Below are 263282 nucleotides of genomic sequence, written 5' to 3' on the forward strand. Positions count from 1 at the left end.
GAGAGAGAGAGAGAGAGAGAAAGCCGGCAGTCGTCTTGTTCGATCCTGCAGTTGAGTAGAGCTCGTTAGATTTTCCCTGTTCGCTTATATCCGCCTTATCCGCGTATCAGCACGATCCTATCCTTTTTTCCCGATCGTTTTGCATCTCGCTAATATGATGCGAACCTTCCTCCTACGCTGTCGTGTCTTTAGAGAGACAGGTACCTTTATATTTATCTGCCTCCGAGACGCAATGTTCGTTATCTCGAACTTTATGTATTTGTATTTAATAAAAAAAAGTAACAAGTTGTAATGATTTTAATCATTGAATAGACTATAACGCTGTTGCAGTAATTAGTGAGAATTAGTGGACAAATAGATTTAACTAAGAGCGAAAACAATTAACTTTGATAAAAAAAGCGTGGAATATATTATTAGACATTTATGGAAACAAGAAGTTCTTTTAATATTTCCTAAAACAATTGATTTTTAGACGATTTTCGTACGGCGTGTAGGTGTACATTTCATTCCGCGCGCTTACGTATATCTGCAGTTTCCATTATTTGAAATCGGACAGACGGTAGATTTTTCATCGATTCGGTGGATCGGCAATAGCAGATATTATTTTATGCTTCATCCACTATCCAGTGTTTTGCATGTAAAACGAAAAGCGCGTCGTCGCGTCGTTCATATGCGACGATCGTTCGATCAGCGCTATTATTTTGCATATGGACCCCCCCCCCCCCTGTCATCAATATACCTACTATTCTCTTGTCGAGCCTAGACGTCACGCTCTGTCTGCCCGAGTCTCTCGAGTCATATTTTTCATCTCGTTCGAGAGATAAAAACGAGATGATCGATATGATCAAAGTTCGCATTACAAAATCGCCGTCAACTACGAGATGAGGATGTTGAGCAGCGAGAACTGAGAGACTGAGAGACCTGCTCGTAGTACCGTCTTTGTGGATCCCGACCCTTCGTGAAACTGTGCTACTCGTTTAAATTTGCATTATCTGATCGTCGGCACGGCTCCACCGTTCCCATTCTCGCCCGCGGATCGATGCGCGTGATTAAGACAAAGATTTGTAAGCCTACGGGAATATAGAGGAGCCAGAGGTAATCAGCTTTTGCGCGAAAGGAGAATCGATCAACGAAATGCGCATCGATAATTCAGCGCACTTATCTGAATATTCAGATTCGAACTGGAATGGCAACCTCAAACTTACCTCAAACTTATACTTCCGAAGAACAAAATATTGCTAATCGATAATCTTTTCGTCAATAACATTGCATTGATTTTGTGATACCTTTCATATCTCATAATTCAATTATACATTTTCACAATTTTAACACAAAATATCTTCTCTTTTATATCCCAGCATTTTATTACTTTTTTCACTGGTTTAATTAATTTGCAGATGTGCAGCATAGCGTACATTTTAAAACGTTGCTCAGTTTCCAAATTCGTAAATAGTAGCCAAATAAATTGCTGCCGCTGCTTTTGATGCATTAACAGGCGTAATTGTAAAATTTCATCGAATCACCGCTTTTGCTCAGCCATTTGTCTCTCATCTCTGCGAGAAATAAGATTATTACGTCCCGTTCTTTCTTTTATCTTCGTATTTTCCTCCTTTCTCAACGTCTACGAACCACATTCTCGATCTCTAAGAGCGTCGTTATTATTCGCATGTCGGCCCCGGATTTTTTAGTTTCCCTTTTCGCGATGGTTCAGCAATGTATCCTACTTATCTGCCTCACGTTCTTCCTCGCAACAGAAAGCACGTCTTAACGTCTTATCGCTCCGTTTCGATGGCGTGTACTTTCTTCTATCCGTATACCTTTCAATAAGAACAACGCCAATGCGGCTGAAATTACATTACGTCGCGAGATGAAAAACGACGAAAAACGCAAAAAGGAGGAAAAGAATGCAGCGGGCTGATTTACTACAAAACACGATTTTCGATATAGTTTGATCACAGTATAGTAAAATATTAATGAAATGTATTTATAAAGGGAAATAATGGCCCTCGGCATAATAACTGATGTACGGTGACATTACTGTTTGCTCGTTAATTAGTTAAATGCATATCCCGAAGTTTCACAAACGTATATTCAGCGACGACACATTATATGTGATTTCGATATGAAAACGTCGGTACAGCAAATTAGGATGACAGTTTATTAACGCCACCGCAATTGCATTGCGGATGATGGCTGAGAAAAGAATGTATCTCTCACCCGGTTTTCAATCAATTAAAATGCTAAAACATTGCTTGCATAATGAACAATAATAATCAAAACAACAACGACAACAATAATCTCTTTACATCTCTGTTATATACAAAGGTAAATAAATTGCAATTTTTCTAAACTGCCTAATTTTTTGTACGTACCACAGAAATATTTCTGAGAGCCGGCACATTTTCTCATAGCGAGTCTTCGCTTGTGTGCCAGGAGTCCATGTACTAACTTTTTGCCGCGTACCTCCCTAGCGTTATTCGCGCTATTTTCCTCGACACTTTCCGCCTGACAAAGTATTGCGGTCCGCAATCAAGAGCTCCCTGTTTCTGTCATACAGAAAATGTTCCGCTGATTGTTTTATGAGATCTTATTAGTACTGTACTCTGCGCGTAATCCTCCCGGGAATAAGATTACAAATAATTACGCCAAATAATATCGCGTCACTGATAATATTCGCTGCGTAATTCCTCTTGGTTTACAACATAAATATTTAAAACGTTAATTGAAGTCAGTAAAGCCAGTGGCGGTGACGACTTGGAACTTGGAAAAAGCAACTTAGCGACGTGATGTTGCTTAATTAAATACTGTTAAGACCTTACTACGCAGTCTTGCGCCGTTCATCTTGCGCAGACATGTTCTCTCCACAAGAACATCGTATTAGAATTTATTTTAATTTATCAGAATAATCGGATTATATATGTATATGCGCGCCAAGAAGCTCGACACAAGTACCATCTCTAGATATATCGTGGAAAATTAGTTTTAACAGGTAAAATATTGTGCCACTTAGTGTTCTCATCAAGAATTCATAAAATTAATGAAAATTATAAAGAGATTGAATGAACTTTAAATCGACTTGTCAACAAATGTTGTCGCTAATATTAAAGTTCGAATTTCTTTCGGTTTCTATAACGGGAAACCACATATACATGCCTATATATGACTCAAGAGACAGGCTAGCTTATAACGTGAAATGTACATTCGGGAACTACAAATTTTCTCGAAAACTGCCTGTAACTTAGCAGGTTAAACTTAATGAAATGAAAACGTATATTACAAGAATAATGGTCACCTCGTGTATGTACTAAATCCGGTGTTATATCTCTAAGGGATATAACTAACCAAATATATATTGCTAATTCCAAGTAACGTTAATCCAACAGAGAATAAATAATGATTTTTGCGTCGCGTATTACATTATTCATATGCATAATCCGCTTTTGTATTCCGTAATAACAAAACCGTATTTTCTGCTATAGCAACATCGTCTCATAAGTATATGTATGTATTACACAATATGTTCATAGATTTTCTATTATTCATTTTTTTCCTTTCAGCAAATAAAACTATTTTTTATTGTAAAAGGAAAAATTTAATATATGACGTTTAATATTACGAAGCAAACCTTCTTAAAATTCAAAAATTTCGATTCCGTTCTTAATAAAGATTAAATTTCCCGTTTCAACTATCGCGCAGTGCTTCTTAATTGTTTCACTAGAACTTTTGATCCATTTCTTCATGCTATTAAGTTTTACATTTATTTCTCTCTGTCATTTTGCTATAAAAAGACGGCACGTTTGGCGGAAGTTATCGCTTCAATCAGAGCTTGAAACAAACGTCATCGAGCAACGGTTAAAAGTATGATAAGTATAACGATATCTATAATTGCAGTGCGCGTGATGAATCGCGTGAAACGTCTTCGGGAAACAATAGCGCACTGCCGGGTGAGCGAAACGGAGTAAATCGAGTCGGCGGGGTGCAATTGACACAAGAGCCACTCGTCTCGTAATGAACTTACGGCGAAACATGCTGATTAACCGGAACAGGACAATTCCCTCGCAAACCGGCACAGTTGCAGCTCTTTGTCTCACGCATCTCACGCTAGATCACGTATAATTGCAGTTTGCAACGGGGCGAATGGAGTTGGCCATTCTATCGCAAACACCGTTGACGGCGTTTAACATAAGGAAAGTTTATCTTGCTTAGTGGCGATACGGTTCAAGTGTTTGCCTTCTCAGCATGTTTATGCAAACACGCCAAATAGCTGTGTATAATAACTTTAGTTAACTCTCGCGGAAATTTGCGGCAAGATAGCTTTTGGGATGAGTCTTTTCCGTAATTCATAGAGCACTTTTTTTTTTGGTAATGGGATATTTTAGAAGCTCGTGATACATACTTCCGTGACTACGAGAGAAAAAGTTTCCTCACAAAGGAAAATTGCGTACCTTCCGTTGTGTCTCGGGAGAGCGTTAGAGCTTTCGTAAAAAATTCTACCCGAAGCGATGCTCTTTTTTGCAACATTTCACAAAGTCTGAAACCCACTTTCCGTACTGCCAATCAAAAATTTCCATTACGCGCCTCGTCCCGAGAGAACTTGACGAACTTGTGACGAAACTTCACACATCCTTCGTTGAAAAATATTACAAGTGTAATTTTTCCTCGGAAAAAACGACATCCTCCTGAGTAATGTATCGATTATGCTTCGCGGCATTTCGGAACATCTACATTTTCTCTCGCGAGATATATATAAAGTTGCATGTTCTTTTACGAAATGTGCCAAATTATTTGTCCCAATATCCAAGACGTATCGATAAACCAGATTCACAATGTTCAGTTTCGTTTTAAAATAAAAATAAATTATTTATCGACTGAAATGAGGATGAATTATACACAAATCAATAAATAAATTTCCGCATCCAAACATATCCGAATTGTAAAAGCAGGAGTAAAATTTCGCTTCGAAATGAATTCATTTAATTACGGTGGATGCGCTTTACGCCAGACAAAACGGTTTAGCGGAAATTTAATTTCAATCAATAGCGCTCCATTGTTCGTTTCTTTCAAGTTTTGTTTCCCTCGCATTGCGAAAATAGTTTCCGCGTTAAAATTAGCTTTTATATAAATCTAATTCTTCCCATTAAAGTTTCTTCGTATTAACCAATGCATCTTCCTTTTAAGATAAATATTACATGCATTGTCTATAAAAGTATAAAAATCTGCTGTTGTATCGCTGTCGCGCAAAATGGCAGTATCTTGTACGCACTCGTGTCATCTTCCGCCAATGCCGATCCAGGCTTTCCATGTTGAAAATGGCGAGAGTGCTCGTTCGCGATCTTTGTCCTTTTTCTTCGGCGTATTGCTCTCGACAAAGTTTTCCAGGCATTCGCACGACGACGCAGTGCTAAGTTCCTCTTGTTCCTACCAGAAGCTTCCGAGTTTCGAGTATACTCGGCGAAGTTTAACCTGTAGCATCGATTTTCCTATTTATGCTTTGATACGGTCACTGCACGAATCCGATGCCGTCTGGCCATTTGTAACCCTATCCATGTAACATATACGTTCGATGCGGTGCGCGTATATCTCGCATTCGATCGCGTAATTACGAACTTCAAAACGTATTGCTTGTCAGATCGAGGAGGATTTATTACGTATAAAATACGTGGTTACCGCAGCGGAAACCGCTGGAAATAATTCCAACTAATAAATAAATCAGATAAAGAAATATGCTTTCAAAAATGCATTCCTTTACAGATCTATGTAATAATTCGAGAAAGAATTTTAAATACCTCACAATAGAAATATCTATTTGTTAGACATTATCCGATTTTTTTACAACTTTGCAAAATTTATGAATCTTAGGATTTAAAATATTTATCTATTAATGCCGAATAATGATTTGTAATGACGTTTATCATTACGATGATTATATATGAACATGTTGCATCATACAGTTAATCTTTTCGGCTTTAATAACGTGCTCTCTGCATTTCATATAGAGTCAAGAACAGACACGAAAAGCGTTGGATTTAATCCGCGTATGCGTAAACGATTAAATAAGATTTACCGGCGGTGCGGTCGAAAAATCATTCGGGTCGCTGCACGCGCCTCGTGCGCGCCGCGCAACGCCGAGCCCGCAATATCGGAGCTTTTAATTGAAAACGCGTGTTACCGTGTTTTCCAGGGATTTCCCGGATTCCGGAATAATAACGCGGCTCATCGGCGCCCGATAATTATTTCGCACTCGACCCGGTTATCGGCTCGAAAATTCGCGCTAATTCCGCTCACGTGGCCCTCTCCACAAATGACGCTCGCTCCATTGGTCGGATCCTCGTTAACCCGGAAATTGCGCCTCGAAACACCGTTTCTCTAATCCCTCTGCCCGCCCGTCCGCCGCACCGGAACGACAATTATCGACGGGAGTAGAAAGGAAGGGTTAATCTAATGGCTCGCGATCTTCGAAAGGCAGTCACCGTAATTGTAATCGGCCGGTCAGCAGCCGACATTTTACCAAATTCCATTTCTCCAAGTGATAACTTGTTGTCCCGGATTATAATTTTATTCTATATTAGTTATTATAATTGTGCGGCAAAAAATTTCAACAAAATTAAATGTACTATAATGTATAGATACTGTTAATTGCGCAAATAAAACGCATATTTATATTCAGTAATCTTTTCTCTCCATCTGTGAGAAAAGAAAGTCTGCGACTTGGACGCGACCAGAGCAGCGACATCATAATCTTAATATATTATTTATCAGACAAGGATGAAAATTTTGTAAAAAGATAATCGTGAAAGATATTTGAGAAATTCAAGTCACAGACGGCCGGGAGTTTCGAGTCTAACGATGTTAATAAAGCGCATTTAAACTTCGCAAATTACGTTGGACGCGCATAGATATATTCCCTGAGATCCTTTGCGATCTTGTAGAGCTTAAAAGCCAGCCATGAGTTTGCCGTCGCGCCGCCGTCGGTTACCGAAAAGCTCCCGTCGTTACTTGCTTAAAATTTCATGGGGCTAACTGTAATAAAAATACCTTCTCGCGAAGAACTTAACTCTTGAAAATAACCGGTTCCTCGAAATCAATAACGCCCGGCAACACATTCGCGAGTATAGTATCGAATTATTATACGAAATTCGCGTTTTTTTTTATTATTATGAAAGCTTTTTACAATTTATATTGAATTTTTAACATTTTAAATGTCAAAGAAATGTTTGCGTTTTCACAGCTAGCATTAAGCAAAACTAATCGCGCTTTTCTAAGCTAACTTTGCGCACATTTCGTTCCGTATCTAAGAAATCCCTCGCTTTAGGAGCTTCCTTGATCCAAGACCGAATCCCTCAGAAGAGATCTCCACGTCTTTTTTCCATCCCTTTCTCTCTTTTTAATAGGCTGACCGGTAGAGGGTACGCATGACCACGCGATTAGGTGACCCTTCTGTACTCTGTGCGCTTCGGCGATCACGCACGAGCGGTAGTCCTGCTTAATCTCGCGGAGATAAATAAGAGATCGTGTGCGGGAGAGGAACAGATCGGCAACAGGAGGGTGGAAACACGTTTCGGCTCTCCTCGTCCCAGGCCAAAACGAGCATCACGTTTTCGCGCTCTACGTCCCGGGAATTCGGACCATTACCAGACGGAGATATTGTACAGCCCGCGGAAAACGATGCTGAATTTACTACAACCGAACAGATGGCCGTCTTTTTTCCCTTTTCGTCCCAATCGTCCAGTCGGACGGCCTACCGCGAACAAAATTAAACGGAAATGTGCGTTTTTCCTTTCTTTCGATCGCTGTCGTTGTCGGTGCGCCTGATACACTAATAACGCGACTGTGCAAGTGAGCCGAATGAACTTTTTTAACGATTGATTAGCTTGAGATTACAACAGAGTAAAAAATTGTGCAAAAACGATTTCATTAACAAAAATTCAAAGAATGTTTTTAAATTTCGAAATTGCGCGAATACTTTTCAAAATTTACGACTATTTTGGATTAAACTTTTTCTTATTATTATTATTAAACTACGTTTTATTATTAAGTCTATTAATTAACAATTCTTAATTAAAAATGTTCCGTGTACAACATAGCAGCCTCTTTTCATATCCGGAATAAATAAGTAGTTGAGGGTAATTCAGTAATTTTAAAGGATATATGAAGGGTTTCGCAATTAGATGCAAAAGTGGAAAAGTTTAACTCGGTGTACGTAATTTACACCGCGGTCGTAGAGGTAATAAAGTTCTGAATTTTTACCAGCATTTCACAGAATCCCTTAAATCCATGCGAAGCGTTTTGAAGAGCACGAGTTTATAGAATGGCGAAATTTAACGAGCACTACTTGTGAACATTTTCGTCGTTACATAAACGCGTACCGTTACAACATGCACGACGTACAACACCACGGACTCTCCCCAAAACTAACTTTCAAGCCTGAGAGCCGCAGTGTACTTTTTCCAAAGAAAAAAGATGAAAAAGTGAAACTTCTATCCTCCAAAATCTCTGCTGCATTATTGTCAATGAGCAAGTAGAATGTACGGACTTACTACTTCCTAGAATCCCGATATCCTTCCGCGGCGTGCTTTGCATCAAATCTGATGAAAGATTATAGGGAATTATTCGCAGCGACTTTCATGAGTTTAAATTACTTCTTGCTTCGACTACTATCGGACGATATGTTGAGATATCACGATAAATATCGAACGTATTTCAATATTTTCGCGTGTGATTTTATCCAAACAGAAAAACGTCATCAGCGGCGTAAATTGTGAAAGTCGCGTCTTGCACTGGCAAAATAACGACCAAAACAAAAACTGAAATCGATTAGTCCCAAGCGCGAAGCCTGCTCCATCCTTTCCCCAATCTCCGAATCGAATCAAGTACCGTGCTTGAACAAACTTACGGTGATATAAAGTAACGCCCAAAGAGGAAAAATAATCCGGTGCAGCAGCCACAGCCGCGATAGCTAATTGCATTCGTTAAAGTGGCCAGACTAGACCACGTTGGTGCTTTCCCTGCAGAACAAGACACGCTCCCTCTTTCTTTCTCTTTCTTTTGAATCATTTTATGTCGCCCCTTGCTTCTTTTTTTCTTTCTCCCCCTCAGCACGCTCTCTGCGCGGTCGGCGGGACTCGTCGCAATTTGCGAGAGTCGGTGCAACGGCGAGAAAACTTTCTGAAAAGGTATTACAAAAGTTTCAGATCAAATGAACAAAAAGCGGCAGAAGAAAATGGCAAAAGCGGTAGGACTAGTGGTGAATTACAGCATAAGGGTATCATTCGTCGGATCTCTTGACTTTCCTTGAGTCTCAAGATTCAAAGGTCCTTATTTTATAGAAAATGTTTCACAATCCTGATCGATATATTATTTTCCATATTAATGATACGTAACATGAAAAAAAAACGTTCTTAAAAATTTTCTCGGTTTATTTCGTGTAGTAGTTTATGTAGGAGGGGATCTCTAAGTGCTTTAATTCACCACAGAAAAGGAACAGAGAAAGAGAGAGAGAGAGAGCGAATAGGGAGAGTCGAGGGAGCGCGATATACGGCACGTCATGCGGGCGTTTTCGTTGCGTTTTATTGATCCGATACAGTCGTAAATGGTACAATCGGTAAGTTCATCGGCGATATAATCGATATAGAGTCATATGTATATATACACGTATGTACATGGCGCTGAAAGGCGTGCGTGCACGCGCGCGCGCGCTCGCAGCAACAATGCAATGCCCGGCGCAGAAATAACGCTGCCGGGTTATGGTTACATCGGAATACAACGAGAAATCGAGCGCATGAACCGAGTCTCCTCCTGTTCTTATGATCATCAAGATGTATATAAAGTCGTACAAAGTCGTAAAAAAGAACTAGACGAATGCGATGGAACGCGGAACGGGGATAAAAGAAGAAGAGTGAGGGGAAGAGGTGGAAGATAAAACGACGGAATGAGGGTAGGCAAACAAAGGGAAGAGATATTGGGATCGGATTTCTATCAAAGACTAGAAAAAACGTATACTCGATTCGTTATTGTACACTAAAGCCGCGGCAGCACTGTTTTATACACCTTATCTGTCTATACGCTTTAATACGGAGCCTTAACGCCTACAACGCGATTACACTTATACGTGTGTCGATATGGATAATAGGTGGACGATCGAGCGATCTGTGTCGATCGCGCGAGCAAGACGAAAAATCGCCCGGAGCGGAACGCTTCGATTCTTCGTCCTGTTGAGATAATTATCGGCCCTACCGTGACCGATCCTCCAACTTCTCGTCGTGGATCGCACCTCGTCAGCGTGCGATCGGAAGCTTAATGCTCTCGCGATTTCGGTCATTAACTATTTCAGCACCGAATTCAATTGAAGGCGCGAAATTCTGCCTCGGTCAATTTAATTCGGTGGATAGAAGAAATACGTTGTTCTCATTCTCCGCGAGACGAATCGACGAATCGTAATTATACTATTTTTACAAATATTTAGGAATTATAAAAGTGTATCCCTTTAAATAATGTTTCCTTCACGTAAAATTAAAAACTGTTTCGTTATAAAAGATATAAATATTCGCAAAAACTTTTCTAGATATTACCTTTACAGTCAAGCTGAGTCCAGATGCGTTCTTTAAAAGTTCGATCATCGAAGATGAACGCATATTATGTGGCGGCAGAGTGCTAAAAAAGTTAATTACGCGATTGATGAAAAGTCACCGTGGACGGTGAGACCGTTCGGTTTCCTTAGTGGCTACTCGCGGGAGCCACCCCCGAAGAAGGCCGCCGGTTCAAGATCCTTCTCGATGCTCTCTGTCAGTTCTCAAGATGCTCTTGGCGCACTCGTTTCTACCATTTTATTCCCCAAAGTAAGAAGTTCCAAGAACCACTGTCCCGCGGGTAGAGTAGTATCGGGAGAGGTAAACGAAGCGATACCTTTTCCCCGCACTTCTTCCTTCATCAAACTCCTGAATTTCGTAAGATTCTTCCCTTATTCGTAACAATTCTGTGGACCTAGACGCGATTTCTCGACCAATTGATCGCTTCTACTCAAACACAGTCCTCGACAAAATTGGTGGTGACGATACTTGGCTATTTGCTAATGGACGTCTCTTTGCTTCCGAAAGTCGTTCCACTTTCGCTTAAGTGTCCGATAATTTCTCCGACAAATACATTCATTTTTAGAGCGTAAATTCGGACACGATGTAGACAGAGTTAAAATTAATTGATTGACCGCAGAAACACCGATCCTTAGCACAATACATTGAGTCTTCAGGAGAGAAAATATTTAAAAAGCATAGAAAAAGATATTTTCTTCGATTTGCTTTTACAGCGCGCGGTATAAATAGAAACGGGCTAATTTTCGGAAAAGGTATCGTTATCCTATTATTAGCCTCTTCGGTCTCCTAATGGGAGAGATTGTTTATGTGTCGCGTGTGCGTGAATTATTTCAGTCTCATTGGTTCTCTGGAAATAAAGGATTCTTCACTTTCTTCGAGTGATTTTAAACTGTGGCTTGTGTCGTAAATATCAACTTGATCGATATTGCCTGTGGTCTCGTTCGGCGGAATTATATTGGTCGTGCCGCCAAAAACGACGAAAAACTAGTCCCAATTCGAATTCGAATTCGAATCTTAATTCCAAGTTTCAGTTTCTCGCGAATCTAAAGAGTCAACCATTAATCCAAAGATTTGTGCCTCTCTCGGAAACCTTCTCGCCGAAGTTTCTGAACCTGTTGAATCGTTATTTCTCGCGGAGCTCGCTTACATTTAGACAAATAGAGGCAAGGCAAACTTTATCCAGATTAATATATCCTCAGGGATATTAAATTTTTTAATCGTAAATGTATAAAATTACGTCCGAGAATTTTCAATTAATTCTCATTTATAATAAACCGCATTATTTTTGAAAATAATTTGTAAACCATTTTCAAATAATTGCAAAATAATTGAAAAGAATATTGCCTCTTAGAGATTCCAAGGAGATCAATCACTATTTTCGTTTCGCCGCATAATTTCGCCAAAGAACCAAAGTTCGCATTAAGATCATCTTACAGCGTCTTGACATTTTGACGGTCGCTGTTACGTATTGGTTTGCACGGCTTCTCTCATATGTCTTTCATATGTCTATCTATTAATGTTAATGTAAATATATCACAGATAAAAAATAATTCTAATGAAAAAGGGATAAAATATTATGAGCTTTATAAGACGAAAGCTTCAATAATTTCGAAATGAAGAGTTTGACGATGGCGTTAGATGTGACTTAGAGACTGGCGCAATTAAACGTTTTGACGCGAAACGTACGACCATCAAAATGTCAAAGCGCACTATTGACGGCGCGTCGCATCAAGCAAAAGCATAAAAATTTAGACTACTATCACTAGTTCTAGTTTTCGGAGAATCTATCGATCAATTAACGTCAACCTCCAACGTCGGACTCTCTTCGACAATCTTCTCCAGTAATTGGCCCGACTCGAAATCCTTGCACCTATCGATGGCGCATGCAGTTGAGCTTAAGGGCGAGCCAATCTCCTGCGGCAGACCCCTCTTAAGGACGTTGAGGTACCCCTAGCTATGGACCATATCGCTGATGTACTCCTCGTGAAGCGCGAGAAGGTGACGCGGCACGTCCAGGGCTGTATGTAAGGTCACCGTGACGCCGCGATTCAGGCTAATCGCCGGATAAAATACGCCGTAGAGATCGCGAAAGGCGATCCCACCCTGCGGTTGATCGTTGACGAAAAAGCGCAGCGTGTGTGTGGTGTCTAAATCGAGAAGCACACCGACGGTCGAACCCTGCTGGACGCCACCCTCTGTCCGCTGAGCGTGACCGCCACCGTGCATGAACCACGACCGCTGGCGATCTATATACATGCTCCAACCTTTGTCGTCTTTACCTGCACAGACAGATGATTCGCGAGATTGCACGTCGCCTGATTTCAGAAATCATCGTAAAATAGTGGAATGTTAAAATGTTGGAAACGAAGTAACTAATTTCAAAGAATTTTGAATATACTGAAAATTGTTAGTGATAGCAATAATAAACGTGATTTGACTGACATATTGGTTTAACATGATGGAACAAATCTTCTCGGTTTTTCTTAAATAAATAATTTTCAACAGACAATCGATTATGGCACATTGCACAACCGCAATCTACGTACTTTCTGATTTCTCTCAAAATAAGAGGCGTTTAGAGGCAAAGCGAAAAAGAGGAAGGGAGGGAAGATGAGAGAGGAGGGAGAAAGAGAGAGACACACGTGTCTCTCGCTTCCGAATTTCTGAACAAACCAGGGATCTCCGGGATGTACTGGGTGGCGCATGAATATTTCATCGGCGCTGGATGAACCTTACATTTTCCTTTTCAGAAGCGAAGGAGAAGGAAGAAAAGAGGAGGACGAACAAGTGACAGACTTACCTAGCATCTGATCGCGCGACACGTCGGCCCGGGCGATGCCGAAGGCCGGATCGGTGTCACTGTGATATCGATCGATCGTCAGCTCCCAATAGTGCACACCCCGCGAGAAGCCGACGCTCGAGAGGACCACGCGATGCTCGTAGCCCTCGCAGGACGCGCTCATCGCGTCCTCGGATACAGACACCTCCTGTGGTACGCCAGCCGCGCCGGTAGCCCACGAAAACCACGCCACTGCGAGAGACCAGAGAGAGAGAGAGTGTTCCACCGCTCCGATTAATATTCCGCGGACTCGAATCCGCAAGCATGTTTAACGAACTACACACGATCGGGGTGCGTTGTATCGAGCGTCGGGTTATCGGGAATTCGACGTCGCCGCCGCACTTGATGTTAATAACGACGTGACAGGATTGTGGAATCTTAATACGTGAGAAGGAATGTGGAAGAGAGGAAAGTCTGATTTTCCGTGCGGCTAAATAATTTAAGAATTTAATATGAGAGTCAACGTGATGCAATTGTGAAATTGGAATGTGAAAGGAAGAATAGGATATTTTATCTTGAATCATTTAACACACTCTTTCACATATGGGATTTGTCGTGATGCGATTGTCCAAGTTTCGCGTTTAACTTCTGCCCAGCGAACTCGAAAAACTGCTACTCGACAAGTTGCGTATGCAAAAAAGATAAACTTTCTCTTCTTTTAACTATAGTTTCATAATATTTCGAAAAAAATATTATATAATTTAGAAGGAAAACTAGTTCGAAAATACGTGCGACAAAATCTGTATAAAAATGAGTGTTGGATGTTTGATCGTGATGTTGCTACTTAAAATTCGCCGTTCAAGATAATTGCACATCTTTCTCTATACTGTATAATTAAAGTATAATTAATATATTTATAATATAACATTGTAATGTAACGAAACTGAATAAAGAAGAAAAGGAAAAGTTTCTGAGAAATTTGCTTTTGAATCTGACGCAAAAATAAAAGTATCTCCTCAGAGTCATTTGTAATTGTCGCCCGTATTATTCCACGCTGCACGATAAACGTTCTATCGCGGCCATTTCTGCGCGTCCACCGTCCATCTCATCGATCACGCGATCGTGCTGCGGAAAAAAAGCACGTACGGCTGGAAAATCGACGTCGCTCACGATCGTTCGTCTTCCACGCGACACCGGCGCCAATTTTCCAGCCGAGACCTCCGCGCGCCTGGCCGAGAAAGTTGTAAAAAAGATGGAGAAACTCACCCTCTGCAGTTTGAAGGCCGATCAGCTCCGAGTATTCGCCCTCACCCGCGCTGTTGAACGCCCGCACCCTGGCATTATACAGCGAGTTGAAGTGTAGCCCATCAACTGTGCAGATGGTCTCCCGGCCACAATATACCTCCTGCAAATCATTACGAAAAATATTCATTAAATTTCTATTAAAGTATTCCAGTATTCTTCCTACCATACCAATAGCCTCTGAAACTCTCTTCGTGTAAAATAATAAATCAATAAAAAATTCAATAAAAATTGTAATCATTAAGAAACTTTCCCAATCACATTTATAAGATATTTACTTTATCAATTGTGTTAAATAATAGTTAAAATAGGATTGAAAAATATCCAACTCGGCTTGAATAAAAGTCTCTTTCACCACGAGTAAGCGTTGACGTAGGTCGTCTCAGTGGTGAACAGATGAGAATGGAGGATAAGCGGAGTTTACCCGTCATGTTGGCTTCTCTAAAAGAACCGTCAAGCTAGCATCGACTGACTAGCCGACAGATAAACATATAAAGCCGAAATACGTTATCAGATTTATATCGAAATAAAATGCACTGTCTTGTAATGCACTGGTGAAAGAGTTTGATTCAAATAATTCTTTTTCGATGGTTGCCTAAATGTATACTAGAATCTGCCAAAACTACACATCTTTCTCAAAATAAAAATTAAAAATTCTTGCATATAAATATAATAAAATTACAGAATAAGTAAATGTGTGTGTAAAAATTAATCTGTGACAAAATTAAAGTGAATCCTTTTCGCGCTTTGTATCCACAAAGTATTGCAGCTTTGTATAATATCTATCGTAAGCTCGAAGAATCCCGCAGAAACTCGGAAGCGAGTGCGAAAGGAAGGACGAGAAAACGGAAACCAGAAACCGGGAAACCTGAGGCGTCGTGCCGCGCAAACGAGCTCGATTTAAATATTAAGCAGAGAAGGATGCGCCGATCCCTCAATGGCCGCCAGGAGGTCCGACGCGATGGGTCGAAGCAAGGGAATGGTCAGGAAGGGCGAGGAAAGCGTTGACTAGGAGGACGATTTATATTCGCGGTATCGCTTCGTTCGTTAACGAGCGCCGTATCGCAACGCCGTCGGGTGCATTATTAACAAAGCATGAAAATTTAGACGCGCGATTTACAAGCCCAGCCTGGAGCACGTTCATGCGAACGGGAATTCATACGCGGCATGGCAACGTACGTGCTATTCTCGATTTTACCGCGGATCTAGCATTACATTCATGGCTCAGGCTATTTAAAGGGTGACAAGAATTACTATAATCTCGCGTGAAATTGCTTTAATAATATAATGTAAATACGTAATTTAGCGCGACGAAGAATAAATCAAATCTGATGTTCACAGTCAATATTAATAAACGATAATATTTTTGCACCACGTTCATGAGATATCAATATTTAAGTAAGAATTCCATCTAGCAATATTAAAATAACTCGGTATAAAAAAAAACCAAACTTTGTAATATCACGTTCTTCCACTTTATCTAACTCTATTTTCCTTCGCAATTGTGGAAGACAAAACCCTATAAAGCTGTACGACCGTCGTAGATTGCCGCACATTAATATCGTGGATTATGTGGCAAATGGCGGTTCGAACCACTGCCATTTGATAAAAACTTGTAATGCACGGAGCGATATCGCTATGGGCACTTAATAATCGCCGTCATCCAAAAGACTTGCTCATTTCTCACGTGTAAGTTCGGAATCCGGGAATTATGGATTTCAATTAACGCTCTTAATATCAAGCCTTTATTTCAAAGATAAATCTTCATTTTTAAACTACTTTTATATTATCATTTTATACGATGATTTCTTTTCTATGATTATCTTCATATGGAAAGAGAAAGAGAGGAACATAAAACATCAAAATCCATGCTAAGTATAATTTTATAATAGAGATAGACAATAATCGCCCATTTTGGACACCGCGGCAAAACAAGTTAATGAAGCGCATTAAACTCATTTTATTAGGTTCGATAATTCTCAAATTTTTCCAACTCGCACTTAAAATTTCGCCGTATCTTTTAATCCCGACTTTTATATTGTAGTTCGCGCCATTTAAGCTGAATTATTAGCCGTATTCTTTAGAAAAATCTAGTATTTTGTAGTATTAGTTTTAAATTTGAAAAAAATAAATAAAAAAAATGGCCGAGCTATTGTAGAATTTTAACGAGCGCATTTCGTGGAAGAACTTACTTCTTCTTTCTCTCGAGTTACACCGTCACGTTTAGGGAGTTCAACATGTACAGCCAATCTTTCAGAGTTTCCTACCACGTTCATACAACTTGTCTTTTTTCACTATTTTTACGCTATGAGCAAGTTTCTTTCGCTTGAGTGCAAGAAAACCTTGTCTTAACTTTTAGAAAGCAAAACTAGCGGATGAGCCCGCTAGTATCATCCAGCAGTAAAAGCAGTTTTAACACAATTTTAATATATTTTTAAATAAAATTCATCATATTTTATATTAAATCTATTTATCAATTTCACAAACGGATAAACATGAATTTGCTATTTTGCTTTTACAATAAAAGAACAACGTAAACTTGGAAAACGTTAAAACATCAAAGTGTCGCATTGTTAGATAAAGCCGTCGACGGGATGATACCGAAGGACCGAATGAGTGTTCGGTAAACAGACGAAGACGATGAAAGGTCCAACAACTAAAGTGTCATCGAAGAATTCGCGGGCAATCTCGGGAAACCCTCGAGATCCAAGTCGAGCGTCCGATAGCCCTGCCCGAAAGACGCAAGAGAAGAGGGAGAGAGGGAAAGTACAATTTCTTAGAGAATGTATGAAGTGTGTTTACTCACCCTAAACTCCCCGCCGCAGCCGTCGTCCAGCTCCAAGAGATAACCCTCGATGGCGGGGCCCCTTTGTCCGGTGCAGCCCATAATTCCGTGTCCAGGTGGTGGCTGCCAGGCAACGGTGACACTGTTGTTCTCAGCGCTACACTCTTCGGGGATCAGTAAGGGCGCACCGGGTGCTGCAAATGCATGCGTTAGAACAATTTAGTAGAGCTCCTTCAACATAATACTAGAATCATTATTAAATTTACGTTACTATGATAATTATTGATAAATATAATTTTCCAGTATCTGTGATAATACGGAAACAGAGAAGAATTATATATAAATAAATAGTCTTAAAAGCTTTTGTGATTGTCAAATTACATTTCTGAATCTAGAGAATAAGAGCGTAAGTTGAAAGGCCTGTGAAAATAAAATAAAATACATTCACATAGACGTTAAATGGTTTTATTGGTTCAATGATTTTAATCACTGCCGATCAATTTTAATATAATATGATTTGAAGCCGCATCACACCGAGTACTTGGCTGCAATCCGATTTGCCCCCGGCTTGCCGGTGATGACCTTCGGTGGCAATAATTTCACGATTTAAACGGACTACGACTGCCGAATTTGCTGCGAGTTTCCTAACGACAGACGGGATTTGGTCGTTGCCGCGCGACCGCACGATTCCGTTCGATTCTGACTGTCTAAGGTACAAGTTGAAACCGCGCAAATTACTCTGCACGTTCGCTATCCAGATTTCTACCCCGCAGAAATGTATTGAGTCGCCGGTGCGGAGCGCCATATATCTCAATTTGCCAAATCGATCGGAATACATAAGTTTCTTGATAAGACACTGGAATCGAATTCATCTTTCGCGCAAAAGTTCCAAGTTTAATGGATGGTCAATTTAACGGCCAAGTTTAATGGTCAATTTGCTATTCGCAAAGCTGTAATAAAGAAATGCATAATTAAATTAGAAACGTAATTTTAAAAAACAATTTTGATTAAAGAAATGTATTGCAATGCAAATAAAAGTCACTGAAATTAAAAAAATGGATTTCTCATTTTATACTATCATATTTTATGATATAACATTATATATAAAGTATAAAAATAAGTAAAATGTACATTTTATTCACTTTTATGCCTTAGAATCTTATATCATATCATATTTGATAGACCTTTAAAATGTACATTTTCTTTAATTCTAAGCATTGAAATCTTATATTTTGAAGATTTTGATTGTGTATAAATTTATGATATTGATAATTAACTATAAAATTTTTTACGGTTTTACCAAATTGCCAAAGTTTAATATGATTCATCCTTAAAATAGGTCGATACGTATCTAATACGAAAAATACTTCAATTGATTTGAGAAATGTAGATCTCTCTTTACAAGCGTTATTTTTATCATAAAAGAGTCATCATTCGCAACGATACTGATTACATTGGACCAAGCGTCCATTATAGATCACGCAAATATTAGAGATAGTCTGGGAGCGTTAATGCAAGCTGCACGGTTGGCCGCGATCGTTGATGCTTCCATACGCAATTATCTGGCTTTCAGCAGAAGTTGGCCGCGTCGCGACGCGAGTCGTCAGCCCGTTGGTTAACTTATGTGGCATGCTGATAAATCGAAAGCATTCCCTCTCGGTCCGCGTTGTCCGCTGTCCCATGCGGTTTCGTGTAAACTTATCTCAAAAGCGTTCTCGATGCGGTGTCCGTCGACTTCCTGTTCGTTTCGGTTCTCGATTCCGCATTTGCCGGCAGTATAATTCGATCGGGCGGTCGTCGCCGCGGCCGACAAATAAACACGCGCCAAAAAGACGAAAGATGGAAAAGGCCGAGGTTCGGCAAACTTGTGGAAAATTAAATAAAAAGGAAAATGTCCCGAAAGTTATTACAGTCTTTTCGCCCCATGTTGGTTGATAAATGATTGTTAAATCGTAAAAACTGTGACGTGTCGACTCTTTGATAAGATTGCTTTGTACAAAACGTCCCGCTTTCACCGCATTAGTTTTAGTGAAAAATTTCTTTGGTCCATTTAGCGGTTTATTTTTACTTCGTGACGATTTATGACAACAAATTGATCTCAATTCCAAATTGAATAAAGTCTATTTTATACAGAAAAAGAGCGCAGACGAGTCAGAGACGAGTAAACAATGAGGCGATTGGAATCGCAATAAAAGTATATACATATTTTTTTTTGCGAGACGAAAAACGAGAATTCAATGGCACCCCGTGCATTCACGTAAATGAAAAAGTACTCTCTTCGATAATTGTATAGTATAAAAACCGTGGAAGCTACGATATTGCACACAAAACTAATCTTCTTTCCGATTTCGACAAAATTGTCTCGTAAATTCAATAATGTGCCAAGCCGTAATATATTTGTTTCATGTACGATACACGAAAAATCACATTTTTTGCAAAAATATATAACTTTTTCATGTAAAAAAATATAATTTTTCACAGGAGGTTAAAAATATAATTTTGTATGAGGCTACTGGGAATGATGTTTTGCCTGCAACGTCAAGTGACACTTGACATGTGTACGCATAATTAACTGGCTTCATGCTTGATAGCGAGTCGTCAACGTATGCTTTAGAGAGAGTCGTTCCGCTCTACTAGGATCTCTGCGGCACTTCGCGTTATGAAATTAGGCTAATAATGGCACAGTTACATAATGCTATGCTTAACGATAAATCGCCGGAGATACAAGTTAAGATCGCGCGAGAAAGAAGTTCTTTATTTAAGTAATAAAAATAATGAATAACAATACTTATTTCTCTTTCTCGAATTCACAATGAGTACAGTTTAACAGTTTAAAATTTGTAAATAAACGTTTATTTTATTTGAAAAGATGTAGCGTAATTTCAAGAGTGATTTTTAAGAAAACTTTGAGTAAGATCGTGTAATTTGCGTAATATAATAAAGATTGTTTGTGCCGAATAGGAAACACACAGCAATGCGATGCAGAATTCTCGCTGTTGCATCGCTTATCGCGATACGAAAACTCATGTAACGTAAAACCTCGATGGACGTTCTTCATTCAAATTCCGCTATACCGCTCCGTCGTTTTATATCATCGGCGAGCTGGTTGAAGTTTGAAACGTACCTGGAACGATTTTTTAAAAATAATTTGTTGTATTTCTCCTTTTACACAGAAGAAATTCTGAGACACACGAAATACAAAAGAGAGACTGATCCGATACATCCCTGCGGAAGACACCCTTATACTCCAAAAATTCCATCCAAAATCACTTAAAACTCCTCTCTCTCCCTCTCCCTCCCTCTCCCTCCCTCTCTCTCTCTCTCTCTCTCTCTCTCACACACACTCTTTTGCATTTCGTGTGAGGATCTCAGAACTTTTTCTGTGACTAAAAGGAGAAATGCGACAAATCATTTTAAAAAAATTGTTTCAGGAAGGTTTCAATCCTCAACCAGCTCCGTTGGCGTTACTATCGATTATATCTCAGATTTCATCGATTTTACGGCATTATCGATATGCGACATCTCTGTGTAAATTAAAGCAAAACTTGAAATTCGGATTCGTGACAATCCGATCGAATAACGATAAGAATCCAGAAGGAACGCGTGATAATGGTTACCGTAACGTCAATTAAAACCGACTAAAAAAAGTAAGAGTTGCGGGAGAACACGCGAAATATCGATCATCCTTCTTTTACGAGGATACACTCGTAAAAGCGGGAATTAATGGGGGAGGACAGGTGCGCGCGCGAGGGAGTCCAAGATCTCCGTTACGAAGGACCAGCCCGACGGAGGCGTGTGGAAACAACGTTCGGGGATAAAAAACTATTACGGTCGCTCTTTTTACAGCTTTACAATGGGGCCCGACGTGAATCGACACGCCAGCGAAACTTTATGCCCATATCGGAGTGATTTATCGAACGACGCAAACGCGCGTCGCGCCGCGTTGTGCCGCGCTGCGCCGCGCCGATATCCGATATGTGCAGACTCTCTTTCATTCTCATTCTCGTTCATTCTGTTCTCTTTGCGAGGAAAACGCGGAAAAAGAATGCACCGATAAGGGCAATACAGTGGAAGAAGGGAGAAAAGAGAGAGAGAAGCATGATGAAGCAAGGGACGCGGCGATAGCCTGTTAAAATGTATCGTGCGCGAAATATATCTCGCTGATAAAACTTACCGACAGGTGAAAATAAACTTCACAGAGAATGGACGGCTCTCGGAGTCGCGAAAAATGGTCTTCTCGCAAGACCCGACCGTGATCTTGAGGAAGTTTGCTGAAGACGATCTTTCACGTTTCGCTTCGACGCTTCGAAGCATTCGCGAAACAGTCACGTCTGCTTCGACGCTTTCATTTCTGACACGAGACAACTGGCCTTGTTCGCGAGAAGCTTCTTAGCTTTTAGATTCTTCAAAGTCCTGCGACTACTTTTGACTTGAGTTCGATACGATACGAGAAGTCTTTTTGCTTTATATTACGTTCGCAGATAGACACGCTTGACATGTACTGAATTTTTCTGATTCAGAAAAGTATTAGTCAAATGAAAGAAAAAGAAGACTGGTAGTTTCCATTTCAAATTTATAAAGTTCATTAATTTCTACTTTTTATTCATAAGTATGGAAAAGTAGCTTAACTTCGTTCTTTTATTTCTAAAATATTTAATTATTTTATTGCATATAATATGCAAAATATCTAAAAATTTGCGAATCATAGCGTGTCGAATAAACTTTATTTCCGCTGCAAGATGAAATTTAAGAAAGCAGAGCATCGTAACATCGACGTGCCAACATTTACTCACCGCGTCGATTGCTCGACTACTTTCGTTTCAACGTGACAAAAAAATTGACGAATTTTGATTATCTCATATCGCCGAGATCGAAATTGTACCGAGCGCGCACACAAAACCTCGTACGAAAGTACGAAAACAAATTTCACACTTTTGCCTCATCCGCCGTTTATCGCTAAGAAATTATTCGATTTCTCGTGTTGCAGCTGCAACACTGTTAAAATCACACGTTCGCAGATTTTCGAATTTCGAATTTCTATAATATTACGATGCACCGGCGCGTTTCTTTCACAGAGCTCAACGACGCGAAATAGTTTTTAGAATTTTCGATGAATTATATTTTCACTTAAATTATCTGATTTCCGATAACTATTCATTAATATTTAAACAAGTAAAATTTTAATTTGTTTTTAATGATTGCATCTCGAGGATATGCATAAAAAAATTTATTTTTAATAACAATTTTTTCCGAAAACTTTTTTACCCTCGTTCTTTTCTAATATATCACATTCGTTACATTCCAGAAATTGCTCGAGCGATTTCGTCGCAAACTTTACGCGAAATTTTCGCAAACTTGAAAGTTTCCACGGGGCACATTCCTCTCTTCGCTATTTGCAAAGCCGGGTTAAGTAAATGAAATTCCGTGTGACTGCCGTCAAGTATCGCGGATTTTAACAAACTGAAGCGCGCCACTCTTTGACGAGCAAACTGCGCGTAATGAAGAAACTTTCTGATATTACCGTACGATTCGTATCAAGATTGCCCACGAATGAAATGTCTTGATAGAGAAGCAAACTCGCGCCTTCCTCGACGGTAATCATTTATCGGGTTTTGTTAAATAGATTGGTATTTCACTTATTCTTCATGGCTAATCTTAATCGAAGTATGCAATTGTAAATTTGTTCAAATAACAAACGAGGGTCTAACAAACTCCCCAGAATCCACGTCAATTTGAACGGTAGACGATCCGATCAATTAAGTAGATTCTGTCGCAAAATTGAGTCAACGAAATCGGCAATCTTATTTACCACTCGAATAAATCGAATTTCGAATTACGTCTAACGCGATTATTTCTGCCAATGTTACCAAGCTATCCATATGTCTGTATGTCACACATTAATCAGACGCGATTAACGTTTCCTGAGCCGTGGCATCGGCACTCTCCAACACCCGACGTTGTGCGTAACGGAGAGTCACGTATAGCCAAGCAACGGTAAGAAGAGGATGTCTCCTTGTAACGAGTTAATATCTCCGGATCGTTACGGCGCCGATTACTGCAAAGGTACCTAATTAATCCGCTTTTGGAACATTTTAGCGTACGGCAAAGCCAGGCGGCGGCGAGTTAAGGAGACACACTTAAAAGAGCCGTCTACCAGGGGGCCACGTAAAATTATTAAGCGAGCTCCACCTCTCGTCATCTTGGCTGTCTAGACGACTTTGGTGGGTAAACTCTTCTTCCTCCTCTCTCTCTTAATCACTGTTTCTCTTTCTCGTTAATTCTTTTTCCTTCTTTCACCGATATACTCGATGTGTCTAATTGTGTGTGTGTGTGTGTGTGTGTGTGTGTGTGTGTGTGTGTGTGTGTGTGTGTGTGTGTGTGTGTGTTTCTATTATATTAAATTTTACCTGCTGTCGGAAATCGTTCTTCCCCCTCTGACGCTGCGTCCAACAGTAGAGTAATTTGTAATCGATGAAAATTTCTATTTACTTACGCATTTATATTTACAATACATTGCATGCACAAGCATAACGTCAGTCAACGAAATTCGTTCGAAAGTCCTTTCTCATCGAATGTATCGTGTACTTTTCATTTTCTCATCCTTAATTTTAATAATTATCTATATACTTTTGTAATTATTATTAGCTCTGATATTGTATATTAATTAATAAAATAAACGTAGCATACAATTAATAGAATAAAATTGCAGTTAACTTAGATATTTATATGGAAAACTCTAACAGCCATCGCTAGTTGCTTCGGGAGATGTGCAACAACATAATCAAAGTTGTAATGGCATGTAAAACTCTCGTTTAACCCGTTTGAGAGGTAAATGACTATCAACGAGCAAAACTTGCGCAGAGCACAAAGTTGCGACAGGCACGGCACTGTACAGGCACGGCACTGTAAAGAGAGAGAGATAAATCGCCCTGCTGGTAGTCACACAAAACGAATCGTTGCAAATCAAGTAAACACGAAGACGTCTTTCGAATGAGTTTACGCTGCTTTTACGCCTGGCACGTACATGTGCCGCACGAGTTAGAAGCTTCATTAACAATTCAACAAATCAGATGAATGAATTTTGAGAAATCAACGAGATAAATCTAATTCTCTAATTTTTAAAAATAACTTCTCTATGTAATTAAAATTTGTCAAGTTGTTAAATTAATTATCATTATTTTTTAATGTTATTTATAATTCCAAAATTAAAAGATATGTATTATCTTTGAGTACTCCAAAGTATAATAGAATGTCTCTGATTTATCAAGTTACACGTATTTTGTAATAAAATTATGTCTGTTGGTTAACTTTCATGCTAAATATCGTTGACTTTCAAGTAACTTTCTCTTTATAGACGCGCGTACGCGATATATTTACGATGTCGTGCTTTGACTAAATTCTGAAGCAATTAAACAGTACTTTAAAAGTCTCATATAATAAAATCAATAACGTAAATAATCAAGTGCTATTAATTATTTCAAAACATTTTACTCATTATTAATTCAATTTCTAAAAAATTAAAGTTTCTGTTCTCGTCAGAATAAACTTTACAGACATATAAATTAATTCGAATACACTACTGTTTTTCGATTCAAAGAAAAACGCGTTTTACCGGCGCATAGATATTCACATAGATATAGAATCTTATCACCCCTGTCGAGCTGCCCGCCCCCATCTTGCACAAATAAAAAAATCAATAGCGCAAAATTATAAGCTATTTATGAGCTTTCATATTCCGCAAATTAAATTTTTTGAACTCGTCACGCTGAGCATAAATTTAATGTTTTTTGTGTGGGGGGGGGGCTGAGTCGATATCAATTCAGCCCCCCCACCGCTTAAAAATAAAAATATTGGATCAATCTTTGCGGTAGAATTATAAGCTATTTATGAGCTTTTAAACTGATATACTTTCGATTTTTAAGCTCACCCCCTTAATCCTCATCTTCCCGACACAGGAGAAAACTATACTTGAAATAAAAAAAATTATTTTCCAACTAAATATCGTAATTATCCATTTATGTGCTCGTGCATTTCTATTATTGAATTGCAACCCCTTTATAAAGAAATCATCCCGCATCTCCCGGCACACAAGAGAGAGAGAGAGAACTTAAAATTAAAGAAATTAACTATTTCATGACTAAATATCGTTTATCGATTTATGAGCTTCCAAAATATGTATTTTTTTATCTTGCAAATACCATAAATTAAAAAAAAAAGTTTTATATATATATAAATCAGTTGTGCAAATTTTTAGTTTATTATTAAAAAATAAATTGGCTGTATTGACCCAGAGCCGGGTGTTAGATGCTCAAAAAATAATAAGTAACTAAATTGTCAAATCAAACGTTTCGGCACATTTATTTCGGCCATCTTCAGTGATAATATCATTTTTAGTTTATATTTTGACAATGAATGAATCTTAGTATATATTTTTTTTTATAAATTGTTTTTTTATAATTTAAATTATACTGTTATATTACTGGAAAATTAGATGCAGATATTTAATTTTATTATAAGATAACTTTTAATAATTTCCTTACATCTATTTAAAAGAAATATGAAGTACACATCTATTTTACAAGAAAGAATTACAATGAAAGAATTAATGATATTAATAATTTGTGAGCACATAAATGGATAAACGATATTTAGTTGGAAAATAATTAATTTTTTTCATTTTAAGTATAGTTCTCTCTTGTGTCGGGAAGATGAGAGGTGGTTTTTTTGTAAACGGGTTGCAACTCAATAATCAAAATGCGCATATTTTAAAGGTTTATTCTTGGAATTTTATACTACGTTTGAAATATAATGTATTTTTTCTTTTTCTAGTACTTCTCTCTTGAGTTCCATCAATTAAGGGTTGTTTGGGGACTAAGGGAGTGAGCTTAAAGATCGAAACTATATCAGTTCAAAAGCTCATAAATAGCTCTTAATTCTACCGCAAAGATTGATCCAATATTTTTATTTTTAAGCGGTGGAGGGGCTGAGTCGATATCGACTCAATCCCCCCACAAAAAACATTAAATTCATACTCAGCGTGACGAGCTCAAAAATTTTAATTTGCGAAATATGAAAGCTCATAAATAGCTTATAATTTTGCGCTATTGGTTTTTTTATTTGTGCAAGGTGGGGGGGCCAGCTCGACAGGGGTGATCTTATCTATTTTATCAAACATGTACGTTTCACACTATTTTTCATGCGACTAACGACATGTAAGGAAAAACTAATTTACTTTAATCAATCATCAAAGCAAAATATTGGTGCCATTTCTCATTTTTGACATCTGAATGCGTCAGTGATGATCGGAAAAGAACTAATTCTGTCCATATGACAAATTTATCTCGATGATAAACAAATCGCCATAAAAGTTTAATCTACGTTTATCGCGCACACAAACATAATCACGTGAACCGACATTTATCTATCATTGCGCACTTACGTTTGAGCTGGACGAAGGTGAGCTGATCGATAGCACGGCGCAGCGGCTTGTCGTCCAGGGTGAGATCCAGCAACGGCAGACGGGCAATCTCCTGAACACCCTCGGCGCCGCCCCAAGAGCCTGCGGCGGTCGCCGCTCGAACTGACAACATGCCACCGATTTGCAGGAAGGCCGCGCTATCGGTTTCTTTTAACGCCTCGATGCAGAACGTGAGTAGTGCTGTGGTGGTCTGCAGGTGCGTGGCGCACCTCGCCACTTGATCTCGCAATGAGCGCACCCTGGCCTCTCTGGTTTGTCGAGCGGCCTCGATCAGTCGCGATTTTCTCGCCTGTAAGAGGCTCACAAGATTCGCCACGCGATCTTCAACCTCTTCTTCAAGCGTCACGCATTCCTCCTGTAAATAAAGCAAAACAAATCAGTCTGAATATAATATTCTTACGCTCGCTCCTTGTACTCATGTCTGAGCGTGGTGACCTTTGCTCAGCATCTGAAATCTAAAGTTTCATGTCAATTTTGAAGAGCTTTGAGGAAAATTAAGAGGTCACCACGCCCAAAATGAATAAAACAGCACGTTTTACTATACAATTATAATTATAATGATCATGGCATGGTCTTGAATTAGCACATACTGTAATTTTTTTCTCTCCCGGTGTAGAAAATATGACTCACACAAGATAGTATTATGCGAGAGAAACACGATATCAAGTTGATTAGTACACATGTTAGTAGATCCGATAAACAAACAGAAAAGAAATGTGCTCGCTTATGGATCTTTGTTCATCGGTTATAAGCCGTCCGAATGTTCTTTGTACGTCCGCATCATCCTTTCGGTTATCAGAGATGAATCCGTCGTTCCGCCCCACAGAGGGCTGATGTAATTAACGCCATATCTTTTCGCAATTTCACGGCGCCGCTCCGCATAACGTGTCCGTCGACACGGATTTTAAAACGAATGCCAAAGGAGCGTATACTCACGTGCACTTTATCCGTCATCCCTTTGAGCCTTTGAATGAACTCCGTCGTCGAGCGGGCCCTCTCTGACAGCTGCTGCAGATTCTGCGACAGCTCCGTCTGTAACAGCAGAAATCCACGACATGTGAGAATACGTGCGCGGTGATTCGAGGGGAATTCGGGACGAACGTGAGATTAACGTAACGTTCGTCCGATTCAGGACAATAATCTTCGCTCTTTTTCGCAAATTTTTCGGTCAGGCAACATAATGAATGATATAAAATTAAACATAAAATTAACAAAAACTCAAAATAAAAACTGCACTCAAAATTTAATTATATAAATTATATTAATAATTTATTAATATTTATTTATATTATGTGTATAATGTATTGTAATATATAGATTATTTACCATTAATTTCTGATGTTAATATATTAATGCGTGACGCGCGTGTACCAATTATAAATGGCAAAATATTCAAATATTTCATATGACTATGTAAATTGCGCATGTAAATTGATGGATAGATATATTGACTAATGAAGACGAATTACGTGCAGTATGAATGTTCAATGTACGAATCGGTACGTCACACTGGGGTTTCAATGGATAAACAGTTCTTACATGTAGAGAGTTTGTACTAAGTACACTCCACGCATACGCGCTACATAGTCACGCTTTCGTGAAAGCAGCGCGCATTAAATACATACCGTTGTTTGTTCAATAACGACGATAAAATGCTCTTCTTTCGCAGCGGAAAGAGAAGCTACAGTGATATTCCTATAATCTGTCGACTGTCGAGAAAATCTCGCGAACGAAAGGTAAGAGTATAGACTAACATCTGATCTCAGTGTAAAATATCAAACAGAATTCCAGATACGCTTTTCTGTTTCAAGATATCACGCAAATCTGATTATTTGTATTTTATCTTTATCTTATCTGATTATGAGTATCTTTACTACACCTAAAAAATTTAAAAATTTACATTCCTTCAATCCTTAAATTAATTCATAGAGAGAATTATTTCAATAATAAATAATACAGACAATATAACGGGCAACGGGTGATATTTGAAAATTGGAGGAAAATGATAAACGCGCGGGGCAAAAGTACATTACAGTCGACAGAATTCTTGAAATTTTCATTTGTATTGTAATATAATTCGATCTTGTTATCGCTATCTGAGCAAAGTCGATCCTTTATTCATTAATGTAAAATACTTTGTAGCGTCCAGAATTAATAGCATTATAGTGAACGTCGAGAAACTTATAAACTTATAATCTGGTAGCCGCGCGCATTTACAATTGCTATTTAATTTGTCATTTTATATCGGGTAAGAATGCGTCGAGCTTCTCGCAATATCGCGGGGAGTCGTTCCCACAGTTCTCGTTTATCATTTTTCTCGTTTCTCAACTTTCCTCGACGGACAATACCTTTGGATCGATCATGTGGATAGACAATACAATTCATCGAATTTACCCAAGACGAGTGAGAGAAAGAATTTTTTTGCAAATATAAAAATTCGTATATTTGATTCAACAGTGTCTTCGCGCGCGCGCGCGCGAGACCGCGTTTTTTATTTAAAAATTTTGTTCATTCAAATGACTTTCTACTCTTCGTGCCGGACTGAACCAGGAATTAGAATTTAATTCAAGCGCCGAACAGACCATATGGTCCTCAATCCATCCACGGCGAAACTCGTTACTTTTCTCACCGGCAGCGTCGCACATCGCGCCCGAAATATCGAATTAGAGCGGCCCGAGCTCCAAAGCACCGTGCTCGGAGGGTGCTACGTTCGGCTGTACCGAGACGCCACCGTTTTCCCTTTGTACATTTTCTCTTTCTCTTAGTGTCTCTACCGCGCCGAACGCGACGACAGCAGCCCTTTCCCTCGCGCTTTGGCGCGTATCCATTGGGCGCGACCGACGAAATCTTATTAGCATGAAAAGAGCTCTCGGGGATTTCATCAAGGCGACGAGCTATCTGGCCCCCCGTGGCCGCGGGCAAGATGTTCCCTCGATCGATTATCCCGCGAACATCTTATTCCCGGAACTTGGCTGTCGGTTGTCGGTCGATCAATGAAAAATTCTCAATTTCTATCAATTTTTTAAATACAATATTATATATGTAGTTATTTACAAAAAAAAAGCAGATGTTTTTATATTATATTTCAATTACTGTGCATAAAGAATAACTTGTTCCTCTACCGACTTTGGGCTGTTACCCAAGAGAAATACACCTACGACGATAATAATGCTGCCTCATACAGCTTAATACGAACTTAACAAGCTAGTTAAGAGAGCCGTCGTCTAAATGGCGTCTTGTCTGGAATTTCTATGAACGCAGAAACGTTCTTCTATACAAGAGCTCTTCTTTAATGCTTATGCAGTCCCATTGCAAACAAGCAAACTAATTCCAACGGGCATGGTATTTTCTGTAATTTTTAAGAATAATTTATTTAAATCTTTTCCCCAGCAAAGTTCAATGCAAAGTGGTCTCCGTTACGGCAAACACACGACTTTCTCAACAACGTTAATTAGTTAAAAGTTAATCCACAAAGACAGCCACCGATATACCATAATCGTTACAAGGACCGTAATGATTGAAGAGAACGCGGGCAATGGAATCTTCATTTCTCCGGTACGTGCTAACACAAATAACACCAAGGCATTACGATTCGTAATAAAAAAACATCACGAGTTCGCCTGCCTCATGTCAGGAGATGTCCGGGGCGGCTTTCATCGTGCCGGATAAAAGCTTCGTTAAAATCCTAACGAAGAACACGCAAAAGCTTATTAAATCTGGCCAATGCTTTTCAGCAAACGCTTTTCAGAAAACGCCGTATTTACAGGGCAAACGGTAACGAACGGGAAAAGGTGAAAAGATGTTTTCAAGAGAGAAAGGAGGAGTTCCCACGCCTGTTAATTCCGACAAGCGGAACGTGCGAATGAGCCGACGAAAAAAAAAGATAAAAAAATTATCAAACTCTCGATGATATTTCCATCGACCGAGCGAAATCGATTAATTTCACAATTATTTTCACAACCGCATCAATTTATGATCGCCACTCGATCGCTTTCAATTCATCATCGAAACGAGCGTATCTCGCGAACGTCGTATACATACACGTATACAGGATAACTTGATATCGTTACGCCGGTAAGTCAATCTGTTTTATTTTAATCATGTAAAATGATGTATAACAAGATGTCTCATTCGTTAATAACAGATTTCTGAGATTTCTCATACGGTAAGTATAGAAAAATCAATATGCGACGTGAATCTAAGCGCGTAAATTTTTAACAATCTGGTCAGTCAATTTTAAATTCTCACTTAAAAATTATTAATCTTTTAATATAAAGATTTTCGTGTCCAAATGAATCTCATGAATCTGCTATTAACGAGTGATTAATAGCTATTAATGATTGGTCTGGTACACTCTGTACGAGCGAGATGACCCGAAAGCAGCTCGTCGCGATAATGGAATCGTGTCCTTCGCCAAGTTTCGAGTATTGCGCGCAGTGCAGATTAATTTTCGATTAAAACATGCGACCGCGAGAATCTCCTCATCAAACACATGAGCTTGCTTCTGTGGGATTTTTCCGTTGAGTGATGAATTAAAATGTTAATTCGTCAACGTCGGAAATTTGCATTTGTCACCCATTCTCTGAAAAAAACTCAAACTATTTCGATTTTTAAGTTTCGATCAATCCGATATCTACAAATTATCTATTGATAAAAAGCCGTTGCACAGCATATAACACATTCAGTGTGTGCGAAACAATGCCGTCAACACGTATTTAAAGGCATTTTTCTCGAAAAGTTGATTTTCGTCGTAGATTAAATTTCTTTGGAGCGCATCACGCGTAAAACTATCAATAAAAATTTGACGGAACGACAGCTCGCGTAACACTATCATCATCTTTGACGGGTAACGAGTCGGAAAAGATTGGTTTTCGTGGCGTAAAAATAATAATCCTACGCTCAAATGCGAGAAAGCTGGCGAATTAGAGGCCTGTCAGAACTCATTATCTCCATAATGGCAAGCTGATATAAATTTTTGCCCGTGAAACTCCGTACAAGTATTTCCGTTGCCCCGGGTGTTCTCTCGGTCTTCACCATCGGCATACACGCGTATACACGCACTAGCACAAACGAAAAGTTTGCAACGGCGATTCGTGCTCGAGCGTAATTAAGTTACTCCTTTCGAGTTAACGTCGACTGTGCCCGGTAATTTCCGCACAGTTTTCAGCGCAACTTTCAGCCAAGTTTCGGCGTCGCGCGCGAGGCGACTGCCGTCCAATAGAGGGAATGCCGCAAAATTGTTCTCGACATGCGGTCCTTTTAACGCCTCCGACCCTTTGTTATATTAATTTCTCAGTCTCAGCGCGATGTAAAAAGGCACCTCATCGGATTCGCAACACGAGCGATGCAAATCTCTTGTTCTTTTTCATAATCAATTCTTAATATTTTCGCGCTCGTAATTCGATTAAAATCCGCCGAAGTTTCTCGGAACTTTCGTTACTTTAATCGGGAAAGAAACGCGGTCGAAGAAAAGTAATGCGGAAATTTGCGAAAACTGAGATGTACTGTGTTTCTTTCGCGTTAACAGCCGCAATATCAAATTAATATTTCTTTCGATTTTGTCAAGCAATCGTCATTTGAATTTCTCTATCTTTTCACTAATGCACATATTTATACATATAATATGATCGGAGCGTACTATACTCAACGAATATTCTAGTATCGACATTGATACTGATGTACCAATTGTACGCAGAAAAATGTAATACTTATTTTGTTCGCTAGCTACTATATTTTTATGTGCGATAAAAATTCATCTTTTGAAGTTGCGGCAGGAAAATACTAATGCACAAATCTTTATTACGTGGTGATATATTCCATTTTCCGTAACTTAAATTATTCGACCGTCGTGTAATCCTGCGCGATACACGGCTTCCCTACGGAGAATAATAGCGTTTCGCGCAAAGTACTATGAATTTTCATGAATCTCCTTTGGCCGGGAGTTTAATACTGGTTTTTGTCAAATAAAGTCGAGTGTAAAAACAAAAATGTCAGCCACCGCACGGTGGCTCTATTCTGTGCGGGAAAAAACGGTGCGGGATTGCAAGGGCAAGGGACTTGGCGAAAGTCAATTCTCGTGAGATAATGTACGTCTAGCTGCGTTCAGAATGCAGCCGCTGCACTTGTTAATTGAGAACGCCAATCAAACCGTACGATGGGGGCGCGGGCATAATTACAAAAGTCGAGGGTGCTCCAGAGCAACCCTCGCAGCGCTTTCATGCAGTGGCCAACGTACCAAAAACACCCGTGCACTTATTAAGCTCGAAGGTTTCCGCGATTGTTCCCAAGATCGATCGTGATCTACCGTCGTACATACTTGAAATCTAAATCGCAGCTATTGTTGGACCAATGTCTGCTATAGAGATGCTGTAACCTTTCGAATGTGAGCATTATTATTATTATTATTATTATGCATTTAACATACAACTTCAGGTATTATATTTATACTGCACCGAATTCCAATGTGTATTAATAACCTCTCTTTTCATAATAGCAATTATTTACTTTTCCTGTGACAAAATTATACAATGAAAAATTATCGTAAAGGTAGATAGTCTCAAAGTTAGTTGGTATGGAAATAAAGTTAGCGTGAAACGAGAGTGCGTCGTCTATAGCAAGCGCATACAATATTAAGTTAAAAAGTGCCGGACACATTTAATTCTGACTGTAGCATTAATAGCGCGCGCAGTGTAAATACAACTCCCAACTTCAGCGTGCTCCAAGTTATTCGAAATAGAGATAGACGCCTCCTTTTATCACCGTTGTTTCTCATTGTCGGCGGCAGGCGTGGCCCGACGTCGTAGAGAATCGGTTTCGTGTGCTGGAATAATTGGTCACTCGAATGCACCCCATCTTCCGTCAGCCTTGATTTCTAGCCTCCCATCTCTTCCCCTTCACCCTCCACCCCCTCTCCCGTTCCACCGTGTTAGATATTCATTATACGCGCATATATATTCGCTATGCAATGTAAGATTGTGCGCGAGCCCGTTATCATATAGTCGCAGCCCACGCGATTCTGCAGCGCCCCTCGACTCGATGACGCGGCGGAAGGGCGAAGATAGTGCCACCCTCTTTGTATAGGGTCATCTATCTGAAGTGATTTTCACTGTTCACTCAAGGGCGAAAATAGCGAAGAACGTTATTGGAACACTTGGAATAGGTTATTTCTGAGAGAGTGGAAGTAAAAGTGTGGCAGAAAAAGTGGTCGATCAAACAAGTTAAAATGCAAGATATTTTTAGCGAGAAATTGTTGTTAACATTCATGCGAGCGACTTGATGTAAATAGAATCTATATAAAATCTAGTAAAAAAGTTCCATAAATAAACGTGATATTTGCATGGAATATTCCTTATTCAAGACTCTCGTTATTCAATCAATAATGCGTCATTTCAGAGAAAAACCTTTCTTTCCGAAATCTCGATTTTCGTAGTAAATTGCAAGTTCTACCCTAAGAAGTAGCGCACCCTGTTCCATTTATTCGCCGTTACGGAGGTTCGTTTATCCGCGCCCTTACCCGGAACGTGCTCGAGCCTACCGTGAAGGGACGGGCAGGCTGGCGATGGATACCATCCTGCGTAAACACGGTTTATCGTCACGTCGATGCACCGACCAGTACATCTCGCACGAATGCCCAGCGACTGGTTGCGCACGCGAGACCAAAACCACATGCATGTCGAATGAGATCTGAGAGAACCCGATGCATCGAATTCACGTTGCTCCGATGCACCATTAGGTACTTGTCCCTCGAAAGTGTCTGTGAGGCTTAACATCGAGGCTTAATCATTTCATGCTGCTCTATATCGTAATAAAGTGTTTACAATTTTATTATATTGTTATTATAACATGTTTTTCCCATTTTACAAAGAGCTCTTTTCATCGAAGAGTGTTCGCGTCGTTGGCATTTTACGACGTCGTTTCGCGATGAAGCGTGGTGAAACAAGAAATGGGCGATTTACGGATAATTTCAAGTTCACCATGAGTCGACTGTTAAAGCACCATTATACTCCGGTACGAACCGCGCCGAAAACATTGCTCGCTTTCTCATTGCACAGTGCGTTGCACCCTCGCTGTGCGAGGAAAACACCCTCGGAATTACCACGCCGCGATCACCATCGAGATCAACCCTGCAATGAGTCCTCCCTTCTCCTCCTGGTCACGATATCTATGGTTTTTAATCTGTTTTTAACTGCAAAACAAAAATCTCGTCCCCTCTCACAAACAAACACGTCCAAGTGCATAAACGCTGCGTTTTCCAACGAAAATACTAAAATATATATATATATATATATATATATATATATATATATATCGATTTCAGGAGTGCAGCAAACATTTTTATTCATTTAAAAATGTTCAACTGTCGATATTACTAATATTATCACAAGCCTTCTACTACAAATATAAATATCAATCTTAGCGATATACAAGTATTCTCGCTAAAATAATAAATTTTGAATGCGGATAACTTCCCAAGACATTGTAATTATGATATACAAGATGTTTGCGATTTTATTTGATCGCCCTATTTATGAACGAGATACTGCGAGAGACCAACGCTGACATAAAATTGGACGGACAAAAGAGAAGAACCCACGATAGCGCGACGACGAGACAATTTACGTCCATTAGGAAATGTGTTCTTTTAGTAGGATGAGCGAGAAGCAGGGGAGCGCTGGAAGAGGGATACTGCTGCTAATACCCCCATTGCAATCCACTATCTGCAATGTCTGGTTGGCCGCAATGTTATACGCGACTTTTTTAAATTCACTGTTGCGTTTCTCCATCGCAACATTCTCTACCGATCGCAAAACCTGTATTTTACTCTGTATTTGACTTTGGAAATATATGCTACGTGTGTTTGTGGATTAATGTCGAAACCGTGAAATTAATCTTTTCTAATAATCTAACCACAGATACAATTTGTGTAGAATAAGATTGCAATCTTCATTCAATATGGAAAAATAAATTGTTTTTACATGAAATGAAATGTAAGATATGTAAAGAAACGTCAATTGAACCACTCCTGGTGTTACATATAAATATATATGTACTTATAGTATCGCGTTTCTATCGCGATGCGAACAACGTGCTCATAAATATCAGGCGGCATTGATAAATCCGAAATATCGGCTAGACTGATACGAGAACGCGCGCGGGTGAACTCCGTGTTCGTATGCGCGCACCCGCGTTTAGACTTATAAATCCGACGCTCAATGTCGACTGCGAACGACGATATCTCGCCGGGGTGCCGTGTCACTAAATCACGGTCGTTTCGCGCGCGTAAAAAAAAGCACGCCGTGCTGCAGCGGTTACAAATCGTAAGTGAGAGCTGTAGTATTCTGTCGGAGTTACCATACGCAAACTACGAGTTTAAAATCGAAACAAGCCTGGATTTTCCGCAAATTCACAGTCAACATTTTTTCACAGTCAAACTTTACCCGAATTTTTGCTGTCAAATTCTTTTTGAATATCTGACAATGCCAAACTATGTACTTTTGGCATTATAATAATTCTAATAAAACGACAAATTGGTAGAATCCATCGATATTTGATTCGCACTATTATATTATGCTAACTTTCCTCACAATTCTTATATTGCACGAGAAAACAAATTTTTAAATGACGTCTATTAAAAAAATTGTTCAAATAACGGCTATCTTCATCATCTTGTCTAGCTACGATTTCATCGCCTCGTAACTTTGGAATTTACCGCGGAGATTTAGCGAGAAGACATAAAGAAACCCAATGTAGCCCGGAAGCACGAAGAACATGACCGATAACATATTTCTTTTAAGAAGCGCCGCTTTTGCATGCATATGGGCGCATACAGCTTGCACTAGAAAAAAAATTACGATCGTAACCATATGTTTGAAATGTTACGGGCTTATGTACCCGTGCTTACACCGTGTTAGACATAAAAGAAACTATCTATACGTTTCAGTGCACTATTCGTGTGCCTCTGTAATCAAATTGACATACAAGAATATTCGTCAACTTAACACTCCCATTGAGATGCAGACAAATCAGCCTAATGCTAATATTATTTATTTTATGCAGTAATAAATCTCATCGAAAAATGCCTAAAGGTGCGTTAAAAGTAATTGTTATTACTTTCAGATGTTTCGTTTTTTATCCATATATTTTTGCTGCTAATGCATTAAACTCTCGTATGAAACTTGGTGGATAAAATCCCCCCGTAAAAGGATCTATGAGGCATAAAATAATACTCACTTAACTCGCAGATACATATTTACCGCCGTGACATCGGAGGTGGGACGCTACTCATCATCCAAACAGGCGAGAACAGCCTATATGAAGTTAGCCCCCCATTTTTCGATTTTGAATATTTTTTTAGTTGTTCCAGGTTGTTCTACGTTTGTTCTATATTGTTCCAAAGTTATGAACAAAAAAATCGAAAAACATGACGGGAAAAGCAAAAAAACGATTTATTTTTGTGGCCACCCATTTTTTTTTAAATTCAAATTTTTTTGCTGTTCTGGATTGTTCTAATTGTTCTAAACATTGTTCTAAAATATTAATCCCCCTAAAAAAGAATTTAAAAAGATATAGCAAAAAATAGCATTAAGCGTCCAAATAGTATTTTTACATTTATCGCTATTATTATATTATGTTTTGACACCAAATTACATATTTAAGCTAAAAACGAATAGAACAACCCAGAACAACTCTCAGTTTCACCAGAACAAACATATAAAAGGCACTTTACTCTTGAAGGTAGAGAATTATTTTGTCTTTTTCGACCGATAATGTTATACCAGCGACACTAAAACCTGGAACAATGAGAAATAGACACAGAACAATCCGGAACAACTCTCAGTTTTGTCAGAACAAACGTTTAAAGAGCACTTTACTCTTGAAGGTAGAGAATTATTTTGTCTTTTTCGACCGATAATGTTACATCAGCGACACTAAAACCTAGAACAATGAGAAATAGACACAGAACAATCCGGAACAACTCTCAGTTTTGTCAGAACAAACGTTTAAAGAGCACTTTACTCTTGAAGGTAGAGAATTATTTTGTCTTTTTCGACCGATAATGTTACACCAGCGACACTAAAACCTGGAACAATGAGAAATAGACACAGAACAATCCGGAACAACTCTCAGTTTTGTCAGAACAAACGTTTAAAGAGCACTTTACTCTTGAAGGTAGAGAATTATTTTGTCTTTTTCGACCGATAATGTTACATCAGCGATTAGTGTCGATTAGTGTTTTTTTTGAATTTTTTTATTTTTTTAAATATAAGAGTAAAGTGCTCCTTATACGTTTGTTTTGACAAAACTGAGAGTTGTTCCGGATTGTTCTGTGTCTATTTCTCATTGTTCTAGGTTTTAGTGTCGCTAATGTAACATTATCGGTCGAAAAAGACAAAATAATTCTCTACTTTTAAGAGTAAAGTGCTCTTTAAACGTTTGTTCTGACAAAACTGAGAGTTGTTCCGGATTGTTCTGTGTCTATTTCTCATTGTTCTAGGTTTTAGTGTCGCTGATGTAACATTATCGGTCGAAAAAGACAAAATAATTCTCTACCTTCTAGAGTAAAGTGCTCTTTAAACGTTTGTTCTGACAAAACTGAGAGTTGTTCCGGATTGTTCTGTGTCTATTTCTCATTGTTCCAGGTTTTAGTGTCGCTGGTGTAACATTATCGGTCGAAAAAGACAAAATAATTCTCTACCTTCAAGAGTAAAGTGCTCTTTAAACGTTTGTTCTGACAAAACTGAGAGTTGTTCCGGATTGTTCTGTGTCTATTTCTCATTGTTCTAGGTTTTAGTGTCGCTGATGTAACATTATCGGTCGAAAAAGACAAAATAATTCTCTACCTTCAAGAGTAAAGTGCCTTTTATATGTTTGTTCTGGTGAAACTGAGAGTTGTTCTGGGTTGTTCTATTCGTTTTTAGCTTAAATATGTAATTTGGTGTCAAAACATAATATAATAATAGCGATAAATGTAAAAATACTATTTGGACGCTTAATGCTATTTTTTGCTATATCTTTTTAAATTCTTTTTTAGGGGGATTAATATTTTAGAACAATGTTTAGAACAATTAGAACAATCCAGAACAGCAAAAAAATTTGAATTTAAAAAAAAATGGGTGGCCACAAAAATAAATCGTTTTTTTGCTTTTCCCGTCATGTTTTTCGATTTTTTTGTTCATAACTTTGGAACAATATAGAACAAACGTAGAACAACCTGGAACAACTAAAAAAATATTCAAAATCGAAAAATGGGGGGCTAACTTCATATAGGCGCGAGAACATCGAATTTGCATAATCCCGCATAAATGCGTCGAAGCCTTTAAATTCCGCTTCTGAATGCAAATTATCGTTCACTTTCCACGATCTCAGCAACTTCTCTGGATAACGTTTAATCGGCAATTTTATTCAAATATAGCACTTGCACAATTGTTCAAAATTTGCGATAATTTAACAAACTGCTTAATTAATACATTAATTAGTGCGGACTCCAGATATCGTTCTGATTTAAGCTGATTTTTCTTCCAAAGCGCTTCTTAGGATGAAGGAAGGAAGGAAGATGTTGTTCAATTAACAGCCTGTAGGAGTCGAATATTTTCCGGGGAGAGACGGAAATTATCACGATCGACGCGTTCAGGTGCAGCTGAGTTCAGCCGTGCGGAATTAATTGCATTATGGCTGACGAAACTATCGTCTACTTGCCAGATTTTTCTCGAGAAAAATCATCGGCTGCTGGTCTATACAAGGTAAATTGTAGTAAATAATGTACACGATTATTTTTCTTTTCGAAAAGCTGCAAATTCCGATACGTAAAATGTTTTTCTCTCGAAATAATAAGTTAAAATATTCAATATAGAAAAACGTTAACTCAAAAACTATTCAAATAATAGATGACAATGTCGACAATTTTGTAATTTTTTGATTTAATGAAATGAAAAGGAAGGAGATGTATTATAGTTATTGACTTTGAGAATATTATGCGTTATTCACTCTATTTCCTAAATGAAGATCTTTTCTCAACAATATGTCTCCTCGTGCTTTGAGTGCTTCTTCAAACGTGTGCAATTTTGGAATTTGAGGTAAAACGCCATGTATATGGCATTCGCGAATAATAACGTAGAATTGATTCGCGTAAAAGCCGCGGAACTCCTCGGCTTTCTCGGCACGGCCGCAGATAGCGTCGTGTTGAAGCAGTTGCACAAACCGGCGAAGGGATGGAATGCTACGAAAGGGTGCAAGGAGCTCATTACGACGCGACTCGACGCACCGCGTGGCTTTTGTACCGAAGGGGCGCATCTCGCTCTCGCCTTTCCTTCCCTTTGTTTCCGCCCTTGTCGCTAAGCACGACAAAGAGAGCCGCGTCGAACAAGGAAGGTAGAGAGAGAATACACGTCGTATGAGAAAACGTGAAAAAAAGAAAAAATCTGGAGACTATTGTGCCTCGAATATAGAAAGAAAATAGGAAACATCTTCCTCGATATTCCTCCTCGTAACTTTTTTCTCCCCGACGAATGTTTTTAAAGAGAGAACGGACGAACGCGATCAGACGTGTCGTCTGGTGCGCACTGTTTTATTTGCATTATATGCTGGTGTCTGCGTTCTCCGTAGAAAAGAATTGCGAGGAAATCAGCATCTACACACGACGGTGTTATTGTTGTATCGGAGATACTCGAGGACAAACTGGATACAATAACTCTCTTTGCGCATATAGAAAGATATTATACCTATATAGCTCCAAATTCTATTTTACAATTTGTCAACTCGCTTCTATTTCTTTCCGCCGTCAAACATTAAGTTTACTTTCCGTATGAATTGTCTTATCTTTATCATAAAATATTAGTATGCTAACATTCTACGCGCGCCAAATTGCGGGATAAATTATATTGTATATAATTAATAAGGCTCGAAGATAAAATATCGAAATGTCACTAGAAATATCGACAATGTGCCGTCTCGGCCGTCATCGAGAACCGGGAGACTAATCATTTTTATCCTCGAGATGACTAGTGGGTCACGATATATTATCTGAAAGATCAACATGCGGAACACCGTAAAAACGTGTTTCGGACTATTACGTGGCAGGAATAAATTTCCCTCCAATTTCCCGTCAGCAAAGATTTTTACGTGCTCATCGCGCAAAGTAAGTTACCTGCATTTAATTGTAAATGTCCAAATTTATGCCAGCAACGCTGTCTACTTTAACAAAATGCAAGCGTTTTCCTGAAAATACTGTATAATATATGAGTATATATAACATAATGTCAGTGCAATAATTCATATGTACAAAATTGTCTAGCATTTCAAAAAGAAAAAAAAAGAATGAAACTTTGAGCAAATGTATGCGAACATATAGAGTACACGATATCACGTAAAAATTAATTGTAATATGCAGTTGTACAATACACACACGCACACAAGAGTGTAAAACATAAAAACCTCTCTGCGAGCAAATACTTGGCCGAGCGAAATTATAAATAAATAACGAGACCCCCGTCGCTAAAGCGTCGAGTACCCAAACGTACCGTTTTTATGTGCGTAATGCATATGTTAATTATCATCTCGTTGATTACGGTCAAATCAAAGAGCCGCCGTGCATGATATCGCGCGTATAACACTCCGATATGCAAATTATTTCGAACGCAATGTAAATAAAATACGCGTATATGCACGGTCTTCGGATTCAATTTATTCTCCGCGTGTCGTGGATTACGAGAAGCGCGCTTCGATGTAAACGTACGATTGTAGAGACGGGTGCGTGAATTCCACGATACTCTGCGATCCAATGAACTTGGACTCGGTTCGTTAAACAATAAAGCTCTCTTTTATTCGCGCGTAATCTGATAGTCATCTCAAAATCGTGAGATATCTTCGAGCGCAATGCTATCCGATTCACTCTTGCTCTCGAATCACCCATCAAAGATATAACAGAATTTTCTCAATGTGTGTAATTATATTTTCCTCATTTTTCAGAGACGTTAATTTTAACGTATCGACGACAAAATATATTATACAAATATCACAATTATGTAAAGTCCATCAATGACACGCGTATTATTCACAGTGGTACACATTGTACTCGTGATAATTATTTCGAAAACTTGATTACAATAAAGAGAAAATCTATTTTATTTGTAAAATGCTACAATATATTCTGCATTTCGTATCTGTCTAGCACTTTACATACGTACGTCCAATGGTAAACTCGTAATTATACAATGTTACTTGCTGGAAAAGAATGCAAACGCGCGCGATATTTCGCACTCACGCGAGAGCGCATTGGGAATATTATGCGAACGAATGCGCGCGAAGTAATGTCATAAAAATAAAACACCGCTGCAGACCGAACATCATCATCGCGCCCCACGTCGTGTTCAAATTAATTCCCCGCGAGGATTGTAATTTTCACGAGCGCCGGAGCGCGATTGTGTTATCGCGCGCACCCGCACTATATCCGAAAAACAGACAGTGCCTTAATCTAGAGCGGCGCAAAGAACCCCTTGCTAATCCCGACGAATTAATGGTAATTTACGCGCGATTAATTAGCATTGTCGCGGAGAGGATTAGCGAGATCTCTGACGATAGTCGAGTCGCTTGACACGTCGTGGTGTGCCGCTAGCGAAAAACGAACGACAATTGCGTGGCACACGCAATCGTAACTACACGTCTCAGAAGGGGGAGGAAATTTTTGGACAAATCCCACGAGTCGATGTTACTTCGCGGCTGACGAAATTATCAATTATTAATGTCCGTCACAGCGTGGAACAGCTGTTCCTTTATCGCGGCTCATTTGCCAAATTGGTCCTCCGCGGCGCGAAAGGAGGATCGCGTTTAAAGAGCGCAGCGAATTATACTCCGCGGCTGAAATTAAAACGCGAATGCGTAACAGCCGCGTAATTGCCTTCGTTATTAATTCCTTCCACGCGATGAATAATTTCGCGAGGCTTAAAAATATTTTTACCGGTACTTTCGTATACATTTATTATTTTGATGGCACAGTTGCGCCCAGCGAAAATATACCTGGTGATCTTCTGCATTAATAGAGATCCAAGAGCATTTCATGATGATTATTAGAATGCGTGCGTTATACCGACAACAGAAACGCGTTCATATTTGCTGTCGCAATCATGTGTTATTATTTATTGTACAAGCTGCATTTCGCAGTTCCATTTAAATCAGAATGTTGTTTAACTTGCAATATTCTCTTTCGCAATCGAGCTGCACGTAACGATGACGTGGAAGATGGCGTTGAAAAATCACGAGTTTTAATTCACTATACATTTTGTTTACAGATGAATCGCCATCTCGACAAAAATTTCAATGTTGCAAAAAGGTTAGAGATTTCTATCTAAATTCCATCAAGTTATCGACTAATCAATATTCTTATCACAACAAACCTTGCAGATTTTGGATGCTCAAAGTTCAGGAAATGTCTAGACGGAAAGCAAACTGTCTGACGGTCCCAAGTTTCCGGATCATCCCTGCACAAACGAGACTCCCTTGGCTCGTTACTTCCCAATCGCGATAATTACTCTAATACGTGTTAATAGGGCAGGCACACCAGGTGCCCTTTATCACGTGCCATTTTCCAAATTATCTAACGAGAATGCGACCGTCAGAAAGTGCGCCCCTTCGCCACCAAGGGAGCGTTTCACTTTAACCCTTTCGACGCCGAGTGAACGTTTGCGCGCGAAAGGAACTGTCGAGGGATCGCGTCGCGTCGCGGAGAGGAGAGTTAATTATATATTTGTTCTCTACCTATCTTGGGCAAACCAGACACGAGGCCATTATTCCCTCAAGTCGTCGAGCTCAGAAATCGAGGCTCACAGTGCGATTACGGCGATTACGCTCTCGCGAACACACTCTGTAATTTGAATTGAAACGCCGCCCCGTCCACATTGTAAAGCGATTCCAACGACACGAACGATACTACGACAATTTGCAGTCTTCAATCGGTTAAATGGCTACTCTTATTTCGACGACAAACGAACAATGTGGCAAAAATAATTACCGAATCTCTTTACCAAAGTATACACAACAAATGTTCAGAGCGCGTTTTGTACGCTGTAATAATTGTCGACGTTTAATTGCGAATACAACGGCAGGTGTTTCTTATCCCAACTCATTTTCCAAATTGTCCGAAGACCGTACCAGAATATAAGTTCGGATAATGCCAGTAAAACCGGCGTGCATTGAGGGCGGCGGATAAACTTGCTACAAACAAGGGCGGATGAAAGTGCTTCGTTAACGGCAAGAGGCAACTCGCTTTAATTTCCATCGCTTTCCACGGCCCACCTGCTATCTGATTGAAATATGAATCCCTAAAGAAGAGAATATCGATCGTTCCGTCATGTAAATGACAAAATTTATTTAGGACGGACGATTGAAAGGATAATACTCGACCAGTAGTTCGAATCCCTCTGGGAACATCGTGTTTTAGCATAGTAATATTTGCGCGAAAAGAAATACCAAATATAATAAAATTCTTTTTCCGAATACAAATAGCTTTTCTCACGTTGAAAGAAAGTTATACAGAAAGAGCTAAAAAGGGCTACATTAGGGCGGTATGACGCGGCTGTCAGGACGACGATAAATGAGCCCCAATCACGCTAAAACGTTGCCAGTGACAGCCCGCGTCCATAACAGCTGCAAACTATCGTGATGTGCTTAAATCAAAATTTCTTGCAAAATAGACAAAAATTCACACGTCCACTTCTTGAATATATTCAAATGCAATTTTACACCTTGATAAATGTATTTTTTTAAATATTAAAATAAAAAATTAATAGCTCATGTTTAATCATATTAACAACTTTTCTGCGTTCTCGGTATAAGAAAATCAATCTACACACTCTAAGAGTTAAGAAAGTGTCATTCAGAAAAAAATGAAATCAGTTTAACGCATTTTTACATCATTGCACGCAGAGTAGCCTGGCAAAAATGATTTTGAAGAATGGCATTCGATTATGTCGAGAAGACGGCATAAAGCTGCCTGTTGCAGAGAGAATCGTCCGCGTTTTCCAATGTTCTTGGAGAAGTTCCCGAAGTATAGCGCGCAATTGGTTCGTCGACTTCGTGGAACGAGAGGATGGAATGACCGCGCACAGTTACTTTACGACACGAACACGCGACCACAGAGAAACATAGACAGCCGAAATAGCTTTCGGGAATGGTCGCTGGAGCCACGAAGGAGCGGCATCAAGCATAACGACGGCTGTTTGGGGCACGTAATGAGCACTTTATAAAAATGTGAATTCAGGAAGTTTTGGAAATGCAATTGTCTTTATGTACATACGATGTTCTTTTCGAAAACAAACATCGAACGCAATTTGTAATCTGACAAAATAAATGTCTTATCGAAACTTTACAACATACCATAACGTAGTTTACAAAGCGAGACCCATCGAATCTTATTAATAATCAAGTGCACACGAATCCGACGCGACAAATTCGGTTTTCTATTATTTTCGACCTACTTTTGCATTAAATCGTTCAAGTCATCTCGTCTATAAGTTGTTCCTTGCGAAAATTCTATAAACTAATTTCAAAATATTTCCAACAAAAATATATATTGAAAAAACATATCTGTGATATATTAATCAAAGTGATTTTAATATTAAAAGATCAAATATTGAAACCGAATGATTTTTGCTCCAGTCAATGCTTTCACGCAAACGTCAAAGTTGATTTTATTTCTTTGTAGTTGTTACTATTTATTACGTCGGATGAAAAGCTGCACGGTAAACTTACGAGGGAGGAGAAATACTCGGAGGGAGTTCGCGGAGGAGCATTAGACGTTCGCGAGGCGGTAATTGGCTGTGCCGCGACTGCGCTATCGTCGTCGACATAACGCGAGAGATGTTACGTCTGGAATGAAATGATTTATGAGCATCATGCTGGAGAGAAATAAATTACGAATCGTCGGATTGAAATCGCAATAATTCAAGAAATATCACGATGTCGCGCAGCTTGCGAGCACGCTGCCTCGCATAGCGAAGCTTGTATCAGATATTCACAAGCGATGTACACTGCTAACGATGCTTGAACGATTTGCTGATATTCCTGTACCAATGTACTCCGGAATCAACAGCAAGTCTTGTTTAATTTCAAGAGACAATATATTTAAGAAAATTAAAGTTCAAACAATTGTAATAACCAATTATTTCTATAAAATTTATACTTATAAGAATTATACTTCTTCTCCCATAGATATACACAGGTGAATTGTGTTTAACCTTTTGAGTGTTAAAAAATAAAACTGCTTTATTACATATCTACATTTTGTCAAACGAGTCTTAAAAACCCTTCCTCGCCACCGATACGAGCACAATACCACGTTATCAACCGCGTAAGCGCAGTGTGTAGTCAATCATTATTTCATTTCTTTTGCTTTCTCGATCTTATCCACGATCTTATCCGCCCGTGCGGTCCGTCTTCGAGTCCGTTTTTAAGTCGCAATTAGTAATTCACCCGCGAGTTTTCGCCATTCTAATCGCCAGTCCCGGTATGCGTCATATAAATGTGCGTCGTCACGCGAGCGAGCCACGGGTCGCAAATCGCGCGTCCGCGCGTAGCGCATTATCCAATTACCTGTGCAGACGAAGTTTGTGCCGGGTGATTTACGTCGCGCTATTACAACGCCCCGATGCGACGCTCGTCCTTTGAACTCTCCGGGAAAAGGGTCCGGCGACAAAGATTAGATTTTTGCTTTGTCACCGTCCCGCACGATACGTCAGCGTGACAGTCAGCCGTTTTACGCGTCAAATGTAATTGTATGGCTTTTGCGTAAAAAAACAAGGTACCATTTCAACAATTTTTCTGATTGCGATTCTAAATAATCATCCTGACAACTATACAAGCCGAAAATATATAAATTCTGCGGAATATTATTTTTCTCATACGACACACAAAGTCTCGAAAACGTGTAAAAAATAGATTGTCGAAAAGAATCACGGGATAGGCGGGACGATACTCGAGAGGCACACTGCAATTGACATAATGCACACGACACAGTTACAGTTACTCAGCGCTTATCGAATACCGGCCATTACTCGCAAACTCCCGATTTTCCGCATAAGAATCGCGCCAACGTCGTAAAACATTCCCGTAACTTACGTAGTTAAGGACAAACCGATAGTGGACCGAAGGAGAACAAACTCTGTAAGTACAAATAAAGTATAAAGGAACGCGACTGTTTCGGTATTTACGCGATGCTAACCCGAGCGCGTGATGCAAAATTAAACGCCGCGCAAAAGCTTTTCTGCTACTGCCGAGATATATATCGAACGATTGGAGAGAATGCTTTCGCAGAGAACGTAAAACTCCGGTAAAGTTAAATTTCGCGTGTTTAAACTCGCGAAGAACATCGTGTAATCACTGACGAGTTATGTAAACATTAAAATCTAAAATTCTAATTCGCACAATAATTAATTGCGGAAAATTTTTAACGTCATCGCCAACATTAACAAAACTTTCTTCTGCGTTAGAAAGTCAAGATATAGTACAACGTCGTATTGTTTTATTTAGTTATACGCGTGATAAAAGATTATTTATATATACATATATATATATATATAGTGCAAACGAGTACAAAGCGAGTTAACCGGCGGTATAAAAATTTTCACGACTACACGAGAGATTTTTCCGGTCAGCCGTAGAAACGTAAAATAACCATTGCAAAACGCATCCTTCGGATTTTGATTACTTTCACGTGTAGCGCGAACAAACGAAATACATCCGACCGATACGACACTCAAGTCCTGAATGCAATTTACGCCTGCATCGACAAGCCCAGAACGCAAGTGCATGAAACGATAATTAACAACGAATCGTTTTTTCCGTCCGCGCAATTCATTTCACGATCTGTCACATTCTAACATAAATAAAATCACTTTTACGTGTTTACGTTACAAATAGTTGACGCCGCATACATTGAGAGAAAAGTATGTGATGTTGGGAATTATAATTGCATAGGACTATAATTATAGTTACAACACTTATTTTTATAAGAATTGTTACTGTAATGTTAGCAATAATAACCTTATACGATTTAATATAATACTGCCAATCGTATAATCAGCCATGTAATTAGAATACCTATAAAAAATATGGTTGGCGTCAAAAAACACTGTAGATTATGGTTACTGCAATTATTCTTTTCTCTCAATGTACGTAAATATCTTCACAAACAGTCGTTCTCAATCAAACAGCACTTTTCAACTTATTCTCCATGGGAGGTACACGCATTTATTGGCTATTTGAGGAATCATATATCAACCAGAAATGTTTGTCACATAAATATTTTAGGACACATGTATGATCGTTTAATAGAAAAATGTTGTCGGGATTTGAAATAAAATTCTAGTGGAAATTTTGGACACTATTTAAAAGATATTCGCAAAATACTGCGCTTGATGTATATTTTAAAGCGTCTATATCTTTCTCATCGCTGCAATTTATCATAGCAAATTGCACTTAAAGCGTTTATAATTGTAACGGCGCGATACATCAAGCGCACTCGCGCGGCGCTTCGACCGGCGTTTCGCATTTGATGGAGCGCCACAAATCCACCCGGGTATCGCTGCTCTGGTGAACGTAAAAATATTTCATTAAGCTCGCGCGTCCGCTTCGCTCTCCGACAGACTGTAACGCGAATATCTGTGTGCGTAATACGCGGTCATATAAACGAACGCGCGATATAAAAGCGCATGTCACGCGCAACAGTGGCCACGAATCGGCGGTCGATTGCATTTCTAATGTGTCTCCGCACTTTGACGCGCTGGCGAAATTTTGAACGACGAGCGCTCGAGTGATCCGTATAATTGCACGAGTGTGTGTAGCTACAACTACGACTGCAATTTTCGCGCCGATGCGGAAGGAATACTCGCTGGTGAGCGGAAGGAACGCGCCCCATTCGAGAGGGAGAGAGCCCCGCGGGCCCTTCGAGCCACCGAGCCACCGATATTGGCGCATCAGGCACGTTTTTCACGGTTTGATACACCTCGCACACTGATCGATGCGGAGGAAACTCGGATCACTGCATTTATTTCCACAATAATTACGGCATCTGTCTGTCTATCAATTTGCAAACGCGTGTTTGGACGAGTATAATAATGAAACGCGAGTCGATCTTAAGTTTATCATAGGTGATATTTCATCATCATTTCATTTGTTTGATCAACGACGATTATTTTAATGCTTTCAAAACAGCTTTGATCAAAGTTTGCACAAAAACTGTACTAGATGTTGTGCTAAAAATATGTTTTTAATTAGATAGAAAGCAAATTGATATTAAATTCACATTTTACAAAAATTAAATTAATGATAAAAGCGAGTAAAATGTCGAAGGATTTAAAACATCTCTTAAAGAGACTCTTTCGATTTCCAATTTAATTGAAAATGTCCATTTACTTTTTGATTTTCTCCCGTAATTACGTTCGCGTAATCAAAATTTCAAATTAAACTTCCACTCGGAATCGTATTTATTAAATTTTGCAGTGCGTTTTTCTTCAAAACCAAATTCATATAAAACAATTTACAATATAAAACACAAACATTTCCATTACCGTAAAACGGCAAGAAACTGAAATTACTCAAATTAGTCTTTTAAGATTGTCGATTTAATTTTCTCTTATTATGTATCAATGTCAGAATCGTAATATACCTACAAAATGCTCTAGCGCCGATTCTTGATCGCGTCACAACGCCAAAAAAACTTTGGCATCTGTGAAGAACGCTATTCGCGAAACGGAGTCGTTCTATTTTTCGATCTAAAACGACACGAAAAACTCGTAAAAGGAAGAGCAAACGTCGTAAACGAACGCGCACAACGTGGTACATCCGTTAGATTTGCAAACAGAAAAGGCATAAAACCGACGGCGGATACGTGACCTCGTTTCTTGCAGCGAGCGATCTATCGAAATGTTGATATCAACAGTGCATTCTATTTACATGAGCTAGATCAGCTTCTGGATCACGACGCTAGACGCTTCCGTCTTTTCACATGGCATGCTACCCGATGCATCGTTGGATTTATCTCGCTCGATTTTAAAACAGTTGCCGCCTATTTCCTAGATGATGACATTTTCGAGAACTGTGTGATTGATTGATTGATTGGACAATCGTGGTAAAAAATTTCAGAAGAGATGCAAAACTTCCAGAGTTATGACACTTGACAGAAATTCTCTCGCGAAGTGCATTTCCGCGAGGCGTCTCGTAAGGTTCTCAACAAACTTCAAAAGTTACATCAGCGAATTGCAACTTTTATGCATGAGGATCGTAGTAGTGCGCGCAATCGTACAATTCTTCGCGAAATTGTCTAAAATTTTGCAAAGTTACGAGAGAGGTTATCGTATTTTGCAAAAGATCATTAAGTGGAAAATGTAATATTTTTCTTTTCAAAAGACGCATTTGAGGCATTAAAAGTGTGGAGGATTAGCAGCAGTAGCGCGCACATTAAGAAAGCCGACGTTCCATCGATCGCGAGATTCTTTTTCGAGTACGAGAGATTGCAGATCAGCAAGTCTCGATTCTCGTGGAATGTACATCGTCTATCTAAGGAGACAGAGAAGTGCCGCATTACGCGGAGTGAAGCGAACGAGGAGAATAATCGCGCAAAATGAAATTCCGCACCCGCGAGTTTCATCAGACTCACTCTCTATCCGTTCTTCCTTTTTTTTTTTTTTAACCAGCTTCTTTTATTTCGGAACACGGTCGCGGCAGCGGAGAGCATTTCCGGTCGGCGAGAGGCCCAGGCACCGTGCCGGCGTTACGCCAGCGAATATTTAAGCGAGAGGAAAACCAACTCTTTCTCCTCTTCGCCGCTGAGGGGGTGGAACGTGGGGATAAAAGTGCGGTTTGTTTGCGGAAAAAAGTCACTCGCGGGAGAGCCACAGCTGCGCGCATCACATTGTTTGTGTGCGCGGGAACGAGAGCGGGTTGTCGCGTGGGGAAAAAGAAGAGAATTGGATACAACAGTAGAGGGGGAGTAAAAAGTGCCGAGCACATACACGCGCCGAACTTCAGCAAACGTCTAGTGGACAGTCGCCGATCTCTTTCCCTCCTGCTCTTGATAGCGCTGGAAAAAGTTCCCGTCGCGTTATGAAAATGTCCCTCCTCTTCTCCCCTGCCCCGCTTATCGACCGCGGTCGGAAAGCTAACGCGTGCATTAGTACATGCACTAAATGTATGATACTGACTTTTTTCGCGATTTATTTCTAAAATTTGTTTAAAATGCACGGCGTAATAGAGAATAATTTCGCAGAGTTTGATGCAACCTCATAAATTGTTTTCAAAGCAATTATAGGAACATCGCCAGAAATAATCTATAATTTGTTCTATCGTTATCCGCGATAAATCCATCAGCGTGTTTCCCAAACCAGGAATCAAATCCGGATAGAGTGACGTGACTCGACATTGATTTCATTAAGTATTGATTTTCCGGAGGGCGTAGATTTGGGGCCGAATATATGAATGTTGATGGCGAAGCGCAGATCGCTTCTATATCCTACTGTGCTACAGACCTCGTACATAATGTACAGTCCACCTTGAAACTGTTTGTATCTATATGTACATATCGCTATTTTATCGCCGTTGAACTGATGTTGAACCCACATTACGGCTGAGATCATTCTGTTCGCTCAATGTTTGAAATTCGTTTTAAAAACAACGACACCGAATATCTCGAGCTCTTTGTATTAGATGTATCAGATAAAATTACAATTCAAGTTTGTTAGTTTGCTACAATGTTATGGTTATCTTATAGTCGCTGTAGCGCCAATCTTCTCTTTTCTTTGCTCTGAACGCGGATTTAAGCTCCACTAACTTAAATATTGCTTTAGTAAAAGAACTGAATCTTAATCTCTTCAAATATGATAACAAAAGTGCTGTATCATAAATATTCATCAAGCTTAATGGAGCGTCGTAACAAAATAAAGAGGCGTGGCATAGAGACGTCGAACGAAAGAGCCGGATGGTAACGCAAGCGTCGAAACTGCGTCAACGTAAATTTCCTTCATCACCACGACGACAAACGGTTCGTTTCAGTCGTCATCCCCGACATTTCGCAATATTTTTATAACCGTGTCCACCCGCGTGCGTGCGTCACTCCTACGTCGAACAGTTATATCGCGGAACAACACGAGCCATTAATTGAAAAAAATTCTAACCAGCCGACACGGCGCGGGGCGGCGCCGTGGATCGACTGACGCTCGTTTGTGCATTGTGCGCCGCTGACGAGAAGGGAAAAAAGACTGCTCTTCCAGAAGCTCAGTTCAAATTACACTCACTTCGGGGTTAATGCGGTATGAAATGAAAATTGTAAATCGCCGAGGCCGCGGCAATGAAAAAGTTTCGCGCGCTCGACGCGTGCCGATGAGGCTCGTTCGCAAACACGAACGAACGATATTTCTTCCTCGCTTTCGCACAAATACTCGGCAACCGTATACGTTGCTTTTTATCTACTTTTTTTTCACGAAAGCGTCAAACGAGCACAATTTCGTCGTGAGATATTTATCGGCGTTGACAATCCCAACTTCCGCGCAACATCCCTTCATTACCTTCGCGCTTTGTAGCCTGCTGAATTTTTCATTCAAAAATATCACGCTAAAACTCATTTTCCGCGAAGGTGTTTAATAATCCGCAATCCGTATCTTCTATGAGAAAATGAACAAGTTCCTACAAAATTTCTTTGTTAAATGTAGTACATTTCGGTGGGACTCCTTTTCTTAACCGAAAATAAAAAAAAGTATTTTTTCATCCACAGAATTTTTGTAAAACACAATATCCACAATCTTTAAGATCTTTAAGATCGTCGAGATCAAATCTTTAATTATCGAATTTAATGCGGCAGACCTAACATAGTAGATATACATATAATAAATTAGAAAAATTATTCGATCCTTATTACCAACCTTTATTGTCAATTTTTATTTCTAATGCTTCGTGAATCTAAACTCAACACAAAAATTTTTTAATTCTGAGATATATTATTTTTATGAAACGGAAAATTCAGACAATTAGTTTTCGAATAATGCGGTGTAAAAAATGGATAATTCGTATCGAATAATTTATTTCAATATGTTTTGTGATAAAAATCTGCTAAATTTCGATCGGATGACCGAAGAATGTCCTCAATCACGATGTTACACGATTATCGCGTTTCGCAAGTCGCACACATGATGTATTATTCGTAATGGCAACAACAACTGCATCTTCAAAGTTCGTACGTGGTATTTATACTAGCTTCATACACAGCTAGATCCTAAAAGATCTGTTGTGAGCAAGGACAACAATACGATCCAAATCAGATCTGTCGGCACAGAAAGAATCTTTCGGATCTCAAAGAAAAATCTATTGTAACCGTACCTGACAATAGCCGCACGTGGATTCAACTGTGTATACTTTATAGAAAAGCTCACTGCATTGTATCTATTTCACGCTACAGATCAAGAGAATATAGCAAATAAAAATGTACGTAGCAACAGGGCGCATGCTATAAACTTTAATTTTCAGTAAAACATTGTGTTTTTCGTGTGCAAAATAAAAGATGCAAAAATATTAAACATTATTTGGCAAATTTAAAGCGTGAGAAAAAGATTAAGTTAGTTGTTGGCGTTGTTTCTGGAAAAGAGCCAACATTTTATTTGAAAGAAATAGTTAATCTGTAAAGTAGTACTGTTTTAAATTGCAGATATTTTTTAGCACTGCTAGAAAGAATAAGAAACTAGAAAAATGGAGCAAAAGATACGATAAAAATTCCCGATGTAGAGAAATTGCGACTCTTCGCAAGAGATCAAGCATGAAACTTGTGACAATTATAAGATGTAATATACGTAAGTAAATATACGATGGATCATGTTAAGATAATGATTCATAAGGGGCAAGTAAGAGTCTGCTAAAAAAAGTATGATAAAGTGATATAAACAGCCCGATAAAACGTGCTAAATATATGCCAACGTGGTTGATAAACTCCTACTGCTTTTAATCTTAATGTCACGTGATTTATTCCTCGTGAACTCTTGCACTTTGATGACCTTATAAATGTGGCCCGCGTCCTCGCTCGCGCATAAAACACCGATTGCACAAAGGGTTTCGAAAGCCACTTCACCAGCTTGATAGTGCGAAACAATTGCATTAAAAAAGTCATCCCGTCGCTTCCGCTTCGTTCATGCGTTTACTTCGCTCTTGCAAGTATCCTACGCTCTTTATCCTTCGTTCCTGAGCATGTCAAACAAAAGTGCTTATTTTTTACACCAAATAACGTGAATTAGAAAAGAAAACATAATTAGCTTCCACAATGTAATAATATCACAATTGGTATACTGTATTTTTTGGCTCCTTAATTAAATTCGTTGCCAAAGCCGTTGCTTGTAGCCGTTCCTTGGAATCGCGTAGTCTACAATTATCAGAAATGAGTACGTGGAAACGGGACTTGATTTTGGCACGAGACTAGTCTGACGATATTCATCGCGCATGGCGCTGAGCAAAACGAAAGCGGTGTCACTATGCTCCGATATTTTCGAATCCACGAGCAGGGGACTCTGCGAGTAATTCCGTTATTTTTAGAAGATGAAAGGGAAGGTAGAGAGCCTCATATTCGAGCGACATGCAAGATGACTCGGAAAGAGAGCTTGTACACGGATCATGAACCATCACAAATCCGGAATGATAACTTTAACTCGTTTTATATTATTTTCTCGGAAAAAAATCAAAGATAAGAGAAATAAAAACTGCTACAACAACGTAGATTATCTTCTTCGATAAAAATAATTTTTAAAAGTTGACATTAATCAAGATAATAATCAACTTATATAATAATAATGTATAATGCAACTATTTTTGTTTCAAACGATTGTTGCGAAATTTAACTTTTACTATAGCGTTTATATATATGTATAAGATAATCTTTTTTTCATGTTTATCCATCTAATTTTTAGTTATTTTTAGCAAAGTTTATATTTTCGCAAGAGTGTGCTAGAACCTCACAAAGAAATAACCGTTTATTACTATGTAAAATTGCGAGGGAAATGATGTCGAGATAAGAATGATTTCATCACAAAGAAATTCTTAGGCCCTTATGAATAAATAAGTGCGTTGTGAAAGAAAGTGAGCAGGATAAAGGGCCGTGTGGCCCGTGTCGCGACAAGAATTTTCTGAATCTTTTTTAAAGTGCGCCCCTTTTGACGATAAGAATACTAGGTGACGTCTTTGCGATACCGAAAAAGGAGAGAGAGATTTTCATGTTACATTATCCGTGCAAAACTGCGCTCTCTCAAGGCAGTGCGTAGCCAAGCCTATTCTTGCTCTCGATATATTACACAAACGTCCGAAACGAAAAGTCTGCATCGGGGGTACAAATTGCTTTCGGCCTTCCCCTCATTCTTTACCACGCGTTGAACGCACTGGCGTAGAAAATGCTTCATTGTGAAAAAAAACACGTGGTCTGGCTGTCAACAGTTACCGAAACCATAATGAAACCGCAATCGTTTAATTTCTATCAAAGTGTAATCTGTATAGTTCCCACCGAGAAAATGCAATCTTTATCTTCGCAGTAATAAATTTTTCTTTAATTCTCCACTTGTATCCAAATACTTATAATAGTATAATTTTCAATCATACTTTATGCAGAGTCAATCATATATAAACCTAAATAATTATTAAAAACTTGAAAAAAAAACAAAATTTTTTATGTATTATAGAAATAAATAAAGAATACAGCTTTATTTAATTTTAGCTGAATTATTCTTTTGAAATGATAGTAATCCTTTCATCGCGCTCGTAAGATAATATTAAACAAGATGTAGAGAGAGAGAGGGGAATGATGCGTCTACGTGTGAGGTTTCAAGTATAAATCACCTACGCGCATATTATTTGTCCCGTTGAAAAGCTACGCCATTGTGTATGTGCGAGAACAAGCTACATAGTAGGCAGGCAGTGCGAATGGGACCCTGTAGAACCGTAGGGGGCAACTTATTGACTTTGGCTGGCTGAACTTTCCACCGTTAAATTCAGAAAGAGAGATAGACAGAACGAGAAAGAAAGAAGGAAGGAGAGAGAGAGAGAGAGAGAGAGAGAGAGAGAGAAAAAAGAACGACGAAAATGGCGAGTGCAACGGGAAACAGGGGAGCGCCAGCGGGGGCGATCAGCAGCAAGGGGGTGCAAACGTCACGGCATATGTCGTGCACCGCAGCACTATGTAATACGGCTCTCGTCCTTATGTATCCTGCGACTCCGTGAGGGAAGGCACGGAGGTGTATTCGTTCACTCGCGCAGGGCGGTGCACTCGCGCCATGGCGACCGTGAATCATAAATATCTAAGATACCACTGATATACCCCGCCGCGGTGTCGACCGACACGCTCCGACGCAAATCAACTCGCAATCGCGCGCGCACGAAAATACGCGGCTGCGGGCGTTTCGTTTATGGCGACCAACCGTCAAACCGATACAAATGATAACATGCAATTCCTGACGATGGCAAAACTTTTTCACACCATAGCTTTGATTGCATTTTGTTTTTAAATTAATTGTATATGTATTTTTTCCATATCGCGGGTTACGCTAATTGATCATTTGGACAGTATGATAAATAATTTTCAATGGTTAATAACACGAGCCTGTCTTAACATATAACAGATCTACCGAAAATTATATTGTACATTGTATTAATCGCAACTATAGTCACGCACATATACAAGAATGCAATTTTCTCGCTGCACGATTAATAACGGATAAAAATATAGAAGCGCCGCTCTCCGCGGTATCGCGCGCGCGTGTGTGTGTTCTTTAAATGAGATGTTCCACCAATTCGCAAGACTAATAAATATTTGAGGATACCGCAGAAGTACTGCGCACTCTTCTGGCAAATAACAGCGTGCACCGACAAGAGTCTCCCCATTTCTTTCCGCAAATAAAGCGCCTCGCCTCTCTTACGTCCCGCTTACGTTTCAGCTCGAGATTTACGTGCCTACAAATTATAATTTGCCCGAGAAGATCTCCGCCCAACGTCTTCTTCAATATTTATTCATCTCTGCTACATACTCCGAAGATGGCTAATTGTAATCAAATAAATCAAATAAGGCAAATAAGATATAATGATAAAAGTAGATTAAATAAAATATTGTAATATTGTAAAATTCTCTCGCCGATATAAGCCAAATTAGTAACCTGCTTAAAGGCGTAAAAAGTTAATTGCTCAAAGCACAAGTACCATGCTTCGGAACAGAACGGATTTAACGAAGACAACAATGATTTCGAAGAAAGAGCACAATGATTTCGAAAGAGAATAACACAATTATATACAAAAACTACAAAAATTGCATAAAACAGTGCAAATACATATTGTAGATCGTCCAAGAAGAAAATGGAGTGGAATGAAATAATAACATGGAATGAAATGAGGCAAAAATACTGAAAGAAACAGGCTTTTCAGCCTCGGAGAAGAGAAAGAAGAAGGGGAAGAAAATTCTCTCTAAAGAAAAAAGATCTTTACATGTCCGAAGAGGAACTTTTATATTATATACATATAAATATAACATTACATTCGCGATGTTGATCCGCTATTTTAAGTTATTTGATATCTTTTTTTTTTTTCTTTTAATTAAACATATAGCTGTTAAATCGACCCATTTTTCCATGTACTTTTTCAAACTAACTTTTGTTACTGTGCATTAGAATAACCATTAACCGACCAAATATTTACCGAGCAAAAGTTAGCGACACGGTAACGGTATTACGATACTTTGGTATGAAACCCTTTGTGGCGGTAGCTGCGCCTCAAACTTTACGCCTGTAGCTGATTAATTAGTCCACTTACACTTCAAATAATCGAGAGATGCCACATCGAGATGATAACAATGACATGAGCGATTCGACTTTATATTAAAATACAATTCTCACTTACAAGGAGATTAATAAATATTATTATATATTATTGCGCACGATTCAACATTCTCCAAAAAAACATTTATTCATCGATAAACGAGGACGTGTGCCTAGTGCTTTTCGCACGCGCGTTTATTTGAGAAACATGCGTAAGCGTTCGTTCGCGGTATCAAAAACTGGCAGTGTTTCAAGAGCTATTTTCGTTTTCAAGCTGTCCCCTGTGCCTGTCATTTTCTTTCCCTGCAGTCGCGTTTCCGTGCAAAGATAAAATGTGAAGATACGCCACGTATCTCGTGTAACGCGTTTTCTCGCGCAAGATGTGAGCTGCCAGTATAAATTACAAGTTCGTCGCCGTGTGGTTTTGAGAAAAATAAAGTATGACCAACAAAAAATAATTATTTTTATCTTATAATAAGAAGTTATATTGACAAATAATAATTAGATTGCGAATTTAAAGAGCGACTGATAAGTTTTTTCTATTTATCGCATTTTGAAAACAAAAAAATACAATTAGTACAAAACGATTACTTTTATAATATTATTTTTGTTTGTGTTGTGATTTAATTTTAAATCCAGAAATCACTTGACTATAAACTTCTTTTATCTGTTTGAGTTTGTTACGCATGTTTCTTTTTATTAATGATTATTACGTCTAGATTTTATTGCAACTCATGAAAATAATAATACATCTCAAACATGTTATAAATTGAAGAAATGATTTTCAGAACGTATGCAAGTGACAAGAGCTACAATTTTTTGTTCTTGATGTTGTACTCAAAAACTGGAGGAGCGATATCTCGCGCGCGCGCGCGCGCGAACGGGCTCGGGACCATCAATGATTACCTCACCTCTCCTATTTTTATCCATCTTTCTCTAGAAGAATGGCGCCGATTTATCAACGCAATTTATCAACTACCATCGGCTACCTCCCTACGATGCCCCCTACAACGCGTGCGACCGAAATTACCATTTCATACGCCGATTTGCCTCTGCCTCCGGGCGAATTTATCGGTTCTTCGACTTCTTCTTTTTTGCGTTCGTCGACTTAATATCGGTCTCTATTCCTGCCTGCTCGAATGCTCGCGGCGCGTACACAAGATTCGCTTTAAGAGAAGACAAAGCCTTTTAAGCCCGCACGAAAAACACGAATCATTCGTACGGATTATACAATTCATAGAAATTCGGCAGCATTCCCTTCTCTTCTCTCGCTGCACGATGACGTACAAGTATTCTCCTAGCTCAGAGAATCGAAACCCAGCCGCTCTTTCACTTCAATGTACAATTCATCCCGACCACGGTATTATAACAGAATAGAAAAGCACGCCGCGCTTGAAATTTCGAACGATGTGAATGCTACGATGAGATACGCGATACTATCGAGTCGTATAAATTAGCAGAGCTCAAATATTGCAAATTAGTTGTTCCCCTGTAAACTTCAGTTATCGAATAATGTTGTGCCGGCAATGGTTTTGCGGTTTGCAAATATAATACAATGAATCTATAATTCCTTTCTAATTACAAATTTCTCTTCAAATATTATCGTGCGTTACATGAAATGTCTTATAAAGCAAAATAAAATGAATAGAAATATTGAAATTCAGAAATTGTGATTCAAGAACATTAATGCCATTACATTATTGTATAAAAAGATATATGCTTTTTAAGACTTTTCAAATTCAGTTTCAAGTAAAAAAATGTGAGAAAACTTTTATTATTGTGCAGTAGAGGATTTTAGTCGGTTCCTTCTCGCGGTTAAAATGCTTTGCACTATTTATAGCATCGAAGAAAGATCCACCCTAGACAAATTATAAATGGCAGAAAGTTCATTCATTCCGTCGTACACCCGCACTTGCTGATTTTCCACCACTTTAAGACGCAATTTGCAAGCGGCTGATCCTGCCCATCATTTCAACCACGAATTCGCCCACTTCTTCCTTTCTTTTTCCACTTTTTTCTATCGAGCCCTCGCCGGTGCTGACTGTAACGACTCTCGACACAGTAGTTTATCATTCCACGACCACTGTTCGCGTCTTTGCCTTCCAATGGCGACGGACCACCATCTCCCGATTTAGATGCAAACTACATTTAGATGCGATTAGTGATATGATAATGAAGAACGCGGAAATGTCGAAGAGAAATCTCTCCCATTATTGATAAAACTCCAAAGCTTTGGCGAGAAAGGTAAAATCTGAACGTAAAATGTAGTTCAATACCGCAGGAATATTCTCTATATCCGATAATTATTAATTCTTATACCATGATCATAATTTACGTGGTACAACATAATTCGGATAACCGAAGTTTGCTAATGGAACCTTCCTAAGTGCTTCACAATTAAGTATTATTATATTGATCAGTGCATTAAATCGCGCAGGGTAAATTTTATTCTGAGCTGCTAATGAATTTTGCGAAATACGGTGTTATTGTATAATTTGAAATAAATAATGAGAAAACAGAAATAGAGTCTCATTAAAGGTATCATGCGCATTTTGCATTATACAAAAAAAAGCACATATCAAGAGGCTGTAAGAAAGTTCTGAATATAGATTTTTAAAAACTATATTAGATTTTTTTAAGTTTTTCACGTTCTCACACATACAAGATATTCTGATTAAAAACACGTAGTTAAAATATAGCAATACTCATATTTAATGCTTTTCGAAAACAAAGAAGTAGCGTTATCATGCGCTCATTGCTTTCTAATTATAATCGTTAAAGTTTGTGTATCGCATTCGCGACGGGCGAGAATTCGATAAACCGATATCAGCAAAACATCATTAACAAAAAAGCACTATTAACGGAAAATGTACGAGAGCCAAGCACAATATAAACGGAAATGGAATTTGCAGAATCAACAGTTACACCACTGCTACGCCGTGCAACAACGCAGTAGTCCACCCCTCGCTTTCCCTTTCCACGATTTACTTTCATCTGACGAATTTACCTCATCGAATCAGCCTCGATTACTCGCTACCGATTAAAGTCCTCTTCTCTTCGCGTGACCCTTGATACATGAAAGAGCGATAAACATTTTCAACCTACTCTTTCCTCACGTCAGACAACGATGTTCGCACACGGCGCCGGAAGTAAAGATATTTCCCAATAAAAGGCAAATATAGAGTATTGCTTTCCTTACAGTCTTTTAATTTAATTTGACTCTGCGAAAGCATCACACGCTTGACAAATGTAACGGTTCAACAACTTCCTGCGACGATCAGACTAAAGAGTAGTGCGAAACCTTGCGCGACACGTTAACTTTCAACAAAAGACTATTAAGCAATATCGTGTACTGCACAAAAATATATTAAAAAACTGTCACTTTCGTACAATTTGGACTGCTATACTTGAGCATATTGCCTTTGAGTTAATTAATATTAATTTAATATGTTGAATATATGTATATTCTGTTAAACTATTAGAAAATAACCTAGTGATAGAGACCAAAACGTTTGTATTTTTTGAAAACAAGTTTCGAAATACCGAAGATTTACCGCTTCTATTTGTTGTAGCTTTAACTTCTCGAAAACGATTACGAAAGAATGACCCTGATACAAAAATAGCGATCGTCAGATTATTTGTGCGTAGCCGGTGTGCGCCGACGTTGAAATATTTAAAACTCTTCAAAGGAGTGCAAGCGCGCGCTGGAGCGACTCCCCGGCATAAGGGAAATCAAGAAAATTCTGCTCAGTCCACGAGTAATTAAAAAATTCCGAGCCACAGCAGTTTTTATTACGTTTCTGCGACGTCGAGTCGTTTGTTGTCGTGCAGCTGGCCGGAAGGAATTGTATAATTGCGCTGTTACTTTTAATAAAATGTGCGCGTAGAGCAATTTTAATATCCTTCATAAGTAATAATAGAACAAGCACAAAAGTTCTTCTTGTCGAAGAATACTATCCATAAGGTTTATCCGCCGCGTCGGTGAATTCCGCATTGTTGCTCAGGAGCGCGATTTCGTCAACTTGGGTTTCGCACTGGGTGCGCTTATTAATGACGCAATTCAGAGAACCGATGCGGCGTTAATATCTCTCCCGCGCATTCCGTAATACGATATCGGTCTTAAGAAGTATGTCAAGAGTACGACCAAAACGAACATACCGCTGGTCTGACCATCCATTATTCGCCAGGTTATCGATCATTATTTCCTGACTTTGTTTCGGTACTTTGCCACGAATTCGACCTCGATAATGGTGGTATCGCTATTGAAAATCACATCTGAGATATTGCGAGATATGAAAAGCCTCACTGATCTTTTCGCGATTAATTTTTTAAATTTTATTGAAGGTAAATTTAAATCGAGATATCAGGATTACGAAAAGATTTGCATTCATTTTTATAACTACATATGAAACAATTACTTTTACTTCAAAACAAAAATCGGATATATAATAAAATAAAAAATGTTATATTAATAATTTAAATTCGCACCGACTCACTTTTAAATCGCTCTATAAAGTTAATTAGCGTTTGAAGGATCGTGTTGATTCTCATCGATCAAACAACCTCCTCATCTGTCGCTGCGCCAGACAGGCGTGCTCAAACAAACTCGAATACTTCTATACATTTTTCGAATGATCGGACATTCTTCGGACGCCGATCGCAGAACTTGTTAATTAAATCAACGGCGTGCCGTATTTAAAGTCCGCATATTATTCCTGTCATTATTACACGTACGATGTGCAATGCGAAACGTATAATAAAGTGAGATGTGTTGTCATGATAAAGAAGTGACGGCTGCGCACCTATTAAAAGCTCCGAGAAACGACACCAATGCACATGCAACGGATCACTAGCATAAATACTCGCACGACGGCCGAATACCTTCGTGTGCAATATGCACACGCGGAATAAAACTTCAACTATTAAGATATATCTTCGAATCCTGTAAATCTAATAATTTTATAAACGCACAGTAAATTTCGATTATTATATATATATAATATACAATCAATGTTGATCTCGTGCATACTTTCAAACCTCAAAACAAAGGAATCACCAATATCATCGGCTAATGAGGAAAAATCGATCATTTGCGTCGTTTTAGAGCGAATATCCGGTTGGCCATATCGGAATAATCATGTTTGCTTTTACGTATGTACGTGATCATCGGACGCGATAAATATTTGCTATGGTTTTCTCCCTCCCCTCTCTCTCTCTCTCTCCCGCCGATTCCATGTTCAGGGAAGCTCATCGTGGCCGTATTTCTTGAACAAAGCAAATCCGTGAAACAAACTAATTTTATTCAAGCAACATTGCCCAACAAATATCCAGAAAAACAGTTTGCAAATGTTGGAATCGGTTGCTAAGCCATTTCGAGGGCATATTGCAAGAGAGATGAGTGAGAGTGTTTTCCTGGCATCGCACTTTATCCCCTCATGAATTTTTAAGCGTAGCAGCACGTCGAAACGAGACGTAGAGAGAAATACTGTCGAAAGATTCGCGTGAGTAAAGATTTTCGTGTGTAGAGCATCCTCTTTGCGGCATTTGCGCAGCCGAGAGCGACCAAACATGGTATTATTATTCGACGTTAAGCATGGTTAACGCTCTACCGCTGCTGCCGATGCTGCCCGAGAAGAGAAAAGAAAGTGCAAATAATCACCGGATTCAACATCCGCGCACAAGACTTAATTTTTTTTAACAAGAATCTAACAACCGCTTATTGTTCGAAATATACGTGATTGTTAAAACCGTTCATAAGAAGAAAAGATAAAGTACAATGTTGGATTTTTCAAATCAATTCTGTATCGGTATCACTAATCTGTGTTAATAGATAATAAAATTTTAATTAGAACGGCGTTCTCTAATGAGATAAATGCCGTTCTTCATAAGTTTGTTAATTATTCAAATTGGGTTTTTTTCAGAGCGGCGCAAAGTCCTTATTCAACTGCGATAACTAATTATTCGCTGTATACACAGACAAGTAAGAATAACGAGTCAGCATGTGGGCAGCATTTTCAAACGAAAATTTCCGTGAGCCGGCATAAATCAATATTTGATCAACGATCTAATCGCAGTACTCTCCGTTCGTGTATTGCGCAAAGGTACTATTAAAATCCGATAATTACTTGTACGCGAACGCCGACTAACATTGACTCGGGATTATTCGTGAGACGGTGTTTCGCGAATAATCGCCATTTTTTTCGTTTATAAACCTCATTTATGAACACAATTTGGAGGAAAATATATCAAACGCCATACATTCTTACGCATTCATTTTCATATTTCATAACAAAACCTAATTCAAGTTTTTAACGCAAAAATAATCATAAGATTCGCTTACAAATTAAGTCTTATTTGTTGTTGCTTCTGCATTTTAAATTGCTCTTAAAAATATAATATTTATAGGAAAAAGTAATATAATAAATTACAAATATGAAATGACGATGTCTATCGAATAGACATCTGTTTTGCAGTTACCGTTGCATGTTAAAATATACATGTCGGACATCCTATATCGAATCGTAATTATTACGAATTGGCAGAGTATATCTCTCTTCGTATGTGTATATACAGAACAAAATAAGCTTCCCTGACGCAGAACAGCTTTTCCCACGCGAGTCGCTCGCGCACGCAAACGATCGATACGTGCGTACTGCGCCCCGCGCCAAAACATGCGTGTTTAGCGTCTCTCTAAAAGCACTTGCCAAATCGTGGTCATTCCACTCTCTCATTCCTCCCTCAACTCCATTTGCCAGCTAGAGTCGAGCTGGGTCAAATGATCCGGCCACTTGAGACCGCGTTCGAGATGCCAGGGCGCTAACAGCTAAACCAGCTAGCTAGAAATTGGACGAAAAATATTTCTCAAGCCCCGAGACACTTGCCGTGAGAAGTGCCTCGTAATTGCTCGCCCCAGTGCGACCAATTTAATCCACGGATATTATCCAGTTCAATGTAAGTAAGAAACAATTACGCATCACTTCACCTACAAATTCGCTTTTTCAAGAAGAACTACACTAATATCCGTCCTTCCCCTCCTAGCATCTAGTTTTTACTGTAGTTAAAAGAAGCGACATTAATTCTAAAGCACTTAAAGCACGTTATATAAAAGATTAACTCGATATTGAAATAATTGGAACGGTAAACGATAACGCTCCGTCAATGGGCACTAAGCTCTGGGGCAAATGCTCCGTTTTGATGAGAAAAAGACGACGAGGGCTCAAACGTGATGGCAGGAGTCGTCGTTTTTGCGAACTCCAGGGAAACCGATTTCCGAACATTGTGCGCGCGAGCAGTCGTCTCCTTAGGCGCGATTTTCTAGAAAAGTAATTTCCCGTAGGAAATCCTCCCAACTCACCTCGAGTCGAATAACAGTGGCTGAAAGAATCTCCGCCGGTCTGGAAGGACCTCTTGGCCATCCTGTCTAAAGGAACCCGCCGGCACTCTCGAGTAATACCACTGAAAGGATTATCCACTTCGTGTATTTACCCCTACCGTGTATTTACTGGAAAATTATCAACAATGCGGCGAGAATTTTGGAGCGCTTCCTGAAGCTTACTGACTTTCTCCGTCGATAAGATTAAAACTTGCAATAACAACATCAAAATTTCAAACAATAAATATTCTTTCAATTTATTAGCTACATAATATAACGTCTTCTTCCGGTTCTTTCATCTCAAATTATTGACAATAAATATCAGAGATTTTAGACAAAAGATTTTAGTCAACCCGAATCGAAATTATCATGCTACTACTTTTACGGATAATTTTAATGTTACTTTGAAGCTACGAGTGCTTTCTTTAATTTTCAAAATTATATGACGATACAAAAAATATATAAAAGAATAAAATAAAAAATATGTAATATCTATATGAATGGGACCAAAATTTCAATTTGAATATTAAAAATTTGATTTTTGCTAATTAAAAAAGAAATCAGTCCAAAAAAGTGCACAACATTTAAATAATATAGTCCATAAAATTCTATCAAATAGAATAAAGTTATTAAATCATACGGTGCATTTGAAAAAAAGCACCCTTAATTTCAATAAAATAAACATTAATATTTCAAAAAAATAAAACTACTTCCGACGGTGCTATAACCGTCCCTATAAAGCTACTTCTGTAAATTGAAAGTTCTTCCGATACCAGGCCTCGGGACGCGACTGTTACTGCTGGTATCGATCGATACTACGTCATTAATTAAAAGTCGTGGGGAGAGAAAGCAAAGGTGGCGTGGGGTTTAAAAGGACGTTGCCTACTCGAACGTTTAATAATCTTCGGTAATTCCGAAGAGAGACGCTAAAAAGGCGACTATGAAGATGACATCGTCGTTCTCTTTTCGTTGTCGAGAAAAATGAAACAAAAAAGCCAAGTAGTCCTAATAAAATTAAGAACCGCGCAGAAACTACCTCGGAAATCCTGTTCTCCCAAACGATATCTGGAGGGAAAAAATTCAAATGCACGAAAAAGATCATAATCAAATATTGGTTGCTCTATGTCAAAAGTTTTACATTTTAATTTTGACTCCTTTGAGCGCCGACTTTTGTAATTAAATTACATCGTTTCGAATCGAAAATATACTAAATTCCATCAATTGAAAAATTATTCTACAAAATAACGCTTTATTTAAAACAAATTTCAAATTGCAATTGTTTTATAATTACGAGTGTTTGATATTTGTGGAGATATCCGAAAGAAAAATTAAGAAATTAATTTCTTTATATTATAATTTATATAGTATAATATAAAAAATTCATAACTTATTCACAGCTCACAATAGTTTATGACAATAAGCGTACTGTTCGTTTACACTGACTTTAAACTGCCGCCTTTTTGAGCAAATCAAATTCTGAAAAGAGAAAAACTATTCATGTTAAAGTAGCAACCTCTGCGATTATTATCACTAAAAAGATATGAGTCTGTAGAAAAATTTAGTACGAAAACTTAATCCGAAATAAATCAACAAATTCGCACACAAATAGCACGAAATTTAGACAGAACGTAACATTTTGCACTTGCGTGTCGCGTGATGCGCGCAACAAGTAACTCAATCGACAAGTTGGAAAAAGTGTCAAAAGCTCGCGTGAACTGAAAAATTTCAACGGTGACTTTTTCCGCGTGGCGGCGAAAGAAATCGCCAGCGATGCGGCATGACATGACGTCCGAAAATCGAGCGAGTGAGTGACCGCGGCTATTCTATTTTGACGTTCTATTCGCGCTTTAATTTCCCACAAGTTCCCCCCAAAGAATCGCCTTTTAAAACTACCCTCAGCGCGGCACACAGGATAACATGTGGCGCATATATTATACGCGTATGTGATGTAACACTTGATGTAGCCGGTTAGATACTGCGCAATCGATGCTGGGGTGCGATAAAGCTACTCGTGAATCGCCGGCGCTCGTATATTACTGTTCAACGTTGATAGGAACGATGATAATGTATGCTAAAAGCGTAATAATTTATATCAACGTGTCTCGTATACAATTTTGACTCTTAACTGATCTAGCGGAACTAAAACGTCGTTTATCGTGCACTAGAGGATCTTGGCGGATAAGCTAACATGAATTATAGAAAAAAAAACACTTTGAAAGAAAAGACAAAATTGTCGCAAACTAATTTTGCACAAACTTTGTGAATGTGTTTTGAGCATTTGAACAATTGTAGGTTGCCAATTTGTATGGAGGATTATTCAATTTTCTATTATTTCATAGATAGAATTACATTTTTGTTTCAGCTGGCTTTTCCGGCTTCAAATTGTTTTCCCCACAATCTGCTTATTACGTACAAATATATCGCATACGAATTTCTCGAAACATTTTATTAAACTAATGAGAAACAATACCTCGTAAAGTAATTCTCCATTGTTGCGATAAATGACTATTTCAGCGCTTGAGAGCGATTCATCGAAAAATCGATCTTAAAGCCGAAAGACGCGTGTCTACCGTACAAAGATAACTCTGTTATCCTTCATCATCGACGCAGAAATACAAGTCGAAATTTCGTTTAAAAATGTTAATATAAATATTATTATATTTAACAAATCTCATTAAGACAAGGGATTTCGATGGGCAAAGTATTGCAAAAGTATTGAAATAATCTTTAAATCCGACATTTTATTTTCATCCGAGACGAAATCTCGACCGCGTGTCGTGTAAGGATGTTATCTTAGCAAGATGATTAATGCGCTATTGCTCCGTACCAGTTAAACCAACTTTACGTAGCAAGTTATTTGTAGGAAACTACTCTACGTAGTTGATCTCACGGCGAGAATCCAGATAGACCAAGTATCGCGGGGCGGCGAATACGAAAGTTCAATTGCCACGTACACGACGTCGCGATGTATATAAAGTAGCTCACACGTTACACGCCGGCCGGAACACGGAGGGAACGCAGCCGGAGAGAAACCCTCCGTTGGATCAAGGGAAAATAATGGCTCGTGGGCCGACTGATCCCTGGCTGTTACAGCATACTTTATTCTCGTTTCTGCGACACGCTCGTCGACGAGTAGTACGAACGTATATCTCGTAAACGACCCGCCAAACGCGCTTGTGGAAGTAAATTTCGCACTGAATTAGTAATGACTCATTAATCGGGTCGGGTCGGGACGGATAAAGCCGCAGTAAACCACCGCGCGCGCATGTGTACGCTTTTGAGCACAAATTTATTTTGCACGAAATGTCGCTGTTTGTCAAACTACACGATAAATATGATCGAAAAACAATTTCATGCAAAATTATTTGCGCCGAGATATAAATAACATCCGCGCGTTGCATTTGCGATTTAATTTCCGCTATTTATACGAGTATAAATTTGGATTTTGTTCAAAGATTAAGTCCGAAAACAATATTGGTGCTTTTCTTTTGTCGATTTTAATTCACCGTGTATTTAATTCGTATATTTTACATCTTAACAAATAGTCTATTTTGCAGAGTAAAAAGTAGGTAGGTACATCATCGACGAAACGCAAACGCGTTTCGTCCAGAGAGAAAACATTTTACAGACGCGAACGATCTCCCGTGCGCATTCTGGTACAAGGATAATATAGATCAGATTGAAAATGAAAAATTAAATTGACGTGTATTAGAAAGAGCGTGGGCCAATTCATTCCGGCTTTCATTCCGGCTGTTACAAGCTATCGTGGATTCAAGTGGCAGTCCGAGTATCGCAGACTTTGACAAGACGGCGTAAAAAAAGTGAGTAGCAAGATGAGATAATAATAATAGGAAGATAAACTTCCACACTGCGATAAGGATAGAAAATGAGAAGAGAAGGCTGTTAACGAGACTAGGCAGGGGATAAAGAAGAAGCTTCCAAGTCACCGTGGGAGAGAAACATCGCTGAAAGGATTCGAGGACGCTGAGATGCTGAAAAGCAAGACAGACATAATAAGGACATTCATCGAGTAGAATAATTGTGTGTTTCAACAGGGATACACTATACCTACGGCTTGGGATTGTACCTACACACCACATGGACCGCGCATTTTAATCCGGTTTTTATACAGCGAGTTCCGAGTTTCTCTACACTTCACAGACGCAAAACAATGTGTACTCGAGAGATTCAACGTCGTGAAATGATCTACGAAACTGACGTGAATTGATGATCCCCGATCATAAGCCGAGTAAACTCGATTACCATCGATTTAAAAATATAGTAAAAATACTTGAAAGAATTATTTATACATGCATCTTTAATACCAGGCGACAGTTTTCACGCATATGTATGTCATTAATAAAAAAGTATTATATTTAAGGGATTAACAAACGCACACAGAGAAAGAGAATAAAAAAGAGAAAAAAGGAGGGAGCGTTGCCCCAATCGTGACCTAAGAGATTCGATCGCCAAACGATAGTACGATAGTTGTTTACGATCGAATACGCAGAAGCAATTAACGATAGCCTGTGATTTCATTAGGAAGTTCTGAGACCCGAGGTCTCTTCGTCGAGCTTATGTCGATCCGCGATACAACTCCTGCCACTAGCGCGACACCGAATGATTCAATTTCAGTGCTCGAGATCCGTTCACACGTTGATTGAATGATCGAACTTTCCAACGCGTCCGACAGAAATCGAACGGTAGCTCTCTTCCGATAAACCAAAAATAAAATTCATTAATGTTAATATTAATTCATAACACAACGATTCTACTTGTGTGATCGGTTAAAGTTTCCTCGCATAATTTACACGAAACCAAAACCCATCGAAAACATTGAACATTACAAACTTCCTAATAGAAAACAATTTTTTGTTCTTATCAAAGCAATCGGAATCAATGAGATTTATTTAAGGAATGCATTCGACTTCTCGGCACGGCAGATAAATCTTTCTCTCTTCCCAATGTATATACTTGGACCTTCGTTTTCCAGCGGAATGCATCCGGATAAACTGCATCGCCACCCGGCACGGCGAACACACGTGTCTCCCGCGTTCAACCTCGGCACTTTGTTCGCCGAGGCGGATTATCCTCCACTGTCCCGGTCGTTTCCCTTTCGGAGTGCGTTCGACCGTTTCGTACGGCGGGCGGCGCACGTGAAAGCAACCACAATTCCCTTCGATAAACAATAGACGCGCACAAATGTCCTTCCCCTCACTTATATCCATGCACATTTTCACTTTTCATCAATCTGGGACTCTCGACATTTATGGCAAAAAAAAAATAAAAAAAGGAAGCTCAAGTAGTTTGATCGATCAATCGCGATTTAAGAATTGAAATTTGAGCAGCGATATTATTTGTTACTTCCGTGCGACACTGACTCGCGTAAAAGATACAATCTTTTTTCCGCGTGTGCCACTCGCACATTGTTACTGACCTGTCCTAGAATTCCGCGATTTACTGCACCACACCCATGTGAAGCATTCAATTAGCCTATACATTATGTATGTATCATGTGTCATATGCGTAACATGCGTGCGCGCGCACCAATATGCAATTGTAATACAACATGATAATGACCTAAATTACAAATCAAAATATTCTTATATAATTTGACTTGAACCTGTGAGAGGACGATCAATTTATATATACGTCCGACGAGAGAAAGAGGGGGGGGGAAGGGGGGGGAGAGAGAAGACGAAAATCTGGATGCTGGAAAAAGAAGAAAAAAATGAAAGAGAGTAAAAGGGAGAAGGTAAGGTATCGCGAGAAGCAGTATTGTGACTATCCTTGTATATGTCACGGATACGTACATACGAATACGGTTACATACACATCGGCATCGTGATACGTAATACGTAATATCGGAGAATCGCCAGGACCGGTTTGCGGCTCTATCTCTCCCTCGCTCATTCCTATCGCCCTGAACCCGGTGAGTCCCTGCTCTCGCGCGTTTCTTCCTTTCTTTCGCCCATACATTCCACGGTACTTTGAACCTTTCCTACGCCACACGATATCACAAGTCACGCCGTGGCAAACTAGCAATCGAGCGTGAGACAACGCATATGCATATCAATGCATGCGTATTATTTTGAGTTTAGCTAAAATTTTTATTTTTAAAGCGTATCAAAGACGACACGCTTCAAGTCTTATTGAACAAAACGAATTTTGTTAAATTCCAATATGAAACAAAACATTCTTTCGCAGCGTTAATTTGCTCATCTCTCGATTTTATATCAAACTTTTCATATCTAGATAATCTCAGTAAAAATAATATACAATTAATCAAAATATTTCGTCGCATTTTGCGTTTTTTTTCAAATAAAAAAGAAAGAAATTCATAGTTTTATTTCAATAAAATCCGAGACCCATCGATTGAAAACAATTGAAAATCAAATATATTATAATTCCGCATCGAAAAATCTCCAATATTGAATTCTGCGAGATTATTAAAATTGGTGCTTGGTTCCTTTTCAGACGAAAGTCGTCTACTTAATATGTGAAATTTTATTCCAAAAATAAATGCCATGCAATTATCTTTCTGCTGTGAAAATAATCAATTAACGACTTGGAATTCTTTGTGAAGAAAACGCATGCATGCGTCTGCATAATGGACGTCTAAATATTATTTCGTCTAAATAGGCCCTTATTTATTCGTTCGCTCGTACACTAACTCGTTTGTTCTTTTTGCTCACTCTCGCTTGTGCCGTCCGCTCTCATCTTCGGCTCTCTCTCTTTCTCTTACTTATGTTAGTCTCCTTACTCCCGCGCTACCTCGTCCAACTTTTTCGCCGCCTTAAGAGGCCATGGTACGCGAATACGATCTTTTGTGATACATGAATCGAGACGCGACTGTTTAAGGCAGGCAAGCATGCAGATTTGCACAATATATATTTTCTTACTATTAATAAAAACTGAATTTGCTTTCATTTTTCAATATTTTATCTCTTTGTCTTCCCTAGCAAGCAAGCAGGCAAGCAGCAGACGCAACTTCGCCAATGCGGCATTTCTCGTTCAGCCAGGAAATTGCGAACGTCGCGTCGCGTACTTTACCTTACCATAGCTTGATTTTTTGACAGAGATTTTCTCCTTTCCATCGGCTTCCGGCGTCGCTTTTACCTGCTTGCTTGCCCTCCCGCTGCGACGAGAGCGAAGAGAGCAAATCGCAACTGCCGCGAGAACGCTCCTCGACGGTCTACGACGCGAGAAGGCTATACGAGATTCGACTGTTAATCAATAGACGCTATGCACAACAGTGTTAAGAGAAGGAACTCGAAAACATACAGACATACAGTACTTGCTCCAAGAAATGAAACGCAATCAGTCTACTCACAGAAATAAACAACGATTTAAATTCAATCTTCGTTACAATTATTTTACAGAATTTTACAGCACAAATCTTGCAAAACAAAAACATTTCTTACATTTTATAAATTTTTATACATCTAGTAAAAAATTATAGCAGTCGCAAAAATTATAGCCTACCATTCTTCTTTCGTTATTGCATGCAACAATTTCTCAACAAAAACTCTCCTCATCGTTGAAAAAGTTATTTTCGCAACAACGCTGAATCCACGCACACACAAAATACGTATATTGCAGCAGTTTCAAAATTAAAGATTACGAAGGATGCATGACGATGTCTGTGGGACGGCGGGATATATCCTGTGCAAACAATCGATTCCGCGCGAGCAAACTTGACGCAGAGGATCAGGGTCAACCCTTGTCTATTTGCCGTGAACTTCTAAGTAATCGAATCTTGTAATACATTACCGTAGACTTAGACCGTGGAATCATTAAGTGCACATTTATGCATATTTACGCAAACTTATGCAAGATTCATGAAATATGCGAATGTAATATTTGATTGCACACGAGCAGTTTTTCAAATATAAAAGAATTTGCTCCCCAGAGTTCTCAAAAGAATTGCAAAACAGGCTATTCTTCAACATTTTTGTTTTGCCAAAACCAGCACAAACTAAACTATTTCAATGTAAGAACAATATCTTTGTTTCACAAGATAAAATTAGATAAAATGTAATTATTTTCTACATATCTTGAGTTGTTAACGCCTTAACATTATTATTGTTATTAAGAAAATATCAGGAAACAGAATAGATAGATAAATAATAAATTAGATAAAGTAGATCGTTAAAATCTGAACTGCCAGATCAGCGAAATCCCTCCAATACGCCGAATATTGAGGGGAAAAGTAGAGAAAGCCAAAGTATGCAAAAGTAAATCGGTGAAAAAGAAATCAAAGAAGAGTCAGACTCGAAACTAGAAAAAGGAAGCACAAAGAAAAAAAAGAAAAGCAAAGGCCTAGGCTAAAAGAATAACGCAGGCTTGTAAAATTATATCGATGAGACTATCGAGAGATAATTTATCGAGTTGTGAGAGTTTGCAGTTTAAAAGACAAGAAATTTTTTTAAACAATTTGTGATTTTATCGTCATGACGCGATAGAGCTAATAAACACCAGGAGCAATTTTCCAACATCAGAGTAAGAACAATCTTTATCTTAGTGATAAACAGTTTTTTTGTACAAATCCCATATCAAGACGCGATGTAACACACTTTAATCTATCACTATAAAATCGATAAATTATACAGCCTAAAGTGTTGGCTTCACCTAGAAGCTTGAATAAATTTCGTGACAGCAATCGCAAGCGCTAGAAAATAAGCTTTTAGCGTATGCATGCGTTAAAAGAATGTCGGTTGCGCGTTTGATCAGGTGCTATTATATGCTATTATTTGCATCTCAAGTTTGATAAGCGCTGCTTACGCACGTTTGCCGAACAGATTGTGTTATCGTGATTGCGGACACGAATGCCAGTCCGTGCATGTAGGTGGCATTACTTTGATTAACCGACGGGCAAGACGGACTAATTACCGAAATATCGGGTGCAGTACGCGAGTATCGGCCCGTACGTCAACATTAATATGTAATAATGGCCGGGGAATTGTCCGCAATTCGCCAATACACGATGCGTAAAGCATGCAGGAAGAGATGACGAGCGACGACACATGACAAGGGTGGGAAATAGAGAAGACAAAGTGGCGGATGATTACGTGTCAGAACGCGCGACAGCGGGATGTTGATCCCGGCTGACATAATGCGACCCGCACTCGAAATTGCGATCGACAATCCGGTATCTTCGCAACTTCGCTGATAAGCAAGCCTGTTGCAAATTACTTTATCACGACCGCACTTTCATCGCGACCCTCATGACCGGCGCGCCCGGTAAACGCCCTCGGCGAGAAGCATTATTCAAAAGACGCCATTTCGGCGCTGTAAATTGTGTATCGATTAACCGCTATAAATATTTAACTGTGATTTAGAAATGATCGGATTATTTGCAATTCTATTCTAATAAAGTAGCCGTGTTTTTCTCGTTGCTCGAAGATGGAAAAACGAAAATATTACATAAATCCCGAGTGAAAATTTTGCTCCTTTTTTCCATCCCAACTTTTGTTTGCCAATGTTTCCCAAATTTTTTAAAATTGTAAAAGACTTGTATAAAAATAGAGCGTCTACTTTGCGCCTTGAATGAGGATGACTTCCTCACAATAAATTTAGAGACCAATCAAAAGACGAGCAAATCCAAACAGAATTTAGCAGCTTTGAATAGAAGCTGTAAGTTGAACAGAATTGAAAGAAGTTGTTCCGAGTATTCAAGACATTCAAATAGTTGTTCAAACATTTCAAAATTCAACCAAAAAGTAAGAGAAAAATCTCGGGATTAAACATTGGACGGTTATTTGGGTATGTTCGAAATTTTAATACAAATAATGTTTTTCTAAAGGTGTTTACCCGAGAAACAAAGAGCGGGGAACAAATGTAAAGCCTGAGGCGATTTACACCGAATTACTTATCCGTAATAGATTGAATAGCATATCGTAGAATGTCGGTGATAGAAAGAACATATATATGTGTAATATACAGAATTTTCTCGCCAAAGTCTGAACGGCACGAACGCTATCGATCTTATCATTCGGGTCAACTATCGGCCACGCCGTCTCGAGATATAATGACCGCGGAGTACAAACAAAAGCGAGCGCGTTCGCGCACCCGCCAGCCTATCGGCAATTAATTAGGGAATTCCTGGAGTCAGACGGTTTTGACTGTGGGCCGTGTGGGCAATTTATTGGATTAATCGGGGAGGAAGTGATTCCTGACGGACGATAGAATCGATACGGCGAGAAAGCGTGTGGAATCCATATGTCAGGAAGTAACCAGGTGTTGGCGTTCAGATCAGCTAAACGCGCGGTGCAAGCGAAAGGAGGGAGAGAGGCAACATATGTTGCGCGAAAAGGGAATGACCCGGGTACACCCACGCGGGACACGCGATATCAAAACCAGCTGTCAATCGGATGATCTCCAAATATTGTGTCGTTATGCGCTACGCGCGTATGCGTATTATATTTTGCTGCATTTTTATTCGCTACCGCACTTTCATCATCCGTGTGTAATTTTCACGAATATATGATCTCGCCAAAATGAGAGAACGGAAAAATGGAATAATGCAATAGTGCTTTAAAGTGTGAAAAATATGATGGTACTGCGTTAATATCAGAAGGTTGTTAACGATATTATGAACAATAACAATAGAATGAAGCAAAAATAGAAAAAATACGTCTAGTGTATAAATTTAAAAGCGTGTATCTTTAATGACACATAATTATATGTAATCCCCGCGATTATGTAGAAAATTCTAAAATTCGTAAATTAAAATTTGTAGAGAAAGAATTCTCAAAAAGGTAAATGATAAAAACTCGAAAATAACGAATTAATGTGTACAGAAATGGACGACAATACTTTCTTTTATCAAGTACCAAAGAATATATAAAATACGCAATGACCAACACCATCAACACGTACAATTGACGGACAGATAGCCATCAAAATGTAGTCTTGGCCAGCTTTAAGTCTTTCTATTTCAGAAACTACTATCTAGAATCTTAAAAAATTGCAAAAACTTTTATTAAATTTTTTGAAAATTTTTTTCCTATGGTTTATTTTATTTGGCAAATTTGAGACATCTAGTATTAATACGTAACTATGTCAATTGCGTAATATATTTTACGCACCTTTAATTACGCTTTGTTTTCAACGACAGGTGCGCAAATGCGCTCAGTAAGATCGATTAGTATAAAACCGATTCCACGCGATACTTTAACGTTGGCGCACATGCGTGCGCCATATCGTGTTGCTCAATCGCAATGTATTTTTCATCGTTGATCGCGCTGATAATTCGCACACAGAAGATTGCGGCATGCAAAATGCAATAGAAGACCAAGTAGTAAAACTATGCACGCAAAACGCCGTATATGTACTAGCCAGTAAATTGAAACTCAATTATCGGTCGTGTTAACGAGCCGCCACCGCATCATCCATTATTTTCGGATTTTGCCCGTGCGGCTGGGCACATAAATTACACCGGAGTTTATCATCAAATATACATATATGATTGCGCCGCATTTGTTTTGCCGGCGAATATCATTCCTTTGTCAAATCTATAGCAATTCCCAGAGTTTCCCTGCAACTGCCCAGGAAATTAAAAAAAATTAAAAATTGGACGATGTATTTAAGTAGAAGTAATAATTGTCAATATGACGATTGGCTACTTCCTTCGAAATAATGTCTTCAAACAACATTAGTCGATATACGTTTAATTTTAACTGTGTTAATTGTTTAAGATTTCGATTCAATCTCCGACATTATCCAACGTTATATAGCACCATCACCGATTGCCTACCTGACGATAATTCAACTTAATTTTTTTATTATTATATTTTTAATAAGCTTACGCTTATTCGTTCTCTCCTCTCTTTTATTTTTATCTCCCTCATATTCTAGAAAGATTCTCTGTTGATCCGCTACTGCTTCGGATTATTATTACTAAAAAAAATTATTTTTTTGTCTTTCTTAAATGTTTATCGTGAAAGTGAAAATGTCACGTACGCTCGTGAAAATCGCCGAGATGGTCACTTACCTTTTGCGCTTTGCAGGCGGCAGCCAACGGCAGAACATCATGAGAATGCGCGGCGTGACGATCACGAAGACACAGAGTGCATATCGCAATTTTGCACAAGGCGCAATAGAGAGTCACTGCTTCGCCGTTGTGATCGGTGCAGATCGGTGTACATTCGGATCGAGATCCTTTGCTTCCGCTTGATTGCCAGCTGCCTCTCGGTGGCCCCAAATTGTGAGTTGCCAATGGGCCCCTCTTCGGATGACAGGACTCTCTGCAGGCGTCACAATATAAAACCTAGACAGAAAAATAAGGGAAATTAGGGGAATTCTAAAAGAAATAGTAAAATATTACAAATTACAACGTATCGATATTCATGACAACGAAATATTGTCTAAAGACAAAAGTGATTGCTATGAAAAATATCGATCAAATAGTTCAGCGCCCAACATATTTTCTCTTCTTTTTTTACCATGCTTTTATTAAATACTGATTACATTAGAATATATTAATATATATATATATATATATATATATACTGAATTTATATGAATAATTATTAACCGAACAAAAGTTTTTTTTTTCTTTCTAAAAAAATCTACGATATTATGTTTAATGCCATCTTAATTTCTTACTTCTTTCGTGTTTCCTTATAAAAAATAATATTTCTTTTGATAGTAATAAACAAGACATTGTCGCGCAATAAAATGTTAAGCCGACAACGAATGAAATTGCAAGCGCTATCGATTCTCATTTCTTTTTCGTGAAACGAGGAACGACTGGCATGGCGCAGCCGGAGCGAGTGTAAAATCATAGAAAAAAATATTCACCACTTGTCGCAACGCGGTACACGAAAGAGGCTGCCACGAGAGAGCCGCAAATGAAATTTAACACTTTAGAGAAAAGCGAGCGAGAGAGAGGTGAGAGATGAATGTACATATTGTCACACAACGAGATATTTCATGCAATGCGCTACTCCGAAACGCAGTAACTCGATCTTTTCAAACAGAACGCCGAACAATACAAAATCGCTTCTTTTGCAAGTGTGTATGTGTACAACGCGGCAAATGTATTGCGCAAACATATTACGCGGATCGAAACTTGTATCGATAATCGTAATCAAGAAATATTATTTCTCAACTTCGCCAAACTAAGAGAAAACAAATCGAAAATTATATTATAATACAAAATATTAAAAAATGCAATTTTTTAAGACCTGTTTAAAAACAGAAAATAATAATGAGACAATGATATAAATATTTAAGTACAATTATTTGCACATTACACTTAAGATATTTGCGTTTGATAAAGTGGAGCAGAGAATCTAAATATTCAGCAAAATGATTTTATTTTTAATTGTACTTTATTGCATTCCATCCAGAAGGGTCGAGAGACGAAATGAAAATATTTCACCGTGTTTCACGACGCTTCTATTCGACACATCTGCTCGATATAAAATTAAAAGATGTCCGTGTTATAGATACAGGATTTAAATAAACTATTTTTAGTGCAATGTCATTTTTCTTTGTATTTGATTTCGATTAGTAAAATTCCGTTCTTCTGACACTATCGCAATATCTTTAGCAAATAATATACTTTAGTGTACTCTAAGCACGCAATATTAAAATCAATTATATTTAGTTCTTTTATCTTAAACTTTGCATCAAAATTGTTATTCAAGCAAATATAATCGTCAAGCACTTGATCTTGCATTAATCCGTTGCGTTTTGATCCGAAAAGTCTGAGGAAAATCTGCAACAATGTGCCTCGTTTTATATCATTCATTACTTTTCAAACTTCTGATTAACAAACTCTGATTCTTCTCCCCCTCTCTCTCTCTCTCTCTCTCTCTCTCTCTCTCTCTCTCTCTCTCTCTCATTTATATCATCAAGCGTAAGGCTATAAACTTTGCACTTTACAAAAATAAGCCAGTGTTTTTTTTTTGTTTTCTGGCAACCTTACAACACATAGAAAAACAACAAACTAGTACCTGCAATAAGAAAGAAAAAACATACAAATTTCTCACTCATTTCTCAAGAACTAGAGGTTGCAGAATGCCTAAAGGGAAAAATACAAAATAAAAAGTAACCTCGCATTGCTCGCACGCAACGGTGGCATCGCGTGGCTCCCCTTCGCACATTTGACACCGTAGTCGCGCGTTCCGTGATTCCTGATACTTTTCGACGATGTGCTGCATTGCTCGATACTTGGGTAGATTATGGGCGCCACCCTCGTCAAAGTAGACGGTTTTTTGGCAAACAGGACACGAGAGGCAAAGAGTGCCGCCGGACGGCGGAAAGCCGCCGCCATTGCCTGGAGTGCCGACGTAGCTGCCGGGCCGTGAGCTCGTGGACGTACTGCTGCACACAACGCCGGAATCGGTTTCCGACAGGATCGACAACTTATCGGCCTCTTGATCGGAGCCCGGTGCATTAGCCGAATCGGTAGTGGATTCTGGTGGCGAGTCCGGCGGCGCCTGCAGATTCACCGCACATGCTAGACATAATGCATGCCAGCACGGCAACAACACCGGTTCCACGAACAGCTCTTTGCAGTTCGGACACCGCAGTTCGTCCTCCATCGCGGATGCACCGGCAACGGTCTGTCGTCTTTTGATTGGTCTGAAGTTTGTGAAATGTTCTTCGTAGATTTGCTCAAGCCGCGGCAGCTCAAATCACCTCGTTCTTCGAATCTATAGTTTCTTCACGATGACAGACGATGGCAAACATCAAGCTTCCTCTGAATCTATTTTCACCGATCGCCACTCAAAAATCACTTTGAGATCGAACGCGCTCCGCATTAGAATTCGTACACAGAATGACGGCGGTGTACTTCAGATTATTCCATACACTTTAATGCACTTTCTTTAATGTACTTTTTGCGGATTATTCGCCGCCGAAAAAAGACGCTCGACGATTTCAGAGAATTCACTGCAATATTCTCTCGACGCTTACTTTTTCGCAGCTAAACATAAAGCAGTACGATTGTATAAATTCTTTTTAAAATGTTTATGACAGAACACAAATCAGTCGAGACTCCGTTCTCAATCCACGCGTAATAAATAAAATACCGAAACTTGTATAAAAAAAAGTATGTTCGAAAAACAAGAATTCGATCTCTCAATATCTATCAATTGTATGACTGAATTGATCCGATTCAAAGATCACATGCGTTTTTTAATCTCATCGCTACGATTTCAGCGAATCTCATCGCAGTCGGATCACGAGCGATAATTTTATATGCTACGTTGAAAAATCCTTCGATTCATTCATCGGTGCACACGTTGACGATCCATCGCGTTTCTAAACGCAATGCACTTTGCAATGGCGAGCAAAATCTAAAAAAATTACGTTTCAGCGGAACCGTGTCACCTGTCGATTGTATGCATTGCGGGTTTTTCGCATTTCGGAATGAGAGTTCGTTTTCGTCTCTCCTCGTCGAACGCGTTCTCTCTCGCGCGCGATGATTGAGCTTGGATTCTACAATTGATAATTGATTACCACTGATAAATCGATCGTTGGTTTCGGCAGTCGACACACCTTAGCTAATAGTTTTCCTAGGTACGTATATACGGACGCGCGCGTTCGTCTCGCTTTCGCCCGTGCTAAGCGCCAAAAACCTCACTTGGCAGGAATAACACACGACCCGAAGACCGTCACCGAGTTGACTGACTCTCGGCACCGTGTCAAAGAACCACCGCGCACCGCGGCCACGCACACTCAGGAGCGTAATCATACGAGAGAGCAAAAAGCCCCCTAACAATGGCAAGGATTTTTTCTTGCCTAAATTAAAATTTGATAAACTAAAATTAAATATGTAAGATGTGAATGTTAAAAATAGATAATCTTAAAAAAAGTAGTCTTTCTAAATTATTTACATGCAAAATTATAGAAAAATATTCTATACTTTTATTTTGTATTTCATAAACGTAATTTTAAATAGCATTTATAAGAATTATAATATCATTGCTTTCTTGAATTATAATAACACTTCTCACTATAAATTTATCTACACACATAAAAAAATTTATATATTATATAAATTTTCTAATGCAAATATAAACAATACAACTTTTTAATTAATATGCCTACTATTTACATATGTATATTTTAAATATATTTCAAATATCTTAATTTTCTTTAATAGAAAATGTTGTCTACAAATGGTCATATTTACTCCACAGCAAAAAGAGATAAAGTAATCCAAATGCTTTTTCGTCATTCCGCGAGTTCAGTGATTGGCAACACTTTCCTTTCTATCAATTCTATTTGATTTATGCTAATATGTGCCACCTAGCCTAAGTTATTATCAGATATCATGCTTTACCGTGTTTTATTAACGATATGGTCTTCGAGGTACTTTTGTGCATTATAATTCGAAAACAATTTTTAATATTAATATATTATATTAATAATAAATTATTGAGATAATAAGAAGAATAAAAAGAAGAAGAAATGTCATGAAATTAGACATTAATCATCTAAATTGAAATGACAGTTTTATTTTACGCAATTGTTTAATGCAATACTAGTGTTAAAGGACAAAAAACTAATTACATAACTGATTATTATATTTTTATAGGAATGACCCACATGGCCCAGATTTGACGTAAACGTACAATATTATGAAAATCAGCATGATGATGTTTCTAACCAAGAGAATTATGCCACAATTGCATTACTTGCATCGTTGTAAATCTACCTTGAGGTAAGATTTTAATCCATCTACCTGTAAAATTTGCACATTTCAATGTGTAATCATCTTGCGTGTAATCATCTTGCTTCATAAATGCTTAGTTAATTTCCAAAAAATTTAAAAATAATCACATTTGACAGTAATATATATCGTACTAAAATACCGCTCGTTTTTATTCAATAAAAGTTCCCTAATAAAGCTTTCAAAACCATGCACATTATTTGAAATATCCTATAAAGCTATAATTATATAATATATTTCTTAGTGCAGATCAATGCAGTGTATATGACCTAGTGATTGTCGGCGGTGGCATCGTTGGATGTGCCACCGCTCGCGAAATGATTATGAAACATCCGAATCTAAAAATGGCCATTGTGGAGAAGGAAAACGCTCTAGCTATGCATCAAACAGGGCATAACAGTGGCGTAGTGCACGCAGGCATTTATTATACACCAGGTAGCATGAAGGTAAACTGACAGAAGATATAACTTATCGCATCAGCATTGCCAAATTTAGACTGTGATAAGATAATGGCTGTGACTAACAAGCACAAATTAAATTATTTGCTTGATATTACATTTTTGTTATGCTATTGCTACTTTTTAGAATAGAAAAAAATATAGAATATAAATTAGGATTAAAATTCAATGAATACAGAAGATTCATCAGATATTCATTGTCCTAATTTTAACAATTTTTATTTACACAATACACACATAATGCTGATCCCTATTGCTTACAGGCAAAACTCTGTGTGGAAGGTCTAAAACTCTCTTATGACTACTTTTGTAAGAATAACATTCCTCACAAGAAAATTGGTAAATTGATTGTCGCTCAGAATCCGGCTCAAGTTAAGAGGATAGATGATCTTTTTGATCGAGGCACGAAAAACAATGTGCCGGATCTTCAAATCGTTGAGAAAGATTGCATATCAAAATACGAACCCAAGTGTAAGGTATAATGCAAACAGAGAAAGTTCATGTTTAAGTAAACAGAAATTTTGTAGAAATTGTACAGAAAACTTATTAATATTTTAGAACTGTCAAATTTTTTATTAGTTTTTGAATAAATTTCTTCTTAAAAATTGTAAGAAAATCTTCTATAATATTAGCTTCTATGAAGATATTGTGATTTTAACATTCTATGTAAAAGATTTATAGAAAATGCGCAATAATTTTCAAACAATATAAATAAATAAGTAAATATGTTAAAAGTAAACAATCGATAAAATTTTATTTATTTTTAGGGAGAAAAGGCTTTATGGTCACCGTGGACTGGCATAGTAGATTGGGCGGTCGTGTGCAAAGCTTTTGCCGAAGACTTTCAGAAGATGGGAGGTGAAATTTTCCTCAATTTCGAAGTGATCGGATTCACAGAGATGACGGAATCGAAAGGACAAAGCCAGCTGGCTCCTATATTAATTCAATCAAAAAATCGAGTAAGATTTTCTTTGTCAAGTGTATCTTATTGTACATACCATAGTTGGTTAATTTTTAATTTTTTATTGTAAAGTGCATACCAGCAAAACACGTACTGACATGCGCCGGTCTACATTCGGATCGCCTGGCAGTAATGACGGGCTGTGACGTAAATCCACGAATAGTTCCATTTCGCGGAGAGTACCTATTATTGAACGAAAACAAGCGGCATCTTAGTACGACTAACATATATCCTGTACCTGATCCTAGATTTCCATTTCTGGGTGTACACTTTACACCCAGAATGAATGGTGAAATCTGGTTAGGGCCTAATGCTGTTCTCGCATTTGCCAGAGAAGGCTACAGGTAAATGATTACAAGAATATTATATTTATTTAAATCAAATGCGATATCGGATAATACTTATAAACGATGTCGCAAAAGATGCATTCAGATAAAATTATTTACTCCATCGTCTCTATATTAAGATATATCCTTATTTTTCGGTTTCTTTAAACAGAACTCTGTATTTTTATTAACTTAAATTGATTTTTCTTATTCTATATATTATTCTATTGATTTTTCTCATTATCCTGTTTGTAGAAAAGTACCAGTGTACATTCAAAATACGAATAATGCAGGAAATATTTTAATTTTTTCATATCGCATTTTTCATTTATCGTTTATTGTTAAATTGTTCTATTTCGTGGCGAACTAACCGAAATCTAGTATGTGTTTGGAAGAAAAATTTTATGACAATATTAAAACTATTTTTTTTTTTTTCAGCTGGTTTGATATAAATATAAAGGATTGCATAGAAATGGCGAAGTTCCCTGGTTTATACAAATTGTGCTTCCGATATTTCCTACCAGGCTGCATGGAAATGATTAAATCAATTTTCTATCCTTTGGCAATGAAAGATCTTCAGAAATTTATTCCCGAAGTTACATATAAAGATGTCAAAAGGCTAGTATTTTTTGCACTATAATGTCTGTTTTTGTTACAAATTTTTCTAACTTGTATGAATAAATTATACTTTGTTAACAGAGGACCGACAGGTGTGAGAGCGCAGGCACTAGATAAAGACGGCAAACTAGTGGACGATTTTGTTTTCGATGAAGGTACTGGTAAAATCGGAAGTAGAGTATTACATTGTCGAAACGCACCATCTCCTGCTGCGACTAGCTCTTTGGCAATAGCAAAATTCATTGTTGATAAACTTGATCGCGATTTTAAATTTTAACTTGTCAATATTTAATATACATACTTATCTAATTACCTATAAATTATTTAAATTTTATTTAATGTTGTAAAATATCTAAGAAATATTTTTGATAAGAGAATATAGTAAAGAGAATCGAATATAAGATTTTACTTTGTTTCAGCATTTTCTAAAATTCCTAATTAATATATATATTTCGACATAAAAATATTAAATTTACTTGATATTAATATCTACAATGCATTCACACTCTAAGCATCATGACCAATTTATTTTATTGTGTAAACTAATAAATAATTTTTATAATATGGAAATGAGAAATACACATAGTAGAGAAAGAAGGAAGAAAAAGGGGAAAGAAGAGACTGAGAGATAAAAAAAAAAAAGCAAAAAGGGCAATGCCATATACAATATTTACAAGTATATATAATGATTATCATACAAGTAATGATTCAAAAGATTTTAAATAATTCTGAAACTGTTTCCTGATATCATGAGATACGTTGTAGCAAAATCTAGTGCCACTGTTAAATGATATCCCATATTTGAAAGTACAACTCCATATTCACTTAAAGCAAACATTGAATACACTGAAATAATATAATAGCTTTTTAAGATAAAAATATAATGATATATTAATAATATTAATTAATGTCTTACCTAAAGGTTCACAATATTTATTATGCCTATAAAAGAAGTAACATGCTACTAATATAGATGATACATTCAACATCATGGATCTCCATTTCCACTTCAAGGAAGCATCGTCAAAATCTTTTATGACATTCACATATCTCCTCTTAATATAATATGCTAAGAACATGTGTATAAATGATGTCATCAGAAAAGATATAAAAGATATTTTATGGAATGCTGTAAAAAATATAAGTATATTACTCATATTGTATCATATACAGCATTTATACTTTCTAATGTTATTTTATAACATACCATAATTCTCATTGGAAGTCCAAAAGCTCAGTGTCACAAGAGATACATTTTCAATGACATACATAACAAGTGCAATATTACTTAAGTATTGTGCCCATTTGTAAACATGTTCCTTATAATAACGATAATACATGAGAAATACTAAAGTTCTCACTATTGCTTGCACCGCTATGGCAATCTTCCAAACATCTCTTTGAGGCCTGTAATGACCAATAGCTGCTGAGACTGATGGTAAAAAATTGTACACCTAAAATTACACAAGATAAAAATATTCATATTGTTCCAAAGCATGCTAAATCTTTTAATTAATACTATTAATTTCTCTCATAAGATTTCTTCTAAGAGAATTCTAACATAAAATTGTCACTTGTACACAAGTATACAGTAGTGAGAATGTTCTGATTTCCATTATTACTTTGCACATTTGATCAATAATTGTACCTGACAATGTGTGGAGGTGGAATGTTCGAAATTATACAGAATCGACCAGACGATACAAAAAATGAACGCCAGAAATGGCAGAGCCACGGTGAACCATGCCACTTTTGAGAACGGTACGACAACGCGAATCTTCGACATGTCCTCCGCGGTTAACGGGATGTACTCTGACCCTAATCTCAACTTGCTCATATTATTAGTCCGTAATCTTTTACGTCATAACACCATGCAACATGCAATGATAAGGTTAACTCGAAAGCCAACTCGAAAGCCTCTTTTCTAACGCTTGTACTTTCCGACTTTTAGTGCGTTTTTTTTCGAATTTTCCTCGAAATGTAACTGCAATGCAGGCACACAATTTGCATCTCGATTCGAGAGAATGATCGTACGTAACGATCAACACAAACAGCTCGCGCGAATCGTTCGCCGATAAGCGAAGCTAAAAACAGCATCGTAATGCATCGTAATGACAAGGTTAGGGTTTGGAGGGATCGGTCATCAAACGTAATAGCAGAGTTTTCAATAAAATCGAATGTTTTTGCGCATGCACAATTATAGCACCATAAACTATGTATATACGTAAGACTGTGGCCATAAACAAATTGGCCAATCACAGTCGAATATTCTCTTCTGTGATTAGTCAATTTACTAATTGCTTAAGGGCCATTCTACAATGGGTGCATCCAGTACTACAACCGCTCACTGAGCGGCTAAGTAGCAATCGAATGTGATTGGTTTTTACCTTTGTGATCCACCTTAGGGTCTCTAGAAAATTCGCTTCACAACACCATTTCCATTTACAGAGTATCGATCATGTAATTTTTCTCTAGGAACGGAAACGTGAAAAATGAAAACTTATGTGAATTCGACAATTCTATTCGTCGAACTCACGTGAAATTTTCACTTCTCACGTTTTCGCTCCTAGGGAAAAATTACATGATCGATGCCCAAAAGGCAATTATTTAACAAAAAGAAAATAAAGCACCACTTCTCTTTCAACAGTATTCATTTGGTTTAGACACCGAAAAAAATGTTTTATTGGATATAACTTTAAGATAATTCATTCATCATGTTGGCATTTTTGTTAACAAGTTTCAATCTGATTGAGTGATCGATTTCTTGAAAACAAATTTGATTGGTAGATCTAAAAATATACACCAATCAATGATTGCATTCACAAAATATAATGGTTATAAAACCATTGCTATTGTTGCTCAACTGTTGCACAACTGTTGTATTTTCTATACGTAACCAATGTCCTCGTATATTTTAATATGCCTTATTCTCTCGCGTAGTGTCAGTTTTTTTGTTACATAGTAGAAGATATACATGATATAATTGTTACACCGTTTAAAATTGCTTGAAATAATGTATCAATATAATTCCAAATCTAAAATATGTTGATTTTAAGATAGAAATGTCATGTCTCGAAAATTGTTTAGGATAATCAACAATTATTAATGATGGAAACGTGAATGACGCGTAATAAGCTAAACTAGTGTCATTTAAACGTCAAAGTATTAAAAAATATGTGTTAGTGTTGAAACATGAGTATTACCGATGATATTATATTGACATTATTTGTCGAGTGAAATTCATGGTTTTAATCATGGAGGTTATTAATCTTATTTAATGTTAATAAACTCACATGTACGATTATTGAAAATTGTGTAGAACTACTTGATAAATTTGTTCAGCAAAACGCGATTGTGACATCGTGGCATCATGGAAAAGTTTGTGATTGATTTGGATAAAGTCCTCAATGATTTTGAATTCAACGAAGGTATGAATTTTTGAGTAAAATTTACTTTGATTAATTTTTGTAATAATATATGCATTTGCAGATTGTGCGGAGCAAATCACATCAGTTGCTACAACTACAACAGTTGATACGTCAACTGCAGAGAAACATACTACTGAGTCTGCATCTCTAAAAACATACAATTTTAATTCTGAGGAAAGTATAGACATCGATGTAATGCCATCTTTCGAAAAACACAAAGATACTCAGCCAATAGATGTCGATTCTAAATATTTATTAACTGAAAAGAACTTGGTATCTATGTCAGATTCCAATAAAGATTCCATAAATAATTTCTATGCACATGATTGTGTCGGTGATAACAAGATCGAACAAAAGTCATGTGTTCATACTCATGATTCCGATCAAATGTCTTTAACCATATATAATGACATATCGTACAGTTTAATGCAGAAGCAACAAAATGAAAATAGTGATTTAAAAGATGGCAATAGATATGATAAGAAACTAAACCAACCAAATTTCAAGCCTAGTATCAGTAATGTGTTTAATAGTTTGAATGAATATATTAATGCTCCTACAGGAAGCTTGGATTATGTAGAGCCTATATTAGATAAGAAAGATGATTTAACTAAAGTGACCGTAATGGAACAAGATTTTATATTGACAAAGAATGCAACTATTGATCATTCAACAACAAAAGAGAAAAAACTAGATGTAACTGATAAAAATACCTTGGATTACAAAACCATCTTACCAGAGTTAGATATGTTTGTCAAGATCGATGCTGAGGACAAACAGGATAATGCAATGCAAAGTGTCATGCCGCAACATTTTACTATGATAAAGTCTGAAAAATGCAATACCACTACAATTCCAACATCTAATATCACTGTTTCAAGACTCGAGCATGATGTCGTTGATAGTACAGAACCATCTGATAATAAAATGGATATGAATGAAAAGGCTGTAGATAATAATGATAGATTTGAAATACCCTCTGAAAATATTGCTAATAAACAAAAGCAGTTGAATTTGCCGAGTCATAGTTCCATTGATAAATATACATTTATAAAAAATAAAGATAGCATAGCGGAAAATACTATAAGTTTAAATATAAATATAACAAATAGCAAAAATCACAATGAGAATATAAAAACAAAGAAAGCCTGCGACATCTCATCTAATGTGCATGTGAAACATACAACTGATGTCAATGACGACTTTTCCGAAGAAGAGCTAAGTCGATATTTGTTGGAATTGGAAGAAGAAGAAATATGTAAAACGAAAGGTATATCACATTCAGATGATACTTTGTCGCTAAAGCCGCATAATGAATTAGGAGATAATAAAACAAAGACCACGAATCAACGACATGAAGATACTAACAACGCGTCAAAATTTGAAAAAATTATGATTAATCAAGTTCCAAAAATATCACAAGAGAAATTTCTGGAAAAAATAAAAAACCCTCCTATAATTTATCATAGTGCGAATACATGTAATGAAAATGTAATGGATGTACAATGTGACGGTACGTTAAAGGTAGCTTTAAATGAAAAAGGTAAACAATTACAAAATACGCAAACTAATGAATTAGATAAAACGATAAGGGAGAAAGATATAACCAAAGTAGCCGATCAAGATGCAGTGGTACAAGAGAGTATCTTACAGGCCCTATCGGATATTACCATTGAAGAGAAAGCCACATTAAATTTCGAGAATGTTGAAGAACAATATAACCACAATATCGATGTGACAAGGAATCTACAAAAGAATGTTAGCACAGGTATACAATCACAAGATAACAATGACAATGCTGTCAAAAATTTATCGGAAAATAAAGAAGATTACGACGAGAGGTTGTACTGTCAAGATATTACCGAAAATAATAAAGATATTCTCATACAACATGAGAACAGAACGCATGATAGTGATAAGATCTCTAAAACGGAAATTATATATAAAATTGCTGATGCTGATTGTACAATCTCTCATACAAATGAAAACAGTCAAGAGGCTGATGGAAAACTGTCTCGTCCTCACACATTGGATATTGTTTCGCCGCATAATAAGAATGATTCGCTCGGTACGTTACGTATAATTCATCATATTTCTATTATATCATTGTGTATTGAGTTTTGGTGTGCGAGATTATATAATGAAATTTAAGTGAAATATTGGTATACCAAGTAAAGAGAGAGAACTATAATGTTGTAACAGAATCCTTGAGCGTTACACCTGGAGAACCAGAACAGTCAGGAACAGGAGGCATTGTTGACGAAGATCGAGGTGCCGCGTCAGATGTTTCCGATAATTCTTTGATCGAATATAATACAGTATTAGGAAAACAGCCTCCATTTTGGGTTCCGGATAGTGACGCACCCAGTTGTATGTTATGCGATGTCAAATTTACTGTACTTAAAAGACGTCATCATTGCCGTGCTTGTGGTAAGGTAGGTGAAACTGAAAGAAGGAAAAAAGAGATCTTGTTTTTATTTCTTTTATCGATTGATATATCAAGCAATGTCATGTTGTATTTTATGAACTAGTTTCTCTTTACAAGAGTTACAATCTTCTCAATTGTGTTTGTTCTTTATAGTGATCGTTTAACTAAATTTATAACATATTTTACAGGTGTTGTGTAACAAATGTTGCAATATGAAATTTAGATTAGAATATCAGGGAAACATTGATTCTCGTGTTTGCGTCTCATGTTATGATTTACTCACAAAAGGTGAGTAAAAATTTCAACCAAATCTTGATAGGAGATACGTGTCTCAGTAGCATTTTTTTCCAAGTATTACTAAACAAAATAAATTATATTAAATTATATATATTAAATAGTATAAATTACTAAGTGAATTTGTTATAGAAAACTATGTATGCATTTGCACTTTCAGCAGAGAGCGAACAGGGAATAAGTGATTGGTCAACTGAATATAACTCGCATGCCAACTGTAGCGATGTCAATTCTTCACAGGTGTGTATTTGCTTTGAAATTGATTTTTTTGTCAACATTTGTAGCATAACTGTAGAAAATTTGGAACTTCTTTGAAAGTATGTGCTTGTGTTGAGAAAAGTTAAGAAAAGAAGCAATTTATTGGAATTCATATTAATCACTTTTATAATTATACCGACAAATGGATAATCCATCGAATAATATTAACTTTTTAAGTGTTGTACCAATATCAATGTAAGTAATCAAATACCTATAACAATTTGTTGAATACTTCTGTTTAACTTTTATGCTTTACTCATGCAATTCATGTATGTCAAAAGCAGAAAAATTAACTTGCCGAATATATCTCAGTATTGTGAACTGTTAACAAATACATATTAGGACAGTATTATATTACAACGTTTTCGTTTAGAATATTATTCCCTATTGTGGGGAATTGGATTAGAAAATGAGGGGATTTAAAATTTACAAAATAAATCCTTTTTAAGTAGCATACAAATAAAATAAGTAAAAATGTTTTTTTGAAAAGTGGAAGATTCGGCGAATTTAAAAATGCGGCATATCGATATATCAGTTTTAAAAATGCGCATGATATGACTACTCAAATGTATATATCGTATATTGCTAACAAATTTATGGAATATTTTTATAATATCGAAAAATCGAATATTTAGAAAATTCGACCAAGGTAACAAATTTTTTGTTGAAACGCGGAAAGATATAGATTTTTATTCACTACAGTTGATAAGCTTTTTGTGAAATGCTATTTACAACATATCTTTTGTACCGAGTTACAACAGAGCATGTATTATTTTTTATAGTTTTTTTTGTGTTTTGAAAATATTTTGTTTTTAGCGGAGTATGCATGTTATTATAAAAGTAAAGCATGTTATAGAAAAGCTATTGTAAAAATGTAGTATGCTTAGGGTTTAACAAACACATAGGGTTTAATAAACACATAATTTATCAAAATGAAATGCATGCTACATATAGCGAAATTAAATCTGCCACGATGAGGTCTGATTGTAACATAACGTAAGAAATATTTGCATGCGAGTAGCTGCAAAACAACTTTTTTTGTTAATATTTTTTTCTCTTTTTCATTTTTGTTTTAATTATTTTTTAAATAGATTTATCTCAGTTAATGAAGCATTGATTCTTCTATATAATCACTTTTCAAACAATAGAATTTTTTCACTGACATTATTGTAAATGTTAAAAAGCAGGATAAGCATGTATTATATATTCGAGTATAAACGTATTTGCTGCATAATTAAACAAATGTGTCAATGTTAGAAGTATTCAACAAATGGTTATAGGGGAGACAGCCTAATCCAAATAATCCCATGGAGTACTGTTCAACTATACCACCCTTGCAACAGTTAGCCGGCAGCTTACCGCCACCACCAACGGTAATGGTACCTGTAGGTGTTTTGAAGAGAGAGGGTTCAAAGCATCGTACAGAAGGACAGAAATCTGTAATGTTCAGTGATGGTAGGTAAATATTGCACATATTATTGAGAATTTTTTTCTATTTTCTCTTTCTCGTTTTCTTTCGCTAGTATGTACTATATGTAATTTTAAAATATTAAGATATTAAGTTGGGTCAATGGGTCACACCTTGTATGCGGTAATAGATCACTTATATGTACAATTATCCTAAATTATACACACATGGGTCGTTTATCCTGTTGCATTTTTAGTTTCTTTTTTAGTTAATGTTATTCCTTCATCCGATATATCCAATATGCAAAATTATTAGTTGTCTTCCTCTCTGGAACGTGTTACCAGTCAGCCCCCAACCTTTCCTGTTTGTTTTATTTTTACGCACCTATAACTAAAACACAGGAATAAGGCCTGGCTGTGACCTGACAGAGCTAGACACGTGTTGGGATCCGAAGCCACCGTACCGCAAGCAAGGAAACAAGCGGATTTTCACATCAGGATCCATATTGACGGATACCGCAACGAGGAGGCAAAGTCATCCTCCTCTAGACAATACAACCAACAGTTATATACCACATAATCCGAATTTATTGCCCCCGACTGTCACGATACATAAAGGCCGTAAGGATTTCATGTTATTATATGTTACTATATAAAGGACTCGCAGTAATGTATATCTTCGCTACTTTATCTTCTTTTCTTATTACAAACAGAAATTACATACCATCTATCTATGGATGAGAGCGTACTCTATAAGATGTTGCAAAATGAATGTGAACCACCGGTTATGTTTGCGATTAATCGAAATCTTTATGCGTATGTGAAAATAACTAATTGTAAGTATAAATGATAAAACACAATCTATTCGCGGACACCAATTTTCTCATCCGTTATTTGTAGTAAACTGCTGTGTAAACAAAATTTGCTGGAATGTAACATCGAGAGGTCTCGCCTGCGTTGGTCAAGATGAAGTTATATTATTAGTCGAAGTTTTACCAGATGAAACACGGATTCCAAAGGATCTTCTCATATACATTAATCAATTATATCTCGAAGCTATTAAAGGTAACATATTTCATGTATATTTTTATATCAATCATATGACTCTTGACGTCCGATGACACAGCATACTCACATATTCTTCATTGCAATGAACGATCTCTATGGGATTTTTGCTATCGTGCTTTTTGCAGGTAATACAATGACGGAACTTGGATTCTCAATATTTCAAGGTAGTAATCTGTTGGGTTCGCGCGAGCACACAGGATTTCTTTTTATTCGTCAAACATTACAATGTTTACAAAAAATTATTTTACCACCTGCACCTTTTCTAATTGGACTCTTAATTCACAGGTAAATATAACATCATTGGTGTATATAAAAATTTTGATTATGTGCAAGGTGTCCCAGTAATCTTGGTACAACCAAGAAAAGGATGATTCTATTTATATGATTATTGTAATTTCGCTTATGTTTATTTATAAGGTGGGAAACTCCTTGGGCCAGAGTATTTCCGCTAAGACTTCTTTTACGTCTCGGTGCAGAATATCGTTATTATCCCTGCCCACTGGTGTCCGTCCGTTTCCGGGACGCATTGTACTTTGAGATCGGTCATACTGTCATGAAAGTGTTGGCTGATTTCCGAAACTTTGGATACACTTTACCAGGAGTGAAGGGCTTAACAATTCATCTGAAAAACCGTACCACAGATGTCATGTTCCCTAGGAATCGATATGATCAAGTTATAAAAGGACTTCATAATTCAAACGATCACGTGTTAGCCTATGCTTCAAATTTTAGTATAGCCGCGGATTCGCATTTAGTTTGCATACAAACGAATACCGGCGATGAAAGTAATTATCAAACGCAAGCGATAAACATTCACAACAAGCCGAGAACAGGTGAGAGTTTGGGAATAAAATTTCTAAAGATAATATAGAAAATATCTATCGTTTATATATTTTTCTACGATACAGTGACCGGTGCTAGTTTTATCGTCATCAATGGCGCTTTAAAATCATCAATGGGACTCTCTGCCAAATCTAGTATTGTAGAGGATGGATTAATGGTAGAAATAATGCCGGAAAAAATGGAAGCTTTGAAAGCTGCACTTAAAAATATGCAAGATTTTTCAATCGGTTGTGGACACCAGGGAGCATCGGAACCAGACGAGACTGTAAATATAAAATGGGTCGACAACGATGTGCAATTCAACTTGGGGTAAAATTGCTCTATATATCTTATTTAAATATCGCGAGTCTTTTTAGTAAGACAACACAGATGGACACCAAGTTTATTACACAATTGAACACAGTGCATGGATGTTTTACGAAAAGTCTTTTTAATATTTCATACAGTTCCTAATACGCTAACGTAGGTTTTATTTGATTTTAATATCAAAATTTTCAACAAATAATTTGACGTAAAAATTACGGACAGAAATGACAACCATAATTTTGACACTGTAATTTTAAACTTTTATTGCAAAAAATATTGCAAATTTGCATCGGCACTGTGTCATACATGTTGATCGTACGCTTTGCTGAAAAATTTTTATTGTCATTATACAAGATATTTGCAACTAATTTTCTTCTTTAACTTTAAAGCGAAGCTTTTTCAAATAATCGAAAGAGGCATCGTGTACCTCTGTGTTTGTACTTTTTTACATCGTACATTGCAAATTTACCTTATTTAATAATATATAACGAACTTTTATCGTCAGAGTCAAAAGTCCTATTGATGGACAATTAATGGATGGCATACCGTCTATTAGAGTACATAACGGTACCGATTACAAAGGAGCAACGCGATTTATACGCTGGACGGAAGTATTCATTATAAAAGTATATATTAATTACATAGAAATATTATTAGATATTGTGTAATAAGTAACTTTGGATTTTTCCAATAAATCTGTCAACTTTTCTTGCCAGACAAAGCGCAGTTTGGTTAACAAATTAAATGATTAACGTAAATTGAATGTTTGTTTGTCGAAATTGTAATCAAGTTTTGCCTGTATCGTGATTTTTTTAAGCGTGCTGCGCAAGAAACAATAGCACCGTTTCTCTCTCTCTCTCTCTCTCTCTCCCCCCTCTCTAAGAAAATTTGAAAGCACTTATTACACAACTCAATATTTTGTATTGTACATATATATCGGCCAGATGATTAATAAAATAATATTACTTTAAAAGTCAGATGATCATTTGAGTGGTGTGAATGATCCCGTGGACATAAATAAACTATCTGGAAATATAGCTAAAGCGACGTGTTTAGCATTGGTCAAGCTGCTAGATCTTCTGGCGACGGCAGGTTTAACAAAACTTGGTGTACGGGCGACAATTCATCTGGACAATGTAAATATATCTTTTTTTAAATTGTGCTTCTGTTTTAATTCATTGGAATCATAATTAATGTCAAATGTACACACACAGGTTGGTTACGAAGCTGGAAGCGAGGGGACAAAATTGCCACCTATTTATATGAAAAGCTTAGACAATGAATTAATTCAAGTTTTACACAAAGCTGCACAAAGCAGTCAGGATGCCCATACAGTACTCGAATTGATATTTTATATACTCGAGGATTGAAGAGGTCATAACATATATATTCCATGATTTTAATTGGTGATGTCTTCAAGATAACATCGAATAATTTTTATTCGACGAGGAAAATGTGCAATTACGTGATATGCTGCAGCAATTACACGATCTGTACGTTATTTCTTCTTTTTTAATTCAAGATATTATTTCTAGTATGTGATTATTAACGCTGCAAACAAAATATTTTTTATAATTTATCTTTAATAAATGTGTATGTTAAAATTTGCAAAAAAAGCAGTAATAACGACACACACACAGTAACAGGCGGAAGTCTGTCGTATCTTATTATCTTGTCTTTTTCGTTTATAGAGAAAGTAATATATTCAAATTTATACGTAAGAAATTAGATGATAAAGTAACGTAAACTTGCGCATCACGAGTTCTACGACAAGATATCTTCTCCATAAATGAAAAAGACGAGACACATTAATACTGAATATCACATTATCAAATGGAAATTTATTAGCTGTAAAGAAATCGGTTTTCTTCTCCCTCTTCCCCCCCCCCTCTCTCTCTCTCTCTCTTCACCCCCTCCTATTCTTCAGTTTAATGTAAGACAAAGTTTAAAATGATGAGAGAGAGAGAGAGAGAGAGAGAGAGAGAGAGAGAGAGAGAGAGAGAGAGACCCTGTTTATTCTTTACTAAGAAAAATCAACGTTAATTTGGATAAATAATTTATATATACAGATCTGATATATAAGAATATTGTAAAAGAAAATCTTTTATAATAAATAGGCAGTTATTTGATATTGTAATTAATCGGACTGCTACATAAAATGTTATTTATTGCCAAAGACTTAGACGGGATATACTATATTCTTTGTTAATGTGTAAATATTTGTCCATTTTTGATTGTTTTGTAAAGTATAAAGAGAATCATCATTTTATCTAAGAATGTGACTTGTAACATTTTCATAGAAATTCTTTATAATATATTAAATGATAAAAGCTTAAAGGCAATCGCTATATATATATATATATATATATAGATAACGATGAATAACTAATTAAAATTCCTATATATAAACATGATGCAAATTATTTGCAAATATAAAATTCTCAACTAACAATATTTTATATAGCAAGTCCTCTATAAGGATATGAGGACGGCTTGTAACACAATACTATTATGTAATTATTATTATATTTATTATTGTAATAAACTGTTAGACATAAAGCTCATATTTGATGGCAAAACATCTTGTTGCTTAACTTTAATTGAACAATGATACACACGTGCGCTATAACATATATTCGTGTCTAACAATATTAATAAAGTATTTTGTTATACTCATATCTTTGCACATACATATAGATTTCAAATACATCTTTCACTTCTTTCTTAAGTTTGTATCATACTATGCGTTGACTGATTGGCCAAATTGTAATCTCCTAATGCATAATCTGATACAGATTTACGCACCCTGTAATACAGTAATATTGATGCAAGAACGCTGAATACATATACGATAAATCAATACATGAATTGTATTGTATTGTATGAACAACGTTGTCAAGACAACCAAAGCTATAACACAGGTTAATTTGGATGGATACACTCGGCTGTTTACTTACCATCATATTCAGTGTGATAGTGTGATTTAGTGCATCATAAGTATTACGCAAGTATATGTCATCATCAAATTTTCTACTATTAGACAACTTGGAATTATTGCATCATGAATGAAAACGTGAAATTTATCGTAACAAAAATAAATAAATTAATGGGTTGGAATTACAATTTAATTGGATTCAATGCTTTAAATGCCGAAGATTTATTACAGGTATTTTATTACTGCTACAAACAGGTTTATTGTGGCATTCACATAACATACAATGTATATACATGTATGTTTTCTTCTAGATATTATGCAATGTTTTAATAAAGATACAACAACAAGATGATTTAGATACCAATGCTAGAGTGGACTCTCCGGAAGAAAATTCTATATATATTTTAACAACTCTCCGAATGCTCAATTATCAGCCTGATGTAGATCCTGTAACTTTTAGGTACATTCTATTGCACATAAAGAACAAAATATTAACATTTTATCTGTTCTATTACATCTTTCAATATATATATATATATATATATACAGTGCGTAATATAAAATGCACAAAGAAATAAATAAATTGTTCAGGCAAGGTTTAGTTCGAGGTGAGGTCGAAATTATCCATCCTATATTGACATGGCTTTTGACACATACCGACATAGTTCAGAAAAGGGCATACTTGTCACGATTTCTCGTCAAGGTAATATACCAAGCGAGTTATTTTTCGAACGCGGTATGCGTTTGTATAGACTAGATATGTTGACAAAAAAATAAATTTTTTAAACCATTAGGTAGAAATTCCATCGGAATATTTAGGAGACTCGGAAATACTCTCTTTACACGATCAGTATTTGTCTTTAGTCGACAGATTCAAGACGGTTCATAAAGAAAGGGAAATGGGAAAGAAGGTATGTATCATCAGGAATATCTCTAAAGGGTTAATGATGCGTATATGCGTCATATGACCAATGCTCATGACACATAATATATGCATTATGTCGTAAAAAAAGTAATTTTGCAACTATCAATTTTCGCAAAGCATGTTATTCTTAAATTAACACGTTATCGGAATTCCAAAACTTTGACTGCAAAACTCAGTTTATCAAGAAACAATTTTTATGTAATTTAAATTATTTCCTCATAGAAATTATTTTAAATAGTACGAAATTTGTATTTCTTAACTGAAAATAGTATGATTTATCACATGCGAGTTACGTAATGACCCTTATTTATACAGAATGTTGAAACTGCCGCCGAACTTGCAATGGATTTACAAGCAATGACAAAGGAAAAAGAAGTATGTAATTAATACTTTTCATTGTGTAACGTATAAATATATCTTTTTTCACATCATCGAGAACTAAAAAATAATTATAATTTTAAATAATAATAAATGTCAATTCAGTATTCGCTGAATATTCAAATTGATCTTTTTTACAAATGTAGGCAGTGATAGCGCGTATTAGTAAAATCAAAGCAAAAGCTGAACCTGCGCTGTATCTATTGGACACCTGTAGATTATTACGAGTAGAGAGGGACAAGGAACGCGATTTGATGTCGCAAAAAGAGCAAGAGGAAAATATTATGTCCGATTTACAAGTATATTTCTGATTTTGAAAAATTCTAGACTTTTGTTAGAGAGAAAAATTAACTCGTAGTTTGTAAATGTTTCTCTACAATCTTTATTCTTGTTACATACAGAATTCCTTCCATCGGGTTGAACGCGAGTTATATATTTTGAAACGCGATAGTACCGGGCTCACGCCGCAAATATTAATCCAACATTTAACAGAAGAGGTAACAGTGCAATTTGCAATTGTGAAAGAGAAGCTTCCGTCTGAGCTAAACGCAAAGAAGAATCGAATGAGAGCTCTGTCAATAGTTAAAGGATATTCTTATCTAGGCCCGGATAAAATTATAGCTATGAGAAACGATTTAGACACTATATTGAAGGACATACAAGATTTAGTAGAATCCAAGGTACATAACGATTTATGAATCGTGTGTGTGTAACGAGTTCAATACTAACAAAATGATTTACCTACTATAAAAATACATTCTTTTCACAAATCTTACCTGCTCCTTGCAAATACTTTCAGACATCTAAAAATGATATCGATAAAATGGAGCCATTTAGACAGCAAGCCGCTGTCGTCGGAAATATGAAGCGGAATGCTCTCGAACGTTTGGAAAAAGTTGAAAGTTTGTTAGAGGAATTACAATTGCGGTTAAAAGAGAAACAAGATTATTCGAAAAGTTTATTGGAAATGTCGATGCCCAGAGCGGAGGAATTTAAAAAATATGTCAATCGTTTGAAAACTAAAAGTGCAGTATACAAGCGCTGCAAAGCAGAGGTAGCTGGCTTAAAAGCGGAAAGTGGAGTACTTTATCGAACAACAACTATTCTAAGCAGACAGGTTTGTTGGAACAGACAAGTTCCAGTCTCTCAAATGAATCGATTATAGAATTAATATATTATTGCTTTTTTCGCTGTGTTATTGTGATTTCAGATCATTACTCATTCTTATCCGACAGACGTTTCATCCACAATAATAATTCCAGAAAACTATACACTGGATAATGCGTTGGCAACAAATACTCAATTATCTCATTTGATAGGGGCTTTACGAACCAATCTTGACCCAATAATAAGAGGTAACAACGACGCTTTCTGTATAAAGTTCAAGAATGTTTGTTCATAATTAAATGTCAATCAATTAGAGCTTACGTTCGAATTATTCGAACTCGACGCTCATTTTCTTTTTACTTTGAACAGTTTGAGCATACAAAATGTTCGAATTTTTGTCCGAGTTCTGGTATAAATTTGCATATTTATATATGTACGTGAATTTTGTAGAAAAAAAGTGTGCTAGAAATTTGCCATTTATATAAAATAATCATGTATATCTCGTAGATATCAAGACACTACGGCAAGTAGCGTATGAAATTGATGAAAGATATCAAAAAGCATGTAAAAGTCATAATACGGTGGAAACGAGTATGAAAAATACGACAAGTGATTTATTATCCGAAACAAAACGACTGAAGGACAAATTATCAAAGGTAATTCTTATATAAACGAATAGTTCATGATAAAATAATTTCGCGTTGTATTGTAGAATACTGAAGATAAGAAACAATTACAACTAAAGATTGCAAAAATGAAAAGTATCGAAGAAAGGCTACGTAATGAAACGGAGGTGACTATTTGCTACGAAATAGCAATATTGATATCCGCATTAAAATTTACAAAAACGCTTCTTTTTAGTCTAATGTTGTTTCCAACGTGGGGCAAACGTTAAAACAGGAATTACACAATGCAATCGCGTTAGAAGAAGAAACTTTAACAAATTTAAACAAAAATCAAGAGAAAATAAAGGAACAAACTGTACAATATGAAAATCAAACGCAGCAATGGAATAATATCATGTCGTAAGCAATATTATAATATTTTAAACATATATATATATATGGATACACCCTGTACATCATCACAAAAATATTTACATGTTTCAGAATTTTTTTATGTAAGATCCAATGTGCTGAAGAAAGTAAGCAGACCGATGGCATAGTTATGCGAAGAGGAGGCGCCGAAACTCTTGTGTTGCAATAATTGTGTTAACACTTTCGCAGTCACTCACGTATTTTTATGTTTACATTTTGGTATAAGTCAGGTGCCGATCTGTTTTCTGTATCATTGTATTAGGTCGTTTAATATGAAATGTCGGATTTTATATAATATAGAGCGACTCTAAACGTTGAGCAGAGTCGAATGTATAACGGTTACGAAAGTGTTAATATTTAATACGTACACTTTTACAAGTAGTATAGGATGCAAGCACTAAACTCAAGAAATATTTTAAATGTAAAACAAAAAATAAATATACTAAAAATATACTCTGATCTCTATGTTATTTTATTTTTGTATATGTAATCATGCACTTTCTCATCATAGTTTGCGATACATGCAAAATTTTTTTTCGAAAATTAATAGACCTAAATTCAAGATTAAGAACTGACATCATCTTTTAAACGACCTCTACGGGAACCTCGGCTCGTTAAGATGTATGAGTCAGAGACAAAGGGAAAGGAAGCTGATCGCCTCGAGGCAGTTAAATTGTAGACAGAAACGCAGTCTCACTTCATGCGTGAATAACGTGTCATGTTCAAGCACTAATTCTGTAACTGAATTTTTAATTCTAAATTTCACAAAAAAAGTCATATTTTCTTAAAAACAAATTTGAACGCAGCTCTTAGTGTTTATGACACATCATGATAGTGAAAAATCAGTTTTTCACAGTTTTGGTGATTACGTTGTTATTGCTATTTATTGGTAAGCTTTATTCGCTATTTAATCGTAAAATTCTTTTAAGAAGAAAATTAAAAAAAGTTAAATATATATCACAAATTACAAAAAGGAAGTTTCTAAATACGTAAATACGGCGGAGCTATCATGCTTTAATGATTTTGAAAAAAATTATAAGATCAATCTGCAGTTGAACAAAAATGTGATAGTTTTCAAAGTTTTTGTGTCTTTTAGTAAAATTTGTAATAGATGTTTAATAGTAGTAAACAATTATAAATACAAAAAATTGTATAAATATTAATGAACAAAGAAATTATTGAAATTTAAGAAGAAAGTAATTTTTAAAAACATATCACTCATTATTATAGTAAGAACTAGATTTCTTAAAGAGAATTTTGCTATCTCAATGACCGTTATGACCTAATGAGCATGATAACATTGAAAAAATAAGCCGATCCAGATTTACACATACAAGAATGTAATATCTGATTTTCAATTTCGTATTTCCATTTAATATTTTCGCGAAACATTTTTACATCTCGAAATCAGTAATTTTTTACTTCAGAGTTCAAAGCAAGTTGTGCATTGAACATATATTGGGTTGGTCGAAAAGTTTTTTAGTTTTTTTCAATTTTATTTTTACAAAAAAGAATTAAAGAAAATTTCTAGACAAGCCGATGCATTGTTTCCTAGAGTAATATATATGTACAATATAATATGTATGTTATAGATTGTTTTATCGTCCCGGCGTTCCTAAGATTTTAATAACTTGGATTTATTGTTAAGGAAACGGTGAAGCAGGATGGAAGTTTTGGAAAAAAGACCAAGAGACCACCACTATGACTACTATTACATCGACTTCTATAAATATACAACCTACTGCAACCACGACAAAGGCCACAATGATCAGAGGATCGACGATGCCAGCTGTTGACACAGGAACCGCTGTAATAGGAGCTGCTAATCCGGGGAACGGACAAAATAACGTACGACTTAATCGGCCCAATCCAGGGACAGAAGTCGGCTTAGACATTGCCGTTCCGAGGCCAAATACACCAAGAATCGGTGATAGAAATGATCAGAGTTATCGAAATTGGGCCATAGAATTTAGTGGTGCTGGGGAACCATCGAAAAATCAGTCACCAAAGCTACCTGCTCAAGGACAAGCGATTAATAACGGTGATCGAGCGCAGCCCAGTAATCTACCAGGTTAAGATTCTGTAAAAGAGAATTACGTTGACAATTAACTTTGATACTTACAAATCGCGAATTTTTATATTTTAGAATCTAGGTCAACATCCATTCGACCGTCAATTCAACCAACTCAACCATCAGTCGCAGGTTTCTATTATTCGATTTCAAATTTGAATAATCGTGTGAAAATTCTTTGTCACGGAAATTAGTTTAATTGAATTTTGCAGATGCAAGATTAAGAAACACGCCTCAATCACTGTTTCAGTCGACAAATACAGGTTCGTAATTGATGATAAAATCAAGATTTAGAATGTGAAAAAAATTGTTAGGTAAAATATAACAATTTTATGCATTGAGACCGACCTTCGTACAAACACATGTATCCACATACATATATGTTTGTCCATTTCTGATATTATTTCTTTGATAAAGCAAAGAAAAACTGACATATACCTGACAGATCCTACTACAGCGGCTTCGGTCAGAGTCAATCAGAACAAGCCAGATACGCCTTCTGCTCCGAATCCCGGAAGAACTTGGGCCGAAATCGCCGCCACTGGTAGCAGACCTGCGTCGCCTACGGACTCTCCGAGGCAGCCGGAATATCCCAGATATCCGGTTTCAGGTATTTCAACAAGCCCAAGTATACCAGGATAGATGAAAATCGTAGAAAACATTAAAACTTACACCTGTCAAAACTTACACCATTTTGTTGTTCGTTGACTTTGAGTCTACAATATTGTATCTCGATCGATTTACGAAATATTACAAAATATATATATTAAAATAAAAATATAAATTAACTCTAGATACTATATCAAAATCAATAAACAACAACATAATGGATATAAATTTCACCTTATGCCACAGATTCAGATGTAATTTGGGATAAATTTTGAAACATGATCCATTAACTAAAACAGTGCAACAGACAGATTCATGCATTTTATGTACATACTTGAATTAGGCGAGAATGAACGCAGGACCACGCACACAAGACCATCACGACCCAGTCAACCTAGTCAACCTAGTCAATTTAGTCGTACAGAATCACCAGGAGCTGGTGTTACCGTCGCAGGTGCTACCACCGAAGCGGCTGGTGCTGCAAACCGTGTACTAGATTCACATGGGAAAGCGTATTCCAGTAATCCGACATATAGCAAAGGAAATACAGTTACTGATGAAGATTTAGAAAAGCTTTCCGAAGCACTTTACATCAAAGAAGCAAACAATCCAAATCGATATATAACAATCAATCTGCAAAAACAGACTACCAGCAGCAGTCCAACGGATGAAGCACCGCAACCGTAAGAATAATAATTAAATATACGTGTATATTGATTTCATCAAAAAGTTTCTTTGGATTTTGCGATAAAAATAAAAAGCAAAATTTATTAATCGTATATTTGCAGATTACTTGGAGTAAGTTCGGAAGCTTTGCAGATTCCTACGATTCAAAGAGTTCTTTCCATATTCGACAATTATCAATTAGACACTCGCATGAACGAGTATATCAATCCAAATCAGAGACAGGAGGAGAGTCTCCTTGTCGATACTTTTTTAAGTACAAACATAATGTCCGCTGCCATGCGTTTTCTCGCGGATAAAGGATTTGTAAGGAAGGATTATTACGAGTATAAGGATACATTAAGGAAAATTTGGTTCGATCTATTCTCACGTGGACAAGGCAAAATCGGTAGCACTGGATTCGAGCACGTCTTTATGGCGGAAACAAAACAAATGGATACAAATACGGAAATACTTGGACTACACAATTGGATATATTTTAACGCAGAAGAGTCGAGGAATCATGCCAATTACCTGGGTTATATTAAAAAAGTCGATATAGGAAATGTAAGAGTAAATTTTATACAAGTACTTACAGTTTTTGTTTGGTTGCGCGTGTGTACATTTTGCTTTACGATATCCAGCGATGTAAACGTAGAAAGTAGTGTTAATGCAAGTGCTCCTCTTTCTTCATACAGAAAGGATCTATTATCAAGATGCATGCAAAATTCAAGGGTCATGACAAACCAGTCACCACTATGTTTATCGGAACCTCGCCCGAATTAGAAATGGCACTCTACACCGTCTGCTTCCACGTAAGACCGGATGGAAATTGTCCTGTTTCTCTAGGCGGTACCAAGTTCAACATAGTAACACGCAAATTCAAATACCGAGGAAAGGATTTGGTCGGAACGGCGTATCCGGAAATTTAAATTTTATACGAATATATATGCGCTGAATTTATATGCGCAAGGTACATGGATAATTATTTCTTTCATACTTGACAAATAAAATAAAAATGTTGTTGTTATATACATTTATATCTGAGAACACGAAATAAATATAACCAATTATATAATAAATAGTTATATTAATTTTTTTAAATTGTGTTGACGCATGGGATGAACTTAACCCTAACCTAACCTAATCGCTCCGTTCGTTCGACAACCACGTACTGACTCTGGAGTTACTTACCTTTTCTATTTATATCATTTTTGCTCACCCACAAGGATTGGACTTTCTCAGTCTGGAATTTCTCGCAATCAAAACATGACGACACGCATTCCTTAAATTTTCTTGCTTGAAACTTTATTATTGATCAAAATTCCAATCGCGAATATAATGCGCGAACCGAACAACGAGAAGAGGGAGAGATGTATCAAATAATTTTCTCCATAAAGTTTTCTCACACATGGAAAAGTGCGATAAATGTTCAATATTACAAAATCTCTTTATGCAGTAAAAGTCATAAAGAGACCAAAGTAATGAATAGTATACTAAATATCTTTATATATCTTCCACAAAGATAATCGAGAAAACGAGATAAATAAAGAGCGTAAACAGATAAGGAACGCAACAAATTGAAACAGCACGATACACAGTAATATAACAGACTTCGTAGAGGGGAGAGGCTCTTATGCGAGTTAATAAAACAGATTCAGCGAGAGTCTCGGGCTTACAATGCGATAAATCTATTATTGCGGTGATATTATATCGAGAATGTACGCGATCAAGAGAATTGTGTTGAAGAAAAAAAACCTGCGTTTTCAATGGAAATGGTCAACATGTTGTGTTAATATTCAATCATATCACAGCGAGAATGGCGTTTATGGATACAAGCCAAGTCAACGAAGGCACTTTGAAGGTATTCCGCCTTTGAAAGAAAAATTAAAAGTAACAATGGATTTATTTTATTGAAAAATTATTAAAATGCGCACAAAGCGCATTTGCCTGTAAAATGTTTGCTTAGGATGCTGTAAAAAATGAGATTGCAAACAGGAAGACCAGTTAGGAATATAACATATCTAATTAAACTATTTATTAAACACAGATTTATCAGATACGACAGAAAATTGAATGCAAACTCACGAATGCGTGCATTATGATTCACATTTTAGATTCTTTTCACAATAGGAATATATTCGCGTAATAGATAAATAAAACAAAACGACTTGTGAAGTTTAATTTATTCAACAATATCATATCAATATGTATACTTATCTTCGCTTATAAAATACGCTACTACGCTTATATGAAAGCATAGCCAAAACGCATTATTTTTATCTAATATTATTTTATAATATTAATTTTATTTAATCCGCGCTTAAGAGTTATGACGTATGTTTTAATGTAATTATTATTTACCTTTTCCAGTGCCGAAAAAATATTTTGATAAACGAGCAAAACAGAGTAATTTTTATAGACTAGTCAGTGCGTATAGAGCTCATGGACATAAACAAGCTGACATAGATCCCATTTCAACGAACGAACCATTGTTCTTGCCTGAGTTGCAACCAAAAAATTTTGGATTGAACTTGATGGATAAAGTCTCTTTTCAAGAAATTCTATTTACACAACAGAATGAAGGAACAGTGGAAGAAGCCATTCAATTTTTAAATGCTACTTACAGTGGTAATATTGGAACTGAATTCAGTTATCTTGAGGTAAAATTTCCAAATTCGTACAGCTTTCCGCTATTGTGCACAAAATTCAATGATGCCTTTCTAACATTACGACTGCGTTCAAAATGATATGTTCGAAATTATCTAAAAAGTAAATTGTTATCTACTGTAATATTCTTGTTTTGTAATAAAACAAATCACGCGATAAGACTGTTGATAAGAGATTGCTCTCTCAATCGAGTAGACGGAAGAAGAGAGGGAATGGTTCGCTGAAAACGTGGAAAGAACATTAGCCGAACCATTGGACGATGAAACGCGCAAAACGATAGCCATAGAAATGCTGAAAAGTCAAGCATTTGACAACTTTTTGGCCAAAAAATTTGTAAGTCTAAAGAGATATGGAGGAGAAGGAGCAGAGAGTATGATGGCTTTCTTTCATGAATTTTTCAAGTTATGCGCTCGTGGTAATTAAAAAGAACATTAAACTAGCCTAATTAGATATTTCTTTGTTGACTAAAAAAGAAGATTAATTTTCCGTAATTTTTTTGTTTATTCAATCCGAATATGACCTTAAAAAATGCATATCACATCGCTACACACATTCGGGCTGAAATTAAGTAGAATTAATTCGTTTATATTTTTTAGATTTTTGAGAGTGCTACTCGAAAATTTTGTGTGATGGACAATCATGAAAAATCGAAAAAAATTGAAAAGTTATGCGAAAAAACAAAATAAAATCTATTAAAAAAAAATTAGCATTTTAAAATTGAAAATGGTTATTTTAACATAATATAAGAAATTGTTTTCGGAATATCGTTGTATATGACAAAAATCACCATTATGACATAAATCTTCTTGGATTTTCTCAAAAGTCCATCGCACTATATAAGGCTGAATTTTAAATTCAGTACATGAAAACTATAGAAAACTACTCTTCTTTCCCAAACAATGTTTAACGATACTAACTTTGCTAGTTAGAATTCAAAGTATCTTAACAAATTGCTGTATGCTGTTATATACATATCACAACCGTCAGTAAATAAAATTATTCATTATTATACTATCATTCCAGATAATTTGGAACATATCATTCTTTGCGCGGCACATCGCGGCCGCCTTAATCTATTAACAGGCTTGCTAAACTTTCCTCCAAATAAATTATTTCATAAATTACGAGGACTTTCCGAGTTTCCAAATGCAGATAAATGTACCGGAGACGTGATTAGCCATCTTACAAGTTCCACCGATCTTAACATAGGACAAAAATGCCTTCACGTAACCGTGCTTCGAAATCCGTCGCATTTGGAAATAGTAAATCCAGTGTCAATGGGTAAAACGCGAGGAGTTATGCAGGCAATTCAAGAAGCTGCATATGGTGAAAATAAAAATGCACAATGGAGCGATAAAGTAATAAACATCCAAGTAAGTTGCAGATTGCGCGTAGTTATCCAAAATTTTTAGCACATCTAATATTACTTTTTTTCAATCACAATGTTTCAATACAATGTATATTTGTGCCATTATTCAACATTTCGAGTGCTCAGGTACATGGGGACGCTGCCTACCCGGGACAAGGGGTTAACCAAGAATGTTTAGCTTTGTGTCGAACGCCACATTTTGAAATCGGTGGTACGATACACTTTGTAATCAACAATCAGTTAGGGTTCACGACTCCGTCTTCGAGGAGCCGATCGTCAAGATACTGCACAGATTTAGCAAAAACTATATCCGCGCCTGTAATACACGTAAACGGTGATAAACCTGAGGTGTGTGTTGTAAAACCTATACTTTTTAGAAAAGTTTCTATATAAAGCTTGACCATTCACTAAGCAGTGATACAACAATTCTGCAATTATAATGTTAAAATATTTGCAGATGGTCGTGCAGGCAGCAAGAATAGCTTTTCAATATCAGAGACAGTTCAGGAAAGATGTTTTCGTTGATTTAAATTGCTTCAGAAAGTGGGGGCACAATGAACTAGACGATCCCGTGCTCACTAATCCTATTATATATAAAATTATACAAAATCGATTGTAAGTATAAATCCCTCCCTTAAAAAAATGCATGTATTTTTGGCAATAAAACGTTTTTATCTCTTAACAGTTAAAGAATTAATAGAGAAGATAATCAAAAGCAAATTATCAAAATTGCACAAATGTTTTATTTAATATAGATCTATACCGGATCAATATGTAGAACAACTAGTAGGTGCCAATGTTTTTACTCGAGAAGATGTTAATAATATCATCAATAGTCACACCGCATGGTTGAACGAAACTCTAAAAGAATCCATGATGGATGTGCCGCAACAGACAGCCATGCACTTTGCTGGAAGGTGGAACGGAATGAAACAAGCTGAATCTAATATAACATCATGGGATACTGGCGTTGAGTTCAATCTGTTAGATTTTGTGGGGAAGAAAAGCGTTCAAGTACCTTCAAACTTTGTAAGAATGGATAAATACACATTCTAGAATCACTATGAATTATCAATATAACATTACAATAAAATTTCTATCTAGCATGAGTTCCAGACCCCGGAATCATTAATGAAAAATATGCATTTATTTTTACGCATTAAAATTTAAGCAGTAGCTTATTTTTCGAAATACTCTTTTCACGTTTTTCAATACACTTCTTGTAGCAGTCTGACGGGTTTTTGATTTTTCAAGAAAAAATCTCTCTTGCTTGGGGAAAAAAATAACAATTTTTTTTCTAACATCAAAGGACATTCATCCACAATTGGTGAAAAGTCATATTCAAAGTCGCCTAAGAAAGCTTCAAAGCGGTAACACCTTAGACTGGTCAACCGCTGAAGCGTTAGCCATTGGTTCCCTGTTACATCAAGGATACAATGTGAGATTAAGTGGACAGGACGTAGGCCGCGGAACTTTTTCACAGAGGCACGTGATGTTCGTAGATCAATCAACAGGAGGTATGGGTGTCGTAAAGCTTGACAATAATAAAGTATAAGTATTTGCAATATCTTGAATTTAAGACTCACGTAAATTTTCAGCTACTTTTATTCCATTAAATTCTATGGTAAGTTGCCAAGTTGGCAAACTAGAGATAGCTAACAGTATTCTATCCGAGGAAGCTGTACTAGGGTTCGAGTATGGTGTAAGTATAGCATCACCGTTTACGTTGCCTATATGGGAAGCTCAATTCGGGGATTTTTTCAACGGAGCACAAATCATTATCGATACATATGTAACGAGTGGAGAAGCAAAATGGTTGCTGAGCAGTGGTCTAACAATGCTTTTACCACATGGTTATGATGGTGCTGGTCCGGAACATAGTTCATGTAGACTCGAAAGATTTTTACAATTAACTGACAGTAAGGAGAATGAAGTCGACAGCGATAATATTAATATACAGATTGTGAATCCTACTGAACCAGCACAATATTTTCATTTACTGAGAAGACAGGTAAGAAAATCAAATATATCACTCTAAAGTTAAGAAACATTCGTAAACATTTGTATTGTGACAAACTGTCGACATTTAAATGAAATTTCAAGATCTTGGATTTATAGATGGTAAGAAATTATCGAAAACCCCTGATCGTGGTAGCGCCCAAGATCTTATTGCGTCATCCGGCAGCAATATCATCTCTATCAGATTTCGAGCCTCGAACGAGCTTCAAAACTATTATCGGTACGTTGTATTCTTCATTTTCTGCTTTCCAAAAAATATTATCAATAATAAAATTTTAATTTTTATATTTAATTTGTATTACAAAAAAATGAAAAAACATTTTGCACAAAAGCGGATCTAAGACTTCTCGTAATGTTTGACAGTAACTTGGAAAGAAAGTTTCCATAAAATCTCTTCCCAAAATTCTTCCAAACCTAATTTTTTTAATGTTTATCAAAAAATTTTTATTTTTTTTTTAAGTCTAAAAAACGCATACCACAAGTTTCGTCAAACTTCTTAGTAATAGCACGATATATTTAGTATATGTAAAATTGTACAAGACATTTTTTATGCAACACAAGCGTCTTCTTGTATGAATTTTACAGGAGACAATAAAGTAAAACATTGCGATGTAAATAAAGTCATTCTGGTCAGTGGAAAACATTATTATGCGCTTGATAATTATCGAGAGACTACCGGAAATAAGAATGTAGCTATTATCAGAATAGAAAGTTTATGCCCATTTCCTGTACACGAATTACTAGAAGAAATTACTAAGTACGCACACGCGAGAAGTAAGTATTACACAATCAAATAGTTTAATTATATTTAAATGTATATTAGGTTGGTGTAAAAAATTTGTCGTTTCTCCTTTTCAAGATCTATTTAAAAGAAAGTTATCGATCTCCATTCTGCAAGCTCGAAATTTTTTAAATTGAGCAAAAAAAAATTTGTTTTCGAATGAAAAAAATATTTTGAAATCAGTGATGACTATTACAGTTTATAAAAATTTATTTGAAATTGCAGTATTTCTGTCTTCAATCTTACTTGACGAATGTAACGAAAACATGATTGTTTTTGCATAAAAATGTTTTAGGACTTTTACACTTATATTTTTAGCTTTCATCTGGAGTCAAGAAGAACCACGAAACATGGGTGCGTGGACTTTTGTTAAGCCACGTTTCGAAAACTTATGTGGACGACAAGTAAGTTATATTATGTTGCAGAAATTAGTGTGTGGGATTATGACATCAAAGTATCGATCTTTCCTTCCAAATCACTCCCTTTCTGATGATTTCCGTCTAGTCGCAGTTATGTGAATTGTTTGTACGTGCAATTTCCGTATCAAAGAGATTTTCCTGCATTCAAACTTTAACGGAGCAAAAATCGGCTTCAAGTTTCAAAAAACTTGTTTCCGTATTGTAGATTTGTGATCATTTCAACATTTATGTTTCATAAGATAATCGATTATCATTTTCAGTTAAAATATTGTGGTCGAGAAACCATGGCAGCGCCAGCTGTAGGAGACGGACTAATACATCAGCGAGAAGCTAACGAAGTTATTGTTACACCATTTACAATGAAATAAAGATCGAAATATATTACTGCAACAAATTGATCATATATTCTAATATACAATTAAGACAATGCACATAGTGCTAAATAACAATATATTCTACCATATTTTTACTTTCAATGATGTCACAAAACTCATATTTTCATATTTGGATTTTTTATTCGGATCAGAAATCAAATAATGTCTGATAATTAACGTCTGCACAATAGTATAATTTCCCCTTTCTCTCTCACTCTCTCTAATAGTATAATTTCTAATGGTATTCTATACATTAACATTTGTATTATCTAACTTTCAGCTTTGAAGAAACAATCAAATATATCAACAAATGAATACATTCAACTGCACGTTAGATATCATTTTAGTATTCTAACAGTATTTTTGTCACACACCTACCTTGAATAAAACTTCAACTTCCCAGCTTCTTGAATCAACATAAAATATCGATAAAACGACGATTTTTTTCCCTCAAAAAGAAATTCCACTTATCCATTATCATTGTAACATTTTATCAGTCGATCAATTGTCACTTCTGTTTCCTGAATTCAAACTTTCGTGCTCTCTTTGTATAAGAGCTTGCAAATCATCCTAAAATTATGAATTGCTTATTATTCTTGTTACGTACAAAAATATATTTTACTTGTATTAATATAAAAAAAAATGTGAAAAATATTAAAATGTGCAGATATAATCCCTTAACTGTTAAGAAATAAACATGCTTTATTATCAAAAATTGTATCTACACAAACCAGGTTTATGTAAAGATTGCGTATTGTATTCGAGGATTTTTCAGACGCTAATTTTACATATGCATTCAAAATGTTGGAATTCAGATTCGTGAATAAGTGAAAAACATCTTTTATGAAATGGCGGGTCACATGGGTCATTAATACTTATATATATATATATATATATATATATATATATATATATATATATATATATATATACGCATCATTAACACTTAAGGGATTGGATTCACATTTTGTCTAAACAAATATAAAAAGATGTAAAAGTTTTACCCTCCAGCCAAGTTTGTCCGCTAGCAACTGACAACCTGCATCGCAATCACCTAACCAAGCTACATCGCGTCCACCGTGAGTATTCCTAGAGTCAAACACCAGACCTTGTCGTAGTCCTAAGAAGCGCGATAGACGATCTTGCATACCTACTTTTTCATTGTTGATAAGTAGGCGTGGGCAAGTAGTTCGCACTCTTAAAAAGATGTTCAAAAGATAAATAAAATAAAATTTGACTTGTTTTTAGAAAAATTTAAATAGAAAATTTAAACAAACAAACCAATGCAAACCAACATAATATTTTATAGTTGACATTTATTTCGATTAGAAACATCGAATAGAAAATTCAACTAAAACTGAAAAATTACACTGTTTATCATAGTGTCGATACTGTATCATTACGCAAATATTTGCACTTGCCACTATTGATTTGTTTGCTTTTATATAAGATTATTTTAAAAATTGCTTCTCTCTTTTTCTCTCTCCCCCTTCCTCCCTTTCATCTTCTTCTATTAATTAATTTTTAACATTATTCTTAAAATTTGTATACCTGTCTATTAGTGATGCAAAAGGTTGCACCACCAAACTGGATCCCATGATAATTAAAAGATCAGCTTGAACGAAATCTCGATCGGCAAGTACTTGAAATCGTTCGGGTAACATTTCACCGAAAAAGATTATGTCAGGTTTTACGATACCTTCATTACATTCTTCACATTTCGGTATTATGCCTCCCATTATTTTTTCTATAATTTAAAATTACTTAAAATTAGTATTTTTGATCAATGAGACACTAATATCCTTATTTGTATATGCATCTTTTCAAAAGTTTTTCCAAGTTTTAAATCTTTTCTGTCCCTAACACACTGCATAATCAAAATTAATAGATGTACCTTTTTACGCCACATTACAAGCATTTAGTATAAATAAAATAACCATCAATAACATCATTGTAACTCTAGATCTAAAATTTCTTGTATTTAGAGAAAACCGTTAATCGTAAATTATTTCATTACGTAAATATAATTAAGTATTGATTAAATACTCGCAGAAACAATATAAAGTGTGTGGCATAACTTGAACGATTTTTTGTTAATAAAAATAAATAGTGAACATGTGAGCAACATATATAATAAAAGCGCACGCGCGTGTGTGTTTGAGATCTATTTGAGATAATTTTAACAAATTATCCATAATAATTGACCAAAGAATAGAAATATTATAAATTATACCTTTCATCCATGAAAGTGTATATGGCGCTCGACATTTAAGACAACGACCAGTGTGAAATGTTCCATGAGCTTCCACTAGTTTGTCAGAAGGAAGTCCAGCTATACGTTCCAAAGTATCGATATTTTGCGTATAATGTCGTAATAATAGACCTTTCTCCCATAACAAACGAATAAAATAATGACACGTCGTCGGTTTGAAACCTTCTGGCATCAAATCCCTTGCAAGTGTAAAGAATGGTTCAGGATTCTTCATAAAAAAATCTAATTCAAAAATAGCCTGTGGATGGGGTAAATTATATTTCTCTAATTTATGATAAAGTCCACTAGATGGAGACCGAAAGTCTGGTATTCCAGCAGCTATAATAAAAAGATTTCACGTTACTTATGTATACACTTGTTGCATTAATATGAACATTGTTATATATCACATAATATATTATATTATATTTTGTAATTAAAAAATAACAATGTCTAATTGTGTCATGTTTTATATATATAATGCAAAAGTCTGCATAAAATATGGCTTTAAATATGTACTCACAGGTAGAAATGCCAGCGCCTGCCATAGTAATAATTTTGCAATTTGTATTTTCTTTAATATATTCGACAATTCCATCTAAACTGAGTTCACGCAAAATTCTTTGCGATTCATCTCTCTGATCATTCCCTGAGAAATCGATAAGTCTCAACTTTTGAGCTAAATATCTACCTAATCTTTCCATCTCTGAATAATCCTCTGTCTCAGATGATTTAGGAGAAATGTGTGGCTTTTCTTCATCTGGATTCTTATCTGAAATAAATAAAGAGCTTTGTACAATATACAAACTATGCATTGTAGTTTAAGAACAAATATTTTTAATCACAATGACACTATTAAAAACAGATTTACACTACAAATTTACATAAAGATTTCTTATAAGTTTCCTATCTATATACATATTTTCCAAAGTAGCATAAAATTGTATGATAAATAGACATGAATTGATCGTTGTGTCGTCAAAGTAAAGTTCAAAAACTTGATTAATTAATTTAATTAGTATAATCAGTATCCTACCCTACACATTCCATAAGTTGTTTTTAGACACATATGTTTTATTACAATAATGAATATTTGAATATGAAACGAAAGTTAATTAATTTGCATATTATCGATAACAGACGATAATACTGAGAAAAAAAAGGGAAAAGAGAGAATATAAAAAGTAGACGTTTACATGATCGCGCTCACAGCACGTCTTCCATATACTTCTCGTTTCTTCGTAACTGAAAAAAATTATCCGCACTAATTCGTTTGAAAATTACCTCTTCGATCTTCCTTAATTTCCTTGTCCATATTGCAACTCAATGCAATAGTACGATTAATATACGGTTTTGTAAAATACGATTTGCATGTATGTATCAACGATATGTTCACTCGATGGATGAGAGATAACGCGTATAATTTTGATAGAAAGCTTACGCGACAAAATAAATTTATTCGTGATGCCACGATTATTTTCCCTCTTCGAGTGTTGCGATTTACATTTTTAAGAGGATTCTTATTTTGTCATGGTGTAGTGTATGCAAAACAATACGCAACTCCCGTATATTTCAACGAGTCACTTTTGGGTGTTTTTCATAACACTACGCAGTAGTTAGGGCCATTCTACAATGCCCCATAACCAGAAATAGCACTTTTCAATTAGAAGTTGCCATTCTTCGCAACTGGCGACGGGGCATTTACGACTTAGGCTGTATCCCCATGGAGAAAGAAATAGCGGAACGGAACAGTAGTTGAAAAGAGCTATATTTATCATATCTCTTTTCCTCTACTATTCCGTTACTGTTCCGTTCCGCTATTTCTTTCTCTATGGGGATACAGCCTTAGGCCGGTTCTACAATAATAGCGTTTTCGATTATACAGGATTTGAACGACCCAGGGTTGGTTAATGACGTCATTGCAACCTCTCCACCAATGAAAGACTTGCATTTATAGTAAAATAGTGATTGATCAACCCTGGGTCGTTCAAATCCTGTATAATCGAAAACGCTATAAGTTGCAAATACTCCGTCGCCAGTCGCGAATGCTCCGTCTTACTAAAAATAACTAGAAATAGCGCTTTCCAATTAGTAGTTGCCATCCTTCGCGACCGGTGACGGGGCATTTGCAACTTATTGTAGAACCAGCTTTATTGTAGAATGACCCTAAGGGTGCCGTCACATGCGGCGTAACTTGCGTAAGCGTAACTTGCGCCGACCAATCACATCGTCTCATTTAAATATTAGCTTCCACCTAGTTATTTTTATGTTTTTTACGCTATTGTTGTTACGCTGAATTAAAGAAAGAAGCGCAACTAAAGTGTGTGGTGGTGTAGGCATTGAGTAAAAAGATACAGGAGAGAGCATATACTAGCCAGGACTAGGCAAATCCGCGGACGGATGTACGTCATGGCAGCCATCTTGAGCGACCACTTTTTGAAAGTGAGAGGGAATGCTCGAGCATAGCGGCAAGCGGCATACCGTACGCCGTACGCATTAATATGCAGTGTATAGTCTTTTATGCAACAGTGTATGGAAATAAACGATCAAAATAGTATACTGTAGAGCTTGTAGCATAACAGCAGCAGCTCGAAATCATGGAATAACGTTTCATCGGTTAGTATTATCAACAATAATGAGATTTTTATTTTGGAGATTATAATCATATGTATAGTATTGTGAAATTGTAGATTCACAATAATTACTAAATAATTTTCACTCACAAACAGGTTTCCGAAAAATCCGGATCAAAGAAATGCATGGATAAATTTTTGTAAGGACGAAGGATTTAATATAAATTTAGATTTTAGATTTTAACATTGCTCTTATGGAAATACTGCATGAGTGCAATCTCAATGAAAAACGCCATTAAAATTTTGTATTATTGTTGCATATTATAGTTATTTTCTTTTAATTGTACATTATTTCCTAATTAAACATAACAAGTCATTCAATATTGGCGCCCTTGAGCGGCCATCTTGAGCGACCACTTTATATAGTCACTTCCGTCCGCACTTTTAAGACCAAACGCTCCCTCCTGTTTCTTTTTACTCAATGGGTGTAGGTGATGCAGCGTGAAAAGAGTACATTTTGTCACATATGTAAAAGATAAGTTTTAATATGTGATGTTTTCTAATTTTCCGCTGTTGAAATGTTTGCTTCTTCCACCTTTGCCATTGTTTCCATATAATAAATAATACTAAATCAGGATTCATTATACACTTCTGAGCTCATAATCATCTACTAATATATAAAAAATTAATATTTGAATATTAACTTAATGAATTATTAATTATAACGTAATTAGCATGAATATAAATTAGTACCTTCTGGAATGATGAGTCTATCAATATCACCGATAATCTTTTTACATAACCTCAAGAACATACAAGGTGTACTAAATCAGATTTACTTTATAAATATTACATATATTCCGCTTCACATATACTCGTATACAGAATATCGGTTCCCCATGACGCGTACTTTTCCAGATGCGTAAGTTACGAAAACCAATCATAAATTTCTTTAGTATTTCTGTTAAAGTGTACAACAGAAACTCTAATCAGCAATTGGTTGTATTAGTTACGCATTTTTAACATTTCAGCAAAGTACGCCCCATGTGAATGCCGACTTTCAGAATGCGTAATTTTTGATAAAGTTACTAGAATACTCGGGTTACGCTTACGCAAGTTACGCCGCATGTGACGGCACCCTAAGGGGCTTGCATTACTGCTCACTGTGATTGGTCGATTTGCTTACGTTTTACGGTTACGATTGAAACGTTTTTACGTGCAATGGCCTTTATAGAGCTTAATGATCAGTGGTCAGTGTTGTCAGTCGAAAACTATAATAAACGATTTAATGCAACGAGTGACGTATAATCACAATTATGCGAAATATAAAGATAATGTATCAAAGAGTGTTGAGAAAATATCCCATCGGTACACAAGCAGTACAAGCTGGTAATGTAATTAACAATTTATTGCACATTAATATTTATTCTATGTATGTATGCATTATATTAATTGGATATATAGGTATACTAATGGGACTCGGTGATCAGATTGCACAAAATTTTATAGAAAATAGGTCGAAAACTATTGATTTTGTACGTACAATGAAATTTGCTGGGATTGGTTTCTTTATTAGTGTAAGTAATTACAAATACTCTATAAATAAAATATTTAAGAATCTTAAATACTTTTTTAATAAATCTGCTTCTGAAATATTTATCATTTAATCTCACTAAAAAATCTGAAATTTGAGAAGTAGCAGAAAAGAAGTTTGTGATAATATATGTCAATAAAATGTAGGGTCCAGCGACAAGAACATGGTATGGAATTTTAGACAAATACATAGGGTCTAAAGGTTACTCCGTTGCAATAAAAAAGGTTGCTTGTGACCAATTGTTATATGCTCCTACATTTATAGCAGTTTTATTAGTTGTTATTGGCATTTGCCAAGGAAAAGATATTGAAGGACTAAAGATTAAGATGATAAATGAATATAATGATATTTTAACGAATAATTATAAGGTAACACTTTTTTTGTTATGTTATATATAAATGATATACTTTTTCTTCACAACTTATTACATTCTTATTTTAGCTTTGGCCTATGGTACAACTTGTGAATTTTTCTCTGGTACCATTACATTACCAAACTTTAGTTGTACAATCAATTGCTCTATTCTGGAATAGTTATATTTCATATAGAACAAGTTTAGATAAATGTAATGAATTTAAATAAATATATTTTATTGATAAATTTTTATTTTAAATTATAGTTAATAGAATGGAATATATTATACATTCCGAATGAAACACTTTATAATAGTGACTAAAATAATTTTTTAAAGCAATTACATCCATAAAAGCACTCAAAGCAATCATAATTGTATAAACTGCATACATTTATATATCATCTCCTTTAATCTGTTTGTACACTAAGAAAAATATTAAAAGGAAAAAGAGAGATGTGAAAAGAGTAAAAACAAAATAGGCAGGTATATATCATTATTGATTTATTCCAATGTGATAACAATTTCATTTAAATTTTCTTTTAATTTGCAAAAACTATCGTAAGAGCATACATATACAGAGTGTCCTATTTCAAATAATGCATCTAAATATTTCCAAAAAAAGGAGATCCTTTTAGGAAATAAGTTTCAGATATAAGTTGTGTTGTTATCAAGGAATATAAGATGGTATTATTATCAGCTTAGTTTTCAGTGTTATTCCACCAAGTCAAAATAAATTTTAACTTTTTAAATGGCACTATACATATTTTTTGGCATTTTTAATAAGCTTTTTTATCTAAATTCAACGATGCACATATAAAAATGAGGCACCCCCCCCCCTCTCTCTCACTTTCTCTCTGTGTGTTTGTGTGTGTGTGGCGCACGCTTATTTATTTTTAATTTATCTAATTTGTTTTAATACATTGTATGGGAGCAACGCGAATTACCATTTTAAGTAGGTTAATCGTTAAATGCAGGAAACAAAACTATGGGAAAACGTCCATTGCCCCGTTACGCGTGTAAAACGCGTTTATTTTAGTCATACAATGTTAAAAGCTAGAAATATATATAAAGATATTTTTATATCATTTTGTACAGTTTGTGAAAATTGTAAGTACATATCTGTTGCAACATTTCTCTTTGATCACATGGATTATCTAAAATTTTAGCACTTAAATATATCCAATTTCTTGATCCTTATAATTAATATAATTTAATTATTTTTGTTCAGTGTATGTATGTTAAATAAATAGAAGTTGATAAAAAAAGTTGCCTAATATAGAAATAACACATATACATACACAATATTGTTCAAATATATATATATATATATACACTGTGGAAGAAAATTGTAATAAAAATAATAATAAATACTTTAAACGCAAATCGTTTACATTCGAATATTAAGAAGAAATTTACTGAAATAACGGTTGAAATTTACTTCAATGCAAAATGTAAATAATTTTTCGTTAACAGACCCGCTAATTCCATGAAACAGATTTCCAACATGATGTAAAGCGATAGAAGCTGTAAATATAATTTATAAAATTTTTGCAAATAATAATTACTGTTACATCAGTCATCAGTATATAGTTTCACATATGATGTCAGATGACAGTTTTATGGTACATTTATGAGATATGCTTTATCTTATCAATAGGATAGAAGAAGAGAAGAAAAATCATTCGTGTCGATAGCAAAAACATAATCAAAGTTAGTTCGCTCAACTACTATTAATCATTATAAATCATAAAATTGGTAAGAATAAAAATCTCGATAGAGATAACTATCAAAAATTTACTTCATCAATAAATCAGAAAATAATATGAAAACTTCTATTAATTTTAATTACATACATACACTGCATTACTAATATATAATTAAAACATCTCATTTATTCCATTAACAAAGTTTTCAATATACTCATAATAATATCGAATGATACATTTTTAGCGAGCACAAATTTAGTTTGCGGAATGTAATTTCGTTGATTTATAGCAATACTAATTTCTATCTATACACGTATTCAATACTGTTTTCCTTCTGTTCAAACTTAAAAATTACGAAAATTATACTTCTCTCTTATATTATACATTTATATTGGATAGATAAAAGCAATGTAACATGAACTATAACAAATGGAATATAAAATTTGATATTTCCTCACTATACTTGTTTTTTTTTTAAGTATTGTTTTAACAAAAACTACACAAGAGTGTACTTATCCAATTAAGATTAATGGTATTAAATGTATAATAATATTATAAAAGATATATTTACCAATTTATCTGAAATGCTTCCAAATCGTTAACAATTTGCTGTTGAACATTTTTCTGCTTTTGCAACAGCAGCAGGTATGGTATCCGTAGTTTTAGACAATACGCATTGCCCAAGTAGTTCTGGACACGACACATCATTGGAAACAATGCTATGAATCTTTTTTAGCAAGTCATAATTGATGCGCTGTGTTATTACAGCATCATGCCTGTTTTTGTATTTGATATTTTATTAGAACCATGTTATTGTATTTAAAATAATAAAATACAGCTTTATATACAAAAAAACGGACATACGTGAAATATATTACTTACTTATATTCAGGATGCGAAGTAACTTCCTTCCTCAGCCAAGCTGCAGTTGTTAAAAGCTCTCCTGAAGCTCGTTTCTGTATTAATTTTATATATCTTTGGATAGTGCAGTGTGTGTCAGCATCTACATCCATGTTAGCGAGGTATGAGTTTACTAACGGCACAAGACCAGGAAAAATACCATCCTAAAAAAAAAATACAAAAAGTAAGAGAATTTATCATTTAGAAAGTAAATTTATATGAAGATTTTTATGTAGAGCAAGATTCTATTTCGATATAGCGTTATTTTTTGTTTGATAAGCACCTTTCCATTAATAATTTCATTAATCGTAAATTCGGTGTACTTCGATTGAGCATCGTCAGATTTCATATCTGAAGTAATATCACGACGAAACCAAAATTTTTCTACTTTGACAGCATCCCTTTTCTGCGCTCTGACCATATTTTGATCAACCTTGCTGATCGGGATCAAAAGATTCAACTTGTAGCTCAAGATGACTCTCGTTAAAAGTACCGTGAAACAAACTATTGCGGCATTTTCAAAGTCCGTGATCTGTACTTCACATGGACGGAACTCTACGCGCCAACCAATAGAAGAATTTGGTGGTGGCGGTTTAAAGCGCATAGTTTGCCAATTTGTAGATTGTATGTTCTGAAATATTATTACAGTTTACGATTGTGAACTATTATATCTACAAGCTGCTGCTATAGTCTGAAAAGTCCCAATGTTATTATAGTTGTAATCTTACCTCGAAGTGATCGGTATCTTCCAAGTCGTTTTGATGTACTTTTTCCGAAAACAAGGAAACACTATCTCTGATAAACAAATGGGCTATGTGTTGTGCGAGTAAATGATCGATCCCATTATCCAAAAGTTGCTTATATATCTCATCATCGTATGTCAAAGGGACATCGTTGTATTTTTCACCCTGTTCGCTAAGGTACGAATCGATAGAATCGTACCTAGACTTACTGATCCTAAATTTGTTTTCTTTAAGAGGTTTCAATCCACGTTCTTCCTGCGTTCTACAATCTACCGACGAGGATATGACGCTCCATCGGCAATCAACGTCACTTACAAAGCCTCGATAAAATGGACTAGCCGCAGTTAAAGCCAACTGTCGAATGTTAAAGAAATGTTCTGTAACGTACGTTGAAAAAAGATTCTGACGATACGTCTAGCTATTAAGAAAAAAATAGAAAAAAAGAGGAAAGAAAAACAGAAATTGTCGAGTAGCAGTGCAGTGTTAACACTAACCATGATTGGACATAATGGTGTCAGTTGATCATATAATGTTCTTGCTTCTTGTATGTTACATGCTTGAAAAGTAAGTTGCAAGCAACAACATCCCATACCAAAACCCATTGCGTCCATGTAGATGTGATTATCTTTCGCTGCTGTAGAGGACTCATCGTCTCCATTGTTAGTAAAATCCTCTTTGAATAACAATGACACATTTTTATCTCTAGAAACTGAAAGAATCTATTTATATCGTAGAATCATGTCGAATAGAATTTACCTATATTTCAATTTTCATAAATATAATAGAAAACTTTCGATATCTTCACAATCTGATCACATACTAGGAATATTGATAGCGACTTTCTCTTGACGCCGTTCTCTTATGTTCCTGGTCAATGTTTTGAAACGTGGATGACCGGGATATATAGCTTCATCGGGAAAAAATAAGCTTCTAGAGGCACCAGTGTCGGGTGTCGGGTGACTAGGAGGATCGGTAAAATCAGGTGCTCCTACTCTGCAACATAATGAAATTTATAAAATGATCTAAATATCTGGAAGATATTAATGATTTATTTTTTTACCTATATAATTACCTTGGAAAAACAGTTAATGACATTAAGACTTCATTAGACTGGAGTAATTTTGTTGCCTCTTGCCTTCGATAACGCATATTAGCTTCCACAACATTAAAATGTGCTAATAATCCTCCATATGGTTTTCCTGGAGTTCCTTCAATCATGTAAGCGCCATATTCTGGTCTCCATAGTGATTTTACATTACTGTGATAATAATTATATTTTTAATATCTATAACGTCAATCTCAATATATAAGTAAAATAGTACAGAATATATAGATACATATATATAGATAAAGATCAAAAGTATGTATGGAAAAAAAGGAACAGTATATAGTATGTATAATGTGGGACGTATGGGTTCTACAATACAAAGCAAAAAGACTACAAGAATAAAAAGCGCGAAACGTTGGAGCGCTTTTGAAAGACATTATAAATTAATAAACAGGAAAAATGTTTGTAATTTCCCAGAGTATTAATTTATAAGATGCAGTATATAACGTAGGAAGAAAAAAAAATTGTCAAATTTTTTCAAAAATTGAAAATTTTTCTAAAGTTTCTATTCAAACTAAATGTTTTTACAGTAAAAATATGATAATTATTATTTTTTTTTGCAACTTATATTGGTTTTTTATATTATAAACTTTCAAAAATGAATATAAAATTGTACGAAAGTTACTTGGAATTAGCAAAAGAAGAAAGCACTGATATTTTAAAGCTTATTTGATCAATTTCATTTTATACAATATTTATACATTTAAATGAAGAAAACAATATCAAGTATTATGTATGATAATGTCAGTATGTGCAATTTATTAGACTTACTTTGGATCTTCAGTTTCTTTCTCATTTAAGATTTTTAATATTTCCACAGCTCTTAAACTTAGCTTGGCAGTTTTTTCATCATCATCAAATTTAATGAGCATGTATTCTACCTGTACAAAAGTAATAAAAAAAAGACACTTAGTAAGTAAATCTCTTCATTAAATATCAATATAGATGTTGAACATTACAAAATTACAAGACATAAATTGGATAAAAAGTATAAATAAAATATTCTATTTACAATATACACTGCTCTGATTAATCAAAGTATATTTACAATTATTACCAACTTTGATTTAACCCATGATCTTTTAATTTTGGTAATGAAATAATAATTATTGCATTATTTTGATTAATAATTATTTACACACAAGTTAAATTTTTCTCATGTTAAAATAATTACTTTAAACGTTAATACTCTTTGACAACCTTTTTTTACATATAAAGTGAAATTATCTTATAAAAGTTTGTTCTGTACTATACTGGATGAAATTAGAGACCACCTTTTAATTCCAAAGTGGAATATCCTGATAAAGATAAAAATTAAATTCTGCTTAAAAATAATTTATCAAGAATACTATTATAATTCCATTTGTGACGATTTAATTTTATTTGTGAAATTCCATAAATATTTTCTCAATTTGAACTACTTAATTTGAGAATTATTAATGTATTTATGTTATTATTTATTTTTCAATTGAAATTTATATATTATTAAATCAATTTTAAAAAAGAAGAGGCCATTCTCTCAATTTATTTTTTATAATGGACATTATGTTAAACATGACAAAAAAATGGTTTTAATCTTAAAAAAATTTTTCAACAGCAATAAATCAAAGTCAATAGGTTAAAAACATTTCTGAAAATTATTTGATTTTATTCTTATAAAATAAATTCTTACAAAATATTTACAAGTAAAGACATTCAAACACGATGAAAAGTGTAAATTTGCAACGATAAATCGACCTTGTCTCTTGATTACTCGGACTGATATACACTGTCAGTATTGAAATTTATAGTTCACGTAACGTACACTATAGCATTTCAGTATACTCTGACTGTGTATATCAGAACACGGCATCAGAAGGAAAAAAAAAAACTTCAAGGATACAACAGGTACAGATCGTGCATCATTAGTGAGAATTGTACATGGCAATGATAGGATATATAATTAGAAGTATGCATGATGAACATGCCATATACGCGCCAAAAAAAATCAAAGCAGTCTTCGATCCGCTTCGATCCACACTTTCCGGTGACATAGATAAATATTTAAACAATTATACTAGACCATTATACTATACCATGACGTATGTGATACATCCTTGCGATGAGTTGAATATAAGGTTAAAAGAGAGAGAAAGAGAAGTGAGCGCAATTACACAATAATGCGACATTTCAAGAATGACATTGGCAAATTATATTAACTCGTATGCAACATGCTATGATCAGGAGGATTAACTTTGTGTACCTCGTCACCCCACTTGAGAACATCTCCTTGTCTGTCTCTGAGTCTCTTGTACAGGTTAATAAATTGAATAACTCCATGCTTGCGCACGTGATCGGATAGCTTCTTTGTCTCTTCCCAATTTAAAGGACTTCCTTCGGAAAGCAGACCCATTCTCGACTTCTCACGATTATTGAATGTGCGAGTTGCTTTCGAAGAACTTAACAAAGCTCAGAAAAAAAAAGTTCTCTCGCGGTAAACTGACCCGGTCTCAGTCGTGCCGAGTTTCACGAAACTTCAAAGCGATCATATACTAACCATTGCTATGACCAGCTATGACTAGCAATCGCTTGTGATTAGCAGACGTAATATAGTAACATGACGTCTGATGTTTGAAGCTAAAATCTTAATGGTCATGCGCGAGATAAGACAAGTCGACAATAACGCTATCTATATCATTACAAATCTTTCTTAAATGTTCAATTATGTTCAGCTAGAATCATCGAAACTAATTGTTAATAATACAATTAAAACAGATTATTACGATCTTCAGGAAAGAAAAAGAAATGCGAAAAATAGAAAATTAGGTGTACTTTTCGCGCATGTGCAGCGTCGGAGTGTAGTATATTGGTTACATGTAGAGTTCAGTAATTCTACATCCGAGGTTGGTTTGTTACAAGATTAGATTAGGTTACACGATGAAAAAATTGTCTATAGATAAAGAGAGGAATTGCAGTTTTCTAAGAAACCATCACTCTGTATTATTTTTTGCTATTTTTTCGTTATAGATGGTATCAAATCACACGCTTATGAAAATAGCAGGTTTGGGAGGCTTTGTGACAGCCGGTACAGGTTATGCTTTTCATTACCGCGTACAACAAGATATCAAAAAAAGTGACACTTATAAATTCGCGATAAATGCCCTACATGCTCATAAGAAAGCTGTACCATATCTTGGAGAACCTATAACAATGGGTCGCATCACTTATGGCGATGGACAGCAAATGCTTGGAGAAAAAATTAGAAACTATAAATGGTTTAAAGTTTCTCTCACAGGCACCAATACTAAGGGAAAGTTATATTATGAGGTAATATTAAACTGTACATCTGAAAATAAGTCCGAAATATCCAAAATCGAAATCGTGTTTGATAATATACCTGGAAAGACATTTGTAATAAAGGAATGTGAGATATGTTAAGATAGTATAAATTATTTTTAATTATTAATATATGTTATTATTAAAAAATGTATTATCAGAACAAAAACAGATAAAATATTTATGTAAAAATAATTTGTTGAAAAGTAATTAATTAATAGTACCTACAGTATATCTTAAATAAAAATAGTTAAAAAAGGAATGTTACAAAGATTATTTAAACACTACACGAAGGAGAGTTAAAATAGGAATCAACATGTATTATTGAAACGTTTGTAAAGGCATGTCTGTAATACCTGTAGGTAATTTCAAACCACGTCTTGTATAACCCAAGGCTGCTTGGATAATATGTATAGCTGCTTCTACAGTAATTTCTACATTTTGTTTAGTGCCAATTTGCGGATTGACTTCTACTAAATCGATTGCACTTAATCTGCGTGTTCTATATATCTCTTCCATAAGATGAATTGCTTCTCTAAGAGATAGTCCTCCGCGAACTAGAATTTAAATAAATATTCAAATAAGACAAAAATGTTTGGCTTTCAGATTTTAAATTAAACATAATAAAAAACCAATATGTAAGAAAATTATAAATCAATTGTCTATAATATTATAGACTAATTTTGAGTACACTCTTACATTTTTGTATATGCATTGTTTGTTTCATATACTGTTTCACTAAAATAACATTTAAGTACACCCAATTCACAGCTGAAATTATGATGAGATACGCATTTGTGTCATATATTAAATTGTAATAAGACAGATGGTCCTAAAAAAGGAGTTTATTCAGTGCACTCATTTAGAATTTGAATTAATTTAGATTCTTATTGACTCTTTATTGCCGATTTGACATAAATAAGAAATTTAAGGTAATACAATTGAGATGTTTTTACATATTTTTGTATATTGATATTAACATTTACCTGGAGTTCCAGTGCTGGGTGCTTCGAGTGGATCTAACGCATCTATATCGAAACTAACATGTAGAGATTTTGAGTTATGAGAATCTATCTTATTCAATGCCATATGTGTTACATTATGAATACCTAAAAGCATATTATTATAATATTAAACGCATTGCACATGTGTGTAATTAACGTATAACTATTTCACGTTCGAACCATAGCGTTCTATATCTTCCATTCCGAAAGCGGTAATTCCAAATTTTTCGATCACTAATCTTTCATAGCGATCTACAGATCTTAAACCAATGTAAGCTACATTTCTGATGGACAACCTGATGGACAAGAAAAAATCATACATGTCAAATTTATCTTCTTTAATTCATATGTTAATTTGAAAAATAGATCGAGATTTAAATGCAAATGCTCAAATGTAAGTGATATTCTTACATTGGTACTTGCCAGTCCATGCCTGGTAAATACGGCCAATAATCAGCTAGCTCTGAAGTTAATAATGCCACGGGCATTCCATGCACATTACCACTCTCACTAGTTTTGTTAGTATTTAAATCTGCATGAGCATCCACCCATATTACTGCAACATCACCTTTTTCCTAAAATAAAAAAAAAAACATCTTATATAACATTCAGATATAATAATAAATAATCGATTTTTCAATAAAAATATTTTGTACTTTTACGTGACCGTCAATAGTACCAATACTCAAACTATGATCACCACCAATTGTTAATGCTTGTCTGCCATCTCGTAATACTTGACGAATTTGTTCAGATAAACGACTCGTACAACTAGCCACATGGCCCAATTCTGACATATTACTTATATCATTTATATCCTTCGCATCGTAAACTATATCGCCATAATCTCGCACATCCAATTCTTTTTAAGAATAATTGTAGATTGTTAACTTAAATGTGTGTGCGTGTGTGTGGGCACGCGCGTGCCCACACACACAAATACAAAATGGAAAAGTACTATGTGTTGCTGATACCTAACGTTTTCAATTCTTCTATCACTCTTGCTGCACGAATTACCTCTGGTCCACGAGCCACTCCTTCTTTTTTCTGTAAAATTCATCGTTTCTATAATTTATAATTAATATCATTACTAATTGCTTTTATAGACTCTTATGATTGTAAATAATACATTACAGTATGAATATTAAAATTTTTACTATTCTATAAAAATGTGTTTACCTGCCCTTTGTCAAATGGTACTCCGATTATACCAACTTTGTCGTTATAATAACGAATATTTAATTTTTGAAAAATTATTCGAGTTTTAGTCAATGCATTCATTTTGAATTTTATATCTTTTCCTACTGCTAAACTACTACTGCAGTTACTTACGCTTGTATATAGAGAAATGATCTCCTCTTTGACCCGCAGATTCGATTTGATATGATATAAAAAACCATGCTTAATACATAAACAGAATATAGATGATAAGACCGTCAACGTATCACCGCATGCAAGAGCAGTATTGAGAAATTCAAAGAAAACGAGGACGAGGAAGCATACCATGTTTCTACACGCGCGCGCACACCACGCACAACACACTGCACACACCAATGCGTCTATGAAAGAAAGAGACACAATTAATCCTTTTCTTCGTCGACTCACGGTCTGGACATCGATCATGTAATTTCTCCTTAGAAGCGGAAACGTGAAAATTTCACGTAAATTCGACTAATAAAATTGTCGAATTCACATAAAAGTTTTCATTTTTCACGTTTCCGCTCCTAGGAAAAAATTACATGATCGATGCCCAGTATGTATAAAATTCAATGGTGTCCCATTGAGCACGGATCGAAATGACGGATCGGATTTCTCACTAGAATTGAGTGTTCCTTTCACGTTCCGTTCCGTAAAAAATTTCTCTACTAGTCCCATGTAGCAAAAACGGAACGGAATGTCGCCTCGATCGCAAGTAAATGTACTTAATTACGTTAATATTTCGTTATTTAAATGTGGTTGAAGCAATTATATACATAATTTCTGCAATTTTCTTGCAAATTACATTGCTATGAGTACTTAAAAATACTGAATTATTAGAGTAAAATATATTTTGTAACTATATTTCCGTTCCGTTTTTGCTACATGGGACTGGTAGAGAAATTTTTTACGGAACGGAACGGACACATGTGTGAAGAAACGTAAACTATATTTTGTAACAGACAGTTTTATATTAGACAGTTTTAACCTCAATGCGACTAAAAATATCCTAAATTCATAGAGATGGATGAAAAAAGTTTTATTAGTCATATTTGGCACTCATTTTGGCTTGTTACTAACACTAACATCGTTCCGGACAGTTCCGGATGTTCTAAACCATTGAGTAAAAAGAAACAGGAGGGAGCATATACTAGCCAGGACTAGGCAAATCCGCGGACGGATGTACGTCATGGCAGCCATCTTGAGCGACCACTTTTTGAAAGAGAGAGGGAATACTCGAGCATAGCGGCAAGCGGCATACCGTACGCCGTACGCATTAATATGCAGTGTATAGTCTTTTATGCAACAGTGTATGGAAATAAACGATCAAAATGGTATACTGTAGAGCTTGTGGCATAACAGCAGCAGCTCGAAATCATGGAATAACGTTTCATCGGTTAGTATTATCAACAATAATGAGATTTTTATTTTGGAGATTATAATCATATGTATAGTATTGTGAAATTGTAGATTCACAATAATTACTAAATAATTTTCACTCACAAACAGGTTTCCGAAAAATCCGGATCAAAGAAATGCATGGATAAATTTTTGTAAGGACGAAGGATTTAATATAAATTTAGATTTTAGATTTTAACATTGCTCTTATGGAAATACTGCACGAGTGAATTCCAATGAAAAACGCCATTAAAATTTTGTATTATTGTTGCATATTATAGTTATTTTCTTTTAATTGTACATTATTTCCTAATTAAACATAACAAGTCATTCAATATTGGCGCCCTTGAGCGGCCATCTTGAGCGACCACTTTATATAGTCACTTCCGTCCGCACTTTTAAGCCGAGAGCACAAGCTTTTACATAAAGCATAACGCATAAGCATAAGGAAATTGATTGGTCTATATATAAGCATAAGCAAATGCATAAGGAAATGGACCAATCAATTTCCTTATGCTTATGCGTTATGCTTTATGCAAAAGTCTGTGCTCTGGCCATATCTATGGGCGGTATTCATAGTCCGTTCTTATATTCAAAATCGTCTTAAGCACGGACTTATATTCGCTCTCTTCGTCACACATAGATTGTGTCTGACGAAGAGAGCGAATATAAGTTCGTGCTTAAGACGATCTTGAATATAAGAACGGACTATGAATACCGGCCTATCTTTCTTTAACTTTCGATGAAAAACAAAGATAAAATGATTTCACAAGCGTTGCGATCGCCAAGTGGAACGTACCTCTAGGAGACACAGATCGACACTGTGTGACACGGTCAAACACCGTGCTTGGACAAGATCTATAGAGAGAAGGTTACCTCATGCGCAAAGAGGGACGAGCGGCAAGAGGGGCAAATGCAGAGAGGGACGAGCGGCAAGAGAGACAATGATCTCATCGGCAAACAGAAGCTATCTCAGACAGCTACTGTTTGTCGATGAGATCATCATGCTCTCCCCTTCCTTCATCGCCCCTCGCCGTCAAGCTGTTTCTAGCTCCCCCTTTACTTCATCGTCCTTCGCCCACAACCGGTTTTCCTGAGGTAACCTTCTCTCTATAGATCTTGGTGCTTGGATACTTGATGGAATGTGTTTAGTTCTGAACTAGACTGCTAGAGTCTGCTTATGTCTTCCCATGATATCTAGTAAGTTCATTTAATTGAAAAATTGGCGTACCAAGAGCATATTGGCATATTTAAAGTACGTACAAATCAAACATAACCATCATTAATTATTGTTTACGAACGCGATGAGTATAAATATATTTTGCAAATGAATAAAATGAAAATTCTCTAGAATACCATCCCAAAAATTGGCAGCCATGAACTAGACTCTGTGTTTGACTATGCTCTTTTGCTGTGTCGAACCGTGCCGTGGCGTGTCAGAGTGCCGTCACATACAGCCCGTAATCCGTAATCCGCACCGGAAGTCCGCAAAAGTTATTAGGTATTTCGTCCGTAACGTTACGTGTGTTTTTATCTTCTTGTGTCCCATAGAGCCGTAAATACAGACGTCACGGTAGTACTATTTTTTATTTAACAGATTATAATTATTTATTTGTATTTTATTCATAAGAAAACTACAGAATATATTATAATTTTAACAAAAGTTTTAATTAAATCGTCAAATTTAGTTAAATAAATAAAATTAGAAAAACCATTACTAGTAATAACTAGTAACTTGTAGTAACTTTTACGAAAATTTTATGGAATTACGGCTCCATGGGACACAAGGAGATAGGCTGGCGTCACATAGAACCCGTAATCCGTAATCCGCACCGGAAGTCCGCAAAAGTTACTAGGGATTGCGTCCGTAACGTTACGTATGTTTTTTCTCCTTGTGTCCCATGGAGCCGTAAATACACACGTAACGGTATTACTATTTTTTATTTAACAAATTATAATTGTTTATTTGTATTTTATTCATAAGAAAACTACAGAATATATTATAATTTTAACAAAAATTTTAATTAAATCGTCAAATTTAGTTAAATAAATAAAATTAAAAAAAGCATTACTAGTAATAACTAGTAACTTTTAGTAACTTTTACGGAAATTTCATGGAATTACGGCTCCATGGGACACAAGGAGATAAAACACACGTAACGTTACGGACGCAATCCCTAGTAACTTTTGCGGACTTTCGGTGCGGATTACGGATTACGGGTTCTATGTGACGCCGGCCATAAAAACACACGTAAGGGTGCCGTCACATGAAGCGTAACTTGCGTAAGCGTATCTTGTGTTAGCCAATCAAATCGTTCAGATACTATACGCAAAATTTTGCATATGATAGCTGAATGATTTGATTGACTGACATAAATTACGCTTACGCAAGTTACGCCTCATGTGAAAGCAGTCTAACGTTACGGACGAAATACCTAGTAACTTTTGCGGACTTCCGGTGCGGATTACGGATTACGGGCTGTATGTGATGGCACCCTTAGGCCGGCGTCACATAGAACCCGTAATCCGTAATCCGCACCGAAAGTCCGCAAAAGTTACTAGGGATTGCGTCCGTAACGTTACGTGTGTTTTTTCTCCTTGTGTCCCATGGAGCCGTAAATACACACGTAACGGTATTACTATTTTTTATTTAACAGATTATAATTGTTTATTTGTATTTTATTTATAAGAAAACTACAGAATATATTATAATTTTAACAAAAATTTTAATTAAATCGTCAAATTTAGTTAAATAAATAAAATTAAAAAAAGCATTACTAGTAATAACTAGTAACTTTTAGTAACTTTTACGGAAATTTCATGGAATTACGGCTCCATGGGACACAAGGAGATAAAACACACGTAACGTTACGGACGCAATCCCTAGTAACTTTTGCGGACTTCCGGTGCGGATTACGGATTACGGGTTCTATGTGACGCCAGCCTTAATCCCGCGCGCTTATGCCAGACTTATATGAAAATACTGTATGGCAATCCTGTATGGATAAAATTCATATGATATGAATATAAACATCTGTCAGTGTTGCATAATAGCTTGCGGGCAATAAGTGCACTTTGCCCGCAAGCCTTACGCACAATAAAGAAAATATTAGAAATAAGAATAAGCATTAAATATTAGAAGTAAGAAATTGATATTATTTAATTTCAAAACAAGAAAATAAAACAGATTAATATATCATGAAGTAGAAAATAAGAATTAGAAATAATTATTCCGTTCCCTTGTTTGAAGTAAAGTAATTCCAAATTACTCTTCCTAATATTTAATATTTATTCTTATTCCTAATATTTTCTCTATTGTGCGAAGAGTCTTAAGCTTGTATCAAACTATGCCTTAGAGATTAAAATTGCAAATTAAAGATTAGAATTCAACCAATCAAATAATCTCAATCTTAGCCTACTTTGTCCTGATAGGCCGAATTCTAATTCGCAATCTTCTATTTCCATGCATAATCTGATACGGGTTTCATACTGGGCAGTATCAGGGACCTGTATTATCATACTTTCAAGTTAGTCTGACTGAGTCAGTTCTAGTCAGTCCGGTACGGTGCGGTACGGCGGGTGTAATATAGTGAACGGCGAATGCATGGCAAATGACAAACGTGAACCTAATGTAGTTGGCTCAATGCGTAATGACGAGCAATAGCTTGTGTGAGTGCTAGTGCGGGTGCGGTCGTGTAGGCCATACATATTACGTTCAACTGGCTCAATTACGTGCCTGGAGTGTGTTTGCCTTTATAGATTTGACTTGAACATGAGCTAGAAGTTTTCTTCCGAGTGATCAGTTTCTTTCCTAGCTTTTTTTCGCATGTGTTGTCCGAGCTGACAAAATGTGATATTTACAAACGGAGAAAACGGACAGTTCCAGTTCTCTCTGCATTAGAAATCATCGTACTGCTATGGTATGGTAGAATTCCTATAGATTCTATTCTTGTTCTGTTAAAGGGAAAGACACTTATGATTCTTAGACGTATCGATCGTTTTTCTCTTTCTCCCCCCCTCACCCTGCTATATGCATCTATTAATCTATCTCTCTCTGTCTCTATTTCTCTCTCTCTCTCTCTCTCTCTCTCTCTCTATTTGTCTCTCTTTTTCTGTTTGTTTTTATAGTAAAATGTAGTATACGCTAAAGCTTGTATCAATTAATTGCATTTCTACAATTTTTTTTGTAAGTATGATATATATTTAAATTCAGTAACTTAACCGTTTGAGTGCCAAGAAATACCATCGCGCTCCTCACACAAATAATTAATTACGTTTATATTATTATTTTTTATAAACATAAAAAAAACATCGATTTAAAGACGATTACTCAAATGGTACTCTATTTGCTATTGTTGTAAACTTGTTTAATTAAATTCTGTTTCTCTATTTATAGTTGTATAAAATTGAAAGAGAAAATTATATAAACTGGAAGAGAGTGATATTAAGAATTAATTAAATGGTTATTGTGAGAAATAATGGAATCTTATTATACGCAATGATACATTTGAAACATATGATAGGATATATGTACGTATCTAGAAAGATATTATAATTATTTTACAATTGTAACTAATAGTTATATTATTTGTCTTACCTTTGTTTGAATACATTAATTTATTGTTGCTACTTACAATTTTGTCAACTAACTGTATTAAGAAGTTGTAATATTTCTTTTCAGTAATAATATTACTAAAAATAATTTTGTATCTAATTACAATCATTTGGGCAGCAGTGTGTTTATTTATTTAGCTCTGTGTCTGCGATCATTTTTCAAATAATATTCATGTTAGATTTCAGTTCAAATCATGTTAGATTTTAATTCAACTTAATAATAAACGTCAAACATAAAAGGCACACTAAAAAAAACGAGTTGATTTTGGAATTTCCAAAATGTTTCCCAACATGCTTGGTACACATGGTTGCAATTAGATTGGAGTATCTTATGTCAAATCAACCGCTATTCTTGCAAGATTTCAGTTTTTGATTATTATTTATTCCGGTCACCTTAAAACATTTATGAGATAGAGAAATCCAATCATCAGAATCTATAGAATCTGGGGAGATATTTTTCAACAAAAATCTAAGTTTTATACCGATAGTAAAGCCATCTATAAAATGGCATCTCCGTTACTTGCTACTCTCACTATTAAAAATCAAATTCGGACAAAATTAAGTGCTAATTTATTGCTAATTTATTGCCCTAATGTGGAATTTATTGCTCTAATGAATTCGCAGGAAATTAACATTGAAACATTTTATATTTATTGCTTTCGAGATATTCTAGTCCCGAATTTATTGCTTAATATTTATGTTAAAAAATAGACTTGTACCGGTGTTAAGTTAAAGTACGTTAAATTGATTGACTGCTTTATCGATTTTGATTTTTAAATTAAAATGTTTTGAGAATTTATTGTGCTTGATATATTTAAAAACGGTATTTTTCGATTTGCGATATAAATTGAAAAATAATAGAGAATCTGCACGCATAATGTATCTGACATAGCTATTATTATTACTTAAATATATATATTGTTACTTAAATATATTACTTAAATATATTACTTAAATATTATTACTTAAATATTGAGTAATATAATTCGGAACTAGGATATTTTGAGAATCAATAATAAATATCGGAAGTATTTTAACATAAAAGTCGAAAACTAGCATCATCACATCTATTATCTGTATTTCTTAACTTAACCCTTTCGTTACGGTCGTCTCTACCGCGAAACGCATTGCACAGTACAGCTGTATAAGGCTGTGCGCATATTTCGTAGAACAAAACGACTATGTACTTAATTAATTAATAATTAATTTATTTAAAAATAAATAATTGTTATATGTAAATTTTGATTAAAAAAACGAGATGAATTTTTGCATCAATTTTTGCATCAATTTTTGCATTTTAACGTCAAAATATATTGTATGCTTATTATCTCAAAGTATGAGCACTATAATTTTGTATGCGTCGAGCAACTATAATCGCTCGTTGTATCCAGTGGTCGTTTCTCGGCGAGCGACTGCAATCGTCCATAATAATGAATAATAACGAAAGAGTCAAATTCAATTTTTGGCCATCTTTTTGCAGAATGTCAGAGCAAAAAGAATAGCATAAAATTCTAATACATTTTTTTTTTTAATTTACTTTTTTAGACATGTTTTTCGAAAGTTGGGGTGCCAACTTGATATGTTTTGATAGCTGCAATTGTAACCAATATTACATTACTATATATTAATTAAATTGTTTTTCTTTACAATGATTTATGAATTCTGTGTGATGTTATTTTGTTGCACAAACGAGAAATAACATCGAACAGAATCAATTAGTTTTCTTAAAGCTCACGAGCTACGAGCTACCAATTACGGCATTAGACATTTAACTCCACGACACTACGGCGAGAACACGTCGGTACAGACTGCCCGAGGTATCAAGACGGTTTTACGGATCTTTTATTCTCTTTGCTTGCGATTAGTCGCATTCTTAACGCGATCCGCTTCTTCGAGAACTGTCTACTTCTTTCGGTCCATTGGAAATAAGCACATTTAATTACGCATTCATTCTAATGCAACACAGTGTTGTAATAAATAGCTTGTACAAAATTATTTGTGACAGGTGTATTTGCGAATTAACACAAATTTAAAAGTTTGATTAGATTCGATACACTATAAGATTTCTTTTACTCTATGCACTATAAGATTTTCTTTTCTTTGAAAAAAAAGGCAAGAAAAGCTGACGGAAAAGTTGATTCTTTCAGCGTATTCGCACGGGCTACGCGATCACGCGGTCTCATTGCCAAATATGGTTGGCCGCGGTATTCTTAGCACTGGTCGAGCGCAAACGACACTCGACGAAGTCGCCCGACGGAGCATACCTCTCGTCATCGTCGTCGTTCTCTTCGTCGCCTTCATTTTCCTTCTTGTCGTTTATAGTCATTGTTATCACCATCATTACTATTACACTATCGTCTCATCTCTCGGTACTTCTCACTAAAGAATAAACTAAAACGAACCTATATACACAAGTAACAAGGCGACGCATGTACAAGTATGGAAGTTTCAAAGCTAACTCACAAAGTTAAAATTAAATTCATGGCAAAACATAGAGTATAGAGTATAGAGAATAGAGTAGAGAAAAATAAATGGTAAAAGTTAATTACAGCTTCGCAAATAAAACAAAGCCAATATAAAGCAAAAGAAACTAAAATTTAAAGGGAGAGAGTGAGAAAATGGAAGGAGAATGGAAAAAAGGAAAGAGAAAAATAAAGATACGTCAATATTGATTGCCGGAAAATAAGAATGCCATCACGTTTGGTGGTAATATGGGCAATTCTTTTTATATCCATACTTGTCGATCGATTAATGACGTACATGGAACCTTCGTGCGATAGTGATCGACGATATTCTTTAAACTTTTTTTTTATCGTTTCGCACACGCGCGATGCTGGCGATATCGTTGCTAAGCAGAGAAGCGACTGATCTGTCGCGATATATGAGCCCTTTTACACCAATTAGACCATAATTAATCATCGATCATCGAGAACACTAATGAGATTATTAGAGTCGACAGTGGTGGTCGAAATATAGTATAGGATACGAAATATATCAATATGTATGTAGCTTGTCTATAAATAATCTTTTCTGTATCGGATTGCATACAAAGGATTATGATGTCTTGAAATATTATAATATATAAATAATATTTTTGTGCAATATATTTGCTAATCTTACGCATTGTTTCAGTTAAATCGATTGACCTAATTGATATTTAACGAATGGAAAAAACGTAAACAAGTAATATGTAAAATAAGCGATAAAACAAAATTTATATCTGTCCAGAAGGACAAGTTCAATTTCTTTTATTCAGGAGTCAAAATTGAAAGTATGTGCTGTACATGCCGCAGGCATGTAAAGCTGGCACTCCAAAACTGGTTGCCATCTGGCATGCAAAACATAAATCTGGACGGTTCTCATTAACGATTTCTTTCAATTTGTCGATCGAGTTGGGTGCAGAATTTGTTAAAATCAGTCGTTTGATTATGCGAGAGAAATTCATGACATAATACACAATACCCTTCAAATTCCATCATACGCCGAGTATCATCTTCTTCGGATAAAGATCGACCTTTGCAGTCGTATTTGGTAGCTTATCTCGCTTGTGTCAAAAAATTTAACCCTACAAACAGTTTAGAAAAAGACTTTGTAACAAAAATAGAAATAGTCTAGACGGCGACGATGATGATGACTTGCTCAAAAATTTCAATATCTCTGACTTTGATCTCTCTTTTGTAACTCATTTATTGATTTTGATTAATATTGTTTCAGATCGCCACTTCAGTTCTGCGAACCACATCTTGAACACGTCGGGCATCGTTTCTTTCAACACGCTATTTAAAAAATTCCTAAATAATAATATTAACAATCACGGCAATAAGTATAAGAGAGACAAAAGCAAAAGGCGAGAAAACAAAGCGAGATACGGAAAAGAAAAAACGATGATGGATCACGTATTGAAAAATTATAGGAAAGTTTGGCCTGAAATATGCCAGCGATAGCAGTAACACTTGAACAATCTTCAAGAACATCGTCGACTGAAACAGCGGAACAGTGTCAATCTTTGTCATCATTGTTATCTTCATCCTGGGGTCACCGGGTATACGCAACCCGACGTGATCTCTTTGTGTCAGCGATCATCGATCCGTATTCCAGCAGAGCAGTGCACCATTTGGATTTAAATGCATGCTTCGCGAACGAGTTACATTTGGAACAAAATTTAGTAGATTGTCAAACAATTCATTTTAGTTATGCAATTCCAATTAACGTCGTACCGATTCGTGAGAGTCCCAAGCTGGTCAAATTGGTGTTAGATCAGTCCGTTGAGTTAAACGGTCAGGCGGTGAACTTTTTACTAGACCGTCATCCGCAACTACATCGACGACATCTCCATGATATGGCTGCCACTGCAAAGCATGATCTACGTCAGAAATTTCCCGCGGATACGTCCACTTCCGGTGAGGAAGATATTGCCGCAATTGCCAAGCAGATTAGCGATCACGCAGAGGCGATTTATCAGACGTGGAAGAGTCGTGGATTAGCACCGACAGAGATCTTAACTTGCCACAGCAACGCAACGGCTGTTGATAAATTTGGCAGCGCATTGACACCTTGTAATTTGCCCGCTGTCGGGAATACCATCGCTGTGAACAACATTGGTAGTAAGATGTTACCATCTCTTGGATGTTCTTCTCCGACAACAGTAGATATACTCACCCAAACGCCAAATTTAGACAATGGTAATCTTGAAAAACTAGTCAACAACTTTGTAGTAGAAGATAAAGCTAGAATAGCTGCTTTCAAGCAAAGATCGCCGTCAAAGCCATTACCGTCTTCCATACAATTTGCCTTGCAGAAATTTGAGAGAAATTCCATGCAACAGCAGCAGGTGGCTGGTTCTATGAAAAACGATACAATTACGACCGATAATCCAAAAAAATTGACAAATGTTTTGTTATCTCCTATCTCGTCGTTTCCGAACAAACCGTCGCAAATAGTAAAGCCCCAAATTACCGCGAAGACGCCCAGCTCTCATCATTGTGACATCCTTCTGGAAACAATTGAGACCACTTTTCCAGCTGATCTGACACCTTCTAAAAGAGCGACACAGCAAAGGAGACCTACTAGTACATTAATCGCGACATCGCCCATCAGTTCTTCGTTAAATATCGATTCGTTGCACTCGACGAGTTCGGGGCTGACAACGTGGCCATTGAAAAACAAACTAAACGATACCAAAAGAATTACAGACGTTTCTCGTACACCAGTTAAAACAACCCAGCAAGAGGATGCGGCACAAGTTTTACCAGCAAAAGATGAAAAGAGATCGATCGTGACAAAAACAAATTCGAGATGCGCGTATCTGGACGAAGTCGCGCGGGAGGAAGAAAGATTGATAAACGCGTTGAAAACAGGTGCCGTCATCACAGAGGAACCCGAAAGAACGGCTATACGCAATAGACAAAAACCGGCCATCAAGCGCGAGAAACCGAAAGTTGAATCGGTCAAGCAAATTATTATTGGAAGCCATAATTCTCATAGAACTAGCTCAATAGTATCTAGCTCTGCAATATCCAGTTCGCCAGCGAGTGCATCCAATAGCGCCGTCATCGTAAGTCATATTCCGTTAGTTAACGAATCGAAGTCGCTCAGCAAGGATGATTTATCGACTATGTCAGCGGTGGATTACGCTAAGGTTAGATACCAAGCTGCTCAACAGAATCCTCCTACACAGCAGAGGCTCGAGGAACAACGGGCTTCCAGTCATTCGTACAATTCAACCACAGAGCAATTGGTTTCTAGCGCAAAAACAAAATTTGAAATGGAGATACAAAAGGATAAGGACATTAAGGATTCAGACAAGGATTCGGTGACGTCTAAATGGGGACCGAGAATCACTCCTTTGCGGCCACGTCTCGAGCAAACAGTACCTCATCCGGAATTGACTAACCAACAGAAACAGCATATAAGAGCAGCGGCCGCGGCGACAATGGGCAACAATCCTGTGAGACCATTTCTTACCAGGGGTTCTGTGGCAGAGCGCGTACTTATCTTTGAGAAATGCCCGAGCGAATTGCTATTGGACAAGCGTGGTCCACGGCAACCGGCCATTAACATGTGGAGAAGTGGCCACGAGGTGCAGAGCAAAGCTCAGGTAATTTCTTCCCGACTTTAACTTTTCAAAAATAAAAAAAATAGTCATTTATTTTTTTTTTTGAATTTTTATATTTTTTACATTATTAGTAGAATGCGATGTTTATGGAAGAAAGTTATCTTTATTATCCCACTAATCCGTAGAGAGGTGGATAAGCTTGCATTGATATAAACATTACGTGGATATGCATATTGCTCGAGTATAGCTTATGGAAAGTTTCCCAATTGAAATCATTCAGAGACGTCTGATTTGATGTAACTATTTTTTTAACGATTGTTTTTAAATTCAAATATAATGACTGATCTAAAACTGGTTGCCAATCTACATCCAATCTTCTTACTCTATAGATAATAGTTTTGAGAATGTTTTAATTTTAATAATAAAATAAAGAAGAGGAAAAAAAGAAATTTTTTTTCATCTATTTCTATCTTGATGTTTTGGTATTTGATATTGTGTAAAGATTTCTCATGGTAACATGCCGTTATCGAATCGCTACGTGAATCGCTACGTGAATCGAGTAAGAGCAATCATGTAACAATTGTGATGTAATCTATCGTAAGACACTGAGGTGCGGCGATGCATTAATCGCCTCTTTGCATTCTTCGAAATCTTCCTACGATGTCTGGTAATAGAATGTCTGCGCATGTCCTTGATTTGAGTTATAACAAACCCGTGAAATGTGAGTCTTAAAAAAGATATCTCACACATTCTTATTATTTCTCGCTCAATTCAGCATCGATTGTAGCCAGTAACAGTAGTTTACAGATAGATATTATACTTTTTTTCTTTGGGTAAAACTTTTTGAAATATAAATTGTATCGCTTTTTTTTAGACTTATACGAGAGAAAAGACTCAACAAAAGAATTTGCCGCCACATACAACTTTACAGAGACAGGTCAAAGCCAATAGAAATGTTTACATACCGAGGTTTGTATACATTGTATCACATGGAATATGACAAGCATCTTGTCCTGATTTGATTGAGTTAATTTCACAAATAGCAGATAAATTATCGATTTTTAAAATAATGTATTCTGTTCTTTTTTTATTTTATTTATTTATTTTTTTTTTTTGCAGATTTTATTTTCCTGGAGGAAAGCCAGTTCCTCTCTCACAATTGGAAATGACCGTCTCGAAGATTACCGCAGCCTTTCAAAGTTTATCGAATTGTCGTGCTACTCGCGTGCAATTTTGTACCATCACAAAGGTTAGAATTTTCCCGATCGTTACCTTCAATAACTCATGTTAGAGTAAGAAAAATAATATTATATTGTTAATACAATACACGGTACATCAACATAATATTCTTCTATTGTTTATAATTGTATAATAAATATGTAATACAAGGGAAAGTCAAAAGACTTTTTTGAAGGGTCTGATTCTTATTTTGTATATCCTGCAAATTATATCGTACCTATTTTGTTATTTGTGCAGGCTTGTGACTTGCCCTTATATTGGAAAGTACCGCTTTTCTTAGCGGCGGACGGTGAACAGAAAGGATACGTCGAGATGAATGCTTTCTTGGAATTTTGGAAAGAGTAAGATATAGAACGCAATGTTTATATTTCTTATTCGAAATATTGTACACAAGCGACAATGTATACATATATAAATACTTTTTCTCAATTATGATAAAATTACGAAATGTGCTAGTTGCGATAAGTAAATTCAATATTTCTTCTTTACAGTTAAAGCGGAAATTAGATGGAAATTAGATTTTATTTCATAAAATCGTGGATCTACGTCTACCTATAATCGTGGTGCATGTTTTATTTGAATAACTTTTGTAATAAATTCAATTGGCAATTCATATTATTACTGTTACAGACTAACAACTACTCATCACGATGCAGCTAGTAAATTTGTCAGAATTGTCACTCGAGCACTTCGGAGCAATATCCTTCCAGAGGATTTAATTCCACTCGTACAGGACGTAGTGGAAACGCATCCAGGATTGACATTTTTAAAAGAAGCTACGGAATTCCATTCCCGTTATGTGCACACGGTTTGTACGGAATAACTGTTTCATCTCTCCGATCAAAATTTTTTCAACTAAACTACCTACGGCTTTTAGCTTGACAATTATATTGATCCGCAAAAGTAGACATTTCTTTTTATTATCTGGAAAAAAAGGAGCTTTTCATAGGTTTTTGTGCACTAAATACGAATCCAATTTAAAAAAATGTACATTACATCGAAATTTTGAAAAAATCAAACAAAAATGTGTCCAAAACAAATTTTTTAAATTAATTAATTTATGATGTCATTTATGTTTATCTTATGTCATGACATTTTCAAGACTTTAATATCAACTTGAAGACCACAAAAAAATGGAAATATTTGAATGTTGAATAATTTTTTTAGAGCGATAAGAAACAAGACTGAAAACATACACCTAACATATTTTTTTATTCACATCTAGTACATCTAAATTTTTGAGAATTTGATCGCGCTCGTTAATGAAAACCTTGCAAATTACCCGTGTGTAAATTATGGATCAGATTAATCGTTGACGGACACTTGTGAAAATTGTAGGTGATTGCCAGGATATTTTATTGCGTGAACCGAAATTGGAGCGGCAAGATTTCAGTCGCGGAATTAAGAAGGAGCAATCTGCTGGCAGTGATCGCCGTGCTTGAACACGAGGAAGATATCAATCAAGTCACCGCCTACTTTAGCTATGAACATTTCTATGTGATATATTGCAAATTCTGGGAGTTGGATCGCGATCACGACCTTTTCATAGATAAAATGGATTTAACAAGGCACAACGATCATGGTGAGGAAGCATGTTTCGCACTTGAATATATCGTTATACATACATATATACATCAATATAACTAATTTAAGGCGAGTCTTTAACACATTTTGATACATTAAATTATCTTCAGCGTTATCGACCCGAATGATCGAAAGGATATTTAGCGGTGCTGTAACAAGAGGTAGTAGGATAAAGGGCAGTAATAATACGCAACAACCAGAAGATAAGATGAGTTATACGGAGTTTGTGTGGTTTCTTCTCAGCGAAGAAGATAAAAATCATCCAACTGCTATTGAATATTGGTTTAGGTAATTATTTCGCGTCGATCATACGAAAGACAGTAGAACTTACAAGTTGTGCCGTTTGCCTTTTAGTACGTGTTATAATTTTTCGTCGATAGATGCATGGATCTCGATGGCGATGGTTATTTGTCGATGTACGAGTTGGAATACTTTTATGAAGAGCAATTACATCGAATGGAAGCGATTGGTCTGGAAACATTGCCTTTCGAAGACTGCCTTTGTCAGGTAACATGAGAATTATAGAGGCTTACATATCGATAATGGAATTCTAAATTGTTGATACTATACGAATTGAATATGTCGGGAAGCGTGATAAGCGCGATACACAAAGTAATGGAAGAATATAATGTGTCTCAGATGTTGGATATGATTCATCCGGCAACACCAGGCAAAATATCATTAAGCGACTTGAAAAATTGTAAAATGACGTCCATTTTCTTTGATACTTTCTTCAATCTGGAAAAGTACCTGGATCACGAACAAAGGGATCCTTTTGCCTCGACGAGAGATCACGATGTTGATGGTCACGAGGTGCGTAATCCTTATTAATTTTATTATTTTCCAACATCTGTAAATTTGATTTAATAAATTTAATTTAGCGCTATATCAACATCAGACATATACCACTTTTGTTTTTGATTATGAGGCATTTCGAAAATCATGATTAAAAATTGTATTTACACTTTTCGACTATGCATACACACTGTCTTGCGTGGAGTTTATTATTCGAGAAAAAACAACTTTCTGTAATTTTTACAAATCATCCAGATTCAATTTTATGCACCGGTACAACGAAATTGACGGAAGATCTGTATGCGTATTACTATTATAGAAGTAACTTTATAATGCGTTTTATTAGTACAAGTTAATAATAATAATAATAATAATAATAATAATAAAAAAAAAAAAAAAAAAAAAAAATATATATATATATATATATTTTTGCAGCTCTCTGATTGGGATCGGTTTGCAGCGGAAGAGTATGAATTATTGGTTGCTGAAGAAAATGGCAGTGAACAACAAGAACAAATGTAAGTATCAACATACATCTCAAAAACAAAAACTGTCATAAATCTGTCAGTTTCAAATCGCAATTAAAACATTGCAACTAAACTTTACGTTTGATGCGTAGTGCGCAATCAAAAAAGTGGCTATATAATCCAATATACTATAACTTTTCTTGTGTAAATTTTTCAATGTTACACGTAATATTCGTAGTACCTACATATTACGCACGATTGCAGTTTGATAATCGTTGCACATATATATTATAGTATTATAGATAAGCAGATATTTAATATTTTACGGCAACTGACGTACTTTCTTTTTATCACGATTATAATGACAATGGTACATTTTTTGCAGGCTGTGTGATGATGATATGTAACCATCATCTACAGCTCAGTAAGTAAAGAATAAAAAAGCATGGGGAAAAAATGCATGTATTCGCATAAATTAACACTAGTTAATTAATATTTAAGCTCATTTTACATTTATTTCATGGGTTGTTTAATGAAAATTTCATTTTCTTTTCATGTTAAGAAAAATACATAATCCTCTCTTAAAAAAGCACTAGAACTGCGATACATTGAAATCTTATATTCTAAAGAAAAAAATGGTCAAAAATGTTAAAATGAACATTTTATTTAATTTTGGACACTGGAATTTTATACTATAAGGTTTGATCGACTTAGTATTTTAAAATTCACATTTTCTTTACTATGACGCATTGGAATCTTATACCTTAAACAAAAAAATGGTCTATAGAAAGGTCTATTCAGCTGATATTAACAAATTCATTATTATAAAGAATTGTTTTAAGTTTTTACATAAATTTTATAATTAATTAATTTCTCTTATTGTCAATATATGTGCCGATAATTATATAGACTATATATAATTATTAACGTATAGATAAAACGTAAATCTTAAATTTTATTTTAATCAGTTGTATTTCTCTTTTATATTACATTTGATATTTTTAATGCTGAATTAAGCGTGTATAGTGCGCACAATGTTATATTTCTAGTTTTATTAAAATGAACCGAGTTGAAGTAGAAATCTCTGAAGCACCTCCACTTTTAAAATAAACGCATGCAGTATTTAATATTCTCCTCGAAACAATTTATCTTCCACATGTGCTACTTTCTTATTTATTTGCCATACTTTCAGATCCATTTACATTATAATGGATCACTTTGCATATAAGAGAAAGAAGTAATAGTATTACCATAGATATGATGTAAAACCAGTAGTAACATTTATTCATTTTCTTGAGCAAAAAAATTGTTTTGATCTATAATAAAGTATTTCCAAATTTATATTTATTTTTCTCATTCTTACTTGTAAATTATTAGATTGAGCATTTAACTTTGAGACATCATGTATCCTTAATATTTCATCAATGTTTTTTTTTCACAGGTCGCACAGTAATGTGTCATCAAAGTTATTGTCAAATGTGGACATCTTAATGGACAACTCGGTGAATATGATCAAAGATGTAAATTTATTAGTGAATTCACCGGATGCTTGTGTGCAACAACAACTGAGATATGACAACAGTGGCAATAGCGACGATTACGCCGACAGCGACGATTAACTTCTCGACAAATTTTATTCGATAACACAATAGAAGGAAGAATTACGAAATAAGAGAACTTGCGAAAACCTAAGGCAAGAATTCTTCAGAATTTATTAATCATTTTTTACGTACGTTATGAATATTGTTAATGTTTTTCCAGTACTAATAGAACCGTGCCGAATATCTTTTTTCGCATTGTTTCTATCTCATAAAACTATACCGTTCAATCTTTCTTTTTTTTTTTTTTTTTTTTTTTAAGAGTGATGTAACATCTCTTATATTCCGTTTTATTTTGAAAAAATGGGATATTTCTTCATCAATATACACTGGTTTAATAGATTACAAAATACATTCGGTATCAGGTACGCCTTAAGACACAAGTCCAGTGCTGCGTACGCCTTGAGTACGCCCTAAATGTGCGTACTTGAAGTATTAAGGCGTGTGCATCTGACACAGAGTGTTCAAGAATACATATAGTACAAATAGATTATATAGATGTCGAAATGTGTAGTAATATAGCTTATATACATTTATAAAGATGGTTTAGAAATAGGGATCTGACCACTGCTACTCCAATCATGTGATATATAGAGTGCTGTTTGATGCGCACAGCATACGTTGCATATATGCCAGGTTGTAAGTAAAGCATTATGTCGCTCGAATCGAATTTTCTTCATCATCATAGAAATTGTTTTGTCGGGATACGATTTTAATAAATGTTGAAATTTACTAACATGCTCTTAGATATTTGCAACATTATCAGTTCGGATAATCTATAATTAGAAATACTTTTATACAAGTCATAACTGCAATAAGTTGTTTCTCAATAATAATATATGGTAAAATATACATACACTATGCACTTTGTAAGTACACATTTATATTTGAGAGTAACAATTGACAGAAACTGAGTGAGAGGGCGGGAGAAAAAAAGGAGGAGGAAGAGAGAGGGAGGGGGGAGAAAGGGCGGGGGGGGGGTAAATTATTTTATATAATAATATATCTTCTGTAGAGATTGTAAGGCTGCAACAAACAGGAAAGGTTCATTAATATGTACACTTGTATATCATGCAGGAAACGTTTTGGATTAATTAAAATGATGAAAACATACGCAGTATAATCCTCGAGCAGTACAGCAAGAGAAGCGGATTATTTTCTCATAAATTTTCACGTTTTCTCCATACTGTGTGCTATTACCATATCAGATCTTTTATGTAGTATAACTGAACATATATAAGAACGTAACGCGTATAGAAATATTTCGAATAAAAATATTTAAAAAATGCTTCAGGCAAAAGTTGCGAGAACAGGAAAAAAAGATATTCATATTGGTCATTTCATCAGAAAATCGCTGAATCGATTGGCAATATTAATTTTTACAATTTTACAAAGTGTATCAATGCACCTACAAAATGTAATGAAATTTTTTTTAACAATTTTTTATATCTTTTACATTAATCGATTTCTCTCGTTATTTCACGTATAAAAATATGAAGATAACGGAATTAAAAAGCATATTAGGTATTTCATGTTTTATATAAAAAATATTATGATAAAATGCAAAATATATCAAGAAGTTCTCAACGAAAAAGAATTTAATTATGCTATTTTATATATATTTTCTATATTTCGACATTAGCTACAAGAATATGCAATAAAAAATTTTTTATTAAAGTTTCTATTAAAAAATTCCAAGATAATCTTCATATAATCTTAATGCTTCCATCCAACGTCAACTTGTAACACCAATTTCTTTTTTCCTTAAAACTAAGCAACGTTTACCCGAAACATTTTCTTGAAGAGTGCTTTTCTTTTTGTATACATTTGTATATATTTCAGATTAACATATAAAATGAAACATCCTGTACGCGCGTAGCATTTGTATGTATGTTTACTGAGCTATAAGTCCTATACATTTAACGACAGAAAGATGGTTATAAAATTATTAATATTTTTGTTTCCTAGTCACATGTTTACGCAATTATATCAGATGTCAATAATGCATTTTCATTTCAAGATTTCTCAGGCTGTACGCGTTGTATCTAAATGTTTGTGCATCAGGACTATGCTTCATAGTTTCGCATCTTTAAACAATTGACATTCAAAGATTAAAAATATAGCTAAAATATTAACAATAACTAATATAGCAATAGAATTTTTTATCAGTAATCATGATGTAGAAACCTAGATATGATATGTATGACTCGAAAAGTCTTAAACCGAAATGTTGACGTCTGGTGTATATTAAGGGTGAACGATCATAAATACTATATAAGGAATGAAATTTTAAATCTCCATTTATATATATATATATATATATATATATGTATATATATATATAATAAACATTTTACACACAGTGTTGTAATTGCACATGCTGTATCTGATTTAAATTTCACTAGACGGTAAATTTTGCTCTCTATCTTTAGTGATTAACCGAAAGTCAGTTCAAATATATATATGCATAAGAATCAGAATATAAGTTATACAATACCTAGCGCGTATATCTATTTTAAGTTCATATATAAGCGGGAATTATAATAAAATAATATTAATTTGTTATATGTATTTATGATGTATATTCGCGACTTTGATTTAATTTAGTGTCAGAATTCTACGTTTAAAGTTTGACTCATATGAGAGTCCAACAGGTAGATTTATAGTAAATATCTTACAGTTACAATAACAAAAATAATCGGCATGCAAACAATGATTGGCATTGCAATGTTTTAAGTTTATATATAAATACAAAGTAACGCAAACCGTTAATAGAGCATTATTTAAAAAATGATTAACAATAATATTTAAGATCAAATAGTTTTCACTATTGTTTTATCGCGTAAGAATTATATGTAACATTTCTTTTTTATTACTGTAGAGTCATTGTTATGTTGTATCGTTGTACTATACTGTTGCATTAACTTTAGATTTCTTTATAAAAAAGATGACATATACAGCCAAAGAAGCGACATGTTTTCATAAGCGCACCGCGCGAAAGGTTAACTGAGTATAATACGATATTTCTAAATGGTAAATTGTAAAATGATAGAAGTATTAAAAAATATGCACTATCTTTATTCATATTGATATTTATTTAAAAAGTCAATGGTTATTCTTTTAAACAAATGAATAAAATTTCATTAAATATTGATGTTTCGTTGATTAGACTGCAAATAGTACTTAAATAACGTAAATAAAAATTAATGCAAGATGGATATTGATGATTGTGCGCGCGCGTATTTTAAGTTTTTAATTTTTGTTATTTTAAGATGTTCTCTCGTACAGGCACTTCCCATATAGCACAAAACTCTTTTCTTACATTGTAATACAATGTTGTAATATTGCAATCTCACAGCACAAGTTTTTTTCCAATCAATATCACAATTACGTCTGTGAAATATTGGAATAAAAATATATGAGATTGATTATCTTCTCTTTTTCTACATAACACAATACATATAATATAATGTTATATAATTTTACAAAATAATTTATTACAATTAATATATATTTGTCATTTGCTTCTAAATATACTAGAAATTGAAGTCGCGTGCATACGGTTTATATGAGCTTTGGAATAGATAAAAGCTTCTTCATTCTTAACTGCTATTTTTAATCACTTGTGCTAATTTGTACTGAATTGACATGCATACATTGCTGATATAAAAGCTTAATAGAAATGATTTCGATGGTTAGTCTGCAATGCATTTCTTTATTTCTTTAGATAGGTTGGTCTCGCGCATCTACTAATCACTTACCAGCACAAGTGGCAATTAATCAATTGAAACTATGTAATTTGAACTTTTCCTCTTATTCTATTCTTCTACTATTTACATTTACTAATCACATGACCATATGAGCATGCTTGAAATGAAATGTTGCAAATGACAAATTCATTCTTTGCAATATTGCAATCTTGCAATCTTGCAATAAAATATTTCTGCAATTTTTCTGTGCTATACGGTTTCATACACGCAATGTTCTACGATTTAAATCGCAAAGACCACTTGGTTATATATAATATATATAAATTACTTTCATATATCTCTTCTAGATACATTTAATCGTATTTCTTTATCTAGTCCAAATATGTAATATACGAAATATACCCAAATAATGGAATCAAATATCTCATTTTTCAAAGGATTTAACAGATACAGAGTACGAAATGCGTGTAATGTTAATTCCGCTAATAGTAGTAGATATAGAATCATTTAATCGATAATTTTAACATCGATATTTGCTACAGATTATTAAATTTATGATTGTGCTTGTTGTATTATCTATGTCGTTGTTATACGCATATGCAAATTGATGTAGAACAAATGGCGTTATATTATATTTATGGAGAAATTGATTTTATTAAGTACCGATAATAAGCTGTTAAATTGCATTCGTTTTGCATTACATTTATATATTTTTATGTGCGTTGTAATAAATCACTCTTGTAAAATAACCAAAAAAAATGTCGATTTTAAAATGACGAATAAAATAAAGACGCGGGGAACTACCTGTTTTATTCTGTATGGTGCGCAAATTGCTTTCGAATCTACTGTACATGCGCAGTTTTGGAATGCGCTTTTGGAGATGATTGTTAAGTGAAATTTATATGTACATAAATAGAAAAAAATATTTTATAATTTTATGTTAGAAAAATGAAGCACTATATGGAGTATAGCAAAAACCGTGATACATATGAATATAGGGTGTTTTTCTTGTTAAAAAATGCACATTAATATGTGTGGAATTTTTTTCTTATGAAACTATGCTTTTAAGAAAGACAACTTCAAATTCCGTTGAGTGCTTGTATCTATTATACGAATTAGTAAACATTATGAGTTACTACTTCTCTGTATTTGTGTTCTTAAACACTGTTGTTTAAACTATGACTATCTATCTATCGATCAAATTTATCTATCAGTTTGTGTCAAATCTTGTCACTGACTGATTATGATTATTGCTAAGAATTTGCGTACTTATTGTTAACAGTTTTTGACATAATACATTCTCTTCAATATTACCTCTTTGCCGAACATGGTTACAATTTTTGTCAAGTGTTGTGAAAATTATTCTCAGCGAGTGTTTGCTCCGTTCTCTTATTCGCCTATTAGGATGCCAATTATTCAAATATGATTGACTGTAGTAACGAACTGCAGCATGTGTCTACATTGTTTTCTTGAACAAAATTTTTATGATCATTATGAAAAAAAACCTGCGAATGCTTGAGGCTTTTAATTTCTCATTGGAGGCATATCAAGTTGTAATATCAAAGCGAGAAATTGCTAAAAATCATGTATATTTTTCTCTTGCACTGTACATTAAGATAAATTAGTTTTTTTTGCATGTACCATCACTAGCATTCGGTAACATAGATTAGTGTAAAATATGCTTTAACCAGGAATCTTAAGCACTCGCTATATAGCGTTGCATAATAGTACATAACGCAAACAACGTTAACTTATTCGTATTGCCACAATAGCTAAAAGAAATTAGTTACCCGCCGCTTCTCAAATTCTTGAGCTATGTGCAATTAACATTTCGACAAGTATATGATGTCTGTTCGGAAACTTGCTGAACTTTTAAAATAGCTCGCTAATGCATCGATTTAGCGGAGCGCGGCAAACGTTGCTGCCTAAGGGCGATTTGCTTTGCACAAACTATATCATTCGATCTTGCTTGGTTATACTGTTGCGTTTCTTTTAATAAGCATGTGTTTGATTCAACCGTTTGACTCAACCAAAGTTCTACCCTCGTGTGAATCGTTTTCACCATTCATAGCTTCATTCTGAATATTATTTTCAACATTTCAAATGTTTCAGTGAAAGATTTTTCTAGTTTCATATAGAATTTTATACGAATTCGTTGCTTGCAAAGAGAATTCATTTATTTCGAGAAAAATCATAATACATGTTAAACATATGTTCACAAAAAAGAAACGCAGCACAAGCTAGATAAAACTACTACGGTTTGTGCGACATAGTTGGCCAAACTCACCTCTAGACAGCAGCGCTTGCCGTATCTAAGTGGACACAGGCTATTTTGAAAGTTGGAGAATTTTCTTGCAAACGTCGTATAACAACCGCGATTTTATATTGCGATTAAATATTGTCGCGCCACAAAGGTCATTTTATAGAAAAAGAGTTTCAGTCTTTGTTCTATTAAACGTAATTTGATAAATGCCACTGTGAAAAATGCTTATATTAAATGCCAATATTTTATCGTGAAAAAATTTTAACATCGCATAGTAAGACATATACACTGAAATTTATTGTGCAGCAAAATAATTTTGTTATCCAAAGACGTAATTTAATGATAAGGTATTGTTTTATCTCCAACAGTATATTAAGCTTCCTTATTACAATTACACTCGATATATTGCGTATATACTGCGTATTACAGTAGTTTCTTTTTTCAATATTACTTACATGTTTTTGTTAAAACGAAAAAAGTAAGGACAATAACGAGTAATACTCGATTGTTAACGTATGTAACCACGTCCTCGATTGTTGTATTTATTGATATCCTTTTAACAATTTAACGAGTTATCAATTCCTACCTGTTGGTTCATAGATCTTGTTTAAATTAATTATTCATATTTCTTCCATTTGAAAACAATTATATGTATAACATACATGCATATGTACACATCAGTATGTAAAATACACATGAATAAACTATTGTATATTTTCGTGTTTTTATTTGATGTCTATTATATCGACTTTCTTTTAATTGTGTATCTACAAACTTATTTGTCACTGTATGAATAATCGAGAATATTTTACAAATCACTAGAACATAACATTGCGCGCTCTACACGCGCTCAATTTATCATTAAAAATATCAAATATAGTATAAAAGGAAAATACAATACCGATCAAAATAAAAGTGAAAATTTACGTTTTATCACGTTTAATTCGACAAATCACACGTTAATAGTTATATCTGCCGGCAAATATTGGCAATAAGAGAAATTAATTAATTATTAAATTTATGTAAGAACTTGAAACATTTCTTTAGAATAATCAACTTGTCCGATATCAGTTGAATAACAGATTCTAGACCATTTCTTTTTTTAAGATATAAAATTTCAATGCATCGCAATAAAGAAGATGCACATTCTCAAGTTCTAGGTCTACCAAATGTTATAATGTAAAATTAAAATAAAACAAAAATGAATAAAATGTACATTGTAACATTAATGTACATTTTGTTCATCTTGATCTAGAATGTTATAATGTCATAACATTTGTTAGAACATTAGGTTAGAACTTTGGAATGTACATCTTCTTTATTGCGATTCATTGAAATTTTATATTTTAAGCAAAAAAATGGTGTAAAAATAGTTCTAGAATTTTAGAATTAAGAATAAGATTTCAATGCTGTATTCAATCACTGTAAAGTTTTAAGCCTACCAAATGCTATGATATAAGATTTTAAGGAATAGAAATAAATAACATGTACATTTTAACATTAATATACATTTCATTCACTTTTATAGTTTAGAATCTTATATCATGGCATTTGGCAGGTATGGAACTTTGCTATGATGCATTGAAATCTTATATCGTAAAAAAAGAAGTATGTATATATATAGCCCAACATTTAGCCATCGGTTTCTTTTCTGATTTTTAACGTTCTATCGTATGATAAATTCATATAGCATTTATAATATAATATTATAATAACAAAGTATTTATATAATCTTTAAATGTTTTGTTTTAAAACAAATATGTAAGTTGAAAAAAAAAAGATCTTTCATCATTATATGATAAGATTCAATAGAGATGATGTATGGGTTGATAAATGATAATAGAGGAATATAAATACACTACGATTGCATAATTATTTACACAAGTAATAAAATAAAAATTACATATGCTATGCTTTTATAAATAAAATTTTTACTTGAGAACTTTTTAAGAAAATGTGACACAAGCGGACTGCACTGACAAGAGTTTATGTTATTTACGGGAAAATTCATATATGTATTCGAATCTGAGAATATAAATATATGTGCAATCATTTAACATTTTACATCTTTCCATACGTCTCGTCACTCACACACGCGTGCGCGCGCGCGCGCATCGATAGAAATGCAAATTATTGTTATAAAATTTCTAATGTGATGCTAAAAAATGAAAAAAGCAAAAAGTAAAAGAGAAGACTTTTTTTAAAAAGTTTATGTTTATAAACTTTTTAAAAAATGTTTATGTATATAATTCTTCAAATATTCCTTTACTTTTTTATTTTCTCTGGTATGTTTATAGGATGGACTTTTTTATCTTGAAAAATACTCTTTACTATCTTATCACAAGTAAATGAATAGTTCTACACTGTAAAAAAATTCGATAAATTTACGCAATTAAGATGTAAAAATTACGTGATAAATAATGGAAATATAACTAAGTAAATAGTATAAAATTTATGAAATTATGTAAATTTACATTATATATTTAGTAAATTTCCGTTATTTATCGTGTAATTTTTACATCTTGGTTGTGTAAATTTACCGATTTGTTTACAATGTATGAGAAGATTCGATTACTATTCTGTGTATGACAAAAGGAATTCTCCTCTTTGTTATAATCCATCATATATACATATACGTCATACGTACATATACATCATATATACACATATGTATATATGATGGATATATATATACACACACACACACACACACACACGCGCACACACACACACATGTATAGGATGTCCATAAGGTTGAGAGCAATTTATACAGTGTGTTCTTCTACTGTTATAATTTAACAAATTAAATTTGTTGCATGTACCGTAAAGATACTTAAAACTTTTTTCACCTACTGGACTTCATTAACACACTATAAATTTGCTCCCAACCTTTACGAACACCCTTTATATATATGTACGGTATTCAATCATTCAGTTACATCACACACGCATAGCGCGTCTCTATTTCTTATTTATTTCTATAGAAAAAATTTTATAAATCGATACGCTACTCTACACGTCGCGATCTCATTTTATATAGAACTTTTATTATCTTATAATCGACTTATATTAGAAAATATGCACGCGAAATGCGAAATATTACAAAGATCTTGTTACTAGGTGCGCAACTAAGTTTCCGGGTTTCACACATGAATGGCGCTAACGATACATGTAGTCGATATACATGTCTAAAGTTGTGTTTTTTTATTAACTTGGACATCTGTCAACAATAACCAGTTATAATACCAACACATATCGCAACGCAAAAATTTTTTTTCTAACAATAAAGATGTCGAGTTTTGTGCCAACTAAACAGCATTTGCGGGAAGCTTTGCTTTTCTGCTTCAACTTGAAAGAAAATGCAGCTGAAGCAGGTCGTTTGCTTAAGAAAGCCTACGGCAAACATGCACCATCGAAAACTACCTGTAAAGATTGGTTTAAACGCTTCAGAAGTGGCGATTTCGACACTGAGGACAAGGAGCGCTCCGGAAGACCAAAAACATTTGAGGACGCCGATCTGCAAGCGTTATTGGATGAAAATGATACGCAAACACAAGACAACAACAACTGATAAATTTGAACCATGCATTGCTCGAAAAACGGCCAGAATGGGACACGAGACACGAACGAGTAATATTGCAGCACGACAACGCTCCGTGCCATCGCACTTCCATCGTCCAGGACACCATCAAAACGCTGAAATGGGATCTGCTACCGCACCCGCTGTATTCACCAGACCTGGCCCCTTCCGATTATCACTTGTTCCGGTCGATGGCGCATGGCTTGGCTGGGCTACACTTGGCCAATTTCGAAGAAGTGCAGAATTGGTTGGATGAATGGTTTCGATTCAAAGACGCGTCGTTTTATCGTCGCGGTATTCATGTATTGCCAGAGAGATGGCAAAAATGTGTAGCTAGCGAGGGACGATATTTTGAATAAACCGTTTTTTGTATTTCTCTTGAAATTTTCCATTTTGCATTGATAAAAAAAACCCGGAAACTTAGTTGCGCACCTAGTATATACTGCCAGGCTCCAGATACATGTGCGAATAAGTGCACGAATATATCCGTATGTCATAAGTAAAGATAATAAAAATTAATACAAATCATCATTTTTAAATTCGTTTAGCTAAAAAAATAAAATTGGTTAATGTTTATTATGTAACGTAGAATAGGATTGTGCGAATTAATGGCCATAAAATCGTATACTATTGATGAATAATCTAAGCGCCATATTCATATAGAAGCTTCTTGAATAATTTTATACTGTCTCAATAAAAGAGATCATATAACATTCGATATTATAGGTACCGAGTTCAGATATTTATTTCCAATTCGTGCGTGCATGCATGCGTGTGTGCACGAGTGTGTGCTGCATCTAAATTTACAATTAAATATTTTTATATATCATACAATATCCAAAGTGAAGAAATTATAAATCAGTAATTATAAATCACTGATGATTTCGTTCTACGATTTTTCCATCACCAAATTAAAAAATGCACAGATATATTGATTTGTGAAATCAACTTTGTTATGGAACCTATATTTTGTATAGTATAGAGGATACATGGCACGATAAAAATAATTTTGAAAACACGCCGCAGATATTAAAATCACAAAAGTGGGTTATTTTTAATGATATTTAATATATTTTACTACTAAATATAAAATGTGTTTGATATTTCGAGACCAAGTTTAAGATAACATTATACGTTTTATATATAGAATAACACAAGCCGTAAATACACCCGTGCTTCCAACTCTGTTGCATTAAATAAAAATATATGTCATAGATGATATTTTTATAATTAGTTGAGTTTGGTGATTCGCACATTCGTTAAAGTTGCTCGTACAGACATCAAAATGATTGTTTAAGGCAAGAATATCTTATTTCGTTACTCTGCAATTTCCTTCTATAACCGAATCGTCGTGCGTCGTATAAAATATCTCACCAAAAGCAAGATAGCACGTACGCAAGCATGCTATAATGTATATAACTAGAAGTTATGAAAAATAAATGAAGGACTAGGAATCTCAGTGGATCCTGATGTACTTTGGAACTTCCTCTAGTCGAACCATTTGGCCCGAGAAATGTTCCATGTTTATAAAAATGTTCCAAGAGTGTTTCTTTTTCTACCCATCTGTCGTATAACCATTTGGATAATTGTTCTGGCTCGCGAGGAACCTACGAATATCGCGCTGTACAATAATGCACAATTGTGCGAAGACATTATACCTCACATTAAGTTACTTACCACTGAACTAGGGAAAAGTCGATAGAATAACACAGTCTCGCACGGAGGTCTCGAACCAGTTACAATAGTAGGTAAGTCAAGCGGCTTACCTTGAGGATACGCTATCGTTATATCAAGAACCCAACTAATTTCTGGTTTAGCTACTGTCATATCTGTAAATATTGAATATCACATATAATATTTACTGCTCGCTTTACTTCACTCGCAACAATTACGTTAAAATTTGCATATAATTTGAAAGCATCAATATATTGTAAATCAACCCTTTTTCAATGAAATTATAGTCAAACTTCAATATTAATATGTTTTTTCAATTTTCTTCAATATCCTTCTTCAGCTGATTTCCATTATTTTATGTTTACTTGACCGTGTGATCACATTAGAGTGAGAAAAAGCAAATAAAAGACAGAAGATATTATGCGACGAATTTTAATATTCATCCATAATAACAGAAGATATCAAAGAAAAGAAACCTATAATCCGTAATAATGAATATTTTCCTCATTATTTCTCTTTACATACTGCATGGTATCTTCTATTTTTATTCGTTATTTCACTCTAACGATAAGACAAACGTAAAGTAGTGAAAGAATAGCGTAAGAAGAGAAGCGGAAAACAAAACATTTTCTTTAAATCGCCGGCTTTAATCTTGTTTCTAATATCCTATTTTATTTGCAAATATACGCCTGTTCTATTATTCAGAATGAGAGTACGCGCTATCTGGATATTATTAGGAGTAAGGAAAGCTTGATCAAAAAGAAAATCCATCGAATCGCGCTTTATCAATAACTAATGTTCGCTCCTTTTTGAACATATCGTTGTTACCCACGTTCATATACAACCTATTTTAATCTTTTAATGCATCATTACTATATGCGCGTAATCTATGGAAATAACTTCAACAAGTTTTGTTTTCTTCTGATCACACAAAAACCGAACCACACAGACCTTTGTTTTTCCTTGATGCATACTGATAATGATGAAATCGACGTCACTCAAAACGCGAAAAACAAGAATATAAACGAAACAACAAAAACGTGTGTGTATTCATTAATAAGGTCTGTGCATGCAAAGTTTCATCAGTGTGATTAATTTAGAGACCGAGAAATAGACACACTTTCTTGAAACTTTTTGTAAAACGATTTAATATATAATATTGAATGAGTTTTAATACGAAATGTAGTCTTACTTGGTCGACTATTTAATTGTTGATCCTGCGTGATATCTCTTCTCGGTACCGGTCCAAGAGTGTCAAATATCGTTTGCATGGCACCTACTCTCGGCAGAGTCACATTCTCAAGAATAGGCAAATTATTTTTCTTGGCGTATTTTTGCGAGGTCTCCCGTCTTTTGCATAGAAAGCCTCCTTCTGGGAAGAGTACCATCCACTTTCTATCTCGTGGTATGTAAGATTCTTTAAGATGTTTTTCTAATTGTTTTAAACTTTCTTCCCTTCGTTTACGACCCTGTAGTTATCTAATATATAATGGCTGAAGATAATGGGCAATAATGGACCTATCCTTGAATTCTTTAATACATTCTCAAGAAGCAAATTCATACTTACCGATACGATGAAAAAATCTTGATGTAATATAGAAACTATTCCAAAATTGGTAAATTTGAATATTCTGTCCATTATCCACATTAAATTGGGCAAAACATTTGCCTTAGCGTTAAACGTTGTCATTAATATAGGAACATCACCAGTGCTCTGATGATTCGCTATAACTAATGTTTTTTCACTTATGATCTCCTGTATGTCATCACCTTGTTCTATTACTAATAAACAACAAACATAAATATTATCTTTAGATCTACTTATTGGTTATTCTTTCTCAATTTGTATTTGCATCGCTTGTACTTACTGTCGTAACCTGCAGACCAAGTCCACATAGACACCATTGCCAACAACCAATGAAAAAATAGACCTTCGATTCGCCAGTACACTTGGGGTTGATATACTTTTACAGGAAACAATAACATCATCCATACCACATATGTAGGTATGCAATAGACATTGTTTAATATCACAAATACTGTCCGAATGACACATTTCAATAAAGTCACTGTATTGCTGATTATCCTGCAAGATGTACTTTTATCCAAATTTTTTCCCCGTCTTGAATATTCTTTTACAAATTGTTTATTTGATTACAACAAAAAGATTATGGTTATTAGATCATGCAAATTTCAACTAAACTCAGATGCTTCAAGTGCTTTTATATATATAATTTGAGTGTCAATAAACTGATGAGGATGAGGTTGACTGCATATTAAACACCTTATAAAATCCTTAATTATAGCCAGAAGATTATGCAAGCCAATCTAGAAGACCCCATATATACAAATAATGTGCATGGATCTTTATATTCGAAATAAGATATGTAATTATGAAAGTATTGGTTTTAAAAGCTATGTTCATTAAGAGCTTTTTTCCATATTTTTACGAATGCTATCTGCTCTCAAAATCTATTACCTTTTTTTAAACACATACACTCATACACACAATACTTTCTCCTTTCTCCTTTCTCCTTCTTTACTCACTTTATACACAATGTAAGGTTAAGACAACACGTTTTTCACGAAGCATACAAATATCTTTGTATGCGATATTTACATAAAAACTGATCTCGCACATTATTTAGCAATTTGAAAATATATAACAAATGGTACAATTGTAAAAGATCATGCGATATATACGAGAGAATGTACAAATGTTACCTGACAAAAGTAGAAGCGGCAGAAGTGGAGTCAGTCATTTTTAAGAGCCACCATCCGTTGCAAGAAATCGAAAGAATTTCATACACTTTTTCTCCACCATAGCATTTTTTCATATGCGACTTATATAATCAGGAATTGTCGAATGACACTCACAGCTGTAATTGTTTACACATCAAGAACTACTGCAACGCTGACATAAGTATCTGCGGAATTCAATGATCGCGTTCGATCGATGTTCTCCACTACGATCTTTTCGTCTCAGACGCTTTGCTTGCTAATTACAGTATAAAAACAAGCAGAAACAGTCAGCAATTTATGTATACTTCTCGTCTGCCGCCAATTAGGTCTTAAATAGTTTTTTCTCATTGAGGAAATATTATATTATTCATCGCTTTAGCTATACTTTCGTTCCACAGTATGCAAATCATCATAGTATACGTAACTTACTATAATGGCGGTTTGATTCGGTTCGACTCGACTTGGTTCGGCTCGGTTCGGGTCGGCTCACGACGTGTTTCGTCTCAACTTGATTGATACTAATTAATACTTTAGAGCTCGCAACAATGTTACTTTCAAATGTAATAATAACATTACTTAATATTATCGTTTTTTTTGCAAATAATGTAATAAAGATGACCGTTAAGTGTTAATATATACTTTGCATTCTCGTTCTTTTAGTTTTCACAAATATAATTTCAGTCTATGATAATCGCACTAACAACATCGGGATATGTATGCAATACCTGCAATATCTGCATACCGATTTGGATACCAATCGTCGCGCTTATCGCGACGCAATTTTAAATGCACTTCGATTTTATATGCCTTAATAGAAATTGTTTTCCCTCCACTTGAATAGAATACTATGTATAATAATTTACACCTTTCGAAAACTTCGTTACATTTATGATTGTCGCGATTTAAATTTTATATATCATATGCATTGATCATGTACAACCGACAGAGCGTGACTGCAAATCGCAATGGCTAACGAAAGCGTTCCAGCGACATCTGTAGCAGGATTCTATAACCTTAACGATGCCGTTATGGTATCATTGCGCAGGTTTTTTGTATCATGTAATAGCTGCGCAACGTTACCATAATGACATCGTTAAAGCCCGCGGCACACGGTACTATTTTCTCTGCTGGATTGCTAACTAGATGTGCGTACTTGCTATCGTGTGGGCAGCAGTCAGTGTTCCGATTAGGGACCGGTTTGTTTGCGCATGTGCGGCCATACGGCGTCAGTAAAGTGTCTCGTACATATAAAAAGAGGCACCGTTACCCAGCTTCATTTAAAGTAATAAAAATTTTTTTAATGTATTAAAAAATAAAATATATATGCATATATATATATATGTACAAAAATACATTATATATATATAATTTAATTATTTTATAAATTTTAATTATAATAAATAAAAAAGCCTTACCTTATTTCTATTTTCCTAACCTTATTCTGTCAAAAGTCCCGCGTAAAGTCCTGCACACGACGTGTGTCGGCACTGCATTTCCATCGCCGCGCAAGCGCAAAGCCACATATACGCTAAGCAACCGGTCCCTCTAATCGGAACACTGGCAACAGTGCTGGCAGTGCTACTGGCCATATTGTTGACTTGGCTTCAGACGATGTGGGCTTCCGTACTGGCTAAGCAAACTGAAGTAAACATGGAGCAGGCCATTAACCTAACCTAACCTAACTAATGAGGTTGTGTCGTGATTGGCTCTTGCAATGAGCCAGCACAGAACCACGCAAGAAAAATAGCATCTGTTCTATCATGGAAATCCAGCATATCAGTCAGTTGCGTGACCAGTAGACACACAATTTCCAGTCTAGCAGACAGCAAGATTGCCAGCACAAGCGCATGTAAGCAATCCAGCAGAGAAAATAGTACCGTGTGCCGCGGGATTAAGATTACAGAATACCGCTACTGGCAAAGGACATGAGAAAACTATATCCTGTGGTAACTCAAGTCAGTTCGTAAATGGTGATAGCAGTATCAAAGTCCTGCGTGTAGGGTAGATTTTATTTACACGAAACACTCTTCCAAATATTGTATACCAGCCGTTCGATTCTATAACACAAGAATAGAGTCCCAAGTGCTCTGTGTGGTGGTCCATATAATGTCAGTGCAGAGTCGGATTTAAAGAAGTGGAGGCCTCGGAGTGGCTGAATCAGTGGGGATCGTTAATTCGTAAAAGATCAAAATCATTGAAAACTTATTTGATGATGACCGCGATGTGCATTTTGGATGCCAGAGTTTCGCAAACATTGTAGTTTGCATCATTAAATATATCTTAAATATTTGTTGTAATAATATTTAAGATATATTTAATGATGCAAACTACAATGTTTGCGAAACTCTGGCATCCAAAATGCACATCGCGGTCATCACCCGGAAACTAATGGCATATATTTAAGAAATATTTGATACATTTCCAATACATATATCAAATATGCATATATATTTTTTAACCAAATTTTCTTTTTAATCGAGCTTTGTTTGTGGGAGCCCCCAATTTGTGAAGGCCCTTGGGCGGTCTGTTCGCCCACCCTTCCGGCACTGTGTCAGTGTAAAAGTATGGTAAAAGTAAGAATAAATAATTTATTTCAGAGTGATAGAACATAATCGGTGTTGGTTTCCTGACTGTGAAACTAAATTTAGTGAGGGACTTATTATTAAGGGTTTCCCCAAATGGAGTGGAAAGAAAATTGTGGTTTGAAGTTTAGCCAAATAATGGAGGATTCACACTGCGTCCGACGTACGACGTCTGATATCCACCAATCACAGCTCTATTTTCTTCCGTTGTTTTTGTTTCACCTTTTCTTGTTTCCTCATGTCCCATGAAGCGGAATGTAGACGGAGGCGGAATATTCGATATGATATAAAATAAATATTTGTATGTTATTTGCAATATTTTTTAGGCAAAAAGTGACGTTATGTAAATATAATAACATGAAATATAATATATAATAAAATAGTAAAAATAAAATGTATTTTTTGACATGTAATTTTAAACACCTACATACAATTATTTTATGATTGACTGAAACCTGATTTTGCAACTGTTTTATTGCTCCATGGGGAATGCATCGCGGAAGTGGAATCCTTTGATAAATCTGTGATTGGTTCCGTTATAGTTCCGCTTCCGTTCTGTTTCGTCTCTATCGCCTCGTGCGCCGTCGGCCTTAAATATCACGGCGCATTCCAGTCTATAGAGAGTTCAGTGATTGTGGCAATAGTTCCTCAAATATAAATAGATGGCATAACAAACATCTTTTTTTAGCTTACTACGTGAACTGTGCGTATTGCAACTATCAGCTGTTACTCTCGTTTTATCTTTGCTAAATAGGACAAATAGTTCATATTGTTGAAAAAAATGACGTTGAATATACTCAAGTTCCGCGTTTGTAATCATGGCTTGCGCCAATTGAAAGAGTTGTCAATATCCTCGACACTAAGATTATATTTATCTTCTTCAACAGTTGCAATGAGCACCCAGGTACAACGATCGATTTTTAATTTAAAAAAAATTCAAATGTGTATTACGTCATATTTTTGTTTATTATATATAAAATTGCATTACAACAGTCATCAATTTATTGCTGCTATTACAAAAGATTGATAATTTCAGGGCACTTTCTTTAGGTTTTCTAATGTTTATTTCATAAAACATTGTGTCTCAGTTTTTATATAATTGGGATTTACGTAACATTCTGTTTTCTCTTATTTTTTTCTCTTCTTTTTTTTCTATTATTCCAGCTATTGATATTTTTTTTTTTTATTACATTTTTTATTACATTAAATTGTTTCACATTATGTACATCTCTTTGAAATCTTACACATACATATGTGATTGTATTTGTTTGTATATAAGTGTTACCCACACATCTTTTCTTACTTATCACTTTCTGCATTTTGCTGATTTGTCCAATCTTTCATTTCAATAGATTGTTAGTTGCATCCAACATTTTGCATAATCCTAATAATGGTATGGATGTATTTTAATTTTATACAAAATATTATATCAACATATTATATTTTAATGTTATCAATTTTAAAAACTTTATTTTATCTGCAGGAGAATGAATGTAAAGGTTATAGAATTGAAAGAGATACATTTGGAGAACTTAAAGTTCCAACTGACAAGTATTATGGTGCTCAAACTCTCAGATCAGTAATGAATTTTCCTATTGGTGATACATTTGAACGTATGCCTGTAAGAAATATAATAGTGCTATAAATTTATTAAATATATATATTATTTCTGCTTTATCTTTCGAAACTTAAAGTAATTATAGACTATTTTTACAGTACAGAGTAATAGTTGCTATGGGCATAATAAAAAAAGCTGCTGCTGCAGCAAATACAGAACTTGGTGTTCTGGATCCAAAAATTGCTGATGCCATTAGTAAAGCTGCAGATGATGTAATATGTGGAAAATTATATAATGATCATTTTCCCTTAGTTATTTGGCAGACTGGATCTGGCACGCAAACTAATATGAATACCAATGAGGTAAAATTTTATATTCATTTTAATGCATATATCAATTATGTAATTACAATAATTGTCATTAATAGAATTTATTAAAAATACTTAGGTTATTTCTAATCGTGCAATCGAGATACTTGGTGGTGAACTCGGCTCAAAAAAACCTGTGCATCCAAATGATCACGTCAACATGTCGCAGAGTAGTAATGATACATTTCCGTCAGCTATGCACATAGCTGTTGCCTTAGAGATCCATAAAGTCTTATTGCCAGGTTTGGAACAATTGCATAAAGCATTACAAGAAAAAGCAGAAGAATGGAAAGATATTATTAAAATTGGTAGAACGCATATGCAAGACGCTGTTCCGCTAACGTTGGGCCAAGAATTTTCAGGTATTTTTAAGTCATTTTAGATAATTTTAAAATATTGTACAGACTAAGATATGTGTGTATTAATATAATTTCACAGGATATGCCACACAACTGGAGTATGGTATTAAAAGAGTGAAGGATACACTCCCAAGATTGTATCAATTAGCTCTTGGTGGTACAGCAGTCGGAACTGGGTTGAATACCCGAAAAAATTTTGCAGAAAAAGTAGCTGCAAAAATCGCCCAACTCACCGAGTTACCGTTTGTTACTGCGCCAAATAAATTTGAAGCTTTAGCTACGCATGATGCGATTGTCGAGGTACATGGTGCTTTAAATACGGTGGCTGTCTCTGTTATGAAGGTACACACACAATTGTTATATTTTCAAAAATGCATGTCTTATTCCATCACTGTAATAATATCGTTTGTATATAATTTGTGTAGATTGCAAATGACATTAGATTCCTTGGAAGTGGACCTAGATGTGGTTTAGGAGAATTATCTTTACCAGAAAATGAACCTGGAAGTTCTATTATGCCTGGAAAAGTAAATCCTACACAGTGTGAAGCGATTACTATGGTGTGTTGCCAAGTAATGGGTAATCATGTGGCGATAAGTATTGGTGGCAGTAATGGTCATTTTGAACTCAACGTTTTTAAACCGGTTATCGTTGCCAATGCTTTGAGATCCGCAAGACTATTGGGTGATGCTTGCTCCGCGTTCACCAAAAATTGTGTAGTAGGCATTATTCCAAATGTTGACAATATAAACAAAAAGATGAATGAAAGTCTGATGCTTGTAACGGCACTGAATACACATATCGGTTACGATAAGGTATCTACATTGTTTCTTTAAAACAACTGTGTAAAAGTAAAATTTCTTTGTAGGTCTGCATGTATAAAAATTATTAATATTTATGTACAATAATTTTGCCAATTGCGTTTTTTATAGGCTGCTGCGATTGCTAAACAAGCACATAAAGAAAACCTCACACTAAAAGAATCTGCCTTGAAAAATGGAATAACGGAGGAACAATTTAATCAGTGGGTTAAACCTGAACAAATGCTTGGTCCAAAATAACTTGTATACAAAAAGATATTTAATGAAAACATACTGTTCCGTTTGTGTACTTATAATACACAATAATGAAAAATATTAACATTTCTTTTATGTAATGCAAAGTTTATTAATCTCATATTATTTAACAAATTGAAATACACATGTTCTTTGAATTTTTGATAATTTATCAAAAACCGCTGCAAATCTGTAATTTGGTTGTGCGTATTACTTATTAATAAACACATTAAAATTTTATTAGTCAGCAATATATGTTTAATAATTACTATTCATAATAGTTTTGATTTTATAAATTTAATTATGCTATATCTTAGTAATCATAAAGTTTAGATACCACAGAGATGTTCATTTTTTTGTGTGTTGATTGATATATTGAATTGGAATACTTGTATCTCCCGAAATATTACCTTTTCTTTTAAACCATCCTTGGCATCGATCATGTCATTTTTTCCTAGGAGAGGAAGCGTGAAAGATGACAACTTTTATGTGAATTATTTGACAATTCTATTCGTATCGCTGAATGCTACCAATGTTAGATAACGTCACGTAATAAAAAAACTTGCGGCGATAGTGAAAAGGCATTTCAACGCCAAACTACAAATTTAGTATATTATAATATATTTCAAAATATCTTAATATCACTAAAATGATTAATTTATTTATAGATTAAATGATGTAACTTTCAGAACATATAATAAGTGAGTGAATCTTATAGCTTCTCTCAGAGAAATTAGTCTACAATTCTTTTGTCAATATTAGATTTTATAAAAGAAATGATAAGTTGTACAAACTATGAAATTTAAATTTTTTATTATCATTAATACACACTATGTAAAACTTACAAATTTAAATTTTTTGTCATAAATGCCATATAAAATCCTTACAAATGTTTGGTTGTGAAACTCATACAAAAGTATTGGATCCACAAAAAAAATTAGACTAAAGAAGCAAATATTTATCAAATACTATAATATACTATAATATTATAAATATCTATATGTGCATTTATGTATCCATTACTGTCAAGAGTAGTTTTTATTAACTTTGTGAAAGTAATGCTTAATCCACTGTTTATTTGTAACTTCGACTTGTTCAAGGATTTGCAATGTATAGTTTTCACAATTTTGCACCACATTCTTTTCTTTTCCAATTTTGCTTTGAATTTCATTTAGCAAAGAATATATTTTACGTTCAAAACCTGGTGGACATACACAAGGATGTATTTTCTCTGGCTTGAAATATAATATAAACTTCTTAAGTTCATCAAAAGAAGCATGAGTGGAAAAACAAACATTATATGTCCTTTCTCTAGCATTATTCCACTCTTCTATCACACTCGCATCTTTTTTCTCCCACTGTAATACAGATGGTACAATAAATAGGATATTCTCCTCAGGAATACTGCGACATTTCAAACCCGAACGCTCATTTTTATTAGTACAAGCATGAATGCGTGTTTGTGGATCATTTGTAACGTAACGTGCCAAATGTGGGATACTATAATAATTCTCAGAAACAAAATCTTTAATATGAATACATTCATTCAACGCTTTCGATAGTTCTATATAGATAGATTCGTATCCGTACAAAGCAGGACATTCTAGAACAACAATATTCTTGGAGTTATCTTTTAGCCATTTTGTAGTAACTTTACATATCGCTCTGATACTTTCTTTCCTAGATGGTAAAAAGGTATAATTAGGATCCAAGAATGTTGTGTCTAAATATATTTGTGCAAGTTTCCTTGGAAATTCATTGAAGTTTCTCTGGAAATGTAACGGTACTATATCTTTATAAGATCTTGGGTCAAGTCTAAAATCTCCAGTATATAGTATTAATTTATCAGTTTTTTCAAAGAGAAACATTACAGAGCCAGGACAATGGCCAGCAGAAATACACGTTACGTAAAGAACATCAACATTATCGTTTTTATTCATATCGCTTTTATATTCTAAAAGTTCTTTTTTGTCAATATCAATATGCTTTACACAGGTGTCTGTGTAACGATACTTAGCTTGTAAAAAAGTTTTACTAATTTCGCTACAATAAAGATATCTGTTACATTGTTGTAAATGTTTAAAAAATTGATTGGTCAAACCTTGCATATGATCAGTATGACAATGACTAAGGAAATATATAGAGGAATCGCAGTTCTTTTCATTAAATCGATCGACTGATATGCCTGGTATCTCTTCGATAAATCCAAGAAACGTTGACATCTTAATGAAATGCTCCTATAAAGTAATTATACCTGCTTAATAATTTGATATACAATATTTTACGTGGATTATTAATCTTGTTGAGTATTATGGGTAAAATTTTTTTACACTGTAAATTTAATACTTTTTTGGGTAGCTTACACATTGGTCTTCGTAATTAAAATGCATCCATATTAAATATTCGCAAACATACCTAAATATACTCGAGTTATTTTGGAGAATGCAATTATCATCTGCTGACTAAAGGTACGATTTCATGGAGCGTGTTGAATCCAGTGATGCGCTGTGTGGGAATAAAGTTGCGTCTGCGCACTAAGCAAATGCTTTGAACCCTCAGTAATTCACCCTCTTCTTTCACAATATCAACTGATTTCAATTGTAATTAATTATAATGCACTATAATATGTCGTGTGTCACTAAAAACGCGGGAAAACTATCATATCCCCTATAGTACACCTAGATACATCTGTGGTAGCACAACACCACCTATAGACAAGGCCTCTCCACTGAAATCATGACGTCATCACTAGTAGGCCATTTATCTGTCAGTTTTCTAACGTAACCTTGTGTTTCATGCGACATTAACGTGAATTTTTTAATAGTGTAGTGTGTTTTGATAAGAGTTTTTTGTTGTGGATAGTTGATGAATGCCTGTATTATTGAGGTAAGTCATAATTTTATTAATTTACCGAATTATGAACGTATTTAGAAAACTGACCATAATAGGTTAGATTTGGATCATACTTGTTTAACAATATACATAATTAACATTTTTGTAATTGCCGTTACAATTTGGCACACAACATTTGAAAGGCATTGCTATAAAAAAAATACATAATTTCAATAATAAAGAAATTATGTATTTCTTTTATAGCAATGCCTTTCAAATGTTGTGTGCCAAATTGTAACGGCAATTACAAAAATGTTAATTATAAACATTACGCATACACTCTCTAACATCCTTTTAAACAATTACACAAAAAGACAAAATGATATTATGAGAAGAAAAACAATGTCAGACTGCAAAAGAATGAAACCATTAACTAAAGCTGTTTTATTATTTTATTCAAAGAATTTACTATTATTATATTTAATAAAGTAATTTAAATTACTTTATTGAATAAAATAATAAAACAGCTTTAGTTTATGGTTTCATTCTTTTGCAGCCTGGCATTGTTTTTCTTCTTATGATATCATTTTGTCTTTTTGTGTAATTCTTTAAAAGGATGTTAGAGAGTGTATGTGTAATTTTTATTATTAACATTTTTGTAATTGCCGTTACAATTTGGCACACAACATTTGAAAGGCATTGCTATAAAAGAAATACATAATTTCAATAATAAAGAAGTATGATCCAAATCTAACCTATTATGGTCAGTTTTCTAAATACGTTCATAATTCGGTAAATTAATAAAATTATGACTTATCTCAATAATAAAGGCATTCATCAACTATCCATAACAAAAAACTCTTATCAAAACACACTACACTATTAAAAAATTCACGTTAATGTCGCATGAAACACAAGGTTACGTTAGAAAACTGACAAATAAATGGCCTACTAGTGATGACGTCATGATTTCAGTGGAGAGGCCTCTATAGATGGTGTTGGGTAGCAGCCGACGTCTAGCTGTGACGTCAGCTTACGCATGCGCACGGAGGTTCCGTACGAGAAAAAATCCCACGACAGCGCATCACTGGTTGAATCCAGATTTTTCTCCCACTCTGCTGATATTATGACGAGAGTGGGGCTGAACGCAATGCAGATTTTAGGCCATCACACACAAAATGACATTGGTTGCGTTCCGTTTTGCGCATAGCACGCATCGTTCGCATCGCTAATGCTTAGCGTATTGGCTGCGTTTCGTTTCATTATGCGCATGATACATGCTTTGAAACGGAACGATATTGAACGCATTAGAAGTGGAAAATCAAAATGGATTCCACAATAAATTGCGCTATCAATGTGACAATGTTTTTAATTGATGAAATGAGTGACAGTAATAGTAGTGGGTGTTTACGATAATTCAAGTTCGAGTTAGTTTCACTAGGACCGACAATGAGATATACATAACCATCTAGAACCTTTATGATTCATGACAACTCAACGCTGTCTTGTATTGCTTGAGTTAAATTCATTGAATTTGTTGAGTTTAATAAATATAAAATTATATACATATATATATAATTATATCTATTAAAGAGGTATACCAACATACATACCAACATTATTTGTTTCTTTCATAGACTGATTTGCAGTTAACATTTTTTTATTACAATAAAATTTGCTCTATAAACTCAACAAATTCAATTAATTTAACTCAAGCAATACAAGACAGCGTTGAGTTGTCATAAATCATAAAGATTCTAGATGGTTATGTCTATCTCATTTTTCGGTCCTAGTGAAACTAACTCGAACTTGAATTATCGTAAACACCCATAGAAAACGTTCCGTTTCACTCAATGCGCGCATGAACAGCGCTTAGAATTCCCTAGATCCCCACCACCTGCAGCGCATAATACACGCATCAGCTACCTCAAGTTTGAGTTGCAGCAGCTTATGCGTTCCATGCGATTGCATAATTGCATATGACGATTGATAGCGATATTGTAAAAAGTGTCAAAATAGGAAGAGTCATAGGGCTTGTTCGTTTTAGCTGCACTGGGGCAGCTCTGGGTCTGCTCTAAACAAGATAATACAGGACAAACTATTTATCTGTCCTGTATTATCCTGTGTAGAGCAGACCCAGAGCAGCCCCAGTGTAGCTAAAACGAACAAACCCATAATGGAAGAGTCATTGATGATTCACTGGGTGTTTACGATAATTCAAGTTCGAGTTAGTTTCACTAGGACCGAAAAATGAGATAGACATAACCATCTAGAATCTTTATGATTTATGACAACTCAACGCTGTCTTGTATTGCTTGAGTTAAATTAATTGAATTTGTTGAGTTTATAGAGCAAATTTTATTGTAATAAAAAAATGTTAACTGCAAATCAGTCTATGAAAGAAACAAATAATGTTGGTATGTATGTTGGTATACCTCTTTAATAGATATAATTATATATATATGTATATAATTATATTTATTAAACTGAACAAATTCAATGAATTTAACTCAAGCAATACAAGACAGCGTTGAGTTGTCATGAATCATAAAGGTTCTAGATGGTTATGTATATCTCATTGTCGGTCCTAGTGAAACTAACTCGAACTTGAATTATCGTAAACACCCAGTATCTCGTATCACTATAATAGCGTTTTCGATTATACAGGATTTGAACGACCCAGGGTTGGTTAATGACGTCATTGCAACCTCTCCACCAATGAAAGACTTGCATTTATAGTAAAATAGTGATTGATCAACCCTGGGTCGTTCAAATCCTGTATAATCGAAAACGCTATAAGTATCTTATATTTTGTCTTGACAGATAGTAAAAGAAACTAGTAAAATCTAATAACTCGCAATAACTCGTACCGAAAAATGGGACGCAACGCATTTTTTCGTTTGAGCTTCTTATTCGAGTTTTGCATCCAAATTCAGTGTGTACATGATCCGAGTTCTAGTAACTTTCCCTCAGTCCGAGATCTCGGACCGAGTTCTAGTATCGTGGACACAAGGCTTTAGTCCGTGGTTAAAACAAACGTCTCAGGCCGGTATTCATAGTCCGTTCTTATATTCAAGATCGTCTTAAGCATGAACTTATATTCGCTCTCTTCGTCAGACACAATCTATGTGTGACGAAGAGAGCGAATATAATAGCGTTTTCGAGTAAACGGGGTTTGAACGATCTAGGGTTGATCAATCACTATTTTACTATGAATGCAAGTCTTTCATTGGTGGAGAGGTTGCAATGACGTCATTAACCAATCTTGGGTCGTTCAAACCCCGTTTACTCGAAAACGCTATAAGTCCGTGCTTAAGACAATTTTGAATATAAGAACGGACTATAGGTCTGTTCTTTATAGCTGAACTGGCTGTACTAGTTCAGAGTTTATCTTTTTCCCTCCACATTGGAAGGAGAAAGATAAACTCTGAACTAGTGCAGCCAGTTCAGCTATAAAAAACAGACCTTATGAATACCGCCCTCAGTGTACACTTTCTGAACTAGTGCAACCAGTTCAGCTAAAAAGAACAAACCTAAGGTGTGTCTTCATCAGAGTTCGCGAACAGTTTACGAACAGATCGCGAACTGTTCTCTTTTTTATGTGGACGTCTGTTCGCGAGCAGCTCGCAAGTTGTTCGTTAACAGTTGATCAATTAATATAATTGTTTACAGAGGCACATTTTTCAGCTGCTTTCTCTAAGCAAATGCTCGGAAATCAAACATTATAATATTCTGCATGTTAATATGAATTAATTACGATGTGTAAGATAACTACTTAATTAATACAAAAAAATGAGAAAAAATGTAAAGATTAATTGACGCACGCTGTGCGTGGTTCGATCGTTAACATACCGCCCACCTCGAAATGATCGTTTCGAAAAAATGACGGTAATTGGACATCACAGCAGAACAAAAAGCAAAAAAAAGATAGCTGTTTACAGATAGGCAAGTGATCATTTGTTGGAGGCAATCAGTAAGCTATTTACATTGAGAACTATCTCGTTCCAAATTTGTCGACTCCATGTCGATCGGCAGGAGACATATTTTCGCTAGCGGTCGTTTGTACTCGCCTTAGGTAGTTTTTACCGTGACAACACGCGTGAGGTTGTCAGGGTCCCATAGATATATTACATATAGATAGAGCTTTGTACCATTTTTGCTATAATGCAACACCTGCCAAGCATAGACATAGGAATATAGGGACCGAGCATATCGTGCGGGGGGGAAGCTACTGCGGGACGGTGCGACGAGGTAAAGTGTGCCTAAATTTGATTGGCTATTAGTTTGCGCAAGCGCGATGTAAGTATCGTGCGACTTCCAGTGTGCATGGACATAGGAATATAGGGTCGGAGTGTAACGTCGCGAGAGGAAAATCACTGAAGGAAGGGGACGAGGTAAACTGTGCATATTTTTGATTGACTACTATTTGACGCAAGTGCAATTGGTCATTATTCGACGCAAAAATATTATGCAATTTGGGCAGATATAATGAGCATTTGAAGTTATATCAAGAAAAAACATTAATTAAAATTGTTATTTTAAATATATTTTGTGAATATAAAAAATGGTGCAGTGTTTTGTACAGTCTTGTAAAAATAGATCCGACTATCAAAATTGGAAACAAAGTAATAGCAGAAATAATGTAAAAATAACATTTCACAGGTATTGAAATTATTTATTCATATTAAAGTTAATATTATATGTTTAAAATAATATTATATATTTTATTTTAAGAGTATAAGAGAGTTGTTAAAAATATTGTTTTTTTTTCTTAGTTTTCCCAAAGATCCTAAAACTCGTACATTGTGGTTAGATATTTTGGAAATAAATTCATCATCTATCCCAAGTACAGCTCGTATTTGCTCTGTCCACTTTGAAGAGAAATTCTTTGACAGAACATGTTTGATAACTCGACTTAGACGAAATGCATTACCTAGTGTATAATAACAACAGCATACGTATAACGATAACCAATCAGATTCAGGCACAGTATCATGGCGGACCCCCCCGCATTTTGGCTTCACTCCCCTCGTCTATCAACCAAGTTTACGCTCCGTCCCTATATTCCTATGTCCATGCTGCCATGATAATGACGGTTTTTCCTTCTTCGCGCATGCGCATTCGTATATTTATCTCGGCAGATACAGCACTTTTACATAAAATTAGGTTATATCCTTGACTGTCATGGATAAACACTTCTGTTTTTTGAAGATAAATGCGTGATTGCACATGCGCGAGAGAGGAAAAGATAATTTTATCTTGGCAGGCGTAAGATTCACAAAGCTCTATCTATATATAATATATCTATGCAGGGTCCGCATGACATTTTAGAATGCGCCCTAATTCCCATTTGCACGGCGGAAGCAATGAGTTTTTAAGCAGCACTAACTGGCCGACTCGGACAGAATCTTTGGCAACTTTTCGCCACTTCACTCGTTGTTGAAGCATATTGACATAATCACTTTGCCAAAGCTTCCAGAATCGCTCAGTCAGCTGTCGCACTAGCTGCCATCGGGACAGATGATTCTCGTTTACATTTAGCACGGACGGTTCCGGAGGCGCAGTTAACGCTGACCCTATCAAGAAGTGGCTTGGCGTGAGCGGCTCGTAATCGTCAATGGTATTGGTGAGCGGAGCAAGTGGCCGCGAATTTAGACATGCTTCAATATTGCAAAGAACGGTGGCCAACCCCTCGAAAGTCAGAGTGTGAGACCCGACTATTCGACGAGGGTGGTGTTTCACGCTGCGTACACCTGTCTCCTAGAGCTCCCCGAAATGTGGCGCCAATGGGGGGGGGATAAAATGCCATGTTACCTTATCCGTGGCAGTGCGATTCAGAAAATTAGGCTCGCGAAGGGCCGCTCGAAATGCCATGGATAGTTCGCGATCGGCCCCGACGAAGGTCGTACCATTGTCGGAGTACATGGATTCCGGAAAGCCTTGTCGTGCGCAGAATCGGGAATAGGCCCCTAGGAAGGCCGAGGTGGGATAGCCCTCGACGACTTCGAGATGAATAGCGCGAGTCGCCATACATATGAAAACGGCGATGTACGCCTTGCATGATTTAACGCAGTGGCCGGACATCGCTCGAATTGAGACCGGACCGGCGTAATCAACACTGCAATGCAAGAATGCGCGTGTGGGAGGCGAGATTCGCACCGTCGGCAAGTTACCTATCAGCTGCGTCGGCGTCGCCGCTTTTTCTCGAGTGCAGACTATGCACTGGTTTATCACAGCTTTTACTACGCTTCGAGCTCGGATTACCCAGAATTCCCGACGCAATGTCGCAAGCGTAAGCTGTGTGCCGGCGTGAAGAGATCGCAGATGAGTGTGGTGAGCGAGTAGCGTGACCAGGGGATGCGGCGCGAGAATGATAGGATGTTTGCGTGGAAGGGCAATGAGTGCGTTGGACAACCGCCCGCCAACGCGAATTAGTTTATCTTCGCCCAGGAACAGATTGAGCGAGAGAAGTCGGTTCTTCGAGGAGAGGGCTCTTTAATTTTGTAGAGCTTTCCGCTCTATTGGAAATATTAGGTGTTATACTTAATTCCCGTCGTTTTTTTGTCTCTAAAATTGACTTGTTTCGAAGGAAAGATGAGTGAATACCTTAATCAAAGTAATTTCCTCCATTTTCTATTACTTTGTCCCATCTCTTCGGCAACAGAGCAATTCCACGACGGTAGAACGCGGTGTCTTTCGAGGCGATCCGTTCATCCACTCATTTTTGGACTTCTTTGTAATTGGAGAAGTGTGTGTCCGTAAGTGCGTGTTGCATCGACCGGAAGAGATGGTAATCCGACGGTGCCAAGTCTGGAGAGTACGCTGGATGCGGGAGGACTTCTCATTCAAGCTGCAGAAGTGTCTGCTTCACGCTTTTCGCAACATGCGGTCGAGCGTTATCATGCAAAAGAATGACTTTGCGTCGATTGTTGGCTACGGATGATCTTTTTTGTATCAACTCGTCACTCAATCGGCATAATTGCTGTTGGTAGCGATCAGCTGTAATTGTTTCATTTGGACACAAGAGCTCGTAATACAGCACACCCTCCTGGTCCCTTTTTTGGCTGTCCGGAACGTTCTTTGTCTCTTACGTCAAAATCACCGTTTCGAAAGTGTTCAAACCAAACTCTGCATGTTCTTTCCGATAGAGTTTTATTACCATACACTTTGGATAATAAGCGATGCGTTTCAGCTGCGGTTTTCTTGAGGTCAAAGTAGTGAAGAAGCACATGTCGGAAAAACAGCTTATCGCGGTTTTTTAATCGATTGGAAAATCTTTTTGGTATCGAGAAATCTAACCTGTGAGGACTGAATCACTTACAGCAATGTCTAAACTAAAAAAAACATGCAACTTTACTGTCGAAACTTGCCAACGTTTGTACCGGCACCCTCTAGTAACGAGCAGCAGGAATTAAGTTCAACACCTAATAATTTCTCTTGAATGCGCTGGAGCCAGAAATTTCGCGCCGTGTGACATTCGTGCACTGAAAGAGCGGATGGAGCCTCATCGCGATTTACCTGACATGTCGCCCGATGACGAAGCCGATTCGTGAAACGCATGATGTACGCGGTAATGCGTATGAGTTTAGGCCATGAGGAGTAGCGCGTCGACAGATCCCACGGCTCAGACGGAGTCACGACATGAGCAGCGGCGCAAGATCGCTATTCGAGAAGCGGTTCTGACGAAGAGTTAACTGGTGCGAGCCGTTCAGATGCCGATTCGGGTCCGGGAGACGAGATTGCTCGCATGTGTTCCATTTGCTTATACTCGCGAAGAAAGTCGCTGTATTCCGTTTTTAATTGCGGATGACCACTGAAACGTCGCTGTAATCCCTGCAAAAGGCGTTTGGCGGTTCCGTGCGAGTTTCCGATTTCGATTGAAGAGCCTCGCTTGAATGGGAGACGCACGATGTACCGACCGTTTGAATCGCGCGAATGCGTCGACGCAAAATGCTCCTCGCACTGCTGCTCCTTGGGGCTAAGTAGTGTCTGTCGCGGCAGTTTCTCGATCTCCCAAAAATTTTGGAGATGATCGAGTGACTGAGAGTTTGCACAATGCTGGACGGTGACGTCACGCGAGGCATTACGAGTCGCCGTGGAGCCCGAGATTATCCATCCAAAAACGTTATTTTGCGCAACGGCTTGGCCGCTTTCGCCTTTTCGCACGCCCTCGAGAATAAAATTGCTATAAAGATCGGCGCCCAAGAGAAGATCAATTAGATCTGCACTGAGGGGATCCGGATCCGCTAGGGAAAGATCCGCGAGATGATCCCAATTGACGGGAGAGACCGCAGGCAACGGCGAATAACTTGTAAGCGACTTTAATATAGACGCGCAAATCGCGAGTACCGGTTGCGAGTTGTCGCAAGGAGAAAGAAGAATGTTGGTGGCGTAACAACAAGTGCCGGCATCGAAGCATCCGACGCCAGAAATGGCAACCGGCGCGCGAACGCGGCGCACTTTCAGGAGCTTCGCAAGTCGTTCAATCATAAACGTGATTTCCGAGCCTTAATCGATTAAGGCTCGAACGACGATGGCACGACCTGATGCTGTCCGAGCCTGGACCTTAGCAGTCGCTAGCAGCACTTGAGGTCGCGAAGGAGTTGTGGTCGTCATATTCAGCGCAGTGACGGCTGCAATATCAGCGGCTTTCGCTTGCGCATCGGAATTGAGCGTACTAGCTGCTTTGTTTGACGGTGGATCCGTATTGACATGCAGCATCAAGTGATGCTTTCGCTGACACGTGAGACAGGCGTACTTGTTGGGGCACGAGTTTACCGCGTGTTTGGCGCTCAAGCAGTTTAGACGGTTGCTGCTTTTAATAATTTCCGCACGTTGAGTTGAGTCGGGCTTTTTTTGATGAACTGCACACATTTATTTATAAAATGAGCCGACTTGCACAATGGGCACGAGATCGCAGACGCTGCGGACGCTGTCATGCTCGTTGCCTTTTACGACCGCGCGAGTTTTGTCGCGTTTGGAGGCGTCAGTTCCTCGAGAGCGCGGGCGCGAGAGGCGATGAAGCGGTCGAGGTCTTCGTATGACGGAATAGTTGTTTCGTCTCCCCCTTGAGCTTCCAAATCTTCCGCGTTACAGGATCGAATTTTTGCAAGACGGTATACATGAGGAGATTGTTTAGAATGTCTTCGGATGATCGCTTGAGAATTTTCAGCGACGCGATTGCTTGATTCGCCTTATCTCGTAGTTCGTTTAACTCCAGAGCTGATTCGTGTGAAAGACTCGGGAGATTACACAGCGCGGCGGCATGAATTTCGACCAAGCGACGTTTATTTTCATAGCGCGACACAAGAGTTTTCCAGGCGATCTCGAAATTATCGGCTGTTACCGGAATGTTCTTTATCGCGTCCAGAGCGCGCCCGGTCAAACTCGACGATAGGAAATGCATGCGCGCGAACGCTGACAAGTCTTTATTGTTTATAATGAGCGAAGAAAAACGATCGCGAAAACTTTCTTATTCGTCGTATTTGCCCGAAAACGGCGGTATGTTGATGGGCGGCAAATGAGACAGCGAAAAGGCAGACGGAGACCCACTGTTGCGATAATTTGCCGAGTTGGAAGTCATCGGCGGTTCGATCTTTTCGAGGTGCTCTGCCATGTAGTCCAGGGTCTTCTGATAAACGTCTTCGTGCGTGTAGAAGAGACTCCGGAAGTAGCCGATCGACTCTTTCTTTGCTTCTAGTACGGCTTGCAGCAAGAATGAATGTGTCTCAATACACGAGCCCAAGTTTCTTTCAGAGCGGACACACGCGACCGTATTTTTGCGGGCGTATAATTGTTTTTCCCGACCTTTCTAAAGTTATCGAGCGACCGCGCGATTGAATAAAACAACGAGTGCTGTTTCATTAAAAATTCACTCATGGTGATATGCAGAATTGTCGCTTATTGTTCGCACACTTTAACGCGCCGCACTAATTGTCCTTAATTCAGCTCGAAGGACCAACTTTATGTTCGCAATCAATATGAAAATTTTGATCGGAACGGAGAATTGCCGGTTGCGCTCAGAGAGAGCGAAGGGTCAGTTTGGCGGAGAGAAAACGTGCAGAGCGAGCAACGAGAGGTGCGAGAAAGAGAAGGAACGCTAGCTTTTGCGCGAAGCGGCAAACGAGCGAGAGAGAAATAAAAAAAGAAAGAAGTGAGTGAGAGTTGAGGAAACGAAAACGAGGCGGAAACAAACAAAATCGAATGGGCGCAACAAATGCTTGTAAAGCATTGATGTCCGCAGAATAATGCACTTTATTTCAACAAAATAATTTTTAAAAAATTAACAAAAAAGAACAGTTCACTTGCGATTAAGCCCGTCGAATAGTTTCACGCGACAAAAGTCTAAATCTTGCAATGAAACGAAAGAATCGTGAAAAGGCCGATTTCGATGCCCGAAACTTTTGCTCTCGTACGCTCGAAAAAAGAAAATTGCTAATGCACACGGAGACTTGACGCGTCTTCTCACTCGTAACTTCAAAAGGCTTCTGGTTTCGCAAAATTGAAAATAGTGAGCGATTGTCCTGTGGATCGGCGTGCGAACGCTTTTTTCACGGCGAAGAGAGGGCCGGAAATCTATGATGATTCGTGCAGACTCAAAATTCAAGCGCCGGAGAGGGGAACGCTATCTTCTATCGTTTTGAAATTTTCGGTCTTTTCAACGCTCTTCTCATGATCTTCGCTGTTAGGAAGAAAAATATAAACAATTCTATCAGCTCACTCAAGATTGTTTACAGAAGCACGTTTTTCAGCTGCTTTCTCTAAGCAAATGCTCGAAAATCAAACATTATAATATTCTGCATGTTAATATGAATTAATTACAATGTGTAAGATAACTACTTAATTAATACAAAAAAATGAGAAAAAATATAAAGATTAATTGACGCACGCTGTGCGTGGTTCGATCGTTAACAATATTTTTGATTTGTTTGGTTGCTGTTTACGAGCAGTTCGCGAAAAATCAACAAACCAAACATATCGGTGTGGACGTATTTGTGGCGATTAGTGAATTAGCAATAATATTCAAATTAAAATATTCAAATTCAGTAACTGACATTTGACAAAAATTTTTCAAAAACCGATTGGATCCTCCATTTTTAAATCGGCCAGAAATTTTGAACCACTATTTCTGTTTTGAAATAATTTGCTCTGCCAATAGCGTTGTTTGTATCTCTTTTTGCCAGTATATGCATTACAACAAAACTTGCAAATAGTAATAACTGATCTTGAGCATTTATATTTTTTGTAACTTTCCACAATAATTATATTAATATTTGTTTAAAAATTGTGCGTAAAACGACGGAACCACGGCGAACATTCGACGAACTGGTTCTCCAAAAACGTAAACATTGGTGTGGACAGTACGTCCAATTTTTTTAGGTGCTCGTGAACTGTTCGCAAACTGTTTCCCGGTGAAAACACACCTTTCGGGTGCGGTCGAGTTGCCGCTACAAATACCTTGAAACGTTTCGACTGCGGTCAATTTAGCACTTCAAAACATTTCAGTGATATAAATGACGTCACTGAAATGTCATAAATATCCTCTGCCATTTCGCTTCCAATGCTGCAGTCGGAGAGGTAGTACGGCTGAAGCATTTTTTGAATTTTCATAAAGCGCGGGAAATTGTGTCGACTCAACTATACAGTTGCACATAAGAGGTCTGTTCTTTATAGTTGAACTAATGCAGCCAGTTCAGCTATAAAGAACAGACCTCTTATGTGCAACTGTGCAACGTGTTGATCTGATCTGAAGTCTGAAGTGCATAATAATTATTGCATATTGGTTATTGTATGAAATTGGTATAAAAATGCCAAATAGTGCACTATTTGACGAGAGAACTCAAAGTACTTACATATTAGAAGTATCGGAAAAAAAGCAATGAAAGTTAATAAAGGTAAGAACTGTATAACCTCTACTTATGTGTATATATCTATATATAAATAATAAATCTATTTCATTATATGTATTATTTGTGTAATAAATCTATTTTTGTGTAATTTTAAGAAAAAAGGAGATTTCTAATATTTACATGTGCTTTTTCACTACTTCAAGAAAACCGCAGCTGAAACGCATCGCTTATTATCCAAAGTGTATGGTAATGAAACTCTATCGGAAAGAACATGCAGAGTTTGGTTTGAACACTTTCGAAACGGTGATTTTGACGTAAGAGACAAAGAACGTTCCGGACAGCCAAAAAAAGGGACCAGGAGGGTGTGCTGTATTACGAGCTCTTGCGTCCAATTGAAACCATTACAGCTGATCGCTACCAACAGCAATTATGCCGATTGAGTGACGAGTTGATACAAAAAAGATCATCCGTAGCCAACAATCGACGCAAAGTCATTCTTTTGCATGATAACGCTCGACCGCACGTTGCGAAAAGCGTGAAGCAGACACTTCTGCAGCTTGAATGGGAAGTTCGCCCGCATCCAGCGTACTCTCCAGACTTGGCACCGTCGGATTACCATCTTTTCTGGTCGATGCAACACGCACTTACGGACACACACTTCTCCAGTTACAAAGAAGTCCAAAAATGAGTGGATGAACGGATCGCCTCGAAAAACACCGTCCAGACAGCATGATGACCTCATAGAATACTCCTTAAGAGTTCCAAAAATTTTTCTAAGTTGATAAATTTAGATCAGATGGTGGTTAGAATGTGCTCATAATGTACTCGGATGCGTCGACTTCTGAGCTCATTTTGATTTCATCATAAAGATCTTTTTACGCATATAACCTAGTAAATTATTGAAGAGAAATTATTGAAAGTTCAGAAATAGGATCGAAAATTACAGAGAAGAATTTATTTACGATGATGCTGAATTTTATTTAATTCTTCTCAATAATTTTCAATCCAATTTCTAAACTATCAATAATTTCTCGTTTACTGGGAACAAATATACATCAAAAAATTACATGTGAAAAATGACGTCAGAGATCGTTGTACCAGGAACAATTTCACACAGTAGTAATAATACTCGAACATGGCGATATTTTAATGTAAGTTGATTTAATGTATTTTATATTTTTATATTTTTTATTGAAACTTATGGTGTGTCATATATAATTAATATAATTTTTACTTTTTTTAATGTAATGAATATATATTTCTTAATTTTAATACATGCTTCCAGTTTTATTTGAAATAATAATCTATCTACATTTAAATATTTTTTTAATATTACAGATTATGGATGAAATGTTCAACAAAAAACCATGGATAGCTCCAGTTTCTACATTAGATTCTGGCAAAGCAATGCATATATCTTCCGAAGAAGAGGATGACAATGAAAAGAACGAAATTATCCTGTCTTCAAAAAAACCGAAATTACCTATGAAACGTAAGTGTTGTATTTATGTATAATATATTATGTATAATATGTATAATTTCAATGATGTTAGTGATATATCCATAAAAATTCTCGTTTAAAAATATCCTTTAAAATAGTCACTAAGTTTTCTTAGAAATAATGACTATTTTTTAAATTATTATGCAGAAAAGTAATTATCCTTTTTTGTACTAATTTTAGAAAAATAATTTTCTTTTTTTGTGTTAAATGTAATCAGTTTTCTTAGAATCAATTATATCATGTTATTTTTGAAATAATTAATCTAGAATATCAAGTAATTTATCTTATTGTGACACCATCATTTTTTTTCACGCAACAGTATTTTTTTCAAACATCATTGAAATTATACTTAAGTAACAATATTAATACTGTTACATATTTACTATATTATTGTTTATTACAATATATATTGCAATTATAGGAAAAAGACGTACTTGGTTGGAACAAATGTATGAAGAAAATACAATTGCACGAAAAAAGATGCATGAGGAAGCAATGGCACGACATGATTAACTGCTTGATATTTTAAGTAAACTACTTGAAAAATAACAATTACCATTCTAGTAGAAGAATGGCACAAATTATAGTTTTTCTGACATTATCTAAGAAGATCATTATCAGAATAAGGGACTAATAAATGTTTATGTAATGCGTAAGCAGCATCTTTGATTAAATGTGTATTATTTGGAAATTTCATTGGATCATTATTATATTCTTTTAGAGATTATAAACGAAAAACACGAGAGTCGTGAACAGAACCCACATTCCCAACATAGACATGTGTAAAATATCTTGTGTGATCACAAACAGCCTGTAAAAAGTGCAAAAACTTTGTTTATATTAATTATTCATAAATTCATCAATATTATTAATTTTATCAAGTATCTGAAAAATGAATAATTTATAATAGAACGTACATAAAGTAAGAGAATGTTTAACAATTGAGCAGCAATAAATATTTAAAAAATATGTAAAAAGTTAAGCACAAACTTTGGTTCAACAATAAAGAAGATATATAATTATTATAAACATTCACAGAATAATATTAGAGAATGTTTGAATATTTTTAGAATATTCTTACATTATGATTGGTGTTCCTGTGAACTTCCAGTGGAACATTAGAAGTAGACAAAAAGTCACGTTCTGTGAACGTTCTATGAATATGCTATAGTATATTGTATGAATATTCTAATCACTTCACATAATAGTTTAATTATATTCCGTAAATATTATAAGGACATTCTCTGGATATTAACTAAATTTTCAGAGAATTTCTGCGTATTTTCATGGAATATTTTGATGAGAGGATAAAGGTAATGTAAGAAAAATATATAGATATACAAATATTATAGATTTATATTATATAATTAATACATATATATATATATATATATATATAATATTATACTATTTAAGACATAATAATAAACAAATATAATAAAAAATTAACATTTGTAAGCGTACTTTAGGTAATCACGCGATACGTACGATGCACCACCGATGGGTACGGCACGTACATCCACGGCCGACACTATTATCAAATAGCAATGGCGATACCGGTAATTACGTAAACGTCCTCTCGAAGATGTTTATCGAAGATCTATCAAAATCAAAAGGCAGGACGGTATAGAGGTGCAAACACAATAACAATATAACGATATTTATTAATATTGATAACACCCGTGTACATATAACGGGGTAATGATTACCGAAAACACGACGGACATGTTGTCACAAGGACTACTCAGACGGCAATGTTTTATACGCATGCCGTAACACGCTCAAGGATCGCCTATTGCACCAGTTAATCCTAATTGGTACTAATCAAAGATATTCCTACGCCTAGGACGCTAGACGCAGCGCATTAGATCAGGCCTCGGAATTATTTCATCTTTTCAGCCGATTCTCGTGGTATACGCCTCCTTTCCTCTCTTCACCGCGCGCGCGGCAACCGCTAGGGCCAGCGCCGCCGAGCGTTAGGAGTATAGCGCCGCGGTTGCCGCGCGCGCGGTGAAGAGAGGAAAGGAGGCGTATACCACGAGAATCGGCTGAAAAGATGAAATAATTTCGAGGCCTGCATTAGATAACTCGCGCGAGGATAACTGGTCGCGAGGACTGCGGGAAGGGATCGCAGTGTCGCACAATCGGCGGCGTTGTACCGCGTTGCTTACACATTAAATCAATATATTCATGTACTAGAAAATTAGAGCCTTATGCTAGGGAATAACGCATGAGCCATGCGTTAGCCAATTAACGTTTATTTTTACAAAGAAATGTTCGTAAAATGTTATAGGAATATTTTGGTACACAAACGTTCCAATTACAAACGAAATAAAATGTTATAAGAATATTCATTGAAATATTATTAGAATATTCTGAGAATATAACAAATAATATTCCAATAACATTCAGAACATTCGTAGAACCGTATAAGAATATTCTTTCCAAATATTCTCAGAATATATGGAAATCTTCTTATTAGAATATTCTCCGAATATGCTGTGCTGTCTGTGATATGATATAAAAGAAAATGTTCTATAGTAATTGCATTAAGATGCAAAAGCCGATTATAAAAGTAATTATATGTTTATATCTGGAGTTGCAAAACGCCATAAACTTAATAAGAGCTGTTTATTTGGAGACACCATTTGATTTCCATCAGTAATACTGCAAAGTTGACCTCCGATCTCATTCAAAAGAAATTCGAACGTTGAAGGTCGTTGAAGATCGTGCTTCCAATGCTATTCCTGCTAATACACGCATTGTAAGCGGGGTGTGGAGAGGGGATATACCTTAGTTTCGAACACACCTTTATGCTTTCATTGATCACTTTCGTCGAATTTTTTTATTAAAATACTAAATAAAAATAAAATTATAATATTATAATACAAATATATACCACTTTTAATGTCTAATAAATGCATGAGGTGTAGAGGAAGGGCGGAGGGGAGGGAGAATACGTTAGTTTTGACCGTTGTCGTTAGGCCTCGCATGGCGGCGAGTTCTCTCTCGCAAGGGAGTTTTTGTTGAAATTGTTTATAAGGACGCACGGCTGTTTCGGAGGCATCGCTTCTCGGCTCTCTGAGCTAAGATCAAAGTGTAGTATCTGTTCTTATCAGCTTAATATCTGATACAATCCCCAAAGGGGATTCAGAATATTAAACTGATTTTTGGAACCGGGTGGGTGCCCCGGAGCTCGCTCCGGCTCCGCCGCGGGTCAGCCCAGCATTGCAGTGCCGCAGGGTCTGGCCCAATAATAATTAATAATAATTAATAGTAGCCTTGTTATTATTGCATTCACCCGGAGCAATAATATAAGAATCAGTTTAATATTCTGACTCCCGGCCCGCGCCGTCCGGGCCGAAAATCGCGTTTTTGTGACGGGCGGGGTGCATGTTTTATCATATTTTCGTACTTATTTTATCCTATTTATTTTATTTTATCCATATATTGCTCTTAGCTCGGAGAAAGCCAAAGTTTTTATTTATTTATTAGTATAGTTTTCGCGAGTGAGTGTTGTGCTACGAGGAGAGGCGGTGCCGAGGAAAAGTGCCCGTGATCCGGCCGACTGCGCTTTGGAGGTTAAGTCCCGCTGTCATACGCCGTGGGACTTAGAAAAATTTCGAGTAAGTACCGCATAGGAGCACCTGTGTAAAAGTGACAGGTTGAGGTTAGGTGCTCCTGTGTACCCGTGCTCGCGAGTGGCAGGTGCGGTAACAGGTGCGTGCGTGCGCTACGGCGGGTGCGGTGCGGTGCGGGGCGTGCGTGTGTGAAGTGTCGCTGTGCCCGGTGCCGCTCGAGAGGTTGTCCTGGTGGACTTAGTTTCTGCATACATAGCATTGTCTGCAGCTAAGTCCATCGGGAACGCTATTGCGCACGCGTGTCGGTAGACACGCGGGTGACTCTTGCGGCATCGTCCGCGGCGACATAGATTCGCTACCTCGCGCGGCGTCGCTCTCGGCAGTCTGCCGGTGGCCTAGTAACTTTGCGAGTAGGGACTTGTCCAATTCGAGCTCGGACTTGTCCAGAATTGGCCACCGGCTTAAAACGCAATAACTCAATAAATAATAATACGAATTGAATAAAATCGGTCCGCCAATTAATTATTTATTGCTCTTCGTCCCGTCCGTCCGTCAATTTGTTATAATTATATGTTTATTTATTTATTGTGCTATATGTACATAATAAATGTTTTTTATATATTGTGACGCTAATTATTTATTACCCCTGCGCTTTTAACAATTGACGGAGACGGTAGACGCGTTTATTTATTATTTTTATTATTTATTTATTATTAAAACTGCCCTTTTATCTAGTCAACTGTTAGGCAAGTAGCTACTGGTAACTGTCACGGAAATCTTAACTTTTAACTATTATTTATTAACTCGTTTGTACAAATTTACTTTTTATTATTTACAATTTTACTATTTACAACTTCCTATTTATTTATTTACAACCTATGACTCATTTATTTATACATTTTTATATCTTATTTCTACACAATTACTTTTTATTACTTTTAACTATTATTTATTAATTCATTTGTACAAACTTACATTTTACTATATACAATTTAACTTTTTACAACTTTTGACTTATTTATTTATATAATTTTATATTTTATTTTACACATTTATTTTTTTTTACTGTTTTTATTATTATTTATTAATTCATTTTTACAAATTGACATTTTATTATATACAGCTTTACTTTTTACAACTTTTGACTCATTTATTTATACAATTTTATATTTTATTTATACACTATTACTATTTATTTATTTTACTATATATTTTATTTTCCGTGACAGCCCAGCAACATTTCTAGATATTTTTAGTTATATTTAAGCACTGTTATCTTATTTTATACATTATTTATTATATCTTTTACCATTATTATTATTATTTATTACTAAAAGCGAAGGCGGACCGATAGATAGATTAGCACCGGCCTGCCACTAGAGAGACTGCATCGTGAGGCCGGCAGTTATCCATATTTTATTATTTATTGGACAAACGCATTATTTAGTTATTTATTTATTTATTTATTTTTATTATTTACATATTTTTTATTATTTTTATTATTTTTTATTAATTTTTAACTGCACAAGACTGCAATGGATACCGGCCCGCGCGTTGTAGTTTTAGCCTTCCCGCTCCCGAACAAAGTTCAATGTCCACGCTGCTATCGGGGCGAGGAGGCTTTCGAGCGAGTGCGGGGGGAGTACTGTGACCCGGCTCATTTATTGAAGCATTTGAAACAAATGCACCCGGGGGACACCGTAGCGTACGAGTGCTCCGTCTGTAAATACAGGGGGAAAACGGCGTACCCCAAAAAAGATGTCGCCAAGCATTATGATAAGGAGCACTCGGTCCCCCGGACAGAGCCGGGTCCGACTCCCGGTACCGAAGCGCAGCCGCGGCAGTCGTCTGTGCGCGTCGGGAGTGCATCGACGAGTGCGCGAGCGCGTGCCCCGCGTGCGCAACAGCGAGCGGCGCCCGCGGGTGTGCCGTCGACGAGCCGATTGACCGGCTGGTTGCAACCCGGGCGCACCATGGCCCTGACACCATCGCCACCACCACCAACACCATCATCGGAGGAAGGGTCCCCCTCATACGCGGCCGTCACAGCAGCATCGACCTCCGCTGCAACGAGGACCAGCCCCCTGACAGCGGGGGCAACGGGGACGGTCGCGACGAGGCGCACCACGCGCAGAGGAGTGACACCGGAGGCCGCTGCGTTGGAGAAGACACCTCCTGGCCAGAGTGTGCCCGCTGCGTCCTCCAGACGTCCGCCGTCGGCGAGATCGACGCGCGCCCCCCTGCGCTACTCCCCGGAGGAACGAACAGCATCAAAGCGCAGGGGGACAACGGCGACGAGGAGGAGAAAGACACCCGAGCGCACCCCATCGCCAACCACCGTCGCTGGCACTGGGGCCAGTGGCGCGGTGCGCCGGGTGTTGCGCGCGTCGGTCCCCCGCGAGACCGCGGCAAGGTCGGCACGTTCCCCCTCTCAACCCCCGTCAACCCGGGCGACGGGGGTGACCACCAGGACCACCACAGCGAGAGGGGGTGCAGTCAGAAAGCCGCCCGGCAATTCCCCGCCGCAGACCAGCGCGGCGGGTGCGAGGAAAATGAGCCGGGCGGTGAGCGTGCCGACCGTGAAGAGCGGTGCGCGACAGCGGACACCCCCGATCATGCCAACGATCGGGGAGGCGTCGAGGGGAGGGCGGGCCGCCACGGTGAGCGCGGAGAAGAGGCCCGTCGCTCCCCCGCGTAAAGAGGCAACGCCATCACCGACGCTGAGGACAGCGGGCACGCCGGCGTCGCAGGATTCGGGGGGCGAGCCGCGGACGAGGTCCGTGGGCAGTCAAACGCCCCCCATGAGGGCCCCCAGTCCGCCACTTCCATCACCCAGTGTGGCGGGAGGGCCCGTGGCCACTGCACACCGAGTGGCCATTACCGCGACGTCGGCATCGATGACGACGACGACCACGACGACGGTGACGACGACGATGTGCCGCAGCCCCATCATGTCAACGGGGCTGCCGGCACCAACGGGGGGGACGTCGCCCCCCTTACCACCAGCCACACCCCCGTCCAACGTGGGGACGTCACCGGTCGTCGGTGGGGCCAGGAGGTCTTACACGCCGACCCAACTACCATCGAGGGCAACGGAGCGGCGGCAGGAGCCCAGCGTGGTGCAGCTGGACACATCGGACAGCGAGGGGGACGTGGAAGGGCCATGGAGGACGCGTCCGGGGCGAAGAGCCAAAAGGCGTCGGCTCTTGAGCGGCGGCTCGCCCGCGAACGAACCACCGGTCGCAGCGGCGACGGTTGCGCGCGCGGCGCCCGCGTTGCCACTCGCAACGCTGGCGAATCCTTTCGTAGTATTAAGACGACTCGAGGAGGAACAACCCCTCAACATAATTGGGCAACGGCGATACGAGGTCACCCCGCCGAGGGCGCGAGAGGGAGGAGACAACCGGGCGAGTACTGGTGAGTCAAACGCCTCTCATTCGAATGCTCCGGTAAATGTCCGCGGAGTGATGGGTCGTCGACGAGGCCCGAGGACCCGCGTACAGGCCGTCGGGGAGAACGGGGCATCCGCGGTCCTTGTGGATCCAGCAAGGCGCGGGGCGAATCAACGCCGGCCGCAACGACCGCCTGCTCAGCCCGATCGGTCGCCCCGTCGGCAGCCGGCGCGAGCGACTGTCGAAAGACAGCGCAAGCGTGTGAGGCTCGCCGCGCGGGACGATCTGGTCGGTCGAGCAGCGGCCGTTGAGACGATTGCGGACCTGGAGGAGTACGCGGCACTCGTCGCGGCCTTCTTCAGGGAGGATGCAGCGCCGACGGCTGGCGGGGAGGCGCCTGGTGCCCGAGATCGTCCACGAAGGGGCGGGCGGCCGCGGGGGCGGCGTGCAGCGGAAGCAGCAGTCGCCGACGAGAGAGGGGGTGCCAGGGGGGAGGCACCGGCTGACCCCCGATTCAATATCATTAATTCGGGAGAAGGACGCGGGGGCTGGGTGCGCGAAGCAACCCGCATTCAGGCCCTGTACAGGAGGAACCGTCGCAAGGCGGTGCGAGAGGTGCTACAGGGCCCCGCTGACTTTTGCCAGGTGCCTAAGCAGCGGGTGCACCAGTACTTTGAGCGCCTGTACCGCGACGAGGGCCGACTGGATGGCGCCGGTGCGGATGTGGAGCCCGCTGAACCCGCGACGCCGGAGGATGTCGCGCGCCTCACGGATCCCTTCGCGGAGCGAGAGGTGGACCGTCGGCTGCGGCGTATGACTAACTCTGCGCCGGGGCCCGACGGCGTCACCTACCGTGACCTTCGCGGAGCGGACCCTGGAGCGTGCCTCCTCGCAGCACTGTTCAACATCTGCATCCGGCTCGAGGCAGTCCCAGCGTCCTGGAAGACCTCCAATACAGTGCTAATTTTTAAGAAAGGAGACCGCGACGATTTGGAAAATTGGCGCCCTCTCGCTCTCGGTGACACTATGCCGAAGCTGTTCGCTGCTCTCGTGGCCGATCGTCTCACAGACTGGGCGGTCGACCGGGAAAAACTTAGTCCCGCACAGAAGGGATTCCTGCGGGACGAGGGGTGTTACGAACACAATTTCGTCTTGCGGGAGATCCTGACTGATGCGCGGAGGAGCCGCAGACAGGCGGTCGTCGCGTGGCTGGACCTTTCCAACGCGTTTGGCTCGGTCCCGCACGCGGCGATCCGCCGCGCTTTCGTTCGAGCCGGCGTGCCGCGGAAAGTCATAGAAATATGGCGATCCATGTACGACGATTGCACGACTCGGGTTCGCACCGTCGAGGGCTACACCGCGCCCATCAACATTCGCTCGGGGGTGCGCCAAGGTTGTCCGCTGAGCCCCATCGCCTTTGACCTCGCAATCGACTCGGTGCTGCGTGCAGCTGCCGGGGCGGGGGCGGGGTATGACCTGAATGGGGTTAAATGGTCAATTTTGGCCTATGCGGACGACATTGCACTGGTGTCCGACACGCCTGAGGGAATGGAGCGGCTTCTAGCCGCGGTGGAGGGCGAGGCTCTGTCGGCGGGATTGCGGTTCAACCCTGCCAAATGCGCCACACTGCACATCGGGGCAGCTGCCGGCGGCAGGGTCCTGCCGACAAGATTCGCCGTCCGGGGCCAACCGCTGCCTTGTCTGGCAGAGGGCGAGCCTTATCGGCATCTCGGTGTCCCTACGGGATTCTCGGTGGACCAAACGCCCTACACCACAATTCGCGGCATCCTGGAGGACCTCGAGAAGGTGAACCGGTCCCTGCTCACCCCGTGGCAACGCGTGGAAATGGTTGCCGTCTATCTGCTCCCAAAATTAGATTTTCTGCTGCGGGGTGCAGCCGTGGAGAAGGGCCCCCTCAAGGCCACGGACCTGCAGATCCGCAGGTTCGCCAAAACGTGGCTCAACCTCCCGCAGAGAGCAAGCGCGGAGGTAGTCTACCTGCCTCCTCACAAGGGGGGATGTGGACTGCTTCCGTTGGCTGACCTCGCCGACGTCCTCACCGTTGCCCACGCGTTTCGTATTCTTACGGCGCGTGACGTGGCGGTGCGTGACTTGGCGTGGGCTACGTTGCGGGGAGTGGTTGGGCGACGAATCGGCCACGCCCCTGACTGCGATGAAATCGCCGCCTTCCTCTCCGGTTCGCTGGAAGGGAGGCTGAGGGGTGGAGGGGAGTCCTCCTTCTGGTCAAGGGTCCGGAACGCCGGAAGGAGACAATCCGAAAGGTTGTCCGTGCGGTGGAGGTGGGTAAGGGAAACCGAGGAGATGACCGTGGGATGTCGGGGCCCCAGGGGAACAACGGTTGTGGTACCACCAGGAGCTCGCTCCCAGGTGATTACCCGTCTGCGCTCGGCTGTAGCTTTTTATTATTTAAATACGCTCGTGCGAAAACCGGACCAGGGGAAGGTGTACGAGGTGTCGTCGCGGAACGGGGTGAGCAATCACTTCCTCCGTGGCGGCAGCTTCACTCGTTTCGCCGACTGGCGATTTGTACATCGCGCCCGCCTAGACGTGCTCCCCTTAAATGGGGCACGTCGATGGGGGGAGGGCGATAAGCGCTGTCGGCGCTGCGGTGGGGCAGCCGAGACCCTTCCCCACGTATTGGGTCACTGCGGGGTACACGCGGCCGCGATACAGCTGAGGCATGACGCCGTCTTGCACCGCCTCTGGAAGGCTTGTCGCCTGCCGGGTGAGGTACGCGTGAACCAGCGGGTTGAGGGCGTGCACGGGGAGCTACGAGAGCTACGGCCTGATCTCGTGGTCAGGCACGAGCAATCGAAGTGTGTCGTCATTTGCGACGTCACGGTGCCCTTCGAAAACAGGCTAGTGGCTTTCGAGGAGGCTAGGGCGAGGAAGGTCGCCAAGTACTCAGCCCTAGCGGAGGAGCTGCACCGACAAGGGTATCGTGTAGCGGTGACGGCCCTCGTCGTGGGCGCCCTCGGCTCGTGGGACACGAGAAATGAGGCGGTGCTCGCGATGCTCCGCGTGAGCAACAAGTATGCGCAATTAATGCGCCGCCTCATTGTCTCGGATACCATTCGCTGGTCTAGGGACATCTATGTGGAGCATGTGAGCGGCGTGCGCCAGTACAGAGCTCCTCTCCCTCCGTCTGAAGATGGGGCCCTTGTTGAGCCGCCCCAAGCAATTCGCCAGCGTTGGCCCGACGATCAGCGCGGCGACGATCAGGGTGCTTCACGTCCCTTATGTATGCGTGTGCTTTAGTGCGACAATCGTGGCGGGTGCCTGTGATATTTTTCTGTGATATTTTTATACTGTTCTTCCGGCCCGCCACGACGATTGAATGAATGTCGCGATTAACCGAGTGTGAATGTCGCGTTTTTACTTATTTATTTATTTATTGTTTTAACCGTTGACTAGAGTCTTATTTATTTATTATTAGATTAAGCCGCGCATGCTCCCCCGGGACAATTTTTATCTTTGACCCATTTCTTATTGTGTCTCCGGGGGTGCCGTACAAAGAGCGCTGTATCTTTTTTTTATACATTGCCCCAGTCCGCCAGCTGGGGCAATATTTTATATAAATCTGTGATATGGTGTCCTGGGGGTGCGCCCCCAGGCACCCCAGCGTGATGCCCACTGCCGGGGGGGGCCATTGTCTCCCGGCCATTATTATTTATAAGGTGCGCGGCGTAAACGCCGAAATATTTATGTATTTTACCCTAGGGGGCTTGCCCCCTGGGGAACATTAGCTGCAAATTAAAGGCGTATTATCTGTTCTTATCAGCTTAATATCTGATACAATCCCCAAAGGGGATTCAGAATATTAAACTGATTTTTGGAACCGGGTGGGTGCCCCGGAGCTCGCTCCGGCTCCGCCGCGGGTCAGCCCAGCATTGCAGTGCCGCAGGGTCTGGCCCAATAATAATTAATAATAATTAATAGTAGCCTTGTTATTATTGCATTCACCCGGAGCAATAATATAAGAATCAGTTTAATATTCTGACTCCCGGCCCGCGCCGTCCGGGCCGAAAATCGCGTTTTTGTGACGGGCGGGGTGCATGTTTTATCATATTTTCGTACTTATTTTATCCTATTTATTTTATTTTATCCATATATTGCTCTTAGCTCGGAGAAAGCCAAAGTTTTTATTTATTTATTAGTATAGTTTTCGCGAGTGAGTGTTGTGCTACGAGGAGAGGCGGTGCCGAGGAAAAGTGCCCGTGATCCGGCCGACTGCGCTTTGGAGGTTAAGTCCCGCTGTCATACGCCGTGGGACTTAGAAAAATTTCGAGTAAGTACCGCATAGGAGCACCTGTGTAAAAGTGACAGGTTGAGGTTAGGTGCTCCTGTGTACCCGTGCTCGCGAGTGGCAGGTGCGGTAACAGGTGCGTGCGTGCGCTACGGCGGGTGCGGTGCGGTGCGGGGCGTGCGTGTGTGAAGTGTCGCTGTGCCCGGTGCCGCTCGAGAGGTTGTCCTGGTGGACTTAGTTTCTGCATACATAGCATTGTCTGCAGCTAAGTCCATCGGGAACGCTATTGCGCACGCGTGTCGGTAGACACGCGGGTGACTCTTGCGGCATCGTCCGCGGCGACATAGATTCGCTACCTCGCGCGGCGTCGCTCTCGGCAGTCTGCCGGTGGCCTAGTAACTTTGCGAGTAGGGACTTGTCCAATTCGAGCTCGGACTTGTCCAGAATTGGCCACCGGCTTAAAACGCAATAACTCAATAAATAATAATACGAATTGAATAAAATCGGTCCGCCAATTAATTATTTATTGCTCTTCGTCCCGTCCGTCCGTCAATTTGTTATAATTATATGTTTATTTATTTATTGTGCTATATGTACATAATAAATGTTTTTTATATATTGTGACGCTAATTATTTATTACCCCTGCGCTTTTAACAATTGACGGAGACGGTAGACGCGTTTATTTATTATTTTTATTATTTATTTATTATTAAAACTGCCCTTTTATCTAGTCAACTGTTAGGCAAGTAGCTACTGGTAACTGTCACGGAAATCTTAACTTTTAACTATTATTTATTAACTCGTTTGTACAAATTTACTTTTTATTATTTACAATTTTACTATTTACAACTTCCTATTTATTTATTTACAACCTATGACTCATTTATTTATACATTTTTATATCTTATTTCTACACAATTACTTTTTATTACTTTTAACTATTATTTATTAATTCATTTGTACAAACTTACATTTTACTATATACAATTTAACTTTTTACAACTTTTGACTTATTTATTTATATAATTTTATATTTTATTTTACACATTTATTTTTTTTTACTGTTTTTATTATTATTTATTAATTCATTTTTACAAATTGACATTTTATTATATACAGCTTTACTTTTTACAACTTTTGACTCATTTATTTATACAATTTTATATTTTATTTATACACTATTACTATTTATTTATTTTACTATATATTTTATTTTCCGTGACAGCCCAGCAACATTTCTAGATATTTTTAGTTATATTTAAGCACTGTTATCTTATTTTATACATTATTTATTATATCTTTTACCATTATTATTATTATTTATTACTAAAAGCGAAGGCGGACCGATAGATAGATTAGCACCGGCCTGCCACTAGAGAGACTGCATCGTGAGGCCGGCAGTTATCCATATTTTATTATTTATTGGACAAACGCATTATTTAGTTATTTATTTATTTATTTATTTTTATTATTTACATATTTTTTATTATTTTTATTATTTTTTATTAATTTTTAACTGCACAAGACTGCAATGGATACCGGCCCGCGCGTTGTAGTTTTAGCCTTCCCGCTCCCGAACAAAGTTCAATGTCCACGCTGCTATCGGGGCGAGGAGGCTTTCGAGCGAGTGCGGGGGGAGTACTGTGACCCGGCTCATTTATTGAAGCATTTGAAACAAATGCACCCGGGGGACACCGTAGCGTACGAGTGCTCCGTCTGTAAATACAGGGGGAAAACGGCGTACCCCAAAAAAGATGTCGCCAAGCATTATGATAAGGAGCACTCGGTCCCCCGGACAGAGCCGGGTCCGACTCCCGGTACCGAAGCGCAGCCGCGGCAGTCGTCTGTGCGCGTCGGGAGTGCATCGACGAGTGCGCGAGCGCGTGCCCCGCGTGCGCAACAGCGAGCGGCGCCCGCGGGTGTGCCGTCGACGAGCCGATTGACCGGCTGGTTGCAACCCGGGCGCACCATGGCCCTGACACCATCGCCACCACCACCAACACCATCATCGGAGGAAGGGTCCCCCTCATACGCGGCCGTCACAGCAGCATCGACCTCCGCTGCAACGAGGACCAGCCCCCTGACAGCGGGGGCAACGGGGACGGTCGCGACGAGGCGCACCACGCGCAGAGGAGTGACACCGGAGGCCGCTGCGTTGGAGAAGACACCTCCTGGCCAGAGTGTGCCCGCTGCGTCCTCCAGACGTCCGCCGTCGGCGAGATCGACGCGCGCCCCCCTGCGCTACTCCCCGGAGGAACGAACAGCATCAAAGCGCAGGGGGACAACGGCGACGAGGAGGAGAAAGACACCCGAGCGCACCCCATCGCCAACCACCGTCGCTGGCACTGGGGCCAGTGGCGCGGTGCGCCGGGTGTTGCGCGCGTCGGTCCCCCGCGAGACCGCGGCAAGGTCGGCACGTTCCCCCTCTCAACCCCCGTCAACCCGGGCGACGGGGGTGACCACCAGGACCACCACAGCGAGAGGGGGTGCAGTCAGAAAGCCGCCCGGCAATTCCCCGCCGCAGACCAGCGCGGCGGGTGCGAGGAAAATGAGCCGGGCGGTGAGCGTGCCGACCGTGAAGAGCGGTGCGCGACAGCGGACACCCCCGATCATGCCAACGATCGGGGAGGCGTCGAGGGGAGGGCGGGCCGCCACGGTGAGCGCGGAGAAGAGGCCCGTCGCTCCCCCGCGTAAAGAGGCAACGCCATCACCGACGCTGAGGACAGCGGGCACGCCGGCGTCGCAGGATTCGGGGGGCGAGCCGCGGACGAGGTCCGTGGGCAGTCAAACGCCCCCCATGAGGGCCCCCAGTCCGCCACTTCCATCACCCAGTGTGGCGGGAGGGCCCGTGGCCACTGCACACCGAGTGGCCATTACCGCGACGTCGGCATCGATGACGACGACGACCACGACGACGGTGACGACGACGATGTGCCGCAGCCCCATCATGTCAACGGGGCTGCCGGCACCAACGGGGGGGACGTCGCCCCCCTTACCACCAGCCACACCCCCGTCCAACGTGGGGACGTCACCGGTCGTCGGTGGGGCCAGGAGGTCTTACACGCCGACCCAACTACCATCGAGGGCAACGGAGCGGCGGCAGGAGCCCAGCGTGGTGCAGCTGGACACATCGGACAGCGAGGGGGACGTGGAAGGGCCATGGAGGACGCGTCCGGGGCGAAGAGCCAAAAGGCGTCGGCTCTTGAGCGGCGGCTCGCCCGCGAACGAACCACCGGTCGCAGCGGCGACGGTTGCGCGCGCGGCGCCCGCGTTGCCACTCGCAACGCTGGCGAATCCTTTCGTAGTATTAAGACGACTCGAGGAGGAACAACCCCTCAACATAATTGGGCAACGGCGATACGAGGTCACCCCGCCGAGGGCGCGAGAGGGAGGAGACAACCGGGCGAGTACTGGTGAGTCAAACGCCTCTCATTCGAATGCTCCGGTAAATGTCCGCGGAGTGATGGGTCGTCGACGAGGCCCGAGGACCCGCGTACAGGCCGTCGGGGAGAACGGGGCATCCGCGGTCCTTGTGGATCCAGCAAGGCGCGGGGCGAATCAACGCCGGCCGCAACGACCGCCTGCTCAGCCCGATCGGTCGCCCCGTCGGCAGCCGGCGCGAGCGACTGTCGAAAGACAGCGCAAGCGTGTGAGGCTCGCCGCGCGGGACGATCTGGTCGGTCGAGCAGCGGCCGTTGAGACGATTGCGGACCTGGAGGAGTACGCGGCACTCGTCGCGGCCTTCTTCAGGGAGGATGCAGCGCCGACGGCTGGCGGGGAGGCGCCTGGTGCCCGAGATCGTCCACGAAGGGGCGGGCGGCCGCGGGGGCGGCGTGCAGCGGAAGCAGCAGTCGCCGACGAGAGAGGGGGTGCCAGGGGGGAGGCACCGGCTGACCCCCGATTCAATATCATTAATTCGGGAGAAGGACGCGGGGGCTGGGTGCGCGAAGCAACCCGCATTCAGGCCCTGTACAGGAGGAACCGTCGCAAGGCGGTGCGAGAGGTGCTACAGGGCCCCGCTGACTTTTGCCAGGTGCCTAAGCAGCGGGTGCACCAGTACTTTGAGCGCCTGTACCGCGACGAGGGCCGACTGGATGGCGCCGGTGCGGATGTGGAGCCCGCTGAACCCGCGACGCCGGAGGATGTCGCGCGCCTCACGGATCCCTTCGCGGAGCGAGAGGTGGACCGTCGGCTGCGGCGTATGACTAACTCTGCGCCGGGGCCCGACGGCGTCACCTACCGTGACCTTCGCGGAGCGGACCCTGGAGCGTGCCTCCTCGCAGCACTGTTCAACATCTGCATCCGGCTCGAGGCAGTCCCAGCGTCCTGGAAGACCTCCAATACAGTGCTAATTTTTAAGAAAGGAGACCGCGACGATTTGGAAAATTGGCGCCCTCTCGCTCTCGGTGACACTATGCCGAAGCTGTTCGCTGCTCTCGTGGCCGATCGTCTCACAGACTGGGCGGTCGACCGGGAAAAACTTAGTCCCGCACAGAAGGGATTCCTGCGGGACGAGGGGTGTTACGAACACAATTTCGTCTTGCGGGAGATCCTGACTGATGCGCGGAGGAGCCGCAGACAGGCGGTCGTCGCGTGGCTGGACCTTTCCAACGCGTTTGGCTCGGTCCCGCACGCGGCGATCCGCCGCGCTTTCGTTCGAGCCGGCGTGCCGCGGAAAGTCATAGAAATATGGCGATCCATGTACGACGATTGCACGACTCGGGTTCGCACCGTCGAGGGCTACACCGCGCCCATCAACATTCGCTCGGGGGTGCGCCAAGGTTGTCCGCTGAGCCCCATCGCCTTTGACCTCGCAATCGACTCGGTGCTGCGTGCAGCTGCCGGGGCGGGGGCGGGGTATGACCTGAATGGGGTTAAATGGTCAATTTTGGCCTATGCGGACGACATTGCACTGGTGTCCGACACGCCTGAGGGAATGGAGCGGCTTCTAGCCGCGGTGGAGGGCGAGGCTCTGTCGGCGGGATTGCGGTTCAACCCTGCCAAATGCGCCACACTGCACATCGGGGCAGCTGCCGGCGGCAGGGTCCTGCCGACAAGATTCGCCGTCCGGGGCCAACCGCTGCCTTGTCTGGCAGAGGGCGAGCCTTATCGGCATCTCGGTGTCCCTACGGGATTCTCGGTGGACCAAACGCCCTACACCACAATTCGCGGCATCCTGGAGGACCTCGAGAAGGTGAACCGGTCCCTGCTCACCCCGTGGCAACGCGTGGAAATGGTTGCCGTCTATCTGCTCCCAAAATTAGATTTTCTGCTGCGGGGTGCAGCCGTGGAGAAGGGCCCCCTCAAGGCCACGGACCTGCAGATCCGCAGGTTCGCCAAAACGTGGCTCAACCTCCCGCAGAGAGCAAGCGCGGAGGTAGTCTACCTGCCTCCTCACAAGGGGGGATGTGGACTGCTTCCGTTGGCTGACCTCGCCGACGTCCTCACCGTTGCCCACGCGTTTCGTATTCTTACGGCGCGTGACGTGGCGGTGCGTGACTTGGCGTGGGCTACGTTGCGGGGAGTGGTTGGGCGACGAATCGGCCACGCCCCTGACTGCGATGAAATCGCCGCCTTCCTCTCCGGTTCGCTGGAAGGGAGGCTGAGGGGTGGAGGGGAGTCCTCCTTCTGGTCAAGGGTCCGGAACGCCGGAAGGAGACAATCCGAAAGGTTGTCCGTGCGGTGGAGGTGGGTAAGGGAAACCGAGGAGATGACCGTGGGATGTCGGGGCCCCAGGGGAACAACGGTTGTGGTACCACCAGGAGCTCGCTCCCAGGTGATTACCCGTCTGCGCTCGGCTGTAGCTTTTTATTATTTAAATACGCTCGTGCGAAAACCGGACCAGGGGAAGGTGTACGAGGTGTCGTCGCGGAACGGGGTGAGCAATCACTTCCTCCGTGGCGGCAGCTTCACTCGTTTCGCCGACTGGCGATTTGTACATCGCGCCCGCCTAGACGTGCTCCCCTTAAATGGGGCACGTCGATGGGGGGAGGGCGATAAGCGCTGTCGGCGCTGCGGTGGGGCAGCCGAGACCCTTCCCCACGTATTGGGTCACTGCGGGGTACACGCGGCCGCGATACAGCTGAGGCATGACGCCGTCTTGCACCGCCTCTGGAAGGCTTGTCGCCTGCCGGGTGAGGTACGCGTGAACCAGCGGGTTGAGGGCGTGCACGGGGAGCTACGAGAGCTACGGCCTGATCTCGTGGTCAGGCACGAGCAATCGAAGTGTGTCGTCATTTGCGACGTCACGGTGCCCTTCGAAAACAGGCTAGTGGCTTTCGAGGAGGCTAGGGCGAGGAAGGTCGCCAAGTACTCAGCCCTAGCGGAGGAGCTGCACCGACAAGGGTATCGTGTAGCGGTGACGGCCCTCGTCGTGGGCGCCCTCGGCTCGTGGGACACGAGAAATGAGGCGGTGCTCGCGATGCTCCGCGTGAGCAACAAGTATGCGCAATTAATGCGCCGCCTCATTGTCTCGGATACCATTCGCTGGTCTAGGGACATCTATGTGGAGCATGTGAGCGGCGTGCGCCAGTACAGAGCTCCTCTCCCTCCGTCTGAAGATGGGGCCCTTGTTGAGCCGCCCCAAGCAATTCGCCAGCGTTGGCCCGACGATCAGCGCGGCGACGATCAGGGTGCTTCACGTCCCTTATGTATGCGTGTGCTTTAGTGCGACAATCGTGGCGGGTGCCTGTGATATTTTTCTGTGATATTTTTATACTGTTCTTCCGGCCCGCCACGACGATTGAATGAATGTCGCGATTAACCGAGTGTGAATGTCGCGTTTTTACTTATTTATTTATTTATTGTTTTAACCGTTGACTAGAGTCTTATTTATTTATTATTAGATTAAGCCGCGCATGCTCCCCCGGGACAATTTTTATCTTTGACCCATTTCTTATTGTGTCTCCGGGGGTGCCGTACAAAGAGCGCTGTATCTTTTTTTATACATTGCCCCAGTCCGCCAGCTGGGGCAATATTTTATATAAATCTGTGATATGGTGTCCTGGGGGTGCGCCCCCAGGCACCCCAGCGTGATGCCCACTGCCGGGGGGGGCCATTGTCTCCCGGCCATTATTATTTATAAGGTGCGCGGCGTAAACGCCGAAATATTTATGTATTTTACCCTAGGGGGCTTGCCCCCTGGGGAACATTAGCTGCAAATTAAAGGCGTATTATCTGTTCTTATCAGCTTAATATCTGATACAATCCCCAAAGGGGATTCAGAATATTAAACTGATTTTTGGAACCGGGTGGGTGCCCCGGAGCTCGCTCCGGCTCCGCCGCGGGTCAGCCCAGCATTGCAGTGCCGCAGGGTCTGGCCCAATAATAATTAATAATAATTAATAGTAGCCTTGTTATTATTGCATTCACCCGGAGCAATAATATAAGAATCGGTTTAATATTCTGACTCCCGGCCCGCGCCGTCCGGGCCGAAAATCGCGATTTTGTGACGGGCGGGGTGCATGTTTTGTCATATTTTTCGTACTTATTTTATCCTATTTATTTTATTTTATCCATATATTGCTCTTGGCTCGGAGAAAGCCAAAGTTTTTATTTATTTAATAACATAGTTTTCGCGAGTGAGTGTTGTGCTACGAGGAGAGGCGGTGCCGAGGAAAAGTGCCCGTGATCCGGCCGGCTGCGCTTTGGAGGTTAAGTCCCGCTGTCATACGCCGTGGGACTTGGAAAAATTTCGAGTAAGTACCGCATAGGAGCACCTGTGTAAAAGTGACAGGTTGAGGTTAGGTGCTCCTGTGTACCCGTGCTCGCGAGTGGCAGGTGCGGTAACAGGTGCGTGCGTGCGCTACGGCGGGTGCGGTGCGGTGCGGGGCGTGCGTGTGTGAAGTGTCGCTGTGCCCGGTGCCGCTCGAGAGGTTGTCCTGGTGGACTTAGTTTCTGCATACATTGCATTGTCTGCAGCTAAGTCCATCGGGAACGCTATTGCGCACGCGTGTCGGTAGACACGCGGGTGACTCTTGCGGCATCGTCCACGGCGACATAGATTCGCTACCTCGCGCGGCGTCGCTCTCGGCAGTCTGCCGGTGGCCTAGTAACTTTGCGAGTAGTGACTTGTCCAATTCGAGCTCGGACTTGTCCAGAATTGGCCACCGGCTTAAAACGCAATAACTCGATAAATAATAACGCAAATTGAACAGAATCGGTCCGCCAATTAATTATTTATTGCTCTTCGTCCCGTCCGTCCGTCAAATTGTTTAAATTATATCGTTTTATTTATTTATTGTGTTATATGTACATAATAAATGTTTTTATATATTGTGACATTATTTATTTAATACCCATGCGCTGCAACAATTGACGGAGACGGTGGACGCGTTTATTTATTATTTTTATTATTTATTTATTATTAAAACTGCCCTTTTATCTAGTCGACTGTTAGGCAGGTAGTTGCTGGTTACTGACACAATATTTTAACTTTTGACAATTATTTATTAACTCGTTTTTATTTATTTATATTTTATTATTTACACAGTCACTTTTTAAAACTTTTTATCTATTTATTTATATATTTTTATATCTTATTTTACACATTTACTTTTTGCTGTTTTTACTATTAATTATTAATTCGATTTTATATTTTTACATTTTATTATAAACAATTTTACTCTTTTCAACTTTTGACTCATTTATTTATACAATTTTATATTTTATTTTTACACAATTGCGTTTTATTATATGTTATTTATTTTTATTATATTTCTTATTATTTGTGACAGCCCAGCAACATTTTTAATTATTTCTAGTCTTTTTACACTTTATTTATTATATTTATTATCGTTATTTTTATTATTTATTATTTATTTATTATTAAAACTGTCTTTATACTAGTCAACTGTCAGGCAGGTAGCTACTGGTAGCTGTCACGGAAATTTTAACTTTTAACCATTATTTATTAGTTCGTTTGTACAAATTTACTTTTCATTATTTACAATTTTACTATTTACAACTCCCTATTTATTTATTTATACATTTTTATATTTTATTTTTCACACTTACTTTTTATAACTTTTTACTATTATTTATTAATTCGTTTTTACAAATTGACTTCTTATTATTTACAATTCTACATTTTACAACTTTTGACTTATTTATTTATACATTTTTATATCTTATTCTTACACAATTATTTTTTATTACTTTTGACTATTATTTATTAATTAATTTGTACAAACTTACATTTTATTATATACAATTTGACTTTTTACAACTTTTGACTTGATTATTTATACACTTTTATATCTTATTTATACATTATTACGTTTTATTATATTTTATTTATTTCTAGTATATTTACTATTTTCCGTGACAGCCCAGCAGCATTTTTAGTTATTTTTATTTATTTTTACACATTATTTATTATCCTTGTTATTTATTATTATTTATTAGCGAAAGCGAAGGCGGACCGATAGGTATATTAGCACCGGCCTGCCACTAGAGAGACTGCATCGTGGGGCCGGCGGTTATCCATATTTTATTATTTATTGGACAGACGCATTATTTATTTATTTATTTATTTATATATTTTTATTATTTGCATATTTTTAATTATTTTTATTATTTTTTTTATTATTTTTTAACTGCATACGACCGCAATGGATACCGGCCCGCGCGTTGTAGTTTTAGCCTTCCCGCTCCCGAACAAAGTTCAATGTCCACGCTGCTATCGGGGCGAGGAGGCTTTCGAGCGAGTGCGGGGGGAGTATTGCGACCCGGCTCATTTATTAAAGCATTTGAAACAAATGCACCCGGGGGACACCGTGGCGTACGAGTGCTCCGTCTGTAAATATAGGGGGAAAACGGCGTACCCGAAAAAAGACGTAGCAAAGCACTACGACAAGGAGCACTCGGTCCCCCGGACAGAGCCGGGTCCGACTCCCGGTACCGAAGCGCAGCCGCGGCAATCGTCCGTGCGCGTCGGGAGTGCATCGACGAGTGCGCGAGCGCGTGCCCCGCGTGCGCAACAGCGAGCGGCGCCCGCGGGTGTGCCGTCGACGAGCCGATTGACCGGCTGGTTGCAACCCGGGCGCACCATGGCCCCGACACCATCGCCACCACCACCAACGACATCATCGGAGGAAGGGTCCCCCTCATACGCGGCCGTCACAGCAGCATCGACCTCCGCTGCAACGAGGACCAGCCCCCTGACAGCGGGGGCAACGGGGACGGTCGCGACGAGGCGCACCACGCGCAGAGGAGCGACACCGGAGGCCGCCGCGTTGGAGAAGACACCTCCTGGCCAGAATGTGCCCGCTGCGTCCTCCAGACGTCCGCCGTCGGCGAGATCGACGCGCGCCCCCCTGCGCTACTCCCCGGAGGAGCGAACAGCATCAAAGCGCAGGGGGACAACAGCGACGAGGAGGCGAAAGACACCCGAGCGCACCCCATCGCCAACCACCGTCGCTGGCACCGGGGCCAGTGGCGCGGTGCGCCGGGTGTTGCGCGCGTCGGTCCCCCGCGAGACCGCGGCAAGGTCGGCACGTTCCCCCTCTCAACCCCCGTCAACCCGGGCGACGGGGGTGACCACCAGGACCACCACAGCGAGAGGGGGTGCAGTCAGAAAGCCGCCCGGCAATTCCCCGCCGCAGACCAGCGCGGCGGGTGCGAGGAAAATGAGCCGGGCGGTGAGCGTGCCGACCGTGAAGAGCGGTGCGCGACAGCGGACACCCCCGATCATGCCAACGATCGGGGAGGCGTCGAGGGGAGGACGGGCCGCCACGGTGAGCGCGGAGAAGAGGCCCGTCGCTCCCCCGCGTAAAGAGGCAACGCCATCACCGACGCTGAGGACAGCGGGCACGCCGGCGTCGCAGGATTCGGGGGGCGAGCCGCGGACGAGGTCCGTGGGCAGTCAAACGCCCCCCATGAGGGCCCCCAGTCCGCCACTTCCATCACCCAGTGTGGCGGAAGGGCCCGTGGCCACTGCACACCGAGTGGCCATTACCGCGACGTCGGCATCGATGACGACGACGACCACGACGACGGTGACGACGACGATGTGCCGCAGCCCCATCATGTCAACGGGGCTGCCGGCACCGACGGGGGGGACGTCGCCCCCCTTACCACCAGCCACACCCCCGTCCAACGTGGGGACGTCACCGGTCGTCGGTGGGGCCAGGAGGTCCTACACGCCGACCCACTTACCAGCGAGGGCAACGGAGCGGCGGCAGGAGCCCAGCGTGGTGCGACTGGATTCTTCGGAGGACAGCGAGGGGGACGTGGAAGGGCCATGGAGGACGCGTCCGGGGCGAAGAGCCAAAAGGCGTCGGCTCTTGAGCGGCGGCTCGCCCGCGAACGAACCACCGGTCGCAGCGGCGACGGTTGCGCGCGCGGCGCCCGCGTTGCCACTCGCAACGCTGGCGAATCCATTTGTAGTGTTAAGACGACTCGAGGAGGAACAACCCCTCAACATAATTGGGCAACGGCGATACGAGGTCACCCCGCCGAGGGCGCGAGAGGGAGGAGACAACCGGGCGAGTACTGGTGAGTCAAACGCCTCTCATTCGAATGCTCCGGTAAATGTCCGCGGAGTGATGGGTCGTCGACGAGGCCCGAGGACCCGCGTACAGGCCGTCGGGGAGAACGGGGCATCCGCGGTCCCTGTGGATCCAGCAAGGCGCGGGGCGAATCAACGCCGGCCGCAACGACCGCCTGCTCAGCCCGATCGGTCGCCCCGTCGGCAGCCGGCGCGAGCGACTGTCGAAAGACAGCGCAAGCGTGTGAGGCTCGCCGCACGGGACGATCTGGTCGGTCGAGCAGCGGCCGTTGAGACGATTGCGGACCTGGAGGAGTACGCGGCACTCGTCGCGGCCTTCTTCAGGGAGGATGCAGCGCCGACGGCTGACGGGGAGGCGCCCGGTGCCCGAGATCGTCCACGAAGGGGCGGGCGGCCGCGGGGGCGGCGTGCAGCGGAAGCAGCAGTCGCCGACGAGAGAGGGGGTGCCAGGGGGGAGGCACCGGCTGACCCCCGATTTAATATTATAAATTCGGGAGAAGGACGCGGGGGCTGGGTGCGCGAAGCAACCCGCATTCAGGCCCTGTACAGGAGGAACCGTCGCAAAGCGGTGCGAGAAGTGCTACAGGGTCCCGCTGACTTTTGCCAGGTGCCTAAGCAGCGGGTGCACCAGTACTTTGAGCGCCTGTACCGCGACGAGGGCCGACTGGATGGCGCCGATGCGGATGTGGAGCCCGCTGAACCCGCGACGCCAGAGGATGTCGCGCGCCTCACGGATCCCTTCGCGGAGCGAGAGGTGGACCGTCGGCTGCGGCGTATGACTAACTCTGCGCCGGGGCCCGACGGCGTCACCTACCGTGACCTTCGCGGAGCGGATCCTGGAGCGTGCCTCCTCGCAGCGCTGTTCAACATCTGCATCCGGCTCGAGGCAGTCCCAGCGTCCTGGAAGACCTCCAATACAGTGTTAATTTTTAAGAAAGGAGACCGCGACGATTTGGAAAATTGGCGCCCTCTCGCTCTCGGTGACACTATGCCGAAACTGTTCGCCGCTCTCGTGGCCGATCGTCTCACAGACTGGGCGGTCGACCGGGAGAAACTTAGTCCCGCACAGAAGGGATTCCTGCGGGACGAGGGGTGTTACGAACACAATTTCGTCTTGCAGGAGATCCTGACTGATGCGCGGAGGAGCCGCAGACAGGCGGTCGTTGCGTGGCTGGACCTTTCCAATGCGTTTGGCTCGGTCCCGCACGCGGCGATCCGCCGCGCTTTCGTTCGAGCCGGCGTGCCGCGGAAAGTCATAGAAATATGGCGATCCATGTACGACGATTGCACGACTCGGGTTCGCACCGTCGAGGGCTACACCGCGCCCATCAACATTCGCTCGGGGGTGCGCCAAGGTTGTCCGCTGAGCCCCATCGCCTTTGACCTCGCAATCGACTCGGTGCTGCGTGCAGCTGCCGGGGCGGGGGCGGGGTATGACCTGAATGGGGTTAAATGGTCAATTTTGGCCTATGCGGACGACATTGCACTGGTGTCCGACACGCCTGAGGGAATGGAGCGGCTTCTAGCCGCGGTGGAGGGCGAGGCTCTGTCGGCAGGATTGCGGTTCAACCCTGCCAAATGCGCCACACTGCACATCGGAGCAGCTGCCGGCGGCAGGGTCCTGCCGACAAGATTCGCCGTCCGGGGCCAACCGCTGCCTTGTCTGGCAGAGGGCGAGCCTTATCGGCATCTCGGTGTCCCTACGGGATTCTCGGTGGACCAAACGCCCTACACCACAATTCGCGGCATCCTGGAGGACCTCGAGAAGGTGAACCGGTCCCTGCTCACCCCGTGGCAACGCGTGGAAATGGTTGCCGTCTATCTGCTCCCAAAATTAGATTTTCTGCTGCGGGGTGCAGCCGTGGAGAAGGGCCCCCTCAAGGCCACGGACCTGCAGATCCGCAGGTTCGCCAAAACGTGGCTCAACCTCCCGCAGAGAGCAAGCGCGGAGGTAGTCTACCTGCCTCCTCACAAGGGGGGATGTGGACTGCTTCCGTTGGCTGACCTCGCCGACGTCCTCACCGTTGCCCACGCGTTCCGTATTCTTACGGCGCGTGACGTGGCGGTGCGTGACTTGGCGTGGGCTACGCTGCGGGGAGTGGTTGGGCGACGAATCGGCCACGCCCCTGACTGCGAGGAAATCGCCGCCTTCCTTTCCGGTTCGCTGGAGGGGAGGCTGAGGGGTGGAGGGGAGTCCTCCTTCTGGTCAAGGGTCCGGAACGCCGGAAGGAGACAATCCGAAAGGTTGTCCGTGCGGTGGAGGTGGGTAAGGGAAACCGAGGAGATGACCGTGGGATGTCGGGGCCCCAGGGGAACGACGGTAGTGGTACCACCAGGAGCTCGCTCCCAGGTGATCACCCGTCTGCGCTCGGCTGTAGCTTTTTATTATTTAAATACGCTCGTGCGAAAACCGGACCAGGGGAAGGTGTACGAGGTGTCGTCGCGGAACGGGGTGAGCAATCACTTCCTCCGTGGCGGCAGCTTCACTCGTTTCGCCGACTGGCGATTTGTACATCGCGCCCGCCTAGACGTGCTCCCCTTAAATGGGGCACGTCGATGGGGGGAGGGCGATAAGCGCTGTCGGCGCTGCGGTGGGGCAGCCGAGACCCTTCCCCACGTATTGGGTCACTGCGGGGTACACGCGGCCGCGATACAGCTGAGGCATGACGCCGTCTTGCACCGCCTCTGGAAGGCTTGTCGCCTGCCGGGTGAGGTACGCGTGAACCAGCGGGTTGAGGGCGTGCACGGGGAGCTACGAGAGCTACGGCCTGATCTCGTGGTCAGGCACGAGCAATCGAAGTGCGTCGTCATTTGCGACGTCACGGTGCCCTTCGAAAACAGGCTAGTGGCTTTCGAGGAGGCTAGGGCGAGGAAGGTCGCCAAGTACTCAGCCCTAGCGGAGGAGCTGCACCGACAAGGGTATCGTGTAGCGGTGACGGCCCTCGTCGTGGGCGCCCTCGGCTCGTGGGACACGAGAAATGAGGCGGTGCTCGCGATGCTCCGCGTGAGCAATAAGTATGCGCAATTAATGCGCCGCCTCATCGTCTCGGATACCATTCGCTGGTCTAGGGACATCTATGTGGAGCATGTGAGCGGCGTGCGCCAGTACAGAGCTCCTCTCCCTCCGTCTGAAGATGGGGCCCTTGTTGAGCCGCCCCAAGCAATTCGCCAGCGTTGGCCCGACGATCAGCGCGGCGACGATCAGGGTGCTTCGCGGCCTTTATGTATGCGTGTGCTTTAGTGCGATAATCGTGGCGGGTGCCTGTGATATTTTTCTGTGATATTTTTCTTTTATACTGTTGTTCCGGCCCGCCACGACGATTGAATGAATGTCGCGATCAACCGAGTGTGAATGTCGCGTTTTTACTTATTTATTTATTTATTGTTTTAACCGTTGACTAGAGTCTTTTTATTTATTTATTATTAGATTAAGCCGCGCATGCACCCCCGGGACAATTTTTATCTTTTGACCCATTTCTTATTGTGTCCCCGGGGGTGACATACAAAAAGCGCTGTATTTTTATACATATTGCCCCAGTCTACCAGCTGGGGCAATAATTTTATATAAAACTGTGATATGGTGTCCTGGGGGTGCGCCCCCAGGCACCCCAGCGTGATGCCCACTGCCGGGGGGGGCCATTGTCCCCCGGCCATTATTTATTTATAAGGTGCGCGGCGTGAGCGCCGATTAATTATATGTATTATACCCTAGGGGGCTTGCCCCCTGGGGAACATTCTTTGTAAAATAAAGGTGCATAATCTGTTCTTATCAGCTTAATATCTGATACAATCCCCAAAGGGGATTCAGAATATTAAACTGATTTTTGGAACCGGGTGGGTGCCCCGGAGCTCGCTCCGGCTCCGCCGCGGGTCAGCCCAGCATTGCAGTGCCGCAGGGTCTGGCCCAATAATAATTAATAATAATTAATAGTAGCCTTGTTATTATTGCATTCACCCGGAGCAATAATATAAGAATCAGTTTAATATTCTGACTCCCGGCCCGCGCCGTCCGGGCCGAAAATCGCGATTTTTTGACGGGCGGGGTGCATGTTTTGTCATATTTTTCGTACTTATTTTACTCTATTTATTTTATTTATTTCCATTTATTGCTCTTAGCTCGGAGAAAGCCAAAGTTTTTATTTATTTATTAACATAGTTTTCGCGAGTGAGTGTTGTGCTACGAGGAGAGGCGGTGCCGAGGAAAAGTGCCCGTGATCCGGCCGGCTGCGCTTTGGAGGTTAAGTCCCGCTGTCATACGCCGTGGGACTTGGAAAAATTTCGAGTAAGTACCGCATAGGAGCACCTGTGTAAAAGTGACAGGTTGAGGTTAGGTGCTCCTGTGTACCCGTGCTCGCGAGTGGCAGGTGCGGTAACAGGTGCGTGCGTGCGCTACGGCGGGTGCGGTGCGGTGCGGGGCGTGCGTGTGTGAAGTGTCGCTGTGCCCGGTGCCGCTCGAGAGGTTGTCCTGGTGGACTTAGTTTCTGCATACATTGCATTGTCTGCAGCTAAGTCCATCGGGAACGCTATTGCGCACGCGTGTCGGTAGACACGCGGGTGACTCTTGCGGCATCGTCCGCGGCGACATAGATTCGCTACCTCGCGCGGCGTCGCTCTCGGCAGTCTGCCGGTGGCCTAGTAACTTTGCGAGTAGTGACTTGTCCAATTCGAGCTCGGACTTGTCCAGAATTGGCCACCGGCTTAAAACGCAATAACTCGATAAATAATAACGCAAATTGAACAGAATCGGTCCGCCAATTAATTATTTATTGCTCTTCGTCCCGTCCGTCCGTCAAATTGTTTAAATTATATCGTTTTATTTATTTATTGTGTTATATGTACATAATAAATGTTTTTATATATTGTGACATTATTTATTTAATACCCATGCGCTGCAACAATTGACGGAGACGGTGGACGCGTTTATTTATTATTTTTATTATTTATTTATTATTAAAACTGCCCTTTTATCTAGTCGACTGTTAGGCAGGTAGTTGCTGGTTACTGACACAATATTTTAACTTTTGACAATTATTTATTAACTCGTTTTTATTTATTTATATTTTATTATCTACACAGTTACTTTTTAAAACTTTTTACTTATTTATTTATATATTTTTATATCTTATTTTACACATTTACTCTTTACTGTTTTTACTATTATTTATTAACTCGATTTTATATTTTTACATTTTATTATAAACAATTTCACTCTTTTCAACTTTTGACTCATTTATTTATACAATTTTATATTTTATTTTTACACAATTACGTTTCATTATATGTTATTTATTTTTATTATATTTCTTATTATTTGTGACAGCCCAGCAACATTTTTAATTATTTCTAGTCTTTTTACACTTTATTTATTATATTTATTATCGTTATTTTTATTTTTATTATTTATTTATTATTAAAACTGTCTTTATACTAGTCAACTGTCAGGCAGGTAGCTACTGGTAACTGTCACGGAAATTTTAATTTTTAACCATTACTTATTAGTTCGTTTGTACAAATTTACTTTTTATTATTTACAATTCTACAATTTACAACTCCCTATTTATTTATTTATACATTTTTATATTTTATTTTTCACACTTGCTTTTTATAACTTTTTACTATTATTTATTAATTCGTTTTTACTAATTGACATTTTATTATATACAATTTTACTTTTTACAACTTTTGACTCATCTATTTATACATTTTTATATCTTATTTTTACACAATTACTTTTTATTACTTTTGACTATTATTTATTAATTCATTTGTACAAACTTACATTTTATTATATACAATTTAACTTTTTACAACTTTTGACCTGATTATTTATACACTTTTATATTTTATTTATACATTATTACGTTTTATTATATTCTATTATATTTTATTTATTTTTAGTATATCTTCTATTTTCCGCGACAGCCCAGCAGCATTTTTAGTTATTTTTATTCATTTTACACCTTATTTATTATATTTATCATCGTTATTTTTATTATTTATTATTATTTATTATCAAAAGCGAAGGCGGACCGATAGATAGATTAGCACCGGCCTGCCACTTAGTGTTTCGGCATCGCGCGGCGAGTGGTATCCATATTTTATTTAACTATTGGACAGCTGCATTTTATTTATTTATTTAACATTGTTTTTTATTATTTTATTTGTATTTTTATTATTTTTTTTTTTTTTATTATTTTTTAACTGCATACGACCGCAATGGATACCGGCCCGCGCGTTGTAGTTTTAGCCTTCCCGCTCCCGAACAAAGTACAATGTCCACGCTGCTATCGGGGCGAGGAGGCTTTCGAGCGAGTGCGGGGGGAGTACTGCGACCCGGCTCACTTATTAAAGCATTTGAAACAAATGCACCCGGGGGACACCGTGGCGTACGAGTGCTCCGTCTGTAAATATAGAGGCAAGACAGCCTACCCAAAGAAAGACGTAGCCAAGCACTACGACAAGGAGCACTCGGTCCCCCGGACAGAGCCGGGTCCGACTCCCGGTACCGAAGCGCAGCCGCGGCAATCGTCCGTGCGCGTCGGGAGTGCATCGACGAGTGCGCGAGCGCGTGCCCCGCGTGCGCAACAGCGAGCGGCGCCCGCGGGTGTGCCGTCGACGAGCCGATTGACCGGCTGGTTGCAACCCGGGCGCACCATGGCCCCGACACCATCGCCACCACCACCAACACCATCATCGGAGGAAGGGTCCCCCTCATACGCGGCCGTCACAGCAGCATCGACCTCCGCTGCAACGAGGACCAGCCCCCTGACAGCGGGGGCAACAGGGACGGTCGCGACGAGGCGCACCACGCGCAGAGGAGCGACACCGGAGGCCGCCGCGTTGGAAAAGACACCTCCTGGCCAGAATGTGCCCGCTGCGTCCTCCAGACGTCCGCCGTCGGCGAGATCGACGCGCGCCCCCCTGCGCTACTCCCCGGAGGAGCGAACAGCATCAAAGCGCAGGGGGACAACAGCGACGAGGAGGCGAAAGACACCCGAGCGCACCCCATCGCCAACCACCGTCGCTGACACCGGGGCCAGTGGCGCGGTGCGCCGGGTGTTGCGCGCGTCGGTCCCCCGCGAGACCGCGGCAAGGTCGGCACGTTCCCCCTCTCAACCCCCGTCAACCCGGGCGACGGGGGTGACCACCAGGACCACCACAGCGAGAGGGGGTGCAGTCAGAAAGCCGCCCGGCAATTCCCCGCCGCAGACCAGCGCGGCGGGTGCGAGGAAAATGAGCCGGGCGGTGAGCGTGCCGACCGTGAAGAGCGGTGCGCGACAGCGGACACCCCCGATCATGCCAACGATCGGGGAGGCGTCGAGGGGAGGACGGGCCGCCACGGTGAGCGCGGAGAAGAGGCCCGTCGCTCCCCCGCGTAAAGAGGCAACGCCATCACCGACGCTGAGGACAGCGGGCACGCCGGCGTCGCAGGATTCGGGGGGCGAGCCGCGGACGAGGTCCGTGGGCAGTCAAACGCCCCCCATGAGGGCCCCCAGTCCGCCACTTCCATCACCCAGTGTGGCGGAAGGGCCCGTGGCCACTGCACACCGAGTGGCCATTACCGCGACGTCGGCATCGATGACGACGACGACCACGACGACGGTGACGACGACGATGTGCCGCAGCCCCATCATGTCAACGGGGCTGCCGGCACCGACGGGGGGGACGTCGCCCCCCTTACCACCAGCCACACCCCCGTCCAACGTGGGGACGTCACCGGTCGTCGGTGGGGCCAGGAGGTCCTACACGCCGACCCACTTACCAGCGAGGGCAACGGAGCGGCGGCAGGAGCCCAGCGTGGTGCGACTGGATTCTTCGGAGGACAGCGAGGGGGACGTGGAAGGGCCATGGAGGACGCGTCCGGGGCGAAGAGCCAAAAGGCGTCGGCTCTTGAGCGGCGGCTCGCCCGCGAACGAACCACCGGTCGCAGCGGCGACGGTTGCGCGCGCGGCGCCCGCGTTGCCGCTCGCAACGCTGGCGAATCCATTTGTAGTGTTAAGACGACTCGAGGAGGAACAACCCCTCAACATAATTGGGCAACGGCGATACGAGGTCACCCCGCCGAGGGCGCGAGAGGGAGGAGACAACCGGGCGAGTACTGGTGAGTCAAACGCCTCTCATTCGAATGCTCCGGTAAATGTCCGCGGAGTGATGGGTCGTCGACGAGGCCCGAGGACCCGCGTACAGGCCGTCGGGGAGAACGGGGCATCCGCGGTCCCTGTGGATCCAGCAAGGCGCGGGGCGAATCAACGCCGGCCGCAACGACCGCCTGCTCAGCCCGATCGGTCGCCCCGTCGGCAGCCGGCGCGAGCGACTGTCGAAAGACAGCGCAAGCGTGTGAGGCTCGCCGCACGGGACGATCTGGTCGGTCGAGCAGCGGCCGTTGAGACGATTGCGGACCTGGAGGAGTACGCGGCACTCGTCGCGGCCTTCTTCAGGGAGGATGCAGCGCCGACGGCTGACGGGGAGGCGCCCGGTGCCCGAGATCGTCCACGAAGGGGCGGGCGGCCGCGGGGGCGGCGTGCAGCGGAAGCAGCAGTCGCCGACGAGAGAGGGGGTGCCAGGGGGGAGGCACCGGCTGACCCCCGATTTAATATTATAAATTCGGGAGAAGGACGCGGGGGCTGGGTGCGCGAAGCAACCCGCATTCAGGCCTTGTACAGGAGGAACCGTCGCAAAGCGGTGCGAGAAGTGCTACAGGGCCCCGCTGACTTTTGCCAGGTGCCTAAGCAGCGGGTGCACCAGTACTTTGAGCGCCTGTACCGCGACGAGGGCCGACTGGATGGCGCCGGTGCGGATGTGGAGCCCGCTGAACCCGCGACGCCGGAGGATGTCGCGCGCCTCACGGATCCCTTCGCGGAGCGAGAGGTGGACCGTCGGCTGCGGCGTATGACGAACTCTGCGCCGGGGCCCGACGGCGTCACCTACCGTGACCTTCGCGGAGCGGATCCTGGAGCGTGCCTCCTCGCAGCACTGTTCAACATCTGCATCCGGCTCGAGGCAGTCCCAGCGTCCTGGAAGACCTCCAATACAGTGTTAATTTTTAAGAAAGGGGACCGCGACGATTTGGAAAATTGGCGCCCTCTCGCTCTCGGTGACACTATGCCGAAGCTGTTCGCCGCTCTCGTGGCCGATCGTCTCACAGACTGGGCGGTCGACCAGGAAAAACTTAGTCCCGCACAGAAGGGATTCCTGCGGGACGAGGGGTGCTACGAGCATAATTTCGTCTTGCAGGAGATCCTGACTGATGCGCGGAGGAGCCGCAGACAGGCGGTCGTCGCGTGGCTGGACCTTTCCAATGCGTTTGGCTCGGTCCCGCACGCGGCGATCCGCCGCGCTTTCGTTCGAGCCGGCGTGCCGCGGAAAGTCATAGAAATATGGCGATCCATGTACGACGATTGCACGACTCGGGTTCGCACCGTCGAGGGCTACACCGCGCCCATCAACATTCGCTCGGGGGTGCGCCAAGGTTGTCCGCTGAGCCCCATCGCCTTTGACCTCGCAATCGACTCGGTGCTGCGTGCAGCTGCCGGGGCGGGGGCGGGGTATGACCTGAATGGGGTTAAATGGTCAATTTTGGCCTATGCGGATGACATTGCACTGGTGTCCGACACGCCTGAGGGAATGGAGCGGCTTCTAGCCGCGGTGGAGGGCGAGGCTCTGTCGGCGGGATTGCGGTTCAACCCTGCCAAATGCGCCACACTGCACATCGGGGCAGCTGCCGGCGGCAGGGTCCTGCCGACAAGATTCGCCGTCCGGGGCCAACCGCTGCCTTGTCTGGCAGAGGGCGAGCCTTATCGGCATCTCGGCGTCCCCACGGGATTCTCGGTGGACCAAACGCCCTACACCACAATTCGCGGCATCCTGGAGGACCTCGAGAAGGTGAACCGGTCCCTGCTCACCCCGTGGCAACGCGTAGAGATGGTCGCCGTTTACCTGCTTCCGAAATTAGATTTTCTGCTGCGGGGTGCAGCCGTGGAGAAGGGCCCCCTCAAGGCCACGGACCTGCAGATCCGCAGGTTCGCCAAAACGTGGCTCAACCTCCCGCAAAGAGCAAGCGCGGAGGTAGTCTACCTGCCTCCTCACAAGGGGGGATGTGGACTGCTTCCGTTGGCTGACCTCGCCGACGTCCTCACCGTTGCCCACGCGTTCCGTATTCTTACGGCGCGTGACGTGGCGGTGCGTGACTTGGCGTGGGCTACGCTGCGGGGAGTGGTTCGGCGACGAATCGGCCACGCCCCTGACTGCGATGAAATCGCCGCCTTCCTTTCCGGTTCGCTGGAGGGGAGGCTGAGGGGTGGAGGGGAGTCCTCCTTCTGGTCAAGGGTCCGGAACGCCGGAAGGAGACAATCCGAAAGGTTGTCCGTGCGGTGGAGGTGGGTAAGCGAAACCGAGGAGATGACCGTGGGATGTCGGGGCCCCAGGGGAACGACGGTAGTGGTACCACCAGGAGCTCGCTCCCAGGTGATTACCCGTCTGCGCTCGGCTGTAGCTTTTTATTATTTAAATACGCTCGTGCGAAAACCGGACCAGGGGAAGGTGTACGAGGTGTCGTCGCGGAACGGGGTGAGCAATCACTTTCTCCGTGGCGGCAGCTTCACTCGTTTCGCCGACTGGCGATTTGTACATCGCGCCCGCCTAGACGTGCTCCCCTTAAATGGGGCACGTCGATGGGGGGAGGGCGATAAGCGCTGTCGGCGTTGCGGTGGGGCAGCCGAGACCCTTCCCCACGTATTGGGTCACTGCGGGGTACACGCGGCCGCGATACAGCTGAGGCATGACGCCGTCTTGCACCGCCTCTGGAAGGCTTGTCGCCTGCCGGGTGAGGTACGCGTGAACCAGCGGGTTGAGGGCGTGCACGGGGAGCTTCGAGAGCTACGGCCTGATCTCGTGGTCAGGCACGAGCGATCGAAGTGCGTCGTCATTTGCGACGTCACGGTGCCCTTTGAAAACAGGCTAGTGGCTTTCGAGGAGGCTAGGGCGAGGAAGGTCGCCAAGTACTCAGCCCTAGCGGAGGAGCTGCACCGGCAAGGGTATCGTGTAGCGGTGACGGCCCTCGTCGTGGGCGCCCTCGGCTCGTGGGACACGAGAAATGAGGCGGTGCTCGTGATGCTCCGCGTGAGCCCTAAGTATGCGCAATTAATGCGCCGCCTCATCGTCTCGGATACCATTCGCTGGTCGAGGGACATTTATGTGGAGCATGTGAGCGGCGTGCGCCAGTACAGAGCTCCTCTCCCTCCGTCTGAAGATGGGGCCCTTGTTGAGCCGCCCCAAGCAATTCGCCAGCGTTGGCCCGACGATCAGCGCGGCGACGATCAGGGTGCTTCGCGGCCTTTATGTATGCGTGTGCTTTAGTGCGATAATCGTGGCGGGTGTCAGTGATATTTTTCTGTGATAATTTATACTGTTTCTTCCGGCCCGCCACGACGATCGAGTGAATGTCGCGTACTTGTTCAAGCGAGAGTGAATGACGCGTTTTTATTTATTTAATTTATTACTTTTACTGAGTTGACTAGATTAGAGTTTTTATTTATTTATTTATTAGTAAATTAAGCCGCGCATGCACCCCCGGGACAATTTTATCTCTTGACTTATGTTTTACTGTGTCTCCGGGGGTGCCTTACAAAATGTATTTTAATAGCGCTGTTTTTAAATTTTTACATTGCTCCAGTCCGCCAGCTGGGGCAATATTTTTATATAAACTGTGATATGGTGTCCTGGGGGTGCGCCCTCAGGCACCCCAGCGTGATGCCCACTGCCGGGGGGGGCCATTGTCTCCCGGCCATTATTATTTATAAGGTGCGCGGCGTAAACGCCGAAATATTTATGTATTTTACCCTAGGGGGCTTGCCCCCTGGGGAACATTAGCTGCAAATTAAAGGCGTATAATCTGTTCTTATCAGCTTAATATCTGATACAATCCCCAAAGGGGATTCAGAATATTAAACTGATTTTTGGAACCGGGTGGGTGCCCCGGAGCTCGCTCCGGCTCCGCCGCGGGTCAGCCCAGCATTGCAGTGCCGCAGGGTCTGGCCCAATAATAATTAATAATAATTAACAACAGCCTTATTATTATTGCATTCACCCGGAGCAATAATATAAGAATCAGTTTAATATTCTGACTCCCGGCCCGCGCCGTCCGGGCCGAAAATCGCGTTTTTGTGACGGGCGGGGTGCATGTTTTATCATATTTTCGTACTTATTTTATCCTATTTATTCTTATTTTATTCATATATTGCTCTTAGCTCGGAGAAAGCCAAAGTTTTATTTTATTTATTAACATAGTTTTCGCGAGTGAGTGTTGTGCTACGAGGAGAGGCGGTGCCGAGGAAAAGTGCCCGTGATCCGGCCGACTGCGCTTTGGAGGTTAAGTCCCGCTGTCATACGCCGTGGGACTTGGAAAAATTTCGAGTAAGTACCGCATAGGAGCACCTGTGTAAAAGTGACAGGTTGAGGTTAGGTGCTCCTGTGTACCCGTGCTCGCGAGTGGCAGGTGCGGTAACAGGTGCGTGCGTGCGCTACGGCGGGTGCGGTGCGGTGCGGGGCGTGCGTGTGTGAAGTGTCGCTGTGCTCGGTGCCGCTCGAGAGGTTGTCCTGGTGGACTTAGTTTCTGCATACATTGCATTGTCTGCAGCTAAGTCCATCGGGAACGCTATTGCGCACGCGTGTCGGTAGACACGCGGGTGACTCTTGCGGCATCGTCCGCGGCGACATAGATTCGCTACCTCGCGCGGCGTCGCTCTCGGCAGTCTGCCGGTGGCCTAGTAACTTTGCGAGTAGTGACTTGTCCAATTCGAGCTCGGACTTGTCCAGAATTGGCCACCGGCTTAAAACGCAATAATTAGTTAAATAATAATACAAACGAGTTGAAATCGGTCCGCCAATTAATTATTTATTGCTCTTCGTCCCGTCCGTCCGTCAATTTGTTTAAATTATATCGTTTTATTTATTTATTGTGTTATTATATGTGCAATAAATTATTTTATATTTTGTGACAACAATTATTTATTCCCCATGCGTAACAACAATTGGCGGAGACGGTGGACGCATTTATTTATTAATTTTATTATTTATTTATTACCAAAACTTGCTTTTATTCTAGTCGACTGTTAGGCAGGTAGTTGCTGGTTACTGACACAATATTTTAACTTTTGACAATTATTTATTAACTCGTTTTTATTTATTTATATTTTATTATTTACACAGTCACTTTTTAAAACTTTTTACCTATTTATTTATATATTTTTATATTTTATTTTACACATTTACTTTTTGCTGTTTTTACTATTATTTATTAATTCGATTTTATATTTCTACATTTTATTATAAACAATTTTACATTTTACAATTTTCGACTCATTTATTTATACAATTTTATATTTTATTTTTACACAATTACGTTTTATTATATGTTATTTATCTTTATTATATTTCTTATTATTTGTGACAGCCCAGCAACATTTTTAATTATTTCTAGTCTTTTTACACCTTATTTATTATTTATTAGCGAAAGCGAAGGCGGACCGATAGGTATATTAGCACCGGCCTGCCACTAGAGAGACTGCATCGTGAGGCCGGCGGTTATCCATATTTTATTATTTATTGGACAGACGCATTATTTATTTATTTATTTATTTATATATTTTTATTATTTGCATATTTTTAATTATTTTTATTATTTTTTATTAATTTTTAACTGCACAAGATCGCAATGGATACCGGCCCGCGCGTTGTAGTTTTAGCCTTCCCGCTCCCGAACAAAGTTCAATGTCCACGCTGCTATCGGGGCGAGGAGGCTTTTGAGCGAGTGCGGGGGGAGTATTGCGACCCGGCTCATTTGCTAAAGCATTTGAAACAAATGCACCCGGGGGACACCGTGGCGTACGAGTGCTCCGTCTGTAAATATAGAGGCAAGACAGCATATCCGAAAAAAGACGTAGCGAAACACTACGACAAGGAGCACTCGGTCCCCCGGACAGAGCCGGGTCCGACTCCCGGTACCGAAGCGCAGCCGCGGCAGTCGTCTGTGCGCGTCGGGAGTGCATCGGTGAGTGCGCGAGCGCGTGCCCCGCGTGCGCAACAGCGAGCGGCGCCCGCGGGTGTGCCGTCGACGAGCCGATTGACCGGCTGGTTGCAACCCGGGCGCACCATGGCCCCGACACCATCGCCACCACCACCAACGACATCATCGGAGGAAGGGTCCCCCTCATACGCGGCCGTCACAGCAGCATCAACCTCCGCTGCTACGAGGACCAGCCCACTGACAGCGGGGGCAACGGGGACGGTCGCGATGAGGCGCACCACGCGCAGAGGAGTAACACCGGAGGCCGCCGCGTTGGAGAAGACACCTCCTGGCCAGAATGTGCCCGCTGCGTCCTCCAGACGTCCGCCGTCGGCGAGATCGACGCGCGCCCCCCTGCGCTACTCCCCGGAGGAGCGAACAGCATCAAAGCGCAGGGGGACAACAGCGACGAGGAGGCGAAAGACACCCGAGCGCACCCCATCGCCAACCACCGTCGCTGGCACTGGGGCCAGTGGCGCGGTGCGCCGGGTGTTGCGCGCGTCGGTCCCCCGCGAGACCGCGGCAAGGTCGGCACGTTCCCCCTCTCAACCCCCGTCAACCCGGGCGACGGGGGTCATCACCAGGACCACCACAGCGAGAGGGGGTGCAGTCAGAAAGCCGCCCGGCATTTCCCCGCCGCAGACCAGCGCGGCGGGTACGAGGAAGATGAGCCGGGCGGTGAGCGTGCCGACCGTGAAGAGCGGTGCGCGACAGCGGACACCCCCGATCATGCCAACGATCGGGGAGGCGTCGAGGGGAGGACGGGCCGCCACGGTGAGCGCGGAGAAGAGGCCCGTCGCTCCCCCGCGTAAAGAGGCAACGCCATCACCGACGCTGAGGACAGCGGGCACGCCGGCGTCGCAGGATTCGGGGGGCGAGCCGCGAACGAGGTCCGTGGGCAGCCAAACGCCCCCCATGAGGGCCCCCAGTCCGCCACTTCCATCACCCAGTGTGGCGGAAGGGCCCGTGGCCACTGCACACCGAGTGGCCATTACCGCGACGTCGGCAGCGATGACGACGACGACCACGACGACGGTGACGACGACGATGTGCCGCAGCCCCATCATGTCAACGGGGCTGCCGGCACCGACGGGGGGGACGTCGCCCCCCTTACCACCCATCACACCCCCGTCCAATGTGGGGACGTCACCGGTCGTCAGTGGGGCCAGGAGGTCCTACACGCCGACCCACCTTCCATCGAGGGCAACGGAGCGGCGGCAGGAGCCCAGCGTGGTGCAGCTGGATTCTTCGGAGGACAGCGAGGGGGACGTGGAAGGGCCATGGAGGACGCGTCCGGGGCGAAGAGCCAAAAGGCGTCGGCTCTTGAGCGGCGGCTCGCCCGCGAACGAACCACCGGTCGCAGCGGCGACGGTTGCGCGTGCGGCGCCCGCGGTGCCACTCGCAACGCTGGCGAATCCTTTCGTAGTATTAAGACGACTCGAGGAGGAACAACCCCTCAACATAATTGGGCAACGGCGAGACGAGGTCACCCCGCCGAGGGCGCGAGAGGGAGGAGACAACCGGGCGAGTACTGGTGAGTCGAACGCCTCTCATTCGAATGCTCCGGTAAATGTTCGCGGAGTGATGGGTCGTCGACGAGGCCCGAGGACCCGCGTACAGGCCGTCGGGGAGAACGGGGCATCCGCGGTCCCTGTGGATCCAGCAAGGCGCGGGGCGAATCAACGCCGGCCGCAACGACCGCCTGCTCGGCCCGATCGGTCGCCCCGTCGGCAGCCGGCGCGAGCGACTGTCGAAAGACAGCGCAAGCGTGTGAGGCTCGCCGCACGGGACGATCTGGTCGGTCGAGCAGCGGCCGTTGAGACGATTGCGGACCTGGAGGAGTACGCGGCACTCGTCGCGGCCTTCTTCAGGGAGGATGCAGCGCCGACGGCTGACGGGGAGGCGCCCGGTGCCCGAGATCGTCCACGAAGGGGCGGGCGGCCGCGGGGGCGGCGTGCAGCGGAAGCAGCAGTCGCCGACGAGAGAGGGGGTGCCAGGGGGGAGGCACCGGCTGACCCCCGATTTAATATTATAAATTCGGGAGAAGGACGCGGGGGCTGGGTGCGCGAAGCAACCCGCATTCAGGCCCTGTACAGGAGGAACCGTCGCAAAGCGGTGCGAGAGGTGCTACAGGGCCCCGCTGACTTTTGCCAGGTGCCTAAGCAGCGGGTGCACCAGTACTTTGAGCGCCTGTACCGCGACGAGGGCCGACTGGATGGCGCCGGTGCGGATGTGGAGCCCGCTGAACCCGCGACGCCGGAGGATGTCGCGCGCCTCACGGATCCCTTCGCGGAGCGAGAGGTGGACCGTCGGCTGCGGCGTATGACGAACTCTGCGCCGGGGCCTGACGGCGTCACCTACCGTGACCTTCGCGGAGCGGATCCTGGAGCGCGCCTCCTCGCAGCACTGTTCAACATCTGCATCCGGCTCGAGGCAGTCCCAGCGTCCTGGAAGACCTCCAATACAGTGTTAATTTTTAAGAAAGGAGACCGCGACGATTTGGAAAATTGGCGCCCTCTCGCTCTCGGTGACACTATGCCGAAGCTGTTCGCCGCTCTCGTGGCCGATCGTCTCACAGACTGGGCGGTCGACCAGGAAAAACTTAGTCCCGCACAGAAGGGATTCCTGCGGGACGAGGGGTGCTACGAGCATAATTTCGTCTTGCAGGAGATCCTGACTGATGCGCGGAGGAGCCGCAGACAGGCGGTTGTCGCGTGGCTGGACCTTTCCAACGCGTTTGGCTCGGTCCCGCACGCGGCGATCCGCCGCGCTTTCGTTCGAGCCGGCGTGCCGCGGAAAGTCATAGAAATATGGCGATCCATGTACGACGATTGCACTACTCGGGTTCGCACCGTCGAGGGCTACACCGCGCCCATCAACATTCGCTCGGGGGTGCGCCAAGGTTGTCCGCTGAGCCCCATCACCTTTGACCTCGCAATCGACTCGGTGCTGCGTGCAGCTGCCGGGGCGAGGGCGGGGTATGACCTGAATGGGGTTAAATGGTCAATTCTGGCCTATGCGGACGACATTGCACTGGTGTCCGACACGCCTGAGGGAATGGAGCGGCTTCTAGCCGCGGTGGAGGGCGAGGCTCTGTCGGCGGGACTGCGGTTCAACCCTGCCAAATGCGTCACACTGCACATCGGGGCAGCTGCCGGCGGCAGGGTCCTGCCGACAAGATTCGCCGTCCGGGGCCAACCGCTGCCTTGTCTGGCAGAGGGCGAGCCTTATCGGCATCTCGGCGTCCCCACGGGATTCTCGGTGGACCAAACGCCCTACACCACAATTCGCGGCATCCTGGAGGACCTCGAGAAGGTAAACCGGTCCCTGCTCACCCCGTGGCAACGCGTAGAAATGGTTGCCGTCTATCTGCTCCCAAAATTAGATTTTCTGCTGCGGGGTGCAGCCGTGGAGAAGGGCCCCCTCAAGGCCACGGACCTGCAGATCCGCAGGTTCGCCAAAACGTGGCTCAACCTCCCGCAGAGAGCAAGCGCGGAGGTAGTCTACCTGCCTCCTCACAAGGGGGGATGTGGACTGCTTCCGTTGGCTGACCTCGCCGACGTCCTCACCGTTGCCCACGCGTTCCGTATTCTTACGGCGCGTGACGTGGCGGTGCGCGACTTGGCGTGGGCTACGCTGCGGGGAGTGGTTGGGCGACGAATCGGCCACGCCCCTGACTGCGATGAAATCGCCGCCTTCCTCTCCGGTTCGCTGGAAGGGAGGCTGAGGGGTGGAGGGGAGTCCTCCTTCTGGTCAAGGGTCCGGAACGCCGGAAGGAGACAATCCGAAAGGTTGTCCGTGCGGTGGAGGTGGGTAAGCGAAACCGAGGAGATGACTGTAGGATGTCGGGGCCCCAGGGGAACGACGGTCGTGGTACCACCAGGAGCTCGCTCTCAGGTGATTACCCGTCTGCGCTCAGCTGTTAGTTTTTATTATTTAAATACGCTCGTGCGAAAACCGGACCAGGGGAAGGTGTACGAGGTGTCGTCGCGGAACGGGGTGAGCAATCACTTCCTCCGTGGCGGCAGCTTCACTCGTTTCGCCGACTGGCGATTTGTACATCGCGCCCGCCTAGACGTGCTCCCCTTAAATGGGGCGCGTCGATGGGGGGAGGGCGATAAGCGCTGTCGGCGTTGCGGTGGGGCAGCCGAGACCCTTCCCCACGTATTGGGTCACTGCGGGGTACACGCGGCCGCGATACAGCTGAGGCATGACGCCGTCTTGCACCGCCTCTGGAAGGCTTGTCGCCTGCCGGGTGAGGTACGCGTGAACCAGCGGGTTGAGGGCGTGCACGGGGAGCTTCGAGAGCTACGACCTGATCTCGTGGTCAGGCACGAGCGATCGAAGTGCGTCGTCATTTGCGACGTCACGGTGCCCTTTGAAAACAGGCTAGTGGCTTTCGAGGAGGCTAGGGCGAGGAAGGTCGCCAAGTACTCAGCCCTAGCGGAGGAGCTGCACCGGCAAGGGTATCGTGTAGCGGTGACGGCCCTCGTCGTGGGCGCCCTCGGCTCGTGGGACACGAGAAATGAGGCGGTGCTCGTGATGCTCCGCGTGAGCCCTAAGTATGCGCAATTAATGCGCCGCCTCATCGTCTCGGATACCATTCGCTGGTCGAGGGACATTTATGTGGAGCATGTGAGCGGCGTGCGCCAGTACAGAGCTCCTCTCCCTCCGTCTGAAGATGGGGCCCTTGTTGAGCCGCCCCAAGCAATTCGCCAGCGTTGGCCCGACGATCAGCGCGGCGACGATCAGGGTGCTTCGCGGCCTTTATGTATGCGTGTGCTTTAGTGCGATAATCGTGGCGGGTGTCAGTGATATTTTTCTGTGATAATTTATACTGTTTCTTCCGGCCCGCCACGACGATCGAGTGAATGTCGCGTACTTGTTCAAGCGAGAGTGAATGACGCGTTTTTATTTATTTAATTTATTACTTTTACTGAGTTGACTAGATTAGAGTTTTTATTTATTTATTTATTAGTAAATTAAGCCGCGCATGCACCCCCGGGACAATTTTATCTCTTGACTTATGTTTTACTGTGTCTCCGGGGGTGCCTTACAAAATGTATTTTAATAGCGCTGTTTTTAAATTTTTACATTGCTCCAGTCCGCCAGCTGGGGCAATATTTTTATATAAACTGTGATATGGTGTCCTGGGGGTGCGCCCTCAGGCACCCCAGCGTGATGCCCACTGCCGGGGGGGGCCATTGTCTCCCGGCCATTATTATTTATAAGGTGCGCGGCGTAAACGCCGAAATATTTATGTATTTTACCCTAGGGGGCTTGCCCCCTGGGGAACATTAGCTGCAAATTAAAGGCGTATAATCTGTTCTTATCAGCTTAATATCTGATACAATCCCCAAAGGGGATTCAGAATATTAAACTGATTTTTGGAACCGGGTGGGTGCCCCGGAGCTCGCTCCGGCTCCGCCGCGGGTCAGCCCAGCATTGCAGTGCCGCAGGGTCTGGCCCAATAATAATTAATAATAATTAACAACAGCCTTATTATTATTGCATTCACCCGGAGCAATAATATAAGAATCAGTTTAATATTCTGACTCCCGGCCCGCGCCGTCCGGGCCGAAAATCGCGTTTTTGTGACGGGCGGGGTGCATGTTTTATCATATTTTCGTACTTATTTTATCCTATTTATTCTTATTTTATTCATATATTGCTCTTAGCTCGGAGAAAGCCAAAGTTTTATTTTATTTATTAACATAGTTTTCGCGAGTGAGTGTTGTGCTACGAGGAGAGGCGGTGCCGAGGAAAAGTGCCCGTGATCCGGCCGACTGCGCTTTGGAGGTTAAGTCCCGCTGTCATACGCCGTGGGACTTGGAAAAATTTCGAGTAAGTACCGCATAGGAGCACCTGTGTAAAAGTGACAGGTTGAGGTTAGGTGCTCCTGTGTACCCGTGCTCGCGAGTGGCAGGTGCGGTAACAGGTGCGTGCGTGCGCTACGGCGGGTGCGGTGCGGTGCGGGGCGTGCGTGTGTGAAGTGTCGCTGTGCTCGGTGCCGCTCGAGAGGTTGTCCTGGTGGACTTAGTTTCTGCATACATTGCATTGTCTGCAGCTAAGTCCATCGGGAACGCTATTGCGCACGCGTGTCGGTAGACACGCGGGTGACTCTTGCGGCATCGTCCGCGGCGACATAGATTCGCTACCTCGCGCGGCGTCGCTCTCGGCAGTCTGCCGGTGGCCTAGTAACTTTGCGAGTAGTGACTTGTCCAATTCGAGCTCGGACTTGTCCAGAATTGGCCACCGGCTTAAAACGCAATAATTAGTTAAATAATAATACAAACGAGTTGAAATCGGTCCGCCAATTAATTATTTATTGCTCTTCGTCCCGTCCGTCCGTCAATTTGTTTAAATTATATCGTTTTATTTATTTATTGTGTTATTATATGTGCAATAAATTATTTTATATTTTGTGACAACAATTATTTATTCCCCATGCGTAACAACAATTGGCGGAGACGGTGGACGCATTTATTTATTAATTTTATTATTTATTTATTACCAAAACTTGCTTTTATTCTAGTCGACTGTTAGGCAGGTAGTTGCTGGTTACTGACACAATATTTTAACTTTTGACAATTATTTATTAACTCGTTTTTATTTATTTATATTTTATTATTTACACAGTCACTTTTTAAAACTTTTTACCTATTTATTTATATATTTTTATATTTTATTTTACACATTTACTTTTTGCTGTTTTTACTATTATTTATTAATTCGATTTTATATTTCTACATTTTATTATAAACAATTTTACATTTTACAATTTTCGACTCATTTATTTATACAATTTTATATTTTATTTTTACACAATTACGTTTTATTATATGTTATTTATCTTTATTATATTTCTTATTATTTGTGACAGCCCAGCAACATTTTTAATTATTTCTAGTCTTTTTACACCTTATTTATTATTTATTAGCGAAAGCGAAGGCGGACCGATAGGTATATTAGCACCGGCCTGCCACTAGAGAGACTGCATCGTGAGGCCGGCGGTTATCCATATTTTATTATTTATTGGACAGACGCATTATTTATTTATTTATTTATTTATATATTTTTATTATTTGCATATTTTTAATTATTTTTATTATTTTTTATTAATTTTTAACTGCACAAGATCGCAATGGATACCGGCCCGCGCGTTGTAGTTTTAGCCTTCCCGCTCCCGAACAAAGTTCAATGTCCACGCTGCTATCGGGGCGAGGAGGCTTTTGAGCGAGTGCGGGGGGAGTATTGCGACCCGGCTCATTTGCTAAAGCATTTGAAACAAATGCACCCGGGGGACACCGTGGCGTACGAGTGCTCCGTCTGTAAATATAGAGGCAAGACAGCATATCCGAAAAAAGACGTAGCGAAACACTACGACAAGGAGCACTCGGTCCCCCGGACAGAGCCGGGTCCGACTCCCGGTACCGAAGCGCAGCCGCGGCAGTCGTCTGTGCGCGTCGGGAGTGCATCGGTGAGTGCGCGAGCGCGTGCCCCGCGTGCGCAACAGCGAGCGGCGCCCGCGGGTGTGCCGTCGACGAGCCGATTGACCGGCTGGTTGCAACCCGGGCGCACCATGGCCCCGACACCATCGCCACCACCACCAACGACATCATCGGAGGAAGGGTCCCCCTCATACGCGGCCGTCACAGCAGCATCAACCTCCGCTGCTACGAGGACCAGCCCACTGACAGCGGGGGCAACGGGGACGGTCGCGATGAGGCGCACCACGCGCAGAGGAGTAACACCGGAGGCCGCCGCGTTGGAGAAGACACCTCCTGGCCAGAATGTGCCCGCTGCGTCCTCCAGACGTCCGCCGTCGGCGAGATCGACGCGCGCCCCCCTGCGCTACTCCCCGGAGGAGCGAACAGCATCAAAGCGCAGGGGGACAACAGCGACGAGGAGGCGAAAGACACCCGAGCGCACCCCATCGCCAACCACCGTCGCTGGCACTGGGGCCAGTGGCGCGGTGCGCCGGGTGTTGCGCGCGTCGGTCCCCCGCGAGACCGCGGCAAGGTCGGCACGTTCCCCCTCTCAACCCCCGTCAACCCGGGCGACGGGGGTCATCACCAGGACCACCACAGCGAGAGGGGGTGCAGTCAGAAAGCCGCCCGGCATTTCCCCGCCGCAGACCAGCGCGGCGGGTACGAGGAAGATGAGCCGGGCGGTGAGCGTGCCGACCGTGAAGAGCGGTGCGCGACAGCGGACACCCCCGATCATGCCAACGATCGGGGAGGCGTCGAGGGGAGGACGGGCCGCCACGGTGAGCGCGGAGAAGAGGCCCGTCGCTCCCCCGCGTAAAGAGGCAACGCCATCACCGACGCTGAGGACAGCGGGCACGCCGGCGTCGCAGGATTCGGGGGGCGAGCCGCGAACGAGGTCCGTGGGCAGCCAAACGCCCCCCATGAGGGCCCCCAGTCCGCCACTTCCATCACCCAGTGTGGCGGAAGGGCCCGTGGCCACTGCACACCGAGTGGCCATTACCGCGACGTCGGCAGCGATGACGACGACGACCACGACGACGGTGACGACGACGATGTGCCGCAGCCCCATCATGTCAACGGGGCTGCCGGCACCGACGGGGGGGACGTCGCCCCCCTTACCACCCATCACACCCCCGTCCAATGTGGGGACGTCACCGGTCGTCAGTGGGGCCAGGAGGTCCTACACGCCGACCCACCTTCCATCGAGGGCAACGGAGCGGCGGCAGGAGCCCAGCGTGGTGCAGCTGGATTCTTCGGAGGACAGCGAGGGGGACGTGGAAGGGCCATGGAGGACGCGTCCGGGGCGAAGAGCCAAAAGGCGTCGGCTCTTGAGCGGCGGCTCGCCCGCGAACGAACCACCGGTCGCAGCGGCGACGGTTGCGCGTGCGGCGCCCGCGGTGCCACTCGCAACGCTGGCGAATCCTTTCGTAGTATTAAGACGACTCGAGGAGGAACAACCCCTCAACATAATTGGGCAACGGCGAGACGAGGTCACCCCGCCGAGGGCGCGAGAGGGAGGAGACAACCGGGCGAGTACTGGTGAGTCGAACGCCTCTCATTCGAATGCTCCGGTAAATGTTCGCGGAGTGATGGGTCGTCGACGAGGCCCGAGGACCCGCGTACAGGCCGTCGGGGAGAACGGGGCATCCGCGGTCCCTGTGGATCCAGCAAGGCGCGGGGCGAATCAACGCCGGCCGCAACGACCGCCTGCTCGGCCCGATCGGTCGCCCCGTCGGCAGCCGGCGCGAGCGACTGTCGAAAGACAGCGCAAGCGTGTGAGGCTCGCCGCACGGGACGATCTGGTCGGTCGAGCAGCGGCCGTTGAGACGATTGCGGACCTGGAGGAGTACGCGGCACTCGTCGCGGCCTTCTTCAGGGAGGATGCAGCGCCGACGGCTGACGGGGAGGCGCCCGGTGCCCGAGATCGTCCACGAAGGGGCGGGCGGCCGCGGGGGCGGCGTGCAGCGGAAGCAGCAGTCGCCGACGAGAGAGGGGGTGCCAGGGGGGAGGCACCGGCTGACCCCCGATTTAATATTATAAATTCGGGAGAAGGACGCGGGGGCTGGGTGCGCGAAGCAACCCGCATTCAGGCCCTGTACAGGAGGAACCGTCGCAAAGCGGTGCGAGAGGTGCTACAGGGCCCCGCTGACTTTTGCCAGGTGCCTAAGCAGCGGGTGCACCAGTACTTTGAGCGCCTGTACCGCGACGAGGGCCGACTGGATGGCGCCGGTGCGGATGTGGAGCCCGCTGAACCCGCGACGCCGGAGGATGTCGCGCGCCTCACGGATCCCTTCGCGGAGCGAGAGGTGGACCGTCGGCTGCGGCGTATGACGAACTCTGCGCCGGGGCCTGACGGCGTCACCTACCGTGACCTTCGCGGAGCGGATCCTGGAGCGCGCCTCCTCGCAGCACTGTTCAACATCTGCATCCGGCTCGAGGCAGTCCCAGCGTCCTGGAAGACCTCCAATACAGTGTTAATTTTTAAGAAAGGAGACCGCGACGATTTGGAAAATTGGCGCCCTCTCGCTCTCGGTGACACTATGCCGAAGCTGTTCGCCGCTCTCGTGGCCGATCGTCTCACAGACTGGGCGGTCGACCAGGAAAAACTTAGTCCCGCACAGAAGGGATTCCTGCGGGACGAGGGGTGCTACGAGCATAATTTCGTCTTGCAGGAGATCCTGACTGATGCGCGGAGGAGCCGCAGACAGGCGGTTGTCGCGTGGCTGGACCTTTCCAACGCGTTTGGCTCGGTCCCGCACGCGGCGATCCGCCGCGCTTTCGTTCGAGCCGGCGTGCCGCGGAAAGTCATAGAAATATGGCGATCCATGTACGACGATTGCACTACTCGGGTTCGCACCGTCGAGGGCTACACCGCGCCCATCAACATTCGCTCGGGGGTGCGCCAAGGTTGTCCGCTGAGCCCCATCACCTTTGACCTCGCAATCGACTCGGTGCTGCGTGCAGCTGCCGGGGCGAGGGCGGGGTATGACCTGAATGGGGTTAAATGGTCAATTCTGGCCTATGCGGACGACATTGCACTGGTGTCCGACACGCCTGAGGGAATGGAGCGGCTTCTAGCCGCGGTGGAGGGCGAGGCTCTGTCGGCGGGACTGCGGTTCAACCCTGCCAAATGCGTCACACTGCACATCGGGGCAGCTGCCGGCGGCAGGGTCCTGCCGACAAGATTCGCCGTCCGGGGCCAACCGCTGCCTTGTCTGGCAGAGGGCGAGCCTTATCGGCATCTCGGCGTCCCCACGGGATTCTCGGTGGACCAAACGCCCTACACCACAATTCGCGGCATCCTGGAGGACCTCGAGAAGGTAAACCGGTCCCTGCTCACCCCGTGGCAACGCGTAGAAATGGTTGCCGTCTATCTGCTCCCAAAATTAGATTTTCTGCTGCGGGGTGCAGCCGTGGAGAAGGGCCCCCTCAAGGCCACGGACCTGCAGATCCGCAGGTTCGCCAAAACGTGGCTCAACCTCCCGCAGAGAGCAAGCGCGGAGGTAGTCTACCTGCCTCCTCACAAGGGGGGATGTGGACTGCTTCCGTTGGCTGACCTCGCCGACGTCCTCACCGTTGCCCACGCGTTCCGTATTCTTACGGCGCGTGACGTGGCGGTGCGCGACTTGGCGTGGGCTACGCTGCGGGGAGTGGTTGGGCGACGAATCGGCCACGCCCCTGACTGCGATGAAATCGCCGCCTTCCTCTCCGGTTCGCTGGAAGGGAGGCTGAGGGGTGGAGGGGAGTCCTCCTTCTGGTCAAGGGTCCGGAACGCCGGAAGGAGACAATCCGAAAGGTTGTCCGTGCGGTGGAGGTGGGTAAGCGAAACCGAGGAGATGACTGTAGGATGTCGGGGCCCCAGGGGAACGACGGTCGTGGTACCACCAGGAGCTCGCTCTCAGGTGATTACCCGTCTGCGCTCAGCTGTTAGTTTTTATTATTTAAATACGCTCGTGCGAAAACCGGACCAGGGGAAGGTGTACGAGGTGTCGTCGCGGAACGGGGTGAGCAATCACTTCCTCCGTGGCGGCAGCTTCACTCGTTTCGCCGACTGGCGATTTGTACATCGCGCCCGCCTAGACGTGCTCCCCTTAAATGGGGCGCGTCGATGGGGGGAGGGCGATAAGCGCTGTCGGCGTTGCGGTGGGGCAGCCGAGACCCTTCCCCACGTATTGGGTCACTGCGGGGTACACGCGGCCGCGATACAGCTGAGGCATGACGCCGTCTTGCACCGCCTCTGGAAGGCTTGTCGCCTGCCGGGTGAGGTACGCGTGAACCAGCGGGTTGAGGGCGTGCACGGGGAGCTTCGAGAGCTACGACCTGATCTCGTGGTCAGGCACGAGCGATCGAAGTGCGTCGTCATTTGCGACGTCACGGTGCCCTTTGAAAACAGGCTAGTGGCTTTCGAGGAGGCTAGGGCGAGGAAGGTCGCCAAGTACTCAGCCCTAGCGGAGGAGCTGCACCGGCAAGGGTATCGTGTAGCGGTGACGGCCCTCGTCGTGGGCGCCCTCGGCTCGTGGGACACGAGAAATGAGGCGGTGCTCGTGATGCTCCGCGTGAGCCCTAAGTATGCGCAATTAATGCGCCGCCTCATCGTCTCGGATACCATTCGCTGGTCGAGGGACATTTATGTGGAGCATGTGAGCGGCGTGCGCCAGTACAGAGCTCCTCTCCCTCCGTCTGAAGATGGGGCCCTTGTTGAGCCGCCCCAAACAATTCGCCAGCGTTGGCCCGACGATCAGCGCGGCGACGATCAGGGTGCTTCGCGGCCTTTATGTATGCGTGTGCTTTAGTGCGATAATCGTGGCGGGTGTCAGTGATATTTTTCTGTGATAATTTATACTGTTTCTTCCGGCCCGCCACGACGATCGAGTGAATGTCGCGTACTTGTTCAAGCGAGAGTGAATGACGCGTTTTTATTTATTTAATTTATTACTTTTACTGAGTTGACTAGATTAGAGTTTTTATTTATTTATTTATTAGTAAATTAAGCCGCGCATGCACCCCCGGGACAATTTTATCTCTTGACTTATGTTTTACTGTGTCTCCGGGGGTGCCTTACAAAATGTATTTTAATAGCGCTGTTTTTAAATTTTTACATTGCTCCAGTCCGCCAGCTGGGGCAATATTTTTATATAAACTGTGATATGGTGTCCTGGGGGTGCGCCCTCAGGCACCCCAGCGTGATGCCCACTGCCGGGGGGGGCCATTGTCTCCCGGCCATTATTATTTATAAGGTGCGCGGCGTAAACGCCGAAATATTTATGTATTTTACCCTAGGGGGCTTGCCCCCTGGGGAACATTAGCTGCAAATTAAAGGCGTATAATCTGTTCTTATCAGCTTAATATCTGATACAATCCCCAAAGGGGATTCAGAATATTAAACTGATTTTTGGAACCGGGTGGGTGCCCCGGAGCTCGCTCCGGCTCCGCCGCGGGTCAGCCCAGCATTGCAGTGCCGCAGGGTCTGGCCCAATAATAATTAATAATAATAAATAACACCCTTGTTATTATTGCATTCACCCGGAGCAATAATATAAGAATCAGTTTAATATTCTGACTCCCGGCCCGCGCCGTCCGGGCCGAAAATCGCGATTTTGTGACGGGCGGGGTGCATGTTTTGTCATATTTTCGTACTTATTTTACTCTATTTATTCTTATTTTATTCTTATATTGCTCTTAGCTCGGAGAAAGCCAAAGTTTTATTTTATTTATTAACATAGTTTTCGCGAGTGAGTGTTGTGCTACGAGGAGAGGCGGTGCCGAGGAAAAGTGCCCGTGATCCGGCCGACTGCGCTTTGGAGGTTAAGTCCCGCTGTCATACGCCGTGGGACTTAGAAAAATTTCGAGTAAGTACCGCATAGGAGCACCTGTGTAAAAGTGACAGGTTGAGGTTAGGTGCTCCTGTGTACCCGTGCTCGCGAGTGGCAGGTGCGGTAACAGGTGCGTGCGTGCGCTACGGCGGGTGCGGTGCGGTGCGGGGCGTGCGTGTGTGAAGTGTCGCTGTGCCCGGTGCCGCTCGAGAGGTTGTCCTGGTGGACTTAGTTTCTGCATACATTGCATTGTCTGCAGCTAAGTCCATCGGGAACGCTATTGCGCACGCGTGTCGGTAGACACGCGGGTGACTCTTGCGGCATCGTCCGCGGCGACATAGATTCGCTACCTCGCGCGGCGTCGCTCTCGGCAGTCTGCCGGTGGCCTAGTAACTTTGCGAGTAGTGACTTGTCCAATTCGAGCTCGGACTTGTCCAGAATTGGCCACCGGCTTAAAACGCAATAACTCAATAAATAATAATACGAATTGAATAAAATCGGTCCGCCAATTAATTATTTATTGCTCTTCGTCCCGTCCGTCCGTCAATTTGTTATAATTATATGTTTATTTATTTATTGTGCTATATGTACATAATAAATGTTTTTTATATATTGTGACGCTAATTATTTATTACCCCTGCGCTTTTAACAATTGACGGAGACGGTAGACGCGTTTATTTATTATTTTTATTATTTATTTATTATTAAAACTGCCCTTTTATCTAGTCAACTGTTAGGCAAGTAGCTACTGGTAACTGTCACGGAAATCTTAACTTTTAACTATTATTTATTAACTCGTTTGTACAAATTTACTTTTTATTATTTACAATTTTACTATTTACAACTTCCTATTTATTTATTTATACATTTTTATATTTTATTTTTCACACTTACTTTTTATTGATTTTTACTATTATTTATTAATTCGTTTTTACAAATTAACATTTTATTATTTACAATTCTACATTTTACAACCTATGACTCATTTATTTATACATTTTTATATCTTATTTCTACACAATTACTTTTTATTACTTTTAACTATTATTTATTAATTCATTTGTACAAACTTACATTTTACTATATACAATTTAACTTTTTACAACTTTTGACTTATTTATTTATATAATTTTATATTTTATTTTACACATTTATTTTTTTTTACTGTTTTTATTATTATTTATTAATTCATTTATACAAATTGACATTTTATTATATACAGCTTTACTTTTTACAACTTTTGACTCATTTATTTATACAATTTTATATTTTATTTATACACTATTACTATTTATTTATTTTACTATATATTTTATTTTCCGTGACAGCCCAGCAACATTTCTAGATATTTTTAGTTATATTTAAGCACTGTTATCTTATTTTATACATTATTTATTATATCTTTTACCATTATTATTATTATTTATTACTAAAAGCGAAGGCGGACCGATAGGTATATTAGCACCGGCCTGCCACTAGAGAGACTGCATCGTGGGGCCGGCGGTTATCCATATTTTATTATTTATTGGACAGACGCATTATTTATTTATTTATTTATTTATATATTTTTATTATTTGCATATTTTTAATTATTTTTATTATTTTTTTTATTATTTTTTAACTGCATACGACCGCAATGGATACCGGCCCGCGCGTTGTAGTTTTAGCCTTCCCGCTCCCGAACAAAGTTCAATGTCCACGCTGCTATCGGGGCGAGGAGGCTTTCGAGCGAGTGCGGGGGGAGTATTGCGACCCGGCTCATTTATTAAAGCATTTGAAACAAATGCACCCGGGGGACACCGTGGCGTACGAGTGCTCCGTCTGTAAATATAGGGGGAAAACGGCGTACCCGAAAAAAGACGTAGCAAAGCACTACGACAAGGAGCACTCGGTCCCCCGGACAGAGCCGGGTCCGACTCCCGGTACCGAAGCGCAGCCGCGGCAATCGTCCGTGCGCGTCGGGAGTGCATCGACGAGTGCGCGAGCGCGTGCCCCGCGTGCGCAACAGCGAGCGGCGCCCGCGGGTGTGCCGTCGACGAGCCGATTGACCGGCTGGTTGCAACCCGGGCGCACCATGGCCCCGACACCATCGCCACCACCACCAACGACATCATCGGAGGAAGGGTCCCCCTCATACGCGGCCGTCACAGCAGCATCGACCTCCGCTGCAACGAGGACCAGCCCCCTGACAGCGGGGGCAACGGGGACGGTCGCGACGAGGCGCACCACGCGCAGAGGAGCGACACCGGAGGCCGCCGCGTTGGAGAAGACACCTCCTGGCCAGAATGTGCCCGCTGCGTCCTCCAGACGTCCGCCGTCGGCGAGATCGACGCGCGCCCCCCTGCGCTACTCCCCGGAGGAGCGAACAGCATCAAAGCGCAGGGGGACAACAGCGACGAGGAGGCGAAAGACACCCGAGCGCACCCCATCGCCAACCACCGTCGCTGGCACCGGGGCCAGTGGCGCGGTGCGCCGGGTGTTGCGCGCGTCGGTCCCCCGCGAGACCGCGGCAAGGTCGGCACGTTCCCCCTCTCAACCCCCGTCAACCCGGGCGACGGGGGTGACCACCAGGACCACCACAGCGAGAGGGGGTGCAGTCAGAAAGCCGCCCGGCAATTCCCCGCCGCAGACCAGCGCGGCGGGTGCGAGGAAAATGAGCCGGGCGGTGAGCGTGCCGACCGTGAAGAGCGGTGCGCGACAGCGGACACCCCCGATCATGCCAACGATCGGGGAGGCGTCGAGGGGAGGACGGGCCGCCACGGTGAGCGCGGAGAAGAGGCCCGTCGCTCCCCCGCGTAAAGAGGCAACGCCATCACCGACGCTGAGGACAGCGGGCACGCCGGCGTCGCAGGATTCGGGGGGCGAGCCGCGGACGAGGTCCGTGGGCAGTCAAACGCCCCCCATGAGGGCCCCCAGTCCGCCACTTCCATCACCCAGTGTGGCGGAAGGGCCCGTGGCCACTGCACACCGAGTGGCCATTACCGCGACGTCGGCATCGATGACGACGACGACCACGACGACGGTGACGACGACGATGTGCCGCAGCCCCATCATGTCAACGGGGCTGCCGGCACCGACGGGGGGGACGTCGCCCCCCTTACCACCAGCCACACCCCCGTCCAACGTGGGGACGTCACCGGTCGTCGGTGGGGCCAGGAGGTCCTACACGCCGACCCACTTACCAGCGAGGGCAACGGAGCGGCGGCAGGAGCCCAGCGTGGTGCGACTGGATTCTTCGGAGGACAGCGAGGGGGACGTGGAAGGGCCATGGAGGACGCGTCCGGGGCGAAGAGCCAAAAGGCGTCGGCTCTTGAGCGGCGGCTCGCCCGCGAACGAACCACCGGTCGCAGCGGCGACGGTTGCGCGCGCGGCGCCCGCGTTGCCACTCGCAACGCTGGCGAATCCATTTGTAGTGTTAAGACGACTCGAGGAGGAACAACCCCTCAACATAATTGGGCAACGGCGATACGAGGTCACCCCGCCGAGGGCGCGAGAGGGAGGAGACAACCGGGCGAGTACTGGTGAGTCAAACGCCTCTCATTCGAATGCTCCGGTAAATGTCCGCGGAGTGATGGGTCGTCGACGAGGCCCGAGGACCCGCGTACAGGCCGTCGGGGAGAACGGGGCATCCGCGGTCCCTGTGGATCCAGCAAGGCGCGGGGCGAATCAACGCCGGCCGCAACGACCGCCTGCTCAGCCCGATCGGTCGCCCCGTCGGCAGCCGGCGCGAGCGACTGTCGAAAGACAGCGCAAGCGTGTGAGGCTCGCCGCACGGGACGATCTGGTCGGTCGAGCAGCGGCCGTTGAGACGATTGCGGACCTGGAGGAGTACGCGGCACTCGTCGCGGCCTTCTTCAGGGAGGATGCAGCGCCGACGGCTGACGGGGAGGCGCCCGGTGCCCGAGATCGTCCACGAAGGGGCGGGCGGCCGCGGGGGCGGCGTGCAGCGGAAGCAGCAGTCGCCGACGAGAGAGGGGGTGCCAGGGGGGAGGCACCGGCTGACCCCCGATTTAATATTATAAATTCGGGAGAAGGACGCGGGGGCTGGGTGCGCGAAGCAACCCGCATTCAGGCCTTGTACAGGAGGAACCGTCGCAAAGCGGTGCGAGAAGTGCTACAGGGCCCCGCTGACTTTTGCCAGGTGCCTAAGCAGCGGGTGCACCAGTACTTTGAGCGCCTGTACCGCGACGAGGGCCGACTGGATGGCGCCGGTGCGGATGTGGAGCCCGCTGAACCCGCGACGCCGGAGGATGTCGCGCGCCTCACGGATCCCTTCGCGGAGCGAGAGGTGGACCGTCGGCTGCGGCGTATGACGAACTCTGCGCCGGGGCCCGACGGCGTCACCTACCGTGACCTTCGCGGAGCGGATCCTGGAGCGTGCCTCCTCGCAGCACTGTTCAACATCTGCATCCGGCTCGAGGCAGTCCCAGCGTCCTGGAAGACCTCCAATACAGTGTTAATTTTTAAGAAAGGGGACCGCGACGATTTGGAAAATTGGCGCCCTCTCGCTCTCGGTGACACTATGCCGAAGCTGTTCGCCGCTCTCGTGGCCGATCGTCTCACAGACTGGGCGGTCGACCAGGAAAAACTTAGTCCCGCACAGAAGGGATTCCTGCGGGACGAGGGGTGCTACGAGCATAATTTCGTCTTGCAGGAGATCCTGACTGATGCGCGGAGGAGCCGCAGACAGGCGGTCGTCGCGTGGCTGGACCTTTCCAACGCGTTTGGCTCGGTCCCGCACGCGGCGATCCGCCGCGCTTTCGTTCGAGCCGGCGTGCCGCGGAAAGTCATAGAAATATGGCGATCCATGTACGACGATTGCACTACTCGGGTTCGCACCGTCGAGGGCTACACCGCGCCCATCAACATTCGCTCGGGGGTGCGCCAGGGTTGTCCGCTGAGCCCCATCACCTTTGACCTCGCCATCGACTCGGTGCTGCGTGCAGCTGCCGGGGCGGGGGCGGGGTATGACCTGAATGGGGTTAAATGGTCAATTCTGGCCTATGCGGACGACATTGCACTGGTGTCCGACACGCCTGAGGGAATGGAGCGGCTTCTAGCCGCGGTGGAGGGCGAGGCTCTGTTGGCGGGACTGCGGTTCAACCCTGCCAAATGCGCCACACTGCACATCGGGGCAGCTGCCGGCGGCAGGGTCCTGCCGACAAGATTCGCCGTCCGGGGCCAACCGCTGCCTTGTCTGGCAGAGGGCGAGCCTTATCGGCATCTCGGCGTCCCCACGGGATTCTCGGTGGACCAAACGCCCTACACCACAATTCGCGGCATCCTGGAGGACCTCGAGAAGGTGAACCGGTCCCTGCTCACCCCGTGGCAACGCGTGGAAATGGTTGCCGTCTACCTGTTACCTAAATTAGATTTTCTGCTGCGGGGTGCAGCCGTGGAGAAGGGCCCCCTCAAGGCCACGGACCTGCAGATCCGCAGGTTCGCCAAAACGTGGCTCAACCTTCCGCAGAGAGCAAGCGCGGAGGTAGTCTACCTGCCTCCTCACAAGGGGGGATGTGGACTGCTTCCGTTGGCTGACCTCGCCGACGTCCTCACCGTTGCCCACGCGTTTCGTATTCTTACGGCGCGTGACGTGGCGGTGCGTGACTTGGCGTGGGCTACGCTGCGGGGAGTGGTTGGGCGACGAATCGGCCACGCCCCTGACTGCGAGGAAATCGCCGCTTTCCTTTCCGGTTCGCTGGAGGGTAGGCTGAGGGGTGGAGGGGAGTCCTCCTTCTGGTCAAGGGTCCGGAACGCCGGAAGGAGACAATCCGAAAGGTTGTCCGTGCGGTGGAGGTGGGTAAGGGAAACCGAGGAGATGACCGTGGGATGTCGGGGCCCCAGGGGAACGACGGTAGTGGTACCACCAGGAGCTCGCTCCCAGGTGATCACCCGTCTGCGCTCGGCTGTAGCTTTTTATTATTTAAATACGCTCGTGCGAAAACCGGACCAGGGGAAGGTGTTCGAGGTGTCGTCGCGGAACGGGGTGAGCAATCACTTCCTCCGTGGCGGCAGCTTCACTCGTTTCGCCGACTGGCGATTTGTACATCGCGCCCGCCTAGACGTGCTCCCCTTAAATGGGGCACGTCGATGGGGGGAGGGCGATAAGCGCTGTCGGCGTTGCGGTGGGGCAGCCGAGACCCTTCCCCATGTATTGGGTCACTGCGGAGTACACGCGGCCGCGATACAGCTGAGGCATGACGCCGTCTTGCACCGCCTCTGGAAGGCTTGTCGCCTGCCGGGTGAGGTACGCGTGAACCAGCGGGTTGAGGGCGTGCACGGGGAGCTTCGAGAGCTACGGCCTGATCTCGTGGTCAGGCACGAGCAATCGAAGTGCGTCGTCATTTGCGACGTCACGGTGCCCTTTGAAAACAGGCTAGTGGCTTTCGAGGAGGCTAGGGCGAGGAAGGTCGCCAAGTACTCAGCCCTAGCGGAGGAGCTGCACCGACAAGGGTATCGTGTAGCGGTGACGGCCCTCGTCGTGGGCGCCCTCGGCTCGTGGGACACGAGAAATGAGGCGGTGCTCGCGATGCTCCGCGTGAGCAATAAGTATGCGCAATTAATGCGCCGCCTCATCGTCTCGGATACCATTCGCTGGTCTAGGGACATCTATGTGGAGCATGTGAGCGGCGTGCGCCAGTACAGAGCTCCTCTCCCTCCGTCTGAAGATGGGGCCCTTGTTGAGCCGCCCCAAGCAATTCGCCAGCGTTGGCCCGACGATCAGCGCGGCGACGATCAGGGTGCTTCGCGTCCCTTATGTATGCGTGTGCTTTAGTGCGATAATCGTGGCGGGTGCCTGTGATATTTTTCTGTGATATTTTTATACTGTTCTTCCGGCCCGCCACGACGATTGAATGAATGTCGCGATTAACCGAGTGTGAATGTCGCGTTTTTACTTATTTATTTATTTATTGTTTTAACCGTTGACTAGAGTCTTATTTATTTATTATTAGATTAAGCCGCGCATGCACCCCCGGGACAATTTTATCTTTTGACCTATGTTTTATTGTGTCTCCGGGGGTGCCGTACAAAGAGCGCTGAATTTTATTTTATACATTGCCCCAGTCTGCCAGCTGGGGCAATAATTTTATATAAAACTGTGATATGGTGTCCTGGGGGTGCGCCCCCAGGCACCCCAGCGTGATGCCCACTGCCGGGGGGGGCCATTGTCTCCCGGCCATTATTATTTATAAGGTGCGCGGCGTAAACGCCGAAATATTTATGTATTTTACCCTAGGGGGCTTGCCCCCTGGGGAACATTAGCTGCAAATTAAAGGCGTATAATCTGTTCTTATCAGCTTAATATCTGATACAATCCCCAAAGGGGATTCAGAATATTAAACTGATTTTTGGAACCGGGTGGGTGCCCCGGAGCTCGCTCCGGCTCCGCCGCGGGTCAGCCCAGCATTGCAGTGCTGCAGGGTATGGCCCAATAATAATTAATAATAATAAATAACACCCTTGTTATTATTGCATTCACCCGGAGCAATAATATAAGAATCAGTTTAATATTCTGACTCCCGGCCCGCGCCGTCCGGGCCGAAAATCGCGATTTTGTGACGGGCGGGGTGCATGTTTTGTCATATTTTCGTACTTATTTTACTCTATTTATTCTTATTTTATTCTTATATTGCTCTTAGCTCGGAGAAAGCCAAAGTTTTATTTTATTTATTAACATAGTTTTCGCGAGTGAGTGTTGTGCTACGAGGAGAGGCGGTGCCGAGGAAAAGTGCCCGTGATCCGGCCGACTGCGCTTTGGAGGTTAAGTCCCGCTGTCATACGCCGTGGGACTTAGAAAAATTTCGAGTAAGTACCGCATAGGAGCACCTGTGTAAAAGTGACAGGTTGAGGTTAGGTGCTCCTGTGTACCCGTGCTCGCGAGTGGCAGGTGCGGTAACAGGTGCGTGCGTGCGCTACGGCGGGTGCGGTGCGGTGCGGGGCGTGCGTGTGTGAAGTGTCGCTGTGCCCGGTGCCGCTCGAGAGGTTGTCCTGGTGGACTTAGTTTCTGCATACATTGCATTGTCTGCAGCTAAGTCCATCGGGAACGCTATTGCGCACGCGTGTCGGTAGACACGCGGGTGACTCTTGCGGCATCGTCCGCGGCGACATAGATTCGCTACCTCGCGCGGCGTCGCTCTCGGCAGTCTGCCGGTGGCCTAGTAACTTTCCGAATAGTGACTTGTCCAGTTCGAGTTTGGACTTGTCCAGAATTGGCCACCGGTTAAATAACGCGATAACTTAATAAATAATAACGCAAATTGAACAGATTCGGTCCGCCAATTAATTATTTATTGCTCTTCGTCCCGTCCGTCCGTCAATTTGTTTAAATTATATCGTTTATTTATTTATTGTGTTTATGTGTGCAATAAATTATTTTTATATTCTGCGACAACATTTATTTATTCCCCATGCGTAATAACAATTGGCGGAGACGGTGGACGCATTTATTTATTAATTTTATTATTTATTTATTACCAAAACTTGCTTTTATTCTAGTCGACTGTTAGGCAGGTAGTTGCTGGTTACTGACACAATATTTTAACTTTTGACAATTATTTATTAACTCGTTTTTATTTATTTATATTTTATTATTTACACAGTTACTTTTTAAAACTTTTTACCTATTTATTTATATATTTTTATATCTTATTTTACACATTTACTCTTTACTGTTTTTACTATTATTTATTAACTCGATTTTATATTTTTACATTTTATTATAAACAATTTCACTCTTTTCAACTTTTGACTCATTTATTTATACAATTTTATATTTTATTTTTACACAATTACGTTTCATTATATGTTATTTATTTTTATTATATTTCTTATTATTTGTGACAGCCCAGCAACATTTTTAATTATTTCTAGTCTTTTTACACTTTATTTATTATATTTATTATCGTTATTTTTATTTTTATTATTTATTTATTATTAAAACTGTCTTTATACTAGTCAACTGTCAGGCAGGTAGCTACTGGTAACTGTCACGGAAATTTTAATTTTTAACCATTATTTATTAGTTCGTTTGTACAAATTTACTTTTTATTATTTACAATTCTACAATTTACAACTCCCTATTTATTTATTTATACATTTTTATATTTTATTTTTCACACTTGCTTTTTATAACTTTTTACTATTATTTATTAATTCGTTTTTACTAATTGACATTTTATTATATACAATTTTACTTTTTACAACTTTTGACTCATTTATTTATACATTTTTATATCTTATTTTTACACAATTACTTTTTATTACTTTTGACTATTATTTATTAATTCATTTGTACAAACTTACTTTTTATTATATACAATTTAACTTTTTACAACTTTTGACCTGATTATTTATACACTTTTATATTTTATTTATACATTATTACGTTTTATTATATTCTATTATATTTTATTTATTTTTAGTATATCTTCTATTTTCCGCGACAGCCCAGCAGCATTTTTAGTTATTTTTATTCATTTTACACCTTATTTATTATATTTATCATCGTTATTTTTATTATTTATTATTATTTATTATCAAAAGCGAAGGCGGACCGATAGGTATATTAGCACCGGCCTGCCACTAGAGAGACTGCATCGTGAGGCCGGCGGTTATCCATATTTTATTATTTATTGGACAAACGCATTATTTATTTATTTATTTATTTATTTATTTTTATTATTTACATATTTTTTATTATTTTTATTATTTTTTATTAATTTTTAACTGCACAAGATCGCAATGGATACCGGCCCGCGCGTTGTAGTTTTAGCCTTCCCGCTCCCGAACAAAGTACAATGTCCACGCTGCTATCGGGGCGAGGAGGCTTTCGAGCGAGTGCGGGGGGAGTACTGTGACCCGGCTCATTTGCTAAAGCATTTGAAACAAATGCACCCGGGGGACACCGTGGCGTACGAGTGCTCCGTCTGTAAATATAGAGGCAAGACAGCATATCCGAAAAAAGACGTAGCAAAGCACTACGACAAGGAGCACTCGGTCCCCCGGACAGAGCCGGGTCCGACTCCCGGTACCGAAGCGCAGCCGCGGCAGTCGTCCGTGCGCGTCGGGAGTGCATCGGTGAGTGCGCGAGCGCGTGCCCCGCGTGCGCAACAGCGAGCGGCGCCCGCGGGTGTGCCGTCGACGAGCCGATTGACCGGCTGGCTGCAACCCGGGCGCACCATGGCCCCGACACCATCGCCACCACCACCAACGACATCATCGGAGGAAGGGTCCCCCTCATACGCGGCCGTCACAGCAGCATCGACCTCCGCTGCAACGAGGACCAGCCCCCTGACAGCGGGGGCAACAGGGACGGTCGCGACGAGGCGCACCACGCGCAGAGGAGCGACGCCGGAGGCCGCCGCTTTGGAGAAGACACCTCCTGGCCAGAGTGTGCCCGCTGCGTCCTCCAGACGTCCGCCGTCGGCGAGATCGACGCGCGCCCCCCTGCGCTACTCCCCGGAGGAGCGAACAGCATCAAAGCGCAGGGGGACAACAGCGACGAGGAGGCGAAAGACACCCGAGCGCACCCCATCGCCAACCACCGTCGCTGGCACTGGGGCCAGTGGCGCGGTGCGCCGGGTGTTGCGCGCGTCGGTCCCCCGCGAGACCGCGGCAAGGTCGGCGCGTTCCCCCTCTCAACCCCCGTCAACCCGGGCGACGGGGGTCACCACCAGGACCACCACAGCGAGAGGGGGCGTTACGAGAAGACTGCCCGGCAATTCCCCGCCGCAGACCAGCGCGGCGGGTGCGAGGAAGATGAGCCGGGCGGTGAGCGTGCCGACCGTGAAGAGCGGTGCGCGACAGCGGACACCCCCGATCATGCCAACGATCGGGGAGGCGTCGAGGGGAGGACGGGCCGCCACGGTGAGCGCGGAGAAGAGGCCCGTCGCTCCCCCGCGTAAAGAGGCAACGCCATCTCCGACGCTGAGGACAGCGGGCACGCCGGCGTCGCAGGATTCGGGGGGCGAGCCGCGGACGAGGTCCGTGGGCAGTCAAACGCCCCCCATGAGGGCCCCCAGTCCGCCACTTCCATCACCCAGCGTGGCGGAAGGGCCCGTGGCCACTGCACACCGAGTGGCCATTACCGCGACGTCGGCAGCGATGACGACGACGACCACGACGACGGTGACGACGACGATGTGCCGCAGCCCCATCATGTCAACGGGGCTGCCGGCACCGACGGGGGGGACGTCGCCCCCCTTACCACCCATCACACCCCCGTCCAACGTGGGGACGTCACCGGTCGTCGGTGGGGCCAGGAGGTCCTACACGCCGACCCACCTTCCATCCAGGGCAACGGAGCGGCGGCAGGAGCCCAGCGTGGTGCGACTGGATTCTTCGGAGGACAGCGAGGGGGACGTGGAAGGGCCATGGAGGACGCGTCCGGGGCGAAGAGCCAAAAGGCGTCGGCTCTTGAGCGGCGGCTCGCCCGCGAACGAACCACCGGTCGCAGCGGCGACGGTTGCGCGCGCGGCGCCCGCGTTGCCACTCGCAACGCTGGCGAATCCATTTGTAGTGTTAAGACGACTCGAGGAGGAACAACCCCTCAACATAAATGGGCAACGGCGAGACGAGGCCACCCCGCCGAGGGCGCGAGAGGGAGGAGACGACCGGGCGAGTACTGGTGAGTCAAACGCCTCTCATTCGAATGCTCCATTAAATGTCCGCGGAGTGATGGGTCGTCGACGAGGCCCGAGGACCCGCGTACAGGCCGTCGGGGAGAACGGGGCATCCGCGGTCCCTGTGGATCCAGCAAGGCGCGGGGCGAATCAACGCCGGCCGCAACGACCGCCTGCTCAGCCCGATCGGTCGCCCCGTCGGCAGCCGGCGCGGGCGACTGTCGAAAGACAGCGCAAGCGTGTGAGGCTTGCCGCGCGGGACGATCTGGTCGGTCGAGCAGCGGCCGTTGAGACGATTGCGGACCTGGAGGAGTACGCGGCACTCGTCGCGGCCTTCTTCGGGGAGGATGCAGCGCCGACGGCTGACGGGGAGGCGCCCGGTGCCCGAGATCGTCCACGAAGGGGCGGGCGGCCGCGGGGGCGGAGTGCAGCGGAAGCAGCAGTCGCCGACGAGAGAGGGGGTGCCAGGGGGGAGGCACCGGCTGACCCCCGATTTAATATTATAAATTCGGGAGAAGGACGCGGGGGCTGGGTGCGCGAAGCAACCCGCATTCAGGCCCTGTACAGGAGGAACCGTCGCAAGGCGGTGCGAGAAGTGCTACAGGGCCCCGCTGACTTTTGCCAGGTGCCTAAGCAGCGGGTGCACCAGTACTTCGAGCGCCTGTACCGCGACGAGGGCCGACTGGATGGCGCCGATGCGGATGTGGAGCCCGCTGAACCCGCGACGCCGGAGGATGTCGCGCGCCTCACGGATCCCTTCGCGGAGCGAGAGGTGGACCGTCGGCTGCGGCGTATGACGAACTCTGCGCCGGGGCCCGACGGCGTCACCTACCGTGACCTTCGCGGAGCGGATCCTGGAGCGTGCCTCCTCGCAGCACTGTTCAACATCTGCATCCGGCTCGAGGCAGTCCCAGCGTCCTGGAAGACCTCCAATACAGTGTTAATTTTTAAGAAAGGAGACCGCGACGACTTGGAAAATTGGCGCCCTCTCGCTCTCGGTGACACTATGCCGAAGCTATTCGCCGCTCTCGTGGCCGATCGTCTCACAGACTGGGCGGTCGACCGGGAAAAACTTAGTCCCGCACAGAAGGGATTCCTGCGGGACGAGGGGTGTTACGAGCATAATTTCGTCTTGCAGGAGATCCTGACTGATGCGCGGAGGAGCCGCAGACAGGCGGTCGTCGCGTGGCTGGACCTTTCCAACGCGTTTGGCTCGGTCCCGCACGCGGCGATCCGCCGCGCTTTCGTTCGAGCCGGCGTGCCGCGGAAAGTCATAGAAATATGGCGATCCATGTACGACGATTGCACGACTCGGGTTCGCACCGTCGAGGGCTACACCGTGCCCATCAACATTCGCTCGGGGGTGCGCCAAGGTTGTCCGCTGAGCCCCATCACCTTTGACCTCGCAATCGACTCGGTGCTGCGTGCAGCTGCCGGGGCGGGGGCGGGGTATGACCTGAATGGGGTTAAATGGTCAATTTTGGCCTATGCGGATGACATTGCACTGGTGTCCGACACGCCTGAGGGAATGGAGCGGCTTCTAGTCGCGGTGGAGGGCGAGGCTCTGTCGGCGGGACTGCGGTTCAACCCTGCCAAATGCGCCACACTGCACATCGGGGCAGCTGCCGGCGGCAGGGTCCTGCCGACAAGATTCGCCGTCCGGGGCCAACCGCTGCCTTGTCTGGCAGAGGGCGAGCCTTATCGGCATCTCGGCGTCCCTACGGGATTCTCGGTGGACCAAACGCCCTACACCACAATTCGCGGCATCCTGGAGGACCTCGAGAAGGTAAACCGGTCCCTGCTCACCCCGTGGCAACGCGTAGAAATGGTTGCTGTCTATCTGCTTCCCAAGTTAGATTTTCTGCTGCGGGGTGCAGCCGTGGAGAAGGGCCCCCTCAAGGCCACGGACCTGCAGATCCGCAGGTTCGCCAAAACGTGGCTCAACCTCCCGCAGAGAGCAAGCGCGGAGGTAGTCTACCTGCCTCCTCACAAGGGGGGATGTGGACTGCTTCCGTTGGCTGACCTCGCCGACGTCCTCACCGTTGCCCACGCGTTCCGTATTCTTACGGCGCGTGACGTGGCGGTGCGTGACTTGGCGTGGGCTACGCTGCGGGGAGTGGTTCGGCGACGAATCGGCCACGCCCCTGACTGCGAGGAAATCGCCGCCTTCCTCTCCGGTTCGCTGGAAGGGAGGCTGAGGGGTGGAGGGGAGTCCTCCTTCTGGTCAAGGGTCCGGAACGCCGGAAGGAGACAATCCGAAAGGTTGTCCGTGCGGTGGAGGTGGGTAAGCGAAACCGAGGAGATGACCGTGGGATGTCGGGGCCCCAGGGGAACGACGGTAGTGGTACCACCAGGAGCTCGCTCCCAGGTGATTACCCGTCTGCGCTCGGCTGTAGCTTTTTATTATTTAAATACGCTCGTGCGAAAGCCGGACCAGGGGAAGGTGTACGAGGTGTCGTCGCGGAACGGGGTGAGCAATCACTTCCTCCGTGGCGGCAGCTTCACTCGTTTCGCCGACTGGCGATTTGTACATCGCGCCCGCCTAGACGTGCTCCCCTTAAATGGGGCACGTCGATGGGGGGAGGGCGATAAGCGCTGTCGGCGCTGCGGTGGGGCAGCCGAGACCCTTCCCCACGTATTGGGTCACTGCGGGGTACACGCGGCCGCGATACAGCTGAGGCATGACGCCGTCTTGCACCGCCTCTGGAAGGCTTGTCGCCTGCCGGGTGAGGTACGCGTGAACCAGCGGGTTGAGGGCGTGCACGGGGAGCTTCGAGAGCTACGGCCTGATCTCGTGGTCAGGCACGAGCAATCGAAGTGCGTCGTCATTTGCGACGTCACGGTGCCCTTTGAAAATAGGCTAGTGGCTTTCGAGGAGGCTAGGGCGAGGAAGGTCGCCAAGTACTCAGCCCTAGCGGAGGAGCTGCACCGACAAGGGTATCGTGTAGCGGTGACGGCCCTCGTCGTGGGCGCCCTCGGCTCATGGGACACGAGAAATGAGGCGGTGCTCGCGATGCTCCGCGTGAGCAACAAGTATGCGCAATTAATGCGCCGCCTCATTGTCTCGGATACCATTCGCTGGTCGAGGGACATTTATGTGGAGCATGTGAGCGGCGTGCGCCAGTACAGAGCTCCTCTCCCTCCGTCTGAAGATGGGGCCCTTGTTGAGCCGCCCCAAGCAATTCGCCAGCGTTGGCCCGACGATCAGCGCGGCGACGATCAGGGTGCTTCGCGGCCTTTATGTATGCGTGTGCTTTAGTGCGATAATCGTGGCGGGTGTCAGTGATATTTTTCTGTGATAATTTATACTGTTTCTTCCGGCCCGCCACGACGATCGAGTGAATGTCGCGTACTTGTTCAAGCGAGAGTGAATGACGCGTTTTTATTTATTTAATTTATTACTTTTACTGAGTTGACTAGATTAGAGTTTTTATTTATTTATTTATTAGTAAATTAAGCCGCGCATGCACCCCCGGGACAATTTTATCTCTTGACTTATGTTTTACTGTGTCTCCGGGGGTGCCTTACAAAATGTATTTTAATAGCGCTGTTTTTAAATTTTTACATTGCTCCAGTCCGCCAGCTGGGGCAATATTTTTATATAAACTGTGATATGGTGTCCTGGGGGTGCGCCCTCAGGCACCCCAGCGTGATGCCCACTGCCGGGGGGGGCCATTGTCTCCCGGCCATTATTATTTATAAGGTGCGCGGCGTAAACGCCGAAATATTTATGTATTTTACCCTAGGGGGCTTGCCCCCTGGGGAACATTAGCTGCAAATTAAAGGCGTATAATCTGTTCTTATCAGCTTAATATCTGATACAATCCCCAAAGGGGATTCAGAATATTAAACTGATTTTTGGAACCGGGTGGGTGCCCCGGAGCTCGCTCCGGCTCCGCCGCGGGTCAGCCCAGCATTGCAGTGCCGCAGGGTCTGGCCCAATAATAATTAATAATAATAAATAACACCCTTGTTATTATTGCATTCACCCGGAGCAATAATATAAGAATCAGTTTAATATTCTGACTCCCGGCCCGCGCCGTCCGGGCCGAAAATCGCGATTTTGTGACGGGCGGGGTGCATGTTTTGTCATATTTTCGTACTTATTTTACTCTATTTATTCTTATTTTATTCTTATATTGCTCTTAGCTCGGAGAAAGCCAAAGTTTTATTTTATTTATTAACATAGTTTTCGCGAGTGAGTGTTGTGCTACGAGGAGAGGCGGTGCCGAGGAAAAGTGCCCGTGATCCGGCCGACTGCGCTTTGGAGGTTAAGTCCCGCTGTCATACGCCGTGGGACTTAGAAAAATTTCGAGTAAGTACCGCATAGGAGCACCTGTGTAAAAGTGACAGGTTGAGGTTAGGTGCTCCTGTGTACCCGTGCTCGCGAGTGGCAGGTGCGGTAACAGGTGCGTGCGTGCGCTACGGCGGGTGCGGTGCGGTGCGGGGCGTGCGTGTGTGAAGTGTCGCTGTGCCCGGTGCCGCTCGAGAGGTTGTCCTGGTGGACTTAGTTTCTGCATACATTGCATTGTCTGCAGCTAAGTCCATCGGGAACGCTATTGCGCACGCGTGTCGGTAGACACGCGGGTGACTCTTGCGGCATCGTCCGCGGCGACATAGATTCGCTACCTCGCGCGGCGTCGCTCTCGGCAGTCTGCCGGTGGCCTAGTAACTTTGCGAGTAGTGACTTGTCCAATTCGAGCTCGGACTTGTCCAGAATTGGCCACCGGCTTAAAACGCAATAACTCAATAAATAATAATACGAATTGAATAAAATCGGTCCGCCAATTAATTATTTATTGCTCTTCGTCCCGTCCGTCCGTCAATTTGTTATAATTATATGTTTATTTATTTATTGTGCTATATGTACATAATAAATGTTTTTTATATATTGTGACGCTAATTATTTATTACCCCTGCGCTTTTAACAATTGACGGAGACGGTAGACGCGTTTATTTATTATTTTTATTATTTATTTATTATTAAAACTGCCCTTTTATCTAGTCAACTGTTAGGCAAGTAGCTACTGGTAACTGTCACGGAAATCTTAACTTTTAACTATTATTTATTAACTCGTTTGTACAAATTTACTTTTTATTATTTACAATTTTACTATTTACAACTTCCTATTTATTTATTTATACATTTTTATATTTTATTTTTCACACTTACTTTTTATTGATTTTTACTATTATTTATTAATTCGTTTTTACAAATTAACATTTTATTATTTACAATTCTACATTTTACAACCTATGACTCATTTATTTATACATTTTTATATCTTATTTCTACACAATTACTTTTTATTACTTTTAACTATTATTTATTAATTCATTTGTACAAACTTACATTTTACTATATACAATTTAACTTTTTACAACTTTTGACTTATTTATTTATATAATTTTATATTTTATTTTACACATTTATTTTTTTTTACTGTTTTTATTATTATTTATTAATTCATTTATACAAATTGACATTTTATTATATACAGCTTTACTTTTTACAACTTTTGACTCATTTATTTATACAATTTTATATTTTATTTATACACTATTACTATTTATTTATTTTACTATATATTTTATTTTCCGTGACAGCCCAGCAACATTTCTAGATATTTTTAGTTATATTTAAGCACTGTTATCTTATTTTATACATTATTTATTATATCTTTTACCATTATTATTATTATTTATTACTAAAAGCGAAGGCGGACCGATAGGTATATTAGCACCGGCCTGCCACTAGAGAGACTGCATCGTGGGGCCGGCGGTTATCCATATTTTATTATTTATTGGACAGACGCATTATTTATTTATTTATTTATTTATATATTTTTATTATTTGCATATTTTTAATTATTTTTATTATTTTTTTTATTATTTTTTAACTGCATACGACCGCAATGGATACCGGCCCGCGCGTTGTAGTTTTAGCCTTCCCGCTCCCGAACAAAGTTCAATGTCCACGCTGCTATCGGGGCGAGGAGGCTTTCGAGCGAGTGCGGGGGGAGTATTGCGACCCGGCTCATTTATTAAAGCATTTGAAACAAATGCACCCGGGGGACACCGTGGCGTACGAGTGCTCCGTCTGTAAATATAGGGGGAAAACGGCGTACCCGAAAAAAGACGTAGCAAAGCACTACGACAAGGAGCACTCGGTCCCCCGGACAGAGCCGGGTCCGACTCCCGGTACCGAAGCGCAGCCGCGGCAATCGTCCGTGCGCGTCGGGAGTGCATCGACGAGTGCGCGAGCGCGTGCCCCGCGTGCGCAACAGCGAGCGGCGCCCGCGGGTGTGCCGTCGACGAGCCGATTGACCGGCTGGTTGCAACCCGGGCGCACCATGGCCCCGACACCATCGCCACCACCACCAACGACATCATCGGAGGAAGGGTCCCCCTCATACGCGGCCGTCACAGCAGCATCGACCTCCGCTGCAACGAGGACCAGCCCCCTGACAGCGGGGGCAACGGGGACGGTCGCGACGAGGCGCACCACGCGCAGAGGAGCGACACCGGAGGCCGCCGCGTTGGAGAAGACACCTCCTGGCCAGAATGTGCCCGCTGCGTCCTCCAGACGTCCGCCGTCGGCGAGATCGACGCGCGCCCCCCTGCGCTACTCCCCGGAGGAGCGAACAGCATCAAAGCGCAGGGGGACAACAGCGACGAGGAGGCGAAAGACACCCGAGCGCACCCCATCGCCAACCACCGTCGCTGGCACCGGGGCCAGTGGCGCGGTGCGCCGGGTGTTGCGCGCGTCGGTCCCCCGCGAGACCGCGGCAAGGTCGGCACGTTCCCCCTCTCAACCCCCGTCAACCCGGGCGACGGGGGTGACCACCAGGACCACCACAGCGAGAGGGGGTGCAGTCAGAAAGCCGCCCGGCAATTCCCCGCCGCAGACCAGCGCGGCGGGTGCGAGGAAAATGAGCCGGGCGGTGAGCGTGCCGACCGTGAAGAGCGGTGCGCGACAGCGGACACCCCCGATCATGCCAACGATCGGGGAGGCGTCGAGGGGAGGACGGGCCGCCACGGTGAGCGCGGAGAAGAGGCCCGTCGCTCCCCCGCGTAAAGAGGCAACGCCATCACCGACGCTGAGGACAGCGGGCACGCCGGCGTCGCAGGATTCGGGGGGCGAGCCGCGGACGAGGTCCGTGGGCAGTCAAACGCCCCCCATGAGGGCCCCCAGTCCGCCACTTCCATCACCCAGTGTGGCGGAAGGGCCCGTGGCCACTGCACACCGAGTGGCCATTACCGCGACGTCGGCATCGATGACGACGACGACCACGACGACGGTGACGACGACGATGTGCCGCAGCCCCATCATGTCAACGGGGCTGCCGGCACCGACGGGGGGGACGTCGCCCCCCTTACCACCAGCCACACCCCCGTCCAACGTGGGGACGTCACCGGTCGTCGGTGGGGCCAGGAGGTCCTACACGCCGACCCACTTACCAGCGAGGGCAACGGAGCGGCGGCAGGAGCCCAGCGTGGTGCGACTGGATTCTTCGGAGGACAGCGAGGGGGACGTGGAAGGGCCATGGAGGACGCGTCCGGGGCGAAGAGCCAAAAGGCGTCGGCTCTTGAGCGGCGGCTCGCCCGCGAACGAACCACCGGTCGCAGCGGCGACGGTTGCGCGCGCGGCGCCCGCGTTGCCACTCGCAACGCTGGCGAATCCATTTGTAGTGTTAAGACGACTCGAGGAGGAACAACCCCTCAACATAATTGGGCAACGGCGATACGAGGTCACCCCGCCGAGGGCGCGAGAGGGAGGAGACAACCGGGCGAGTACTGGTGAGTCAAACGCCTCTCATTCGAATGCTCCGGTAAATGTCCGCGGAGTGATGGGTCGTCGACGAGGCCCGAGGACCCGCGTACAGGCCGTCGGGGAGAACGGGGCATCCGCGGTCCCTGTGGATCCAGCAAGGCGCGGGGCGAATCAACGCCGGCCGCAACGACCGCCTGCTCAGCCCGATCGGTCGCCCCGTCGGCAGCCGGCGCGAGCGACTGTCGAAAGACAGCGCAAGCGTGTGAGGCTCGCCGCACGGGACGATCTGGTCGGTCGAGCAGCGGCCGTTGAGACGATTGCGGACCTGGAGGAGTACGCGGCACTCGTCGCGGCCTTCTTCAGGGAGGATGCAGCGCCGACGGCTGACGGGGAGGCGCCCGGTGCCCGAGATCGTCCACGAAGGGGCGGGCGGCCGCGGGGGCGGCGTGCAGCGGAAGCAGCAGTCGCCGACGAGAGAGGGGGTGCCAGGGGGGAGGCACCGGCTGACCCCCGATTTAATATTATAAATTCGGGAGAAGGACGCGGGGGCTGGGTGCGCGAAGCAACCCGCATTCAGGCCTTGTACAGGAGGAACCGTCGCAAAGCGGTGCGAGAAGTGCTACAGGGCCCCGCTGACTTTTGCCAGGTGCCTAAGCAGCGGGTGCACCAGTACTTTGAGCGCCTGTACCGCGACGAGGGCCGACTGGATGGCGCCGGTGCGGATGTGGAGCCCGCTGAACCCGCGACGCCGGAGGATGTCGCGCGCCTCACGGATCCCTTCGCGGAGCGAGAGGTGGACCGTCGGCTGCGGCGTATGACGAACTCTGCGCCGGGGCCCGACGGCGTCACCTACCGTGACCTTCGCGGAGCGGATCCTGGAGCGTGCCTCCTCGCAGCACTGTTCAACATCTGCATCCGGCTCGAGGCAGTCCCAGCGTCCTGGAAGACCTCCAATACAGTGTTAATTTTTAAGAAAGGGGACCGCGACGATTTGGAAAATTGGCGCCCTCTCGCTCTCGGTGACACTATGCCGAAGCTGTTCGCCGCTCTCGTGGCCGATCGTCTCACAGACTGGGCGGTCGACCAGGAAAAACTTAGTCCCGCACAGAAGGGATTCCTGCGGGACGAGGGGTGCTACGAGCATAATTTCGTCTTGCAGGAGATCCTGACTGATGCGCGGAGGAGCCGCAGACAGGCGGTCGTCGCGTGGCTGGACCTTTCCAACGCGTTTGGCTCGGTCCCGCACGCGGCGATCCGCCGCGCTTTCGTTCGAGCCGGCGTGCCGCGGAAAGTCATAGAAATATGGCGATCCATGTACGACGATTGCACTACTCGGGTTCGCACCGTCGAGGGCTACACCGCGCCCATCAACATTCGCTCGGGGGTGCGCCAGGGTTGTCCGCTGAGCCCCATCACCTTTGACCTCGCCATCGACTCGGTGCTGCGTGCAGCTGCCGGGGCGGGGGCGGGGTATGACCTGAATGGGGTTAAATGGTCAATTCTGGCCTATGCGGACGACATTGCACTGGTGTCCGACACGCCTGAGGGAATGGAGCGGCTTCTAGCCGCGGTGGAGGGCGAGGCTCTGTTGGCGGGACTGCGGTTCAACCCTGCCAAATGCGCCACACTGCACATCGGGGCAGCTGCCGGCGGCAGGGTCCTGCCGACAAGATTCGCCGTCCGGGGCCAACCGCTGCCTTGTCTGGCAGAGGGCGAGCCTTATCGGCATCTCGGCGTCCCCACGGGATTCTCGGTGGACCAAACGCCCTACACCACAATTCGCGGCATCCTGGAGGACCTCGAGAAGGTGAACCGGTCCCTGCTCACCCCGTGGCAACGCGTGGAAATGGTTGCCGTCTACCTGTTACCTAAATTAGATTTTCTGCTGCGGGGTGCAGCCGTGGAGAAGGGCCCCCTCAAGGCCACGGACCTGCAGATCCGCAGGTTCGCCAAAACGTGGCTCAACCTTCCGCAGAGAGCAAGCGCGGAGGTAGTCTACCTGCCTCCTCACAAGGGGGGATGTGGACTGCTTCCGTTGGCTGACCTCGCCGACGTCCTCACCGTTGCCCACGCGTTTCGTATTCTTACGGCGCGTGACGTGGCGGTGCGTGACTTGGCGTGGGCTACGCTGCGGGGAGTGGTTGGGCGACGAATCGGCCACGCCCCTGACTGCGAGGAAATCGCCGCTTTCCTTTCCGGTTCGCTGGAGGGTAGGCTGAGGGGTGGAGGGGAGTCCTCCTTCTGGTCAAGGGTCCGGAACGCCGGAAGGAGACAATCCGAAAGGTTGTCCGTGCGGTGGAGGTGGGTAAGGGAAACCGAGGAGATGACCGTGGGATGTCGGGGCCCCAGGGGAACGACGGTAGTGGTACCACCAGGAGCTCGCTCCCAGGTGATCACCCGTCTGCGCTCGGCTGTAGCTTTTTATTATTTAAATACGCTCGTGCGAAAACCGGACCAGGGGAAGGTGTTCGAGGTGTCGTCGCGGAACGGGGTGAGCAATCACTTCCTCCGTGGCGGCAGCTTCACTCGTTTCGCCGACTGGCGATTTGTACATCGCGCCCGCCTAGACGTGCTCCCCTTAAATGGGGCACGTCGATGGGGGGAGGGCGATAAGCGCTGTCGGCGTTGCGGTGGGGCAGCCGAGACCCTTCCCCATGTATTGGGTCACTGCGGAGTACACGCGGCCGCGATACAGCTGAGGCATGACGCCGTCTTGCACCGCCTCTGGAAGGCTTGTCGCCTGCCGGGTGAGGTACGCGTGAACCAGCGGGTTGAGGGCGTGCACGGGGAGCTTCGAGAGCTACGGCCTGATCTCGTGGTCAGGCACGAGCAATCGAAGTGCGTCGTCATTTGCGACGTCACGGTGCCCTTTGAAAACAGGCTAGTGGCTTTCGAGGAGGCTAGGGCGAGGAAGGTCGCCAAGTACTCAGCCCTAGCGGAGGAGCTGCACCGACAAGGGTATCGTGTAGCGGTGACGGCCCTCGTCGTGGGCGCCCTCGGCTCGTGGGACACGAGAAATGAGGCGGTGCTCGCGATGCTCCGCGTGAGCAATAAGTATGCGCAATTAATGCGCCGCCTCATCGTCTCGGATACCATTCGCTGGTCTAGGGACATCTATGTGGAGCATGTGAGCGGCGTGCGCCAGTACAGAGCTCCTCTCCCTCCGTCTGAAGATGGGGCCCTTGTTGAGCCGCCCCAAGCAATTCGCCAGCGTTGGCCCGACGATCAGCGCGGCGACGATCAGGGTGCTTCGCGTCCCTTATGTATGCGTGTGCTTTAGTGCGATAATCGTGGCGGGTGCCTGTGATATTTTTCTGTGATATTTTTATACTGTTCTTCCGGCCCGCCACGACGATTGAATGAATGTCGCGATTAACCGAGTGTGAATGTCGCGTTTTTACTTATTTATTTATTTATTGTTTTAACCGTTGACTAGAGTCTTATTTATTTATTATTAGATTAAGCCGCGCATGCACCCCCGGGACAATTTTATCTTTTGACCTATGTTTTATTGTGTCTCCGGGGGTGCCGTACAAAGAGCGCTGAATTTTATTTTATACATTGCCCCAGTCTGCCAGCTGGGGCAATAATTTTATATAAAACTGTGATATGGTGTCCTGGGGGTGCGCCCCCAGGCACCCCAGCGTGATGCCCACTGCCGGGGGGGGCCATTGTCTCCCGGCCATTATTATTTATAAGGTGCGCGGCGTAAACGCCGAAATATTTATGTATTTTACCCTAGGGGGCTTGCCCCCTGGGGAACATTAGCTGCAAATTAAAGGCGTATAATCTGTTCTTATCAGCTTAATATCTGATACAATCCCCAAAGGGGATTCAGAATATTAAACTGATTTTTGGAACCGGGTGGGTGCCCCGGAGCTCGCTCCGGCTCCGCCGCGGGTCAGCCCAGCATTGCAGTGCTGCAGGGTATGGCCCAATAATAATTAATAATAATAAATAACACCCTTGTTATTATTGCATTCACCCGGAGCAATAATATAAGAATCAGTTTAATATTCTGACTCCCGGCCCGCGCCGTCCGGGCCGAAAATCGCGATTTTGTGACGGGCGGGGTGCATGTTTTGTCATATTTTCGTACTTATTTTACTCTATTTATTCTTATTTTATTCTTATATTGCTCTTAGCTCGGAGAAAGCCAAAGTTTTATTTTATTTATTAACATAGTTTTCGCGAGTGAGTGTTGTGCTACGAGGAGAGGCGGTGCCGAGGAAAAGTGCCCGTGATCCGGCCGACTGCGCTTTGGAGGTTAAGTCCCGCTGTCATACGCCGTGGGACTTAGAAAAATTTCGAGTAAGTACCGCATAGGAGCACCTGTGTAAAAGTGACAGGTTGAGGTTAGGTGCTCCTGTGTACCCGTGCTCGCGAGTGGCAGGTGCGGTAACAGGTGCGTGCGTGCGCTACGGCGGGTGCGGTGCGGTGCGGGGCGTGCGTGTGTGAAGTGTCGCTGTGCCCGGTGCCGCTCGAGAGGTTGTCCTGGTGGACTTAGTTTCTGCATACATTGCATTGTCTGCAGCTAAGTCCATCGGGAACGCTATTGCGCACGCGTGTCGGTAGACACGCGGGTGACTCTTGCGGCATCGTCCGCGGCGACATAGATTCGCTACCTCGCGCGGCGTCGCTCTCGGCAGTCTGCCGGTGGCCTAGTAACTTTCCGAATAGTGACTTGTCCAGTTCGAGTTTGGACTTGTCCAGAATTGGCCACCGGTTAAATAACGCGATAACTTAATAAATAATAACGCAAATTGAACAGATTCGGTCCGCCAATTAATTATTTATTGCTCTTCGTCCCGTCCGTCCGTCAATTTGTTTAAATTATATCGTTTATTTATTTATTGTGTTTATGTGTGCAATAAATTATTTTTATATTCTGCGACAACATTTATTTATTCCCCATGCGTAATAACAATTGGCGGAGACGGTGGACGCATTTATTTATTAATTTTATTATTTATTTATTACCAAAACTTGCTTTTATTCTAGTCGACTGTTAGGCAGGTAGTTGCTGGTTACTGACACAATATTTTAACTTTTGACAATTATTTATTAACTCGTTTTTATTTATTTATATTTTATTATTTACACAGTTACTTTTTAAAACTTTTTACCTATTTATTTATATATTTTTATATCTTATTTTACACATTTACTCTTTACTGTTTTTACTATTATTTATTAACTCGATTTTATATTTTTACATTTTATTATAAACAATTTCACTCTTTTCAACTTTTGACTCATTTATTTATACAATTTTATATTTTATTTTTACACAATTACGTTTCATTATATGTTATTTATTTTTATTATATTTCTTATTATTTGTGACAGCCCAGCAACATTTTTAATTATTTCTAGTCTTTTTACACTTTATTTATTATATTTATTATCGTTATTTTTATTTTTATTATTTATTTATTATTAAAACTGTCTTTATACTAGTCAACTGTCAGGCAGGTAGCTACTGGTAACTGTCACGGAAATTTTAATTTTTAACCATTATTTATTAGTTCGTTTGTACAAATTTACTTTTTATTATTTACAATTCTACAATTTACAACTCCCTATTTATTTATTTATACATTTTTATATTTTATTTTTCACACTTGCTTTTTATAACTTTTTACTATTATTTATTAATTCGTTTTTACTAATTGACATTTTATTATATACAATTTTACTTTTTACAACTTTTGACTCATTTATTTATACATTTTTATATCTTATTTTTACACAATTACTTTTTATTACTTTTGACTATTATTTATTAATTCATTTGTACAAACTTACTTTTTATTATATACAATTTAACTTTTTACAACTTTTGACCTGATTATTTATACACTTTTATATTTTATTTATACATTATTACGTTTTATTATATTCTATTATATTTTATTTATTTTTAGTATATCTTCTATTTTCCGCGACAGCCCAGCAGCATTTTTAGTTATTTTTATTCATTTTACACCTTATTTATTATATTTATCATCGTTATTTTTATTATTTATTATTATTTATTATCAAAAGCGAAGGCGGACCGATAGGTATATTAGCACCGGCCTGCCACTAGAGAGACTGCATCGTGAGGCCGGCGGTTATCCATATTTTATTATTTATTGGACAAACGCATTATTTATTTATTTATTTATTTATTTATTTTTATTATTTACATATTTTTTATTATTTTTATTATTTTTTATTAATTTTTAACTGCACAAGATCGCAATGGATACCGGCCCGCGCGTTGTAGTTTTAGCCTTCCCGCTCCCGAACAAAGTACAATGTCCACGCTGCTATCGGGGCGAGGAGGCTTTCGAGCGAGTGCGGGGGGAGTACTGTGACCCGGCTCATTTGCTAAAGCATTTGAAACAAATGCACCCGGGGGACACCGTGGCGTACGAGTGCTCCGTCTGTAAATATAGAGGCAAGACAGCATATCCGAAAAAAGACGTAGCAAAGCACTACGACAAGGAGCACTCGGTCCCCCGGACAGAGCCGGGTCCGACTCCCGGTACCGAAGCGCAGCCGCGGCAGTCGTCCGTGCGCGTCGGGAGTGCATCGGTGAGTGCGCGAGCGCGTGCCCCGCGTGCGCAACAGCGAGCGGCGCCCGCGGGTGTGCCGTCGACGAGCCGATTGACCGGCTGGCTGCAACCCGGGCGCACCATGGCCCCGACACCATCGCCACCACCACCAACGACATCATCGGAGGAAGGGTCCCCCTCATACGCGGCCGTCACAGCAGCATCGACCTCCGCTGCAACGAGGACCAGCCCCCTGACAGCGGGGGCAACAGGGACGGTCGCGACGAGGCGCACCACGCGCAGAGGAGCGACGCCGGAGGCCGCCGCTTTGGAGAAGACACCTCCTGGCCAGAGTGTGCCCGCTGCGTCCTCCAGACGTCCGCCGTCGGCGAGATCGACGCGCGCCCCCCTGCGCTACTCCCCGGAGGAGCGAACAGCATCAAAGCGCAGGGGGACAACAGCGACGAGGAGGCGAAAGACACCCGAGCGCACCCCATCGCCAACCACCGTCGCTGGCACTGGGGCCAGTGGCGCGGTGCGCCGGGTGTTGCGCGCGTCGGTCCCCCGCGAGACCGCGGCAAGGTCGGCGCGTTCCCCCTCTCAACCCCCGTCAACCCGGGCGACGGGGGTCACCACCAGGACCACCACAGCGAGAGGGGGCGTTACGAGAAGACTGCCCGGCAATTCCCCGCCGCAGACCAGCGCGGCGGGTGCGAGGAAGATGAGCCGGGCGGTGAGCGTGCCGACCGTGAAGAGCGGTGCGCGACAGCGGACACCCCCGATCATGCCAACGATCGGGGAGGCGTCGAGGGGAGGACGGGCCGCCACGGTGAGCGCGGAGAAGAGGCCCGTCGCTCCCCCGCGTAAAGAGGCAACGCCATCTCCGACGCTGAGGACAGCGGGCACGCCGGCGTCGCAGGATTCGGGGGGCGAGCCGCGGACGAGGTCCGTGGGCAGTCAAACGCCCCCCATGAGGGCCCCCAGTCCGCCACTTCCATCACCCAGCGTGGCGGAAGGGCCCGTGGCCACTGCACACCGAGTGGCCATTACCGCGACGTCGGCAGCGATGACGACGACGACCACGACGACGGTGACGACGACGATGTGCCGCAGCCCCATCATGTCAACGGGGCTGCCGGCACCGACGGGGGGGACGTCGCCCCCCTTACCACCCATCACACCCCCGTCCAACGTGGGGACGTCACCGGTCGTCGGTGGGGCCAGGAGGTCCTACACGCCGACCCACCTTCCATCCAGGGCAACGGAGCGGCGGCAGGAGCCCAGCGTGGTGCGACTGGATTCTTCGGAGGACAGCGAGGGGGACGTGGAAGGGCCATGGAGGACGCGTCCGGGGCGAAGAGCCAAAAGGCGTCGGCTCTTGAGCGGCGGCTCGCCCGCGAACGAACCACCGGTCGCAGCGGCGACGGTTGCGCGCGCGGCGCCCGCGTTGCCACTCGCAACGCTGGCGAATCCATTTGTAGTGTTAAGACGACTCGAGGAGGAACAACCCCTCAACATAAATGGGCAACGGCGAGACGAGGCCACCCCGCCGAGGGCGCGAGAGGGAGGAGACGACCGGGCGAGTACTGGTGAGTCAAACGCCTCTCATTCGAATGCTCCATTAAATGTCCGCGGAGTGATGGGTCGTCGACGAGGCCCGAGGACCCGCGTACAGGCCGTCGGGGAGAACGGGGCATCCGCGGTCCCTGTGGATCCAGCAAGGCGCGGGGCGAATCAACGCCGGCCGCAACGACCGCCTGCTCAGCCCGATCGGTCGCCCCGTCGGCAGCCGGCGCGGGCGACTGTCGAAAGACAGCGCAAGCGTGTGAGGCTTGCCGCGCGGGACGATCTGGTCGGTCGAGCAGCGGCCGTTGAGACGATTGCGGACCTGGAGGAGTACGCGGCACTCGTCGCGGCCTTCTTCGGGGAGGATGCAGCGCCGACGGCTGACGGGGAGGCGCCCGGTGCCCGAGATCGTCCACGAAGGGGCGGGCGGCCGCGGGGGCGGAGTGCAGCGGAAGCAGCAGTCGCCGACGAGAGAGGGGGTGCCAGGGGGGAGGCACCGGCTGACCCCCGATTTAATATTATAAATTCGGGAGAAGGACGCGGGGGCTGGGTGCGCGAAGCAACCCGCATTCAGGCCCTGTACAGGAGGAACCGTCGCAAGGCGGTGCGAGAAGTGCTACAGGGCCCCGCTGACTTTTGCCAGGTGCCTAAGCAGCGGGTGCACCAGTACTTCGAGCGCCTGTACCGCGACGAGGGCCGACTGGATGGCGCCGATGCGGATGTGGAGCCCGCTGAACCCGCGACGCCGGAGGATGTCGCGCGCCTCACGGATCCCTTCGCGGAGCGAGAGGTGGACCGTCGGCTGCGGCGTATGACGAACTCTGCGCCGGGGCCCGACGGCGTCACCTACCGTGACCTTCGCGGAGCGGATCCTGGAGCGTGCCTCCTCGCAGCACTGTTCAACATCTGCATCCGGCTCGAGGCAGTCCCAGCGTCCTGGAAGACCTCCAATACAGTGTTAATTTTTAAGAAAGGAGACCGCGACGACTTGGAAAATTGGCGCCCTCTCGCTCTCGGTGACACTATGCCGAAGCTATTCGCCGCTCTCGTGGCCGATCGTCTCACAGACTGGGCGGTCGACCGGGAAAAACTTAGTCCCGCACAGAAGGGATTCCTGCGGGACGAGGGGTGTTACGAGCATAATTTCGTCTTGCAGGAGATCCTGACTGATGCGCGGAGGAGCCGCAGACAGGCGGTCGTCGCGTGGCTGGACCTTTCCAACGCGTTTGGCTCGGTCCCGCACGCGGCGATCCGCCGCGCTTTCGTTCGAGCCGGCGTGCCGCGGAAAGTCATAGAAATATGGCGATCCATGTACGACGATTGCACGACTCGGGTTCGCACCGTCGAGGGCTACACCGTGCCCATCAACATTCGCTCGGGGGTGCGCCAAGGTTGTCCGCTGAGCCCCATCACCTTTGACCTCGCAATCGACTCGGTGCTGCGTGCAGCTGCCGGGGCGGGGGCGGGGTATGACCTGAATGGGGTTAAATGGTCAATTTTGGCCTATGCGGATGACATTGCACTGGTGTCCGACACGCCTGAGGGAATGGAGCGGCTTCTAGTCGCGGTGGAGGGCGAGGCTCTGTCGGCGGGACTGCGGTTCAACCCTGCCAAATGCGCCACACTGCACATCGGGGCAGCTGCCGGCGGCAGGGTCCTGCCGACAAGATTCGCCGTCCGGGGCCAACCGCTGCCTTGTCTGGCAGAGGGCGAGCCTTATCGGCATCTCGGCGTCCCTACGGGATTCTCGGTGGACCAAACGCCCTACACCACAATTCGCGGCATCCTGGAGGACCTCGAGAAGGTAAACCGGTCCCTGCTCACCCCGTGGCAACGCGTAGAAATGGTTGCTGTCTATCTGCTTCCCAAGTTAGATTTTCTGCTGCGGGGTGCAGCCGTGGAGAAGGGCCCCCTCAAGGCCACGGACCTGCAGATCCGCAGGTTCGCCAAAACGTGGCTCAACCTCCCGCAGAGAGCAAGCGCGGAGGTAGTCTACCTGCCTCCTCACAAGGGGGGATGTGGACTGCTTCCGTTGGCTGACCTCGCCGACGTCCTCACCGTTGCCCACGCGTTCCGTATTCTTACGGCGCGTGACGTGGCGGTGCGTGACTTGGCGTGGGCTACGCTGCGGGGAGTGGTTCGGCGACGAATCGGCCACGCCCCTGACTGCGAGGAAATCGCCGCCTTCCTCTCCGGTTCGCTGGAAGGGAGGCTGAGGGGTGGAGGGGAGTCCTCCTTCTGGTCAAGGGTCCGGAACGCCGGAAGGAGACAATCCGAAAGGTTGTCCGTGCGGTGGAGGTGGGTAAGCGAAACCGAGGAGATGACCGTGGGATGTCGGGGCCCCAGGGGAACGACGGTAGTGGTACCACCAGGAGCTCGCTCCCAGGTGATTACCCGTCTGCGCTCGGCTGTAGCTTTTTATTATTTAAATACGCTCGTGCGAAAGCCGGACCAGGGGAAGGTGTACGAGGTGTCGTCGCGGAACGGGGTGAGCAATCACTTCCTCCGTGGCGGCAGCTTCACTCGTTTCGCCGACTGGCGATTTGTACATCGCGCCCGCCTAGACGTGCTCCCCTTAAATGGGGCACGTCGATGGGGGGAGGGCGATAAGCGCTGTCGGCGCTGCGGTGGGGCAGCCGAGACCCTTCCCCACGTATTGGGTCACTGCGGGGTACACGCGGCCGCGATACAGCTGAGGCATGACGCCGTCTTGCACCGCCTCTGGAAGGCTTGTCGCCTGCCGGGTGAGGTACGCGTGAACCAGCGGGTTGAGGGCGTGCACGGGGAGCTTCGAGAGCTACGGCCTGATCTCGTGGTCAGGCACGAGCAATCGAAGTGCGTCGTCATTTGCGACGTCACGGTGCCCTTTGAAAATAGGCTAGTGGCTTTCGAGGAGGCTAGGGCGAGGAAGGTCGCCAAGTACTCAGCCCTAGCGGAGGAGCTGCACCGACAAGGGTATCGTGTAGCGGTGACGGCCCTCGTCGTGGGCGCCCTCGGCTCATGGGACACGAGAAATGAGGCGGTGCTCGCGATGCTCCGCGTGAGCAACAAGTATGCGCAATTAATGCGCCGCCTCATTGTCTCGGATACCATTCGCTGGTCGAGGGACATTTATGTGGAGCATGTGAGCGGCGTGCGCCAGTACAGAGCTCCTCTCCCTCCGTCTGAAGATGGGGCCCTTGTTGAGCCGCCCCAAGCAATTCGCCAGCGTTGGCCCGACGATCAGCGCGGCGACGATCAGGGTGCTTCACGTCCCTTATGTATGCGTGTGCTTTAGTGCGATAATCGTGGCGGGTGCCTGTGATATTTTTCTGTGATATTTTTATACTGTTCTTCCGGCCCGCCACGACGATTGAATGAATGTCGCGATTAACCGAGTGTGAATGTCGCGTTTTTACTTATTTATTTATTTATTGTTTTAACCGTTGACTAGAGTCTTATTTATTTATTATTAGATTAAGCTGCGCATGCACCCCCGGGACAATTTTATCTTTTGACCTATGTTTTATTGTGTCTCCGGGGGTGCCGTACAAAGAGCGCTG

General features: G+C 41.6%; 16 protein-coding genes, 4 long non-coding RNA genes, 1 other non-coding gene and 9 pseudogenes across 50 annotated transcripts; 20 read left to right on the forward strand and 10 right to left on the reverse strand.

Moving 5' to 3' along the window:
• Nucleotides 1-9549: 9549 nt before the first annotated feature.
• On the reverse strand, nucleotides 9550-80811 carry Trim9 (E3 ubiquitin-protein ligase Trim9). Of its 3 annotated transcripts, XM_067357719.1 has the most exons (10): nucleotides 80586-80811; nucleotides 79175-80049; nucleotides 77107-77382; nucleotides 27867-27962; nucleotides 26892-27285; nucleotides 23860-23892; nucleotides 17474-17646; nucleotides 14632-14770; nucleotides 13387-13617; nucleotides 9550-12865 (listed from the first exon to the last, which is right to left on the reverse strand). In XM_067357719.1, exons 2-10 carry the CDS (start codon nucleotides 79664-79666, stop codon nucleotides 12537-12539), a joined length of 2163 nt encoding a protein of 720 aa, XP_067213820.1. In that variant the 5' UTR covers nucleotides 79667-80049; nucleotides 80586-80811; the 3' UTR covers nucleotides 9550-12536. The 3 variants fall into 3 exon arrangements, with proteins under 3 accessions (XP_067213820.1, XP_067213819.1, XP_067213821.1); XM_067357718.1 differs by having other exon boundaries at nucleotides 79175-80811; XM_067357720.1 differs by lacking the exon at nucleotides 23860-23892 and having other exon boundaries at nucleotides 79175-80808.
• A 491-nt stretch (nucleotides 80812-81302) lies between these two features.
• On the forward strand, nucleotides 81303-84565 carry L2HGDH (L-2-hydroxyglutarate dehydrogenase). Of its 2 annotated transcripts, XM_012365730.2 has the most exons (8): nucleotides 81303-81440; nucleotides 81667-81792; nucleotides 82046-82247; nucleotides 82523-82735; nucleotides 83027-83218; nucleotides 83293-83564; nucleotides 83985-84164; nucleotides 84246-84565. In XM_012365730.2, exons 2-8 carry the CDS (start codon nucleotides 81710-81712, stop codon nucleotides 84439-84441), a joined length of 1338 nt encoding a protein of 445 aa, XP_012221153.1. In that variant the 5' UTR covers nucleotides 81303-81440; nucleotides 81667-81709; the 3' UTR covers nucleotides 84442-84565. The 2 variants fall into 2 exon arrangements, with proteins under 2 accessions (XP_012221153.1, XP_067213853.1); XM_067357752.1 differs by lacking the exon at nucleotides 81303-81440 and having other exon boundaries at nucleotides 82051-82247.
• Nucleotides 84566-84826: 261 nt separating this feature from the next.
• LOC105671501 (post-GPI attachment to proteins factor 2-like) lies at nucleotides 84827-86315 on the reverse strand. The gene is made up of 4 exons (XM_012365731.2): nucleotides 85813-86315; nucleotides 85372-85618; nucleotides 85081-85293; nucleotides 84827-85010 (listed from the first exon to the last, which is right to left on the reverse strand). The coding sequence occupies exons 1-4, from the start codon at nucleotides 85999-86001 to the stop codon at nucleotides 84883-84885; spliced, it is 777 nt and encodes a 258-aa protein (XP_012221154.1). The 5' UTR covers nucleotides 86002-86315; the 3' UTR covers nucleotides 84827-84882.
• Nucleotides 86316-87027: 712 nt separating this feature from the next.
• On the forward strand, nucleotides 87028-96872 carry Sara (Smad anchor for receptor activation). 8 transcript variants are annotated; one of them, XM_067357687.1, is made up of 16 exons: nucleotides 87028-87592; nucleotides 87654-89660; nucleotides 89795-90027; nucleotides 90209-90308; nucleotides 90475-90554; nucleotides 90750-90767; nucleotides 91853-92027; nucleotides 92409-92600; nucleotides 92693-92815; nucleotides 92880-93044; nucleotides 93173-93332; nucleotides 93465-93880; nucleotides 93956-94199; nucleotides 94702-94822; nucleotides 95171-95332; nucleotides 95411-96872. In XM_067357687.1, exons 1-16 carry the CDS (start codon nucleotides 87535-87537, stop codon nucleotides 95564-95566), a joined length of 4410 nt encoding a protein of 1469 aa, XP_067213788.1. In that variant the 5' UTR covers nucleotides 87028-87534; the 3' UTR covers nucleotides 95567-96872. The 8 variants fall into 8 exon arrangements, with proteins under 8 accessions (XP_067213788.1, XP_067213785.1, XP_067213784.1 ...); XM_067357684.1 differs by having other exon boundaries at nucleotides 90478-90554; nucleotides 92382-92600; XM_067357683.1 differs by having other exon boundaries at nucleotides 87029-87592; nucleotides 92382-92600.
• A 147-nt stretch (nucleotides 96873-97019) lies between these two features.
• Nucleotides 97020-101031, forward strand: LOC105671324 (intraflagellar transport protein 81 homolog). Its single transcript, XM_012365365.2, has 13 exons — nucleotides 97020-97362; nucleotides 97443-97591; nucleotides 97723-97834; nucleotides 97926-98042; nucleotides 98372-98431; nucleotides 98581-98733; nucleotides 98836-99114; nucleotides 99234-99551; nucleotides 99645-99789; nucleotides 100049-100197; nucleotides 100254-100334; nucleotides 100403-100566; nucleotides 100651-101031. Exons 1-13 carry the CDS (start codon nucleotides 97258-97260, stop codon nucleotides 100745-100747), a joined length of 1929 nt encoding a protein of 642 aa, XP_012220788.1. The 5' UTR covers nucleotides 97020-97257; the 3' UTR covers nucleotides 100748-101031.
• A 226-nt stretch (nucleotides 101032-101257) lies between these two features.
• On the forward strand, nucleotides 101258-105003 carry LOC105671325 (endoribonuclease CG2145). The gene is made up of 8 exons (XM_012365366.2): nucleotides 101258-101467; nucleotides 102227-102649; nucleotides 102725-102781; nucleotides 102862-102912; nucleotides 103095-103259; nucleotides 103602-103941; nucleotides 104047-104488; nucleotides 104620-105003. Exons 1-8 carry the CDS (start codon nucleotides 101407-101409, stop codon nucleotides 104851-104853), a joined length of 1773 nt encoding a protein of 590 aa, XP_012220789.1. The 5' UTR covers nucleotides 101258-101406; the 3' UTR covers nucleotides 104854-105003.
• A 134-nt stretch (nucleotides 105004-105137) lies between these two features.
• On the forward strand, nucleotides 105138-112014 carry LOC105671323 (2-oxoadipate dehydrogenase complex component E1). Of its 4 annotated transcripts, XM_012365362.2 has the most exons (13): nucleotides 105138-105785; nucleotides 106295-106584; nucleotides 106787-107006; nucleotides 107615-107964; nucleotides 108087-108308; nucleotides 108418-108575; nucleotides 108716-108989; nucleotides 109270-109477; nucleotides 109559-109971; nucleotides 110079-110199; nucleotides 110565-110753; nucleotides 111079-111164; nucleotides 111440-112014. In XM_012365362.2, the coding sequence occupies exons 1-13, from the start codon at nucleotides 105641-105643 to the stop codon at nucleotides 111545-111547; spliced, it is 2784 nt and encodes a 927-aa protein (XP_012220785.1). In that variant the 5' UTR covers nucleotides 105138-105640; the 3' UTR covers nucleotides 111548-112014. The 4 variants fall into 4 exon arrangements, with proteins under 4 accessions (XP_012220785.1, XP_012220784.1, XP_012220786.1 ...); XM_012365361.2 differs by having other exon boundaries at nucleotides 111079-112014; XM_067357712.1 differs by having other exon boundaries at nucleotides 105710-105814; nucleotides 111079-112014.
• On the reverse strand, nucleotides 111675-115519 carry Sirt2 (Sirtuin 2). Of its 2 annotated transcripts, none has more exons than XM_012365367.2 (6): nucleotides 115089-115519; nucleotides 114328-114576; nucleotides 113787-114143; nucleotides 113105-113300; nucleotides 112558-112750; nucleotides 111675-112123 (listed from the first exon to the last, which is right to left on the reverse strand). In XM_012365367.2, the coding sequence occupies exons 1-6, from the start codon at nucleotides 115117-115119 to the stop codon at nucleotides 112055-112057; spliced, it is 1095 nt and encodes a 364-aa protein (XP_012220790.1). In that variant the 5' UTR covers nucleotides 115120-115519; the 3' UTR covers nucleotides 111675-112054. The 2 variants fall into 2 exon arrangements, with proteins under 2 accessions (XP_012220790.1, XP_012220791.1); XM_012365368.2 differs by having other exon boundaries at nucleotides 115001-115519.
• A 1153-nt stretch (nucleotides 115520-116672) lies between these two features.
• On the reverse strand, nucleotides 116673-117473 carry LOC137000603 (uncharacterized). The gene is made up of 2 exons (XR_010890877.1): nucleotides 117131-117473; nucleotides 116673-117047 (listed from the first exon to the last, which is right to left on the reverse strand). It is a non-coding gene; the product is annotated as an uncharacterized lncRNA (long non-coding RNA).
• An 84-nt stretch (nucleotides 117474-117557) lies between these two features.
• Nucleotides 117558-122663, forward strand: Mpv17 (Mitochondrial inner membrane protein MPV17). Its single transcript, XM_012365664.2, has 4 exons — nucleotides 117558-117766; nucleotides 117842-117954; nucleotides 118118-118339; nucleotides 118413-122663. The coding sequence occupies exons 1-4, from the start codon at nucleotides 117694-117696 to the stop codon at nucleotides 118551-118553; spliced, it is 549 nt and encodes a 182-aa protein (XP_012221087.1). The 5' UTR covers nucleotides 117558-117693; the 3' UTR covers nucleotides 118554-122663.
• Gclc (glutamate--cysteine ligase) lies at nucleotides 118811-125378 on the reverse strand. 4 transcript variants are annotated; one of them, XM_012365662.2, is made up of 10 exons: nucleotides 125026-125376; nucleotides 123555-123664; nucleotides 122748-122933; nucleotides 122496-122668; nucleotides 122170-122384; nucleotides 121661-122029; nucleotides 121216-121563; nucleotides 120915-121096; nucleotides 120604-120808; nucleotides 118811-119379 (listed from the first exon to the last, which is right to left on the reverse strand). In XM_012365662.2, exons 1-9 carry the CDS (start codon nucleotides 125173-125175, stop codon nucleotides 120631-120633), a joined length of 1911 nt encoding a protein of 636 aa, XP_012221085.1. In that variant the 5' UTR covers nucleotides 125176-125376; the 3' UTR covers nucleotides 118811-119379; nucleotides 120604-120630. The 4 variants fall into 4 exon arrangements, with proteins under 4 accessions (XP_012221085.1, XP_012221084.1, XP_012221083.1 ...); XM_012365661.2 differs by having other exon boundaries at nucleotides 118811-119850; XM_012365660.2 differs by having other exon boundaries at nucleotides 118811-120808.
• Nucleotides 125379-126196: 818 nt separating this feature from the next.
• Nucleotides 126197-129171, reverse strand: arg (arginase). Of its 8 annotated transcripts, none has more exons than XM_067357761.1 (8): nucleotides 128920-129171; nucleotides 128606-128661; nucleotides 128077-128149; nucleotides 127759-127964; nucleotides 127514-127677; nucleotides 127283-127398; nucleotides 127085-127207; nucleotides 126197-126655 (listed from the first exon to the last, which is right to left on the reverse strand). In XM_067357761.1, exons 1-8 carry the CDS (start codon nucleotides 128975-128977, stop codon nucleotides 126420-126422), a joined length of 1032 nt encoding a protein of 343 aa, XP_067213862.1. In that variant the 5' UTR covers nucleotides 128978-129171; the 3' UTR covers nucleotides 126197-126419. The 8 variants fall into 8 exon arrangements, with proteins under 8 accessions (XP_067213862.1, XP_012220575.1, XP_067213859.1 ...); XM_012365152.2 differs by having other exon boundaries at nucleotides 128435-128661; nucleotides 128920-129168; XM_067357758.1 differs by having other exon boundaries at nucleotides 128842-128992.
• A 3996-nt stretch (nucleotides 129172-133167) lies between these two features.
• Nucleotides 133168-152750, forward strand: LOC105671489 (uncharacterized). Of its 3 annotated transcripts, XM_067357700.1 has the most exons (13): nucleotides 133168-133617; nucleotides 138026-140408; nucleotides 141241-141335; nucleotides 141486-141615; nucleotides 141843-141946; nucleotides 142236-142413; nucleotides 142944-143187; nucleotides 143300-143477; nucleotides 143570-143696; nucleotides 143829-144002; nucleotides 144420-144502; nucleotides 144837-144875; nucleotides 145893-146105. In XM_067357700.1, exons 2-12 carry the CDS (start codon nucleotides 138243-138245, stop codon nucleotides 144856-144858), a joined length of 3501 nt encoding a protein of 1166 aa, XP_067213801.1. In that variant the 5' UTR covers nucleotides 133168-133617; nucleotides 138026-138242; the 3' UTR covers nucleotides 144859-144875; nucleotides 145893-146105. The 3 variants fall into 3 exon arrangements, with proteins under 3 accessions (XP_067213801.1, XP_012221136.1, XP_067213800.1); XM_067357699.1 differs by lacking the exon at nucleotides 144837-144875 and having other exon boundaries at nucleotides 133169-133617; nucleotides 145893-152750; XM_012365713.2 differs by lacking the exons at nucleotides 144420-144502; nucleotides 144837-144875; nucleotides 145893-146105 and having other exon boundaries at nucleotides 143544-143696; nucleotides 143829-143988.
• LOC105671493 (acyl-CoA:lysophosphatidylglycerol acyltransferase 1-like) lies at nucleotides 146282-160518 on the reverse strand. The gene is made up of 6 exons (XM_012365719.2): nucleotides 160001-160518; nucleotides 159145-159362; nucleotides 158844-159058; nucleotides 158469-158745; nucleotides 157280-157431; nucleotides 146282-157209 (listed from the first exon to the last, which is right to left on the reverse strand). Exons 1-6 carry the CDS (start codon nucleotides 160111-160113, stop codon nucleotides 156973-156975), a joined length of 1212 nt encoding a protein of 403 aa, XP_012221142.1. The 5' UTR covers nucleotides 160114-160518; the 3' UTR covers nucleotides 146282-156972.
• A 2736-nt stretch (nucleotides 160519-163254) lies between these two features.
• On the forward strand, nucleotides 163255-166180 carry LOC105671475 (fumarate hydratase, mitochondrial). 3 transcript variants are annotated; one of them, XM_012365692.2, is made up of 8 exons: nucleotides 163280-163504; nucleotides 163953-163993; nucleotides 164084-164221; nucleotides 164317-164520; nucleotides 164606-164888; nucleotides 164965-165227; nucleotides 165311-165700; nucleotides 165818-166180. In XM_012365692.2, exons 2-8 carry the CDS (start codon nucleotides 163991-163993, stop codon nucleotides 165944-165946), a joined length of 1410 nt encoding a protein of 469 aa, XP_012221115.1. In that variant the 5' UTR covers nucleotides 163280-163504; nucleotides 163953-163990; the 3' UTR covers nucleotides 165947-166180. The 3 variants fall into 3 exon arrangements, with proteins under 3 accessions (XP_012221114.1, XP_012221115.1, XP_067213850.1); XM_012365691.2 differs by lacking the exon at nucleotides 163953-163993 and having other exon boundaries at nucleotides 163255-163504; XM_067357749.1 differs by lacking the exon at nucleotides 163280-163504 and having other exon boundaries at nucleotides 163511-163993.
• Nucleotides 166181-166736: 556 nt separating this feature from the next.
• On the reverse strand, nucleotides 166737-168990 carry Snm1. Of its 2 annotated transcripts, none has more exons than XM_012365693.2 (2): nucleotides 168304-168990; nucleotides 166737-168177 (listed from the first exon to the last, which is right to left on the reverse strand). In XM_012365693.2, exons 1-2 carry the CDS (start codon nucleotides 168328-168330, stop codon nucleotides 166966-166968), a joined length of 1239 nt encoding a protein of 412 aa, XP_012221116.1. In that variant the 5' UTR covers nucleotides 168331-168990; the 3' UTR covers nucleotides 166737-166965. The 2 variants fall into 2 exon arrangements, with proteins under 2 accessions (XP_012221116.1, XP_012221117.1); XM_012365694.2 differs by having other exon boundaries at nucleotides 168356-168984.
• A 4003-nt stretch (nucleotides 168991-172993) lies between these two features.
• Nucleotides 172994-175550, forward strand: LOC137000607 (uncharacterized). The gene is made up of 2 exons (XR_010890882.1): nucleotides 172994-173434; nucleotides 173548-175550. It is a non-coding gene; the product is annotated as an uncharacterized lncRNA (long non-coding RNA).
• Nucleotides 175551-176434: 884 nt separating this feature from the next.
• LOC137000763 (uncharacterized) lies at nucleotides 176435-177262 on the reverse strand. Its single transcript, XM_067358132.1, has one exon. It carries the CDS (start codon nucleotides 177260-177262, stop codon nucleotides 176435-176437), a length of 828 nt encoding a protein of 275 aa, XP_067214233.1.
• Nucleotides 177263-180477: 3215 nt separating this feature from the next.
• LOC105671198 (uncharacterized) lies at nucleotides 180478-182813 on the forward strand. The gene is made up of 4 exons (XR_010890874.1): nucleotides 180478-180666; nucleotides 180825-181772; nucleotides 181960-182113; nucleotides 182544-182813. It is a non-coding gene; the product is annotated as an uncharacterized lncRNA (long non-coding RNA).
• Nucleotides 182814-183454: 641 nt separating this feature from the next.
• On the reverse strand, nucleotides 183455-184295 carry LOC137000604 (uncharacterized). The gene is made up of 2 exons (XR_010890878.1): nucleotides 183832-184295; nucleotides 183455-183722 (listed from the first exon to the last, which is right to left on the reverse strand). It is a non-coding gene; the product is annotated as an uncharacterized lncRNA (long non-coding RNA).
• Nucleotides 184296-185187: 892 nt separating this feature from the next.
• Nucleotides 185188-185381, forward strand: LOC137000910 (U2 spliceosomal RNA). Its single transcript, XR_010891072.1, has one exon. It is a non-coding gene; the product is annotated as a U2 spliceosomal RNA (small nuclear RNA).
• Nucleotides 185382-192858: 7477 nt separating this feature from the next.
• On the forward strand, nucleotides 192859-193037 carry LOC137000922 (U2 spliceosomal RNA; annotated as a pseudogene).
• A 7476-nt stretch (nucleotides 193038-200513) lies between these two features.
• On the forward strand, nucleotides 200514-200692 carry LOC137000923 (U2 spliceosomal RNA; annotated as a pseudogene).
• A 7911-nt stretch (nucleotides 200693-208603) lies between these two features.
• On the forward strand, nucleotides 208604-208785 carry LOC137000921 (U2 spliceosomal RNA; annotated as a pseudogene).
• A 7951-nt stretch (nucleotides 208786-216736) lies between these two features.
• Nucleotides 216737-216915, forward strand: LOC137000912 (U2 spliceosomal RNA; annotated as a pseudogene).
• Nucleotides 216916-224231: 7316 nt separating this feature from the next.
• Nucleotides 224232-224410, forward strand: LOC137000913 (U2 spliceosomal RNA; annotated as a pseudogene).
• Nucleotides 224411-231726: 7316 nt separating this feature from the next.
• Nucleotides 231727-231905, forward strand: LOC137000914 (U2 spliceosomal RNA; annotated as a pseudogene).
• A 7591-nt stretch (nucleotides 231906-239496) lies between these two features.
• On the forward strand, nucleotides 239497-239675 carry LOC137000924 (U2 spliceosomal RNA; annotated as a pseudogene).
• Nucleotides 239676-247626: 7951 nt separating this feature from the next.
• Nucleotides 247627-247805, forward strand: LOC137000915 (U2 spliceosomal RNA; annotated as a pseudogene).
• Nucleotides 247806-255396: 7591 nt separating this feature from the next.
• On the forward strand, nucleotides 255397-255575 carry LOC137000911 (U2 spliceosomal RNA; annotated as a pseudogene).
• Nucleotides 255576-263282: the final 7707 nt, after the last annotated feature.

The sequence above is a fragment of the Linepithema humile genome, chromosome 6 (genome assembly GCF_040581485.1).
Source record: "Linepithema humile isolate Giens D197 chromosome 6, Lhum_UNIL_v1.0, whole genome shotgun sequence".
NCBI lineage: Eukaryota > Metazoa > Arthropoda > Insecta > Hymenoptera > Formicidae > Linepithema > Linepithema humile.

Excerpts from the sequence above, each read along its gene's own strand:
- Trim9 (XM_067357719.1), bottom strand. The coding sequence starts at position 79,666 with ATGGAGGACGAACTGCGGTGTCCGAACTGCAAAGAGCTGTTCGTGGAA. Across the intron at positions 17,647-23,859 it reads AGAACGATTTCCGACAGCAG|CACCCGGTGCGCCCTTACTG; the intron begins GTAAAATTTAAT and ends ATGCATTTGCAG. Across the intron at positions 14,771-17,473 it reads GCTGCGGCGGGGAGTTTAGG|GAGGTATATTGTGGCCGGGA; the intron begins GTGAGTAAACAC and ends AATGATTTGCAG.
- L2HGDH (XM_012365730.2), top strand. The coding sequence starts at position 81,710 with ATGAAAATCAGCATGATGATGTTTCTAACCAAGAGAATTATGCCACAA. Across the intron at positions 82,248-82,522 it reads ATACACCAGGTAGCATGAAG|GCAAAACTCTGTGTGGAAGG; the intron begins GTAAACTGACAG and ends TATTGCTTACAG. Across the intron at positions 83,565-83,984 it reads TTTGCCAGAGAAGGCTACAG|CTGGTTTGATATAAATATAA; the intron begins GTAAATGATTAC and ends TTTTTTTTTCAG.
- LOC105671501 (XM_012365731.2), bottom strand. The coding sequence starts at position 86,001 with ATGAGCAAGTTGAGATTAGGGTCAGAGTACATCCCGTTAACCGCGGAG. Across the intron at positions 85,619-85,812 it reads CCACCTCCACACATTGTCAG|GTGTACAATTTTTTACCATC; the intron begins GTACAATTATTG and ends GTGTAATTTTAG. Across the intron at positions 85,294-85,371 it reads GACTTCCAATGAGAATTATG|CATTCCATAAAATATCTTTT; the intron begins GTATGTTATAAA and ends TATTTTTTACAG.
- Sara (XM_067357683.1), top strand. The coding sequence starts at position 87,535 with ATGGAAAAGTTTGTGATTGATTTGGATAAAGTCCTCAATGATTTTGAA. Across the intron at positions 93,045-93,172 it reads ATATCTCGAAGCTATTAAAG|GTAATACAATGACGGAACTT; the intron begins GTAACATATTTC and ends TGCTTTTTGCAG. Across the intron at positions 95,333-95,410 it reads CGACAATTCATCTGGACAAT|GTTGGTTACGAAGCTGGAAG; the intron begins GTAAATATATCT and ends GTACACACACAG.
- LOC105671324 (XM_012365365.2), top strand. The coding sequence starts at position 97,258 with ATGAATGAAAACGTGAAATTTATCGTAACAAAAATAAATAAATTAATG. Across the intron at positions 98,043-98,371 it reads AAAGGGAAATGGGAAAGAAG|AATGTTGAAACTGCCGCCGA; the intron begins GTATGTATCATC and ends TTATTTATACAG. Across the intron at positions 99,790-100,048 it reads TCTTGACCCAATAATAAGAG|ATATCAAGACACTACGGCAA; the intron begins GTAACAACGACG and ends TATATCTCGTAG.
- LOC105671325 (XM_012365366.2), top strand. The coding sequence starts at position 101,407 with ATGATAGTGAAAAATCAGTTTTTCACAGTTTTGGTGATTACGTTGTTA. Across the intron at positions 102,913-103,094 it reads GTTTCAGTCGACAAATACAG|ATCCTACTACAGCGGCTTCG; the intron begins GTTCGTAATTGA and ends TATACCTGACAG. Across the intron at positions 103,942-104,046 it reads ACGGATGAAGCACCGCAACC|ATTACTTGGAGTAAGTTCGG; the intron begins GTAAGAATAATA and ends GTATATTTGCAG.
- LOC105671323 (XM_012365361.2), top strand. The coding sequence starts at position 105,641 with ATGTACGCGATCAAGAGAATTGTGTTGAAGAAAAAAAACCTGCGTTTT. Across the intron at positions 107,965-108,086 it reads ATAAAGTAATAAACATCCAA|GTACATGGGGACGCTGCCTA; the intron begins GTAAGTTGCAGA and ends TCGAGTGCTCAG. Across the intron at positions 108,309-108,417 it reads TAAACGGTGATAAACCTGAG|ATGGTCGTGCAGGCAGCAAG; the intron begins GTGTGTGTTGTA and ends AAATATTTGCAG.
- Sirt2 (XM_012365367.2), bottom strand. The coding sequence starts at position 115,119 with ATGGACAAGGAAATTAAGGAAGATCGAAGAG. Across the intron at positions 113,301-113,786 it reads TACACTTTCATGGATGAAAG|AAAAAATAATGGGAGGCATA; the intron begins GTATAATTTATA and ends TTTAAATTATAG. Across the intron at positions 112,751-113,104 it reads TTTGCATCACTAATAGACAG|AGTGCGAACTACTTGCCCAC; the intron begins GTATACAAATTT and ends CATCTTTTTAAG.
- Mpv17 (XM_012365664.2), top strand. The coding sequence starts at position 117,694 with ATGCGAAATATAAAGATAATGTATCAAAGAGTGTTGAGAAAATATCCC. Across the intron at positions 117,955-118,117 it reads GGATTGGTTTCTTTATTAGT|GGTCCAGCGACAAGAACATG; the intron begins GTAAGTAATTAC and ends AATAAAATGTAG. Across the intron at positions 118,340-118,412 it reads TTTTAACGAATAATTATAAG|CTTTGGCCTATGGTACAACT; the intron begins GTAACACTTTTT and ends TTCTTATTTTAG.
- Gclc (XM_012365662.2), bottom strand. The coding sequence starts at position 125,175 with ATGGGTCTGCTTTCCGAAGGAAGTCCTTTAAATTGGGAAGAGACAAAG. Across the intron at positions 121,097-121,215 it reads ATGAAATTATTAATGGAAAG|GATGGTATTTTTCCTGGTCT; the intron begins GTGCTTATCAAA and ends TTTTTTTTTTAG. Across the intron at positions 120,809-120,914 it reads ACTTCGCATCCTGAATATAA|GCATGATGCTGTAATAACAC; the intron begins GTAAGTAATATA and ends ATACAAAAACAG.
- arg (XM_012365152.2), bottom strand. The coding sequence starts at position 128,977 with ATGGGACTAGTAGAGAAATTTTTTACGGAACGGAACGTGAAAGGAACA. Across the intron at positions 127,208-127,282 it reads GGAAGATATAGAACGCTATG|GTATTCATAATGTAACACAT; the intron begins GTTCGAACGTGA and ends ATATGCTTTTAG. Across the intron at positions 126,656-127,084 it reads ACCCAGCACTGGAACTCCAG|TTCGCGGAGGACTATCTCTT; the intron begins GTAAATGTTAAT and ends TTTAAATTCTAG.
- LOC105671489 (XM_067357699.1), top strand. The coding sequence starts at position 138,243 with ATGCCAGCGATAGCAGTAACACTTGAACAATCTTCAAGAACATCGTCG. Across the intron at positions 142,414-142,943 it reads ATTCCCGTTATGTGCACACG|GTGATTGCCAGGATATTTTA; the intron begins GTTTGTACGGAA and ends TGAAAATTGTAG. Across the intron at positions 143,188-143,299 it reads AACAAGGCACAACGATCATG|CGTTATCGACCCGAATGATC; the intron begins GTGAGGAAGCAT and ends AATTATCTTCAG.
- LOC105671493 (XM_012365719.2), bottom strand. The coding sequence starts at position 160,113 with ATGAAAAAATGCTATGGTGGAGAAAAAGTGTATGAAATTCTTTCGATT. Across the intron at positions 159,363-160,000 it reads GCCGCTTCTACTTTTGTCAG|GATAATCAGCAATACAGTGA; the intron begins GTAACATTTGTA and ends TACATCTTGCAG. Across the intron at positions 157,210-157,279 it reads GACTTTTCCCTAGTTCAGTG|GTTCCTCGCGAGCCAGAACA; the intron begins GTAAGTAACTTA and ends CGATATTCGTAG.
- LOC105671475 (XM_012365691.2), top strand. The coding sequence starts at position 163,382 with ATGACGTTGAATATACTCAAGTTCCGCGTTTGTAATCATGGCTTGCGC. Across the intron at positions 163,505-164,083 it reads CAGTTGCAATGAGCACCCAG|GAGAATGAATGTAAAGGTTA; the intron begins GTACAACGATCG and ends TTTTATCTGCAG. Across the intron at positions 165,228-165,310 it reads TGGCTGTCTCTGTTATGAAG|ATTGCAAATGACATTAGATT; the intron begins GTACACACACAA and ends TAATTTGTGTAG.
- Snm1 (XM_012365693.2), bottom strand. The coding sequence starts at position 168,330 with ATGCATTTTAATTACGAAGACCAATGT. Across the intron at positions 168,178-168,303 it reads TTAATTACGAAGACCAATGT|GAGCATTTCATTAAGATGTC; the intron begins GTAAGCTACCCA and ends ATTACTTTATAG.
- LOC137000763 (XM_067358132.1), bottom strand. The coding sequence starts at position 177,262 with ATGATTGAACGACTTGCGAAGCTCCTGAAAGTGCGCCGCGTTCGCGCG.